The 254,763-nt window shown below is 43.1% G+C and overlaps 10 protein-coding genes across 23 annotated transcripts; 3 read left to right on the forward strand and 7 right to left on the reverse strand.

Moving 5' to 3' along the window:
* Positions 1-94,693: 94,693 nt before the first annotated feature.
* Positions 94,694-97,073, reverse strand: cdkn1cb (cyclin dependent kinase inhibitor 1Cb). Its single transcript, XM_056416369.1, has 3 exons — positions 96,312-97,073; positions 96,023-96,140; positions 94,694-95,490 (listed from the first exon to the last, which is right to left on the reverse strand). Exons 1-2 carry the CDS (start codon positions 96,853-96,855, stop codon positions 96,025-96,027), a joined length of 660 nt encoding a protein of 219 aa, XP_056272344.1. The 5' UTR covers positions 96,856-97,073; the 3' UTR covers positions 94,694-95,490; positions 96,023-96,024.
* Positions 97,074-105,905: 8,832 nt separating this feature from the next.
* ptdss2 (phosphatidylserine synthase 2) lies at positions 105,906-127,865 on the forward strand. The gene is made up of 13 exons (XM_056416356.1): positions 105,906-106,106; positions 106,537-106,915; positions 111,842-111,943; positions 116,081-116,163; positions 118,202-118,269; positions 119,172-119,303; positions 120,161-120,211; positions 120,825-120,938; positions 121,884-122,002; positions 122,255-122,369; positions 122,613-122,758; positions 124,156-124,341; positions 125,782-127,865. The coding sequence occupies exons 2-13, from the start codon at positions 106,695-106,697 to the stop codon at positions 125,933-125,935; spliced, it is 1,491 nt and encodes a 496-aa protein (XP_056272331.1). The 5' UTR covers positions 105,906-106,106; positions 106,537-106,694; the 3' UTR covers positions 125,936-127,865.
* Positions 127,866-128,211: 346 nt separating this feature from the next.
* Positions 128,212-134,904, reverse strand: LOC130195067 (transmembrane protein 168-like). The gene is made up of 4 exons (XM_056416349.1): positions 132,895-134,904; positions 132,092-132,234; positions 130,594-130,868; positions 128,212-130,008 (listed from the first exon to the last, which is right to left on the reverse strand). The coding sequence occupies exons 1-4, from the start codon at positions 134,020-134,022 to the stop codon at positions 129,443-129,445; spliced, it is 2,112 nt and encodes a 703-aa protein (XP_056272324.1). The 5' UTR covers positions 134,023-134,904; the 3' UTR covers positions 128,212-129,442.
* Positions 134,905-134,996: 92 nt separating this feature from the next.
* On the reverse strand, positions 134,997-144,581 carry bmt2 (base methyltransferase of 25S rRNA 2 homolog). 3 transcript variants are annotated; one of them, XM_056416362.1, is made up of 6 exons: positions 144,342-144,581; positions 139,255-139,396; positions 139,024-139,152; positions 138,589-138,703; positions 137,021-137,349; positions 134,997-136,911 (listed from the first exon to the last, which is right to left on the reverse strand). In XM_056416362.1, exons 1-6 carry the CDS (start codon positions 144,499-144,501, stop codon positions 136,740-136,742), a joined length of 1,047 nt encoding a protein of 348 aa, XP_056272337.1. In that variant the 5' UTR covers positions 144,502-144,581; the 3' UTR covers positions 134,997-136,739. The 3 variants fall into 3 exon arrangements, with proteins under 3 accessions (XP_056272337.1, XP_056272338.1, XP_056272336.1); XM_056416363.1 differs by having other exon boundaries at positions 134,997-137,349; positions 138,589-138,757; XM_056416361.1 differs by having other exon boundaries at positions 134,997-137,349; positions 144,342-144,579.
* A 4,063-nt stretch (positions 144,582-148,644) lies between these two features.
* Positions 148,645-149,734, reverse strand: LOC130195083 (hemoglobin embryonic subunit alpha-like). Its single transcript, XM_056416372.1, has 3 exons — positions 149,600-149,734; positions 149,299-149,506; positions 148,645-148,851 (listed from the first exon to the last, which is right to left on the reverse strand). The coding sequence occupies exons 1-3, from the start codon at positions 149,695-149,697 to the stop codon at positions 148,723-148,725; spliced, it is 435 nt and encodes a 144-aa protein (XP_056272347.1). The 5' UTR covers positions 149,698-149,734; the 3' UTR covers positions 148,645-148,722.
* A 1,759-nt stretch (positions 149,735-151,493) lies between these two features.
* LOC130195082 (hemoglobin subunit beta-2-like) lies at positions 151,494-152,723 on the forward strand. The gene is made up of 3 exons (XM_056416370.1): positions 151,494-151,807; positions 151,921-152,143; positions 152,269-152,723. Exons 1-3 carry the CDS (start codon positions 151,716-151,718, stop codon positions 152,395-152,397), a joined length of 444 nt encoding a protein of 147 aa, XP_056272345.1. The 5' UTR covers positions 151,494-151,715; the 3' UTR covers positions 152,398-152,723.
* A 1,525-nt stretch (positions 152,724-154,248) lies between these two features.
* On the reverse strand, positions 154,249-159,765 carry ppp1r3ab (protein phosphatase 1, regulatory subunit 3Ab). The gene is given in 5 exon segments (XM_056416347.1): positions 154,249-157,764; positions 158,322-158,419; positions 158,534-158,601; positions 158,866-159,729; positions 159,731-159,765. Coding segments are annotated over 5 exon segments (3,837 nt in total). The 3' UTR covers positions 154,249-154,992.
* An 8,213-nt stretch (positions 159,766-167,978) lies between these two features.
* Positions 167,979-178,073, forward strand: LOC130195089 (forkhead box protein P2-like). The gene is made up of 14 exons (XM_056416378.1): positions 167,979-168,071; positions 168,911-168,997; positions 170,299-170,401; positions 170,973-171,138; positions 171,749-171,853; positions 172,490-172,577; positions 172,887-173,024; positions 173,725-173,851; positions 173,939-174,009; positions 174,835-174,936; positions 175,047-175,168; positions 176,080-176,149; positions 176,716-176,804; positions 176,912-178,073. The coding sequence occupies exons 1-14, from the start codon at positions 167,979-167,981 to the stop codon at positions 177,018-177,020; spliced, it is 1,470 nt and encodes a 489-aa protein (XP_056272353.1). The 3' UTR covers positions 177,021-178,073.
* Positions 178,074-206,974: 28,901 nt separating this feature from the next.
* Positions 206,975-207,638, reverse strand: LOC130194949 (hemoglobin subunit beta-2-like). Its single transcript, XM_056416177.1, has 3 exons — positions 207,630-207,638; positions 207,293-207,487; positions 206,975-207,188 (listed from the first exon to the last, which is right to left on the reverse strand). Exons 1-3 carry the CDS (start codon positions 207,636-207,638, stop codon positions 207,060-207,062), a joined length of 333 nt encoding a protein of 110 aa, XP_056272152.1. The 3' UTR covers positions 206,975-207,059.
* On the reverse strand, positions 207,432-241,105 carry si:ch211-272n13.3 (ankyrin repeat domain-containing protein 26). Of its 12 annotated transcripts, none has more exons than XR_008832002.1 (46): positions 241,044-241,105; positions 239,768-240,056; positions 239,281-239,395; positions 238,958-239,131; positions 238,156-238,262; positions 237,937-238,074; positions 237,630-237,787; positions 237,489-237,515; positions 237,161-237,197; positions 236,989-237,058; positions 236,859-236,910; positions 234,577-236,477; positions 234,212-234,371; positions 233,206-233,267; positions 233,034-233,133; positions 232,642-232,746; positions 232,120-232,184; positions 231,960-232,029; positions 231,804-231,848; positions 230,837-231,103; positions 230,600-230,701; positions 230,449-230,522; positions 228,649-229,371; positions 227,550-227,704; positions 227,061-227,216; positions 226,532-226,550; positions 226,293-226,434; positions 225,899-226,112; positions 225,264-225,447; positions 224,301-224,447; positions 223,742-224,204; positions 222,507-223,012; positions 222,219-222,371; positions 221,665-221,840; positions 221,368-221,461; positions 221,158-221,184; positions 220,678-220,755; positions 219,687-219,821; positions 219,447-219,559; positions 218,313-218,460; positions 217,141-217,431; positions 215,786-216,021; positions 215,454-215,697; positions 211,439-211,484; positions 211,065-211,304; positions 207,432-207,487 (listed from the first exon to the last, which is right to left on the reverse strand). XR_008832002.1 is itself a non-coding variant. In XM_056416334.1 (45 exons), exons 2-45 carry the CDS (start codon positions 239,965-239,967, stop codon positions 211,174-211,176), a joined length of 8,547 nt encoding a protein of 2,848 aa, XP_056272309.1. In that variant the 5' UTR covers positions 239,968-240,056; positions 241,044-241,105; the 3' UTR covers positions 210,967-211,173. The 12 variants fall into 12 exon arrangements, 10 of the variants coding, with proteins under 10 accessions (XP_056272309.1, XP_056272306.1, XP_056272315.1 ...); XR_008832003.1 differs by lacking the exon at positions 207,432-207,487 and adding an exon at positions 214,310-214,367 and having other exon boundaries at positions 211,264-211,304; positions 215,419-215,697; XM_056416334.1 differs by lacking the exon at positions 207,432-207,487 and having other exon boundaries at positions 210,967-211,304; positions 228,712-229,371.
* Positions 241,106-254,763: the final 13,658 nt, after the last annotated feature.

Below are 254,763 nucleotides of genomic sequence, written 5' to 3' on the forward strand. Positions count from 1 at the left end.
CTCTTTTTTCCGCAGCCTCAGCTCTTCAACCCTCACGAATGCTACAAAAACGGACTATTTTGTGTAGACGCGCGACACGACAGGCGCGATCCGCTCCGCCGCCACGAGGGCCACATCCGCACGGGGCCCCGCTGCCACTCCGCCGGGGCCCACCTTTTCTTTTTCCCTTTTTTCCCGCTGAATGGCCCGCTCTGTGAGGGCTTTTCGTGTCTAGCGGGCCGTGTCATGGGTTTAGCTATGAGTTCATTTCCCTCCGCCGGGGTCCAGGGGATGTTTAATTTGGCCCCGGGTCCTAATCATTTCACTGAAGTGGAGGTGATGGCGATGTGTTTATACACTGGTCATTTAGAGGAAGTGTGCGTAGGACTATTAATTCGCATGTGTTTTCCCAGGGAGCTAATGCGCATGTGATTCGGGAACTTTGCACACTTGTGTGTGTGTGTGTGTGTGTGTACCTGTGGTGGAAGCTGTTACTAGTTGTGTGCTTTATTTGTGTGTGAAAGAGACGCACTTATGTTTCATTCAGTTGGCGCTCTAAGTGCCAGGTGTGTGTCTAATTAAAGGCTTAAACTGTCCATGTATGACAAATGTGTGAAGGACAGGGGACAATGGTTGTGTTTTGTGCATTGCAAACACACACACAAACACACACAAACACACACGTACACAAAACAAAGTGACACTTACAATTTCCCTCCACTTTCCCCCTCCTTCCCGCTCTGTGTCCTATTTTCTTCAAATTGTTCAGAGAGGATTAGTCAGTGATAAGTGACATCATGGCTCAGAATGTGGACCTTGACCTCATGAGTCAACTTAACACACACACGCGCACGCACACACACACGCACACAGACAACAACAATGTTGAGTAATGCTTGTGTAGCAATGCCACAGAGGCAAAGAACGATGACATCATCTCAAAGTGTGTGTGAAGGAGGGGGGCAACGACAAAGGGCGCGGCCATTGTTTGAGTGTGTACGTGTGTGTGTGTGTGTGTGTGTGTGCATGCCTTCATAGCTGAGTTTTGGGCTTGTGCATGAGTATGTGTGTGTGTGTGTGTGTGTGTGTGTGTGATTCAGAGGCTGCAGGCCGGTGGGCTGCGGCAGGCAGACACTGACTCATCGTCTGCAAGAGGTGACTTTCCAGGTCCGTCTACGTTTTCCCGCCAAAATCTCCCCCCCCCCTCCTCTTGTTTGTTCCTCCTCCTGCACTCCTCCTTCCCTTCCCCCTCCCATCCTCCTCTTCTCTCCTTGGGCCTCATTCAAGCAGTTTTGACCTTTGACATCCTGTCCCTGTTGACTCAAGAGGCCAAGAGAAGCAACCGAGAGCTCCTCGTGCCTCTGGCAAGAGATAGAGCTTCTAGAAACTCTCTGTGTTTGTGTGTGTGTGTGTGTGTGTGCGTGTGTGTGTGTGTAGAAATGATGCAAACAATCTAGATACGGCTGCGGTTTGCTGGTCATGTTCAGGAAGTGCCTAAAGGGAGAAACATATCAAAACCAAGTCAAAGTTGCACAAAAAAAGGTGACATTTTATTATCAAAAGCGACAGATGTAAATTCTGAATGTAGTTTAACATTTAATTTTTATTTTGTGGGACTCAATCAGCAGCTCTTTGGCATTTTCTCTTAGTTTCCCTTTGCTACAATGGCAGCTTGATTACTGTGAACTCTTGTGTACTTTTTGATGACAATCTATTAAAAATATATCCGCACTGCTGACATTTGTGGTTCAACTTTTGGTAATTACCTAAATCAATGAGCGTCGAGAGTAGATTCCATGCAAAGTCAATGCACAGCATTAGCTTAGCTCTTGAACTAGAATAACACCTCTTGTAATAGTAGTAGTAGTAGTAATGGAGACTTGTAGGGGGGATCTGACGTGGAGTGAAGATAAGATAAGATGATGGAGGTGAAATCACAAAAGAAGGCGTGGTACATTCTGATTGGTCCAAAATGACACACTGCTCCTTTAAAATCGATATTTAGTCCAGGATATGTAGACTTCTCTCAAATACACGTGATTTCCAGGTGTGGTAAGACTTCTCAGAAAACCTCCTGAGCAATGACGAGGAAGTAAAGACGAGGAAATGACAAGGAAGGGAAACTCCGATATTGCATCGCTGACTCGCCGTCACTGTTGTTTTTCTTTGCTCATTGACTTCATAGAGTCTGGTGTTTAAACAACAGCAGTTACGTCAGGACTCATATCTCCAACACACACGCCTCATTGACTCATAAACACGTGTCAAGGAAGGAAAGCGGAAATTTGGTTGTAGCAGAAGCAAAAAAGGTTACAGAGTAAATATAAAATATTAATATCGTACATGACAAAAATGCTCAATATATACTATACAATTAATTTATGAAAATGTATTAAGAAAATATATATTTTTTAAAGTGTATACAATGTATTTAAGGTATGTAAAGTGAAAGCGGTGCACGGTTTATTGATGTTAATTATGTTGAACTGATATATAATAACAGTAAACCACCATATTAATTTACAGTGTGTAGGGAAAGTATTCAGACCCCTTTAAAGTGTTCACTAATTTTATTTCTCATTAATGTTCACTCAGCACTTCATCTGGACAGAAAAAAACTGAAATGTAGACATTTTTGCAAATGTATTAAAAAAGAAAAACTGGAATATCACTTAATAATACTTATGACCATGTGATATTTCAGTTTTTCTTTTTTAATAAATTTGTTAAAAAAATTAAATTTCAGTTTTTTTCTGTCAAGATGGGGTGCTAAGTGTACATAGATGAGAGATAAAATTAACTCTTTGGATTTGAGCAAATGGCTGCAATAAAACATAGAGTGACAAATGTAAAGGCATGTGAATACTTTCCGTACCCACTGTATATCATTTCCGGTGTCTCAACTAGTTCTTGTAATAAGTTGCGAGTTAACTAGAGCCATCAACACCGTTATGTAAATCCACACAGTAGCGAACCAAATGACGAAAGATTTGACAATTAGCTCTGTTAGGGTGTTTTAAAAATGCATATTAGATGCAAGCATTACATTACAAAGTGGAACAAGATGGATTAAACCACGACATCCACACATACTGCAACATGCATGTGTGTCCTTCACCCACACACACACTCATACGATGTCAATGGCTTTGCCTTTCAGAGCAAACACACATAATTGTCCAGAGCCCCTCACTGCGAGACACTTATTCTTTGCTTGTGTGAAAGTCCACTGAATAATCTTGACCTCCGCGGTTCACGAAAGACGCACGAGAGCCGGTCGTATGATGTCATCGGGGTCAGAGGGCAGAATTGTGATGCCTGCACCAGCCAGACTGCCCGAGGTCTTCGAACAATCCCAAACTTGATTCGTCTTGACCTACTGGTCCACTTACAGGACTGTAGAGAAACAAAGAAGCCGAGGCCAGAAACGCTGAAACTGTCAAGAAAAGTTGTGTCACCCAGTTTAATAAAGACATTTTTCATCTGCAACAAAAGCAGAATTATTTTTGCAATTTTTCCGTCCCCATTGAAAGTAAAAGTGATTTTATTTTGAAAAGTAAGGAAGGTTTTTTTTCTTCCATGTCATGCACTTTATTGTTGCGGTAAAAACATTTTGTTGGAAGCCTCACTGTGCAGACGGGTGAGAGAGTAAGAGACAGCAAACCAAACACACTTAGGCAATAAAGAACCAGAAAGGAGCAAAGAACAAGAGAGAGAAAGACAAAAGAAAGACTGGAGCAAAGACTTGTTCTCATCATATTTAAAGCAGAGAAATCTTAAAGTAAATACATCAATTCTAACGATGTTGCCGTGATCAGTGGGTTCGCTCGTAAGTTGTGTCAAATTCAACTTTGGTGAACTTTGACATGCAACATTTTACCGTTGACTTTCAGCAGTACGGCACTTTTTGGGGCCTGAAGCGGAAGTCGAATCGACTTTTTTGCCGACTAATGTTCCTAACTAAGTGAAATGACCCTCTAGTATTACGTGGCAGCCCCGGTAAGAGCTGTTTGAGTTCTCTAAAATGCTACGGAAGGGTCCTTCAACACCTCCTTTCCTTTGTTCTTTAGCGTCGAGAACACTGGAGCATCCTTAAATGACAGAAGATGATGCTGTCCCAGAATTCCTTGCAGCAGCAACATTTAAAGCGGCGCACCATTTGGCAATAAACACAAGCATCCTTCTTATAAAAGGTGTGCTCGATGTTGGAAAGGGTTCTACAGTTTAATGGTACATCATTGAGCGTCTCCATGTTATATTCTCATTTTCTTTAGAAACAAAGTTTAAAAAACTTAGCTAAACACCCGCCCGCTGTTGTGCGAGTGCAATCGGGTTGGCTTTGCACCGCAGTTTTCTTTTAAGTTCTTGTGAAATTGGCTTCACAGCTTTTATTGACATCATGACGTTTTCAGAGACGTACGAAAAAGAGGAGTGGTTCGGAAAAGACGTGAAGACGTACAGTTTTTACTCTTCGACTTGTAAAGTCCAAAAAGCAGGAAGCTGTTAGCCGTCAGCTGTTTTGTACCAGGCGGTTTTAATTAGGTCTCCTCCGTTGGATTTCTAAAATGCTCGCAGATCAGATCATTGCAACAAACACTCACCTGCTTATTATTGTCCCGTTAGCATTAGCATGCTATATGGAAAGAAACCTTGCAATTACAGTCTATAGAATGAAAATAGAACAATGTTTAAATAACCTTGATGACTGGTTAGTGCTAGCATATTCCTGACACGTTAGCCGTTAGATCACCAGGCAATCTGTTTCGGTAAATCTAAATCTAGAAAATAAAAATAAAAAAACTTTCAAATGCCAGAATAAGAATAGATTTAATTTATAAATCTAACGAAGAAAAATAAAAGAGAGAAATGTGGCAGTGGGACAGAGGGCCAGATAAGAGGTAGAGATATCGGAGAAGGAGGGTGTGTCCCGGCCCTCTCCTCGCACAAAGTGCCATTGTCCTCTGAGCCCTGCACATGTCAACAATGGGTTTGAGTGACAGACGGCTCCCAAAAAACCTCAGGGTTCGCAATAGCGCTTTTGTTTCCGCGGCTCACATTGTGGTGGACAAAGAGTGCGCTGCAACTGGCCGTGTGGGGGGAGGCGACTCTGAGAGTGTGGTTTTACAAGCAGCCACTTCACATTGGGTAAAAAAGGGACAACAAGGGGGGGAAACAGCCAAAAGTTACATTAGATTACACGCTGAGATGTGGGGAAGATGACTGAGATGTTAGACGCCTGTGGTGGCTTAGACTAGGACTTCATACGACATGTAATACAAAAGAAGAATGACATATTTTAAATTTGGACATGCTACTTTTCACGACCCTTTGGCGTGTTATTGGTCTGTTTGCTTTCCCTCAAATGTTACAAATAGCACTGCAATATAAATATCTCTCTATATATATATATCTATCTATATATTTTGTTGAACAATCTATATATTTTGGATGATGTTAGTGAGACATCCCTCTACATTACGTAAAGTATAGCACTTGTGTAAATCACCTGTGACACATCTACTAGTTGATTTTATTTGTTATTATGTTATGGCTTTATTGACCTATGTTAATACATCAAATGATGACAATTTTTCCAGCAAAAATATACCACATATGTGATTAAAAGCAACTTTAGCTTTCACTCTGTGACAGAAACAAAAAGTTTAAAGAAAGAACCGCTGTCTGCATGACTTGTCCATGAAGACAATGGCCCAGCCCCAGTGCCCCCCCCCCAGGCCCTAAACCCTGAACCCTCGGGGACCTCCAGGCGTCACCTGGTAAGTGGTTGAGCGTGAAACAAGAATGGGACAGCACTTTACTGCAACATATCACGTAACCATAACAACGTCAACATATATGTGTATATAGGTGGGTATTTATGATATATATATATATATATATATATATTTCTATCATATATATATATATATTTCTATTATATATATATTTATTTCAATTATATATATATATATAATATATTATATTATATATATTTTTTACTCCCTCATTAGAACTTCTTTGAGGCTCTTTTCTCACAGGATGAGAGGACATTTATTTAAAATAATGTATTTAATGAATACATCTGTGTAATATGCTTTTATTCCTCTGATTTCATGTGTTTTTATGCTCCATCTTTAATCCTGAATGTGTCTGCGTAAAAGTGTCTCTCAAAGAAGAGCTTCACACAGCCTCTGCTGCTCACCTGATTAACCCACACAGGTGTTTTCACTTGTCAGACTGATTAGCTCCCCTCTCAGGACTGAGTGGGCGTGCACTGATTTGATTGCTACCGCTGACTGTCCAATTAGATCTGTCGCACACGTCGGGGAAAATCTACACCTTTTGGTTTGAAAGAAGAGGGAAAGTAATCAATGTCGTCGACTTCATCGACTTCCGAGACGCGTGGAGAGGAGAAGGAAGTCTGACGAGGGCAAAACTCAAGCAACTTCTGTCGTGTTCAGGTCGAGTAGCTCAAGTCTAGAGTTGTCGAGGTTGGAAAAATAAATGGAAATGTGTTTAAGTTTTGTTACAAGAACATTCTAACATGGTTTTTTTTTTAAAGTCGCAATCTAAAAATTATAACTCTCAATATGTTCAAAGCAGAGTCTTGTGTCATTGTATTTCCATGTGTGCAGCTGCTGTATATAAATAGGCCTATGGGCTAATAAAAATATGATAATTATTGTTTAAATTATAGAAATAGAATAGGAGTAGAACGGGCATGTTATTTTAAATCGAGATCATAGGAGAATGATCAGAGCGGCGGCCATTTGTATGTCTACCGTTGCCGGCTAACGACGGTACAATCCAACTTGTCGTGAATCCCCTGACACATGTAACACCGCAGTGTGTCTGTTACACACACACACACACACACACGCACACACACACACAAAGAAAGTAAGAATCGGCCTTAACAGACGTCAGGTCGGCTCCTTGTCTGTCTCCGCTGATGGCTAACGGCGGAGCAACGTTGTGCGTGTGACACCCTGACGTGTGTCATCGCCATAGCAACGACAACAATCGCCATTTTCCTATGTCAAATGAATCGACTCCCATTCTATTTCCATGGTTTTAATCCTCTGATTGCTTTGTTGTTTTAGCTCTGGAATATCGACGCTGGCTCAAGCAGGTGCGTTACTCACAGGCAACTATCGAGATGTGCTGCTCAATATGAGGAGAATGAGCAAGGAAATATACATTTTTAAATATATCGCGGGGAAAAAACACATTTTGCCGAAACGATTAAGTTAAAAGCCGCGGACGTTATCCATCAGACGGGTGCAACTTGACAAAGTAAGGGCGGCAAATCCAACCACGGGTTATGCGTTTTATTTATATATTCAATTTAATTATTTGTCACACCACAATTCAGACGGAATGTAATCACAAATACAATCTCGTTTCATAAATGTGTTGACGTCTAGCCGCTTTTCATGAATCGCCGTCGCCACATTCCAGCGCTCCGCGCTCCGCGATTGTGATATTTCGTCGCAGCTAACCGTTTGATTTCCTGTGATGTCACGGCGGTGACAGATGACCTGCTCACCGTCACAGATTAAAGATTTAACATAATGCGAGTCAGGAGCGCCCCGCGGTGCAGAGAGAGAGAGAGAGAGGGTGTGTCAGGCCTGTGAGGGTACAAATTTGTCGCAACCATCTGTTAGAGGGGTGTGAATTTTTTTTTGTTCGGACATCGGAGGAGCGAATCACGTCCCCGACGCCGCCCCACTGTCACGCGGTGACGCTGCACGCAAAGAAAAGGCCTTTTTTGTGTGTGTGTGTGCGCTACAATTTGGTAAGTCAAAAGTTCGTCTTTTGATCACAGTCACTTAACCCTTGTGTCGCCTTCCGGTCAATTTGACCCGATTCAATGTTTAATGTCGGTGTTCTTTCGGGAGTCAACAAAAACACATAAAACCTCACATACTTTTTGAAAAAAATATTAATATTCTAATAATCTTCTGATTTTTTTTAAGCTGGGTCATATTGACCTCAAGGGTAAAATATAGTAAATATAAAGGTAACAGGAGGGTGAAACATTGAATCGGGTCAAATTGACCCGAAGTCAACACAAGGGTTAACCATGACACAGCTGGCCTACGAAACCCACCATCCTCACTCTACTCCCCCCCCCCCCCTCTCCTCCTGCTCCGTCTCACTCAATTCCCTGATCCGGTGGACTCAAAGCCCCCCCCCCCCCCGTCAGATGTGGCCCAGCCGAGTGCGGTGGAGCTTGCCTGGTTTTAACGCAGCGGGCACCGACGTCGGCCATTGTGCCCGATCTCGCGGCGCAGCAGGTAGCCAGCAGAAGCCGCATGGCTGGTTCCCTTTGAAGAGGAGGCGACTGGGGGCCAAGTTTGTGGGGATAGTCGAGGTGTACAGAGGAGAAAAAGGAGGAGGTGGGGGGCGAGGGTTGGGGGCCCCCCCAAAGCAGCAGTTTAATAAAGATATTTAATAACTCACAGAGGCCTCCGCTTTGACTCTTTGAAAGAACATGGGGATAAATAAAAAAAAAGGGCTAGGCAGCTGATTGTACCCCCTGAACCAAGAGCCGAGGGGAGGAGGGAGAGGGGGGGGGGGGACTAAAGGGGAGAGGAGACAAATGAGCCTGTATTGTACAGAGTGGAGGACAGTGGAGTTCAAACAAGCGGTGCATTTAAAGGGAAACCAGTTGAGCCATAAAGGAGTTAGACGCCGGATGTGATTATTATGAATACAAAAGGTGCGCGTCATGGTTTTTTCCCTGCAGCCCCGCCGTCTCAGCAGCGCTGTCGGAAAACGTACGCGAAGAGCCGATTGGCGTGACGTAGAGCGTAACGTGAGGAAGCGAGAGGAGAGATGCAGCCGTGGGAAGCCGATTGTGGACACCAGGTGACTCATTTAAATACCGACATCCATATCGTGCTCCTCGGAGAAGGCCCCGCTGTCCCTAAACGCACCGGCGGCAGCTTCACTGCAGATACATCAACACAAATTGGGTTTGCGTGAAAAGACATTGCGTGTGATAAGCACAGCTGAGTTTTAAAAGGGTAAATAAAGAGGCGGGGAAAAAAACAAACGGCAACACGGCCTCCTCTCGGTCCGAGGAACGCTCTTCCTGAATTTCCAAACCTGTCACATTTGACAGATTCAGTTCATTTATTACCTTCGCATTGAAAATGCGGAAGGTTATGTTTTGATCGCCGTGTATTTATTTATTTGTATGTGTGTTTGCGTGTTATTCCCATTAGTCAAAAAGTATGACAGCGAATCACATGCAATTTGGTGGGATGATTGGTTATTATCCGGGGACCATTTGATAAAATTTTGGGATCGATCGGGTCAACGGTCAAGGTCATGAAAAGGTCAAAATCGTATTTTTACCTAGCGCAGTCAATTTGTATCCAATTGGCATGCAACTAATGCCAAAATGTTCATAATTCAATGCACAATCTTGTGATATTCGAAGGTATGCGCTCTACCGAGTGCCCGTTCTAGTTGAGAAATTGTAATCACGATGATGTGACTATAACCCACAGGGGAGCATTCCCAGGAGAGGTGTACACACACACACACACACACACACACACACATACACAACAACAACGCTGCCAAGGCGGCGTCTGGGCTGCCCGGCCGGCAGAAAGGGCCCCGTTGTCCGCCGTGGTCGTCCGTGGGTAGAAGTTTGCAACCTATGACCGAGCGTGATGCGCGGACTCGGGACAGGAGCGGGGCATTGTGCCCCCCCCCACGCCCTCCCCGAGCGCCCCGGCCCTCCTCCATATTCATACAACCAGGGCGGAATCTAATAAACGTGGGCTCAGGGGAATCAATTGTCCGGCGTCGCACGGGCACACAAAGTCTCAGCTATGAGGGCCGTGGAAACGTCAGGACGTTTTTTTGTTTGTTGTCGCTGCATGTGATGCGTTCACTGTCGGGAGCGTAGAGAACGCGGATGAGGGTGGATGTAACCGTGTGAACATGCGTGTAGGCTGAGCGCTGCATCCAGGCGCACATTTCTACATCTTCAGATATTCTCGTTCTCACGGTTCACGCAATTTTTTTCTTGCTCGGAATATGATAATCTTCTTATGGGTGCCCATTTCCACCACTGTGAGAGAAAAAAATCCTAATTTCTTTTCTCACAGTTTCAGAAATGGGCTTCCATATATTCTGGTGGACAAAATAAATAATTTGGCTCTTATTCATTTAATTAAACCATGTTCACTGCTATAAGTAACAATTGAGGTGCAATAAAAGATATGCTGCCGACATTTCATCAGCTGTAATCCTGAGGATAAGTTTATATTCCAACAGGATGTCCTGTGAGTAAAAATTACTAGAATTTTAATCATTTTTGGAATATTTTGTGTGTGCAAATGTACATTTTGATTTCCTTTTAACTTGGAATGAAATGTGATGCGGTTAAAAAGAAAATAACTCAAAGGTGAAATGTAAGAAAAAAAGGTGATGGATCACAATGTTGAGGGAGTTTCTACCTTAAGTGGGAAATATTGTCGGAAACTTTGTGAAACCCTAGTCACATGTTAACACATACACCATTTACAACTCTGAAAGAGACCCTTATGCACGATGAGTAACTTTAGTGAAGGAATCCCCCAGATCTTCCACAGATCTTCCCATCCATGGGCGCATAGAGCAAGCAAACTTCTCCATCTATCACATGAATGAAGGATGGAAAATAACGAGTGCACGTCACAACTTTTTGGAGCAAATCATTTAAATGTGTGCTATTCAAATGTTCATTCAGGGAAGTTGATCTGGAAAAATGATCTTCCAATTTACAGACGTCTCTTTTCCAATGTAAGTCTATAGGGAAAAGGTCTTGTTGGGGCCCCACGGCATCACGTGACAGAATTTAAGCTTATTATTGAATATGTATTTGAACATTCGTGGTCCAGGAACAGAAAGAAAAGTACAAAAATTGTTTTTCATAGATTTTTAAAAAATTTGGAATGTGCAGAGGCCTCGACGTCATGTCATCTTATACAAATAACCCCCGGTGCAACCCGTGAACACAATACAGTCACACAGACGGAAAGCTGATGCAAAGTGACATAAAACATGTTATTCAGCTTCTTCCTTACACGTCGCAGCGCCCTAAACTCAGCCCCTCGAGCTATGTATCACCGTGAGGATCTAAATGGCCTAGTTAACTGGGGATCCCATTACTGGCGGAGCTGCGACTCTCACTTTCCTCCCGTCGAGCCGTGATTTGTTACCTGGTAATCTGTCTTCTGAACCCCCCCCTCCCCCCCACACACCCACCCCCCAAGTATCATTTCTCCTGTGGTGACAATATGTGCTATGTTTTTTATAAGTCTGCCAAGGGGGAGGGTTGGAAATCACATGGAAGGGTTTCTCTATCTTCCTTTTTTCTTTTTTTTACTCCACTGCAAATGAGACTTTCTGAAAGTTAAATATGCATTTGTGATTCTCTAAAAAGTAAAACATTTTTTTTTTTATTACATTAGATTATTTTATAAGCATCCACGAAGGAAAAAAAAATGAATTAAGGAATATTTGACTGACTAGTGTCCTGATACAGAATGACTCAAGTCATTTGCTGTTTGTTTTAAGTCTGTTATGTATATGTAATTGTCTCAGTGGCTCTTAAAAAGCACTTACTTATGGTACTTTAGTAGTTCGACTATGTTGAGGAAATGTTACTTCCTGTATTCTTGTTGTTCTTAGTTTGTACTCTAGGTTGAAATGCACTTATTGTAAGTCGCTTTGGATAAAAGCGTCTGCTAAATGACATGTAATGTAATGTAATGTCTCTTTTATGTGAAAGTCTGTTATTTGTCTTTTGGCCAGGAACCCCTGAGGAAAAAGAGATTTTAAATCTCAGTGATTTTCCTGAACAAATAAAGGTTTGTTCCATTTTTTAAGTTAGCGAAGCAGAATATTTGTTTTCTCTTCTGTATCTACACAACATAATATGTGTTCGTGTTTGCCTTTTTCTTGTGAATCCCTGGGTATTTTCAGCTTTTTTTCAGACTCAAAACAAACAAAAAATCACTCTTTGGTTAAACCGGTTAGTAGCCTGCGCGTAGAACTGGTCATAAGGGATCACATATAGACATTGATATGCGTTTAGGGTTCACGCGTCTGAACTACGAACCCTCCTTGTCAAGGCCTCACACAGCCAACCGACATCCTGACTGACACATCTACAGCCCAAGAAATCCCCTGGTTACAAAAAAAAGAAGCTGTTTAGCAGCACAACAAACAGGTAGCCCCCCCCCCCCCCCCGGACATAAAATGGCCCGATTATCACCAAAATGTCTCTCTGACTCGTCAGGATGCAGCAACAGATACCGCGACCTGAATGGCCCTGTGTCTATTGTGATGGTGGCTGCTGAATTCTCTCATTGTGGCGTCTAATGGAGGTAGAGATAAGACTTCTTCTTTCTTTTTTTTGTGGTGCTGTTTAACACCGCAGTCCCACTGGCTCCAGCACTTGCGGCCGGCCAATGGGGCTGTCTGGCTGGAAGCACGGGGAGGTGTAGGGTTACCGAGACCACGAGAACAATGGGCCGAGTGCTGAGTCAGCACTAACTCCCCGCTTCACGCTCCCCGCTACTCGCCGCTTTTTTTTCCCCTCCAACAAATCTGGCCAACCAATGGCAGCGTTGTGCTGGAGGGGGAGAATGCACACACTTATTGACACACGCTCACGCACACACACACACACACACACACACACACACACACATGAAGAAAGAGGGAAGTCAGTGGGGGTTGGGAGGACTGGAAGGCAGAAACAAAAAAGCAGTGCAGGCACTATTGTCTGTGCAGATGTGAAATGGTTAAATGCTTCATTGTACGCTTAAACGGACGTAAATCAGGTTTGCTCTTCATTTCTCTGCCATCTGAAACTCATAAGAAGGACTTTCTATTGTAATATGTTGGAGAAAGGCTTTTTACTATTCAATTCAGAAAGGCCCGCAGAGAAAGTAAAGGTTGCTATAACCAATGACTTGATGTATTTACTAAAAAAATATTATATCTGGTCCCCACCCTGTATGAAGGCCAGGAGTCAACCTCCGAGTGAAGCCAATGCATTCATACCTTAAACTTGCATTCTTCCTAATGGCCATTAGGGGGCGACTCCTGCACAAATGAAGTCAGATTGTATAGACGTCTATGAGAAAGAGACCCTGCCTCTCACTTGGTTTATTACCTCATTGTGAACATGAGTTGATGGTTTAATGTGCTACTTTCAAGTCTTCTGCCATACAGCAGTTGGTTTTAATAAATGATGGTGACATTTTGGAGCGACATAAATTATATGGCAGAGTATGCTTTGGGGCGTGGCTACCTCTCAATGGACAGGTGGCTACCACGGCGTTGTCCAGTGTGGGCGTGTTTTCATCTTACAAATTTAAACTTTTTAATGGTGTTCAGATAAATGTGGGTCGGTTGCTTCCCACTCGTGTCACTTCTGGTTCCAAAAAACAAATAAGAATGGGACGGCAAAAAAACAAGATGGTGGCAGCCAAAATGCCGATATCGAGGCTTCACACCGGCAATCCACCAACCAATGGGTGACGGGGACGATGTCCACTTCTTACATCCACTTCCTATGTCCACTCCCTATGCCCACTCCCTATGTCCACTTCTTACATCCAGTCCCTATGTCCACTCCCTATGTCCACTCCCTATGTCCACTTCCTATGTCCAGTCCCTATGTCCACTTCCTATGTCCACTCCCTATGTCCACTTCCTATGTCCACTCCCTATGTCCACTTCCTATATTCACTCTATGTCCACTTCCTATGTCCACTCTCTATGTCCACTTCCTATGTCCACTCCCTATGTCCAGTCCCTATGTCCAATCCCTATGTCTACTTCCTATGTCCACTCCATATGTCCACTTCCTATATCCAGTCCATATGTCCACTTCCTATATTCACTCCCTATGTCCACTTCCTATGTCCACTCCCTATGTCCACTCCCTATATCCAGTCCCTATGCCCACCCTCTATGTCCACCCCCTATGTCCACTTCCTATATTCACTCTCTATGTCCACTTCCTATGTCCACCCCCTATGTCCACTTCCTATATTCACTCTCTATGTCCACTTCCAATGTCCACCCCCTATGTCCACTTCCTATATTCACTCTCTATGTCCACTTCCTATGTCCACTTCCTATATCCAGTCCCTATGTCCACCCCCTATGCCCACCCCCTATGTCCACTTCCTATGTCCACTCCCTATATCCAGTCCCTATGTCCACCCCCTATGCCCACCCCCTATGTCCACTTCCTATGTCCACCCCCTATGTCCACCCCCTATGTCCACTTCCTATATTCACTCCCTATGTCCACTTCCTATGTCCACTCCCTATGTCCACCCCCTATGTCCACTTCCTATATTCACTCTCTATGTCCACTTCCTATGTCCACTCCCTATGTCCACCCCCTATGTCCACTTCCTATATTCACTCTCTATGTCCACTTCCTATGTCCACTCCCTATGTCCACCCCCTATACCCACCCTCTATGCCCACCCCCTATGTCCAGTCCCTATGTCCACTCCCTATGTCCACTCCCTATATCCAGTCCCTATGTCCAGTCCCTATATCCAGTCCCTATGTCCAGTCCCTATGTCCAGTCCCTATATCCAGTCCCTATGTCCACTCCCTATATCCAGTCCCTATGTCCACTCCCTATGTCCAGTCCCTATATCCAGTCCCTATGTCCAGTCCCTATATCCAGTCCATATGTCCAGTCCCTATATCCAGTCCCTATATCCACTCCCTATGCCCACTCCCTATGCCCACTCCCTATGTCCAGTCCCTATGTCCACCCCCTATGCCCACTCCCTATGTGCAGACTAAGATCTGGAGTCTCTCTGACCTCAGTCCCTCTGCAGGTGCACCAGTGATCTCCTCCACCGTGAATCACTTCTCGTCACTCTCCAGAAGAACAGCATTACGGTCAAGAGACATTTGAGGACATAAGTGGTGTTCTAGGATTTCGCAGACGCAATAAACTATGAGGGTGAACATGAGATCATTTGGGTTCCATACAATACGTTCTCACTTTCCTCCCTCGGTCTCAAACCCCAACACACCTGGCAGGAGTCAGTTTCAGTCCAGAAATCCACTGTAGAAATGACAATGACCTTGCCAGCCCTTAATAAACAGATAAGTGGTGATATTTCAAGGTTCAACAGATTCTCCTGATATTTCGAAACAGTATCCATGTCTTTATACGGAGTGTCTGTATTTGGTTACCTGTTTAAAGTAATCCTCTTAACTGTATACCATCTGCTATACCTGGAAACCAAACCCGGATGCTCATTGAATGATTCCTACGGGAAAGACGAGCCAACAAAGGTCAACAAAACAAGTGTGAACTGTCTCTCAACAAAAGACATAACGTTGCACTGAGTATTAATATATTCTATATCTTCTCACGTCTCATGGCAGCTTCTGATTTATTCTCTCCAAAGACCCAAAATGAGTTAAAAGTATCAGAGACTATTTTAAGCGAGAAAAAAGAAGGAAAAAAAAACGTGATATTAATACGCACATAATAATATAATGTGAAAAATAACAATGCTCACTGTTTTGCTCGTGAGGGACTGAGGTACAATACAAATGGTCTTGTGACTTGATCACATAATGATGTTGTGACTTGAAAAGGAACTTTTTCTTCTCTCTCACTCACTCACTCACTCACTCCCACATACACACACACACACACACACACAAACAAACCTTTCCTCTGACACCAAAATCAGGGCGTCCTCTTTCTTGCACTGGAGCTCTGGCTGGTTTCCTGTAGTAGGACCCTCCACAACCCCGCCCCCCCCCCCACTCTCTCCCCCTTCCACACACACACACACACACACACACACACACACACACACACACACACACACACACACACACACAGAGAGAGACCTCCCTACCCCAACAGATGTCCCCTGCTGAGAGTGTGTGACAAATGTACAGCAACTTTTCCTTCCTAAGAGGGAGCGACGGCTGTGTTGTGTGTGTGTGTGTGTGTGTGTGTGTGTGTGTGTGTGTGTGAGCGTCTGACCTTTCAGCACTAATGATCAGACCCCTCCCCTTTGTTTAACGATAATAGTGGTGTTATTGACCGTTTCAGTGGCCTCCTCTACCGAAACTCTCAATGGAAAAAAGCCCCGTAAATAATAAATAGAAAGTTTCTCAGAAGTCAAAACATTACGGTGGAAATAAAATATTTCTAGAAGATATGTAAACTGAAATAAGGGAAGAGGAGATCTCACCGATTATACATCTTTGGGACTTCTCCTCCACAATTTCCATCGCGTCCTTCAAACCGAGTTACTCTTAAAAAAATGACTGAAGATGACAAATACTAAGTATTTTTTGCTTGATACTAAATGTGTACATTTTAATTTGTTCTCAAATTTCAAGATTTAATGTTTTATTTTCATTTGTGCCGAGAACAACAGACAAGACCCATTGGATAGTGCAGGATTTAGAAATAACACTAGAATAAGAAAGAAGAAATACAAAATATAAAAGAATACACCATACAGAAGGTGGTTATATGTACATGAACAAGGAAGGTGCTAATATGAACAGTTTTGGATACAGTTTTAAATTACTGATAGTAATAATATGTCACATATTGCACATAAGTGTAGTGAGGTGTTGTTGGGTTATTACACGTATTTCATAGTTTGTTTTGTAAATCTATAAGTCAACTGGATGTGTCAATAGTCACGTGTTTGCTTTGTCATCTAAAAACTTTTAATCTTATGTTTATGTGACACGTCTTTGCATCCAGGAGCTTCACATGTACCAGCTTCTGTTTCAAGTCGTCTGTGTTTAGCTTTTTCTCACTTTCAGAGGACAGAGGAGTTCAAACCCGGCAGCAGCAGTCACGCTGAATCCTCAGGGTCAGTGTCATCGTGCTTATGACACTGACTGTCTGTCTGCCTGTCTGTCTGTCTGTTATCTGTCTGCCTGTCTGTTTTTCTGTCTATCTGCCTGTCTGTCTGTCTGTTATCTGTCTGTCGGTCTGTTTTTCTGTCTGTCTATCTATCCGTTGGTCTGTCTGTGTGCCTGTCTGTCTTATTACTGACTTATTACTAGTTGATGGTTAGCTCGCTGTGGAGCAGCTGGATTCCGGCACTGCTCTACGCTCATTGCCTCCAGCCCTAAATCAGGTCTTACACAAACACACACACAATCATCACACACACACAAACACACACACTTACACACACACACACCATCCTCACACACATCACGCTGGTTGCCTGCGGCCTTCAATGAGCCCCATAAAGCCGGAGAGGGGGTCGGCTCCTCTCCCTGAGGGCCGCTGTTGCCTCCTGATACAGATTGTTGCTTCACTCCGACTAAGAATGCCTTGTTCAAACGCGGGGCGTTTATGGCAGGTGATACGGAGGGGAAATGTCAGAGGTCAGGTCAAAGGGAGATATTGTCCTGGTGGGTAGGAAGTTAAAGGCCGGCGGGCGGGCAAATATTGTGAGATGGATGTGGAGGCTTGTGTGCACTCGAAAAAGAGCTCCTCCTATCTGCAGTAGAGTTCAGGTTAAATAATAATTTGACAAAGACAAGGTCTTTTTACATATTTTAGCCTCATCTTATATTCTGTGTGTGTGTGTGTGAATGTGTTTGTGTGTAAGTGTAGTTTATATCTGTATTCTTTTTTTTTCTTTTCATTTTTAAATTAATTATATTATAATTCTATTTCTATGCTGTCTGTAGTGAGTTTCCTTCAGGGCCAAAGGTATACATAAAAGAATAAAGCATCATTAGAAACAAAAGGACAAATAAATTATATTACATGGATTAATTATTATGTCGATTATTATTAAGTCTAAAAGAATTAGGTGCAAAAACGTACAAAATTAATGACTTTTGAACTTTCGCATTATACGTCAATAAATAAAAATTGTTGCATTTTTAAATTAATTATATTATAATTCTATTTCTATGCTGTCTGTGGTGAGTTTTCTTCAGGGCCAAAAGGTATACATACAATAATAAAGCATCATTAAAAACAAAAAGACGAATAAATTATATTAAATGGATTCATTATTAAGTCGATTAATAAGTCTAAAAAAAAATTAGCGACAGAAACTGACAGAAATAATAACTTTTGGACTTAATAAATGAAAGAGCATTTTTCCAGACAAATGCTCTCTGTCCTCGTGTGCCTTCAACTTTGGGTTATTGATGTTATTTATGTGCTTTGAAAAAAATCACCACAATCTATTAATGTATCATGAAACACGCTGTACATTGGTGGGCTGATGAAGTGCCTCCTCTGGGGTGCACGTCCAGGGGGGAAAACATGACGATGCACACTCTCAGCAAAAGGACCAGTCATCCATTTATTACGGCTCAGTGAGTTATTTACGTCGGTGGTCGTGTAAATCACCGACACATTTATTGGCAAAGTAAGTTTGCACAGAAATGAAACCCTGCAGCGGCCTTTATTTCATATTTGACACGTGAGTTTCGCCGACTTTTCCACCATAAGTCATACAAAGTATACTTATTAGATCCTAGTGCAATAACTGCAATAATAACTCCATATACACTATGTTGATCTGCACTTCACACATTTCATTTATTTATTTACACTACACACATACACACACATTTAATTTTGATTTACACTACACACATACACATACTTTGCATTTTGCACACTGTCTATATTTAATATTTTTATATTTAAGTTAATTTTAGTCATTAGTATTGTATTGTGTATGCATATATGTTGTATATATACATATATATTTTATTTTATATTTTACTTTGTATACTTCTTGTATACATCTATATCTTTCATCCCTGTTTTTTATATTTTATATTTAATTTTTTATTCTCGTGTGTTTAGTTTATTGGTGCTGCTACTGCTTCGACAAATTTCCCCTTGGGGATTAATAAAGTATTTATCTATCTATCTATCTATCTATCTTATTTGTACCCTGAACATCAGATTCTCTCCAGAAATAAGCATCGAAGTGAAAGGTGAAAGTACACAAGTGAAGGTGAAGAAAAGTAAAATATGAGTGTAGAGCAACACAACTTATAATAAGCTATAGAATAAATGAAGAAAACTATATGCAGATACAATAAATACACATTAAGTTGATGTTGGAAAAGATAAGAAAACTATAAACCTACACCAATATTATAAGAACATGAACAAGTTCTCTTTGAGTCTACTGTGACGAGAGGCTGTGTGTGTGTGTGTGTGTGTGTTTTTGCGTGTGTGCGTTACTTGTGCGTCGTGTGCAGATGGTGTGTCGCGTCGCCTGTGCGGCGCGGACAGATGTTGGGTTGATGTTGAGTGAGACGTCGACCGCAACACAAAGTTTTTGTTTGGAGTTTCACGGCTGCGTCGTTCCTCAGACATTTGCTCAGGGGTGTGTAAACAGTGGAGGTGTGTGTGTGTGTGTGTGTGTGTGTGTGTGTGTGATCAAGTGTGTGTTAAAGATCACCCAGCTCTTTCCTCTCCTTACCAGCTGTGTGGATACAACACTGAATCCAACAGGACTTTGGTGTATAACTGTGTGTGTGTGTGTGTGTGTGTGTGTGTGTGTGTGTCATTGTTCACGGTAAAAAGTCAACTCCGTCTTCGTAGTGTTGACTTCACCCAAATATGTTTTAAAATCTGTTCAGCTCGATGGAACCACCTGTAATCGGTGTACTCCCATGTAATATCCATGTGTGTGTGTGTGTGTGTGTGTGTGTGTGTTGTCTGCATGCCAGTCTCAGAGTGCTGAGGCATTACACTTGGGTACACATTGACCAAGTGCCCAGCAGCCAACGCCCTGGAGAACAGACAGGTCAGTGTATGGGCCCACAGGAAGTGTGTGTACGTGTGTACGTGTGTGTGTGGGTGTGTGTGTGTGTGTGTGTGTTTGTGACTTGGAGAGAGGAAGTAGAGGGAGAGTTTGCACAGGTGTGTGTGTGTGTGTGTGTGTGTGTGTGTATTTGCCTTTGGAGCTCCCATGTAATGCTCTTTCTCCGTCCATCTTTGAACATAAGTCCCGTGTACCGGTGTGTTGAATGTAAAGTTACGGAGAAGGAACTCTTTGTACGTTTCCCCGGCTGCAGGAGACTCCCGGTGCTGCCGGACCGTCATGTCACAGGTCAACATCAAGGTGAGGGTCAGGGGCATGGACAGGAAGTAGTGTTCTTCTCCTAGCAGCACTTGAAATGTAAAAATGGGTTAAAATCAGCGGTGAATTACACTCTGAGGAGATATTTCCCCCTTATTATTCCACATATTCAAACTGTCCACGAGAATACAAACATACAAACCAGACAATGCACATGAGGAAATAAAGTGTGACATATGTCAGATGATTTATAGTGTGTATTGTGTCCCTATTAAACAAGATGTGAATATGGATTGGAATCTATTGTGTAAATTATTGTTTTTTGTAAATTAAAGTCAAATGTGAGAGCTTTTTCCCCTCAAAACAATCAAATAAAGTTCCTCCTCTGAGGCTTTGGTCCACATGTCTCCGCTCAGTGAATCGAGCAGATCATCTTTTATAAAGAGGACTTCAGGACTTCAGTCACACAGTTTTCAAGAGATTAAAAAAAACAAACATCTGAGGTCAGTTGCCCGATCCTATGAAAGAGAAAACAAATGTCTGTTCTCGCCTTTGAAAGAACACCGTGTGATTAATGACTACAGGTACTATGTGTTGCTTGTGTGTGTTTGTGTGTGTGTGTGTGTGTGTATAGAAATTGACCATTAGTACATGCATACGCTCATACATATACATCTGCCTTCATCTATGTATTTTGTTTCTTTAAATACATTTTAAAAAGCTCACACACATGCGCACACATGCACACGCACACACATTTTTATTTCTCAATACTCTGACTATATGATGTTTTGTCCACTATTTGGTCGTCCTCTAGGTGTTATGTCTATGTATTGTCTTTTGTCTTATAATTAAAATTTAAAAAATGTAAAAAAAGAAGTTTACCATGAGTAGAATGTGTTCATGCGCCATTTTATAATCCCATCATTGTTTGTTATTTCTACAATATCTATCCTTCAATTGTTTATTTTTTAACTTCTTCTCATAGTATTTATATATATATATTTATATATAAATATATATATACAGTATATTCATAGTATTTATTCATTTTCCCCCTTTTTCGGTGTCGCATCTTTCATGCCACAACGAGGGACACGTTTAAGAAAGGGTCCACGCACTATTATATAATCAGTTTGACCCCAAGCAGAGGAACATGGGGATGACCAGGAAGGCGTCTGGGTTAACCAGATGGGTTCTTTAGCCAATCGGAGGACACATCGGCCAATTGAGCCGACCAAAGGGGTCCTCGGGACCGACCAGAGGGCGTGTGGGCCCCTCAAAGTGTCCCGCTGGTGGGTCATTAGGGGGGAACATGAAGCAAGGAAGTGTCAAATTAGGGCCGAGACGTGAAGTCAAACAATGGGGACGGGGTATCGTTGCCACGGCAGCTTGTACATTTCTGTTGTAGCCCCGATATCATTTTCCCTCCATTTATTTTGGAGAGCTGTGCGTTACCACGGTGATATAATACAGTCCTCTCTCTCTCTCTCTCTCTCTCTCTCTCTCTCTCCTCACTCCTAAAAAAGGGGGATTGTTGTCTCAGCGGCACAAATGGACAGGCTGGAGTGGAGAGATAACACTCGACACACAATGCCAGTCTGCAGGCCACACACACTCACACACACACACACATGCAACATCTGGGTGGTCTCTCAAGAGCTACAAGGGTTAATGACGGTCCTGTTTGGAGGGATTGACTCCTAAACCACACACACACACACACACACACACACACACCGTGACCCGCAACAACAGGGACGTGTCGTCATTGTGGTTTGTCAGTCAGCGTCTGTAGACGGCTGTGATCAGACTTGTTGTTGTTGTTGTTTGTTTGTTTGTCTCGGGTGTGTGTGATTGGTTCCCTGCAGTCAGCTGATCCTTCCACACACACTTTTTTAAGACAGGAATCTGATTTGCGAGTATTTTTTAAAGTTTTTGTTTGTCAGTTATCAGTCACGAAGCGTACCCCTGGATCAAATAGATCAGACTTTAAAGTGAGTTTTGCTTTTATTTTTAATAAGCACGTGAAAAAGGATGAAGGGAAAGAAAATTTAAGTAACAATAGAGTGTAATCCACTGTAAATAACGACCGTGTGCTCGATAGTCTCTGCGTGGAGTCGGTCACACGGGACAATGAAACCGCTAATGACGTCAAACATGTGGAGTGTGTAAACAAGAGGGTGGGGGGGAATCTGATTACATGTAAACTGGGAGTTAGGGGCTTTAACACTTTAACCACATTATGAGATTATCTCCCAGATTACTCCCAGTGATCACAGCTGAGTGATGCTTTCATTTTTTTTAAACAAGCAGCTTGTTGTCTATGTTCCACTAAGCCAGCGTTCTCCTCCGCCAGTGGAGGAGTCTTACGTTGATGATGACATCACACCCGATCCCGTTCGGCTGGAGAGGAGTCGGTCTTTTATTGTTTCTACCTCGATGGAGATGATTGGACGCACAGCTTCTTCTTTTTTCTCTGCTCCGTCACGTCAGACAGAGAAAAATATGTAAATAACAACAACTAAATAGTGAGTTCCTGGATGTTGGCGATGATGCCGAGGGGGGAGGGGGGAATTCATCGTATCTTTTTCATTCACAAGCCATCTTGTCTTCAGAAATGTAGTTTAAAAATAATCTTCATTTGCTGAAGTTAAAGTCCAAAACTCCCACGCCTTCACATGCTTGTTTCTGCTGATTGTAAAACCCTCTGAGGAGAATTTGAAATGTGTGATATCGGGCTCTATAAATTAAACATAATTAAATTGAATTGTTTCTGATGAGGGATGTTTTCAAAACGCGGCGGCGCCAGCTGTAATCCTCAGCAGGCGGCGCCTCCTTGGTTGCGAATGCCAACTCTGCCCGTCGCCATGGAGATGGCGAGAGGCCGTTGTTTTATCTGTCTGTGAACGGTAAACATTAATTGGAGAGGACTTTGAAGCCACGACATTCGGGTCCAAAAGTACACTTTACCAGGTGTCATTGCTGTGTTATTTTTAGAAAAAAATATCTTCATGTTTTTGATTGTTTTATGCATTAAATAAAAACAAAATCATCTATATTTTTGTTTATGGGAAAGTGTAAAGAAATGGCTACAGAAGGGTGACGGGGTGATGCAGGACAACAGACGAATGGGTTCTGTGTATGTGAGCCTGTAAAAACAGCTGCTGGTTTTGTTTTGGGAACCAACATAATCACACACACAGACTCCCCCCACCCCCACACACACACACACACACACACACAATCACTAACGCTCTGACTGAGCCAAGTCACCCAAAAGGGAAGAAACACGCTTGTCAGGCACCTTCCCCACCCACTCCTTCGAAAAACAAAAGCCAATCACTTTGGGTTTGCACACACACACACACACACACACACACATGCCCCCCCCCACTCACACACACACACAAAATACGTATGGCCCTCTTGTCTTGCCACTCAAACACTAAGACATGCTCTTTGTTTTGCACACAAATACACACTCACACACACATACAAACTCAAGCCACCGTCCCCCAACCCCCTTTCCACAAACACACACACACAAGAACATCCACCAAATAACACTTACTTTTGTTCTTCTATTCAATGACTGATTACGAATAAAAAGCGAGAGACGTTGTAGGAAACTCCTAAATATGCAAACCCACTCATTTGAATCTATTTGTACACGTTTTAATAAGAGCAAAATCACATTTTAACCCTTAATGTGTTTGTCTGCAGCGCAGCGCACATCTGCTTTGCTTAGCGAAATAACAAGTATACTATACATGCATCGTGTGTGTGTGTGTGTGTGTGTGAGGGTATAGGTGCCAAGGGTTGGACCAGGGCTCGGTGCCAGCGTGGATAAAGAGCAGATGGCGACCCTGACAGGACAGAAAACCTCCCGTTCCCACATTCTCTTGTTCCATTCAGGTGGCGCGGCATGTGTGTCGGGGAGAGCTCGGATTTATACTTGAATGCGCCGGCGTTTACGAGAAAGAAAGAAAAAAGGGAACACAGACGTCCGCTCCCTCGTACATGCTACTTCTTTTCACGGGCTAATCACGCAAGTTATGGGAACGAGGCGGTCGTGCCCCCGTCTAATTACTGGAAAACATGGACTGGGATGACCCCCTCGCCCTGCGCACGGTCGCACGGCATGTCGATTTGAATGGAAGTTAAATGGCTGATGAGCGCGACCAGCAGCCACCATCTAGAGACATCAACTCGTGCTCTCAAAAGCGAAAGATTCAGGGTGCAATAACGCCATATTACATATTGTGGAGTTTTGAATTCATTTTCCTGAGAACCGGAACAAGGTGGAGAAATATACAGGCGGCAATTTCCCCCCGAATATGCATCCGCGGCTTCTATCGCCGTAAGGGACGGCGCGTTTCATATCTAACAGTAAGGGGATGGTTCGTCCTGCTGATCCACGAGCATTTCTTTACATCCTGTTTCTTGAGAGAAAGAGAGAGAGAGAGATAGAGAGAGGGGGTGAGGGGGGGGGGGGTCGCCGAAACAGACGGAGAGAGATCCAAGAGAGGAAATGAGGGACGTGACCGAAGGAACGAGGACAAAGACTCGTACGGCTGAAGAAGTGAATCGTGACCGGAAAAAAATCCTTCTGTTTCTTTGCTCCGGTGGATTCTCCGGGGTCAAAGGTCAACTGCCGCGTACACACACACACACACAGACTTTTCTTGTCTTTCTTCTTTTTTTGTTGTTGCTGATTTCCTGAAAGTGATTCTGTATGATTCAGTGGTTCAGCACTAATGTGTGTGTGTGCGCGTATGTGTGTGTAGGTGTGTGTGTGTGTGTTTGTGTGTGTAGATGCAGACTTGAGTGATGAAGACACCTGTCTCAACACTGAGGTTGAGAAGTTACCATTGAAAAGTCAGAGGATGCTGAGATCTATTCTTGACTCATTTATAATGGGCTGAGTCTCTCCCCCCCCCCGTCAAAACTCTCCTACATCCTCCCAACGTGACTTCGGCAATCGGCTACCACAACACAGCTGGTGTTGATATTCTGGTGGCATTAAACCAACGTTAAGTCACATTAGTTATGGCTACTTTTCCCCCCTCAAGTTAAATAACACAAACACGGCGGTTTAAAAAAATAAAATAAAAACACTTCTCCTTCCACCAACTCGATTTCCTCGTACATCTGTAAATAAAAGTTATAAAAGTATAGCCGCGAATAAACGTCCATTGTTTGATGTGGGATGGGGGGGGGGGGCATGAATCTCTTCCATGTGCACATCTTAACGCTCGTGCTCCAGCTGTTTCCACTACACTTACTCTCACAGTTTTCCAAGTGTGTTCACAATGATGCAATGACAAAGTGTACAATATATATATATACAAAAAAAGAAGAGATTATTTAATAAAATCACTTGATCTTCCATGAACACCATTGGTGCGTGCAACCGGCCCCACATAGGCAGCAGAAAATGGACGAATAGATGGATGCTATTAACTTAACCCTTGTGTTGCCTTTGGGTCATTATGTATGCCTGTGGGTGTTGGCTAACAGACCCGATCTCTACCTCCCTTTGTTAGACCTTAGTGCTGCATTCACACCATGACCAGGACTGCATTCTTCATCTACGTAATATTTCAAAATCAAAAGATGCAGAAAATTGGTTCACGCGTTCGTTACTGAGACTCTCCTGCACTAGCTGCTCTGCACTGGCTCCCAAAATCTCCTTTTGACTTTACCTCATGGGGTCATCGGACCCCTGATGACGGCATAGATCCTATCTGCCTGATGGATATGGGCTGGTGAATTCCTTCCTGCTCATCCACTGTTGAGGTTTTGGGCAGGGGATGTTCATGTGTGATTGTAAGCACTCTCTCCAAATTGTTAATTTTGTGATTTTGGCTATATAAAATGAATTGGATTGAAATTGAATTTTGACGTCCCTGTTACCTTTATATTTACTAACATATTTTACTCTTTGGGTTCAATTGAGCGCCAAGCAATTAAAACCAGAAAAGACTACCGAAGAACACCGACATTAAACATTGAATGGGGTCAAATTAATCCTAAAGCGGGGGGTGGTATACGGTCAAAATGACCCTAAGGCAACACAAGGGTTAAGAGTGACTCAAAAAGTTGTTTTAACTGCCATAAATATTATTTATGTCATTTATAATAAGTTTGGTTGCATATTATTATTTGTGCAACTCGTTTCGTTGAATATCGTTTTTTTTTTTTTGCATTTGATGGGAACTATTTTTGCGTCCAATGTTGCGCTGGGACGCATTTGGTTGCGACCATCTCAAAAAGACACATGCAATAGTAGTTTCTAAGAAGTGTAAGTGAGTGAAAGATAAGTATTTATATATACACTACCGTTCAAAAGTTTGGGATCGCCCAGACAATTTCGTGTCTTCCATGAAAAATCACACTTTTATTTATCAAATGAATATAAAATATAGTCAAGACATTGACAAGGTTAGAAACAATGATTAATATTTGAAATATTAATTTAGTTCTACAAACTTCAAGCTCAAAGGAAGGCCAGTTGTATAGCTTATATTTTTATTCTTGTGTGTTGCTGCTACTGTCACGACAAATTTCCCCTTGGGGATTAATAAAGTATATATCTATCTATCTATCTATCTATCTATCTATCACCAGCATAACTGTTTTCAGCTGTGCTAGCATAATTGCACAAGGGTTTTCTCATCAGACATTAGTCTTCTAAGGCGATTAGCAAACACAATGTACCATTAGAACACTGGAGTGATAGTTGATGGAAATGGGCCTCTATACACCTATGGAGATATTTCATTAGAAACCAGACACTTCCACCTAGAATAGTCATTTACCACATTAACAATGTAGAGAGTGTATTTCTGATTAATTTAATGTTATCTTTATTGAAAAAACAGTGCTTTTCTTTGAAGAATAAAGTCATTTCTAAGTGATCCCAAACTTTTGAACGGTAGTGTATGTAACGAACGCCAACCGTTGTGAAATGTATTTGTGCAGGTCGACGGTGGATTGAGACGCAGGGCGACTGAATCTTTCCGTAACCCAAGAGAGACGGTGTCGTGTATTTCCTGTCGGGAGTGGTAGTTGGTCACTTAGCTCAAGTACACACACAAAAAATCACTATCTCTCGCTCACGAGTGTGTGAAAGAGCGAGTGAGACAAAGAAACAAAGACCCCGGGACAAAGAGAGATTAAAAGAAGAGGAAGACAGATGGCCGTTTACTGTATTACCCGAACACACACCGTAAAACAATAAAACCGTCGGCCTCTCGGCGTCGAGGAATACCGAAGGAGTTTTGATTTGATTCCCCCGCGTGGGTCAGCGTTTGGTTGCGTGCTCCGCCCTTTGCTTCCCATCTGGCCTCCATTGTCCGGTCGCCCTGAGCGACAGGTGGTATTGTTCCCACAAAGAGAGTTTCCGTGGTGGCACACTCCTTAGGGTGTAGCCTGTCCACACACACACACACACACACACACCAGTCACTCTCCTAACCTGTCTCCTGCCAGACGGGCGGTGTCGCGCCAGGAAGTGCTCCGTCTCACCGGGTCGTGTTGCTCCTCCTCGGGCGGGCAGGTGTCTCATCGTGACATTTCCTGGATGTGAGTTTTGGCGTCACCGTTTTTTTCCTCCGATTTATCCTGCAACTTTTAAAACGTGTTTGCTAAAAAAATTTAAAAAAATGTTGTCTTCTAAGAGCACATGAAAGAAGTGCATGATTCCTCAAAGTCATTTCCAGAGGGAGGAGACGCGTCCTCAGGGTGATGTTGCGGTTACGAGAGGGTGGGACAAATCCCCCAAAAAACTGCAAGCAAAGGAAGAATTTGCCTAAAAATTACAATAAAAATAGACTTTAGACATTAAATCTGTCTATTTTAGATTTTAGTTCGCTGGAATACCAACGAATCAGAATCATTTACTATTTACTATATTATTTATACCATCTCGCCTTATCGACAAACTAGAGGATGCCAGTCATCCTCTTTGGTGAGTTCCACGACAAATAATAATAAAATATCCATAGAAATGTTAAAAGAGAATTTTGTAGCTCTGTCACTCTTAAAAATATCTCAAAACCTATTTCTCTCTTCTCACGAGTCCCCCAACATTTATTACCTTCGCATTGAAAATGCGGACGGTTATGTTTTGATCGCCGTGTATTTGTATGAGTGTGTGCGTGTTATTCGCATAAGTCAAAAAGTATTAAACCGAATCGCATGACATTTTGTGGAATGATTGGTTATTATCCGGGGACCATTTGATTCGATTTTGGAATCGATCGGGTCAAAGGTGAAGGTCATGAAAAGGTCAAAATCTTCTTTTTACCAAAGCACGGTCAATTTTTATCCAATTGGCATGCAACTAATGCCAACATGTTCATAATGCAATGCCCAATCTTGTGATATGCGAAGGTATGTGCTCTACCGAGTGCCCGTTCTAGTTTGTGTGTGTTTTTATTTCATTTATTTATGTATTCGCCCTCATGGGATGATGATCTGTTGAGAGGGGCTCTACCTTGGTGGTGTTGTTTTGTTGTTGTTGTTCAGGGATAGTGAAAACAGGTTTGCACCATGATGAGCAATGAGGGGTCTGTAAAGAAGTAGAAACACAGTCAAACACATTATACTACACCTGCTGCGCCCCTTTTATTTGTGTGGGTGCCCAAATTTGATGTCAGCGGTGACTCGGAAATCCTTCATTACCTTCGCATAAAAAATGCGGAAGGTTATGTTTTGATCGCTGTGTATTTATTTATTTATTTGTATGCGTGTTACTCACATAACTCATAAAATATGAATCCGAATCGCATGAAATTTGGTGGGTTGATTGGTTATTATCCGGGGACCATTTGATTAGATTTTGGGATCGATCGGGTGAAAGGTCAAGGTCATGAAAAGGTCAAAATCTTCTTTTTACCATAGCAATTTGTATCCAATTGGCATGCAACTAATGCCAAAATGTTCATAATTCAATGCCCAATCTTGTGATATGCGAAGGTATGCGCTCTACTGAGTGCCCATTCTAGTTCACAATGTGTTAAGTTTGAAGTGGATGCCTGCTCTCTGATTGGCTCCCCTGTACCTGTGCAGGTGGTAGGTTCCAGTCAGGTGAGGCTGGTCCTGTATAAAAACCATTCCCTGGAGCGCCGTGGGGAAGGAGTCGGCAGCTCGCTGTGAGGCTGCAGCTTGCATTCTTGTCTTGTTCTTTTTGCTTCAGAATGTTTTGTCGAATTTTAAGTATTTTTTCCAACTAATTTCCCTTTTTTTTGCCCTTCAACATCGTCTTCCCTGGGTATGTGTTGCTGCTGCTGCTGATACTTTATCCTCAGCTGTAGACACACAGCGTGTGGTTATAAAGCGACAGCATCACATCACACCTGCTGAACATCCGTGTGCAGTGTTTTTTGGCGTCTGATTCGCCGTTACCGATATTTTCCTGGTACCTGAAGGTACACGCCCCCACCGGTGCTGCCCCATTGGTTGGGGTTGTTTCCTGCTCGGATGCTGTTTGAGATTTCCGACTGAAGTGATGACCTCATTGTGGTTATGAGCTTCTCCCCCCCCCCCCCCCCAAAAAGTGTCAGCTTAGTCCACAGACTTGCAAGGAAACCCAACATCAATCTACACACGGTGGTTTCTAAATGTCCCTGCTTTAAATCTCATGATGCCGTACTTTGAAACTTCAAAAATAAGGGGAACAAATTTGAGTTGGTGAAAATGACACATGAATAAGTACACTGACGTGGTTCCCTTTAAAACCGTCTGAAAGAAATGTGAATTCTTCTCTCCGCGACGCCATATCTGCTGCTTAGTACTCTCCATTTCAAGTGGGTTTCAAGAAATATGGGAGAATTCGGACCCCGTTCGGAAAGTGGGAGAGCAATGAAAAACGAGAGTGCTGCACGTATGTAAACAATGGACAGAAAACTCTCCTCCATGTGGTGTGCAGGACCAGTTAAAAGACAACAACGTCATCAAGGGAGTGAAACACCGACGTAGAATGGACTTGATTCTATTGACGGGCATCTCCAGAAGTCAGTTAATAGGATCCACTCAATAACATACTCAATATCCAAGGTATGTGTGTGTGTCTGAGTACCAGAGTTAAAGTTATTGTGTGTGTGGTTATATATGTGTGTGTGTGGGTGTGTGTGCCAGACTGACTTTAGGTTGTCAGTGCTCATTAGTATAATGACTGTGGGACCTGGCAGGTGTCCAAACTTTGAGGGAGAGAGAGAGAGAGAGATGGTTAGAGTGGGGGGGTGGGGGGTGCTATCTAAGAGACGTCTAATGGCCTTTGGGGGTTAGGGAGGGAGAGGGGGGGGGGGGTGCTGCTTAATGGGATCATATTTCATCTACTCACACCCACCCACCCCCATCCCACACAAACACACACACACACACACACACACACACATCCCTCTCCTGCGTATCGTCTGTAATAAGCAGACAAAGACGGCGACAAACAGTAACGCAGATCAGCACAAGTTGTCAAACACATCGGGAGGAGAGCGTCATGGTTTACGTTACGCTACAAGGCAACGTACACGTGTTCAGTATCTACAGTCGCGTGTACGTAGGACTGACGCTGGTCCTTCAGAAGGTTCACACCGCAGCCGACTGATTCCTGAATCCCAGAGTGCACTCTGGGGCGTATGGAGCCGTAAAGGAGCCGACCGGCAGTTTGGAAGCGGAACAATACGAGTGAGCTCCTTTGACTGGAACCGAATCCCTCGTCGTTCAGACGGCAGCTTTGCATGCGGCCGTTTGGCTGAGCTGGAGTTTGCATTGAGGAGAGAAAGTTAGAGCAACAATGAATACACCTCTGTGAAGTGAAGGGTTAATATCCTTAAAAACACACGACGGCTTAAAGCCGACGACGTGGACGCCGTCCGTGAGGACCGCGGGGCGTAGAACCAGGAGGCGACGAAGGTGAAATTAAATACACGACTGTAGTCGTTGATTTCTTTACATGTTTACTCGCTTGTATTTCGCTTTTGAAAGGTCGTGAAACAAGTTTTGCCCGAGGTACCAGAACGTGCTAACCCCCCCCCCCATTATCTCAACATTAGTTTATTTGAAATTATAATCAAAAGATCAAACGGGTTTGAATTCTATATTTTTTTCTCCCCAGGCTATTTATCTACTGTAGGCTACATCGGTTTCTCACAAACGACACTAACGCTTCCCTCCGCCGCCGCCGCCACTCCTCCCCCGCCGCCACACACACACACACACAAACCGCCTTTTTCCATCGTTAAGGCCGCAGGTGTGCTTAAAGATGATTAAGCTGTATTAAAGTATCGTCCAGCCACGTCGGAAAGACACGGTTGTTCTAAAAAGCCGCACTTTGAATGCGGGCCTGCCTTCATCATCATCATCATCATCATGTGTACAATGTGTTTAGTCAAACCTCAAAGACATTGCTGGTGTTGCAATAGTTTATGCGTAGAAAATAATAACAATAATAATACATTTTAATAATAATAATATAATATTATTAATAATAATAATAATAATACATTTAATTTATAAAGCGCTTTTCAAGGTACTTAAAACACTTTATATAACACAATTACAACATCCTAAAGATAATAATAATAATAATAATCATAATAATAATGCATTTAATTTATATAGCTACTCAATATTGAGCAAAGGGTCTGAATATATGACCATGTGATATTTCAGTTTTTCTTTTTTAATAAATTTACAAACATTTCTACATGTCTGTTTTTTTCTGTCAAGATGAAGTGCTGAGTGAACATTAATGAGAAATAAAATGAACTTTTTAGATTTTAGAAAATGGCTGCAATGAAACAAAGAGTGAACATTTTAAAGGCGTCTGAATGCTCTCCGTACTCTCACACCCGGCCAACGGCTGTGCTCGGCTTATTCTGATTTCTTTGGAACGTTACATACATTGTGGGATGCAGACTCCCGAATCCAGATGTGTCGGAAATGTCGCGGGTGGAATTTCTAGCCGCTTGTCTGACCATCAAACGAGCACTTTTAAAACACACCGACCCCGTTGCACTTTACAAAGAAAGCGGCGGTTTTGACTCATCGTGACACCGGCGTTCTGACAACACGTTGCTTCGCGCATTTACACGCCATCTTGAGTATTCAGCAAACGTAAAGAGAACAAGCGGCTGAGTGTTCTCCGCCTCGTTCAAGAGCATCGCGGCAGAAAGGTCGGAGATGTACTCATTCGGCCACTTTAGGGGTGAAACTTGTGACCGCGCGCTCTGTTTTGAATGACCTTATCATTGGCATTCATTCAACACACAGACTGGTATACCAGTCATGTGTTGGGACACACACACATACACACACACACAGTCCTGCTCAAATACATTTAAACACGACACACAACGCCCGAGCTGAAGTCCAAACAAGATGGATATATGTGAAACTCCATAGTGGTCTCTCTCTCTCCCTCTCTCTCTTTGAAGCGGCGTTGTGGAGTCGGACGCCGGCGTGAGGTAGCATGTTTGTCACCGAATCCCTCGGCAGGGCGGATCAAGGGCATTCGTCACGCACTCAAACATCACACATGTCTGTGGACAGAGAAATTATCTGTCTCTAAATGAAAGGTCAGAGCGAGGGAGCAGCTCAGATCAATGGGGAGACGGCACGGACCCTTGAATGGAGAGATCCACAAAGAGTTTCCAGAGCAACAGATTCCCTTTGAGAGGCTTAGAGAGCGGCATCTGGAACACTGTTTCTTCTTCTTTTCTTTCTTCTCTTTTTCTTATTGAGCCGGAAAAAATCATTTGAGCCATCCAAGAACTATGTGACATTTAATAAAAGCCGTTTGAATGCGGTTCGATGAGCACACACTCATCAACTGCATCATTTTCAGAATCGTATTATCGTATTGTCGCCTTTACATTTCAGACCTGAGCCAACACGAGTTGCGGTTTGATTTAACCCGACTCGATCCCCAAAAAAACACTTCAGCATTTAATTAGCCCAAAGCGTGAAATTACCTAAATAACCGTCACACTGTTTAAAGCCCAAGGGAACGGTAAAACAAATTCCACCCGTTCGCTCCCAACCCGTCAAATACCGACGTGGCCGCTGCCCGTTTGGCCTTGTGTCGCCGACGCCGACGCATCGAGGCGCCGTTTCGCCGGTGTGACGGCAAATTTCATCCCCACCCAATGTCGAGCCTTTATGAACTGAAATGACGAATATCGAAGAACCAGAACTTGTCTATGGAATCTTTTATTCTTGCGAGAAGAGTCACCGTTACACGGAGTCCCTCGGGAATCTGCCAAGGGTAAACTTAAGAGTCAACTAGAACGGGCACTCGGTAGAGCGCATACCTTCGCATATCACAAGATTGGGCATTGAATTATGAACATTTTGGCATTAGTTGCATGCCAATTGGATAGAAATTGACCGCGCTATGGTAAAAAGAAGATTTTGACCTTTTCATGACCCTAACCTTGACCTTTGACCCGATCGCTCCCAAAATCTAATCAAATGGTCCCCGGATAATAACCAATCATCCCACAAAATTTCATGCGATTCGGTTTAATACTTTTTGACTTATGCGAATAACACGCACGCACGCACAAATACAAATTCACAGCAATCAAAACATTACCTTCCGCATTTTCAATGCGAAGTTAATAAACATTTATTTAAGGGAAACAAGAAGAAGGTTCCAGAAGGAGACTTTCGTTTTCAGGTCCTTTGAGTCCGATGAGAAATCCAGTGATCAGATCCCTTGATGAGGACACTCAAAGGAAAGATCCTGGGAATTATAACACCCATCAATCACTCTTCATCCTGTCTTCTCTTATAATTTGTCTCCACGAGTGATTATTTCTTTCACATAGCTTCAAAGAGGATACAATGAAGAATATATAACATTCCCATCACACCAGGCTTCCAATCACCTTCGATGTAAAGCCGTCCACATCGTTAAGAAACGGGCAGAGCAGCTGACCTCGAATGAAGAGCGAGAGAATCCACATTCTTAAGGTGGAACGGGTGAAACAAACACAGGACTTTCACCCAGGAGACCACTCTCCGTGTCACGCGTTGACTTGTTTTATTCCAGTTATCACTCCCTCCAGGAAATACACGACACCTATAGTTCTTCGGTCAACACCGTCGTCATCCATCCACCGTCCAACTGCGTAAATACATTTCAACACACGTTGGCGTTCTCGTTACACAAAAAAAGTTGGCAATGAAAAATATGAGACGAAACATGAAGATAAAGAACATTAAGCCTGTTGACGGCTCTCTCCAGGATGGCGAGGGTCGTCGCTGGGGAGGTGGAGGGTGCTACAGAGGTGTGAGCCCCTGATGGGCTGGGGGAGGGTGGGCTGATGGTCTGTGGCTTGTTGATGGAGCTGATGGAGCTGTGGGGGATGGCCTCAGGACTGCTACGTTGTCTTTCAAAGCGGCAGTAGAACTCATTGAGGTCGTCTGCCAGAAGCACGTTGTTCAATGGAGTGGGGTGATTTGGGCCTGGAGTTGGTGATCTGCTTGAGCCCTCTCCAGACAGAAGCAGAGTCGTTTGTGAGTGTCTATGTGTTTCTGTCAGTGTGTGTGTGTGTGTGTGTGTGTGTGTGTGTGTGTGTGTGTGTGTGTGTGTGTGTGTGTGTGTGTGAAACGATGTATTACTTTGCATGCATATCAGTGGAAGTTGAAGGGTAAATCATGTTTTATTAACAATTCCCAAATTATTTCCCAGATTTTTCCGGGTACCTGCTCTTTTTGTTTGATGAGAAGTAAACACGCCTGTAAATAACGCCATGAAGGGTTTATTGTTTTGAATTGTTTGACTGTTTAGCATTTTCCTTATTGATTTTGATGTATGCCTTTTATATTGTCGTGTTTGAATAAATATAGACGTTTTATACTACTTCCGCTTAACAGACAAATCAGACTTTTATTTTGAAAGGTTAAAAGGAAGCACACTTTTTTTAGGTTAAAATGCGAGCTTTATGGTATAGATTACGGACAGATGCGCATTTTATAACAAGTTTAATAGTTGACCCGTATGGGACTAACTCTGTTAAGGTGGTGATAGTTTACGAGTTTTAATTAATGTATTGTCACCTAAAGAAAGAAAATAAAGGAGTCACCAGCAGTAGCCTAAGTCTTCACGCCAATTCATATGATCTGTTACAACGCTATTGCTGTCATAATACGCAGGCGAAACAACATATAACATAATAATAAATAAGACTAGAGGACGCTTTTTACAATTCATAACAGCATTGTAGAAAAGAGAGACAACAAACGGCAAAGATACGTTGATCAGAGACGTATTTGTAATTATAATACGTCAAATACAAACGTAATCTGGAGAGAAATACGTTTCAGTCAAACGTAACTGCAAATTGTATTTTAGGTCTGGGGGAACGTAATTTTTGTGATACAGGGTTGCTCTACTTTAGTTGCCTAAACCTTAAAAAGTAGTTTTTTGTTGCGTAAGTAATGAAAAATAATAACATGTAAACAAGCCTATTAAATAATGACACAAATAATATTTTGTTAGAGTTATAAACATACTTATTTGAACTCAAACTACAATATTTTCCTTTCCTTTAGTCGCCTGAACCTTGAAAAGGTTTTTTTTGTTGCAGTAAACCTAAAAAAAAATTACAAAAATGTAAAACTTGACCGTGCATGCAGAAATAATAAATGTCACGACATTATCATAACATATATTTTTTTAGAAAACACTGTCTGCTTTCGCTTTCAGCTCCAGAGGACACATTATTATATAATCAGGCATGAAAATAATCCCGTTGATGCATTTTGTCGCTGGCACGGAGAGTTACATTTTTTTAAACGCGCCATGTGCGAAATATGGAACCGTGTCAAGTGAAACCATGCAGACCACAGCTGCTGCGCCTGGGAAGAGACAACGACGACCCCCCCCCCCCCCCCATACAGCACAATGCACATGAAGCGCTTGTTCACCTATTCTTGAACATTTTGATGGGTGTGTGAGGGAACGCGGCTCGTCTGCTGTTCTCCAATCGAGCCGGAGGAAAGTGATCTGTGCCCCGAAACAAAGGGGACATGGGGGGGGGAGGGGTCGATCCATTAGCAGGTTAATGCAGTGTGTGTGTGTGTGTGTGTGTGAGCGTGAGGGATGGTGCCTGTTGTTGTGTGCATGTCGGAGGCAGATTGTGAGGTTATGGGTGGGGGCCTTCTCTTCACTCCGGACCCAAGTACAAACTCTTTTCTAGCACACCTCTCTCTCTCTCTCTCTCTCTTTCTCTCTCTCTCAGAACAGTGGAGTCCCGAGGGAGCTGACCTTCCTCTGCCGGTGGGAACCTATTTGTCCCCCCCCCCCCCCCCCCCCGGCTGTGAAAGGAGGATGCTTTAACCTACGCTACACTAACTAGGGATCGTCTTGAGTTTCACCTTTTTGCCAGAGTCCCATGCGGACGCTCTCAGCTTTCTCGGCTTGAGGAAAACATGACAACCTTTTTTCTTCTTCTTCTCTACACGGGCGGGACAGAAAGGGACTTGTATTTGAAAGAACGTATTCATCTACGGATGATGGGTTGAAATTAAACACACGTGCATTCGAATGAGGTATTACCTAATACAAGCAAAGTAACAGCGATAAATGAGATTAATTGCAAAGATAGAGTCCATTAGACTCCGAGAGTGCCCCCTTACGTCGAGCCCCCATTCATGACATCCACACTGAGTGTGTTACTCGCCCGTACTCTTAGTAGGCCTACCTGTTATCCAGCAGCGAGATAAACGTTATAATCACAATCCCACAGTCCTTTTCCATTTGCCCCCGGGCAAAACCGCCTTTAATCCAACATTTCCACAGAGTGCCAGTCAACCTGCCGCAGCTTGCGAAGCCGACAGAGACTCTGGATGTAAAAGAGGGATGAAGTGCGATCACAAAATGACATTTTATTTAAGATTCAACCTGCTGGCATTGATTAGATTTTAGCCAAGAAAATCTTTGTTGAGAGCTATCGTCTATATCCCAAAGTGGATTAATGCCTCCGCAGCACTTCTGATTTATAGCTCCGTGTTGACGCCGCAGCACTCGCTGAATGTGTTGTTCATTACTCGGCTGTATTGTGGTTTGGGTTGAAAGCGCTCTGCGTGTCGTACAAAGTTACATTATTTTTAGTGGAAAAATCCCCTCCTTGTGTTTTCCATAGGCGGCCTTTTCTTCGCCGGGTGGAAATCTGCACTGAAAAGACTTTATATGACGTGTGTTTGATGTTGATGGACCTCACGTCATGCATTGGATCACTTTACGCCAAGTGGAGACAGGCGGGATGAGCGTCATTCATTTCCATTGTGGTGGTGTTGCGCAATGGTTGCATTGAGCACTGAAAAGTACAAGATAAACCAATCAATCATATATCATTTTATATCTAAAATGGAACAAGTGTTTGTATGTTTATTAATCACGAGTGACTTTTTCGCTGCAATGGTTGGACCCGTGTCCTCGTATTGTATTGTGTTTTATATATTGTTGTTGTATTTGTTGTTTTATGGACCCATGAGTCCGGAATAAAGAAGTTAAATATATATAATCATCTGTTAGTGTATTCGTGGCACCTGTCTGTCACACCATCGACGTGGAAGTTACAATTTTTTAGGGGTACGACATCAGCTCCAGTGTTTCACGCTGCAGATGCTAACAAATAATCGCGTGTGTTTTTATGATGTTGTAAACCAGGCTGCCAAAGGATTCTCTCGCTGTTGTGTAGTTCCTCTATGGAGTGATGTATCACATACTGGGGAGGTTTCTTCCCTTTTTTTCCTTCGTGAAAGTGTTTTTTCTATTTTTTGGGGAGTTTTTCCTGATCCGATGTGAGGTCAAAGGTCAGGGATGTCGTATACGTGTACATGTTGTAAAGCCCTCTGAGGCAAATTTGTAATTTGTGATGTTATAAAATGAACCTAATTGAATTGAAATTGAATACCGGCTTCACTAAAATACAGAAAAATCACGAGTTATAACAAAGTGCTACAATATTCAACACTGAGCCTTATTATTTTCACACACACACACACACACACACACATGCACCTGCACACCGCCTTGTTCAAAAACAACAACAACGGCGACGACGGCGACAGCCGAACGAGAAGAAAAGAACGGAAACCAAAGAGGAGGACAATTGCCGCCGTGTCCCCGGAGAGGTCCTGCAGTCGTATCCCCGCCGCAGACAGGAAGTCACACATAATGCCGGCCAAACCGAGAGATACCAGGGTTTCCCTGAAGGAAACACGAGACGCGCAGGACACCCGATCACCGACGTGGGGGGGGGGGGGGGGGGGGTCCTCGCTCTCTCTATATCTGCAGGTACAATAGAGCCTGAGCACTTTTCACCACAGGTAAGGGATATAGGGCCACCGTGTATGGCCAATAAAGTCGGTATAAGTCTCTATTCAGACGGTTGTTATTATGTAATGGTGACACAGGGCAATAAAGGAGGAGATCCCGAAAAGAAAAACGACAGTGCAACTTTCACCTGCAGGTGACATCATTGGACCGCGGGTGCTCCTCACCATGTTGAGGTTTAATACAAAATCCCATCTGCTAGAGGTCACATGGTGACAGATCTGTTTGATTACATTACTTATATCCAGAGCAACTTACAATCATGTTACATTCATTCCTCAGAGACGCAGCTACAGGGAGCAACTTAAGGGTCTTGCTGAAGGGCACATCGACTCGGACGGGGATTGAACCGCCAACCTCCTGATTGAAAGACGGGCCTGCCACGACACCAACGCGCCGCCGCTCCGCTTCAACGGCCTCGTACGTCAGCTGCCCTCGACGCGTCGCCAGCGGTTACCGATCAGACTTTGCCGTCTCCATCGTCGGCGTCGATCGGCGCGTGAAAGTTGTCACGCGGATGACGCCGGAGACTCTTTTTTTTTCAACAGCTGGCCTCGGAAAAAAAAGCGTGTAAAAACAAACGAGTCAATCAACTCCATCTTTTGTCTCGGCGGCGGAACGTAACGCGTGATGACGTCTGCGGGCATTCCTGCATAGACACACACATCAGAGATCAGAGGGGCTTCTAATGAGGCTCCATTCAGCCCAGATAAGAGCCGCATTGTCGTGGAGTGAGAGGCGTTAGGCGCCGCCATTGTCAGGGAGCGTGACTAAGAACACAAGACAGTCAAATGGCCCCTGACCACGACAGTGAGTCACCACAACTAAGTGTGTGAAATGGATAAGCGCCCTAAGTTCATTTAAAATGATATCGTCAACATGAAAACATTATTGTTTAACCCTCCTGTTACCTTTAGGGTCAATTTGATCCCATTCAATGTTTAATGTCGGTGTTCTTTGGGGTCAATTTGACCCCAGGCTGTTTTTCACTGCGTCAAACATATAAGAAATATCAACTTTTTTATATATTTAAAGGGCTATTTAGGTAGTCAACAAACAAACATAAAGTACCTCACACTTAAACTTGGGAAACAATATTAATTCTAATAATTTTCTGGAGGTTTTAATTGCTGGGGTCAAATTGACCCCGAGGGTAAAATATGTCAGTAAATGTGAAGGTAACAGGAGGGTTAAAGAGTTGAAACGCAACAACTTGCACTTCGAGCTTCAAACAGACATTCAGTTCAAACCTAATTCATCCCGTTTCTTCTGTAATTTCACGTCTTTTAAAAAAAAATTAGCAGCCGTTCTGAACGATAAGTTTTAAGTTAGAATATTTTGTATTGCATTTGGTGATACAATATGGCTTTGTTTTGTCTGTTTTTGGCTGTTATTCATTTTTTATTTTTATTTAGTCTGTTAACAAAAATAAATATATAAGCTTAAAATACCCTGCTGTGTTGTTTATTTATTATTATTTGGAATTTCATAAATCATTTTGCCGATGGGTGCCCTTTTTTTGGGGTTTGAGACCTGGCCCCCAAAATGCTTGTACACGTGCCTGGTCGTTCACAATAGAAACCAAATCAAACTCTATACGCCATTAAGCGTCTTCAGACATGTCATCACATGAAGCTGCCTCATTGATGGAGAACCCTGACAGCTGTCAAAAAGCTCTATGAATTGATACATTGATCAGGTTATGCCTTCATAACATTCTCTCTAAACTCATTCATCACAATGGGGGACGCCCATCGTTAAGGAGGAAGGATACACCGAAGGGTATCACCACTGAAAGTAGCCTCAACACATCAGTATGTGTATTACATTTATACCAGTGTGTGAAAAAGTTCAAAGTTCAAAGTTATCTTTGTCAATTTTCTAATGTTGAACATACAGAAAATCGAAAATAAGTGTGTCTCTTTTGTCCGACAGTAATAGTGATGAATGAATACATACATTTCAAACAGTCAACAGTTAACAACAACAAAACATCTGTTTCAGAGTTACTTTGGTTTTACAGAAGTTAAAATTAGATAAAGATAAGATGTGACTTCATCCATCCCCAGGGGGACATTTCTTGACGCAGCAGCAGACAGGTTGACATATATACAATACAATAACATAGCAGGACATTATTACGTTTAAGAATTTAAATAATAAAGGAAATCAAAATGTAAAAATTCAAATGAAAGCGTAATTAGTTACTAGTATTTCCCTGGTTGTCCACACTGACTGCAGGCGAGTTCTCCATGGTTCAAATGCTTTCCTTCTAAATGACCAAATGAGTCATTTGTGCATATCTTGCATGTGTTAAATTAATAACACAGTAAAAGTGACCCTGTTTAATTCATGCATTGCTCCGTCAGACAGTTTATACTTGATACCCGATGAACAACCAGAGCTGAGGCAAATCAATGGATTTATAAATGTGTGCATACTTCCCTTTAACTCTGATATTTGTGTCCATGTTTAGAAGAAGTTCTCAGGGAGGATTTCAAGGTAATAATTTTTTTTTTATCCTGGAATGCACCAGACAACATGCATTGATGATCTGATGATGGGCGTAGTATGAGACAATGGGCCCCTGGGTACAGACGAGAAAAATACCTCTATAATTGATTTGTAAGTCTCTTTGTAGTCGTTATGTGTAGTGTTAATGAGGGTCTCAGTCCTTGTTCAGCAGCCTGATGCTGACTGAAAGAAGCTGTCCTCAGTCTGTTTGTGTGCGGCCAGATACTATGCGCCCGCCTGCCTGCTGTGGAAGGGGGGTGAACAGTTTGTGGCCGGTGTTCATCTTCATCATCTCTTTGGCCTGGCCACACGGCGTTACTGTATGTATATGTCGGATGGATGGAGGAGCCAACGATGTACTGTGCATGCACCTGCACCACCCTCTCGTGTGCCCTTACGGCTGCAGCGCGTGCAGTTCAGGTGATGCAACCTGTCGCACCTGTGTGAGGGGTTGTGTCTCTTTTTTAGTTCGTCTATTTCTATTAATTTGTGTCTTTTTGTCGTATTTCTTTCTCTGTGGTTGTTTTGCCTGCTTCTTGCATTTGTGTCTTTAAAAAAAAAAGACTTTTATTGTAGGTTATAGTATGTTCAATATGGAGGATGATGTTTGATTCATATATGAGGTTTTTATTTCTTTTATTCTTTATACATTTTTTGGTCCTTGTCTGATTGTTCGTGTAGTTGGTTGTCATTATGGTGTGATGTCATTTTTATTTATTCGTTGTTTTTTGTTGTTGTCTGGTGTAACTTGTAAAAAACTTAAAAGAAAATGATTTAAAGAAAAAAATTAAAAGAATTTACCCATTTCAGTCAGTACGAGGTTTTTTTTGAGTCTCCTTGCAGTTATTTTTATTTTTCTTTGTCGTCATTTTGGGTCTTCCACTGATTATAATGCGTCTTTTTGGTGATATGATCTGTTCAGTGATACATCCATGTATATCAGTGCCTTTTTTGTGTAATACACCTTTAAATCATACAGATTATGTACTTATTATGTCAGTGTAAACTGATCTGGATTGCATCATGTGTCAGTGAGATATTGTAAGGTCAGTGACCTTTGACCTCCATGACCTGTTGTTTCATAATAACCCCAGATTCCTGTTTTCTGACTGAATACCCATCACATAAATACAAGGATATTATAGAAAGTCAAATGTATAGATTTCTTCGTGCAAATGGTTCCTTAATTACTCAGATTCCTGGAAAAGACACTGATGCGACTCATCGCCATGGTTGCAGTTGTTCTCAGGGGAACAAACGTCTTCAACTGTTGCTGGAGAGCGACTCAGTAACTGGTACTGCCGAGAATTAATTTATTTAGAGGGAATCATCTAAAAGTCCCGCCACAAAACCGGTTATCAAACACCTCGAGGTATCTCTCTTCTTGTGTTGGAACTATTCTGCTGTCAATATTTATTTAATTTATTTATCTCATTGACCAGATCTCGTTCAACCTTCTTGTCCTGTATATATATATATATATATATATATACAGGACAAGCAGTCCAGTCATATTTATATATAAATATGTATATATACATATATATATACATATATATATATATATATATATATATTATACACGTGTGTATAATTATACATACATATATATATGTATATATATATATTTATACACACGCAGTCCAGTCATATTTATATATAAATATGTATATATACATATATATATATAAATATATATATACATATAAATATGTATATATACATATATATATTATACACGTGTGTATAATTATACATACATATATATATGTATATATATATATTTATACACATGCAGTCCAGTCATATTTATATATAAATATGTATATACAGGACTGTCTCAGAAAATTAGAATATTGTGATGAAGTTCTTTATTTTCTGTAATGCAATTAAAAAAACAAAAATGTCATGCATTCTGGATTCATTACAAATCAACTGAAATATTGCAAGCCTTTTATTCTGATTTATTGCTGATTATGGCTTACAGCTTAAGAAAACTCAAATATCCTATCTCTAAATATTAGAATATCATGAAAAAGTATACTAGTAGGGTATTAAACAAATCACTTGACTTGTCTAATTAACTCGAAACACCTGCAAGGGTTTCCTGAGCCTTGACAAACACTCAGCTGTTATACATCTTTTTTACTTGGTCTGAGGAAATATTAACATTTTATGAGATAGGATTTTAGAGTTTTCTTAAGCTGTAAGCCATAATCAGCAATATTAAAAGAATAAAAGGCTTGCAATATTTCAGTTGATTTGTAATTAATCCAGAATGCATGACATTTTGGTTTTTTAAATTGCATTACAGAAAATAAAGAACTTTATCACAATATTCTAATTTTCTGAGACAGTCCAGTATACATATATATATAAATATATATATATATATATATACATATATATATAAACATATATAAATATATATATATACATATATATATATATATATGTATATATACATATATATATATATATATATTATACACGTGTGTATAATTATACATATATATATATATATATATATATATATTTATACACACGCACAACAATTTGTATCTCTCAATCTCTATTTCTGTATCGCAAAAAAAAAAAAAAATGTAATCCCTGACTCACATCAGACTATATAGACAGCGGTGTTCCCCCAGGGTGAACGTATCATCAAAGAACTGTCATCACACCGCCGTTGAGTGAATTATTGGCCAGCCTGTCAACCGATGTGTCTTCCTTTCATTCAAATCCTGGGCAACAAAACTAATCGGTTAGGTTGAGGAAAAGATGGTGAACATACTAAGTTAGGTTGAGAAAACAAACCTACTTAGTTCAGGAAAAAATCATGATTTGGGATTAAAAAAACTACATAAGTGGCGTACTAAATGTGATATTCAGAGCATTAAAATAGCATAAAACAAACATGTAGTGAAACTGGAGTAATGAGCACGAGAATAAAGTCACACGGTGTCATAAACCTCATGTGGGATCGGACTATTCGTATCTAGATGTCTTTCTCCACTCAAATAGCATAACATAAACATTCGTATCTTGATCTGTCTTTTCTCACTCCTCACTTATTTTCCTCACTTATCTTTCAACTTTTACCCCCCTCCCCTTCGTCTTCTTCAGTCGCTCTTCGGCATCCCGTGTGCATGCTGGATGGGATTCAAGCGTCAACAGGAGTCCCGCGCCGTGTTTATTCTTGTCGGGCTCCAGGTGATGCAGCTGCTCTGAATATTAACTGAGAAGCATTGATAAAATGTACATTGCGTCACATCACACACTGATGGATTACTCAGGTGGGATTCCTCGGCCTCGAGGCTTTGAACATAAGTAATACTCCCTCTCCACTTTGCATGACTATGTTTGTTTTTTAATCCCACGGGTACTTTGGGATATCTCATTTCCAATGACATCAACATTCAGAATTGTTGTTGACAGGCACATGATTTCTTAAATGCTAAAATGCCAAAGGCTGACTGTGCTAATGCAAAGGCCAGAACCTGATCATGAAATCAAGAAACCGCAAGCATGGATCATCCGAGATCTGCAGTACATGTTGCCCTTTTCATTACTGTCACCGTAACCATGTATGTTCCTGATTTCAACCAGTGATACATCAATAAGACGGTTTCTGCACCATCTTCCTGAGGAGAAACGAGCCAGATTAGTATCTTTAACCTCAACGAAGGCATTTTTATCTGAAATTACACCAAAAATCAACAGAATTCAGATGATGCACCTGAGTGGAAACTCATTACCGTCGCATTGAAAATGCGGAAGGTTATGTTTTGATCGCTGTGTATTTATTTATTTGTATGCGTGTTCCTCGCATAACACAAAAAGTTTTAAACCGAATCGCATGAAATTTGGTGGGATGATTGGTTATTATCCGGGGACCATTTGATTAGATTTTGGGATCGATCGGGTCAAAGGTCAAGGTCATGGTCATGGAAAGGTCAAATTCTTCTTTTTACCTTAGCACGGTCTATTTTTATCCAATTGGCATGCAACTAATGCCAACATGTTCATAATTCAATGCCCAATCTTGTGATATGCGAATGTATGCACTCTACCGAGTGCCCATTCTAGTTTTTGTTGTTTTATTAATGCAAATTCACGTGGATGAGCATTGTGCAACCATCCAGCGCTTCTTTTGCAGAGAAAATGAATGAAAGCTTCTTGTTTTTCAGGTTTTTTTCAGTGTAATATTTAAATCCAGAGGCTGAACGCTCATCACGGTATTTACCAAAGGCACATTTAATCGCACATTCGGATTACTTGCCATATAAAAACCGAGTTGCTTATGAAAGAGCAAGCCGCCCGAGGCGTCCACTCACACATGCAGATGAAAATAACAGACGATCAAGCTGCTACACGAACATTCGTCCTCATCAGAAGAGATTCATCGCATTTCTCCAACTGTCTGTCACAGGTGTTTTGAGGACATGTCAAATCATGGGAAACATATTGCCACACATCCGCTTGGAGTGTATGCCCGAACACACACACACACACAGATCCCCCGCGTGGCCCCCACCGCTCGTCGTAACTCTAATTGAAGCCTCATGCCAGCAATCGCTGCATTTGCTTTTACAGCCTAAATTCGGCAAATGATTTTAATGAAAGGGGCACAAAGGTTGAGTGATGCTAGCCGTTTACAACTACCGTTTTTAGTGGCCCCTTGATTCAAAACAAATGTGTCAGCATCCAGCGTATCACCGAGCAGACAGTAATCCAAGTGTAACATGGAAACCTTATACACCTTTTCATTTGAACAAATAAGCATGCACACAAAAAAAGAAGATGTTTGCGCTAAACCCTTTCAAGCCTCTCGAATGGAGCACTTGTATATTCATATTTCTGCATAATGACGCATACAAAATAAAAAAAAGATCTTCCCTGTCGTCATGTCACAGAAAGAAGAAAAAAAAACTGCAGATGCTCTTTGATACTTCGCCCGTCTTTTATGTTAGTCTGTCGAAGCGACCTCAAAGGAACTAAATTACTGTTTGGTGGAGCGCTGGTGGAACATGAAGCACGCTTGCCCCCCCCGGGGGCAGCTGTCTAGGGAGGGCTCCACTCCGGCTCCAGCGGTCTACCGTTAGTCGGGGAGTCTTCAGACAGATGTGGCGAGCTTGCATGTGATCACTGGCACTTTAATTTGAGCTTAGTCATCGTGTGGTGCCGAAACCCGGCTGACTGATGCCAGTCTGGCGTGGAGTAACATAAAGACGGAGGAGCCCCGCTTGGTCGCTGCCCTCCCCTCCTTTCCTTTCTCATTTAAAAATATTAATTTGATGCTTGTTTTCTGACAGTTAATTAGATTAGAAACCTGTATTTATCCCCAGTTTGAAGCTCTCCGAGCTGCTTCTTTTCAGAAGTGAGCAAATGGCACATGTCTGTGTGACACGGGCTTTATTTCAAATTCAAGGAATATCCCTTAATTTGACCCTTTGGTGTGGTGGATGTGACTTTGAACCTCGGTGCAAATCTGTGCATCTGGAAGCATCTCTTTCATGACGGCTCTTTTGACTCCGAGGTCAGATAACTAGCTCAGCTTTCGTGCCAGACAACGACTAAACCGAAGCCCTGCAATGTAAACACGACGTGGAGCGGCTCCGTTCACTCCCGACTTACAACTGCGCGACCGTGAAGAATGAAAGCAGGTGGAGGCAGGTAGCCCGGCTGTCTGCAGACACACACAAGCGTCTACCAACACCTCTAATTAAGTCATTAACACGCTCTAAATGGTTTGTTTCAACAGAAAAAAAAGACATTACGAGACTCCGGGACGTCACACCGTCTGTCGTTCGCCAATAACTTGTTCCAAGTAAGAAAATCAGTGTGTTTCTAAAGGTTTCATTTTTTAAAATTTTTATTTAAAAAGGCCCCTCACCCACTCTCTTTCCGCTCTCGGGAGTCTACCGGTGTGAGAATGTCAGAGACAGAAGAGGGTGCTTTTGACCCAGAGTGATAGTTATTATATAATGACTGGGTCCTCGCGCAGTGAGTGGGAGGGGCTGCAGCTCTGTCACGGTCGGCCTATAATTAGCACCTTTGGGCAGGTCAGAGTGGACGAGGACGGAAGTGTGGCTGCAGTGTAATCGGCTATACATCAGAGAGGAGGTGGTGGAAGGAGGCGCGCTGAATATATATATATATATATATATACACTACCGTTCAAAAGTTTGGGGTCATCCAGACAATTTCGTGTCTTCCATGAAAACTCACTTTTATTTATCAAATGAATTGAAAATTGAATAGAAAATATAGTCAAGACATTGACAAGGTTAGAAATAATGATTAATATTTGAAGTATTAATTTTGTTCTTCAAACTTCAAGCTCAAAGGAAGGCCAGTTGTATAGCTTATATCACCAGCATAACTGTTTTCAGCTGTGCTAACATAATTGCACAAGGGTTTTCTAATCAGACATTAGTCTTCTAAGGCGATTAGCAAACACAATGTACCATTAGAACACTGGAGTGATCGTTGATGGAAATGGGCCTCTATACACCTATGGAGATATTTCATTAGAAACCAGACGTTTCCACCTAGAATAGTCATTTACCACATTAACAATGTATAGTGTGTATTTTTGATTAATGTTATCTTTATTGAAAAAACAGTGATTTTCTTTGAAAAATAAAGACATTTCTAAGTGACCCCAAACTTTTGAACGGTAGTGTATATATATACATATATATATATATATACACGAGAGACTGTGGTTTACGTGCATCTACACACACACACACACAGATACACACACACCTGCGGATGTTCGGCCTGATCTTTGAGCTCGTGGGTGGTGCCACCCGAAATGACTTTGTTTAAAAAGGCAGTGAGGATAACGAACTTGTGTCTTTCTCTCTGCCGCGCTTCATATGGAGCGAACCGTCCCGCTCTCCTCTCGGGCAGGGCTGGAGTGGGGCCACTTTTCAGCCCGGGAATTTCAGGCTCAAGACCAGCCCACTTTTTTTATGGTAGTGAAAAAACAAATAAAATTCTCGACCGGCCCAGAAGTGAAGCGGCCCACCGGGAACTCTCCCGATTCTCCCGATTACCCACCCCGGGCCTGCTCTCGGGTGACAGTGGATGACCTTGGTCCTCGGTCAAGGCTGCAATGTCCTCGTCCTCAACGAGGTGACACAAAACGGACTGAATGTCCCTAGTGGCCATTGAATATGGATACAGTATCATAAAAGTGTCTCTTCTCTCGCCGAAGGGGTGGATAAAACAAAATATGTCATCTTGAAATTTCAATTCAGGCGATGTTATTACATATAACTTTCACAGACTGGATTAAAAGGTCAAGTTCAGCTCTGACAGAAGTGGATCACACGAACACCGGATCTCAACAGCCACACACGTAGACGGGAAACAAGGCCGCCACCGTGAGAATCTCTCCTGGAAGACATTCGTCGTGGGATAGTCGGTGGTTAGAGACGATAGCTGAAATAGTTGTGTAAGGAATGTAAACAGAGGGCTTAAGAAAAAGGTTGAAGTCCTATGTCCTCACATCGCATAGCTGGCCAACTGGTAATAAAACGCCAAACGCAGCTTCTGATGTTGGATGTGTGTGTGTGTGGGGGGGGGGGGATGTGACTCCGACAAGCACTTCTGATTGGCTAGAAGTGTCTGGAGGTAGGTGGGAAAAAAAATCTTCCTATTAAGTCAAAGTTTCCCCCTCGTGTCGGTACATGGGTGGAATTTAAGCTTCTCTTTTATAACCGGAACATTTATCCTTAATCAAAGTTGTTTTTCCTTCAGCAAGCGAACACCAACGCGGCGTATCTAATGTGCGTCGCATAGTTTGCGGTCGACAAGTGATGCGATGATTACGATCCCAGAGGATCGTAATCATCGCATCATTTGAGTTGACATCATGTAATCTGCGAGCTAATCACGCGACAACATCCAGACTGTTAGGTGTTCTGGCTCCTTGGGGGGGGGGGGGGGGGTATTACTCTAAAATCTTTAAACTAAAAACACACATTTTCCGACTGTTTTAGCTATTTGTAATCATGGTTTTTTCAAACATAAAGTTGAGTTCTACGCACTACCGGTCCCATCTGTGGAGACATTGGTACATCTGTCTATTTGAAAAGCATTTGTAATTCTACGTATTTTACTTGTGATTTTGTTTGTATTTTATTCTATTTAATGTTTTGTACTATCTGGACCTTGAGTCTGAAACAAAAATTTCTCATGGTATTTATCATAGTATTACTTATGCTGTTACTTATTGTATTACTTATAGTATTACTTATGGTATTACTTCTGATATTACTTATGGTATTACTTATGCTGTTACTTATTGTATTACTTATAGTATTACCTATGTTATTACTCATGGTATTACTTCTGATATTACTTATAGTATTACTTATGGTATTACTCATGGTATTACTCATGGTATTACTTCTGATATTACTTATGGTATTACTTATGGTATTACTCGTGGTATTACTTGTGGTATTACTTGTGGTATTACTTGTGGTATTACTCATGGTATTATTCATGGTATTACTCAAGGTATTAGTCATATTACTTATGGTATTTTTGTAGTTTATCTTTCTTGAACAAATGTTACTTTCTTGATTCTTGTTGTTCCGAGTTTGTACTCGTGGTTGAGTGAACTTACTGTAAGTCTCTTTAGATAAAAGCGTCTGGTAAACGACACGCCATGTGATGTCATGCATCACGCCATGCTCATTCATCCACTTTAACGAGACAGCTTTTTGGAGCCGTACAGATGCATCTTCCCTCTCCCACCATGTCTGTCCTTGACTCTCCCTCTCTCGGTGTCTGTTACAAATGATCCTCTCTTACACTCGCTCTGCCCCCGCACTCACCCCGCGCCCTGTTCAGGGCGCTGATCGATGGTATCTGGAATTTTGCAGCAGAAATGGTGCAGAACTAGGCAGAAGGTTTCGTTGGCTCGATGCCCGAAAGCCAGAGCGGAGCTTTCAAGGCGATTGCAACACTCCAGCTTTGTGTGTGTGTGTGTGTGTGTGTGTGTAAGGGGGGCTGATTGGAGGAATTGTTCTTGGAGTGATTGGATGTCAGCCAGGTGTCCAGACTGGAGAGCACCCTGACACTTAGAGGGAGGATGTGTGGGCGTGTTTTATCGGTCTTATGGGGACATACATCTGTTTACACAGTCGCATTGTGCGGACTCGCCTCCCTTTTGGGGACAGGGGTAGTCCGGTTTGTCCAGAGGACAAACACGCGGACCAAACAGTCGAAGCCACACTGGGGGAATGGAACGAACAGGGTTTACATACAGGCAAGGGTGGGAGAGATTGGAACAACGGAAACAGACACAGGTGGTGACAACAATGAGACCAGACACAAGGAAACAACGAACATCGTGGACTGGAACCGTGGACGGACTCCGAGGGACTGGAACCGAACATCGTGACTGGAACCCGGTGGCGGAACACGTGGACAGGAACATGAATCGGGTGGACTGGAACGGCGATGCGGACGGACAGGACTGGAGGATATCGGGGATGAGGTAGCGCCGGGAACACCGGGATGACTACAACCATCGGGACTGTGGGGGAGACCCGGGACACGTGGACGGAAAGGAACACATCATGGGTGGATGACGGGGGCGTGGGAACCGGCCTGGGGGGGACTGGCGGAGGGCCGTGGACTAGAACCTGCGACAAGGGAACAATCTCCTTGGTGGCTTCGTTCTGTCAGGGGTAGTCCGGTTTGTGTGCAGAGAGAGAGGAAATGAAATGCCGACATTAAACTATATTTATTTAAATGTATGTCCCCATAATGTAAATCATTACATTTTAGGTCGGAGTCTCGGTTTAAAGTTCGGGTAAGGTTAAGTTTAAGCTGGGTAACCGTTATGATTAAGCTATTTTTTAATTCTCCAGGAAATGTAATGTCATTAAAAGTAATAAAAACTCGATTGTGTTTATTTTGGGTGCATTATATTTACATGCATTCACAATGGACTCTGCTGAGTCCACTGTTTTCTCCACCAGGACATCTCAGAGTGCATACGGCACTAACAAAAGAAACAAATAAGTCTTTTTAAGGTGTGTGTTTGTGTTTGTGTGTGTGTGTGTGTGTGTGTGGTAGCTTGAACTTCAGGCACATTTGACCAGCTGTAGTTCGTGACATCATCGTGGTGTCACCTCCAGTTAGAAAGAGACATTTTAGGTCTCTTCCTCTCCATAGTGAATGTTGGATGACTAAACATTCTTACATGCACTGCAACCCTCAACTTTATCTAGACATTATCCAAAGGAGCTGTAGGCTTTGGACAAATGTCCCAAATATTCCGACGGCCATTAAAGCAACTCCACCCTGCCAGCCCCGGAGTACAAAGTCTGTGTGGAGCCTGAATGGGCCCCTGTGTGAATAGAGCCGCTCATTGTCAGGAGAATTAACGTCAAGTGAGTGGGCGTGTTGATGACGTTTTTATCATTCGGCTGGTGCAAAGGCGGAATAAAACAAACATCACGGGGTGAAGAGGAAGGGTCATTTAGGCCGCACAAAGAAGAAAGAAGGAAAGAAAAAAATGAGATTTGGGAACTTATGTCGGAAAGGACCGACGCGTAACTCTTCGGGTAAATTCCAGGAATGGCAAAAAAAAGACTATAATTTGTTTACGATCAAATAACGAACCGGCTTCCAGAACGTGGTTTAATCCGCTTGTAGTTAAAGCACCTACGCGGTTTTAATGGTCCTAGATGCTACCTTCCAATTTGAATCATCATTAGAAAATGTATTTCGTTTACTCTGAGAATTTTTTTAAATAATTTTGTGCGAATTATGGAATCATCATCTTAAAATCTCAGATATCTGTTTAAATGTGTCCTTAAAAAAATCTAATCACTTCCTGGATATTAACTTCATCTACTCCAAAAAATATATATATTTAAAATATACTACTTACAGTATGAAAGTAACTTTAATGTAAAAACGGAGATCCAAGAAGCTGACAGTTTCTCACACCGTACCAGCTACTGACTGACACAGAAGCCAGACCCTAAATCCTCTTACACACACACACACACACACCTGGTCTCCGACAGATATACACACACACCCATGTCCCATCCTCAAACCCAGCCTACCCCACCCTTTCATCAGCAGGCTGACCTTTACCCTGGGGGCCTGTGGGGAGGCATGTCTGGACGTCTGGATGCTGCATGATTCACTCAAAAAGCTCCAGCAGGGAAAACAGTGAGCTGATTGTCCTCCGACTTCACCCTCAGATCACTTGTGGAGGCTTTGTCTGGGCTGAGATGCGTTACGCAGTTGCAGATGAACAAATGAAAGCTTGACAGCGCTCGAGTCACAATTTTCAGTGTGAACTAATTATTGTCATCGTATTCATCTCGCGGCAGAGTGTTTTAGATTTTCTGCGCGCAAAAATATTTAATCAAGTTCATAAATGAAACAAAGTCAACTTGTGACTCCTCATCAAAGGTTGTGGCTTTAGCGTGAGCTGTGGTTTTTTCAGATCTGTGTTGTTAGAAGGAGGTATGAGGCCTAGACCTAACCCTTCATATATTCTAAGTTTAGAGGTCAGAAGATATGAATGTATTCAATATTTCTCAAGAAGAATAAAAAGATTATTTGGAAAAAGTAATGTAACCGTTTTCTGCACCATATATTTTTCTTTATCCCGTTAACCATCTGGTGACTCGGGGGACCCGACCTTCAGGCTGAAGGCCTTAGGTTAATCATGCATATTACATTTTACATTGTACGTTTTTGCAAACTACTGCATACCTGAAATGAAGACGTTTCTGAAGCAAAGTATACCTGTATTAGCCTGCAGAAACTTTCCGTGCCAATGTGGTTTACAGCGTGAAACAATTAGTTAGATTTAGGCAACAAAACTATTTGGTTAAGGTTAGAAAAGAGATTAAAGTTGTGTTCAAATAATAATGAAACAGAAAGTGGCAACCGTAACAATGTAATAAGCAGAAATAAACAAGAACCACGTAACAAATGTAAACTCAAGACTACTGGGATTGACCTTGTTTTTATTCCACATGACCTTCGATGATGCTAGCACCATGTAGCCTACTATGAAACTTGTTCTGTATGTTGATCGTTGTTAAATGTTAAAAAAAGAAATTTCCCATTCAGAATATCGGTTGTTTGCAGAAATGTACAATGTCCTCTTGTATATACTTTAAGTCACTTTCTAAAACTTCTTAGACCGTTGCACTGTTTTGCACTGTTTGTTCTGTACTGCACTGTTTGTTTTGTTTGTTCTGTATTGTATTGTGTTGTAATGTATATTTTGTGTAAGCACTGAGAGACACTTTACCTAGTCAAATTCCTTGTTTGTGCAAACTTACTTGGCCAATAAAACTGATTCTGATTCTGATGTCAAAATGTGTTCCTGCTAACTGGGCTGACGTTTGTAATTTGTTATATTGGACAACTATATAAAACATGAATACAATAGAAATGTACTATGTGGGTTCAAAGGATTGATGTAGAGTGACATTCATGCAGTACTGCATATTAACTCTTAAACACATGTAAAAATGAGCTGCCTAGCCATCCACTTGTTTAATATTTAGGTTTTGACGTAGGTTTTTATACAATGGAAAACAGTGGGGCATGTTTTTTGTTAAATGGTGTGCGATGAAATTTTTTATTCCGACCTGGACAACACAAAGTTACCATTAAAAAAGGGGAAGGAATAGAATCCAAGAAAAAAATATCCTGGCATTTATCTTTAAATATATATATATGAAGACAAAAAAGATTGTCCCAACAGGTGAAAACACCGTGTGTTGGTAAGATGCCGTTTGTCTCTCTACCGTTAGCTAGACACTCCACGCGACTCAAACACGGATGCGGTCATCCCAACATCAAAGTGACAGAAGTTACGGCGTCACGAGTTTCCTCCGGTCAGGATGGGAGGCTCGGCCAAATACTGCAGATAAAAATATTACAAAATGTAACCGATGAGACTAACAAGTGTGCTTTTCCTTCTGCATATCTAAACATGTATTGTGTCAAAGGCAGCCGCTCACTCCCCCGTGCAACGTGTTGTGACAGGCGAATTTGTGGCGCTGAAATGAGATCGCAACTGTTCGGGAGGTTCCCACACAATCGGATTCCAAGTACGACAAACACCAAGTGGCTCCTGGTAATAGAAATTACCTGCCTGAGCTCATATAGGATGGATTACATTTTTAAAAATCCACAGAAACATGTTGTAATTCACATTAGTTCATCAAAGTTGCATCTTTTACATCTATTACTTTTAATGAAAGGGACCTGAAATGAGTTGCAATACAAAGTCTGAGCTGTAGTGCATTGGAAACAAAATAGCATTGTTCATATTGTATATTGTTCATATACTGTAAGCCTAAATGAGTATATTTATTATTTTCTGTAGTCTACAGATTCAAAGTGTTTTCTTAAATTTTTGAACAAAAAACAAACAGAAAACAAATCAGACCTCATATTACATTTTATTCTTTTTTCTTTCTAATTTTTTCAATAACTATCAACAATTATAACTTATTTCTTCTTTTTTATAATTACCTTCGCATTGAAAATGCGGAAGGTTATGTTTTGATCGCCGTGTATTTATTTATTTATTTATTTGTATGCGTGTTACTCGCATAACTAAAAATTTGATCTAGAAATTCAAAAATGCTTTGCTATGTGTGTAATCAAACTCTGTTGCACTTAAGGAAAATGCTAAACGCAATGTACTTTTTCTATTTTTTACGAGTTCACACTTCTCAAGTACAAACCAGAGATATATATATATATATATATAATGTCGCGGATTAGTGACAGGGTGAGGCTCAGGTGCAGAGAGACAGGCTGGACTCCAGGTTGAGTGAAACAAAAAAACACTTTACTTCGGAAAAAGGTCAAACATAAAAGCTCCGGCTTGAAAGCAACTACAAAAATATTAGGAATCACCATGTGAACATAGACTGAGAGTGAGACATCGAAACAGAGACACTACAAGACCGAGATAAAGACAACAAACCGACAAGGGAAAGACTGGCACAATCTATAGGGGGTAAACACAGGTGTACGACATGATGCAATCAGGGAGACAGGAGTGGCTGAGGGCAGGTGAAGGGAATTAACCAATCAAGGAGACAGAGGAGTGGCTGAGGGCAGGTGAAGGGAATGAACCAATCAAGGAGACAGAGGAGTGGCTGAGGGCAGGTGAAGGGAATTAACCAATCAAGGAGACAGAGAAGTCAATCAATCGATGGGCTGTTTGAATGTTCATGTCAATGGGTAATGAAGGGGAAAGTGATAAGAACTTAGTCCGGTACGGTAAGAAATGCGCTATATAAATGCGGTCTATATACAATATAAGTATTTATACAGATAGTACTTGGCTTTTGGTGGATGTATCTTCAGTGTTTTGATGAAATTACCTTTTTCACAAAACTACTACTACTCAGAAGTATTGCAGTAGTAGTAGTGTGATGATTTTGTTTATAATAAAATCAAATGTTTTAAATTAGTGAATAACTAAGATTCCACATTATCATTGGGATGCTTAGTGTAACACCGCCAGTGAAACATGTTTGGGTATCGTAAATGGGAATTTAAGGCATTAACTGGATCAACAAACTCCATCAATGTTGATGTTTTGGAACATAATAACACAAAACTGGTCACGGGTCACCGCAGTTATTCCAGCTACTCGATTATTCTCAAAAATACCGATTGGTCATCCATTAATTCTTGTTCCCATCTGGCTCAGTCACAAAATGCCATTCTTTTGACCCCTTGAACATTTCTAATTGCAATTCTGGTCATGTATGGCTCTCCTCCCCTTGTGTTGAGAACAAGCAGCTATTATTTTAAGGGTGTTTGAGTGTTTATTTTGGGACCTCTGACCTTTTCCCGAGAGGAGTACGTCCAGGTTGCCTTAGTGATGGGTAGAGTCAACAAGATCGGAGAGGTCCAACTTCATAGATGTTTACAAAGAGGTTAAACATTTACTTCAACCTCGATTTTCTTTGAGTTGTAATATCTTTCGATTGGCGGGAGATGATCCCAGAAGACGGAAAGTAGTGGTTTGGTTTAACAAGGAGCCTACAGGAGCCACTGGTTTACTGAAGGCTACTCATTAGCCCAAACCTAATCACTTGTCTGGGTATGCACTCGGCTGGGGGGCTATATGTGTGCATATATGAATCTGCAGACTACGGAACAGTGGCTGCGCCGTGGGTAGATGTCTGCCCACCCGTGGTCGTCTGAGTGCTGCTATTTAGGGGTCCCCTGTCTACTTCTTGGAAATTATTACCATGGCAGTGGGGTCGGGCCTGGGTCGGGGGCGCGTTGCCAGATAATTGAGGTCCTTGTTGGGGCCGGTCACGTTTTACGGAGTAGGTTTAAAATTGCAGACGCTGTTTAATTCGATAGAAAGGGCAACTGTGATTGTAATTATTTGATTGTCCACTGATTTCGCTGAGTTACAGTCCTCAGTGGAGTTGTGTACCTCCGATCCACAGCTGCACAGGAGCACAGTGTCTCATTTGTTTTCACTGTTGTCTGGGGTCATGACATTATTAATGGTGCTTCGCAGGCCTTTAAGTGACACGGATTTGCCGTGTTGAAAAGTAAAAGGTTCCTCTGTGTAAAGAACCAGCACTAATGGGGGGAAAAAAACAACACTCACTGCTTAATCGGGCATTTTCAGTTAAGAGTGTGGCCAGTTAGCCAAACAAGGAACAGCCATTTTTGGCGCCACCGAAAAAAGCTACGTTCTTCTTTTAAAAGCTGGTTTTCTACTTGGGCTTTTTAAAGGAACATGGATATATTTTTTAATCAAGATATTACAGGTACTAAAACCCACGACACGGTTACCTAAACAAGTGATTCGGTTACCCTGCTGTCTTACCGGGAGTAAGATGGTTGATAGCAGTTTGGCGTCTCTGTGTTTAGTTGATTTTATTTGTTAGCCATAAAGTATATCTAAGAAGTGAATGTTGTCGCTGTGACGTCACCCCTTGCCATTTTGAAAAGCCTTTAGTCCGTAATTTTGCCCGTCGCCATCTTGCCTTTTAACAACCAGAAGTGAAGAGGGCGGAGCTAAGTAAAACTAAAAAAGGTTATAATTAACTCATTGTGAAAGGAAGATGGAAACACACACAACTCCCAGACAACGCTGGGACAGTGACCTGTCAATCACAAGGTAGCCATGCCTTAAAGCATGCCTTGCATTATGGTCTAGTCTATTACTATCTACTCTAAATACTATGATAGGGTTACATTCAAGAATCACCTGGTTTCTTCCACTGTTGGAGGCTGTGTGAATCCTGCAGCTTTACATGAGGACGGGACCTCTGCAGGCCTGTGAGCATTCATCAGGGCAAATGCTACTTGTTTTTTTATTCCCGTGCAAATAAAAATCAGAATATGTGACAAGTGGGTTTGGAGTTGTGTTTGAAGCCAACACCCACAGGGCTGTGCCAACTAAGACTATTTATGTAATGTTTTATTTTTTGTTTTGTAACTTTCTCAACACTGGTTGTCTCATTGGCTCTTTTTCTCACACCAGGTTGCTCAGCCTATCAAAATAAAGTACCGACGCTCTGAGGAGACATGGGGGAGTCTCTTGCGGCTACCACTCGAGTATTTTAAGGTCCTGCTATAAAAGCACTGTTGAGCTCAGGTAAAAAAAAAAAGAGCTGTAAAGATGGTCGATCTCAGCTACCTGGTGTTTATCAAGCGTAAATATGCGCCTGTGTGTGCCGTGTGAGTCTGTGTCTGCCCGATGTCTGCTTTTTGGGTTTGTGTATTTACTCTGTGTGTGTGTGCGTGGGCTGCATACTTGCCCGTGCAAATTCAGGCAAGCATTCGTGGGCAGCTTGTGCACTTATGTTCCTGTGCTTCTCAAAATAGCTCAAGCCCCAGTGTGATTGTGTGTTTGTGTGTGACGGACACTTCTAAAAGCGGGGGCAAAGCTCGCCTGGCAGCTCGAACTGTCTCGGAGCCAAACCTCCATCTCGATGTGTGGTTAGCCTGCACGCCTATACTTAGCGTAGCGTACCCTGTGTGCAGCTCTGTGTGTGTGTGTGTGTGTGTGGGGGGTCTGCCAGATAGAGACAAGGGGATGTCTGTGTCCAGCCCTGCCTATTCATTCTCGCGGGGGGCTGCGGCTAACGGTTAAAGCTAACCACAGATAAATTGAGCTGTTTGTAAATCAAGGCCGAGAACATATTAGTGGAAGATATGTGTGTAAAACTGTCAGCTTAGTTCATAACTATGTTGCAGTTGTCTTGTTTATGTGTGTGTGTGTGCGTGCGTGTGTGTGTGTGTGTGTGTGTGTGTGTGAGAGAGAAAGGGAGATTGGAATGTACTGTGTGTTAGCATTTTGGTCCATATTTATAATCTACTGGGGGAAAGCAGAGTGAATATGTTATGAAGTGACAGTGACAGACATTTTGAAGGAAGCAAATGGAAGTTGTGCTCCAACATTACACATATTCACTTACCTTTCACACTGAAATCTGTAATGCATCACTCACACATACGGGGGACAAAATGGGATGAAAATGTTAAAAAAAGAAACTTGTGATAGGATGTGCCCTGAGCAGTAGCGAGCAGACGGTGGTGTTTGTCTTCAGCCCGTGAAGCGTCTGTATAAACATCTGTGTGTGTTGTCTGGTGAGACCTCCTGTTGTGCTTGGCGAGTTATTTTGGTTTGTTTGATATCTTTTTCACACGACTTTGACTTATTGCAATCAGTTACGGGTCCCAAAAAGCTGACGTTTAAAGTGGACGGAGTTCTGTAAAAACACAGTAAAGGATCACAAATTGGTTTAAAAATGAGGTTCATCTAAATGTAGATGAAACGGGAGCTTATGAGACGTGATGGACTCTCAGCTGAGAGGTCAAAGGTCAGCGGGACAATAACTTGTTGGAACCACCTTCCAGAGCTTAGTGGCTCCAAAGGAAGCCACGGGCCGTGAAGAAGGTTTATATTTCAGCAAATATCCTCTTGCAGCGCTTCGTCTCGAAGGGTTTACTGAGAGTAACTAGGTTACGTGTGTAATTGACTGTTAGCTAAGCCCCTCCCCACTTTTTATCTGCACCCGCCGTTTTTAACAAAATCACGGAAAGATTTCCCAAAGGAGATAATTCCTAGTTAAAGTCGCTAATGTAGAATTTAACGGTGGTTGTTGAGGGGAGGGGCTTAGTGAACAGGTTTACATGCACTGTGGTAAACTGGTGACTGTAAACCATATGCAGAAGGTTAGGGATCTTATTATTATTGTGAAAGCATTGAAAACAGAAGACACTGCTTCCTGATTCATTTAAATTAGTTTATCCTTGGTGGGAAAATCTAATCACTGCAGTCAATACCAATTTCTCGCCTCACAGGTTCCCATCGATCGTGGTTATATCTCCACCGTTACTGCTCACATCTTCATTTTAATTCTACTCCATCCACTGCTGCTGTTTATTTCATCATGACTACCCTCATATGAATCATCTGTCATATGCATTTTAAAGCATTCTGAACTCATAACGTCTACTTCTGTCCATCCTGATAGAGGAATCCTCCTACGTTGCTCTCCCTGAGGTTTCTCCCTTTTTTTCTCACTGGTAAATGTTTTTTTCAGGGGGAGTTTTTCCTGTTTCGATGTGACAGAGGATGTCGGATGTGTACCGATTGTAAAGCCCCATCAATTTGTTGTTATTAATAAATGTATTACACGCCTAAAATATAGTTTCAACAACTTATATGGTTTTAATAATAATAAATACATGAGTGCCTTTTGCTCGGCAGCGCCACGCTTGTGGAACGGTCTCCCTGACCACCTGAGGGCAACTCAGACACTGAACTGGTAGTGACTTTGCTTTAGCTCTGTGCAGACAATGTACAGAGCTAAAGCAAAGTCACTGCCAGACTGTGTACAAAGTTTATTTTCAATACATGAGTGTAAATATGATTTGAGAGATGTTTGCAAGTTCACGGTACAAAAGGCTAAAAAAGGGATTAAAAGAAGATGTATTTATGTTGTAGGAGTCAAATTATGGAATAATGTTGAAATAGAAGTAAGAATGGTGAACTCCTTTTTGTTTTTTAAGGGAATTATTTATTTAAAAATCCTTGAGAGTTATCAATGTAATTAAAAACGGATTAATATGGAAGATGTATGTGGTAGTATATATATATATTTTTTATCTTTATTGTATTTTTTTTTTTCTTCTTTATTTTGTATTAATTTTCTGATTTATTTTGATTTCTATTTAGGATAGGAATTTATAAGCATTTTTTGCTTCTACCTATACCTTTTCAGTCTCTCTCTTTTGTATTTTTTATGGGATAATATTGGATTTGATTTGATTTGATTGACTGAATTTAAAAAATTAAAAATACAAACAAACTCTTTAAGACTGGCCTAAAAACCTTTTTATTCAGGAAGGCATTTTTTACCTTGAGTTAATTTATTGTCAGCTATTACATTCTTATTTTTTTATTTTCATGGGTTGCTTTAGAGATTCTTTGAAGGAAGAGTGCGATAAAAATGAAATGCATTATTATTATTATTATGAAAACACGTCACGACCTCATGTGTGAGTGACCTTTTGATGATTTTGCTGTGAGATTAACCTCCATCAGCAGATAAGATCATTCAAACACAGCATATGCATGTAGATCGAGTGAGTTTAATGCAAATTATATTACGTGCATTCAGTCACTTTAAATATGAATAGTATTTGTGTGAAGAAAAGAGAATTTAAGTCATGTCCAGGTCATTTCTTGGAGGTGTTTTCTTTGGGGGTTTTGTTCAGTTCTTGTTTGACGTTGGATTATAGGATCGTGTTTGAGACTGGACCGGAGTTCATCTCAGTGTTTAGGGTTAAGGAAACAGGATTCGACTCCAAAATAAATCGTTGGTTGTCACAAAGAGGAACAAGTACGTGAGTGTGTGTGTGTGAGTTTGTGTGTGTGTGTGAAGACAATGGCTGTTGCCTGCATGCCTTCACTACGGTACACAATGTTCTGGGTCAGGAGAGCTGGCACCAGACCAAGTCTCCAGACTGGAGTAACTTCACTCTCACTGCTCCGAAACTCCCTCATCCTGGCTTGCATTAACTCACACAGCCCGAGCTTAACCCCCCCAGAGTTACACAAACGTGCACTTTAACGTGTAACCTTGCCATGTTCTGGCTGATGACACACGTCCACAAAGTGTTCCCCAGTTTAGTAACCGATTAAAATGTCCACTTATAGAAACTGGGAACCGACAGATAAGCCGTGTGCTCAGGCTGGAAGGAAAAATGTGTTCTCGTTTTTTTATTTGTGTAATTTTACAACATCTGGATCTCAACACCTTTTTTCTTGGCTGTTATCGTTTCATTCGTGTATATTTTCTCTTTTAATGCTCTTTTGTTTGGTCTCTCTTTGCCAGGAATAAACTTTGGACATTACAGCTCTGACCTTTGACCGCTTTATTATTGGTGCCCTGTCATTCTGCTGATGGAGGAAGTGAAGCTTATTGTCCTCTATTTTTTCAACCCTCACAATGGAGTCAAGATCCTTTCCCTTTCCAGTAAAACATGAAAAATGAGCAGGGCGGTTAAGCCTTTGACTTTAGCCAGTAATAATATTAGTCTTGCTTTATGGAGAACCTTTTTTTCCTTTTGCCTTCTTACAATATCGGGACGACTCTGTGGGTTTTGAACCCGTAATAATGAAAGCAGGCATACATCAACGTGGGTATTTCACATTGTAAAAGCAAAAAACAGTGGAGCATTTAAAGAACACTTTATTCTAAGTTTTTTTTTTAATCATGTTTTGGCTGACATATTTGACCTCAACTCAAATATAAAGTGAGCGACGAGGAAAAAACACCCCAAAAAATACACTCGTTAGGTTAGGGTGACCAGATTTGAGTTTGTGAAAAGAGTACACTTCGTCTCGGGGGGGTAGTAGTCACAGAGCTGCCGCTAGCCATGTTGGGGGGGGGGGGGGGGGGTGCTGAGCGATTAAACATCTCTCTTGTTCTGCCTGTTTTGTTATATATATATACATTGTCGTATTTGGAGGATGATTTTCGTGTATCTGGCAACCCTGAGATCGGTCGACCAATGACTGTTCTCTATACCGTCAGAGCTCGCGCAAGAAGGTGGAACGTAAGGGAGATACCATTTCCAAAACTTGTAAGGGGTAATAACTAGTTTGTGAAAGACCCAGAGAAACACAAATATCCGACGACGCAAAATCCCGGACGTTTGTGGAATCCCTGCGGAACGCATTTTTTAGGTCTCCAAAAAGAGGACATGTCCGGGGAAAAGAGGACGTCTGGTCACCCTAGTTAGGTGCTCAGGTGTTATTTGTGAACTAATTAACACAATTCTAGCGGCGCCGCTTCAGGCCCGGCACCAGGAGTAGACGATGTCCAGTGAAAAGAGTCTGAATGAAGACTTGTTTTCTCTAATGGAAAAGAGAGGGTCAAACTCAAACATGTAAATTGACTGTTGTCTCTTCAATATGCTCGACGTGCCAATGTCTGTCCTCTTAAAACATCACTTTTTTGAGGATGTGGCGTAAAAAGATTTTAGGATACACTGAGCACCGATCTCCTCTTCTCTCTCTCTCCTTATGGATGAATTCACGTCTCTCCATCATTACTAACTCTGCTTCCTCCCCGGAGTCTTTGTGACTCCACGTCTCATCGGGTCCATTGGACCTGGCTGGGTCTGAGGCCTCCTGCCATGTTAAAAAAAAAAAAAGATATGACACAAACAATCCAGCTCACATTATTTTTTAGAAAGGTACCAGTAGCTATATTATTGAAGATTACTAACAGCTGGCAGGTTGTACATTTAAGCACATTATACACTTCTTATCACGTTTAAAGCTCTAATAGTAGTCGTAGTAACGCTGGCTGAAGCAGTTAAAGCGTGAAATGGTATCATTAGGGTTCAGTCAGCTGTTATTAGACGGGTCGTTCTCGCTCTCCTGACAAGCCAATCAGCACCCTCCCTGAGTTCTGGGACCTCCTGCTTTACAAACTACCCTTTGGTTGTTTCACAATACTTGGGTGTGCTGCAAAATTATATATTTTTAGGACTCGTTTTGGCCTCTCAGGAAGATTTGTGACCCGCCCCACAAGTTACACTGCCGGGGTTTTCGGGTGATCGTTCTCTAACTTTATGATTGGTGGCCTGAGTTGAGGAATTTGTGACTGTTGCTCTTGTTTCAGATGGAAGAGAGAGAGAGAGAGGGGTTTGGTGCATTCTTTGGTCACGAGGAGCCAGAGAACCTCCGGACTCTATGTGGTTCCGTCTTATTGTTTCAAGCACTGGTGTTCACCACCGCCAAGCTTTCACTTCATCTTTAAGAAATAGATCGGCCCATGACAATATCGACGTACGAAGGTCATACGACCAAAACATCAACATTGACTTGTTCTCACACATAAAAAGATCATTTAAATTTAAATTGAAAAAGCACAAAGGAATCCAAAGCTACCAAATGGTTATCAATCATGTACTGTGTGCTTTCATGAATGTAATAGAACAGCTGTTTTGTGTTTTACATACTTTTTAAATTGTAGTTTTGATATAAAAGTGGTAACCAGCCAGTTTAATTTGATTTCTGGGCACGTTTTATTCTATTTTATCGCATATATGCATTACATATAAGTGGAGGAGGTTGGTTTTTCTTCTATTTATTCTGCCGGGGACATTAATACTATCTTATTTCTGGGAATTGTTTATACCAAGCATAAAAAATGCCCTCCTCTTTGAGAGAGCTCTCCCAGAACCGAAGCAGCCACGGCCTCTGTTTGGGAGAGCGTACCCGTTCAGATAGAAGCGGGTCAGGCGGCGCCGGTGTTATCAACACAGCGGTTGTTAGAAGTGTCTCCTCGGCCGGATGACGCATCAGTAAACCGATTATACTGAGCATGAATGTAACAGATGATGCAATACTCCAAGTCGGCCTTCATCGTGCTTAAGTGTGTCTGAAATTTTAGTTTAACAGATATTAATAGGATAAAACGGGCCTGAATGTACTAACCTGGTACGATGGGTGTTTGAACAAGAAATACTATTTTTTTTCCCCCCGATTTAAATTCATATGCAATTTAGCTAAAGATGTTTATTTAAATGAAATGATACGTTTTTAATTCGGGGATCACACATTACCAAGACAGACTTAGACGAACTGAAGCAAACTGAAAATCCATCCACACGTGCTCTTTCCGGTTTTGGGTATTCATTTAAATTATTGCAACTCAAGTTAGGATAAACACGATTGTTTTTGTCCATTTTTACTTCGCGTTTACTGTAACGATGGAAACCATGGACATTTTACTGAAATTGCAATGTTTTGATAAAAAAAAATTCACATTTAGAGTCACTGATAAAGCCATATATATATAAAGAGAGAGAGAGCAATGATCCGGACCCATCGCACATTAATTGAGCCTGGAATCTGCCCAGTTTACAGCACTGATGTCTGTCGCCCCTCCTTTCTGACAGCATCCTTACCCAGGACTCCCCCTGAGGTTGTTTTTTTGTTCATCATGGTGGCTCTCTGCCTGCACTTGGCGACCGCTGCAGCCAGGTGGGACGCGGGCCTCCACGAGGCTCCACTGGGCCTCCACGAGGCTCCACTGGGCCTCCACGAGGCTCCACTGGGCCTCCACGAGGCTCCACTGGGCCGCCTCGAGGCTCCACTGGGCCGCCTCGGCCCGCTGTGCGGCGCCCGGCTGCAGCGGAATTTTCATTATTTTTCAAAGAGGCTGCTCCTTCTTGTGTGGTCCTCGCCATGTGTCGGCCCCTGAAATGTATGTAAATAAGTGTGTGTGAGAGTGTGTGTGTGTGAGAGTGTGTGTGCATTAGGGAGTTTGCGTCTTGTTGCTTGCACGTTTTACGAATAAATTTAGCCCGTGCGGCTTTTTGCAAGTGTGCATTTCTTTTGCCCAAAGCTGCACAAGTCACGGATTCCCTTTCCGCGTAATTAACCATGGCTGCGCTTTACGAGGGTGATAATCTAAACTAGGCAGGAGCCAAGTGGCTGCAGGACACGGCTAAATACAGCTGTTGTGCTCAGCTGTTTTCTTTTAAGTCAATTTAGACTGAGATCTGATAACCATTTAATCACAAATATATAGAACAAGTGTTTAACAAAGTGGAAGGGGGGGGGACCCTTGACTTGACTCTTGGGTGCTGAACATTCAGTGCGTTTACATGATGGTATAATTCGAATCTTGCTTTAGTCTGACTATGCTATCTTTTGGGGGATCTGCTGTTATCCCAATATACATGGCAGTGAGTAATTTGAATCATTGGCCTTTGAAAGCATGTCATATCCGACACGATAGGTGGCGCTGTTTTCATTACAACTCGTGGTGATACAGCCATTTCCGCTTGACCTCTTCACCACCACCAACATCAACCAACAACAACAACATCAACATTTCGAGAAAGATGGCGAACAGAGAGCGAGGCGAAGCTACATCCCTCTACTGTTCTTGCATGATGTTAATAGTGACATTATCGTCTCTTTCGACTCTTTCGACTTCCGGGTCACGACATGGGAGGGAGGGGGGAGGAGGGCGGCGGGATCTCAAGCATGCGCAAAGACGCAAAGTCCAGTTCCTAATCCAATTCACCGTTACATGCCGCGATAGTCGAATTATCAACCGGATCGGATCGAGTTATCCAGGGGTGTTAATCGGATCGTAGTCGGACCGCACATAGTCGAACAAAGGTGTTTACGTGAAACGGATAATTCGATTTCAGTCCGACAAAGCCAGTTATTCGAATGCATGTAAACACGGTCACTGTATTGACGTTGTCTCCAGAAGACAAATACGCCTTTCTACAAGAGGGGGACATTTTCAGGGTGTTGGGTGATTGTGATTTAAGGAAAACAGGTTTGGTCGCAATATACATGCATCAATACGTGAAGGCCCGCACAGCTACCACATAGTTTGTTAGGTTGAAGTAGTTTATTTTGATTCTGCACATGTACATAGAGGAAGTCGGATGCTTTAAATTTTAATATTTTCATAAATTTAGTAATTTAGTTTTTTTCAATCAATCTAATTAACTATTTCTTGCTATATCTTTTCATTGTTGGTTATCAACTCTCACACTACAGTTGCAGGTGTGTGCGGTACTCTTCACCCTATATATGCTGTACAATGAGGTATTCACAGCTCCCCTTGGTTTTAAGAATTCATGTCCGAGCACAGAGCGCCGTTAAATCCTTAAATATTTGTGGTTCGGAGAGAGAAATTTGACTCTTTTTCCTCCAAAAGGATTTTTCCATTGTTTTGGCCAATTCCACACAAAAGGGAAACTGAGCCAAAAAGAGCCAACCGTGAGTCTCAGTCAGAGTTTACACCAGCTGCATGAACCCTCGTACCAGTATCCTCATGCCAACGTAGCTCACTGGTCACACTGACATTGTTAGTGTCTTGACGCACTGCCAATTTACCCCAAAATTACAATATATTTAAGCTTTGGGATCTTTATTTAATAGCAACGTGTTAAAGAAAGAGGCAAACAGAAAGTGGACTGTGGCCAGAATGAGTAGGAGAGGCAAGAGTACACAAAGTATTATTAAAGCCTGCTTGAACAGTGAGTGAAGGTGTTGATTTACTGTACTTTACTAGAATAATGAAACCTGCTCTTTGCGTTGGCCCCTTATTGAAAGAAGTGCCTGAGGTGTCCCGAGGAGCCGCCCATGCCAGGAACAATGCGAGGGGCGTCGCGTGCCTCAGCGGGAGGTGGTTCATGGCGGGGCGCCTCGCTGGGAGAGGACGCCAAGAGCCCAGGACTGGAACCAGGTGAAATGCCTGGCATGCCACAGTCCCATCTGGCTTCCTGTAACGGAAAACCGTGGAGGAGAAAAACCCAGAAAGGGAGAAAGTGAAAAAGGATTATGTTCACCCTCCAGTGGGGATGAATGGCGTGCCGGGAAAGGACGGAGGCGAGCCGGCGGTTTGTGATTGGACCCAAAAATCGCAGGCGTTGAGTGACCAAAGAATCTGGCTTTCACTTTTCCATGGAGGGCGGGGCCGAAAATAAATATAGTCTTTCAGAACACTGAGAAATGTTGCAGCCAACAACCAACAAATATGTTGTAAACAAATATATATATATTTAATATATATGTGTATATATATAATATATATATTTAATATATACAGTATATAGAAAATATATATATATACATATTACAACAAATAGGTTGTAAAAATATATATATTTTTTAATATATGTATATATATATGTGTATATACAGTAAATATATATATTTTTAATGCACTTTTTTAGCTGGAATTCTATGTAATCAACAACTCCGCCACGCGTTGTTTGTCCACGGCCCGGTGGAGGAAGACGAGTGTTTGTGTGGCGCTGTAATTTGGCCCCCGCCTCGGCTCAAGGGCTTTGTAGCTCCGACGGCTTTGTAGGCCCTTGTTGTAACAACGGATGCTCCGTCTCATCGGGAGGATACTTTCCCTTTCTGACACCGACCGTTCTTTTTTTTCTCAATTATTTGATTTTCACTTTTACCGGGGAAAAAATGCCAGATAATTTACCACGAAATGACGTCATCGCACAATTGCGAAAAAGAAAGACAGAGCTTCCTTCAGGTGGTTTTGGCCTTTCGGACGTAGCGAATATTTAACTTCTGGCCAAATTAATCTTGAGCTGAGTTCATTCCATTCAAACAAGTTGATAGCGACGCACATTCTTCTTTTTTTTTTTACGACATTTCAAAAAGTTCCCTGAAGATTCGCTTGAAAAATGATTGTATGCTTCATCATCAAAAAGGGTCGGGGGAGGGGTGACACCACTTTTTCACTGCTCACTTTCCCTGTTTCCATTAGTTTGTTGTTCACACACACACATACGCACACACACACACACTCAACATAAAGCCTCGCCCAGCCCCCGACCACCACTTTGCTGACTTGACATAAACAACTCAGAGAGGCTGAATATAAAACACGCCTGGACACATCGCTGTGCTCACTCTTACTTTGTTGGCTCCGCTTCATCTCCTAGATCTCTCAATCATCCACTCTGAGTTTTATTGTGCAGACATTGAGGAAAAACAAAGGCCAAAACCAGTCGTTTTTTTTTTTTTTTTACGTACATCCATTTTGCCGTTTTTCTCATCCTCACTTTTTCTCTCTTGTTCTCTACCTCTCTATTAGTTTTTTTATCCTTTTATCCTGCATCTCCCTCCACGTCGTTAGGTCTAATTGTGATTGTGTAAACCCACATGCACTGCATAGTCCTTGAGACATAGCCAGCATTTTATTTTATAGGATTTTTTAATTCACAGTCCCTGCAGAGAGGGAAAGAACGGGATGCCAAAAACACCTGGAATCGCTCACAGGGTTTTAGGATAGACAGGTTGTGTGTGTGCGTGTGTGTGTGTGTGTGTGTGTGTGTGTGTGTGTGTGTGTGTGTGCACTCTTTTCAACAGCTCCCCGGTGTCTTCTGGATGCTGCTCGTAAAAAAAAACCCAATCCCAACCCAACAGACACATGAAGACATAATCATGACGTGTCATCAACAGTGGCAGAAGTGCACAGTTTTTTTTTTCTCCAGGGTCCTCTGAAGCAATCGGTGTCATATTTACATTTCAAAAGGAAGACGCCGCAGCTCATTATCCAGAGAACCAAATCAATGTTTTAATTTGCATCCCCAATGTGTGTGTCACATAAATCAGCATTTCATTAGCATTCTCCCTTTGAGGCCCACGTCGTCTCACCGGTGCTCTGGGACGTGTTCGGCCTTTCTCTCTCGGCCTCCTGGCATCCTGTCCTTTTGTGTCGAACCTCATTTAATCAGCGTTATTGATCGTTCTTAATCACCGCTCTTGCTTTCATGTCATTTGGGGGACCACTTTCTGCAGCATGAGCCCAGCGCCATCTGTCCAGAGCCTGAGGCCGGGCCGGTCATCAGTCATGAGGCTGGAGATGCTTCCTCCCCCCAGCTCATTAATGTGTGTATGACACGGTACTCGGTAGTGTGTGTGTGTGTGTGTGTGTCAGTGTGTGTGTGTGTATGTGATTCTGTGTGTGTTTGTTTATGTGTCTGTGTGTCTGCGTGTAGGTGTGTGTGTGCGTGTCTGTGTGTGTGAGTGTCTGCATCCGTGTGTGTGTCTGCCTGCATGCACGTGTGTGTCTGTGTGTGTCTGTTTATGTGTGTGTGACTGTGTGTGTCTGTTTATGTGTGTGTGTCTGTGTGTGTCTGTTTATGTGTGTGTGTGTGTCTGTTTATGTGTGTGTGTCTGTTTATATGTGTGTGCGTCTGGTTGTCTGTGTGTGTCTGTGTGTCCGCTTCTGTTTATGTCTGCGTGTGTGTGTGTGTGTGTGTGTCCGTACGTGTGTCCGTGTGTGTGTGTCCGTACGTGTGTGTGTGTGAGTGTGTGTGTGTGTGTCTGTATGTCTGCGTGTAGGTGTGTGCGTGTCTTTATGTGTGAGTGTCTGTGTGTGTGTGTGTGTGTGTGTGCGTCTGGTTGTCTGTGTGTGTCTGTGTGTCCGTTTCTGTGTGTGTCTGCGTGTGTGTGTGTGTGTGAGTCTGTGTGTGTGTCTGCGTGTGTGTGTGTGTGTGTAGCTGCATAGGGGATGGGAAGGCAGGTGCTAAACTCTTGATTGTACCTTTAAAAACATTATTTCTACATTGGCTTTGTTCTTAATTTACGAGGATAAAAAGTCTGTTTTAAGTTTACAATCATACAATATTTTACAATGTATGAAACTAAACTGTTCAGCAGCTCTCTGGTCTCACCGCCTTCTGCAGATGTTTTCATGATGGATTCTGATCTCTCCAAATCAAGTCATTGGATTTTTATTTAATTTTTTACCGCAACCCTTCGGTGCGAGGTGATAAAACACATCGACGGAACACAAAAGGAGCGTTTTCCTTCTAAACTCAAGGGTATATTATACATCCCTCAAAAAGAGTTGAACAAAAGGGACAAATGAAACTGTAGCGACGAGCCGGTGCATTGTGGGTCGACGCTCCGTAGCGAGGACACCGGACTGATAATAGAAGGTCTGTGCCGGGCCTGATGGCCTGCCGTTTTACAGCCTTTTACTGTCTGGTAACTCAGCGCCAACAGATGTGTTTACGCAACCTTTATTACCTGTCATTAACGAGCTGTCAGCGTGTGTGTGTGGAAACAATTGAAGGTTTACCTCTGAGACACATGTGCAGCGGCTGGGACTGGAAGGTGGTGTGATTGATCTGAGAAGAGGACTTTTCTCAAATTGGTTTCAAGCCCATACAACAATTATAATAGGGAGATAATCACATCCACTCTCTCACCTCGTGTTAAAGTAGCTATATAAAGAAATATCTAGCTTTAAAAAGATTGAGGAGTAAGAAATGCAGTTATCTGTTGGGAAATGATTAAGTAATGTGATTACTTTCTTCAAACATTGGTGGTTTGGGGGATATTTAGCATCGTTTGACTAAGACAGAAGATTTTGTGAAATGTGATAAAGATGGAAGATAAACAAACAATATGTGCTTTTCAAAACATCTTCACATTATGTGTGTGTGTGTGTGTGTGTGTTTTGTGCAACATAAATGTAGACGTGCATTGGATTGTAGTCAATAAACAATAATTGCAAAAAACACAGTTGTTCATTTTTCTACAAATTCATATTATTGCAACACACTTTGTCGACGACAAAACATTTTATGGGGACGTCTGCATCATAAAAAAATGTGTTGCAACCACAAGATTGTGGATATATATTGGGTGTAGGTGTAGAAAAACAAGTGTAAGACATTGAATGATATAAGCGAATATGAATATGTCAGTTGTTAAAGAAGGAACATAATGCCTCTGCAGTACTAACTGTCTGCTATACACCATTACAGTTTTTCTCTGCATATGGTTTGAAAAGAAAACTCAAATCATCCTCTATAAAAACGTCAGGGGAGAAAAACTGGAGAGGACACGTAAAAAAGACTAAACGTGTGTTGTTTATGTTCTGCCAGTGCCGAGTTGGTTGCTGTTCCTGCTCGGCTGCAGCCTCAGAGTTCTGGAACGCTCCGCAGCTGCAGGCCGCAGTGCAGCCGGCAGACCACCGCAGTCACAGGCGGCCAGGTCGGCCAACCAAACACCTACAGTGGACACTCCTGTGTGTGTGTGTGTGTGTGTTCTGTTCTGTTACATTGTGTGTTTAGTTATGGACAGCTGCCAGTGGAAAGAGAGAGAGGGGGTGGGGGGGCTTGTTGGATATCAGTGTTTGCTCTGGCTCGGACCCAAAAGACTCCTCAGTTTTTCTCAGATGGCGATAATAAATGAAAAAGGAGAGAGTGAGAGAGAAACAATGATAGAGAATGATGGATGAGGAAGAAGAAGAAGAAGACACGTGAAGAAGAAAAAGAAGAAAAAGAATATACGTAAAGAAGAACGAGAAGGAGAAGAACAAGAAAAAAGAAGAAGAGGAAGAGACAGGCAGGAAACAAAAAGAGATCAAAATGTAGGAAGAGCGAAACAAGGGGGAAGTGAAGAAAAGAAAAGCAGAGAAAAGAAGAGCGAGAAAATAAAGACGAGAAAGAACGCTGAAATAGAAATGGGTTGACGTGCGTGAGTACATGCAGAGGGAGGAGGAGGATGAGGAGGGAGTGGAAGGAGTGAGGAGAAGTGGAAGCAGAGGAGATATGGAGGAGGAACGGACACTCAAATGAAGAATGAGAAAGGCAACAATACGGGGAAGGAACCGGAAAACAGAAGAAAAGAGGGAGGAATATGGACTCCGTGTCCTGATGTTGAAGTGACACTGTGAGCGATGTCACTGTGAAGGCACGACTCGCGTTTCCTGAACAAGGACAGGTTGTGCTCTGAGTGTGTGTGTGTGTGTGTGTGTGTGTGTTTGTGTGTACTCTCTCAGCGTCCTGGCATCCCGTCCTTTGTGACACAAATAATGTAATCGTCCATGATTGTTACTAATGCTTGCTTTTGTTGGTGTTGTGTCATTTAGACTTGTAATTTCCTTAAAAATAAACACTGGAACTGGTTTAAGATAATGTAAAAAGTCGACTCCAATCAAATCCACCTGTCTTCTTTTTCCTGTTTTGATAATAAAGTCAGTTCATGCTATTTTTGTATACAGCTTTCATTTAAAAGACCACTCAGACTGCTCCAGTGCAGCTGTGCTGATCCTTCTTCCAAATAGACACAGTGACATGGAAATGACGATACTCATAACTCATTTTGCTGATTCATGTAATTTTGTTCATCCCTAACAAAGATGTATTATGCCTTTATTATGTTCATTCTTTTCACTGCTCAAACTATACATCAGTAAGCAGTCGCATACTCGCCAGACCTATCCACACGGCACTGTGTCGTTTCAAAAAAGTTATGTTTTTCCAGTAGCAGTGCACATTAATACAAATTATTTATTTATTTATTCGCACAATAAAAGAAAAACAGTACAAATGTAACATTATTAAAAGAGACAGAAATGAGTGCAGGTGAGAAAAGAAACCCAAAGGGCTTATACAAGGTTCCCAAATAAAGTAATAAACAAGAATAAAGTTAAACGGGGTAAATTACACATAAGACACGATAAACGGGTACATTGTGTTACGATCCTCTGGGTTCAAACATCAACATATATATCGATAACAATACATGTCATCAACAAATACAAAACACTATGTACATGATGGCTCTTTATTCACCAGGCTGGCCCTTGATCTATCGAAGTTACTGAGTGAGGAAGAGGAGTTAGAAATAAGAGCGTCTAATTGGCCTCAGCTGGTGGCTGATTGGTAATCAGCCACCAGCTGAGGCCAATCTCTGTGTGTGTGTGTGTACAATCTGCTGGAATAAAGAATCTTACCAAATACATCCTCTGTGAATGCTCATCCTTTAGTGCTTGGGGGGGGAGATACCTACCTGTGACAGCCACACACCTGTTACAAGCTGTCTCTTTAGTTTTTCTTTAAAGCTTGGGTAACTTTCATAACTCAATAGGAAGACTTTTAGGCTCTGACTAGCCAAATGTGCTACGTCTGTATCGTACATCCCAGTCCCTTCTGGGATGTGCCCTTGATGACCTGCTGCTATACTAGCCTTCCGCATTATGAGCCGATTGAGTGTGGGAGGCCCATGTAGACCCTTAACGATGACGCAAGCGTCTGCAAAATGTTTAAAACTATCAACATTCATTAAATAGATGGTACTTTTAAACCACATCGCAATGGTGATAGCTATTGGCCAAGTGTCAAGTGTTTTTAGTGTCTGTTTGTAGAGGGACTCAATCGGTTTCAGAGTTGTCGTGCTTGCTTGCGACCAGCTTGTAAAACAGTGAGTCAGGTGGGAAAAGATCAGAGCACGCATAACGAGTTGGGCTGCACTTGGCACACTTTGATTTAAATCTCGGAATATTTCAAGATATTTTAAATTGTAAAACCCCCTTGAGCTTCTCTGCTTCAACAAAAACATCAGGTCGGTGAGTCTCTGTGGGTTTTCTTGTGAAGAACACACACACTGTGCAGGTGTCAACACGAGTTGCTTTACTAATCATGGGGCACGGCTGCGGTTAGTTTGTTTTCATCTTATTGTTTGTTTTTAGTGTGCACATAAAGAATTGTCGTGAGCATACATTTGGATTTTTACATATTTTTCATGTACAAGCTTTAAAAAATCGGGCCCAGTATTGATCCCTGAGGAACACCAAGGTTGCCGTTAAAAGGTCTGTTGTTGTACTCGTTGCTTCCTGTTTGTTCTAAATGATTTAATCTCTTTATAGGATCGGAGGAGAAGTTAAAACATGTTAGTTTTTATGCTTGTTACCTCATGGTAAACTTTTATAGGGATGGTATTGATGTTTTCTACCAGGAGTGCATCGCTTTAAACAAGATATTACTGAAACATACACGACTGGCAACTGTTGCACATGCACTGTTGGTAAGAAATACACACACACACACACACACACACACACACAGTGTGTCAGAGGCTTGCACATTATCGTCATGTTCAAGCTGTACAGCGGTTACAATCATAAAGAATTACGACGACAGAACATGACCTCCTCTCTTTCTTTTTTTACACACACACACACACACACACACATCATGCAGCACCAGACCTGTCATCCCCATTTGTGACTTTGATCGCAGGGACCACAAATCCAGCCGGGGCGGTGTTTATGGTGTGCGGTTGACGCCTCAGAGCAACTTTGGAGTGAAGGAGGTGGGCGTGACGGCGAGCGACACGACTTCCAACTTCATAAAGAGCAGCCGAGCGCAATTAGTACAGTTTTTTTTTCTTCTCCTCTCCTGTGTGTCTCTGCTCAGAGTGGGGGAGGGGTGGGAGGCGGGGCAACCAGCCCCCGCTAGCTAATTGGGGCCCACATCTGACACAGGCCTCTGCGCTGATGTCAGATCACAGCCCAGATGTGACGTTGTGGGCGGATGAAAGAGTTTAATAAACATGAAGTGAGGAGCGACCGGACGTTGGGTTTTTTTTTCACCACGGAGGTTTTTTTTGGTGGAAGAGATAAAAGGATCCGTGAGAATTTAAAGACTAATGTCTTGATAACCGTCTGGGAACTGAATCGCTATCCCAAAAAATAGGCTCCTGGGGCGTGTTTGTCATTGTTGTTAGTTTTGATGTTTTCTGCTGAAGATAAGAGCGCCCTCTGAGCGCAAAGCCTCGTTTTGACCTCCTCAGAAGGCAGCTCATTACAGCCATCTGATAAATGCTGATTTTTGTCTTCACAACACCAGATAAACCCACCGTATCTCAGTCCCAGTGGCTTTGTTTGCTTACTCTGATCGCATCCCCTCCTCTCTGTGTCGCGAGAGTCTCTTAAGGGCTCGCTGACTCTTTCACATTTGGGGGGCTTTAAAAAAAAAAAACGCTCTCCTTTTTCGTTGGGGTAACTTTCCTCAAAGGGGTGAAAATCCTCTCGGATGCAGCTCCGAAGCGAGGATTGGACGGTGTTGCCGAGACGGTCAACAAGCCACTACTAAACAGTCAAAGCGTCTGATCCACCGTGAAGACACGTCCCACTCCGAGGGGAACAAACAGGGAAACGTTTGTACCCTTGTGTAGAGCTGAAGTGCGTCTTCAATCCTTAATGTTCAGAGTCGGTTTGTTTGCCGAGTGTCTCGACAACTTGCAGTCACTTCACCCAAAGGAAAGCTCCTTTTGTTCTTGCCTTTGACTTCAGCCATGTCGTGCAAGTTCCACTCCATTATTCTCCTTATCCTTTTTAGGGTCACGGGTTTCTGGAGCCGATCCCAGCTGACATTGGGCAAAGGACAGGTCCGCCAGGACATCTCAGGGCTCATATGGAGACAGACAACCAATCACACCTACGGGGAATTTAGAGTCCAACTAAGGAAGCCGGAGAACCCGGAGAGAACTCACGCTGCCACGGGGGGAGAGAGAACATGCAAACTCCACACAGAAGGAACGCCCAGACCGGGATCCCCACCTGGTCCTCTCGGCTCTCGAGCCACGACACCAGCGTGCAGCCCCCTTGAACTGGAAGTTAATAACCTCATTTCCAAATCCTACGCTGGCCTTTACCTCGACATCATCTTCAACCAAGCCCTGAAATGTACTGATTTACATGATGGGGGGGGGGCGGCGTGAGTTTTATTTTCGATAAGAAAGGCGAGTCCCAAAAGACGTACGTCCCCACGAGAGGGGTAAAACGAGCTCACACACACGGTCTGCGAAGAAATGGAGAGGACAATAAAAATGGATTCTGAACTTGGACTTCTGCCTCGTCCAGCGGGTCACTGAGCAACTCCAGGTTCAGAATGAAGCAGCTTGAACTTATCCAGGTAATGTCTGTGGCTAAACCAATCGACAAGTAACTTTTGATTTGCAACGGTCTTGAAAATGATGCGTGAGATCGGAAAAATAACGAGTCAAACGACTCGATTTTCCTGAAACATTGAAGCTAAAACCTGAATTAGTACGTCGGGAGATGTTTCCATATCTTACTGGATAGTCTGATTATCATCCTGTGACCTTCACAGCCTCCAGATCTCAACCTGGTTGAACATCTGAGATTTAGCGTCAGACAGCGCTCTCTGACACCATCGTCGAAAGATGAAATGAGGAAATATTCAATCGGAAATAATAATAGTTGAAATACCGCTGATCGCTTCCGCAGCAAAGACTTGCCAACGAGCTCGTGGCCCCGACACTTTACCGGAACACTTTGTTGGTGTTTTTTTATTTCATTTGTCCCCCATCTGTACTCGCATCAGACTAAGATGGCGTCAGCAGAAGCTGAACATTATCAAACGTAACACGCGGGTGTTAAAAAAAGAAGAAATTGCGGTGAACTTGACGGTGGAAGAAACCAGAAGTCTGCCATCCCTCCGTCTCGGCCTTCTAATTCTCACATCGGTCACATGGGGGCATACTTGAACCGACAGACTGCTCTTTCTCAACCACTTTGGCCTGTTGTGACACACTCACACACACACACACACACACACACACACACGCCCTCACTCACAGAGGGCTCCGACATTCACTCTCACACAGGGAGACACCCCCTCTCTTTTGAAAATGCACAATCGCCATTCACTCTGCAAAATCCACACACACCACGTCCTGTCTGCTTGGGTTCACTTTATCAACACGCGCACGCTCAGACACACGCACACACTCACACACACTCACACACACACTTCACAGAGGGCCCCTCGCCTTATTGCCTCTCCATTTGGCTGGTGCCATTTGTTCCACGCGTTTTGTCCGAGGCTGACGGAAAGTCGCTCTGAGCTGGTGGTGCTGGGAGGCCACACGATGGAAGTGCTTGTCTAGACTTGTGGAAGACTTATGCCGTGACCCGAGACTTTACTCAGCCGTTAACTGTCGCACACGCGGTGCTTTTCACTCACGGGATACGTTATTGAATCTGCTCGCCGTTGGATCATTCAGCTTGCTTAAAATGTGATAACATGGGATTTTTTTTTGTTGCACTGATCCTGTTGCGGAGACGAAGCAATTTAATGTGGGCAATATTTTTACAACACTTTTCAAGTGCAAATTTGTTATTTTGGTCACTTTTTTACTCCCAGACATGTTTGGTGATGAAGATGAAACGTTTGACATGTTGTCCCCTCATATCAAACCTGATTTTAAAAGTATAAAGAAGTGTAAAGCCTTTAACTGTCGTGCTCCTGCCAGCTGTCTGGGATTGTTGACGACCAATTTTTTAAGAAAATGTAGGAATCGCTCCTGGAAATGAAACCCGACGATGACTTTCTGAAACTGACAGTCCAACTGTCACACCCAGTTCCATCGTGTTTGCCACCCACTGTCCGTCCGCCAGCACACATCACATGGCACATGCTCATTTCTTGTCCCCATGGCAACTAAAACCATTTTAATAACTCAAAATATTTGTTTTTTTATACTTAGTATTTTTATTTACGGATTTTTTACAGTTTGACAAGAAATAAAGGAAGGATAAAAGAAATAAAGCATGCACCTGGCCGAGTCTGGCCACAAGGAAAACATTAATATCAAGTAAATAAGTACAAATAATCATAAATACTGATAAGACAACAAAAATAACAACAATCCAATCAACAATGCAACACTTCAACACTGTCAATCAATTGTGTCGACCAGAAATTCAGTCCAACCCGAATATGAAAAATATATTCAAAGAGTTCTAGCCACAGGGTTATTTTATATTTTGGATCATAAGCCCAAATGTTTACGTACATCTCATTTAACCCTTGTGTTGCCTTCGGGTCAATTTGACCCGATTCAATGTTTAACCCTCCTGTTACCTTTATATTTACTAACATATTTTACCCTTGAGGTCAATATGACCCCAGCTATTAAAATCTCCAGAAAATTATTAGAATTAATATTGTTTTCCAAGTTTAAGTGTGAGGTACTTTATGTTTGTTTGCTGACTCCCGAAAGAACACCGACATTAAACATTGAATCGGGTCAAATTGACCCGAAGGCGACAGGAGGGTTAAATATTGAATCGGGTCAAAATGACCCGAAGGCAACACAAGGGTTAAAAAAAAAAAAAGTTATGGAGTGGAAATTGCATCGTACAAATGTAAGATCATTGTGCAGCTTTTACAAACACGCCGCAGGTCATCACTTCTATTCTTACTTCTGGCCCTCCTATCAGTGACCCACTTACTTGTAGTTTCCAGTACTACTCCAGTAACTCTGCTGCTATATCTCCTCTCTTATCCTTCCTCATTTCTCTCCCTCTCTCTCACACACACACACACACACACACACACTTTTTTTTGTCTCCCTCTCTTTCGATGTCGTTCCTTCTCACCGCTTGTGAAAAACCACATGCATTGTCTTCTATGTGTGTGTGTGTGTGTGTGTGTGTGCACACGCAGACGCGTACACAAGACCCAGAAAGCCATCTGATTGTGCTTACACCAACTGGACGGACCACACACACCGGCATGCACGCCAGGCGCACATGTGGCGCGCACACGCACACCTGAGCCCCACCTGACTCAGTGGGTGGTGGGGGGGGACTCGCCAGATTGCGCCTCTTTAAACATCTCAGCAAGGTGGAGAACGGTGTGCTGCTTAATTAGGGGATTAAAGAGTGAAAGTGAGGAGTTGGCACGGCGATGAAGGCAACACATGCTGGTCGCCTTTCCACAACCCTCTTTTCTTTATTTTAAGTACTTACATCTTTTTCTTTCCAGTTGAAAAAACTTTACACTTGAAGCAACTGACAACATCTTGTCAAAGTTAAGATGCATTCATTGCATTACATTGCATTTGTGTATGCAACTAAGTGGGAAATTACACAGTCACTTAAAACATGTATTTCCAGTTTGTTTAAATGGAGCAAATTGAAAGCACCCGGAGCGATGAGAAGCTGCACAGACGGCTGTATAGACTGATTCCAGTGACCCTCGGTTTGCACCGTCACAGGCAGTCTGTCTTTCGTGTTGGAGCACTGTCTCGTGAGCAGAAGAAACGGGGAAGCTTGTTTTTACGTGTACGACAAGCATCTGTTCGTCAGATGTTTTTTTTCTCCATACAAGACATGAAGTGAACGATGACGACATAAAACAAGCCGAGTTTTTAGAATGAAATCGTGAAAAAAAAGCTTCACCGAGGCAATTCCACAAATTTAGTGCCACACATTTTTAGTTTTTTGTCTTTTTTTTGCAATACTGAGAATCGTTTTCTCTGTCTCTCCAGAAATGTCACGAAGATAGTGTCCGAGAAATATGCCGAGAATGGCATGATTCCACTAAAATTACATCTAAAAAGGTTCCTGGTGAGATATATGGGAATTTAAATCATCCATAACTTGGTTTAGGAGTCCCAGCATATCTTACTGATGTCACCTTTTTTCTTAGATGAGCAAAAGCTGGTAGACAGAGTGTGTGTGAAACAGTGATTACGCAATATCTTCATCAGTGCTTCCAAATGTAGGGGGTCTCGAGAATGAAATGCATCATAAAAAAGAATATGTTACCCAAAAAAACGTTTTTTTCCGAAAGTTTGACTTCTCTTCTCTGAAATACAGGATACGCTCACCAATCCAACCTCCTTAAATCGAAGCAAGCATTGATAATCTCTCTTGACAAGGGGTGTGTGTGAGGAGGGGGGGGGGGGGGTCACAAACACAAAGCATCATTCTGGTAGATATATTGCACTTAACAAATCAATTGATGGCCTTTCCCATCCTCTCTGGGAATGGCTCCGGGATCACATGGAGGGTTGGAGGTGAGGAAAAAGGGGGATGAAATTTGGGGACGGACAGGAAAAGGGGCCTGCCCACGGTGTCTGGGAGCAGATGGCGCACCTCTCCCTCTCTCTCGCTCTCTCTCTTCTTTTTTTTCCGGTGACGTCCGCTGGGAATTGGAGAGGTCTTTAAGCATTCCTTTAGAGGCCAGAGACAGATAAGTGAGTTATGCAGTTCACCACCATCTGGGCTCAGACAGCGCCTGGCCTGCAGCTGACAAGAGCGTGCGTGCCCGTGTGTATACTATAGTAATAGTGATGGGGAGGGGTGGTGCTGCGTTTCCATAGCGACAGGTCATATTCCTCGAGAGGCCTCGCACGCCGCCCTCCTCCCGAGGCGCTTGTGTCGTCATTGTGTCGCCTCAAGCACCGCTGACTTTGACTATACGGGGGGGTTTTTTCTTCTTCTTTTTTTCTTTTTGTGTGTCCTCCCCCCCGTCATTGTCAACAAATGTGGTGTCCCATTCTTGTGCAGCTGAAAGTGTCTTCACGGAACACAGCATCTGTTGTGAGGGAGCGATGGGATGATGGCAGGGGACCATGTTTAGGTTTGCCAATTCCCCTTCTTCCCATCGTCGGAGGCTTTGTGTTGCATTGTGGGACGCCGAGCCGCGCTGCCAATTCTGATCCGCGCTTGACCCGCTGCCTATCTGCCCGTTGTTGTTTTCTGTGTCGGGCTCTTTTGTTTTACTCGGAGGTGACATTGTGCTAATTCATCTGCGCGCGCACGGTTCTGGAGAATGTTCTGACACTGGTCCCGTCTCGTAACTTAAAAGCTTTTCTTCTTTTCAATGAATGATATTGTTTCACTGGAAATGACAACACTGATGCATCTGGTACCACAACTGATGCTGCAACTTCCAGTTCCACTGCAGTCTGCCGTGCAGTATTATAGATGAAACAGAGACAATGGGACATGAATGTGATGACTTGATGAATAGGAAAAAATTGCAGGCGTATAAAGCAAACAATCCATGTATGAAACTTTTATGAATAAACATTTTTCACTTAACAATACGCAATGTAGTCAAGAGGACAAGGGTGGAAAAACTGTCCATGGGAGTTGTCCATCCTAATAAATAATAACACATAATACAATACTGGCAGAAGATATAATAAATATATATATAATAACACATAATTGGATTGGATTGGATTCAATTTATTGTCATTGCACAGAGTACAGGTACAGAGGCAACGAAATGTAATACAATACTGGCAGAAGATATAATAAATATAAAGAATAAATAATAACACATAATACAATACTGGAAGAAGATATAATCAATATAAATAATACATAATAACACATAATACAATACTGGCAGAATATATAATAAATATAAATAATACATATTAACACATAATACAATACTGGAAGAATATATAATCAATATAAAGAATAAATAATAACACATAATACAATACTGGCAGAAGGTATAATAAATATAAATAATAAATAATAACATATAATACAATACTGGTAGAAGACATCATAAATATAAATAATAAATAATAACACATAATACAATACTAGCAGAAGATATAAATATAAACAAAAGGAATAATTTACTGCAACCTGAGCCTTCTGCCTGGACAGTCAAATTCTTCAATATTTATTTTTTTCAAAGCAATCTAAATTGATTTCTTGCAAGAAACAGATTTAAAAAAGGCTATTTAATGTAGTCACTTAATCAAATTAAACCCCCCAAAAACGCTGGATTCTAGAATTTCTCAAATTAACTCTTTGGGCCGTTCTCAATTCAGTCGCCATTGCATATTTCTGCAAACAAAGTTGTTTTTGTACCCACAAAAAAATATATATATGTAATAAAATATGTCTTATATCAGCCGAGTTGTTGGTTAGTCTTAGGCAACAAAACTACTTGGTTAAGGATAGAAAGAAATATAATTTGTGTTTGAGGAATAACGAGTAGTAATTTAGGCTTAACACCCTAAATAATGTAACTAAGTTAAATAAAATACCTTAGTGGACTCTCTTGCTTAACATTTTGAATTAAACAATGTTCACGCAGGACACAAACAGCGTCTCTTGAGTGAAAGTTATTTGTTCTTATTCAAACTAACTTTCCCCTACATTTTAATTTGTCATTGATATTGCTTTGTTTTGCTTTCATATATATTATTACACTGTTACGACCATATTGTCTTTATTTTGTCCCCTTCATTTTTGTCTGGCCTCATTGTAGAGAGGAATTGTAAAAAACTAAATTCAAACCTGGTTGTCACCACATACGAAACATGTTCAACGTATCCACGGTAATTAACTCATTTTATTGTATTTTAATTTACAAAAAAGCGTTACGCAGACGATCAATTGCGGTCCAAAACACGCTGAATCGTCGCTTTCTTTGCATTTCTACAGTATCGCACACTTGCCAACAGCGCTGTATATCTTCTTTTCAAAAGACAACTGCACGTTCACACCCTCTGAATAACGCGTCGGGTTTGAATTGAAAAGATTTGGCCATTTCCATCTTTTTTTTGGTTTTTAGGCATCTGTTGGCATTCTGATGCTTTGACGGCGTACAGTGCCAGCTCGATGACGGTAAGCTGCTGCTTAGCCCCTCGATACATTGATTTCCATGTACACAATGTAGGCTGAATACCCACTGTGTAAGTACAAAACCCCAAAACACACAGTGAGACAGTTTCCCTTATCCCTTCAGTCTGCGTCTCTTAAGTCTTCTTCAAAGCGGCCTACCGCCACTTCAACTGCTTCTCTTACCATCCAACCATCCATTAACATGAGTGTGTGTGTGTGTGTGTGTTGCATGTGTGTGTCTAAGCGGGCCTTTCCTGCTGTGTAATTGCAGGCTGTGTGTGTATCGGCTCATTGGCGTTGCCCTGCGCGGAGACTCAAAAGATGTTGCTAATCCGCCAACAGAATACAGCGGGTCAAGCAGCCAGCGGCGGCTGAATTCAACCCCCAGAACCGGCAGCACACAAATTAGGAAAGCCCTGACAAGGCCCTGCGGCATTCTTGGTATTGTTGAGAAGCTGCCAACAGGCCTTTTTTGAGAAAGAAAAAAAAAAGCCTTCGGGGCCCTAATGTGAAGGAACAGCCGAGGGACGGTGACGATTAATCGTGGCTCGCCAGACGCGGACGCGTGATGCGATGTGAAAAAAATTCAAAAACGTAAAAGAGCTAATTGAACTTTTCCATCGACAAAGCGACGGGAAATCTTTTTTTTTTAGCTTTGCGTCGTCCAAACTTCTCGAATCGTGCAAGTTTCCGCTATATATATATATATATATATATATATATTTACATATATCAGACTCACGCAGCTGAGGGCTGGCCGTATGAACACCGAACGCCGCTCCTCCGGTGCGATGCAGCCTGATGAATGATGGCCCTTTGTTGCCTCGGCCCATAAAGGCACGCCGTGGCCCTCCCCCTTTTCATGGGACCTGGCGAGCAAATGTGAGGCGTGAATGGCATTAGTGCGAGTCAGCGCACCCATAGCGGTGAAGCCAGCCCTGAAAACACCGCCTGCTAGCCCTCCTCCCCGAGTTTTATGAGCCAAGATGATTGAAGGAGAAGAAAACGTCTCTCCGGCCGTGGGAGGAGGAGCGGAGAGGAGGAGGAGGAGGAGGAGGAGATGGATGGATGGACGGACAGATAGAACAGAGACAGCAGCCGCTCGACAGAGGACCCGCATCCCATTGCGAGGAGCGATGTGAAGGGGAACAGGTTTGGATCGGAGGCGGCTGAAAGCAATCGGGACAAAGGGAGAGCGGATAAGAATGGAGGTGGAGGACTCTGGCTGTCAGGACTGGCGCTGGGATGGAGTTAGATCTCATTTCTCAAGTGTCATCGCAAAAGAAGAAAAAACTATCTGTGTCTCCTCCTCCTCCTCCTCTCCTCTCCGTCCAATTACCGCCACAGTGAGGCGTCCACGCACCCCGCGGAGTCGGCGTATGGCTCTCCGGTTGTAAAGCCATCGCTCGCCGAGTGAAGCGATGCACTTTTTGATATGTACAGTATGTGTGGAACTCGAATGGGGGGGGGGGGGGGGTCACGGTGGGGTCGCCGCTCGGACAGCTCGTCTCAACACGACCACCGGCCCGTCACGGACGACGGGATTAAGTCCTTCGACGTCGGCTTCACGAAGTGTCGGAATTCGGGGTTTTCCTCCCAGCCGACTGTCCTGGAAAGAGTAGACCGAGTCAAAATGTTGAACACTTTGATTTGATGGTATCGTTTAGTTCTGATGCCAGAATGTTTTCGATGTTTGAAATGTTATAAATGCTGCTATCTAATATCGAAGTGGAGATATAGCAAAAATGAATCAGATTTAGGTGGCATTTATTGATGCTTTCAGAATCTTGCTCAAACTTCCCATATGGACAAGTGCAAGTATGTGACTCGTATTGTGCAATGAGGAATTATATCTAGAAATTTAAATCTCAATTAAATTACTCTATGTCATTATAAAGGCCTGAACTGTTGCGTATTGTTGCGTATTTTATTCAGTCAATAATTGTAATACAATACAATATTATTCTATATAATATACAAAACAGAAAGACTAAGAAGGTAGAATCAGAATCTCGTATCGTATTGTATTTTATATATTGATGTATTTGTATTTGTTGCTTTATGGACTCAGAAGTCTGGAGTAAAATAAATAAATAAATATATATATAAATTTATATATATAATATATATGTATATAAAAAAAATATATATATATATATATATATAAATATATAAACATATATATATATATATATATCAAGACATAACATGAGACACCAAAGTTGCCTATAGACTTTCTGTTGGGTTGAAAATTCCCCTGACATAAATGTTGTTATAGGCATTCAATAATCCCATAGCACCACTGTGTGTGTCCTCTGTGGGAATGCAGAGTAAAGACACACACACACACACACACACACACCATATGTTGATGGCAATCTATTGCTGGTGCGCGTGTGTGTGTGTGTTTGTGTGTGTCTGCAGCTCAGGGTCGGCTCAGGATCAATCAAACAGGAATCAGTGTCTTTCTCAAGGATGCTCTGCCAGCTCAGACACTTGCCACATAGCGAGCCGCTCCTCCAGCCGATGTTGTTTGTTTAGTGTTGACGGAGTGAGGTGGAGAAGCAACACGTGTTGACTTCCGCAGTACGTTTTGCTGCTTGACGTATTGATGTGTCACTTCTTTAACTAACGATGAGCCGTTGCTGTAATAAAAGGACTGGATTTACTTTTTGTGAATAACTTTTAACCGGCTGTGAATATATTGCAGTTTCAAGTTATTAGACACGTACAGTGTGATAGAGTTTAGATTCAAATCCTGATTCTATATAGACCTTATTATACTATAAATACCTTATTATACTATATAGACCTTATTATACTATATATATCTTATTATACTATATAGACCTTATTATACTATATAGACCTTATTAAACTATATAGACCTTATTATACTATATAGACCTTATTAAACTATATAGACCTTATTATACTATATAGACCTTATTGTACTATATAGACCTTATTATACTATATAGACCTTATTATACTATATAGACCTTATTAAACTATATAGACCTTATTATACTATAAAGACCTTATTATACTATAGAGACCTTATTAAACCATATAGACCTTATTGAACTATATAGACCTTATTGTACTATATAGACCTTATTAAACTATATAGACCTTATTATACAATAAAGACCTTATTATACTATATAGACCTTATTATACTATATAGACCTTATTAAACTATATAGACCTTATTAAACTATATATATAGAGACCTGATTAAACTATATAGACCTTATTAAACTATATATACCTTATTATACTATATAGACGTTATGAACAGAACACAGTTTGACCTATAATGAGATTAAAAGAACCATATGCAGCCATTTCATTCATCAGTGTGTGTGTGCGTGTGTGTGTGTTTGTGTGTGGGGGTGTGTGGGGGTCTACGTGTGTGCTTGTGTGTGTGTCTGTGTGGGGGTGGGGGTGCTTATGTGTGGGGGGGTGTATGTGCGTGTTTGTTTGTGAGTGTGTGTGTGTGTGTGCTTGTGCTTGTGTGTGTGTGGATGTGCGTACTTGAGTGTGTTTGTGTGTGTGTGTATACGTGTATGTATACGTGTGTGTGCATGCTCTTGGGTGTGTGTGCGTGCGTGTACGTGTATGTGTGTGTGCGCGTGTGTGTGTGCGCGTGCTTGAGTGTGTGTTTGCGTGAACGTGTATGTATGCATTTGTGTGTGTGTGCGCTCGTGTGTGTACATGTGTGTGTGTGTGAACGTGTATGTATGCGTTTGTGTGTGTATGTGTGTGTGCGCGCGTGTGTGTGCGTCCTCGTGTGTGTGTGTGTGTGTGTGCCTGTGTGTGTGCATTCAGAGCACACTGCAATACTCTGTGTCGTCTCTGACTCTAACTTGAAGTCATATTTTTGTCCGTGTGAATCTTCATAAACGGGTTTGAACCCTTTGACGTTTGGGTTATTTTTTTGTGCTGGAATGAGGACGAAGGAATCCGAAGCTGCTCTGAACCTCGTGACCTCTTCACCTTCTGAGGCGGGAAAAAGCTGCCTGTCCGACAGAATAGAAGAACCTTTAATTGATGGTCTCTCCACTGGAAGAAATGTCGATCCTTTAAGTCAGTGAGTCAAGTGTTGAATCTTATTTGTATTTCATTTTAAGAATGACCTCTATTGTTTATGATGTAATGAATGTCTTTGAGGCCGAGATGTTCACATCAATATGCCTACTATGCAAAATACACCTGTTTTAACACAACACTAGTGATCATGGGACCACATATTAAAACCTAAATTTTTTGCAGTGTGCGCGCATCGATCTCTCCAAATATGCAGGTCAATAATACTCCCAAAATGCAAAACCCACATAATCCTCAATCTATATACTGCTGCTGAAACGAAAAGAGCAGCTGGGTCAAAAGATTATAAAGGCGTTATAACTATATAATAACATGCGCAAATTGCGAGGAACAAATTTGCAAATGATTTTTTATTAAAATGTCCTGCATTTATAAAAACAGAACAGCAAAGGTTTTTTTAAAAACGCATTTAAAATGAATATCCTGACAGAAGCCGGATGTCTGCTCTCTACCGTATTGAGACGTTAAGCTGCTGGTTGCGTCACGTTGTGAAACACTGTAAAGGATCTGCTGCTGCTCTTCTGGCCAGTTGTTAAACCCGATCCCCTTGATGCGTGCGGAGAGCAAAGTGAATTAGAGATTGAGCCCCCCCCCCCCAACCGAGACCAAAGTCGATGCAAAGAAGAATAAGAAAAAAGGAGGAGACAGAAAGAAGATATTTGAAAAGCTGCCACGAGTTCCCTGTCACAGCGCCTCCTGCGTGGATTGAGCCGTGCTCTTTGTTAACCACAGGCATGAATACTGAGTGGATGTCAAGAGAAAAGGGCTCCGGGAGGAGGGAGGAGGAGGGAGGAGGAGGAGGGGGGGGAGGAGGGAGGGGAGGAGAAAAAAGAAATACATTGGGGCACGTCTGCTTCTATAGAAGAGGCCAAAACAAAAAAATAAGGTGAGCTACTATGTCTATAACCCCCCCCCCCCCCCCCCCCCCCCCCCCCCCCCCCCCCCCCCCCCCCCCCCCCCCCCCCCCCCCCCCCCCCCCCCCCCCCCCCCCCCCCCCCCCCCCCCCCCCCCCCCCCCCGCCCCCCCCCCCCCCCCCCCCCCCCCCCCCCCCCCCCCCCCCCCCCCCCCCCCCCCCCCCCCCCCCCCCCCCCCCCCCCCCCCCCCCCCCCTCCCCCCCCCCCCCCCCCCCCCCCCCCCCCCCCCCCCCCCCCCCCCCCCCCCCCCCCCCCCCCCCCCAGTTTCAGAGTAGATGATAGAATATAAAACGGAATACAGCATAACTTGTAGTGTATATTTAAATTGGATTTAATTGAAATAAACGATGTCCGGATATAAAGGAGTGTTCTTTAACGAAATAAATGGTTATTAATATTCACTATCATCTGTTATTTCTTTTCAGGATGATCAGATTAAAAGGTCTACTCAATGAAGAAATCATATTTTATACTATACATTTCACAGCCTATATAGATACATATATTCTTCTTTTCTATATATATTTATAATACTGATCAAAGTAAATTACATTTTAAATGGTTTTAATGATGACTGAGACACATGAAACTGAGTTAGAGGTCAGATGGGTTCACGAGGCTGATTCTCATCAGCAGCTGGTTGTTTAATTATATTCTATTGCAGTGGGCTTGTTAATGAGGTCTATATGTTAGCTGTCATCTCTTTCCTTTATGCCCATCATACATACAGCAAGCACGGCTGAATTGAGTTATAATTGTCATGCAACATATTCCATCCATCAGGGTATACAATAATAACAGCCTCGGCGTATAGAAGCTCATATTCAAATAGACAAATAACCTTTATTATGCATGACAGTCAGATTATTACACAAAATGATGTGCTGAACACACAATATGTATAATTGTTCTCCTTCTGTTTAAAGAAGCTTAGCTGAGTTGAATTCAGGAACCTGTGAAACATCTCGGTTGCTCCCATCAATATCTCTCTTTCCAAGACGGTTATCGATCCGGATGGCTACAGCATGAGGATCCAGATCCCGGGTGTTCTAGTGGAGCCAGCTGGATCCTTATCGGTTCAAAGTCCCGTCATGAAGGCGCTATCGGGCGAGCTGGAACATCTCATCCGCTGTCCGCTGCTGCTGTACGAAACTCGATGGCATAATCAATCAATTGACGTTGAGCTGACGTGATGGAACAGTCTTCTGCTGGCCCGTAGCAGGTTAAGGGAGGTCAGTGCGCCTCATAGTCTCTATGAAATCGCCAATGAGTAAATATAGTTCAAAAGTTCCCCAGACTATTCTGTGCAGCCCAGCCAGTTCCTCCTGAACTGAGACACAATAAACGCCTACTTTACCATGCTCAGATAAAAGCCAAGGTTGTGTTGAAAATGCAGATCACACTGTACCAGAAAGGCTCTGCACCAAGAGTCTCCGAAAATCTCTCCGGAAGAGCCAGTCAGAATGGGAGGAAACAGCTCTGACCTGGGTCGTCATTGAGTATTGACAGGCAACTCAGTTGTGGATGATGTCACCGAGGAGCAGTCTGGTTATGCCGAGTGAAAATTATTCATTTGGGCAACCAGTTGTTGCACCTGTAGATAATTTTTCCTGAACCTCAGCCTGGTGTCCTCTCAGCTCTTGTATACCTGGCTGACTTTTGTCCAGTTTTTCCTGTGATGGTAAAAATCGTTGTCGCCTGCAAATCGGTGAGCGGCGTGAAGCGTTTTGGCCCATGCTGGGTCCATAATGTACGTCTGTCGTTACGATCTAGACACTTAGGAAGTAGGACCCAATCGTACCAATTCGGGAGACAGAGAGATAAAGAATAGTACTTTATTTTTCGGGTTCCAGTGAATAAATGAAAGCTACCACGAGAGGGATCAAAAAGCCAAGAGCACAACATAACCCCACCTGATCATGGCAAAAGACCAGATTTAACTGACAAGGAACATCAGAAGACAGGGGAATTTAAGCACATAAACAAGTACAGGTGGGACCATCAGCGGGGCTGGACACTGATGAGCATAGAGACAGGTGTGATGACAGGAAACAATCAGGAAGCCTGAAATGATAAAGAAATATAAATGACCGAACCTCTAGCATATCTGTCGGTGCACAACAGTGTCTGTGTGGGTGGGGTGTCATGGGGGTGTGTTTGTGAGTGTGTGTGTGTGTGTGCTTAGCGCTTGTGTGTGTACAAAGTGTACTTGAGTGTGTTTAGTGGCATACGTGTGCATAGGTGTGTGCGCGCTTGAGGCAGGTTATGAATGACATACCTGGTGCGTTCGTGTGTGGAACGGGTATGAAGTGCTTGTGTGTGTATGTGTGTGCGCGTGTGTGTGCGTCCTCGTGTGTGTGTAAAATTAGTAGTATCTGAGCACACTGCAATACTCTGTGTCGTTCTGACCTCAACCCAGTTATATTTCGTCCGCGGTGAATCTTCACAAACCGGTTTGAACCCTTTGACGCTGGGGTTGGTTTTTTTAAAGGATGAGACTATGGAACTGAAGCTGCTCTGAACCTCGTGGACTTTCACCTTCTGAGGCGGGAAAAAGCTGCCTGTCCGACAGAATAGAAGAACCTTTAATTGATGGTCTCTCCACTGGAAGAAATGTCGATCCTTTAAGTCAGTGAGTCAAGTGTTGAATCTTATTAGTATTTCATTTTAAGAATGACCTCTATTGTTTATGATGTAATGAATGTCTTTGAGGCCGAGATGTTCACATCAATATGCCTACTATGCAAAATACACCTGTTTTAACACAACACTAGTGATCATGGGACCACATATTAAAACCTAAATTTTTTGCAGTGTGCGCGCATCGATCTCTCCAAATATGCAGGTCAATAATACTCCCAAAATGCAAAACCCACATAATCCTCAATCTATATACTGCTGCTGAAACGAAAAGAGCAGCTGGGTCAAAAGATTATAAAGGCGTTATAACTATATAATAACATGCGCAAATTGCGAGGAACAAATTTGCAAATGATTTTTTATTAAAATGTCCTGCATTTATAAAAACAGAACAGCAAAGGTTTTTTTTAAAACGCATTTAAAATGAATATCCTGACAGAAGCCGGATGTCTGCTCTCTACCGTATTGAGACGTTAAGCTGCTGGTTGCGTCACGTTGTGAAACACTGTAAAGGATCTGCTGCTGCTCTTCTGGCCAGTTGTTAAACCCGATCCCCTTGATGCGTGCGGAGAGCAAAGTGAATTAGAGATTGAGCCCCCCCCCCCCAACCGAGACCAAAGTCGATGCAAAGAAGAATAAGAAAAAAGGAGGAGACAGAAAGAAGATATTTGAAAAGCTGCCACGAGTTCCCTGTCACAGCGCCTCCTGCGTGGATTGAGCCGTGCTCTTTGTTAACCACAGGCATGAATACTGAGTGGATGTCAAGAGAAAAGGGCTCCGGGAGGAGGGAGGAGGAGGGAGGAGGAGGAGGAGAAAAAAGAAATACATTGGGGCACGTCTGCTTCTATAGAAGAGGCCAAAACAAAAAAATAAGGTGAGCTACTATGTCTATAACATGGGGCTCTTCTCGTGCTTCGTTGTATACGGATTGCTCCTCGTGCACGATATTACGAATATTTGACATATTCATAGAGAGGGAGCGAGAGAGGGAGAGAGAGAGAGAGAGAGAAGAGAGAGAGAGATACACAACAAAGAGAGAGAGAGAGGTCGAGAGAGAGAGAGTGAAAGAGATAGCAGATCCCTCCTCCGGATACAATCACCTTTATGCAAACACTTGGGCCTCCTGCCCATTTCAGTGTAGAGGAGGGGGATAAGGGGGGGGGGGGTCCCAGGTGTTCACCAATCCAACAAACAACCCCCAACCCTCCTACAAAAACACCCTCTGCACACACACACTCACACACTTTCAAGTCACTGCCCTGGAGATCCCTGAAGGGCGCGAGCATCAAGGCCAACCGAGGGGGAGACGCACGTGACGGTTCCTCCGTGATGTTCATGAACAGTGACGTTAAATCGAAAGCTACGGGCGGGTGCGAGGAAAGCCTCAAAGAAAAGCCCAAAAGAGGCCTTTTGATGCGTAAAGTAGAGAGGTCAAAGGCCAGCGACTTGAGATACCCGCAATCCCTTTGACTTTCAGTCATTTGCGTTATGTTATTCCTCAAAACAATTAAAGATCATATAGAGCGATGAGAAATAATCAGCTTCAGCCGTGGTTTTGATTAAATAACCTTTTATTTGAGAAAATCTCTGGAATGTAAATCGGAAACAGGTTTGATGTGAACCAAGACAATGCAGGACGATCTTGTTTGCTCTTTTTCAATAATTGTTTTGATCCGCAGCTCCTAAACACACTCAGACCTGAATCGAGGCCCCAGGTTTGTTACGCTATAGGTTACAAAAAAAAGAAGACTTTTGGGGGGGGGGGGGTTGTTGGCGAGGGGGGGAAAGGGGGTCAGGGAGCTTTAACTCGGTGACAAAGCCTCATTTGCAGGTCAATGCGATGGCACACTCGCCTCTCCTCTCCATCCAGCTCGCCTTTGTTCCCCGTCGCCTGCGCCGATGCCAGATGGTCATGGAAAATGCTAATTCCCTCTTGGCTGATTTTCCTCCTTTCTATATTTAATTGCAGACTCTGCACACTGTCCCTTTAATTGTTGGTTTTGAGAGGAAAAAAGCGGGTTTTTTTCTCTCTCTCTGCAATCTCCGAAATTACATAGTCGTTACATCTGCAGCACCGAAAGCCGGTGTGTGTGTGTGTGTGTGTGTGTGTGTGTGTGTGTGTGTGTGTGTGTGTGTGTGTGTGTGTGTGTGTGTGTGTGTGTGTGTGTGTGTGTGTGTGTGTGTGTGTGTGTGTGTGTGTGTGTGTGTGTCAAAGCAATGCGCCACTTTCCATAAAGGAGCAATGCATATTTTTGAGGAAGCAGTGACTGCGTGCGAGGCTTAACGTGATTCAGAAATATAAAAAATAAAAAGCTCCGCAAAGCCAAGTATAGGCTACACTGTGACTTCATTTGATTCATTTTTAAGATCCATTTTATTTATTTAACTTAACTCATCACCTCTTTTATTCCTGTGATGAAAACAGATCGAATTTATTCATATTTATGATATTTATTCATTCCCATATGGACGTTTCTATCCCTCAGTTTCAGAGTAGATGATAGAATATAAAAACGGAATACAGCATAACTTGTAGTGTATATTTAAATTGGATTTAATTGAAATAAAACGATGTCCGGATATAAAGGAGTGTTCTTTTAACGAAATAAATGGTTATTAATATTCACTATCATCTGTTATTTCTTTTTCAGGATGATCAGATTAAAAGGTCTACTCAATGAAGAAATCATATTTTATACTATACATTTCACAGCCTATATAGATACATATATTCTTCTTTTCTATATATATTTATAATACTGATCAAAGTAAATTACATTTTAAATGGTTTTAATGATGACTGAGACACATGAAACTGAGTTAGAGGTCAGATGGGTTCACGAGGCTGATTCTCATCAGCAGCTGGTTGTTTAATTATATTCTATTGCAGTGGGCTTGTTAATGAGGTCTATATGTTAGCTGTCATCTCTTTCCTTTATGCCCATCATACATACAGCAAGCACGGCTGAATTGAGTTATAATTGTCATGCAACATATTCCATCCATCAGGGTATACAATAATAACAGCCTCGGCGTATAGAAGCTCATATTCAAATAGACAAATAACCTTTATTATGCATGACAGTCAGATTATTACACAAAATGATGTGCTGAACACACAATATGTATAATTGTTCTCCTTCTGTTTAAAGAAGCTTAGCTGAGTTGAATGTCAGGCCTCAACCTGTGACCTCTGCTGCAATGCCTCCAATTCAATATACCTTCTTTTTTTTTGAGAGCCCGAATGCAAATTTAAAGTTCTATTTATTGGGGCAAATTGTATATAGTTGCACAGCTGTAGAGACAAATAAAGCCAGATGACCCCTTTAACTCTGAGGGGGTGGGGTGTGTGTGTGTGTGGGGGGGGGGGGGGGACTTGAGCCCTCGAATGTGTCCAGTATCCAACATAGCGGGGACTTCATTAAAGTAACACACGAACAGCTGTTGTCTTTAACATGTAAACTATTGAGAATTTAAAACTACACTCAATGGCCTCTCCGCTCCCTCCGTGGGCATATGGGCGTTAATTAGCTGGATATAGCCATAGATTAATTATAATATTTTTTTATTTTTTTTGCCCCATTCGTATCAATAGAGCGGCCAGACAAAGTGTCCTTTGTTCTCTGATGCAGGACATTCTGAGGCTGACTGAATAGGTCTTGGCTATGTCTACATGGATTTGCCATATGGCAACAAAAAGGAAAGAATGGAGCCGCAAAGCGCTTTGTGTTGGGAATCAGAACAAGCCCGTCAGAGCTTATGGCTGCATGGAGACGACAAAGTCACCCCATTGCCATCAAAAGTCTCCATTTTCATCACAACATTAATGTCACATAGTCAAAGCGAGTCAAACATGTGTAGAAAGCGTATAGGAATAAGACAGAATTATGAAATATGCCTTTTTGTTGTTGTTGTTGTTGTTGTTGCGCATGCGGATGCTGCACGGTCCACTGTCAGGAGGGGCGCGCGCATTCAGACGCGCTGCTCCGTTTGGCTTCTTCTTTCAATTAAGGGCAAACTTGCAAATATATGACCTGTTAAATGGTTTGTTTCAATAGAAGAGGACAATTACAAAGACTAGTAGTTTCTCCTTTTTCCAGCTCTGGCAGGTGGCCTCCACGCCCGGTGTATCCACGGCGGGGTAAACAGTGTGTGTGAGAGTGTGTGTGTGCGTGTGTCTGTCTGTGTGTGTGAGTGGGTCTTTAGAGGGCTTGTTGAGTGCGGGTGGATGTGGGGGTGTCTTCGTGGCGGACAAAGCGGGGATCCAAAGGCAGCTGCTGCTTCTTTAGAGGGGCGAAAGGGCCTTTAAATCCCAGCCTATATCCCGCAGCTGCCGTGCGGCCCCGAGGCTGCACGTCTGAATGCGTTTTGCCCCCGCAAGGTATACGAGCCCACAGAGGCAGACAGATACAAGGGCAGCTCAATGAAAAGTAATGTACCTGTGCAACCCCCCCTCCTCCTCCTCCTCCCATCCCCCCCTCGGAGACGCGTGGATTCTCTGGTGGTGTTTATTGTGCAATATGATATATCATATTTAGGAGTGTTAAGATGCAGCCTATGAGGAGGGGTATTTAAATGACAGCTGATGCCCTTTCTCTTGACTGACAACAAAAAGCACTTGACACACACACACAGATATACACACACCCTCACACACAAGTCAGATGTCCCTTTACTCACATCCAGTGTCACAACACCCGGAGGGCGGAGGATAAAGTTAACCAGACAAAACACACCAACAAATTCGGCTTAAAGTTGAAGTGAAAAATATTTTATTCTCATCTTTTACAAGACATAATTATGGGGCACTTGTATGCACACAAAAAAGAAAGAATAACGGCTCAGAAACACAAAGAAACCTATGTTTTTTTTTTCAAGTGTCAACTACTAAGCTATATGATTGCAAAAAAACATCACAACACAAAATGGGAAATAATAATAATAATAATAATAATAAAATAATAATAATAATAAAAAGCGTGCCCTCTGGCTAAACCAACAAGGCATTTAACAAATATAAAAGAAACATAAATAAATTATAAGTTAGAATAGACTTAAAAATATACATATACAGAAGAAAATAATCATAACGGAACAGAAATAAACAATTATAGGCTATTGTCTCTATAAAGCTGTACACTTTTGGCCAGTGTAGACAATTCTTTTTTTTTAAAGTAATTTAGGATTGCACAGATGTTAAAACATTTAACACTGTCGAGTGGCTGTATGCAAAAGCAACAATGGATGCTACATTTGTACTGGATAGAAGTCATTCGGTCGAAATGTCCTCTCTCTCTCTCTCCTCTCCTCCTCCTCCCTCCTTCCTCCTCCAAACCGTTCAGTCCTGAGAGTCTGCTCCGGTAGTTCGGGCTGCGCGTCGAGCCGAAACAAACCGGTGCCGGTCGGGCTTCTTTACCTCCCGCAAACCGACCCCCGTGTTCTCCTCCAAGAAGAAGCAGGAAGAAAACATCCTCGTCTTGATGCTCCAAAAAAAACAAAAAATGCGCAGGCGAATAGTGCAAAAGAAAACCACCAAAAAGAAACACCTGAAGGAGAAACAAACAAAAAGTGAAGCACGGTTAGTTTGTTGTCTTTTTTTCTTGATGAAAAACCAGTCGTTCCGGAGAAAAACGCGAGTCAGCTCTCCGAGGAAACCGGAGATGTAACCCCGGCGGAGGGCGTCACCCTTTTTACCAGAGCCCTTTTTTTCCCGCCACTTCGTGACGCACGTCCCCCCTCCCCCACCCACGGGGTGTTACTACAGCTACTACTATCACTACTACTGCGATTTCGCCACCGCACCCCCCCCCCCTCCTCACCCCACCCCCTCTCTGATAAGACTGCCTGCGTTTTTATTTTTTTACATTTTTGTCATTATTTCTGGGCTCACGAAATCATTTTAACGCAGGGGGGGAAGAAACACTTAAATAACGGATTATAATCAGTGACCTTATACGCACCTCTTAGTAATAACAGTTTGATCCGTTTTGAAGTGTCATATTTTAGACACGATTTTTAACGATGATAAACCCGATTTTTTTTTTTACAGTTAATAACAAATAAAAATACGACACATACCTTCAACGAATCCTCTTTCGCGGAGTTTGTTCCAGCGGGATCGGAGACTTGGAGTGGTGGCACGCGCTCATATCATTAGATTTTTTATCAGCGGCCCTCTTTCGTTTCACGAAGAAGTCTGTGAGAAAGAAGAAGAAAAATTAGTACACATACCCACACAAAAAAAAACCAAAAATCCACATGAGGAGGAGAAGAGCCCATGATGTGGTTACACGAGCGCAGAAGCCAAGAGCGCACACATCCAAAGGGCGGTGCGCTTTTTCCTCTTAAAGGGTCGCATGCCATTTACCTGTGATGTGCGTGTTGTTGTTGTCTGTCGCGGCCGTCCTCTTGCGTCTCACACACGGAGTCTGTCTGTGAGCCGGCCTCCCTGAGTTGAGCTCCTCCGCGCGGTTCTCCTGGTTCACCTCCGCCGGGCACGGAGCGCTGCTGCTGCTGCTCTCGGGCACGGCCAGCCGCTCCAGTACATCCATATCGGGGCTCTCGGAGGACACCGAGTCCGAGAGGGGCCTCTGCTTTCCGGGCGCCTCCTCGGCCGCCCTGCTCCTGCCGTTCTGTACAGAGTCCTTATAAAAACCCGGGGTCGTATCCACGGGCACCTCTTCCCACTCATAATCCCCAACCAGCGGGGTGTTGGCCTCGAAATTAAAGTTCCATCTCTGCTGGTCCCGTTCGGAAATCTCACTCAGCTTGTCTTTCATCTCCCGGCTCAGGTCGTCGTGATCCACCGGTCCGAAGAGGTTGCGGCAGACGCTGGTGCGTTTGTGGAGAGGGAAGGTCCTCCTGGCCACCAGCCTCTCCAGCGCGCTGCACGATAACTGGACGTTGGACATCTCCAGAAAAAAATAATCTTGCCAACAAAAACGCCACAAATCACCGAATAAAGGACGCCCTATTTGGCCGATCGATCCCCGATGAGAGAGTATCGGCTGCTGCTGCTGCTGTTGTTGTTGTTGTGCATTTAAGTGCGCGTCTCTTTCTCCACTCTCGTCTCCGCCACAGATTTGGGTTTAAATGTACCTTCTCGGTGAGACGTGGAGTATATAACCGACGGACAACTCCTCTGTCAGCGTAGCCACCTCAGGAGACCTCCTGATTGGCTGCCGTAAGTCCGACCCTGTTCCAGAGCGCACCCGCCAACCCCCCCCCCCCCCCCCCCCCCGATTTCCCGTCGGCCCCTGGTGCCCACTTGGCTGTGCGCCGAGCGGAGCGCAGCGATTTGGTTTGTTCCTCCCGGAGAGTCAACCCTCTTGACAACGCTGAAGCGGACTCGATGTCAGCGTCAAACTGATGGAGCACATTTTTTTGTGGGGTGGAGGAGGGAAGGGGAATCACCTTCTTTTGGGGGGGGGGGGGAGTATTTACTTAAGCAGCTGCTGGTTGTGCATCGATTATCGGATTTTATTCTTCCTCCTTCTCCTTCCGCGCTGCGGTGTTGCGCGTTCGATAAATGGACCAACAGGAGATCAATGGTCATCTCACGTTACATGAAAACACTCAGCAGTTGTTTAACCACTTTGAAAAATCACAACCATTTTTTCTTTTTCATATTTTTGATATGCCAAAATAATATAAACAACTGAAAGGAAAAAGTTCGCTGTCCGGGATTCACCTCTTCACGTCGCCGACAAGTCCCAACACACAACCCCCTCTTCTCTCCCTCTCTCTCTCGCTCTCTCTCTCTCTCATCACAACATGAGCTTCTTCTTCTTCTGCAAATTCAGAAGAAAATTACTTGTTTTCCTTACTGATCGCACCACTTTATATATTTGTTCGTCAAATGGGGAATTATAATTTTAAAAGTGAAGGTTTTCTTGCCCAAAAATCTGCAGGCAATCCGCCTGTCACCGCTGATGTGTACGTGCGTGTTTTTGTTGTCGCGTAAATCGGATAAATAAACATCGATTGGTGGCAATCGATCATTCAGTATTGATCATGCACAATATATATATAGTTATTGGTGATGTGTAATACGCCTCCCATACATTTCCCTTAAAATAAGAACAATGCGACGTATAATGGTCTGCATGGTCTCCAGTGTGTAGATCCAGTCAGCCAGACACGCCTCATCAGAGGACAATAGGTGCACAGCGACCCGCAGTGGCGTAAACGCGGTACTGCACCATGAACTTTTTCACACGTGCAAAAACGCAGCCCGAGAACGAGTGAGCTCAACAGCTCAACAACTCAACGACACGCCGTTCACAGGCAACTATCTCGTGACACTTGAGATGTCACATTTTGACACGCGAGAGCGGTCACGTGCTTTTTAAAGCGCCAAAGGTGTCACTGTCCGCGGCAACAATGATTCACTTGTTCCTGTGAAGGTCAGGTGCTCTTCAAGTGATGTCCCCTCTAGCACCACGTGATGCTCGGTCCCGCGGGCTGGACATGTGACATGCAGCTATTGCGACATTGCAGATGACTCCACCATTAACTTGTGAGCAGCACCTGAGCAAAACAATAGATACAAAATTAGTGCTTTTTTTGATTGAATTGGAAAAAACGATGTGTGAGATCGGACAATAATGTGGAGGCTATTTGGTTATCGTGGAAGATCACGATAAAGACATAATTATTGAAACATTCCCTCTGTGATCAAAGCAGGCAGGAATCTCTATGTCTTGTTGGTTGGCTCCCTCTAGCGGCGAAAAAAGGTACGCACCCATGTTGGATTAGATTAGATTAGATTCAACTTTATTGTCATTACACAGAGTACAAATACTGGGGCAACGAAGTACAGTTAGCATCTAACCAGAAGTGCAAAGCAGAAGAGTGCAGAGTATGTGCAAAAATGGTAATATAAATAAATAGGATATATACAGTATGAAGAGTAACATGAGCAGCAATAATGGTGGTTCGTGCAGATGTGATATAGATATATGTAAAGTGCAGGTGAAGTACAGGTGAAGGTGGCAGTAGAAGTTATACAGTTATAAATGAGGTAGGAGGCATGATAAGATATACGGTTGCCTATTATTATTTTTTTTACAGTATATGTATGCAGAGAGAGAAAATTGTATCTCACACATTATTAATTAAAGTTGCCCACTATGATCTCATTCATATTCCTTTTAATCAAAACGGTGTATTGCGAGGATATCATGAGGATTTACAGAACCTCAAGTTCATCGTGTCGGATCACAAGAGTGCTTTTGTTCTGACATGAAACCCTGTGAAGATCTCATTAACTCAGTTTAAAACCGGTCCCAGATTTACTTTGACAGGTTGGAGAAGTCCTCCTGTTCCTCGGGGCGCACGCCCTCCTCAAACAGATATGATCACGTCGTGTTTTAAAAAGGCCGTTATAATGCAGAGAGAACTTCTGTAGGCTGGTGCTCTTTCAAAGGGAGGTTAATCTCTCAGCTTTTCATCAGACAACTAGTGGGATTCTCTCCGAAAAATGCAGCAGTATGATTCTTTTATCTCTAAACACACACACACACACACACACACACACACAGACACAGACACACACACATACCTCAACTGCAAACTTGCTCTTTGACACACCCGGAGGGCTAAATGCAAAGTTAAAAAAAAAAAGATCCAGGCTCTCCAGACTCTAATAACGACAGCAGACGGAGACCAAAAAACAAGTTTGGACAGAATTTATTTGAAGGTGATGTTCGAGACGTCCGAATGTGCTGCGGCAAGGCGTTCTGTTGAAGCTCTCAACTGGAGTTATCATTGAACCGTGCTTCTTCCAATTCAATTTGATGTTTTGTTCCCGCAAAAATGAAGACATTTCTTCTGAAATTGAAGTCTTAATATTCTAATCTAGGCCTGACGTCAAAACACACACAGATAACTTTAGGGCAAGTAGTGCTGCCGTGGTTGAATGTGCGCGCGTGTGTGTGTGTGTGTGTGTGTGTGTGTGTGTGTGTGTGTGTGTGTGTGTGTGTGTGTGTGTGTGTGTGTGTGTGTGTGTGTGTGTGTGTGTGTGTGTGTTTGTGAAAGCCATTTCCAGTGCTATACCCCCCCCCCCCCCCCCCCACCTGAAGAAACTCATCCCTTTGATGTTAAAGAGGGGCTGCAGGCCTCACCACAGGCCGCCTGCAGAAGGAGGATGAAATGTAATCTGACCCCGTCGACCACATGCTACCCCCACACAGCAGCCGTCCCCGCGTGCTGCCCTTAAGCTTGAAGTTGCCCGTCGTTGGACACGCCCAGTCGGAGTGATTTGCTGCGTGAGTTAGCCGCTAATTATCCACTCCACGCCAAATTATGCACGTGTCTTTTTTTCTGCTGCAAAGAGCTGTAAACAAATGTGTGATTGTTTCGTTTTGTCTTCCGGTTTGATGAAACTTCAGTTGAGCTGAAAGAAAAAACAGATATTATTTACAGAATACACACACACACACACACACACACACACACACATACATACACAATGTAGGTGGTGACATTTCTAATGTCTTATAATAACCCACACACACGTGTGTGGATTATAAAGCGATAAAAACAGTGGATTCAATGCACGTGTAATTTAATAACGTGTGCAGTACCAGCAGCAAGTCATTTTATTGAGCTTTGTGGATTTTAATGGTTTAAAAATGTGTTTACTGTAGGAGTATAGTATAAAAGTAGAACAGAAAAAGCCTCTTTTAATTGTTACTTTGCTAAGAAATATGAATTAACCAAGAGTTATGCATTTTTTTGGAGGAAATATAATGTTATGAAGTCAAACCTTCTTTCTAACTAACATTTTTAAACACCTTTATACAGGCACGTGCACAGATAGAGCCCTAGTGGTGCTCAAGCACCAGCCCTTTTGCCCTGGATGAGTAAAGTGCCCTTTTTGCTGGAGCCACTTTTTTTTAATTCATCCGTATTTAAGAATAAAAGTTACTCTTTCTGTCAAGTCCCACCAAATGTGTTTTGATATCCGACGGGGCATTTATTTGAGTTCTTGTGAGAATTTCACCCAAACATGCTCCGTGCCACTCACGAGCCCCCCCTCCACTTGGTGCTCTGCTAGCGCAGTGTTCCTCGCGCCACACCAAACGCAGTGGCGGGCCGTCAGGGCCAGCAAGGCCTTCTCTGCTGGCCTAAACATCATCAGAATATATATTTTTTTCTAAATATATTTTCCCACAAATATGTATTCAATTATTCCCCAGAGTAAGAGTTATTCTCTTAATTTCATAGCGTTCCTCTTGGTTGCGCTGCTGCCAGCGCCAGGTTGAGATTTGGAGGGCTGGTCTTTATGTTAGATCTTTTATCCAATCATATTCAGCCATCGTGTGTTGCCAGGGGCTAAAATCTGCCCGTAGGCCTTCAGAATCAACATTGCGGGCGCTGGTAGCTTCAAGTGAATGGGAATGACAATGTTGTGTCAACCAATCAGCTTTAGAGTTGGCTCCTCTAGGCCTTGAGAAGGCCCCGGAACCGCACAGGAGCCAGCTAGCAGGCGGAGTGCTGCACGTCTTTTGATTGGATTACCAATATTGAGAGGCGGGTCCTATGGGCAGGTAGATGCAAAACCTCAGAACTAGGAAACTGAATTTGATAAAGGAATTAATTCGCGGACTACAAAGCTGTTTTTTCAACCCACAATGGCGGAAGGAGGAGAAGATGTCGATTTGGTCGAGCATATACTTGAAATCTGCTTTGGGTGCGACAATGCCCTGTTTAGTGAAAAAATGAGTGCAAGTGACTTTTTTCTTCTTCTTTTTCTCCGTCATGATGCACGCATTCTGCAGCGCGCGAGACGGAGAGCCGAGAGAAATGACATGCTGTTGTGTAGATACGATCAACATCAGACGGCTGTTTAGTTTAATAAATAAACAAAGACGTGCTATAGAGAAAAAATTTTAAAATGTCATGCGATCTACCAATACTACGCCGCGATCGAGGTATTGAGCAGCCCTGGTCAAGAGCCATGGCATCATAATGATAGTAATAAGAGGTGGATTAATTCGGGTGGGACTGTGTAGGACCTCACTGAAGGCCCAGGCCCCAGGCCCACGGCCCGCCACTGACCAAACGGCTGCACCTCCTTCTCCTCTGACCAGCAGCATCAGACACACAGGTAATGACTGTTTGTCCCCTGACGTTGTTTGGTGATAAATTAACCACGCCAACATTAGCGCTGCTGAAAACGTGACGTCACAACTGGTCCGACGTTTCCTAAGACAATACACATCAAACTCACGAAATCCGTGGTTTCACAGCCTTGTCCAACTGTTTATTGACGTCACGTTTAATGAACAGATAGAGGGAGAGATATACAGGCAGGCATCTTCCTTGTGTTGTATAAATGCTATTGAGACCATTTCGAAAGTATGTTGAAATTATTAATTAATTTTATGATAAATGTCACAAGAATTCACAGCTATAAAATTGCAGCTAAACTATGAATGCAATTCTTGTACCATATTGTTTTATGTGGTATGTTTCTCTTTGTTTTGTCTGTTCCAGTTTTACAAAGATCAATCTTGTATGAGCATTGCAGAGGGTGAAAAGAGTAAACGCAAGAAAAAACACTTGTAATAACTACTTACTAACCCAGAGTGAGGTCATGCCGGGAAATATCAGACTGAGGCTTTATAACTTTTTTACAGAGGTTTGATATTTCCCGGCATGACCGAGCGGTCGAGGTTAGTAAGTTGTTTATTATATGGCATTTTTGGCTCCTATTATTTTGTAAATAAAAACTAATTGTTAAAAGAAAAGAATTTCATTTTGTTTAGCTCTCATGTCCTCTCACGACACAATGTGTTTCAATTACTTGCTAACTTCAAGTTACAGCGATCAATATAAAAATAATTTTGCCGATGGGTGCCCTTTTTTGTGGTTTGAGCACCTGCCCCCCAAAATGTCTGTGCACGTGCCTGCCTTTATACACTGGCTGTCGCATTTTCCTAAATCAATCTCCAAGTGAGGTGAAGTTTCAGCCCAAACATGCTCTGACAAGTAACCTGTGACCAGTTCTGAAGATTTATATAGTTGCTCGGTTAAAAATAGCTCTCATAATGTTTTCGTTGAGCTGAAACAAACGGCGCTTCTCAATATGCGTACTTGTGCGTACTTTCCTCTACTTGTGTCCTCGTGACTCGTGAAACGTCATCAGTCTCAGCCCGAGTACATGTTCACATTCAAAGTTCGCTTCTCGCAAAGCACGGTCAAAATGCCCGGATGTGACTTGATCCTCCCACTTTCCGGAGGATGCATCAGAGGAGACTTGTGCGTACTCTGGCCAGCAGATATCCCAGAATGCATTTCACCAGCAACCGGAAACAGGAGCGGAGGAGAAAATAAACTACTGAGAGTTGATTTTTTATAAATACTACTGTTGTTGAGTCACGGAATGTCATTTTAGGATGTTTTGTTTATTTGACTGTAATTTTTTTTTTACAGTGAATAATTAGAGTAAACTCAGGAACAAGAACAGCTGATGTGGTGACGTCATCAAGTCAGCTGCTGTTCCAATCGCAGAAAGACCGTCCTCCCGTTCTCCCGTCCTCCGGAGTCTGGACTCCCAAGACCAGACTCCCAAGTCCAGACTCCAAGAGAACACAAGTCTGTACTCGTGTACTTTGAATTGAGAAACGCCGAAAATACCCAAATTGAAATAAATGACGGGAAGGTAGCTCTGCACTGTTTGCACATGCTGTTCCTTTCAAAATAAGACTGTATGCCGTGTACTTTATTGTCTCGCTCGCTCTTGAATTTGAGCGGTGCCTCGCCATTACTGTTAGCTCCATTTTATGGTGTGTAAAAAGGGCAGATGTGTATGGTTTAAAGCTTTTATATTTCTTTGTAATCAAAGAGCAATACTGTTCTTTGTTTAGGAATAATAAATGTATACGAAGGTTTTTTCTTGTTTTTGAACGCTAAGTGTTTTAAATGCCATAAGGTCAAACATTATAAACATAATACTTAAAGCCTTGGGCTTCTCCGACCTTTGGAACAACCAATCCTCTCTCCTCGCAGTTTATGACCTTCAGTGTGTGTGTGTGTGTGTGTGTGTGTGTGTGTGTGTGTGTGTGTGTGTGTGTGTGTGTGTGTGTGTGTGTGTGTGTGTGTGTGTGTGTGTGTGTGTGTGTGTGTGTGTGTGTGTGTGTGTGTGTGTGTGTGTGTGTGTCTAATGCACTGGATACATTGCCAGTGGAAGAGACACCATGGGTGGTTTCTCCACTAAAATGAATGCACAGAGAGAGAATATAACTTCTATTTCTGCAATTCTGGCGAGTAAAGTAGACGAGATAGAAGTGGAAACCACACACACACACGTTTCTTTCCATTATCTTACTTTTTCACAAAAGGACCTCAAAGGGTCAACAAATTGCAACAAAGCAATGTGTAAAAACGAACCCAAATATAAAAATATGAAAAAAAGTAACTTGATTGAAGTGCAAAAGCACTTCAATCCTATTATAGCGATAATAATAATTACGAACATTATTTAAAATGGAAGCAGGTTCCCCAAAATGTCGATGTTTCTTAAATTAACTTTGTTATGTCACTGTGTCTTAACTTTTCGTTTCTTTTAACTTGTCTTGTTCTGTATTTTTTTGTTTGTGTTTCTGTCTTGACCTGGTAACCCTCGAAAAAGAGATTTTTAATCTCAATGGGATTCACTTGGTTAAATGAAGGTTTAAATATAAATAAATAACGATTCATCATAGGCCATGATGATCGAATGTAAGACGTAATATAAAACAGGCCAAGTTAAGTTAAGTAAAAGGTGCAACCATTTAAATCGAGATGCAGTAAAAGTATTAAGTCTTCCAAAAGGAAAATGCTTCAATGCAGAAGATCTTTTTTTCTTTTGACCTCGGGCCTCTCTGGTTACAGAGCGAGATAAAGGTGGTTTTGCCATGTGCTGTCAGCTGAGGGATTTTCTTCTTTCTTTGACAAACTTAATTTGGTGGTGGTTTAAGAGGCTATACCCACGGCAGTCGTTTTTAAAACACACAAGGAAAAGTTATGAATGGAAAGCTTCTCTCACAATAGTTGAAGAACAGAAAGTAGGCAAATCAAGCTGTTGATGACCGTTGGGTGAGTTTATACCACACTGGCTGAATGAGATTAGATATTGAGCTTCTTACAGGACAGTAAGTCTTTGAATCTCTATATTTCTCAAGTATAAATGTTGTGATCACTGTGATATGGTGCTAGAATCATGTTTCTGGAAAGAAAGACAAAACTTATTAAGAACAATAGTTGGGTTGCCAAGTTGTAAATAAACAGACTATAAGCACATGATGTGCTTATAGCTCTTTAATCAATCCTAGAGAAAACTGAAATGTCAAACTTGACCATGACTTGACTACCCTGTAATTACAATTACAAAATCACAAATAAAAAAGAAAATAATAATAATAAACTACTTTTTGTTTTGTTTGCCCTGACGTAATTACTTTGTTCCCCTTCTGTTTGCACATTTCCTTGTTTATCATGTCTAAAGAGCTTTCAGTTAATTACGATTGATGAGGCGTACCCCGAACGGAAGTGACGACATAGAAATTATACAAAACATGTTGAGACGGATTTTTGCTGTTTAACCCATTAAACGGCGACATGTTGACGATGACACTTGCATGTCGACGTTACCTATTGTTACTGTGAGATTACAAAACTGCAATATTAACTCACCAACTGTTACAAAGAAATATAGTAAATCCTCAACTAAACCAGCCAGATAGGTCAGGCTGTCACGACAATAGAGTTGCGTAACGTATCAGACGCTACACTTCCGTGTTGAATATTGTGATTTCAAAATAATGCGCTTTACACGTCAAGACTAGGGGAGTGTGTTGTATTGTGAAAAACTAAACCGGATATGGCGTTATTGCTGCCGTTAACTTGACTTTAAATACACTCCGTGCCCACGTGACGTGTGTCTGAAGTGTAACCCGAGTGTCAACGCTCTGGAGCGGTTAGTCTTTTTAGTTGCAACAGTGTCAGGAAGTCACAAGGCAAAGTATGATGGTGTTAACTTCTGAATTGTTGTTCTTTCTCCTGGCAAAACGGATTTCAAGCGTTTTGCACCATTTGGGGTTTCGCTGATGTAACGTTAGAGTCAGTAGCTCCTGAGATCATCTGGACTCCAGTCATAATCCCATGAATTCAACTGGTACGTAATGCTAGTTTATGGCGGGGACACAAAAACCTCCCGCTTAGCTAACGTAGAGACACATTTCACACCGGTGAATTGTTAACACGGCGTCTTGAGCGATGGCGGTTTTACAAGCCTGTCTGTTAATTTAGCTTCGCTAGCTCACAACACGTATAACGGTCGCTCACGCGGGCTAGCACCTCGCGCTGGTCGCGCGTGCAGCTGTTCTAATTAGTGTCGCCGTCAATTAAACGACATTTAAATCGCGGTGCTTTTCTTGTTTTGCGGGGAAACGGAGATATTTATAAATCGGTGGCGTCAGAGAAGAGTTATTGGCTAACTACGCGCCTCACGCTGGTCTGCAGGAACCGCATATTCCAGGTTTATTCTCTCTTTTATTTACCTTTTTTAATTATTATTTTTTAAATGTCCCTTCTGATTACCGCAGGATGCTGATATAGTGACTTGGGGCGGGGGCTGACACGCGGATGAGTTGACACGGGAGCCAGGCCAAGTGATACACCCAACCAAAACAAACGGCGCACGGTATCCGTTTAAAGCGCCGAGGAGGAGGCGGAGGAGGAGGAGTGCTGGTGGGTCAAGCCAATGACGACGCCGGAGCCGAAGAGAAGCGGCTTGTCCGCGGTCAACGCCGCCGGCAAGTGCGCCACATCCGGGTCCGCCGCCGAGCCGGTCGACCACGTCTCGGCCGAGCCGGGCTGTCCGAGCGCCAGACCTACCGTGATGAAGCAGCCGTCCAGGGAGAGCATCCACCGGAGGAACACCGAGTGCGAAGTCTACGACGACGGGACCAACACCTTTTTCTGGTGAGTGTTTATCTGACAATGTCACCCGGTGCAAACGTTCAATAATGAAACGCAGGCGGCATCGTAAGGTCATTGTTTTGTTGTCGAGAAGAAGAAAAAATACTCACAGAATCCCAGTTCCTGCAGGAATGTGAATGACAACACTGTTCGTTTAGCTTTTCAAGGTGAACTGAAAGACAGGGGGGGCAGGTGACCTCCGTTAATCACAGCAAAATACTGTGACCTTGTTTCCAATCTTCAAATGGTAAACCCACTGTCGAGCTGTCTGGGTGAAAACATTCACATGTAAAACGATAGGAAGGAGTCACCGAGGTCTTGAGGGCTGCCAGTCATCGAGGGAGTTTGTGCTAAATGTTTGCCCGGGCTGTTCAAGATTCAAGATTCAAGATGTTTTATTTGTCACATACACACACAGGGTGTGCAGTGAAATGAAAGTGGCAATGCTCAGCAGGAATGTGCAAGGGCAACAAGTACACACTATTTACAATAAAAAACAACACAATATTTACAGTAAGTGTGTGTGTGTGTGTGTGTGTGTGTGTGTGCCTAAGAGGGGCAGTTGTGTGGGTCTATGTGGGGGTCCTGGTGAGGTCGGAGTTCACAGTCCTGATGGCCTGAGGAAAGAAACTCCGTCTCAGTCTCTCTGTTCTTGCAGCGTGACTACGGAGGCGCCTGCCTGACCGCAGCAGCTGAAACAGTCTGTTGTTGGGGTGGTGAGGATCCTTCATGATCCTGCCGGCTCTGGTTCTGCACCTCCTGGTGTACAAGTCCTGCAGGGTGCCGAGTGTAGTTCCAATAGTGCGTTCAGCCGAACGCACTACTCTCTGCAGAGCCTTCCTGTCCTGAGCGGAGCAGTTGCCAAACCAGGCTGTGATGCTTCCTGTCAGGACGCTCTCTACAGCTCCAGAGTAGAAGGACTGAAGGATCCTCTGGGAAACTTTAAATTTCCTCAGCTGCCTGAGGTGGTAGAGGCGCTGCCTTGCCTTTCTCACCAGAGTGTCTGTGTTTGTTGACCATGTCAGATCCTCGGTGATGTGGACTCCCAGGTATTTATACCCGCTCACCCTCTCCACAGTAGTCCCGTTAATCCCCAGTGGTGAGTACGTCCTCTGTTGTTGTACCCTCCTAAAGTCCACAATCAGCTCCTTAGTTTTGGTGACATTCATGATGAGGCTGTTGTCCTGGCACCAGAGTGACAGATCAGCAACTTCCTCCAGGTAGGCCTTCTCGTCGTTGTCGGAGATCAGGCCCACCACCACTGTGTCATCCGCAAACTTGATGATGGTGTTGAGCTGAACCTGGCCACACAGTCATGTGTGTACAGGAGTACAGTAGGGGCTGAGGACGCAACCCTGGGGGATCCTGTGTTCAGGGTGAGGGATTTGGAGGTGTGTCTGCCCACCCTGACCACCTGTGGCCTGGCGGTCAGGAAGTCCAGGATCCAAGCACACAGGGGTGTTCAGTCCCAGCTCAATCAGCTTGCCGGCCAGTCTGGAGGGACTATGGTGTTGAAAGCTGAACTATAATCAATGAACAGCAGTGTCCCATAGACCACCTCTGGCTGTCCAGATGAGAGAGTGTGGTGTGCAGTACCTGGGAGACAGCATCATCTGTGGATCTGTTTGGGCGATAAGCAAACTGCAGCGGGTCCATGGAGGAAGGGAGGAAGGCGCAGATGTAGTCCTTTATCAGCCTCTCAAAGCATTTCATGACCACCGAGGTGAGGGCCACCGGTCGGTAGTCATTCATACATGCTGGAGAAGCATTCTTGGGCACAGGGACAATAGTGGATCTCTTGAAGCAGGCGGGGACCACGGACTCAGCCAGGGAGAGGTTGAATATTGTGGTGAACACTGGAGCTAGCTGGTTAGCACAGGTCTTCAGTACTCGCCCAGATATGCCATCTGGACCTGCAGCTTTCCTGGTGTTCACCCTCAACAGAGCCCTCCTCACACTGTGCTATTTCACAGAGAGTGTGTGTTCATCCCCAGCGGTAGAACTCACCGTGTGCGTCGGTTACTGATGCTTACATTGCACATCCAGCCGCAGAGCTTAGCTGTTGACAAGCCAATAACCGACCTGCACCTTCAGCAGAAAGAGATCCACGCCGGCTTTCGAAGTCGAGACGGATATCCTGGCCATGCGGTAAACCGGAGGAGCGAGTGTCACCGACGCACACGGTCGAGACGGAGTGCGTTCGGCGTGTGCGGGATGCAGGTGTTGCGATGACGGACGTCATGCAGCCTTTTTAACGTTGAGCCGTCATGGCCCTTCAACTTGTCGCTCCGGGGATATTTACGCCGGAGTAAGTGTATGCACGTCTCATCTCTGCTGTGTGTGTAAAGCGAGGGGCACTAGGAATCTGCAAAGATATCTAGTGTCTTTGATGGCACCCGAGGCCGCTCCTCCCCAAGAGACACTTTAATGAGAATATCTCATTACTATGTTATAGCCTTAACGGGTTTCCCTGGGTGTTGCAACTTTATAATGATCTCGACCGACGCCAGCTCGGCTTAGTCACAATTTGACCATCTCTGGTTAACGCTGCATGAGATTTGTTTGCGTTTGCCGGTCAGGTATTTGGCCTCTCGGTGGTCGGTCGGCACGCCCACTCTGTTGTAATCGAGAACTGATAATGGAGAATGTTTGCCTTAGAATCGAGCCGTCGGCGCCCTGGATAGATATGGGCTAATATTGCATGCATGTAAAAAGGGGTACTTCTTATTTAACATGTGTCGCATCTTAGAGCTTCCTCTTTATGCACCACAAGTCGTGAGAAATGTACATTCAGGAGTTTTATATGTTGTCAAAAAGAGACTAAGGCCAACCACTACCCTCTTAATTAAACCATAATGTGCATTTTTTGTCTTCCCAGAGCTGAACATGGTTAACTCGACTGAATAGAGTGGTGCGTGTTAGTCAAACACGCATCAGCATTTATACGGAGGAAGTCGGTGTGGAAAAGGTGGCATGTTGGGGTGGGTTTCTGATCGTGGAGAAGCTCATTATGAGCCTCACAAGTGTTTGAGATATTACATTACATTACATGTCATTTAGCAGACGCTTTTATCCAAAGCGACTTACAATAAGTTATGCCGACATGCTGTTTGTTGGGAAGGTAACAATGTGGCATGCAATCTGCCTTATTAGCACATACTGGAGTTGAGGGAAGTGTTGTTGTTTTTTTATTGATAAAAAGAGGAATAGCTTGGAGAGACCCGTAAATAGAAGTCCGCCTGATGACGCCAAATGTTGTGCTGGCACACCACTTTGGATTTTTCCCTAAATAGCATCGCTGCCCAGACGTTTCCGTTCCAAGAGTCTTCTGAGAAATGCTTTGTGCACAGTGACTACTTTCTTGAAAACGTTTTGTCAAAGCAGAAGAATTCATAAGTCGGAGTAGTAAAAGAAAATTGAGGCTTGTAACTGTTTAATGTTGTGAGTCAGTCCAGTGAAACTGATTTATTACAAATAGAGATCATGGAAACCAGAAGCTGCCGTGGTAAAAATATATGAAACTGATAATCGAGGATACTGGGTCATGTAAAAGTCCTGATTTCTTTAGCTCGGTATCGTCTGCCGAGTGTATCTCAGCACTGCGGGCCAACGTGAGACCATATGATTGGTGACTGGACCGTATATTTACCTGTTGCCTGTTTTATCTGCACGTTCATCCTCAACCTCCGTGGTGCAGTGAAGCTTAGCCTGCAGCGCAGTTCTGCCAGGCTGGTATTTCCAATGTGGCCGTTTCCTCCCGGTGGTGTTGTGCGGTTGTCAGGCAGGAGAGGAGCCGGGCCTCCTCCCGGGACTCCTCCCCAACAGGTTGGGCACGGAGGTGGAACAGGGAGACGACGCTCATGACACCGGGCGCCGCTGCCCTGACTCAGACTCTCGAGTTCATGTATGACGGCAGTGAGGTCAAACTAAATACCGGTTGTTGTTTTTTTCCACTGCTGCTTTATTGCTGTATTAAGTAAACTCAAATAATGATCCTGTATGTGTTCTGAAACAACTTTTTGTCAATCTCCAGAGGGTAGCTGTGCCAATCAAATGTCACGGAGCATGCTGGGGGATATGGTTTCATGTTTATTCATTGCTTTGCTAGCCTGATGAAAGATATATAAACTACGTCTGCTGTGTTCTCTGCAAAAAGCTGTACAAAAACAACAAATTGGCTGCGAAACATAAAGCAACCAATTCTGTTGCTTTTGTATCGCCCAAAATTACAATTTACAAATTTGCCTCAGAGGGCTCGACAATCTGAACACATACGACATCCCTGTCCCAGGACTTCACATCTTTTCCCCTCGAGTTGAGGTAAACCACAGATTGCGTGGCTGTAACCGTGAACCACGGCAGCGTGTACGCGTCGTACGACAAAGGCCTCGGTTACAGGGTTCGTACGGTCATGGAAAACCTGGAAGTCATGGAATTTTAAAATGGTCATTTCCAGGCCTGGAGATGTCATGGAAAAAACTTAAATCATAAAAGTTTTGGAAAAGTCATGGAAATGTTGTTATATTCAGATGTTCATTTACGCCGAGTTTAAAGTAATTAATATGTTTTTTTTTAAAGAAAGACGCTCAAAAACGCACAACATTTTCTAAATTGTTCTTGTTCATACCGAGATTTCAGTTTGGTCGTGGAAATTTGGTTTAAAGTCCTGGAAATCCATTGGTCCAAATGTGTAAGAACCGTGGGTCTGCTTTGTTTCGCAATGACTAAAGTGATGACTCTGCACTAATTACAGTGAATTTACATTGCTAACATTTGCCTTTGGTAACCTCAGACATTCATCAGCTGATTCTGTTGTTGTTGTTCATTCTCCATTGGCTTTTATCAAATTCTCCTCTTTTTTTAAAATAAATGTTATTAATATCCCTCTCTCTGTTCCTTCTCTCCCTCTTATTATTTTATTTTCTGCAGGCGCGCCCATACTGTGACAGTGCTGTTCATATTGACGTGTGTTCTGGTCTACGTCACTCTGTTGGAAGAAACCCCCCAGGACACGACCTACAACACCAAGAGGTCAGTTGGCTGCGCCCGTCACTTCCTGTGTCGCCGAAGCCAACAACCCTGCAGGGACCAGTAGGCGGCCCAAAGAAAGTCCATTTAATCCACTGAGGCGTTTTGATTTGACTGAATAATCTGGCTTCTGTTTATCTTCAGAGACAACTTGTTTATACTAGCAGGGTTTTTCCTGGGTCAAAATGGGTCTTCGGTGCTTCCCCAATTTTTTTTTGGGGAGCACGGTCTGTATTGCCATGTCACCGTAATTAGCAGACATCTATGGTTTTTTTTTTTTTTTCATAAATAATGGAGGCAATGCTTGAGGAAATCATTTTGCTAAAATAGATAGGCTAATAGATTGACAATTAGAGATGCACCGATCAGGTTTTTTGGTGCCGATCACCGATCACTGAAATCAGTATCTGCCGATCCGATAAAACCGATCACGGTGTTGATTGAAGCATTCTATTTATTGTGTAGCATTATTGCCTCGGAATATGAGGAAATACATATATAAAGCACCTCAAACATTAAAGAAATTACCGATTTCTTTAAACATTTAGGACTTTTACTTTGAAAAATGTCCTAATTGATACATTAAAATTATTTGATTGCTATTGTAGGGGATTTCAGATATGTATGGAACACATCTGCATTATTCATTTCCTGGAACTCTTGGCGAAATCTATATAAAGGACTTTTTTTAACATACAAAAGTCAGACTTATTTTTATAAACTCTTCCTTGGTACAGTAAAAATGTTTTAATGTTAGCATTTTAAGCTAAATCTCAGAAACGATCTCTAAAGATACAAAATCAGTTCATTGTTTACTTGTATATGTTCGTGTATGATTTGTCGACATCTTATTTTGATAAACGGATGTTGTTTCACGTGGTTCTTTCCGCTAACTTTGCAAAACCGGATGTTGTCACGTAAATCCTTCCGCTATCTTTATCAAAACCCTGTTCTCTATGCAGGAAAAACCCTGACTAGCAATCAACATCAATGTTTATTCTTAATTCTGAGTCGTGCTAGGTTTAGATTTAGATTTGTCTTCCAGCCTTTTTATAACTAGAAATGTACCACATTTCAAATATTGTGCATGTCTGTGTGATGAAAACTCCTCTGTGGCTCATGTCAGACTGACATTCAAAGCCAGATAAATAGGTCGCATGACAAAACCAGCTAATAAGCGCCGCAGTTTAAGAGTTCCCCTGGAAAAGCATTTGGCATGAAGCCATGCGGCAACAAGGACGAGGCGCTGAACTCATCGACTCGAATGGAAGCGCTCGCCTCTTCGGCAGCGTTCACCTTGCACCAAGCTGGCCCTGTTCCAAGACCACGCGGAGCTTTTCACAGAAAAAGTTAACGCCGATGACCATGAGGCAGAGGCGCGTGATTACCTTCGCATTTAAAATGCGGAAGGTTATGTTTTGATCGCCATTTATTTATTTTTAATTTATTTATTTGTATGCGTGTTATTCGCAGAACTCAAAAAGTATTGAACCGAATCGCATGGAATTTGGTGGGATAATTGGTTATTATCCGGGGACCAGTTGATTAGATTTTGGGATCAATCGGGTCAAAGGTCAAGGCCAAAGGTCATGAACAGGTCAAATCTTCTTGAATGGCATGAAATTTGGTGGGATGATTGGTTATCATCCGAGGACCATTTGATTAGATTTTGGGATCAATCGGGTCCAAGGTCAAGGTCATGGAAAGGTCAAAATCTTTTTTTACCATAGCACGATACATTTGTGTCCAATTGGCATGCAACTAATGCCAAAATGTTCATAATTCAATGCCCAATCTTGTGATATGCGAAGGTATGCGCTCTACCGAGTGCCCATTCTAGTTTTGATGTTTGGAGAGAAGGTTTCATGCCTTTAATCTTTCAACACAGAGGACCAAATGCAACACAGAACATTACACGTACGGAGCAGAGAGACTTGAGGTGAATGCAGAATGGCTGAGGTGGGATCCAGGTTCCCTGGTTGGGAGCCCCGTGTCCTGGAATGTGGCCCTTTTGAAGTTGGTGGTACTTGAAGCTCGTTCGGGACAGTTCCCATATTTAAAAATAAATAAATAAAACTGCATACAAGATGTAAAAAACTTTAAAAGAGTTATTGTATGAATTTATCCTTTTGGGTGGATTCTATGTTAATAGGCTTGACAAATATCCCCACATGTGGGTCATGCAAAGGCTAATTTTGGTTCTGGCTGGTTATAGTTGTGGATACATTTGATACGAAGAACAAGAACGCTCTGCTGATGTTTCTCCAGAGCGGGGTTTTAGGACATTTCCATGGTTCTTTTATGATGTACTTACTGGTCCTCTCTATTCCCTAAACCCCCATGTTGGTCAGCAATTACTTCAAGACTCATTGTGGAAATTTAAAAGCTTGATTAAATCCACTGATTTAATGCATTATATTGGATTTAATTGACTTTGGTCAGAAATTTGTTTTGCGGATGTGGCCTGATATCACTCCATGAAACACCATAAAACACACAAACATCTCATTGAATTTAGAGCTGGCCTAGTTCTTCTTCTTCCTCCTCACTGGCTCACGTGAACTGGTCGTTTAATAATCTGTCCCTTTCACGAGTCGACACACCGTTACCCTCATTTTTACACACTATTTTTGTCACGTGAACTCACTTTCCCGCCTACACACGATCATTGAATCACACACACTTATGTTCCCACCCATTGTTGGCAACGCACGAGCTGGAATCGCATTGTGCGTCCGGTTGCTAAACCTCCGCTGTTCATTTCTAGGTTCAGGGCAGCGTCCTTGGCTTGTGTCCTGGTTTTCAGAAGCGGCGATTAAAGGGAACTCGACCCGACAGCAGAAGGTTCAGATTGGTCTAATCTCTAAGAGGGAATTGTAATAGGTAGTAATTATCCATGGTCAGCAGCTGGGACGGGGTCGCCAAATCAAATGGTGTCCCAATACCTCCCCCTTCCTGCTTTGTATCTACGTTTAGACACTGTCTGCTTATTGTTTGTGTAAATATGAACACATCGAGGTTGTAGGAGGAAGCAGACAAGCCACCATTGGCACCTTTCTTGTAATCCTGATGACTCTGTATTTCCCTTTTTGCCAAGACAAAAAAAGCATGTTGAATATATCTATATCTCTAATCATCAACTTATTTTAAAAAATTCTTTTAAAAAGACAGCTGGCCATTTTTTTCTGGGCTGTAACGTTTACCAGCAGCTTCAACATCCAACGGACGCTTCCGAAAAGTAAAAGCCACAATTTATTTTATTCTGCTAGAGCTCCGTTATTATTAAATCCTCATGTTTTGACCACATTCTGAGCGTTTTGCCAATAAAGGGCCAATCAGCGAGGGCGGTCCGCCTGCCAGGACCTATGATGAGATGCTTGCCCGCATAGCTCTGTTTTCTTACATACTATTTTCCTCCCAAATTCAGTGTCATAAACAATTTCCAGCTGGTGTTTTTTTTTTTTTTTTTAAAGAATCTCCCCATTCACACAGAATGATTAATTCAGGTTATTTTGTAGAGCCCAATATCACAAATTACAAATTTGCCTCAGAGGGTTTAACCATCCGTACACATACGACATCCCTTATCCAGGACCTCACAAAAAATGAAGAACCCTTCAGGAGAGCATCAGAGGAGGATCCCTCTCCAGGATGGACAGATGAATATGAACTCTGTCACATTCATTGAATGTATTTTAACTCTAAATCTGTCCTTCTGGTCACATGACATCTATTGTTCTGTCCATCCTGGAGAGGGATCCTCCTCTGTTGCTCTCCTGAAGGTTTCTTCCCTTTTTTCCCCCTGAAGGGTTATTTGGGAGTTTCTCCTGGTCCGATGTGAGGTTTTGGGGCAGGGATGTCTATGTGTACAGATTGTAAAGCACTCCGAGACAAATTTGTAATTTGTGAAATTAGGCTATACAAATAAACTGAATTGAATTGAATGAATAGACGTCATGTGTTAAATCAAACGGCTCTGCTTTCCCTTTCTGCATAAGTTCAGTTCTCTGCCACTGCAGTAATGGCGGCTGCTCTTGAGAGCGCAACACAAACTTGTAGGATTTGCCTTACAGTACCATTCGTATCGTATAACGCCGCCTTAAATGTAATCTTCCTGTGATTCTACCTGTGGTCCCGTAGGGGGATTGTGGCGAGCATCCTGGTGTTTCTCTGTTTTGGAGTGACACAAGCCAAAGATGGACCCTTCACCAGACCACACCCGGGTAAGAATGCTTCTTTTCCCAGTTGTATGGCAACATTTCATCTTCCTCCTCCCATGCGCAGTATCTCAATCAAAGCAATGCCGGGTTTATTTTCTTTCTCAGCTTTTAAAACCTACAGAACATGAGCACACATCTTGTGCAAAGCAGGATCAATTTAAAAGAATTTGAGTCAGTCAAGCTTGTGTTATTCCATTCCTTAAAAAAAAAAAAAAAAACCTTGTTTACAAACTAAGAAATTGATTTTTTAAAAATTGTATTCCAGTAATTGACGGGAACGTTACACTGTTGTAAAGCCCGATGATGGTGTTGACTCAGACTTTTTAATGGTGCATTATTTTTCTCCTGCCTATCCTGTCGAGAGGGGTAAGAGTACCCGAGCGCCTGTTTACACGGTCTCGATCAATAGCAACATTTTAGGATCTCCTGATGGCTTCTACTATAACATGAAGATCCTCTGAGTGCACAGAATCAATACAGACAATGGCTCACTCGATGGAATCGTCAACATGAAGGGAGACATCTGGATAAATGAAAGGAGGTGGAGTGTTTTCATAGCAGGGGCTGGTTCCAAGCAGAGAATAAAATAAACACATGGTTGTTGACGACTCCACTGGCCTTTAACTGCAATATAAAGGACTGTAGTGCTGTTCATAGTTTCAACATGAAAACGATGCCCTTAAGCAGGGCATTCTGAGCCCAGCTTAACACATAAACCTCTCCCACACATCAGAGAGCTGCTGTTCAAATGCAGAAAAAGGGCCATCCAACAACGAGCGTGGAACCATTCTGGTCCCATTTCTGCCTCCACTGCCACTCAAAACACGATACGATTGTATTCCGTATCTTTCAAATGGATCCCCCGAAATGTCACGCACTGTTCCTTTAATTTGCTGCATTCTTTAAAGGGACGGATGCTTCTATTCATAGACGTGCAGTTCGTGAAAGTAGTTTGCTATTTAGGTTTTTAACCAGGTCAGTTATGCAAAAGAGGCATCTCCTCTATCGCACAACATGTTCCCACTGACTTCAGATGGGGAGGAAGGAAGGGAGGACGGAAGGAAGAGAGGGAGGGAGGAAGACGACATGGTGTGGAGGTCAAATGGAGACTCACACTCTGAATGTTGTTGGTTATTGGAGGCGTGGAACGGCCAGACAATAATTTAGGTTACTGCTGCTGTCATTACTGCCTTCTTGCCCTCTCCCTTTGTGGACTTAAACACAAGTTTTGTGTGTGTGTGTGTGAACTGATTGCATCGCACTCCTTGGCCCGTTGAGCAAGCCAAATAGGTCCAGTTGTTGTTCACCTTGTTGCATTTGTGTTGAAACTCCACTGATCTGTTTAATGGGAAAAGAGCCAGACGGACTTTAGGATTTACAACTCTCATCTCCTCAGGGAAACCCCCCCCGGGGAGATTAGACACTAAAATCCACGAGAAATTACTATGGCAGCGTCCGTTTAATTCAAACTACTTTTGTGGGTCATTAATAACACGGTAATGCTACGATAGATTCAGGCTTTTACCACATCCAGTAATAGTCCTCTCACATCGCTATATTCGGAAAAAGTACAGATGAAGCTTTAATAGAAGCCAGATTATCCCGATGCCTCTGACTGGAGGACTCAATTGCTGAAATTTGCTGTATTCCTAATGAAAAAAAAACCAAGTTATGTGTTGTGAAATCCTTCAGTATTGCATCACCTTCATGGCAACAGAGTCTGTGTCGATGAAGAATCACTCGCACTCTATCTGGACTGTTAATAATCTTCAAATGCAGCCTTTTACACAGAAACACACTGAGGTCATATTCATTCCCAGATGGTCTCCCTCTCTGTATGAGGGTCCAAGTCCTGCCATTGGCTGCATATCTCACTCGCTATTGCCCTCCCCTTTCGCTATCTTTGTTATCTATTTGGCGAGGCCACAGTCCCGATATCCTGGGTTTATCTGAGATTATTGTGATTAGTTTGATGACATATTAACCAGCCGGAGTTTGATTTTTGTCCTGTTTGTTTTTCTTTCCCTCTTTTCTCTTCTAGCTTACTGGAGGTTCTGGCTTTGTGTCGCCGTCGTCTACGAGCTGTTCCTCATCTTCATCCTCTTCCAGGTTGGTGTGTTGATGGCATTAATACGCTGACGGGCTGAAACGCTCAACCGTCAACATTCATCGATGGAGAAGGGAAACATACAGCAATCGCATGCTCACGTAAAATTTCAAAAAAGGTCTGATTACAGCACATGCCCGTCTTTCTCGGGTGTTGGAACCTTTAGTGACGCAATCTAAACTCCCAGAACAAGGCAGCAGATTAATTTTCCTTTTCCCAAAAACGTCTTGGTTTAAATCAAGAAGTTGCTAGAGCCTGAGACACAAGTACCTACAGACATCTTAAAAGTAGGATTACACTGGATTATATTCAGAGTTCTGCACCAATCTCTGTGATCCTCACATCTGCACCCCTGGACGCCTCTTTTCTCTTCCAGTTGTATTAAAACGTCCCTGAGCCAGACTGACCCTGTAAAATAACAAAACAGTTGGCAAACTGTGTCTTAATCGGGTTTAAACATTGATAAAAAAGTTTTAAATGCTTAAGTCATCTTTCTTTACTCAAGCAAGCAACATGAAAAAGTGAAATGCTCCATTTAAAAACTTTAAAATGTCTTTAAATTTGTGTCATTAAGCAAAAAAAAGAACCTTTTTTTAAAGTAAATGCTGAGGTGAAGAGTGAATGTACATTAAAGCTGATAATAGATTTTATATATATTTATCTTTTTTGTTTACATTGTTTTACAACCATTTTAAATGTGATATACAGTGAATAATGTTTGTTGTGCTACACGGGTACAGCTAAAATAATTTTAGATTTGATAGAAATTGTTGTTTCTAACTATACTGGCTTTCCTTATTTATATTTCCGTATTCAGAATATGCTAATCTGGAAAGTTAGTATGGCTCTATGTCTCCATAAAAGCGCTCATGGTTTCTCTGCTCCTCCTCGCCCCGTTATCCAGACGGTGCACGATGGACGAGACGTCTTGAAGTACATCGACCCCAAACTTGGGGTTCCCCTCCCGGAGCGCGACTATGGAGGAAACTGCCTCATGTACGACCCGGGCAACATCGACCCTTTCCACAACGTCTGGGTAAGACGTTTCATTAAATTTGATGTCACAGATTTCCGACTCTGTCCTGTTTTTTTTATATTGTGGTAAACTTTGCCCTCAATTATGACTAAAAACCGAAAAAGACCCACATCTCTCATAGCATGGCAGCCTTAATGAGTCTGTTTCTCTCCCTCATCCATTCACACAATCACTCTCCTTTTGACTCTAGCTCTCCCTCCCCGTCTCCTCCCCTCTCACTCTCTTTCTCTCTCTCTCCCCCTCATACACACACGCACAAACTCATAGTTAGTGTGGCTGTGTGCTGACCGGCTCCAGAAGCTTGTGTCTGGTGCAGGTTTTAGCCCGTCAGTAGAACCGGGCCTTCTCTCCCAGACCACACCTCTACTGTTGGCCTGATTTCAGTCAGAGTGGGTCAAGCTCTCCACTACATGCTAGCCAACGTATGTGAATAACCTTTTAGAAATGTCAAATTCTACCCACATATTTTGTTGGAGAAAAAGCTTATTTGGAGTTTTAGGGGAAAGGAAATGTATATAAATGTAATGTGGCTGAACTATAATGTTTAAAAGAAGAACGGAGTGGAGAAGTGGGTTTGGATGCTTTATGATGCCCAGCCAAGCCGTGCTGTGTTCAGGGACCGCGTACTCGCTGTGCTCGTTTCTGGTTCCAATGTGAACTAGATGAACTTAATGAGAACATAAACACATCTAGTAAACAGCCGCAACTGATGATTATTTCCATTAATGAATCAGCTGTTGATTATTTTTACAGATTTGTTGTTTGGTCTGTAAAACACTTTAAAAAAGTGAAAATGTAGTGTGAACGTGCAGACTTTGTCAACAACGTGTTAAATGACCTTGTTGGTGTCTCTACAGGACAAGATCGACGGCTTTGTTCCCGCTCACTTCCTGGGGTGGTATATTAAGGTATGTATGAAGAATTTACATCGACGACACGGTTATTGTCCAATAATTTATTAAAGAATGGCCTCTCTGATTTTTCACCTGCTTCACTTAATAAAATGTATCACGAAGGCAGTTGAGCATGGGACATAAAAACAATGACCCTCCTTAATGTATATATATATTTATTTATATATATTTATTTATATTTAATTTATTTTTATATATATTTATATTTATTTATAAATATATATATATTTATAAAATAAATATATATATATTTGTAAATAAATATATATTATAAACGACACATATTTATATATATATTTATATATTTATTTATTAAGAGGGTCATTGTTTTTATGTCCCATGCTCAACTGCTTTCGTGATATCTATGAGCCAATGATTACACACTTTTCATTATAATGAAGAGCAAGGTATTTTTATCAACTCATGTGTTATTAATGTATTGGCTGATTCCCATTTTTAAAATGTTCTGTGTTTCTGCTGGTGTATGAAACGGATCGACAGCGCCGCTCCGCTCTTTGCATTTGCCGCAATGACCTCCTCTTGTTGACCTATTCCCACTCCGTGAAGCAAGTCGCTCACCCCTCCCCGCTCTGTTTTCCTGCCTCAGACTCTGATGATCCGCGATTGGTGGATGTGCATGATAATCAGTGTCATGTTCGAGTTCCTGGAATACAGCCTGGAGCACCAGTTGCCTAACTTCTCGGAGTGCTGGTGGGACCACGTACGTACGCATGTCACCGCTTCTCTGCTTACTGAAGAATCAGTCGGTGGGGTGAACAAACCCCAGCATAGTCAACAAAAAACACGGTTGCATTTTGACCAGTTGCAGACATCAGCAGCACCGATTGGTCCACGTCTCACCGCGTACCGGCGACGCTCACGCCTGCAAAGGTCACTGTGCTTCTGAGCTGATGCGTACTTTTTAATACCCTGATGCCTTCTGGGGCAGTATTCTCCACATGCTGCGATTGAGATTTAAGGGAGCAATTAAAGTGGTCGTTTGTTTGAATGATAAGGACCTTTTTTTATTGTGCCAGCGGGAAACTAATGCGGTCGCAGCCAAACGAGTGGTGGCAAGGGAAATCTTATCGACACTATCGTAAAGCAATAGAGCGAAACAGTAGAATGTAAACAGACAAATAAAAGGTCCATAGGTATTAAAGCAGGACAGGCTGCGGACGGTAGACTGCGTCAATAGAAAGTCGAGGCAATGACTTAAGTTGTGATTCATAACTGCTTATTACCAGTAAGTATGGACTATAGTACAAGTGTATGCTTAATGGTTCTCTACAGTATATTGTATGCATTTCTTAAGAGAAGGAAACGATTCTGTACAACGTTCGGGGGCCTCAGAGGATGTACATTAAGTAATGAGGCCTGGCACACACACACACATATATACACACACACACGCATATATACACACACACTGTCTGACATGTTTGGTCAGCTTTAAGGTGTGAGGGGCCGGGCTTTTCTTCCACTGTCACTAAACATCAAGTTGTGAGAAGAATGTTTTCCCTCCCGGGGATTTATTCCTGTTGTCAAACCTACGCAGTCCTAAGAAAAGGTTTAATCTCTTAAATTTGTGCAGGTGGATCACGGTTGACGTGTGTGTGTGTGTGTGTGTGTGTGTGTGTGTGTGTGTGTGTGTCTTTCTCTCCAGTGGATCATGGATGTGTTTGTGTGTAACGGTCTGGGGATCTACTGCGGCATGAAGACCTTGGCCTGGCTGTCGATGAAGCCGTACCAGTGGCAGGGCCTGTGGAACATCCTCTCATACAAGTACGACTGGTTTCATCCATGTGTTACTGGGATCAACCCACTGTCTGCTGTCAACACTCTACTCCTAAAGGAGCGAAAACACAACCTTTTTAAAAAATGTATTCAAAGCATGTTTCTTGGACTTAACTCCACACTTATTGTGCGACCGATATGATGTTCACGTTTAAAGATGTTGACTATTTTTGTTGAAAATTTGACATATCGGTGTTATTTCTAACCGCCCCCCCCTCCCCCTCTGCTCTCCTCTCCCAGGGGGAAGATAAAGCGTATTGCATTCCAGTTCACTCCGTACAGTTGGGTGAAGTTTGAGTGGAAGCCTGCTTCAAATCTTCGACGCTGGCTTGCTGTGTTAGGCATCATCTTTATGGTAAAAAATATCCTGTTTTTATTTATTTTTTATTTGTACCGACACGATAAGAGGGGACAATTTGTCATGATGACAATTACAGTGAAACTTTAGGAAGTACTCCTATGCGCTCTGAGCTTACATAAGACATCCCGTTGTTCTCAGCTACACGGATTCTGCATTTGTCATTTTGGATTGATTTTTAAAAACTTGAGTATTCATTGATATACTTATTTTGTTGTTGTTGATCTCCTCCTTTCCCAGTTCCTGCTGGCGGAGCTGAACACCTTCTACCTGAAGTTCGTGCTGTGGATGCCCCCCGAACACTACCTGGTGCTGCTGCGCCTCGTCTTTTTTGTCAACGTGGGCGGCGTCGCCATGAGGGAGATCTACGACTTCATGGACGACCCGTGAGTAGCGGCGAGATGCAAGTTATAAATGTTATTCACGTCGTATTTAGTCGCAGACACTATCAAGTATAATGGGAGCAATGGTGAGCAAGAGCCTTAAGATTAGTTCTGAACCTCAATGCTCCAGAGACGGTATCTAACTCCAAGGAGTGGAAACATTGAGAAGATGCATGCATCTATAAGACATCGCCATCATCAATCACAGGCATGAAATAGCAGCAACAAATCTCTCTCTAGCATTAAAAAGACCGATCTGGGTCCACGGGAGCCGGTTCTCTCTCGGTGTTTTTAAAAATAGATTGAAAGAGTTGGAGGAAGGTTCATCTGGTTGTGGATGTTTTCCTTGACTGAGGTGTGAGCGCCTGTGTGAACTGGGTTACGATGACTTGAGGCTTAGTTTTGGTTTTATTTATGCCGTGTTACATTTTTTTAAATCTTTCTTTTTTTATATTGTCTGTCACTGGTTTAAGTTGTATGTTTGAAGCTTTGTGTAATGAGCTGCTGCTGCTGTCTGGGTCAGGACACTCTTTTAAAGGAGATTTTTAATCTCAATGAGGCATTTACTGGTTAAAGAAATTTAAATTAAATTGTCAGGTTATCGGTGACTCTGAGTCAGGTGCTCGCTGCCTACTTTACTAAATTTCCAAAACGGCGCCACATTCCTAAGCAAGAAGAACAATAAGCATCCGCTGCGAGGGGACGAACGGTTAGAAGTACGTCCTATGACGGGGTTCGTACGGTCGTGGAAAACCTGGACAAGTCATGGAATTTTAAAATGGTCATTTCCAAGCCTGGAATAGTCATGGAAAAAAACGTAAATCATAAAAGTTTTGGAAAAGTCACGGAAATGTGCTATAATCACATGTTCATTTACGCGGAGTTTAAAATAATTAATGTTTTTTTTTCAAGAAAGACGCTCAAAATATAAGCCGGCGTCCGCTCTCAATACGCAACATGTTCCAAATTGTTCATGTTTATACCGAGATTTCAGTTTGGTCGTGGACATTTGGTTTAAAGTCCTGGAAACCCACTGGTCAGAATGTGTAAGAACCGTGCTACGAGCGCGGATAACTTCCAGTCGACGTTCCACAGAGGGACTCTTTGCTTCTGCTTCCTGGATGAGGACGTTCAGCCTGTGCTGGTTCTCTCTGGAGGCCATTAACCCTCGTACGTCTCGTTCAGGGCCGTGTTTTGTATCGTATGCGTGATGCGAGCGTGTTGTCTGGGAAGCCTTCCCTGGAGCCGAGTGACTCCTCGCTTATCACATCCGCCTTCAGGAAGCATTTCTGCACGCCGGGCAAATATGGAAACACTAATGCACTCCCTTTTAACAAGTCAACAACAATGTCGGGAATTCCTTTTTCCAAAACGACTCTCTCTCGTCGTCCTCCGTGCAGGAAGTTCCACAAGAAGCTCGGCCAGCAGGCGTGGCTGGTGGCCGCCATCACCGTGACGGAGTTCCTCATCGTGGTGAAGTACGATCCCAACACCATCATGCTGCCCATCCCCTTCTTCATCACGCAGTGTTGGTTCCTGGGCATCGTCCTCATCTTCGTCTGGACCCTGTGGCGGTTCTTCTTCCGGTAAGAAGTGGGCTGGAGGAGGAGGAGGAGGAGGAGGAGGAGGAGGAGGAGGAGGAGGAGGAGGAGGAGGAGGAGGAGGAGGAGGAGGAGGAGGAGGAGTTCTCTTTTTTTTTTCCACACGTAACACTGGCTTCAATAAATAATTTCATAAACATGGTTTCATGAGCTTTTGATCCCATCCAATGGGATTTATTAAATATGTTTTTCCCCTCATGACCTCATGCAGCAATATATCTCGGGTATCTTTTGGTGGTTTTATTCCCCCCTTATGTTGAGTCGTGTCCCCCCCCCCCCCCCCCCAGCATGTTAAGCTTCTGGTCTATTTCCTCCCAGCATGTTAAGCTTCTGGTATCCTCCCCTTCCTGCTCATGCTCAGCAGTAATGTCCTCTGAGGTCGGTATAGGAGAGCAGTGTTGTATTCGGTTTTATTTCCCCCTCAACCGTCACTGTTTTGGATCCATAGCTATATTTGCAAGACCTCTGGGATCCTCTCGACGACACCGACATCAGTCCACACGCTTTTCTTTTCTTCTTTTTTTGCTGTGGTGAATTTTGTCATCTTTTTTTTATTTCTAGCATTTCCCTTCACATCATTTTGATTCTCAGTTGCAGGAGTCAGTTATGTAATGCAGAAAACAGTCGGCTCGTGCAGTCGGTAGGAGCGCATTGAAAGAAAGCCAGAGGAAATGTTTACACACGCACACACACACACACACACCAGTCAGAATGAAAACCAGTGCAGGGCGTCGGCACTAGAGCATGCCGGGCCGTAGTTACCTGGGTGAAATCTTATTTTCCAAGAGTCTAAATGTCTTTTATTGTAGCTTTCTCTGGTTACATAAAGGCTGTCTTCAGCCCCTATGAAGATTAAGGTTTGTTTTGTTTTTTAAAGGTAAATATTCATTCTGTCTGATTGCTGCAAACGGTCTGACAATTCAAAACACACACACACAAGTTATCTGCAAGTTCTATTTGACCCAGTTGTTCGGCGTTGGCAGCAGCCGACCACGGGGAGTATTGTGGGATGTTTCACTTCAGGAGCGTCAATGAGGTCAAACTGACCCTCGTCTTCATCAGGGATACAGAAGAGACATAAACGGGACCGCCACGTTCAAAATCTGACCTTTTCATTGGTTCGTCACAACCTATAGAATATTATTGTCGTGCATGATCCCTCAAAGACATGGACACGTTTTTGATGCTTGCAATTTAAAGAAGACGTCCGGCTTTTCTCCACGATGATGCATTTCATGGTGGAAAGAGAAAGTTGTGTAAAAGAGGTATAATGACTTGTTCAGAGCGAAGGTGAGGGAGCTCATCTTTATCTGTAGAGGAAGTAAATGTGTCGCCATGGCACCGCTTGAACACGTTAAATAGTTCTCATGAATAGTTCCCAAAGTAGTTTTTCTGTTGACGGCGTGTCCTCTCGTCTTCCCACAGGGACATCACGCTGCGCTACAAAGAGACCCGTCAACGCAAACAGGAAGTCCCCGAGGACAGGGACCGCCCCCTGGGCAACGGCAGTGCGGCCGCCCCGTCTGGGCGGAGCAAACTGAACGGCAGCTCGGAGACGGTGCGGCAGAGGAAGTCCTGAGGACCGGGGGGGGGGGGTGCACTTTTTTTTCTTTCTGAGAATTGGCCAGTTATTGTCTTACTACAGGGATTTACCTCATTCTGCTTCTGGTGAAAATTACACACGGACACATTTTTGGGTTTATTAAAACATTATTTTGGGACGTCGGGGTCATGAGGGAAAGAAGAAGAAAAGAAGCGTTGAATCAAAGATGGAGGAGGAGGGCTATAGGTGACCAGGGAAGTAGAAGTCGACTTGTGACCAACAATAGACGGCAGTTTTTTTTCCTCCATTATCTGAGTCGCACACGTTAAAAGAGACGAGTGTCTTGCAGAAACATGGCCGCCACTGTAAATACGCTTCGCTCTGTCGCCGTCGGTCACTGATGTTCAGTGACGGGACGTTGGCGACAGGAGAGCCAATCGGCAGTTAGACTGGACCCTGCTTCATGACGGTTGTTGTTGTTGTTTTTCCTGGGTCTAGTTTATAGTTCAGGTTCCGGCCGACGCCTCGACCCTCAAACCAACATGCACCGTATTCTGGTTCTTTACCTGCTGTTTATACTCTGGATACGGGCTGCAGTTTGGCTGCTATTTGTCCATGTTTCCTCGTGTTATTTTCTTCGTGATGAATCGATTATGAACACTAGATTGTACTCTATTTCCTTTTTGTGAAACGAGGGACTGACTCTAACGAACACATCCAGGACAATCACACCTCTAGAAAGACGAGCCGCCGCGGCTCAGGATGCAGCAAAGTAACGGAGGGCGGAGATCTGGCCGTTCCTCCGCCGGTTAAGTCACTACAGGCCGTGAAGGTAATATCTTTAATGCCAAATGCTTCTTTTATTATTTTAATTTAACACGAATTAAAGATCTGTCATTCATCTGAATCAGCTGGAAACTACTGGAAACCAGCCTTATCATCCGAGTAGGGTTAGGTTAAGGTTTATGTGATCCATCCTCTTCCCGCTCTGTGGAGTTTAGATCCCTTTCTGGCTGAAGCCATAAAAGCCACTCAGACGGCTGTGAAACCGTTTATATTCCTTCTCATTCCAACTCGAGCAGAGTCCCCAAAGCCGTCAGGATCATGTCGGCGTCCAGTTTTATTCTCCAAAAAATCTCAGCGGTCATTTGGCCCATCGAAGCCAAACGTCCTGGTGTCCAACATGCGGCGCCTCCACGTCTCAGTCAGTTCCACTTACATACTTGTTAAATGTATCAATTGACTGAGAATCAAACGGGATATTTGAGGACTATAGATCATGAAATGGAAATTGTCCTTTTTAAATTTATATACAAACAAAATTAGTTTAGAAAATAATCTATAGATTAAACGAGGATTAGCTAGTTGCAGCCTAAAATGTTACAAATGCTCCCCAAAAAAAAAAGGAACGCCGAAGTCCAACTGAAGATATAAATGTGTTTTAGCCCGGTTGGATATTCCGGCCCCAGAAAGCTTTAGTCTCCGTCCTGTCGGGGCCTCGTGGCAGTTAGTCGGCTGTCGGCTTCTGGGCGTCACTTGTCGTCCCAGACGGCGTCTGAACCGCTCCATCGTCGTCCTGTCGTAAACTATGATGATATAGTAATGTTCTCGTGAATGTCAAACGAGAGCGCCTGTTTATTACGGATCCGTTCATTTTACTTTGTGTCCATGCTTGAACCAACCCGAGTCATGAATTTGCACATCAGGTCTGAAATGACAGAATATGGAACTCAGAAGCTGAATTCTTAATGAGCGGTGGAAGAGAAATGGGACGTCTCCTGTTTGTCAGTGTAGTTCCGCCTGCGGCCACACGGGGGCGACGTCTCCTCGACATCATTCAAGCAGCTTGCTGTAAAAGCCATTTTCAACTTGCGTAAATGTGAACATCATAAAGATCTTAAAACTGAAAAATGCTGCTGCAACACATCATTTTATAATGTTTTCAATAAAATAAACTGAAATCTGAGTTTAGTCTGCTGAGTGTTATGTTTACAGCAGCCAGTGTGTTGTACAAGTGATCCCTGGAAAGGTTGTACTTGACTTTTAAAGATTTTTTAAAAAAATGTAATACAAAGTCTACTTTAAATGGCATTCTGAGTTAATTGGGACTTTTGGAAAGGCTGTACTTTAACTCTTTTTCAACATGCACAATTGGGCTTTTTCCAACATGACGAATTAATGTTTTTCTTTCCAACAGGAATGTTTTTAGGACATTTAACAACATGCTATACAATTTATTTTTTTAATAGTTCATATAAACATTTACTATAGTTTGGCAATGGCAAAAGAACACACATACACACACAAGCCAATTACCTCTTTGTTTTGTTTATTTTAAGAATAGTAAAACTAAACTAACAGTGAGGTGCACGAGATAAAGTGTATAAGTGCAAAGAAGCCAAAAACAAAACAAATCTGGGAGCAGAGAGCCAGTAACTGATGATCCACACACAAATCTATTTTAGTTAAGAGAGAATTATATAATTTGGCTGAAATTGGTCTCCAGGCAAGTATAAAAGTCGACATGATGAATAAATACTAATTTGTGTTTAAAGGGAGCTGTTATTTAAAGTAAAACTCTTAAGTATACTTCCTATAATTAATGCTAAATTAAAAAGTTATTTCCAAGAAAATGTAAGGAAATAATGACCCCAGTGTTCCTCAAATGCAGAGTATTGATTTTTTTATGTATATTAGATTTCTTTGTGTTCCCAAAACCTGTAATAACCTGTTTTGAGTTAATTGGAGGATGCATCCAACGAGGAGCCCAATCCTGATTTGAGCAGCGAGGTCCCACTCCTCCTTTTATTGCATAGTTTATCTTTCACCTGAATCATCTTGCATAACATAATACACTTTGATCAACCTCCAGGAAGAAAATGGATCTCATCATGTGACTCATTTAATGCCTGGGGTTTATTCTGACATAAATACTGACGTGTGTAGTGCCATCGTTGGCACACTTTAAACTGAAGCAGCTGGAGAGCGTTTGAAAAGAACAACAACGACGACCCCTGAAAGCATCACAACATAACAACAAAGCGGGGCATCCAAGATAATAAAATGCATAGTGTGGAGCAGCCGAGTGCAACGGGAATCATTTCAGTCGAAACACAAGAGCTGCGACATCTTGCCCTCTAGAAACGTCTCTGGAGCGTTGTCATGGCGCTGATGATTCATGCCGAGGTCGTCCTCTGACAATGTACCACTTTGGTTAAAAGGCCAAACGCGTCGCCATCTGATTATTCTTTGGTGATTTTACAGGAAAAGGCACGAATGTTCCTAAAAATGAAGTTGGAATCATATATGATGCAGAAATGTGCAAAATTTAGCCACGTAGGGATATTAACATCTTTAGACCGCACCTAAAAAACACGTTAATAGAAACATTTGCAAAAGAATATAAAAACTGGTAGTAAAATAGACTAACTCCGGACCGACCAATCGGAAACTAAGTGACGCTGGCGTGCGTAAACGATCCGATAGCCGCCGATTCTCAAGGTCCAAAAAAACTCAACTTTAAAAAAAATATATTCACTATATTCAGATTTTGTATGAGCGCACCAGTTTGAAGCCTTGGCCGGTGTCCAGCGTCGCCGGGGGATACCAGTTTAGTTTGAGCCTCTTCAGATATCGCAGGACTCGACCGCAGGGCTCCAGCCCGCTCAGGCTGTCGGACATCCACCCGCCGGCCACCAGCCGCACCACCGGGTAGGTCATCCGAGGGAAGAACGCGCCCCAGTAGTCGGTGACGTCGCTTCCTGTCGGCAGGTGCAGCGTGTAGTCGCTCCAGTATTTGGAGATGCCGTAGGCGGCCGACACGGCCCCGCCCCTCTCCGACCACCGGATGCTGCTGTTTGAGTTGCAGTTGTACTCCACCCACTGAGCGGTGAAGTCCCCGAGCTGCGGGGGCTCCTGCTGCTCCACGTCCGTCACCTGCGTGAGCGTCGCGCCCTGCACGGCGACGTACAGGCCCTCCACCTGCTTCACCTCGTTCACCCACGGCAACGAGTGGTCGCAGTCGAGCACGAAGATGAGGCGCGAGCAGAAGCTGCCGTTCCTCTCCCGCCACCACTCCAGGATCTGGTCCAGGCGGAGACTGTCTCCACCTGACGAGCACAGAAACCAGCCCAGTTAAAATCACAATGATCCAAACTGTTATATATATATATTTATTTTATTTATTATATATATATAAAAATATATATATATTTTTTAAAATATATATATACAAAGATATATATATAAATATCAACTACATATAAAATATATAGAAATATAAACTATATATATATATATATAAAATATATACAATATTTAAAAATCATTCAAATTAGGAAAAATGGAAAAGCAGCACATCTTCAAATTTAAGAAGCTGCAACCATAAAATGTTTTAATTATTTAAAGTGAATTTATTCTCAAAATAAAGCAACTAATTGATTAATCTAATATGTTTAGCTGAACTTTGGTAGTTTTACAACAAATTGTTTAAAGTAGAAATATTATTTATCAGTTATATATATATATATATATTAAAATGGCAGAGACCAACAAGACATTGTGAACAATTATATTTTGCAATGAGATACAAGAAGAAGAAATGTTGCACCTAATCCAGTTTCTCCAACTTTGAAATCCCAAATGTTAACAACCTCACTTGATTGACATAAATGAGCCTTGGAGTTCCCTCTCACCTGCCAGCGCCCACTCTCCGGAGCGGTGACTGTGGCCGCTGTAGAAGACCACGTAGGTGTCGTGGCGAGGTCCGTCTGCCGTTTGGAGCTCAAAGAAAGCCGTGATCTTGGCCTGCAGCGCCTCCTTGGTCACGCCGCTGCTGGAGTAGTCGCAGCCGAAGGTCTCGATGAAGTGGTGGGCGAAGAAGCGCTGGATTTGGTTCAACATGCCCGTGGAGCGCTCGTTCAGCTCCTGGACCTGGCTCGGCGGCAGCAGCACGGGCTGACCGTCCAGACTACGGGGCAGACGGGAGGAAAACAGACGGGATTCAGCACAGGTGACGAGGCAAAGACGACTCCACGGGAACACGAGTGGGCCGCTTTCGCCAATACGTGCGCACGAATGTTCTCGCTTTGAGCCTCAATTTGGTTCTCACCACCGTGAGAATCATTCTACAAGTTGACAGGCCACACCCCCATTTATCTGTATAGAGGAAATACGCTCGCCTTGAGGAGCTACTATCAGAGAGAAGCAAGAAAGCAAAAGAATATCACGAAGAGTTCATGGCTCTAGATCAGGGGTCAGAAACCTTTTTGACTGGGGGAGTTATAAAAGCTAAATATATTTAATTGAGAGCCATATAGTATTTTTAACGTATACAAAATTGAATATGTCTTGCTTTTAATGCGACTTCTGGTGTTGCATGATGCTACGGGGGCCGAGGCAATAAAAACGATTTAAAATAAAACGGTTACATTTCAATACGGACATCTTCATATGCAAGCTGAATATTTTAATGACAATAACTGACGAGTATGAAGGGCGCCATGTTCATAGTTATGGAATACATTTCTCCAAACAAACTGTAAATGAACAGTTTAAATGTTGTCTATTAAAACCAGTTTTTATGAGAGAAAAAAACATTTTTTAATGGTTTCCAACACTTTTCTTTCTTTAAATATTCAGCCAACATATGTTGCAGGAATATGGTATTTGCCCGCAAACATAAACGTAGCTACAGGGCATGTTTTTAACCTCGGATCAGTCTTTAGGAAACGTCCACGAATACTTAGTGCGCTCGACACGCCAAATATCAGGAGCAATACGACGGATGATTTAACGCCGGGGGGTCATTTTGATTCGCCTCGTACAACCATCAGATCCTGAAGACATGGGGTGCTCACACTTGACCAAATGACCAAGTCGAAATGAGACAGAATGACACGCTGCTGTGTAGACACGATCAATAACAGACGGCTGTTTAGTTAAATAAAACAAAGACGTGCTCTTTAAGAAAAGGGACTGTAAATTACGTCTACTGTAATCTGGCGCTATAGAGAAAATTACAGGGGGGCGGGCCAATTTTTTTTTAATGTCATGCGATCTACCAATACTCCCTTTGCGATCGACTGGTAGATCGCGATCGACGTATTGAGCACCCCTGCTGTAGACGTTGTGTATTCACGAATACCCTGGTAGTGCCAATCAGCATGCTCCACACACACACACACACACTACCTGCAGAAGTTGGTGGGGATGACCACGGCGTAGCCCACGCAGGTTCCTCCGAGGCTGCTGCCGAGCTCGTGGAAGAGGCCGTGAAACAGAGACTCCAGAGGCAGGACGAGCAGGAAGACGCTCACGAAGACGCTGCTGGAGGCCTGCGGAGGACAGACGGATCACACAGCCGGCGGGACACGAGGACGATTCAAGAGACAAAAAACACTGCGGAAGAAACTGCGACGCGGATCTGCATTTACACGAAAATAAATAGCTAATTTGAGAAGATTGTGATTCGCGAATTTGGCTGAGGACAGGAATGTTCTCCTAAAACACACACACATGTTCTAACTTCTTACTGTAAAAACGGGAGCGTGATAAATAAGTAAAAAGAAGAGATTTTGTTGTATTGGTCGGATAAATGGACTCAGAACGACACATTCAGCGCGTCTTTGACACACGATGAAAAGCAAGAAACATCTTTTTTTTAAACCCGTTTTGTAAAATTACATTTGCTTTTTGGATTTTTATAAAAATAAAAAAAGCTCCCTCACTGCGAGTTTGTTCTCTTATTCTAGATGGAAATTTGAACCACAAAAGTTGTTTTCTCTCCACATATTGTCACGTTCATTTAGGAAAAAAATAGAACAAACGGCAGTGTACAGGTATTTCTTTCATCGTTTTGTTAACTCTGCTCTCAATAGGGTAATTCTGTTTTTGTGCTCACAGAATTTCAAAATTGGCCGCAGACTGTATTTATTGAGTTAGAGATATTAGGTTGATCTGTATGAAATATGTTTGGCGTCCGTCTTTCCCCCTACCTGCCAACAAAGTGCAGCCACGGCGGCGGTCGACAGCAGCGAGAACATCACCAGGCGCTCCGAGATGAGGCAGAAGTGTCTCATGCCCTTCGAGGCCATGATCTTGTTCAGGCCGCTGACCCCTGACCCCTGGGACGAGCACAGCCTCCTGCATTCACTGAGCTTGGTGTGAAAGCCCCACAGCGTGATGACGAACACCATGTGGCTGGCGGCCCAGAAGAACGCACAGCCCACAAAGCCCGGGATCGTCAGGTACCACCGGTCCAGGTCTCGCAGCTTCTGGGCAGCCAGACCGATGAAGGTCACCTCCACGGCGGCCAGAGGGAGGAGGGACAGCCGGCGCCACGGGGCCGGCCACGCCAGGAACGGCTGCCAGCGCTCGGTCACAGAGAGCCCGCTGAAGCCGACGTCCAGCAGAGGGTCGCAGACGAGCCGGCCGAAGAAGCAGGCGAGGGCGAAGGGGTTAACGGAGGCGTTCAGGGACTCGAAGAACAGCGCGCCGGCGACGACGCCGAAGCAGAGCAAGTTGGGGAGCGCCAGGCACGCCTTCACCCGGAGGGCCACCATGACCGCGGCCAGCGCCGCCAGCAGCACCGTCACGCTCACGGAGTCCCGGGCGGGCAGCGCCGTGCTGGCGGCGGCGAAGCCCACCAGCTCGAGCCGCTCCGCCGCGGTGAGGAAGGCGGGTCGGCACCTGGCGCGTCCGCGCAGCCGCTCCAGCAGCGCCCACAGCGAGCGCGAGCCCGCGCTGGCCAGCAGCAGGTAGTTGGCGGCGCGCGCCTTCGCGTCGTCGCCGCGGTGGAGGAAACCCTGCAGCCCGAGCAGGAAGCCGAACCACAGGTGGAGGAGACCGAGGCCGACCCTCTCCGTGCCGGGGAAGCAGTGCGACGCGGTCGCGACCGCGGGGACGATGAGAGCCAGGACGAACACCACCAGCAGGGCGGCGTCCGCGGTCGTCTCCCACCGGGCGTAGAGCCCCAAGCACAGGGCGACCAGGAGGTTGAGCCGGGACAGGTAGCCGAGCCACCGGACGGACGAGCCCACGCTCACCTCTCCGTTCACGTCCTCGAGTCGGGTCATCGCCGCTCGGAGGCAGTGGCTGACACAGTAGCGGAGAAAGCGCCACATCTCGACGAGAAAGACGGACGAGGCAAAGCTACGACCGAAAAAACAGGGTTTTTTTTCTGAGTTATAGTCCGGTTTATTATCAGTTACGACATTTTTAATCCGTTGACGACTCGCTAGCGTTAGCTAATGTGTTGAAAGTGGGGCTAGCTTAACTACTTCTGCAAAGTTAGCACGCCGACATATTTACATGTTGATGGTTTACGTTGTTTATGTTCTTGTCATCTGATGTCCGGGGCTGGTTTTGTTTTAATGGCGCTAAGACGAAGCGCCCTGAAGCCAGGAGAGGAAACTACTTCGCCAGCTCAAAAAGTTTGTTGCGTCTAAAGTTTCGAGTTGACAGGCTTCGAGTGGCTGCGCCGACTACGGCAAGCCTCGAGGGTCAAAACAGTTCGACCAACGCTAAAAACGTAGTTTGTGGATCTTAATGATAAGAATGCGCGGAGAAGAGTAAACTCAAGATTTACTCATGGAAACTGTAAAAAGTAAAACCTCTGTGCTCATAATCTAAGCAAAAGGGAAAACAATGCACTAGTCTGGATTTTAACAAATTAAGCCAATCCTACCTTCATAAGGAAATAAGAAAATCTGTAAAAATGCCTTTAAACATCTGTATTTTTGGGATTTGAGCGATAGTAATTTGCTGTTACACCCACATAAAATACTAGTGTAAGTTTCAAGTGTTAACTTTTAACCCCTGACAAAAGGACAACATTGCCCCATTGTCAAAATGGCCTTAACGTCAAGGTATACAACGCAGTGTTCAGCATAACCCTGGCTCCAAATACATAGGACCCTACATTATTTATGTTTTCAACTGCTACCGATGTTGACATATTTTGCCAATTAAAATACGCATCAATAAATGTCCCTCTCAATCTCCTAAAGCACAACTGCTTCTTCACAACTCCATAAGCAGTGCACAGAGCAGTATTTAAAAAGAATAACAGTATAATACACAAAAAACACAGGCGCGATACATTTACATTCATTTATAAAAGAGAAATACAACCATACTATAAGCACACATTGTTCTGCATTGTTGAAAATGAAACGACTCAAATGCACCTAAAGAAACATTGGAAGACAAAAAGCGCCGATTCATCACAAAAATTAAAATTCGGAATTTGTGTGGTACCGTGAAAGTTTTTTTTTGAGAGTGTGTGTGTTATTTTCTGTTAACGCAGAGAAGATATAAGCAGAGAGAGATGTGTGTTACCTGGAAAACGAGATGGGAACACACTGCATTACATCAACACTGGAATTGTTTCTCGGCCATTAATATGATAAGAGAACTGGACCTGTAGAGACTTGATATCTTTCAGTTAAAAAAAAGGGTTCGAGTCCCACTTTCTCCAGGTGCATGGAAATCCACTTGCGCAACACACACACTTTTGCTATTGCTAAAAATCGACTGTTTCTCACCCGTCTGAGCTTTCGGTTTGACAACAAACAAAAAAACTGTAAATTAGTGCAAATCTCTTCCGTGACGAGCTTCAGATCTGGATTTTCTTTTTTTTTTGAGGCAGAGTACTTACTGTAATTTCACATTAAAGTTACAAAAACTGTGTCAACGGATACTGGTGCTTTAAAGTCCATTTTGAGATGGGCCACTGGCTTACAGTGTTGTACTACGTCTCTGCTAGAGAACAAGAAATGTATTGGAAAGCCAACAGGAGATAATTAAGTCGTAATATTGTGTGAGGACGACATGGAGGCGAAAAAACAAACAACTAACACCTACTTAGAAACACTTGTACCGTGTTACACAATGAGTAAACACAAGTTAGTTTCACATTAGTAAACCTAGTAATACTCCTACCTTATGGTTCAGAAAATGTTTAAAATGCTACAAATACCACTTTCTTGTAAAAGATACACAAATTATACAGAGAATGGCGAGTTAAAATGGCATTGCCACACTTTACACTGGACAACACTAACGTTTTGACTGTTGAGAATATATATATATATATTATATATATAAAGACATATTTATATATATATAAAATATATATATAAAGACATATTTATACATACAATATTTATACATATAATATATTTATACATATAATATATATATATATTTCAAAACAAGGAACTTATTTTTTTTGTCTTGGAAAACTAAACGCACATCAATATTCTTCAGAGAGTCGAGCTGCATGACCGACAGAAGCAAGCGTACCAGTCCAGTCGTTCCATCTCAGTCTTTCCAGTGCAATCAAACTCCCGTCAAGACTGCTGGCGGTGCTGCATTTGTCTTTTGTACCAAGCAGCCTGCGACACTAGCTTATTAAAATAGAGGCCGAGTACAGAAAGCAGACAAGCCGACTTTTGTTATTGAAAGCTGATTGGAAGATTGCGTGGAAATCAAGGAGCGGGGAGTTTAGATATATTATGGGTGTTCACTTTCCAACTCTTTAAAAAAAAAAATCTAGATTTATCAAAATATATCCATCTGTGTGCGTGTGTGTGTTTTTGTATATGTGTACGTGTGTGTACTCTCAGAGGAGGGTGGATATGAGAAAATAATCTGTAAACTTTCGCACTGTGCAAACTGCATTTGTTTTGAGGAAAGGGAGGACAAGTGGGAGAAGAATGCAGCAGGTTTGAACTTGGCAGCGCAGCAGTTGAAGGGGAGGCGACAAGTTACGCAGAGGAAAGGAGAGGGGGGGGGGTGTAGCTGGTTAAAGCCTAGCTCTGAAGCAGGATGGGGTCTTCTAGCTCGTGGAAGCCGGGCACCGAGCTGCTCTGGCTCTCCCCGGAGTCGGAGTCGTAGGGCGCGTCGGGCAGCTCGGTGAAGCCGCAGGCCATCTGGTCGTCCTCGAACTCGGAGCGCGCCTGCACGGGCACGTCGCCGCACTCCTCCTCCTCCTCGTTGGAGTGGAAGTCCTGAGGGATGTAGAGCATCTCCGGGTAGTTGCGGGACACCAGGTCGCTGGTGGTGGCCAGGGACGCCTTGCGGAAGGCGATGAGATGCATGTGGGAGTACTTGACGTACTTGTACCGCTTGAAGCCCAGGGACTCCACCGCCACGCGCCAACTGCGCATCATGAGCGCGTGGCGGTTCTGGTGGGAGGAGTCGGGCGTGATGATGAGCAGCAGGCCGTGCAGCGCCAGCAGCTCGTGGGCCTTCTTGCAGCAGATCCAGCGCTGGTACGGCGAGGGGAAGTAGGACAGGAGCAGGGAGAAGACGGCCACGTGGAAGAGCTGGGCGGGCAGCGCGTCGATGGGGTCGCGGAGCTGGCGGAGGAAGGCCTCGACCGCGTCGCTCGCCAGCTGGAGAGGCTGCTGGAGCTGGAGGTTGAGGAAGTCACACTTGTACACGCTCTGAAAAGGTAGGAGGGAGGAAAAAAAACAGGCAGTGTCAGCACTTTCAGGGTTCTTACACATTTGGACCAGTGGATTTCCAGGACTTTAAACCAAATTTCCACGACCAAACTGAAATCTCGGTATAAACATGAACAATTTAGAACATTGTGCGTATTGAGAGCGTACCCCGGCTTATATTTTGAGCGTCGGAATCTTCTTACCAGACAGGGGCCATTATATCAACACATCTGTCCTCTTCTTCACCTCTTCTATTTTACATATATTCATGAGCTGGACACAACATCCAATGAAGGAGAACCAATGAGAAGACACCGCCCCTATGCTCCTGTCCAATCAGAACTGTCCTTATCATTCTATTTAAGATGGCCCATTGGTGTCAGGTTTGGATTTGGGTCCATTGTCTATTTTGTATCTTGATTTTGAATTCTTCCAGTGAGTCCTGTCCAGGTGGTGTGATGTTGTCCAACTCCAACAAATGGTAGCAAGAGAATGGTTGTGAAATCGTCCAGAAGACCTGAGAAGAACCCTGATCAAAACAGACTGAACCTATTCATTTAAATCAGTCAGATTGAATACTCTAAATTTGATCAGGAGTATTGGAAATTGTTTGACTTGATTTTAATAGGGAAATCACGATACAGTTTGACACTAAAGTCCTCTAATAGAAGAGGCCGGCGGGTAACGTTAGGAACCGGGGTCGCGTAGGAATTAAACACATGTGTATGCATAAACTGTGAATGAATGTTGAATACCGGTGGTGAATACATGTTGTCAAAGTGGGATCAACAGCAGAACCACAGATGACAATCATGACCCTGGCGCTCTTGATCTTTCTTTAAAAAAAACATATACATTATTTCAAACTCGCCGTAAATGAACACGTGATTATAGCACATTTCCATGACTTTTCCAAAACTTTTATAATTTACGTTTTTTCCAGGACTTTTCCAGGCCTGGAAATGACCATTTAAAAATTCCATGACTTTTCCAGGTTTTCCACGACCGTACGGACCCTGACTTTTAAGTGGATCCATTTACGAGAAAGCGAGGTGCTTTCTGTTCCGCTTTCTGTTCCGCTTTCTGTTCCCACGTACTGTCGAACCACAACAGCGATACCCCCGCGTGAGTCACGGCCGCTCTCGTTATCGCCAGCACTGAATCACCAGACGGGAACCGTGTGCATTTTATTTTTCAAGGATTTATAACAACAGAAAAGCTAAAAATGAGAGCTCGTACCTCAACTGCGGGCACTATGTCGATACCAACTGTCAGGAACTCGTCGAACTTTAAGAAAGGGTTGAAGCAGCTTCCCACGTCGAGAAGGCGCATTTTCCCCAGCTGAGAGATGGAACTACAACAAAAGAGTGAAACGGAAAAAGAAAAAAAAAGTAGAAACACAACGTGACTGGTGCATCTGATCGTGTCTCTTTGTCCTGTAACAACCACATCGTTAAAAACATCATCTCCTCTGTTCCTTCACAACAAACAAATAGAGAATTGATTTAGAGCAAGGTCCACGCATGCTTTGCTAGTATTACTGAAAATGCTTTTTTTTTTAATAAGAAATGAGAAAAACAAAACACATATTTTATAAAAATCTGAAAAGAAACATTCAGGCCAGTCACTGTCGCTCTAGGCGATGGAAGAGGGTGGCGTTGCTCTCGTGTTTACCTGGGGATGGTGCTGTACGGTTGGGCACATACAGACTCCGTCGTAAGACTCATGGTCAGCATGGCACTTTTCGCATCCTTTTCTATCATTCTTCTCATCCCGCCATCCAAGAAATATTCTTGACAGACGCTGTGAAACAATAAAAAAAAAAAAACACGACTCAAACTCTACCGCCAAAGCGACGAGAGACTTCATCGTCACGAGATCCAAAAACACTGCAGCGGCTCGTACCTGCGGCACCACTCGATGCGTCCCTCTCCCTCGTAGTTTCTGGTCCAGTGGTTGTCGGCGAGATTCTTCATGGCGAGGGCGTACTCGCTCAGCGTCTGCTCATCTTTGCAGTGCTCGCGCCAGATCTTGTCAAAGTCGCCCACTGAGGAGAAAAAACAAAAAGTCAGGTCAGAGCGGACGAATAAAAAGACAGAAAAGGCAAAACTCAGAACTCACAACCTGGCGAGACGCAACAAAGTTATCTGAAGCGACTGATGTCATCACGCTGCAGCTCTGTTCTTATCTGGTCGTCCACAGCAAGTCACCACACACATTCACAACCTACTCGGCAACTCTCGCCCTCCCCTTGAGCCCCAGAGCGTGGCGGTGCTCCTCTGGAGGAAAGCTGAAGCCACGTTAACCGCCGACGCAGCGTCTGATAAACCCGCTCCTCTCCGCCAGTTAGAATAAAGTCAGAGCGAAATCCCGTCGGCCTATCACCGCAGCGTACACCCTGGAACGTAGGCAAACGCGCTAATCAGGGGGAAAAAAAACTACCTCTTGATAGAGATTTTAAAGAAATGAAGGGACCGCGAGAGTCGGTGGCGAACGGCAGCGCTCGAGAAGCGACCGCTGGGATTCTATGCCGAGCCGGCCGGATCACGCTTTACTTATTAACAGGGTTCTTACACATTTTGACCAGTGGATTTCCAGGACTTTAAAACAAATTTCCATGACCAAACTGAAATCTTGGTATAAACATAAAAAATGTAGAACATTTTGCGTATTGAGAGCGTACGGCGGCTTATATTTTCAGCGTCTTTCTTTAAAAAACATTATTATTTCAAACTCGGCGTAAATGAACACGTGATAACACATTTCCATGACTTTTCCAAAACTTTTACGATTTAATTTTTTTCCAGGACTTTTCCAGGCCTGGAAATGACCATTTTAAAATTCCATGACTTTTCCAGGTTTTCCACGACCGTACGAGCCCTGCGTTAACCTCTCGTGAGGTCGGCTCGCAGCACGACTCCTGTGGGCAGCTCCGGTCTCCAAAACAAAAAAATGACTCGTCTCATTTGCGCATTATTCTTTGGCTTAGTTTCGAATGGAACTTGATGGAACGTCACTTGGGAACATTTCGCGGCATTTCCGAGTGCAAAAGTAGGATTAGAGGTAAAACGAATAACAGAAACACGCTGACCCCTCTACGCGTCGCTTTATCTAACCGATAGGAGAGAATGTGGCAACGTTTGTTCCAGGACAACACCGATAAAATAAATATCGCTCAAACACGATGAATCGTTTTCAAACTAGTAAAAGTTGTTGATTTGAGGACAGCGATATAAATCCAGTGCATATTTTTGATTCAGGAGCAGTCAAATAACATAAAACAGGCATTCAAGTTACAGAGACTGGAGCAGTCGATTGGCATTTCAGGCACGGCACTAATTTGGTTTAAATCCTATTTATCAGATCGAGATCGATCTTGTAGTTTATATGTCTGAAAATCTAACCACCAACGTTAATCCGGAGTTCCACAGGTTCTGTGCTTGGACCAATTTTATTTACCTTATACATGCTTCCTTTGGGCAGTACACATTGCCATAAACTTTCATTGTTATGCACATGAGGCACCAACTATATTGCAGTGCAGACACTAAACTACTACTTTATCGATAAAATTCAAACGAAGAAGACACATGGATGACCTGCAACTTTTGACATCTTGTGATTTATCTGGTGATGTGGATTCTGTAAGCCGCCCTGGCATAAACCACTGTAAAGAATCGTTATCTTTGATGTCGGACATCCTTTAACTCCCGTAAAGCAAATGTAGGACTGCATTCTTTCATCTTTGAATGGCATCTTGTCTCAAAAACTTAAAAATCTTCTCAACGGTGGTTTATTTGAGACTGAACTGATTACTGCAACTCCTTATTGTGAGCTGCTCTAATAAATCTCTTAGGTCCTCTCAGTTGATCCAGAATGCTGCAGCTCGTGTTCTCACTAAAACTAAGAAAGAATCCATCACTCCTGCACTAGCTGCTCTGCACTGGCTCACAAAAGTAAAAAGAATCACTTTTAAATTCTTCTCTTAACCTACAAAGCCTTGATGAGTGATGTGCCTTGCATGAGCTTGCCAACCATATTGTTTGCCCCCTAGCTCACGCTCACTAAATGCGGGACTACTTGTAGTTCCTAGAGTCTTAAAAAGTAGAATGGGAGCCAGAGCCTTTGGTTATCAAGCTCCTCTTTTATGGAACCAGCTTCCAATTTCAGTCCGGGAGGCAGACACAGTCACCTCGTTAGAGTAGACTTAAGACCTTCCTCTTTGACAGAGCTTATAGTTAGGGCTGAATCAGGTTCACCTGGTCCAGCCCCTTGATATGCTGCTATAGGCTTATAGCTGCCGGGGACGTTTAGGATGCACTGAGTACCTATCTCCTCTTTTTCTCTCCTTAAGGATGAATTTTCATCTCTCAATCACACGTTACTAACTCTGCTTTCTCCCGGAAGTCCTTTTGACTTTCGTCTCATGGGGTCACCGGACCCTATGAGTCAGCATAGATCCTATCTGCCTGATGGATCGTCTGGGTCGTGGAATTCCTGCTCATGACTACGCCACTGTCCTGTTGAGACTCCGGCCACTCCTCCTCCCCACCGCCATCTGCCTGATGGATCGTGGAGGTCTCCATCGTGGAATATGCCTACTATGAACTATTCATACACTCTGTCATATTCATTGAATGTATTTTAACTCTAAATCTGTCCTTCTGTACACATTACATCTATTGCATCTGTCCATCCTAGGAGAGGGATCCTCCTCTGTTGCTCTCCTCCAGGTTTCTTCCCTTTTTTTCCCCCTGAAGGGTTATTTGGGAGTTTTTCCTGGTCCGATGTGAGGTTTTGGGGCAGGGATGTCTATGTGTACAGATTGTAAAGCACTCCGAGACAAATTTGTAATTTGTGAAATTGGGCTATACAAATAAACTGAATTGAATTGAATTGAATTGAGACAATTAATTCATAACACATGTGCCTTCCAACGTGGCAAAATAAAATAAATCGCAGGTGTCAAACACAAGGCCCGCGGGCCAAATCCGGCCCGCCACATCATTCCATGTGGCCCCTGACAACTAGAAAGTCATGTGATCACCTTTTCTTAAAGAAATGCAAGAAAAATATCCTGTGCTTTTATTTTGAAGGTTTCAAATTAAATGGATTCATGTTACAAATATTAGAGAAAATGTCTTATGAACAATATTTCTACACTCAAATAAACAATAATCAAATGCAAAGATTGATATTTAACACCATGTTGGGGAGTATTTTATACATTTATATGTCTGTTACAGCCCGATGAGGGTAGCCGTGATGCTGACGTGGCCCACGGTGAAAATGAGTTTGACACCGCTATAGAGTTTAAACTGTCGGACGTTGTTCTGCTGCAATTACGCAACAATTTTAAGCTAATGCTTTTCTCAAGTTAACACTTTTGCACACGCCGCTTGGAACTTGTTTTTTCGTGTTGCCCTCCCACACGGTCTCCAGTAGGTCTATGCATTTCCTCAGAGGGAGAACATGAGTCAACAGCACAACTCCTCAGTGTGGTTTGGCTTTGTAGGAAGTTTATTTTTTTCTTCCTTCTTTTAAATAAAAGGGCACTTCAGCATTGCTGTAAGGCACCCTAAACTACTAAGTCTTCAAGCTCGTAGCTGGAATAAATCCCTCCGTCGGGGCAGTAAAGTCAAACGTCAGTTTGTTTACTTACCCAGCGGTCTGGCTACATGTCATACATCTGTGGTGATTATTTTTTAAATGGGTTTTCCCAAACTTCCCATTTGACATCTTGTCCAGATTGACTCATAATAAGAGACAGAAAGCCGCAAACGTGATACAATCTTTACAGCTTTAAAAATGGATCCGTACATTACTTTAAAATGTCGGTCACTGGAACACAAGCACGAGGGAATTATTGAATGAAGCGGCATTTTGGTTTTCATCTTGTATCCGGATGGTTCGATTACAGACTTGCTCATTTTATTTGCAAATAGTTGAGGGCTCGCTGAGTGAAGACAGATGAGGGGACCGGGAGCTTCGTCATTCTGCCTGAGAAATCAGTTTTAACGAAACTGTATCATCTTCCCCCACGGAGACAGATTCTGATTTTGTACTTCCCCTTAATTGCAAAAGCAGAAGTAAATATATCCTGGAGGTGGTATCCTCTCAGTTTGGATCTTTACTTTAATTATAAGAAATAACTGGGTAATGTGTCTCTAATAGAATAGAATAGAATCAGCTTTAATGGCCATGTAGGTTTGCACATACATGGAATTTGACTCCGGTTTCACTTTGCTCTTCCGTACTTATACACACACACAATATACAATAAGCGGGATAAATATAAAAAAGACATTAAAGACAGTAGACAAAAAGTGCAGATAGTGCAGATGGGAGAGTCTGATTAATTGTTCATCATGGTGACGGCCAGTGGAAAGAAGCTATTTCTGTGTCAAAAAGTTTAACTAAAGAGTAAAAAGATCCATCCATGATGTACACAGGGGACACTTTGATTTCCCAAGCAATGAGGGATTGATTTACCTTCAACCTGAATGTGTTCTACTTCAGAATAACCCCAATATCCAGAAATAAAGATAATATGGAAGTAAAAATTGCAAAAATATTTGTTTAGGCGATAGAGTTAGCATTTATTGCCAATAAAGAGGCACTAATAAGTCATGTATTGCCAGCAGATAGTATCTCTAACTGGTAACCCATTAAACCAAATAGAAAAGCTTTTAAATAGAGAGATACATACACGTTTACACTGGTTACTTTCGTGAATAAACGTCTGTGGTATCTCCAGTGTAAGTAGCCCAAATGTTATTAAGTAGCTTTAAAAAGGCCTCGCGGAGTGAATGCAACCTGCGGAACAAAACGAGGCCGTTTAGCTCGGAGCAGGACCGACACAAGTTGTCTTTAAGTTAATTACTATCAACAAAAAAGGGTTTAGTTTAGTAACCAGGCGCTAATGTGGAGTGTTAGCCACTCGGCTGCCGGGCCGAGAGAGAGAGACGGAGGGGCCCACGGAGGCGGCTTACCCTCTCGGTATTTCCTGCGCAGTTTTCGGTGGACGTTTTTGACGACCCCCGACAGCTTCTCCTGCTCCCTCTTGTGCGGCACTTCGTCGGGAATCGGCACGTAGGAGGACTCCGTGTGGTTTTCCGTCTCCCCTGTCTCGACATTGTCCCTGAGGTCCATAGCACCGCGCCGCCGATGTTGCCCCTTCGGCCAGTTTGCTTCCCCCTTTCTTTCTTTTTTTACCCAGCTGCAAAAAAAAAAACCTGCGAAAAAGCCGACCGGCGAACCGGCGCACGAGCCAACAAAACGCAAGCTGATTGGTTGAGTTTGACACACGTGCTTCGGAACTGACAGTCCGTCGTCCAATCGCAAGCCTGGAAGCGCAGCTGTGACTGCGTGCGTCCCGTGGAGCGTTTAAGTGCAGCTTGTAAAATTCTGCAACCAATGAAGTAATCCCGGCATCTCATGACGTAACATTAAACAAATATTGTTTCTGTTCAATATGACATTATAACAAATAAACAACTTATCTGTGTGAATGTTTTGCTCGTATATTGTATCTAACAGCTGAATACATATACAGGGCTCTCAAGTGTCACGCATTGAGCGTGAGACTCACGCATTTCGGTCTTAAGTCACGCACTCCCGCCACACATCGTATTTCTCGCGCTGAAAAAAACTCTCGGCTATTTAATGTTTTAATTTGCCGCAGCGCGCAAACATGAGCTGGCCGCGCTGCCCTCACCGTGGAGGAATCAAGCGCTCCCCTGGAGTTCTGCTGTGAGGAGCCACTTATCAGCCAATCAAAAAAAAGAAATGGGCTGCTACACAATAGCCAATCAGAAAAAAAACCGTATCTGTTGTACCTGGGTAAGATTTAATCCAGCAACCAATGAAAATAAAGCATCCTGGAATTGCGCGCGACTGACTGATATCCGAAAATTTCGTTCTGCGGGGGGGGGCATGTGCACAGGTAGAGCCCTAGTGGTGCTCAAGCTAGTGGTGCCCTGGATGAGAAAAGTGCCCTTTTTGTTGGAGCCCACTTTTTTCATTCATCAGTATTGAAGAATAAAAGTTACTCTCTCTGTCATCAAGTCCCCCCAAATGTGTTTTAATATCCGACGGAGCATTTATTTGAGAATTTCGCCCCGACATGCGGCGCTCACGAGCCCCCCCCCCCTCCCCCCGCCGCGCCCCTCCCTCCTCTACTTCCTCCTCTGCGCAGTGCTCCTCGCGCCACCAAACGGCTGCACCTCCTTCTCCTCTGACCCGCAGCATCAGACACACAGGTCATGACGGTGTTTGTCCCCTGACGTTGTTTTGTGATCAACCACAACATTAGCGCTGCTGAAAACATGACGTCACAACTGGTCCGACGTTTCCTAAAAAAATAAACAAACAAAAACTCACGAAATCCGTGATTTCAAAGCCTTGTCCAGCTGTTTACTGACGTTAGTTTTGTTTAGAGAATAGAGAGAGAGAGAAGAGAGGAGAGAGAAAAGAGAGAAAAGAAAGAAAAGAGAGAGAGAAGAGAAAAGAGAGAGAGAAGAGAGAAAAGAGAGAAGAGAGAGAGAGGAGAGAGAAAAGAGAGAAAAGAAAGAAAAGAGAGAGAAAAGAGAGAGAGAAGAGAAAAGAGAGAGAAAAGAGAGAAGAGAGAGAGAGAAAAGAGAGAGAGAAGAGAGAGGAGAGCGAGAAAAGAGGCCCGCGGGCCTTAGTTTGAGGACCACTGCTCTTGGCTGTTGATGTCTATCAATATCGCTCATTTTGAAAATGACGTAAGAGGGCAATACAGATCCGTATCAGACCAGCGAGGAGGGCAATACGTGGCATGACGCCCATTAGCCAATCAGAATGCTTGTACTGTTGTTGCTATCTAATAATTCATCTTTATTCATAAAGAAAATGTAAGCTAGTGGTCTGATGCTGCCCAGAGGAAACGCAGGTTGAGGACAGCATCATCAGTGCTGCTGACGCTTCAACTCGGTCACTATTGTTTTTTGGCATTGGGTGCCCTTTTTTTTGGATTGAGCACCTGCCCCCCAGAATGTCTGTGCACGTGCCTGCCACACGCATATATCATTTGAATGCGTATGCGATATATTCCTCTATTGTTTATAATTTTTACTCGGATTCTACATATTATTCATCATTACACACTGGTCTTTTAGCACAGCCTTAAGCATATGTAACCCTGCTTATCAATACATATATTGTTTGTGTAAAATCTTTGAAAGTGTTGTTTGTCCTGTGCACTTGAATGCTACTTACGTCTCCCCCATTATGCTCTACTGTTGTAACTTGTGAATGTAAATACAGTTTATTTATCTTATCCTGTACTGTATTTAACTGTGTTTAAAGGCCTTGTTATTAAAAATATCAGCACAACTACACTATAAACTACATACGTTATCAGTTAGGTTGTTTACTTTAAAATAGATTCGTCAGAGAATATGCTCATGTCCAGTACAACCTACAATAATTTGGCACAGACACAGCTACACAAAAGGCCCCAAGTGAGCTAATCGGATTTAACCCAGAAATAGGACAAAGCATGCAGAATAGATTTGGACTGGACATCACTGCGTGAGGAGAGGTACTTGGAAAGCCTACATACATAATGTTGCATTGAGGGTTATGGTAGTGTACATTATTCAAAAGCACTGTCGATGAAAGTGTTATACATCTTAAAATTAGTCGTTAGTCTCACTTCAGTCTCACATGTTTTGGAAAGGAGAATGCAACCTTTAAAAAATAGGCGAAGAAAAGAAATGCATGAACGAAGAACGCGAGTAGTTAGATAGTGTTTCTTGTTAGGAAACTAAACACTTCACAAGTTTTTCCTGTTTTATTGTATTCTATTCAACAGATGATCAGTGGAATCAATAAAAAAAGGTAAATGTCCATGAACACAAATATATATACAAGTTAACCCACCTACATGTTGCTCAAGTACTCTTCGGGTACGGCTTCTGAGATAAAAGTGTCAGTCCATTTTCTTGAAATAAAAAAAATATTAAAAAGACATTTTACAACTCACAAAGGGTAATTTAGATTTCTATGTGGTTGAAATATTTTTTATTTCATTGCTAAATTTGATTTGTACATGTGTAAATAGTGCCACCCACTGGTGTCACTGATATGTGGTCCCTTCTTCTTCTTCTTCTTCTTCTACAGGACTGTCTCAGAAAATTAGAATATTGTGATGAAGTTCTTTATTTTCTGTAATGCAATTCAAAAAACAAAAATGTCATGCATTCTGGATTCATTACAAATCAACTGAAATATTGCAAGCCTTTTATTCTTTTAATATTGCTGATTATGGCTTACAGCTTAAGAAAACTCAAATATCCCATCTCTAAATATTAGAATATCATGAAAAAGTATACTAGTAGGGTATTAAACAAATCACTTGAATTGTCTAATTAACTCGAAACACCTGCAAGGGTTTCCTGAGCCTTGACAAACACTCAGCTGTTATAAATCTTTTTTTTAACTTGGTCTGAGGAAATATTAAAATTTTATGAGATAGGATTTTAGAGTTTTCTTAAGCTGTAAGCCATAATCAGCAATATTAAAAGAATAAAAGGCTTGCAATATTTCAGTTGATTTGTAATGAATCCAGAATGCATGACATTTTTGTTTTTTTAATTGCATTACAGAAAATAAAGAACTTTATCACAATATTCTAATTTTCTGAGACAGTCCTGTATAGACCACCGCAATCTTTAAAAGAGGACTTTTATCTTTAATAGACCACGTTTTCTTCAAGTGACACACACATCTTAAAAGACACCGTAATGTCTTCAAGGGAACGTGTCAAACTTCCCCAGACTGCTCCAGACCTGGACAGCGCTGATGCTCGGAAATTCCAGCATCTGATGACACAGCTCGAGCAGAGCAGCAAACAACACGCTAATTTGCTGAGAAAGAATATCAAACTCTCTGAGGAATTGAAGTCCCAGAAGGAGCCGATCAAGGACTTGCAGAACAAGAACGACACTTTTGAGAATACTTTCATCGACCAGGGCATTGGAAAAGAAGATTCAGAGAGACTGAAGGTGAACTCAAGCCAATTGGAGGAGACGATAGGTTCAATATAATAAATATATGGCTGCAACTAACGATTTTTTTCATTAATTAATCTGACGACGGCTTTCTAAATTAATCAAATAATCGCTTTGTCTATGACATGTCAGGACTAAAAGACTCTGAGTATGACATGTGACTTGCTCGATGTTTTAACTCTGCTTTGTGCTGTAGATGTGACTTTTGATCTCCATGACACAAACCATCACAAATATAAATAAAGAAGAAAACAACTGCTTTGCTTTTGGCTTGAATGCATTTATTGATCATGATGCACTGTAAGCTCACGCTGCAGTCGGCGTCATCTCCTGCTGTTTATCGGTACTTCTCAGCCAGGGCCAGAGACACAGCAGCCAGGAACTTATCCATGGCCACGTGGACCTCAGGGGTGAATTCATTGGGGAACATGCTGGCCATGACCACGAGGAGGCAGTGAGAGAGAATCTGTGAAAAGAAAGCAATCACACAGATGTTACATATATGGAGCTTGAGGTGCATGGAAACAGCAGATGGACCTGTTGCAGGTCTGGAACCCCGTCGACGAGTTTAACCCTCCTGTTACCTTTAGGGTCAATTTGACCCCATTCAATGTTTAATGTCGGTGTTCTTTGGAGTCAATTTGACCCCAGGCTGTTTTTCACTGTGTCAAACATATAAGAAATATCAACTTTTTATTTTATTTAAAGGGCTATTTAGGTAGTCAACAAACAAACATAAAGTACCTCACACTTAAACTTGGGAAATTCTAATTCTAATAATTTTCTGGAGGTTTTAATTGCTGGGGTCAAATTGACCCCGAGGGTAAAATATGTTAGTAAATGTGAAGGTAACAGGAGGGTTAAGGAACTTCACATCACAGACTATTATCCTGTAATGACTTTGTCTCTGCACCTTGAAGTTGGCAGGGTCCACACGCAGAGTGAAGGCATGCAGCTCACTGAGGCCAGAAAGACCTCCTTTCAGGTCGTCGATTTTGCTCACAGCTTCTTCAATTCCAGCCATCACTTTGACTCCGTGCGTCCTCACAGCGGGAGAGGTGGGGCTCTGGTCCTTCCAGTGGGAGAAGTAAGTCTTGGTCTGCGGGTACACCGTCAGCATCCTGGGTCACAAACAAATACAAACGTGATGCGTTTAGAAACGAATCATTAGATGATGGAGCAGGTTAGATCACTCAGTTTGTCGTCATAGTTACCTGGCCACAGCATCGGTGCCGATGTCGTCTTTCCGTCCAGACACTATAGCCCAGATGGCTTTGACTGCCGCCTTGTCCTTTGCATTGAGACTGGTCATCTTGGCGGTTGAATGAGTGCTGAATGCTGTGATGAGCCCAAAAACAGAGGGTTTTTATGCTCGTAACTGAGCATGGACACACCCGGAACCTCCTCTAAGATAGCTGCACAAGGCGTTTTTACGTGACGCTGCAGTCCCCACGAGATAAACAACAACGGTCATTGTGGCTCCCCAGCTTCTTTGACTCTGATACGATCTTGTCAAGTCATCAGAATTCAAGTGAAACAGTTGTGAAAGAAGTGTTCAGATATTTTATTTCAATTAAAGTACTTAAGTACCATTGAAATTACAAAAATTAAAAACAGCAGGAAAAATGCCCATTTCAGATTCATGATTATTATATCACCGTGTTGTAATCATTGATGTGATAAAGTGTTTGTCATTGGTAAACGTTGGCTGATTTTAAATACTTTATAATTTTGTGTAGCGTGATGTGTTTTATTATATTTAATAAATCTGGGTTTTTTTGTTCATTCATAAGCTACACCTGTCGAGTAACTAACCGTGTCAAATTAATGTTGTGGAGTAAAAATAGGCCAACAGCACTCAGCATTGTCGGACAATTATATATTATATTGTGTTGTTTGCATTAATATAGAAGAGGCGCTAATCATATTCTTCCATATCTAACTTATTGTGTGGAAGTGTGGGGTTCGACCTATAAAACCTTTTAAAATTCAACAGTTGTTACAAAAACGTGCGATACGCATCATGAATAATGTCGGCTACTATGAGCACACAAACCCTTTATTTTACAGATCCCGTGTTATAAAATTTAATGATTTGGTTTATTATAAAATAATGCAGACAATGTACAGAGCTAAAGCAAAGTCACTGCCAGACTGTGTACAAAGTTTATTTTCAATACATGAGTGTAGATATGATTTGAGAGAAGTTTGTAAATTCACGGTACAAAAGGCTAAAAAAGAAGATGTATTTCTGTTGTAGGAGTCAAATTATGGAATAATGTTGAAATGGATGTAAGAATGGTGAACTCCTTTTTGGTTTTCAAGGGAATTATTTATAAAACAATTCTTGAGTTATAAATGTAATTAAAACGTATTAATATGGAAGATATGTGGTAGTATATATAAATATATTTTGTTTATTGTTGTTTTTTTGTAGTTTTATTTTCTTCTTTATTTTATATTAATTTTCTGATTTATTTTGATTTCAATTTAGGATAGGAATTTATAAGCATTTTTTTGCTTCTACCTATAACTTTTCAGTCTTTCTCTTTTGTATATTATATAGGATAATATTGTATTGCATTTGATTTGATTGACTGAATAAAAAATACAAACAAACAAACAATATGGGGCATATTGCTAATATTACTTTGTATGTATGTATGTATTTATGTAAGTGTGTGTGTGTGTGTGTGTGTGCATTAGAGAGAGAGAGAGTGTGTTTTCAACTTTAACAGCTTCAGTTTGTGATTAGTTCTCCTTTATCATTTAATGTTTTTTTTATTTGGTCATTTACTATAAATAATACAACTGAATAAAGACAATCAGGTGGAAAACTTTGACAATATATATCCCTCTTGATGTGCTGCCTGATGTTGATGGCCGATTAATAAATAAAAACAAACATATACTAATGTTTGACGCGATCGATCAACATTGTGCAGTTAACTTTAAAGATCGCTGTCCAAAGTGATGATGCGAAGACCTCCAAGGAGGTCGTCCGTGTGGTCAAAAGATATAAGAATCATCGTGGGTCTGAGGCTCTTTGCATATCTTTTATTGGTAATGGGTCTTTGTACAGCTGCAGAGAGGTAAATATACTTTCAGCCAAACTATTTCTAGAACTTGTGTCTCAGAGATATCAAATCTAGGCTGACCCGAAACGCCCTTCTTTTATCGTTGCAAATCTATAACGAAGATCTTGGTCGGCCCACCGCCCATCCGATCACATGCTTTTGGGAGGGGCGCTGGGGGGTCTTTAAAAGATGCTTCAGTTGTCTGAAAGAGCAAGATCTACTGAGCAGCACAGGACAATCTAGAGTCGGCACAATGGTTCAATGGACAGACTTCGAGCGCGCCGCCATCCAGGACGTCTTCTCCAAGATGGACTACGAGACAGTGGGCCCTGAGACTCTTTCCAGGTGAGTCTTAACTCGGTCTGCTTGAGAGGAAACATTTGTGAAATTCAGATAATCACACATGTTCATTTCCTCCCCATCTAACCCTGTAACATGATTGCTTTGTTCTCTCTCAGGTGTCTGATCGTCTACCCCTGGACTCAGAGGTATTTCGGTAACTTCGGAAACCTCTACAACGCCGATGCGATCATGGGAAATCCACTTGTTGCAAAACACGGAATGACTATCATGCACGGTCTGGAGCGAGGTGTGAAGAACATGGACAACCTGAAGCAAACCTACGCCGAGCTGAGCGTGCTGCACTCTGAGAAACTGCACGTAGACCCCGACAATTTCAAGGTAAAGTTGTATAACTATAATGATAATGAAAGCTACTCACCCTATTTAATGATAAGCATGTTCAACAATGAAGCAAAAGAGGACCGGACGTTCACGTTGCTGACGCTCATGATGTTGTGTTGCAGCTCATCTCCGACTGCCTGACCATCGTGGTCGCTTCTCGGATGGGCAAAGCCTTCACTTGTGAAGTCCAGGCGGCTCTCCAGAAGTTCATGGCCGTGGTGGTGTCCTCCCTGAGAAGACAGTACCACTAGAGAGCTGCAACAGAAGACCCTCACAAGCGCATCATGAAAAGATCTGTGTTTTTGTTTCAAAGCAAATAAAAATAATAAGCAAATCCAAGTTGTTTCCCTTTGAGTCCTGTGTCCCCCAATTTGGGGTCAATTTTGACATTGTGGTTAAACTGTGTAAAACATTATAATAAACATGAGCAAATATAATGACGTTGTACATCAAATTAAAGAACACAACATCTTCTGTAAGAATCAGTAAGCCACTAAAGCACAACTCAAACACCAACTAAAATAATCCTTAAATGATCAGAATCAGAATTGTGTCAGGAGTCGCCACACTGAGCATGTTTCCGGAACAAGCGACGCGTAGCTTGGTGCTAGTTTCGGAAAAAAGTGAGATTGCAGAAAGCAATAAGACTCCCCCCCCCCCCCCAAAAAAAATAAAAACGATCTTGCACGAAAACGGAATTGCAACCTTCAAACGCTATTTTGCCCTGCAAGACTGAATTTCTTTCAAATAAACAGAACAACGATCGCAACAATGAACAAACATTAAATAAAGAACAAAATCCCTGAGGAAATGTCACGTCTGTGCTGATCTACGCTCCGGCCACGCCCCCCTGAGCTCCGGCCACGCCCCCCTGATCAACGGTGCACATTCACTCCCTCGTCGCCTGCAAATAATGTTTTTTTTGTTTTCTGTTCTGTTGATGGCTGGCAAACAACAATCTTAGAAGGTCCGCCTCTGTACAATCCTTAAAGAACTATGTGACAGGGGGTAGGAAAACTTTCAATGATAAGGTACATCTTTCTTCTTAATTCCATTAAAGTGCCCGGGGCAATTCACGCATTCATGAACGTTTTCTTATCTGGAATTCATTCTAGGCTAAGAACAGAATTTAAGGATTTACCTTTCGCCTTTGCACGTTTCTCTTCGTCTTCCTTTTTTCTTCTTCATAAATTCCGCCCCGGATGGCTTTTGCCTCTTCATTATTTCGTTCTTCAAAGTTCTTGAACACACACACTCTAACCAAACGCCTCACTGTGCTAGCATGTTCTGATAACACCAAGGAGGTACGTACCCCTTCCGTTTTCGATTTTTGGCTCATTTTACCCTAATGTTAGATTTATTTTTTACATGTCAAAATATTGGTTGGAGATATAGATGGGGGCGCAAAAAAAAAACTGCCCAGAGATTCATTGTCCCCTGAAGATGGACTCTACTTTTTGTCGAGAGCTCATGATAAGATGGTGTCATGCACTCAGTCCTTTGAACGCAAATAAAAAGCCATGGTGTAACAGTTCAGCTCCACACCTTCCTTTTTTTTACGAGTTGTTTTCATGTCTCACTAACAATCACGTCATTCCAGATCCTGCTTCCCATCTCGTCAGTCCAACTCCCTTCACCTGCCTCTGATCACTCCCTCGTTAGTCCCTCATTACCTTCACCTGGTCTTCATGCCCATCTCACCTGTTGCCCATTCCCTCATTAGTCCCTGTCTACTCAGGTTCCCTCACTTCCACTTGTCCTCTGCCAGATTGTCTTGTGTTTTCGTGCCAAGTTCTCCAGCGTTATTAGAGTATATTCCTGACCTGCCTGACCTGACCTCTGATTCTCTGCCCCGCCCCTTTTTGGACTTGTTTGCTTCTTGGACTGATCTCCCGGTTTTGACCCAGCCTGTTTTCAACTAAAGACCTTCATCTTTGTTACTCCTGTCTGAGTCGTGCTTTTGGGTCCACTCTAATAGCACCGTGACATTACAAAAGGAAGGTGTGGCGCTAAACTGTTACACATCGTCCGCGTTATAATTATTTGTCTCCGACAATTTTTTAATTACCTTATGTTAGAAAGATTCTACTCGACAACAAGTGTAAAATCATCATTCAGGCAATTTATTCTGGCAAGAAGGAGCAGAGTTGAAATCACGCACAAGTCATATTTCCAAGTTGCTGCTGATGGATGATTCTCTGAGCCTCTCGGACAGCAACAGGAAGGCATGAGGTCCGAACCGGCCCAAAGCAGTTTCTTATCCTCTCCATAAACAGGGCCTCCATTGTCTTTGTGAAAAGGCTCCAGATAAGCAGATGAGTTCTCCTCTCTTAGAAGGACCTGTGATCAACTTCTTATCAGTGAGTGAAGAAGAATACTGATCGGTATTTGGACTTCCTGGTGCCCCTCCTCTCCCTCCCAGCAAGACCTTCATACCATAAAAGTCCAACATCCTGTGATTTGTACGGTCACAGTCCTGTTGAAATAGTTATTTTTCCAACAACCCTACAAATACACATTGATCTACAAGTGGCATCCATACACACGACACACTGACTGGTGTGTTAACGTTCTGTAGAGCTGATCATTGTGAGAAATGGTCTGCAGCCTGTTGTCTGAGTCTTATGTACAGTAAAGAATAAAGAAAATGAAGAAAAAAATAAAGTTAGCATAAATACAGCATTTATTCTGATGTGTCATATTTATTTTAAATTAATGCCCATTGTCATTCACTTTTGTATGTTTTTTTTCCTTCTATTTAGACCATTACTAATAGATCTTGTTCAAATACCTTCAGATGAAGGGAACTGATCAACTGACGGGATGATAGCGTGACAGTTTACGGTTTAATTCAACCTCTCGTGTTGTTTTCTTGGTTGCTTCGGCTGCCTCTCTCCTTGACAGTAGAGGCAAACCACGGATATCAAGTAGAGCCCAAAACAGGCAAGAAAATCATAACGGTGGGCCACAACTAAAAATACCACTAACAAGATGGCGTATAACAATGTTTGTGAGATATTGCTGCAGGAAAAAGTCTCTTTCCACCATGAAACACCGCTCTCGGTGCTCTCCTGTCCATTTGACGCTGCAGCTGTGGGTTGGACGTCTGCCGTCTCCATGTCCTCAGGAGTGTCCAGAAGGTGCCCGGGGAAGTGTTCTTCATCCTGAGACTCGCTGATGGACGGCATGGGTGCGGTCAGCAGTTTGCCTCTGCCTCCGGAGGGCCTTGATTTTCCCTCGCCTGAAGCCGTGTCCTTGTTCCTGTCCCCCCCGAGGTGCACGGCCCTGAGGCAGTGCATGTACAGCTCCACCTCGTCGTCCGAGTCGGACTCCGCCGAAGCGCTGTCGTGGCTCGCCGGATCGTTTTCGGGTTCGTACGCAAAAACGAGCGAACCTCCGTCTCCCGGAACTTTCGGAAGCTCACGTGGAACAATCTCCTCGCTTTGGAAATCTTCCTCCTCATAAAGATGCATTTCATTTGGGATGTGTCCATTTTCTCTGTAAATTACTCTCTTGTCCAGAGCAGACAAAGCTTCCCCGACCTTGTTTTGGGTGATGTCGGACCTGACTTCAAAGCAGCCCGCTTCATTTCGCCCGTCCTCTACCGTCATGCTTTCAGACTCTGCATCTACGATCTCTGACTCTTCATCTTCGATCTCTGACTCTGCATCTACGATCTCTGACTCTTCATCTTCGATCTCTGACTCTGCATCTACGATCTCGGACTCTGCATCTACGATCTCCGACTCTTCATCTTCGATATCCGACTCTGCATCTCCGATCTCAGACTCTCCAAAACATTCCTCCTCCTCGTAATCCGGATTCTCCTCTTCTACATCTACCTGATCCTCCCACTCCACGCCTGCTTCATCGTCATCGCTCAGGTCTATTTCCGTGTCGTCTTCATTTTGGACATCTGTGTTTTCAATGTCCACCTCATGTATCTCTGCAGCGTGATTTTCTTCCTCCAGCTCAGACTCCTTTCGTTTCTCTCTCTCCTCTTCTTCGATGTCCTGAGCTAGATCTTCTTCTCCAGCTTCATTTGCAGCGTGAACATATTGTAATTCTTTCGCAACTTCCTCCCGTTCTTTTCCTGCCATAATCTCACCAATTTCCTCTCCAATCTTCAGCCTGCCCTCTGAAACATCTCCATCCTCTTCCTCGTTCTTTTCCCTCTCCCAAACAGTTTTGTCCTCTTTTCCCGCCTCTTTGCTTTCTAGTGCCTCTGCGTCCCCCAACCGTCCTTCGTCTCTTCCTACCGTTTGCGAACGTCTTGCCTCACTTTCCTCTTCATCGGTTGATGTACTTTTCTCCTCTTCTTCAACCATCATTTCCCAGTTTACCTCAGCAGTGTCTGCCAAACAGGAATCCCCCTGTTTCTCGACGGCCTCAATTTCACGACGCTCTACGTCCCCGAGCTCCACGAACATGTCACCGGCCTCCTCACCGATGATCTCTTCTTCAGCCACGTGTTTCGTTTCTTCTTCCGGCGAGTTGCTCGCCACTTTACTTCCTTCTTCCACGTTATTAGTTTCAAGAGGCGTTGCGACATCCTTCTCCTCCACGATGTCACAAGAAGAAACGCTGATCATCTCAGTTTCTTCCGTCGCTGAATTATCCCCGTGTTTCGGATTCAAATGGCGAAAAGCTTCGAATGCGTTACCCTCCTCTGAAACCGCGGCTTCAACGGTTGTTGATATAGTTGCTTTTTCGCAAACGCCATCCTCTTTCTTTGATTCGTGGACAAGCTCACAGTCGTCTGCGTCGCCGACGCGCTCCGATACGCTCCCGGGAGGTCGACTTAACGTAAATGAGGACGCAACTTTTCGTGTTTCACTGTCTGTAAGCGTTTCATCTCCATGAACTTCGGTTTGCGTGCATGTACGCTCGGGCAGTTTGGGGTCACGGGTCAGATTGTCTTCCTGTGCTTCTCCCTGGAGACGTACACTCGCAGCGGGTTTTTGTGGATTCAACAAATCTGTGTTTAAAACGCTTGCAGCATGTGGATGTGCGACTGCGTCTCCAAGAATAACTTTAGGAAACTCAGATGGATTTGTTTGTCTGTGGTCTGACTGTATAATCTCATCTGGATCTGGAGTTTCCGCATGGTCCGAGATGTCGTACACGCTCAACCCTGTTTCTTCTTTTTCCATGGGAAGACTATTTGAAAGTAAGTATTCATGGTTTGACTCCCGACTCTGAATCACACGTTCCTGAACCTCGCCATTGTTACTACCGCTTGCATCTGATGTGACAGAGCAGCGAGTGTGTCTTCTTTCCGTGTGACGGTAACTTAAGTCTCCAGCATGCAGCGTAGCCTGAACTGGATTCCTCCAATCACTTTCGTTTCCTACATCGAGAGGTTCGCCGCATGTTTCCAGAATTTCAGAAACAAAACGACAACTTTCTGATTTACTGCTCTCCTCAGGAGAGGATGGCACATCCGAGTGCTTCGGCTCCGCGGTTTCTTCTCGAGCTGCCTGGTTGGCCTCCGGAGGGGATTCATCTCTTTCGGTGTCATCCGGTCCTCCGTTTCTCTGAGAGAAGTAGTCCCTCAACCGAGCCATCCGCGCCGCCTTTCGGCCACTCCTTTGGCTGCAGTTCCTCCGGTTCTCATCCTGTCCATCAACAACAACAGGGATAGATTCATTTGAGTTTGCTCACACAACAGTTGCTGTTTCAAGAAAATGGAGTGGGGGTGACTCACACAGAAAGTCCAGAAAAATGCATTAAAAAAAAAAAAAACGGATAAACGATCAAGATATTAAAATAGCCTGCGTGATAAAATAAAAGACACTGCGGAAAGTGTCCTTTAGCTGCACAGTAAATTATGTCACTGGTCCTGGTCATGGGATATCCTCTCACAAAGAGCACCGGGGGTCATTTGAAGTTCAACATTACTCCCGTGTACCACTTAGACATATCGTGGTGTCTTTAAGCTCATTTTAATAGACGATTACACATCAAACCTGTCAAATCAAGTTAGAAAAAAGAACCTGTAGTGACTGATGAGAGCTATTTCAGAACAATTAACCTGCAAAGACACTTGCAAGCACACATTTACTGAACTGGATTTAAAAGCTATAGTAAGTTCAACACATGTATTAGTGAACTGGACTGTTGCCCGCAGAAAGAATCAGAAATGTGAAGTTTTTGTATTTTTCTTTTTACTCACCAGTAATTTCTGTCGATCCTCTTCTGAAGTTCCTGATTGGCCGTTAGAGATTTGCTCCGTTTTCACAGTGTCTGCTATCTCTCCGTGATCGGAAACATCTGGAGACAAAGAGACATTTAAATGTATATTAAAGCTGCTCTTTGACAGCCGTGTCTTTCTTCATTCCACAATCATTTTTACTTAATATCACAATCGGCAGAATAAACATTCACCTGTTGAGACGTTTTCCTGAGATGAAGCTTCCGGAGCAGAAATCTTTTCCGCAACGGAGAAGCTCCGACTGTGAATCAACGACATTGTGATCAGTCGGACTTTAATGTGAAATACTGTAATCAATCCTTTTGAAAAAGACCCATATTTGATTTTTAAAAAACAACTATTTATCTGTTACAAACAGCCTGGATTGGTTGCACATCCACTGCACCGCACCACATTTTAATCAATTTAGCAATAATAATAATAAAGATTCTATACACAAGTTCAAACTTAAAGACAATACAGACTTTATTGGCATTGAGCTTTTAGAAAAACTTCATATCCTCACCTGACGGTCCTAAGGCAGCTTTTTTTGTTGACTCTTTCCTTCTGGGACGTTCCTGTCCTCTCTTTCACTCTCCGGTGGCAGAACACCACGTAGTTCCTGTCGTTGTTGTTGGCCCAGAACGTTCCCACCGGAGTCTCGTATCGCAGGCAGAAGTCCACTCTGGCTCCCTGCTCCCCGAACGGCGGCACCAGGGTGAGCTTGAACGAGAAGCGGTCCGTCAGCCTGTCACTGGAACCGGGCACGTAGTCTGCCAGGAGGTCAAAGTGGCTCGACCAGGCGTCCAAAGAGGTCCGGACGTACACCGCTTTGTCGAAGGAGACGTTGAGGACGCGGATCACTCCTCTCAGCGTCGTGGTGCCCGGAAGCATCTCCACGGTCTCCAGTTCCATTCTCTGCTCTCGCACTCTGGCGAACAGCTCCTCGGTCGACAACGGAAGGGAGAAAGTGAGCGGCGATAGGAAGTAGGACTCCGCATCGACGCCGACGCCCTCGGGAGCGTCGTAATCTGGCAGCTGGGGTACATCCCAAGCGTCAAACTGCTTCACGCGCACCAAACTGAGGCCCTTGGCGTCCGCGAAGGACACCCTCCTGGAGCCGGACACGGGCGGCTCGGGGAACCAATCCTCGTCGCTGTCGTCGCTCCTTCTCCGAGGGCGAGGAGAAGATTTGGGCCGGATGCCGCCGGTCTCCACCTCGCACTCATTGTCGTCCGCCTCCAGGGGGTGGAGGCCCGGCACCCGTAAGAGGTTGCAGGCCCCGGAAGGTCCCGGTGGTTGTGCCACAGACTCCATTTGGACTCTCTGTGCAGGAGAGTCAGCTGGAAGTGAAGTGCACTGCGTCTGCTTCTGGCAACTGACATTCGACGTCACTTAACAGATGGCGTCGAGTTACAGATGACATTGCTGCAAGGGCCAACACTAAAAATAGGCCAGAGGGGACTTAAACTATTTAAAGTCGTCTAAACTCAGGAATAGAAAACACCGTCCCTCGTGCCTCTTTGAGGGAGAGAGTTTGTGTGATATGATCTCCAATATAGATTGATAACTGTCGTGTTGATAAACACGTTGTGGACATTGTTGCTATGTAACTGTTATGTCTCCCTGGAGAGCTGTAATCCCATTTGTATAAAAAGCATGACATTTACCACGGCAGCTATTTGTGTTTTGTTGCTTTTGGCGCACAATGGGTCACACGGAACAAAAAAAGCACGCGCAATATGGTTTAGGCCTCCTTAATAATTCCCCCTGACCAATCGCTGACTCTCTGATGGCGTAATAACCGTGAAAGCCTGATAGTATGAAGAGAAAACAACCATTCCACACGAGCTCATTCTTTTATCTGCTTATAACACATCAGTCCCGGGTCCGATGATGAGCCGACCACGTCGGAAAAAAAAAATTGGGTGGCGGATGATGGACCGCAGCCTCCCCCGAGGGAGACTCGACACAGGAGTGTCCAGGGGGGTGGGGGGGTCTTTCTCTTTCTGGCCCCCCTTCAGAGGCAGACTGCAGCCGATAACCCTCTCGCCGAGCGGATGGCCCAGGAAGCGGTACTCCACACAGTCGGCGAGAGTCACACACAGGATGAGAGGGGCGGGTGGGGGCTGCTCCCTCCTGATCACAACCACCACCTGTAAGCGGTCTCGTCCCGCAGAGGTGTCATCCGCGAACTTTAGGAGCGCAGAGGGAGAGAACACAGCTGGGGGGGGAGCTGCGGTGGTCCGGGAGCCTGAGACGTGTTTCCCAGCCTCACGGCTGCTTCCTGTCGGGTCAGAGAAGTGTGATCCACCAACAGGATCCTGGCGTGGGTTCCTCGAGTCCAGATGCTGGAGGATGTAGTGAAGGCTATGTTTTGCAGGGCCATGTTGACTCGTCGCCTGCAGACCGACCAAGCGTTCAAGGACTTCATGACCACAGAGGTCAGGGCGACGGGCCTGTAGTCGTGAGTCCTGTGATCTTGGGTTTTTGGGGGAGGGATACACCGAGACCAGCTGGGTCACAGTGCTTCAGGGTGGAGGGGAGACGGAGTCGGGCCCGCTGCTTGGGGTTCTGCCAGGATGACGAGGGGCTGAGTTGATGGAGGTGCTCCAGAGGTGTGAGCCCTTCAAAGCGGCAGTGAACCTTTTTTAGCTCGTCTGCCAGAAGCACATGTTGTTCATGGGGGGTGATTTGCTGGGTTGGTTGGTGGCCTGCTGCCTCTCCAGCAGTCAAAGCACGCCCGTGATCACTTCTTGAACTTCCTCACAGGTGGTTTGAGAGCTTTAGTCTCTGCCTGTATGGAACAGAATGCTCTTCTCTGGTGGGGCATAATTAACTGTGTATATTATATTGAGGGATTCGTGGCTCTTTGTTATGAAGCCGAACTCACGTGGGGAGAAAGGTTTGCAGTGAAATAAAGATAAAGCAGATTCCTCCACCCTTTTTTTACGAGCTCCGGTCTCTCGGTCCTCGCTCACAGCTGAGCGAGCGAGCTGGAGCGCTGAGTCAGTCGATCGAGCCACTAAGCCATGGAGCGGACGTTGAGAGAAATATGCCCGGCAGCGCTGTACGAGATCCCGTTCAGCAGCCGCATAGCCTCCTCGGCGTTTCTCTCTCCGGCGCGTTCACACAGTAGAGTAGTTTACACATTACAAAATGAACGTTGGAAGTAAATCGCTGGAGTTGTTCCTGATGTGTTCAATAGCTTCTCTGGTGTAAGAGGGAATGGGTGTGAAAAAAGTATTTAAAAAACGAAAAACAATAAACATCATCACAACAACACAGAAATACTGCCATATTGATCTGGTGTTTGTTTCCTGCGTTTATCTCACAGCTGTGACAAAGTGGCATGTCCAGCTCCAGCCATGACCAAAGCGGTTAGTCCTTAATCTTACCGAGAAAATAACGGACGTATTTCCGCGGTGGGCGAGAGCGTTGTGTCTCAAATGAAAGAGTGGAGAACCTCTCCTGAATTGGTTATGAACAGAATAGAAAGGGCATGTAAAGGTTGTCTGGGAGATAATGGGTGTGTCCAGCATTTTGTCCAAACAATATCAAGAAGATGTGGGATCTGATGCCTTCTTTGTGTACATGGATCGTGGTTATCTGGATCGTGGTCCATGCCTACTACTCATTATTCATAATTTGTCATATTCATTGAATGTGTGTATGTAACTCTGTAATGCTGTTCATTCTGTACACATGACATCTATTCTACTGTCCATCCTGGTGAGGGATCCTCCTGTTGCTCTCCTGAAGGTTTCTTCCCTTTTTTGCATGGCATTTATTCTTCTTCTGATTTCCGAGGGTGTTTTTCCTGATCCGATGTGAGGTCAAAGGTCAGGGAGGTGGTATGTGTACAGATGGTAAAGCCCTCTGAGGCAAATTTCTAAATGTGCGAGTCTGGAATAGACAAAATAAACTGAATTGAATTGAATACACAAAAAAAGGGGAGGGTATTCCCTCACCTCAGGAAGTCTGAGCTGGAGGCACAACGATTGCTTTGTGAAGGCGAGGACGGTCGAGGCCGTTATCGAGGGTGTCCACCAAGCTCAGGGGGGACTTCAGCCATTGCAAGGAGGAAGACGGAGAGGAAGAGAGGTGAACAAGACGAGGGGTGTCTTTTGGGTCGCGTGTGGAGGCCCTGTGCAGGAACAAAGGAGTCCAGGAGTCCAGTTCTCTGGACTGGACCCCACCGCGCTGTCGTCCTCGGATCAGCCCGGATGAGACGTTGCTATTTTCTACCCGACTCGTGCGAGGCAACAGCCGGGAGAGCTCCGGTCGGCTGCGCAGTCGGGAGGCTGAATGATGAATGTGGCGTGAGGAGAGTCGGACGACAGCAGGTTTCACGACGCCGCCGGGGTCAAGAGCTCCGGTTCCCTGGACGCTGGCGTTCGTCTCCGGCCTTTCAAAGAGTCGATAAGACTTCGAACTTTTTCATTCCATCCCTAAAGAAATGCATCGAAGCAGCGTAACAGCAGCATTCCTCCCGTTTTTGACGACACAGAAGAAATTGACATCGCTTTTGTCTTCCAATAAAAACAATGGAAGGCAAGGAAATACTAATCCAGTAGGTGGCAGAAAGTGACCTTGTTTACAATATCTACATTTCAATCATTCGCCGCTCTGTCATATCTGGAGTGCAGCACGAATCCACTTCTACAGCATGCAAATAGGGAACATGTTTTAAGTTATTGTTGTGTCAATACGCAGTGTTATTCCAAGACGAGCGCGTGTGCAATTACACCAAAGGGTGTATTCTCTGTTCTTTACCTTGATGTTCCTCTCGTCTCACCAGTTTATCCTGAAGCTTCGTGCAGCGCGGCCTCTTCTCGTCGTCTTCCTCCGTCGTGCACTCGCAATCTGTGAAAAGATATTTTCGAAATCACGGCTTGACGCTGCAGGAGTGTGAAAAAGATGTAATGCTTCGAAGAAGAAGGACATAATAAGAGATACAACGGTAAACAAATAGAAGAAGGAAAATAATGGTAAAAGATAATGAAAACGGAATAGAAATGATTAAAAACTTGAAGACATGAGTCGTCTCGGTTGTTTCTCAGTGCAGGCGTGTTGAAGTTTGACACAACAGGGTTTATTGCATTTATCAACAGCCAAAATTAAAAGACCTTATATATTTTTTGAACAGATGTCCCGACGTGCTATTCAAATAAAGTGCTGACACTACTGTAAATAGCTCTTTGATAACAGCTCGACAGTTGTGTGGCTGCGACTTCTTTTTTCGTTGTTGACGAATATCTAAAAAAAAAGTCAAAGACAACTATACTTATCTTTTCTCAAGAGGAGAACCCTTTGTTTAAATCATGAAAGACAATAAATGATGCTTAATTTTAAGGAATGTATTCTTTTTATGGCATTGTTTATGTCAACAAATAAAAGCAATGCACGCAAAACAGGCGACCGGAAAGCACAACGTCATATTTCCCCCTGCATGTAACACAAATATTGTATTATTTATTGATAGACGAGATATTTTAAGGACCTTTTTTGCAAAATGGTGAAAAACAAAATCACCACGACGAAGATGCAAATGAACACACAGCAGGTAAACATTGGAGCTCCTCTGTTGCTCTCCTGAAGGTTTCTTCCCTTTTTTTCCCCCTGAAGGGTTATTTGGGAGTTTTTCCTGGTCCGATGTGAGGTTCTGGGACAGGGATGTCTTTGTGTTCAGATTGTAAAGCACTCCGAGACAAATTTGTAATTTGTGAAATTGGGCTATACAAATAAACTGAATTGAATTGAATTGAATTAATTGATTAACAGCTCAGGCAGATATTCCTGTTTTGCACATCCTTGTCATCAACAGCTATTCTCACTGTCTAATTCACTGACACTGTGACTCCTCCCCCTTCAGGTAGACACGCAACTCCATCAGATCTCTCCCATCCGCACTTCAAACTGCATGACTTGGAGACATCGACTGTGCCTGCGGCTGCTCGAAAATTTCGACACAATTCACCTCCACGGTACGTAGCTTTAACACAATTCTGACAGAAGTAGAGGAGTCGGAGAGCTTTGAAGAGATTTTTTTTACTTCTCGTATGTTTTTATCAGAGGCGATACTTAAAGTTAAACTCTCATCTGTGCTCAGTCGCAGAGCAATAGGATGCTTTTTAAAGCTCTCTTGGGTACATATGTAGAATATCTTTTTTTTCTTCTTCTTCATGTGCTACCGAGATGAGTTAATACATGCAAAAAAGTTGGATTTCAAAAACTCAATGCTAGCTTTTCTCGATAATAAAGAGCCGCTTATACATTTACTGACTCCATTCTGCTTGAGGAAAGGGAGGATAACTGTCCTATTGCATGTGCAACATATCCACAAATATTCGTATGCATTTGTGCGTTCATTTAAGAACCCAGCGTAAACTCACACGATGTTATTTATGTAATTCGTGCATGAATTCTGGATGACTTAGATTTCCAGAAATGGGTATTTGTAAATGTAAATGACATATTGCTGATAGATATCGATGCTGCTTTGTCGTTTCCACTCACAAGCAACAAAAGTCCCACACGGAAATCAGATTTATCAATGTCCTCTCGTCTGTCGTTTTGCAAGTCGTCTTGTAATTGTGAAAAGAAAAGTTTTTCCTTTATTATTTATTTAGTTTTCTCTTTATACACTACCGTTCAAAAGTTTGGGATCACCCAGACAATTTCGTGTCTTCCATGAAAAATCACTTTTATTTATCAAATGAATATAAAATATAGTCAAGACATTGACAAGGTTAGAAATAATGATTAATATTTGAAATATTAATTTTGTTCTACAAACTTCAAGCTCAAAGGAAGGCCAGTTGTATAGTTTATATCACCAGCATAACTGTTTTCAGCTGTGCTAACATAATTGCACGGGTTTTCTAATCATCCATTAGTCTTCTAAGGCGATTAGCAAACACAATGTACCATTAGAACACTGGAGTGATAGTTGATGGAAATGGGCCTCTATACACCTGTGGAGATATTTCATTAGAAACCAGACACTTCCACCTAGAATAGTCATTTACCACATTAACAATGTAGAGAGTGTATTTCTGATTAATTTAATGTTATCTTTATTGAAAAAACTGTGCTTTTCTTTGAAAAATAAAGTCATTTCTAAGTGATGCCAAACTTTTGAACGGTAGTGTATGTCCTATTAGAATAGCCGGGCCCCTCGCTTGGTATTTTTGTTCCTGTGTCGTTACCTCCAAGCCACACACACACACACAGGTGTAATCCAGCAATGATGCTGAAGTGTATTTCCAGTGTTTTGAGTCCTACAGTTTTATTTAGGGTTGACTGTTTTTCTTTTAGGACCCCGAGCTGGAATGCCTGAGTCTCCTCTCAGTCCGCTGACAGCCCGTCAAACGCAAGCCAGCAGCCTCCTCAGTCACACCGACGCCGGGGCGGCAGAGAGAGTGGCTAATGGGGACTCCTGCAGCGGAGTGAGTGCGGAAAACTGGCAGAGCCTGCACCAGAAACAGGTATCTTCATCCACCTCTCCCTCGTCTCTTCGTCGTCCTCTTCACGAGTGAGAAATAGAACCGTCTTAGGCAAACAGATGTCAGGAGGAACCCGATTGGACGTCCTCCGACGGGACGCCGCGCTCGCAGCCTGCGGGCGGCTCTGTTGACAGTGGCAGGGATCGCACATGAGCTGTGATCCGGTTTGGGAGTTGACGCGCAGAACTCTGTTTGTCCTCGATTATTAGTTTGTGAGTCAGGAGTCGGGGAGGAATAATTGCCCACGGGCCTAGAGGCCAAACAGATGCGAGAAGTGAAAAGGCCAAATAAGCATGACCCCCCAACACACTGTTACGGTCGCATGTTGCGATGATTCTGACCCTGGGAATCTTAATCTAGGGGATCGGTGAGACGACAGGATAATGAACGCCATTTCCATCTCTTTTCTTCTGGAGTACAACGCACTCGACTCGTGACCCGCTGCGGAAAAAAAACGTTCGGCGCCGCAAAGGGGTTCTGCTGTTTAATTTTTAAACGTGCCATTTTTTCAGTCTAATAATGGCAGGTGGGAAATGTCACAACGCCACCGATGAAACGCAGCCCGTCTGCGAGAGAGTGTGATTTTTTAATGGCTTGTGATGTGAATGTTTTTTTTCTTCTGGAAAATGTTCGAAAGTGAGACGATTTACATTAGAGATGGTTTTCTCTTTTAATGAAAGAGAAGGACCTCCGTCTGTTGTGTGCTTCTTTCCTCTGACTGTGGCATCCAATCCACACGCAGCGAATGGTTTCTCAGGGATTTGTAAAGCATGATAATGAAGCCAGCTGTTTGTCAGCAGCTTCTTTAAAACTAGAAGACGATTCAGGAAAGACACCAAAAATAAATGGTAAAACTAGCTTTTGTTTTCATTTTTAAATGAATACATTGTCAGAAAATCCCAGTTTCTCAGATCCCAGAGTGAACTCTATAAAGTGCTCGTTATGTCTCACTAAATTGTGTGAGAATTAAATAGGTATGTGGTTGGGTTTAAGTCATTTTTAGAAAGAGAGGTGAGTTTTTCGGTTTATTGGCTGGTACATATTGTTAAGTTTAGTTTGATGAGTTGAATACGTTTGGTGTTGTCAATGTTGGCACTTTCTTTATGCACTGCACACGTTCTGCTTATTCCACCACCACTTTCTCTGTACTTTTCTTTTGAAGCGTTTTTCTGTCACGTCTCTAGTTCCTTCAGTCTAAAAATAACACATAGGACAGAAAAGCAGTAAATCCTCACATTTAGGAAGCTGTATGTAAATGCTGTAAATGTAAAGTCTTCCAAATTGTCAATTTTGAAAATCGACGACTGAATTAGTCGACTATAGGAACAATAAAACCAAATCATAGTAGCCTATGAAATGCACCTGCTGTGCCAACGAGTGAATCTGTGATCTCATTTTCACTCTTCTAGTTATTTTATCAGTCTGACACAAATAACAAACTCGAGGTCCCTGACGTGTTTCTCTTTCATTACATCCTGCATGGCTGCTAATAATTACTCCACTATACACATGAGGCTTCACAGGCGGTACAGCCTTTACACATATATCAAGCAAAGTGCTATTTTATATCTACAAAAAAAACGAAAAACATTATTCATATCATACATTTTATTTCCCCCCCCCCCAGCAATCAATTGGCAGCACTAGTATTGTCTTTGGCAGTGTTTGTAAAACAGCATGTTGAATTTGCATATTGCGTCTTAATGCACTCGTGGCAATTGCTGCGGCCTCGCTTTGAATACAAAGGGAGACCGCCGCTCTGTTATTGTCACTCAATCAGTCACAGTGCAGATCAGTTATTATTCTGCCGGTGTTTGCCTTCATTAATACCCGTACACTTCTATTATGAGTCACAACAAGCGTGTAATTGTGTTGCTAATTAACTGCTCGGCATATCTCCCCGTCCCATTTGCGGTCACAATCCGGCATGATGATGTTCACAGAAGGTTGACAGCACTGTTTTCTAATTGGATTGGAAAGAATCCCATTGGACGGTCATTACTGTTTAACACTTGACACTTGCCTCCTGCCTCGCTCACTCGTCCTCTTGCCTCCTTCCCTCTGTACACTGTGGTGCGTAATCATTTTTTTGTTATCCTCCTTCCTCTTCTGCTCAAAGCTTTTTTTGGCTATGATGGCTCCTCAGCAGATGCAGCAGCTGCTGTCCCCCAACCAGCTGCAGGCTCTGATCCACCAGAAGCAACAAGCCCTTCTGCTGCAGCAGGTATTTATGCTAAAATATATAGGAATAGTATTAATAATAACAAGACACTGCACTGTGGTTAAAAAACGTTTTTTCCTGTAACAAAATCTGTGGATGCAAAACATGTTTAACACAAAGTGTGTTGATTCTTGAGTTGATGTTGCAACACGAGGCGAGTTAAAGTTAAAAAAAGTAAACATTTTAATTTGAGTCTGCATGCTATGGTGTAAATTAGCAAGCTGGCAAAAACTAAACTCTTTTGAGAAAACGTTTTTTTGGCTTACAATATTGCACAAAATATTTTCTAACTCAAATCCGAGCAATTCATATTATGTCGGCCTATATATACGGTTTGGTATGTTTCGATATTCTGGTTCATGCCACTGTGACGTCAGTCAGTTAGCCTAGCATTAGCTGCTACTCTTCCAACGATAGCCGCTAGCTAGTTCACAAAGCTAAGCTATGTTAGCTTACTCAGGCAACTGCTCAGGCAAAATTAAATAATAACATAAAGCGACTTGTTATTTGTGTATGTGTTTTGGTTAAAATTAAATTAAACTATTCAGCCGACCCGACCAAGTTAAATGTATAGATACCGACCCTTTCAGTAGTGAACTACTGTTATGATATATTATAACATTGCACTTGATTTTAGCTTCGTAGTTTCACGTCACTGGCACTAAATGAAAAAAATCACAACACTTACATTTTTGCTTATATTCCTTTTGCCTTTTTACTATTAAACCCAATTTGTCTGAGATTCCTTGACTTCACCCACTGAAGTGTAATCTTTAAACAACAATACTCGTGGAACTGTAGCTGTACTCTTTTATATATTTCTCATCAACGTTTTTTTCCAGCAACATCTGAAAGAGTCTTACAAGAAACAACAACAACAGATTCATCTGCAGCTGCTTCAACAAAAGCCCGCCAAGAAAGTCAAAGAGGTGAGTTGTGACCTTACATTTTTTTACAATATTATTCGACTGATTTCTGCGTTAAGTTTCCATAGCCATGTTGCCGTAAATGCTCTTTTGAGTAAAAAATAAATAAATAAATGAATGAATAAATATATATAAATAAATGAATGAATAAATATATATTAATAAATAAATAAATTAAATTGAATAACAGTATCCTGGTGTAAAGTGTCCTGAAAGTGGCGTAGGTAATTTAAACATAGGAAGGTAGAGGATCCATCAGAAATTTCAAAATCAAGAGCGAACATGTTTACGTGCTTTGTCACTTGTTAACAACAATAATTTGTATTGTAATCTTAAATAATTGTAGAAGTGTGCATTACCAGATACAATATATATATATACATATATGTATATATACATATATATATATATACATATATATATATATACAGTATATATGCATATATATATACATATATTTGATCCTGGGCTAAGATCAGTGGCATATGTGTATATATATGTATATATACATATATACATATATACAGGACTGTCTCAGAAAATTAGAATATTGTGATGAAGTTCTTTATTTTCTGTAATGCAATTAAAAAAACAAAAATGTCATGCATTCTGGATTCATTACAAATCAACTGAAATATTGCAAGCCTTTTATTCTGATTTATTGCTGATTATGGCTTACAGCTTAAGAAAACTCAAATATCCTATCTCTAAATATTAGAATATCATGAAAAAGTATACTAGTAGGGTATTAAACAAATCACTTGAATTGTCTAATTAACTCGAAACACCTGCAAGGGTTTCCTGAGCCTTGACAAACACTCAGCTGTTATAAATCTTTTTTTTTACTTGGTCTGAGGAAATATTAAAATTTTATGAGATAGGATTTTAGAGTTTTCTTAAGCTGTAAGCCATAATCAGCAATATTAAAAGAATAAAAGGCTTGCAATATTTCAGTTGATTTCTAATGAATCCAGAATGCATGACATTTTTGTTTTTTTAATTGCATTACAGAAAATAAAGAACTTTATCACAATATTCTAATTTTCTGAGACAGTCCTGTATATATGTATATATACATATATATACTGTATGTATATATACATATATATACATATGTATATATATGCATATATGTATATATATATACATATATATATATATACATATATATATATATATACACAAATGCCACTGATCTTAGCCCAGGATCAAATCCCGGAAACAATCTGCGATCAGAGTTTTTCGATGAACGCTACCTCAACCCTGGTGAGAAGCTCTCTCCCTCCGTCCCTCCTTCCCTCCAGCTCCCTGCCCAGCAGCTGGTGTTCCAGAAGCTCCTCCAGCTGCAGCAGCAGCAGCTCCTCCGGTTGCAGAGGCCGGCCCCGTCCTCTCCTGCCCTCGGTCCAGGTCACTATGTTTCTTCTCCCTCGGGGGCAATGACTGAAAGCAACGGTGATGTCGGCCGCTTCATTTCTTAAATGTGTCGTGTGTTTCAATTTAACGGCCAGAGTCTGCATTTTTGTTTGTGTGCGTGTTGTAATTTGAGGTTAGTGTTGCATCATCGTCACGAGGACACAAAAATAGACAAACGTGGACATGGATTTTGGTCACAGAGACCTCCACGCGGAAAGATTGCTTTCTTGTTGATTTTGCGCGCTCTTACGTACCTGCACTCGACTCAAAAGAGACGACGGTGAAAGCGGAAAAACAAACCACTTAAAAAGTAGAAATTTGATCCTTGCTCATTTTGAAGCTGTGATAATTACGCCTGGGTTACAGCGAGGAGGTAACACGAGGTCATGAGCAAGAGTTGCTCTCCCAGAATGAGTAGCAAATATAATTCTGGATGCCATTAAGTTGCTTCTAATGGGGTTTGAATGGATAATTAATTTGGCGTTGTTGTCGCGGTTTCCTTAAGTCAACATGAACAACCCAACATTTACAACGTACCGTATGTGCTTTAAAAAAAATGGTTTAGCAGGTTTCAGCCCTGCAGAGATGCAGCAGATATGGAAAGAGCTCACAAATGGAATAATAACCGCCGATAAAACCACACCGAAGAGCAACCAGGACCAGGGGTCGACGAAGGTCACGGGGAGGCAGAGCAGCGACCGGTGGCTGTCCACCCCTCACAGTGCAGAATGGTATGATCCGTCTTGGAGCGTGAGAACTGAGACGACGCTTCTTCTTGTTCTTCATGTGTCTTTTTTCTTCTTCATGTGTCTTTCTCTTCTTCTTCTTCTTCTTCTTCATGTGTCTTCTTCTTCTTCTTCTTCTTCATGTGTCTTCTTCTTCTTCTTCATGCGTCTGCTTCTTCTTCTTGTTCTTTTTCTTCTTCATGTGATTTCTTCTTCTTCTTCTTCTTCACGTGTCTCTCTTTCTTCATGTGTCTTTCTTCTTCTTCACGTGTCTTCTTCTTCTTCTTCTTTTTCCAAACATCAAAGACAAGTCATTCCTTCTCTCAGGGAGATGTTTGCTTTTGCAACCAGACTAATTCCCCTCGGGACATGAGATTGTTCTCGTTTGTTTTCTTTGTGTTCCGCCACCTGAAGAAGAAAAAAGGAAAAAAAAGTTCACCTGAATGCTTGTCCCAAAATCAAAGTAAATAGTTCTCCATTTGTTTCACCACTTGCTCCCCTCTACCCCTCTCTGTCATTTTCATGCCACCTGAAAAAGAAAAAAAAAGATAAAGACTTTTATATCGGTTTTATTGAGGCTTTTGCTCCTTTTTTTATTTATTTTTAAATCATACAGTGCTGTGGAAGCTGATCGCACCGCCACACATTCCCTCTACGCCCACGGTGTGTGTCATTGGCCCAGCTGCGAGTCGGTGTGTGACAACTTGAGCCAGTTCATCAGGTATGTTTTAATTCATAATCCGAATGCTTTCTGACTCTTTGCAGCCTGTAGCCCCCCGACGTGGTTACCACGACGTTCAAGTCACCAGCTGTGCATCCATTCTTTTATAAAAAAAGATGCCAGGGCTCTCAAGTTTTGAAGACAGGGAAGAGTGACATTTCCATCAGCACCCCCCACCCAGAACGAAATTTTCGGATATCAGTCAGTCGCGCGCAATTCCAGGATGCTTTATTTTCATTGGTTGCTGGATTAAATCTTACCCAGATACAACAGATACGTTTTTTTTTCTGATTGGCTATTGTGTAGCAGCCCATTTCTTTTTTTGGATTGGCTGATAAGTGGCTCCTCACAGCAGAACTCCAGGGGAGCGCTTGATTCCTCCACGGTGAGGGCAGCGCGGCCAGCTCATGTTTGCGTGCTGCGGCACATTAAAACATTAAATAGCCGAGAGTTTTTTTCAGCGTGAGAAATACGATGTGTGGTGGGAGTGCGTGACTTAAGACCGAAATGCGTGAGTCTCACGCTCAATGCGTGACACTTGAGAGCCCTGTGATGCATCATAGTGATCTTTGAAAAAAGGCAGTAGGTCATGCCACAGTTACAAATCAGGTATCCATAACTCACTTACATCTGCAGGCACATCGGCAGCGAGCACGCTCTGGATGACAGAAGCACGGCGCAGTGCAGAGTCCAGATGCAGGTGGTGCAGCAGCTGGAGCTGCAGGTGAGTCCGGGAAAGACTAAGTGTTGAAAAAAAAAAAATACATTTGAGTCCACTTTAGACAGGTGATTAGGTTTAAATGGATAAAATTAAAATGTCACCTGTAATATTGAGAGTGGCAATATTAGTCTCCTCGCGATGAGTATATGTATGTTCTGCCATCCTCCTCCCTGGCCTTTGACCCTTAAAGAAAAGGCCTTTTGCTAAAATGCGTTTGGTTCACAACGTTCAACAATCTGTGTGATTTTTGAAGCGACACCTTCCTCTCTCCGACCCCCCCCCCCCCTCCTCTTCCTTCATCTCCTCTAACAGCTCGGCAAAGAACGGGAGCGTCTGCGAGCGATGATGGCTCACCTGCACCTGCCGTCCTCGGAGCCTCGGTCCATCTCGGCACCCGGCGGCCTCCAGCTGCCGCGATACAACCCGGCCGCCGGCCCGCGGGGCCTCCAGGTGAGACGGCGCGCAGCGACACACACACACACACACACACACACACACACACACACACATACACACGTGTGGCTGGAGAGCGAAAATAAAGCAAATGGAGCACAGATGTAAATATCACAAGCCTCGACACGTCCTCGTAAACTTTTACAGTTGGATGAGTCGCACAATTACTCTGGCATCTTCAGAGAACCGCGCCCCCGAAATATTTGAACCTGGTAATAAAAAAAAAAAGTAGGACAGATGGGATCACGAGTGCTTTTTTTCTTGAAAAAGTTGTCATCATTTTACAGCTTTAAAAAAAAAAACTATAAAAATGAACTCTCAAACTACTGGACCACTCTCTGCCTTTGTCGAGGTCTCCGTTCTCACGGAGTCCCGAGAGCTTCCTCTGGGCGCCCGGCTGTTGGCACCAGATGGCCGCCATTGTGTTCTTTCAGACAGCAGACGTGCTCCCGTAATGCGGAAGCTAATCAGATGTTAATCTCCCAAATATTGCACCATAATCAAAACACTCACCAAACAATTTCACCCTATAATTAGCAGTAATTGGCTTCCTTCCTCTCGCCATATTAGCGGAATCACCTCCGAGGAGGCGAATCGAATCGCATCGGTTACGCCCTCGTTGAAAATCTCCCGCTCTGTTCTCGTCTTTTCGTCCCTCTCGCTCTCTCCCCTTTGTTAACTCGCGTCGTCTCCCCAGCCGTCGTCGAGCCCGTCGGATTCGGTGACCCCGCGACCTCTGCTGGCGCCCCAGGCGTGCGAAGAAGAGTCGCGGGCCGGGACCGGAAGACGTCGCCATCGCCCTCTGGTCTCCTCGCTGTCTTCAGGTGAACCGAATACCGTCGTTCATTCACGCGTTCAACCGGAAGACGAAGACGCCGTCCTCAACTCGCTGCGTTTCATCTCATTTTCAGAAAATGAATACGAGCTTTACAAGAACGTGGATGTCAGGCCGCCTTTCACCTACGCAGCGCTGATCAGACAGGTACGGCCTGTGGACTGGAATAGATGAACTTTAAGCATATTATTTAGTCTCTTAAATATGATTATTTGCTGGTTTATGATAGAAAACTTTGATATCTTTGTGTTCATCAAAGCAAAACAATTTTAAAAATCTATTAGGTCAACTTAACTGACATTTCTAACATCAAATAATGGATTGGATGAAGGATTAGTCAAAGTTAGGCAGATTAATCGATGATGAAATAAACCTTTTCATCCTTTAAAAAGATAGTTTATTCGTAGAATAAGAAAATATGCATTTAAAAATTATTTTTAATAGATGAACTTTAAGCACCATGGCATTGGTGCTTAAAGTGTTTATATTATTTAGTCTCTTAAATATGATTATTTGCTGGTTTATGATAGAAAACTTTGATATCTTTGTGTTCATCAAAGCAAACTAATTATAATAATCAATTAGGTCAACTTTACTGACATTTCTAAGATGAAATAATGAATTGGATGAAGGATTAATCAAATTTAGGCAGATTGATCGATGATGGAAATATACTTTTTCATCCTTTAAAAAGATAGTTTATTCGTAGAATAATAAAATATGCTTTTTATTAAATTTTTTATATATTTTTTGATCCTTGTCTGATTGTTCGTATAGTTGGCCGTTACGCTGTTATATCATTTTTATTTATTCGTTGTTGTTTTTTGTTGTAAAACTTAAAATAAAATGATTGAAAGAGAGAAATAAAATATGCATGAGTGTTGAGTGTCCTCCGTCCTTGGATCACACACACCCCAAAAAAAAAATCAGGGCTTTAATTTGATTTTTTTTGCATTTCCTCTCCATCTTCAGGCGATTATGGAAACATCAGACATGCAACTAACACTCAACGAGATATACAACTGGTTCACACGGACGTTTGTCTATTTCAGGAGCAACGCCCCCACTTGGAAGGTACCACCCCCCACAAGATAATTAACTCTGTGATCCCGGTGTGCGTCATACCTGATTTAGGCTGCGTGTATTCAGTAATATCTCCCGCCCTCTGATTCTCTCTGGATCAGAACGCGGTGCGCCACAACCTGAGCCTGCACAAGTGTTTTGTGCGTGTGGAGAATGCGAGAGGTGCCGTGTGGATGGTGGACGAGGAGGAGTACCAGAGGAGGAAGTCCCAGAGGATCTCAGGGTACGGTGGACCACTTCCTGTTCATCACAGGTCTGGCATCAGGCACCCGAATGCGTTTCTATTAAAACAAAAATAAACAATATTTAAGACATTTCTTAGACAATATTTGGTCTCATTTTATTACTAAGATACTGAAAATGATAATTAAAATGAAAATTCTTGCAATTTCCACAGTCGTGAGACATAAAGCACAGCATGAAGATGAAAACTGGATATAAAAAATGTGCGTTTATATTTACCTTCGCATTGAAAATGCGGAAGGTTATGTTTTGATCGCCGTGTATTTATTTATTTATTTATTTGTATGCGTGTTATTCGCATCACAAAAAAAGTTTTAAACCGAATCGCATGAAATTTGGTGGGATGATTGGTTATTATCCGGGGACCATTTGATTAGATTTTGGGATCAATCGGGTCAAAGGTCAAGGTCATGGAAAGGTCAAAATCTTCTTTTTACCATAGCACGGTCAATTTCTATCCAATTGGCATGCAACTAATGCCAACATGTTCATAATTCAATGCCCAATCTTGTGATATGCGAAGGTATGCGCTCTTCCGAGTGCCCATTCTAGTTTATTATGTTTTTTTGTTGCCATCAAGTCAAAAATGTACACAATATTTCTAGACTTGTGTTCAGCGCGTTACTGGGTACTGTGTCATATTATTAGTATTGCACTCACAGTGGTGCCGATGGGTTTTCCTTAATAGGCCTCAGTCAATAAATGATAAATATGAGCTTCTTCCTCTCTGTTCATGCCACTGAATTATTTGTCATGTGACCTTGCCTCCAACTATTGTTGTTTACCATACGGTGGCTTGTTTAACACAAACAAGGTATTGATTTGCTTGCCATGAATCAGACGTGGATTATGTCCATTTCTAAATGATGTTTCCCTTCGTTTATGCCACAGGAGTCCGTTGCTGATGAAGAACGTGCCCTCCGCCCTGGACTTCCTCCCCGTTCTGAATGCCAACTTACAGGTGAGAGGACGAGCTGGACCGATGGTTCTCAACCCTTTTTTTCAGCCGAGTACCCCCCCCGGCAAAGCATTTTGGGTTGAAAAAAAAGTTGTAATACGCAGCATTTCGCATATAATATATAATATATACAATTCAGTTTACGAACTTACACTTAAAACAAATAATCGTCACATTTCAAATGAAACAATACTTCATCAAGATATCTAAAAGGCAATAATTAAAATGTAAGAACAAATAATTATGAAAATAATTACCTTGAAGAGAAGAAAAATGCAGAAAAGAAAATGCTCATGTTTAATCTAAAATGTAAATCCCTTCTGAAAAGAACTCTTGTGATTATAAAAATGTCAAATTGTTGTTTGTTCTAGGGTGAATTATTAGTTATTTAATAAATATTGAATATTTATTCAATAACTATTTTTAAAGGCTTTTAAAAATATATTTTAACCAAATCTCACGTACTCCCATTTGAGAACCGCTGTGCTAGAGCACAACCTTCCTGATGAGGAGGTTGAACTGGTTGAGTTTCGTTTCATTCTTCTTCTTCTTCTTCTTCTTCTTCTTAGAAGGTAGTGGCCGAGTGTGTTCGAAGGCACTCCCAGATTCAGATACAGGAGAGCAACGCAACAAACAGCCAACAGAACTTCTCTCCCGCGTAAGTCCAGCAGCGACTTTTACTTCACGTAAAAGCCCAAAAATAATAAATCGATGAAACCCCCGATGCGCTGCCGCGATGGATGGATATGTCTTCGTCGTTCGCAGGTCCCTCTTCCTCAAAGACGAAGCGCTGAATCAGAACGACCCAGGATCTCTGCTGCCAGCCGGCCGGCACCACGAATATGTCGAGGAGCATTTGTTTGACCTTGAATGACGAGAGAGAACTGAAGCCATCGGTTGCGGAGCAGGGGACTCATCCTCCACGGATCACATGCTGCACCGGCTTGACCTCACGGTCGTCCTCAGCGAGTCGGGTCAGGAGGCCTGGAATCCTCACAGAGACATCAAGATCTGATGGCATGGACATTTTCCCAAATTGTGGTTCATTATTATTTTTTACACATGAAAACTGATTGAATCGACACGCCTTTCAACATTTTTACTCGACAGAAAAGAAAGTTTGATATAGTGCCACGAGCTGTGTTGGCCTGTTATTTGATCCGTTTCTGCTTTTCTGATAAAGATAAAAAATGAATAATAAAAAAATCTTTAAATATATGTGATAAAACGACTAAAAGATATGGCAGTAAATATGTGATTTAATGTGTTTAAAATCTATCCATATAAGAAAATGATGCTTTTTTTTGTTTCAAAAAGTAAAAATGTCAGTAAAAATTAAAGGACAGTCACAAATATAGTTGGGATCTGATAGCTTGTGAGTTTTTCCACCATGAACAAATGTAAATGACATATTTGTTTTCATATGACGCGAAGAGAATGAATGTGTTGTCTGATTATTGCGTTAGCTCTAATAAATAGCACGGGGTGAATGTGAATGTGAGACATTACAGCGAAGAGAGAGAGAGATGTTTGTGGTGACGGTTTTCTGTGGATGAAATATTTGATAACGGGGAGTCTGTGCTGTGGCTTCTCTCCATCGTCTTTGTTCATGAGGCTGTTGAGATGTGATTTATCAATGTTAATTTCTTAAAATGTAAGTAAAGTCTGGTGTGTTTTCCCGTGTGAAACTTCAATGCAGCGTTGTTTCCATTCGGAGTCCATAGGTTCCACTTTTATAACATTTTGAGTATTTACAATAGATGCTGTGCACATACAACTATCTGTATTCATACGACGCGTCTGTAATTATGTGATCCAAAGTGTCGAATTGCAATGTAATACATTTATGTAAATGTTCTTTTGTTTTGTAAATTAATGCTGTTTATTTTTATTATTGGGATTAAATGGCGTTGGAAAAAACCCCTAATGTGTTCAGACCCAAATTAAATGTTATGTGCTGTCAGAATACTTCTATAACACACAACACCCGCTGCAGTGTACATACACTACCGTTCAAAAGTTTGGGGTCACTTAGAAATGTCTTTATTTTTCAAAGAAAAGCACAGTTTTTTCAATAAAGATAACATTAATCAAAAATACACACTATACATTGTTAATGTGGTAAATGACTATTCTCGGTGGAAGTGTCTGGTTTCTAATGAAATATCTCCAGAGGTGTATAGAGGCCCATTTCCATCAACTATCACTCCAGTGTTCTAATGGTACATTGTGTTTGCTAATCGCCTTAGAAGACTAATATCTGGCCTTCCTTTGAGCTTGAAGTTTGAAGAACAAAATTAATAATTCAAATATTAATCATTATTTCTAACCTTGTCAATGTCTTGACTACATATTATATTCATTTGATAAATAAAAGTGTGATTTTTCATGGAAGACACGAAATTGTCTGGGTGACCCCAAACTTTTGAACGGTAGTGTAGATATGATATATACAACATAAATATGATTTTAATGGTGGTCATGTTGCTCAGTTTGTGTAATTCTAATAGGGAATAAGATAATAGGATCATTTAAACTCTATGTACATACATTAGATATCCAGTGCAATCCACGTCCTCCACGATACGGCTACAACATGCACTTTTAAATATTTATTTAGTGATGTGTTTATGTAGTCGGTGTAAAAACAATGACAGTTGTGTGGTATGAGGACATAACCAATTAAGTGTACCGTGGCATACTTTAAAAGACCTAACACAAACAACGATTAACATTCTTATATAACAAGAGCAGATTGTTGTTTCAGAAACAACTCGTGTTCAAACACTCTTGGAAATATAACAATGGTTGTTTGTCTTTTGACGATCTACCTATGACTTTATTCTCCTTATGTAAAATGCTAAAATAAAAAAGGAATTGGATAACAATGGCATCACTCCGCCTCATTCACTGACGAGCGCCATGATGGGAAACCGGAGACTTCACTGCCAAGCGCAGAATAAACAAAAAGGCCTCCGACGTCTCGGCTAATCGTCTTTGCTGATAACGAATTAGCTCAGTTTCCTTTGATTCGCCGACAGCCCATTAGACGACACCTCCTCTCCCGCGACGCGTTCACTGACCGTGTTTACATGCATTCGAATAACTGGCTTAGTTGGACTGAAATCGAATGATCCGTTTCATGTAAACACCTTTGTTCGACTATGTGCGGTCCGACTACGATCCGATTAACACCCCTGGATAACTCGATCCGATCTGGTTGATAATTCGACTATCGCGGCATGTAACGGTGAATTGGATTAGGAACTGGACTTTGCGTCTTTGCGCATGCTTGAGATCCCGCCGCCCTCCTCCCTCCCTCCCATGTCGTGACCCGGAATTCGAAAGAGTCGAAAGAGACGATAATGTCACTATTAACATCGTGCAAGAACAGTAGAGGGATGTAGCTTCGCCTTGCTCTCTGTTCGCCATCTTTCTCGAAATGTTGATGTTGTTGTTGTTGGTTGTTGTTGGTAGTGGCGAAGAGGTCAAGCGGAAATGGCTGTATCACCACGAGTTGTAATGAAAACAGCGCCACCTATCGTATCGGATATGACATGCTTTCAAAGGCCAATGATTCGAATTACTCACTGCCATGTATATTGGGATAACAGCAGATCCCCCAAAAGATAGCAGAGTCCGACTAAAGCAAGATTCTAATTATACCATCATGTAAACGCACTGACTGACTGGAATTTAGACATCTTCCAACAGCTTCACTCGTGCGTTTTGCTTTGAAGTGCCAAAACCCTCGGTGTGGGGCGGGGCGAGTGACAAGCTCATAGTCAACAACACCTCCGAGAGGCCCGGCGCACACAAACACACACACACACACACACACACACACACACACAGACGTGCTGATTGATTGATTGCTTGCTCCGCTTTCAGAAATAACTTAAACAAACATCGGTGTTTTCATATCGGCGGGTAATCACAACACGGCTCATTTAGATGAGACGTGGCGTATGCAAACTCCACCCGCCAAGAGGGAGACCTGGTGCTGTAGCTAAAAGGTAAGCGAGTAGTTGGTGTAGTAAGTTTCATTGCCAAACAGTAATTAAAAAATTAAAAAATCATAAAACAATGATTTAATTAATTTGTGTGCATGAATGATCGCTTACGTGTTTTGCTCATTAATGTGTTCTTTTTTATTTTATTTATTTGTTATTTTCTTAAGTGTGAAGAACATTTGTATAACTTATGTTTTTGGTTGTTTTGTACAGTTTGTTTTAATGACATTTTTATATACATTGTGTTTTATTAAATTCTAATTTTGTTCTTTAAAAATAAATAAATGTAATCAGCATATTCTTATTTATAAGGCTATCCCATGTCTGCTTCCATCTCACCAATCCTTTAAAATCCATAAAAATCCCTAAAAGTATGGCAAGTTATTGCTTCCAGGATTAATAATAATTAAAACTTATATTGTGCTTTTCGAAATACACAAAGACGCTTCCATTTGCCCAAAAAACCAGCACCGGACTGGGAGAAGAAGTGTGTTTAGGTAATGGATCAGAGGTTCTCAACCTGATTGCATCAGTCGAATCCTTCATATTTTGAAAAAAATAAATAATAATTCTTCAAAACATAGGTATATATTATATACGTGCACAAAATGAACATGGATTTCACAAAAAAACATAACTTAATGAATATTTTGTGATGATTCAGTTTAGTTATGGTTTTGTTGTGTGCCTTTTTGTGTTTTTCTTCTGTCTCCTCCTCCCTTCTCTGTTTTCCTCTGCAGGCCTGGTGTGTGACAGGGAGTTGGCTGGCTCCTCCCAGCAGCAAGCGAGGCACACCTGTTTCCACTCACCTAATCACCTGTGTATAAAGGCCCAGTCCTCTTGCCACTTCCCTGCCAGATAATTCCTTGTGTTCGACCCTACGGTGTGTCTCGCTGCTATCCTGGATTTGTGCCTCCTGTCTCTGACGTCTCCATGCCAGCCAGCTTCCTGCCTCCACTGCCTTTTTTCTTTGCCTCTGCTTATCTAAGAATAAACTTTTTGCTTTTGATCATCTCTCTAAGTCTTTTGCTTTGGGGTCCAGTATCTCTAGGGCGTAACATATTTACTGCACATCAACGGGACTTTTGTTGTTGCCTTTCAGATACGAGTTCAGAAATGCTTCACCTCGGCAAGTGCCACTCTCATATAATGATAATAATAATAATAATACATAAAATTTCTTTAGCGCTTTTCATAATACTCAAAGAATAATAATATCATTTTTTTCAAAGAAAAGTCGTATTAAAACATATACGAACTAGAATGGGCACTCGGTAGAGCGCATACCTTCGCATTTCACAAGATTGGGCATTGAATTCTGAACATTTTGGCATTAGTTTCATGCCAATTGGATAAAAATTGACCGTGCTATCGTAAAAAGAAGATTTTGACCTTTTCATGACCTTGAACTTGACCTTTGACCCGATTGATCCCAAAATCTAATCAAATGGTCCCCGGATAATAACCAATCATCCCACCGAATTTCATGCGATTCGGTTTAATGCTTTTTGTGTTATGCGAGTAACACGCATAGAAATAAATAAATACACGGCGATCAAAACATAACCTTCCGCATTTTCAATGCGAAGGTAAATATACTTATTGAAAGACATCCGGCGAACGGCTACGTAGAACAGTGGATCTCAGTTAAATAATATCAAAGCGTCCATTGGGCGGATTAATATTGTACACATTTTACAAGTACATCCAGATGAAAGTAGATCTTATGTAACGATGTTTTATGACCGACAAATAGACCCGAGATTGCTCGTGTGAACCGGGCTACACTTTGTGTCTTGACCCCTGCCGACCCCCTGGCTGTTGATGCTTTGATTGATTGTTTTTGATATTTCATAATCCTGTAATTTGCTCTTTTTGCGGTACTTGGGTCTCGGCCAGGACACTCTTTAAAAATAAAAGACATCTTTAATCTCAATGAGACTCTCCCCTGGTTTGAAGAAAGGTCAACGACATGCATAAAGTTGCGTCTTCTTCTCGCACGGGGCGTGGACCAAATGTTTGGCATCAAATTGAGTTAAATACTGACAAATAAAAAAGCGATTATTGCATAATTACAGAGACAAAAAACATTATTCATGAGAGGGCGAGACAGCAAACGTAGAGGATTCAGCTGACACACTTGTGGGGCATGTGTCTCCGTTGTGTTAGGCGGCTAGAAGCAGAACAGAGGACACACACACACACACACACACACACACACACTCACACACACAGTGTCCTGAGAGCGGTGACTCAGGCCGGCATGTCGGGTGTTGCTGGAGGTTTCCTCTCAGAAGCACTACGATCCGACCTGTAATAAGATGATTTCTCTGAACACATGTGAACTGATGCTACAAGCTTCAGCTACAAGCTTCATTCCCAGCATTACTAAAAGTTTGGTAACACTTTATAGAAGTTGCAGGCTAGCTAGCATTAGTCAAGTATGAGTAACCACTTAATTCATCATTTATAAAGCATGGTTCCACACCCTAAATAGTAAATTAATTCGTATATAACGCTTCATAGCGTGCAGTTATTATAAAGAGTTGCCAATTTTTTTGAATTTTATAAACGACTACTGCCTTTATGTGAAACAATGCACGCAAATTGTTGAGATTTTGTAATTTTTTTATGTCGGTGTGGTCAGTGAGGAACGCGTCTTATCTTTTGATTGACGTTACTTTCTTTCTTTTGACGTGTCTCAAGTTAGCGAGCCTTTAAAACCGGCCCGGGAAATCCTTTGGTCATGTGACCCCGTTGGCGGAGGAGATGCCGCCGACCTCATCAGCAGTAAGTGGGAAGCCGGAGATCTGTGCAGCAAGCAATGCACTGAACGTGTTGCGACCTGTGTATGGATGTACTTTTGATTTGTGTGTGTGGGTGTGTGTGTGTGTGCGTGTGCGTGTGCATGTCTTTTGGCTCAGCTCAACCTCGGCCTGCAGCCGCCACACCGCGCCAGGCCTCACACCAACCTACTGCTACACCTGCTGGTATATAGGAATAATAACACATTCGTCTCCATGCATTAACTCCCGTATGACCTTATGACATTCATAAGATACATTTGGTTTTTCATTCAACCGGATCGGGAAATAAGTTTTTAAAAAACCACTGATGTGATGGAGTTAAAAGGGCGAGTAGTTAGAGTAGTACGTTTCTTTGTCTAACAGTAATTAAATAATTAAAATCATGAAACAACAAGCCTGTTAATTGGTGTGCATTATAGATTGCTTACTTGAAGCTTTGCTTATGAATGTGTTATTACAGTATGACCTCATGTCATTACCTTCGCATTGAAAATGCCGGAAGGTTATGTTTTGATCGCCGTGTATTTATTTATTTATTTATTTGTATGCGTGTTATTCGCAAAACTCAAAAAGGATTGAACCGAATTGCATGAAATTTGGTGGGATGATTGTTTATTATCCGGGGACCAGTTGATTAGATTTTGGGATCGATCGGGTCAAAGGTCAAGGTCATGAACAGGTCAAAATCTTTCGCAGAACTCAAAAAGTATTGAACCGAATCGCATGACATTTGGTGGGATGATTGTTTATTATCCGGGGACCAGTTGATTAGATTTTGGGATCGATCGGGTCAAAGGTCAAGGTCAAAGGTCATGAACAGGTCAAAATCTTTCGCAGAACTCAAAAAGTATTGAACCGAATCGCATGAAATTTGGTGGGATGATTGTTTATTATCCGGGGACCAGTTGATTAGATTTTGGGATCAATCGGGTCAAAGGTCAAAGGTCATGAACAGGTCAAATCTTTTTGAATCACATGGAATTTGGTGGGATGATTGGTTATTATCCGGGAACCATTTGATTAGATTTTGGGATCAATCGGGTCAAAGGTCAAGGTCAAGGTCATGGAAAGGTCAACATCTTTTTTTGACCATAGCACGATACATTTGTGTCCAATTGGCATGCAACTAATGCCAAAATGTTAATAATTCAATGCCCAATCTTGTGATATGCGAAGGTATGCGCTCTACCGAGTGCCCGTTCCAGTTTATCCTTGTGTTCATGTTGTTACGACCTCAGACACTTAGGAAGTAGGACCCAATTGCACGACCCGGGAGACAGAGATAAAGTATTTGTAAGTACTTTATTTTTCGGTTCGGCAGTGAACAAAATGAAAGCGCTCACGTAGTGAGGGATCAAAAACTTTTCAAGAGCATAACATAACCCGACCTGATCATGGCAAAAGACCAGACGAACTGACAAGGAACACTGGGAGACAGGGGAATTTAAGCACATGGTAACAAGACACAGGTGGGACCAATCAGGGGCGGGGCTGACACTGATGAGCATAGGAGACAGGTGTGATGACAGGTGAAAACAATCAGGAAGCCTGGAATGAGAGAAAGCGAACATAAATGACATGAACCTCTCTAGCATATCTGTCGGTGCACAACACATGTTATCTCTATGAAGTTATTGCATTAAATCAATACGGTAGCCACACACACACACACACACAATGCTCCCTTTTTCATCTGCACACATGTGTAGATATTACCATAAAGTTATGTGAGGGGGGGAGAGGGGGGGGGGACACTGAACCCCTCTCCCCGGGGAATGATGCCACCTGCTTTTCATTCACTTCCCTGAGTAAACAGGATAAAACAGCTCAATTTGCATGAGCTCGCTCGCACTTACCCGTGTCCTCGCGAGGACGCCGCCGGTAGCCGAGGAACAACACGGCAGGGTTTTTTTTACGACTGCGACGCGCCGGCGGGGTTAACTCGCGCAATTCCATCTGCACCTAATTTGGGGCGGGAGAGCAATTATCTCCCGACAGCCTCCTCCTCCTCCTCCTCCTCCTCCTCGTTGTTGTTGTTGGAAGCCCCGCTGGCCTATTTTTTTGTTTTCCCCTGAGGACTGAACGGCGCTCTGTGATTAAGTAAACACAATCACACTTGATCCCGCCGGCGGCGGCGGATCCTCTTTCAACTTCTAGTTGGCAGAACAAGTAGATTAATTTCAGGGTTAATGGGAATCATTATTACCCGTTTTCTTTTCACGACGCCGTCTGACAGGCTTTGAGAACGTACGACGGCGTCTCCGTGACCTCGGGTGTTTCCCGGTTTCTCCCTCACCCTGCAGACTCCTGCCCGCACCTGCTGCTGGCGTGCCTCTGGTGCCGGTGCTCCGAGCTGCTCCTGGCTCCGGCGGAGGGCTGCTCCTCCTGCCTCGACGCCTCCTGCTCCGGCTGCTGTGGCGCGTGCGCCCGCTGCTGCTCGGCCGTCCGGGAGGCGCCTGTGGAGGAGCTCGACTGCCACGCGGCGCTGTTCCGGTCTTGCTGCGAGCGGACCGAGTGTCTCGAGCTTTGTCTGGAGTGCTGCGACATCTGCCATCGCAGCTAGGACCCCGCCGGGCCCCCGAGGGCCGACCTACGTGACACCAGACTGAAACCAAAGACGTTAAAGCCAACGTGGACGTCGTCATCTTGTTCTCAAAGTTGTGTCGCACAACTCAACAATCCTTTGTGATCACATTCCCATATACCAACTAGAATGGGCACTCGGTAGAGCGCATACCTTCACATATCACAAGATTGGGCATTGAATTATGAACATTTTGGCATTAGTTGCATGCCAATTGGATAAAAATTGACCGTGCTATGGTAAAAAGAAGATTTTGACCTTTTCATGACCTTGACCTTTGACCCGATCGATCCCAAAATCTAATCAAATGGTCCCCGGATAATAACCAATCATCCTACCAAATTTCATGCGATTCGGTTTAATACTTTTTGAGTTATGCGAGTAACACGCATACAAATATATAAATAAATAATTCTGCATTTTCAATGCGAAGGTAATAACTCTTCCACCACGCGGGGCAACAACTTTTTGTTACTTTAATGCTTTCACACTCTTCATGGTGACCTAAAGCAATTAATGCTAATACAAATACTAAATTGTCACAATAAGTAGATAAGAAGATTGATACCACGCTCATGGTTGTGCGTCAAGTACTGAGCTGGAGCCAGGAGGAGATACGTTAAGATTGGTATCAAGCTCGGGAGGAAGGGGGACACAAGTCGACGAGCTCAATCCAAACTCCATGAAAAATAATATCTAAAACCTATCTAGAGTTCACAAAGAATATAGATACTGCAATAGCACGAGATGTATCTGAACTGATATTTAATAATTGAACGAAGAAGAATTTTTTTTCTCCCGACTGGTGTGACGACCTCTGCCTCACTGTCTCTGCTGGGGGTGTGTGGGTGCTTCTCTCTCCCTGATTGTCTCCAGGTGCAGCCTCTCCCCAGGTGCTCTCAATCCAATCAGGATCTCCATAAAGGACCTGAGGAGGGCTGCAGTCTTTCTCTCTCTGGCCGGAGGATGTAGGACGAGGAGCAGCCAGGAACCGTTGACCTCCGGGCTATGAATTGTGTTTCCGCCGGTGTTGTTATCCGGTAGCGGTGGAATAAAACTGCTCTCTTTTCTACTCGCGCCACCGTCTCCATCGTGCGTTTGTTGTGGCTAAGAGCCAAGCCATGACAGCTGGGGGCTCGTCCAAACTGGGAAAATAAGGTTGTGTGTTTGAGTTAGTTCGTTATTTTGTACGGAGTTTCTCCTGATAGGTGGTAGCGACGGTTCCCTTGGGATCGTTGTGCGGGGTGTAATGTTGTGGTAAAAGTGGCTGAAACTTCGGTTTGGGAGCATGGCCGTGGTCGCAGTATTTTTGCTAGCTTGCTAGTCGCTTTGCTCGGCCAGCGGTCTGTAGTGCATAAGTACCCGCCGCAAGTAACCACATGAAGACTAGGGAGGTGATTAGTTAGCGGGTGTCGTAGTGAGTGGGGAAACTCCAATCAGTTATTTTTTTTGTTGTCTCTGTGTAAGCTCCTGTGTTGCGTTGTAGTATGGCGGATATAGACGCGTTTATCAGGGCTCCGTCTCAGGAAGCCCTTGAAAATTTCTCAATGGAGCAGCTGCTCATTATTGCGGAACATTTCTCGGTGGAAGTCGTGGGCGATAAGAGGCTAAAAAGCACTATAAAAGCCTCTATTGTGTCGGCATTATGTGAAACGGGAGTGTTGCCGGCAGAGAAAGAGGGGGTGGTAAAACCTCTGTGGCAAGCTAGTTCACTGTCCTTTGAGCAGCAGAAGGAGATGTTATTGTTGCAGCTGAGTCATGACAAAAGGAGGTATGAGATGGAGTTTGAAAAGGAGATTGCAGTGGAGAGGATGCGGCAGGAGACTGAGAAAGCCAAAATTGATATGGACGGACAGCGTCTTTCCATGGGGGAGTGGCACAGTGTACAGGGGCCCAAGTCGCCTCCGCGGTTCGATGCTAACAACTTGCGCTTGTTACCGAAATTTAATGAAAGTGATCCTGACACTTTTTTTTTGCTTTTTGAACGGGTGGCTAAAGCTAGGGAATGGCCAGATGCAGACTGTGCCCTGATGCTTCAGTGTGTACTCACAGGAAAAGCACAGTCCGCATATTCTGCGCTATGTTCGGAGGATAGCTCTAGCTATGAAAAAATAAAGTTGGCGGTGCTTAGAGCATATGAACTTGTTCCTGAGGCTTATCGACAGCGGTTTAGGTCCTTGGAGAAAAAACAGGGGCAGACTTATGTGGAAATGGCAAGGGATTTGTCGATTCATTTTAAACGTTGGTTAGTTGCTCTGGACATCACTTCTTTTGACAAATTGGGTGAACTCATGATTTTGGAACAGTTCAAAAACATCCTTCCTGACAACATTGCAACCTATATAACAGAACACAGGGTAACTTCGGCATCCGAGGCAGCAGGAGCAGCGGATGAGTTTGTGTTACTGCATAAGGGCAAGTTCGGAGGGCGTGCTGGAGATCTGCCAGGGTTTGGGGGAAGTGGAAGGGCTGTTGATGTTGGGTCATTGGGGATGGATCCAAAGAAAGTGGCTTGGGAAAAATCGGAGGATACTTGTAACTATTGTCGTGAGAAAGGCCATTGGAAACCAGATTGTCCGGTACTTAGAGCAAAATCTAAGGGAGGAAGATTGGTGGGTAAACCAGTTGCGTTCGCTGCTCCTGTGAGTAGCGGCTGTGTTGACACGGCGTTTACGGACCACTTGTGTGGACCTGAGGTTCTGGCATCCTATGCTCCTTTTATAAGAGAGGGCTTGGTGTCATTGGTAGGTAGCCAGGTCAAAATTCCAATTAAAATTTTGAGGGATACAGGGGCGTTTGACTCCTTTATTATTGACTCTGTTCTGCCTTTGTCTGAGAAAAGTGACACTGGTGACACAGTTCGGACTCGGGGGATGGGATTAACGGTTTTTCCTGTTCCTGTTCATAGGATGTATCTTGACTGTGATCTTGTTAAAGGGGATGTGGCTATTGGGGTACGTCCGGCTTTTCCAATCGAGGGGATACAGTTCATTCTGGGAAACGATTTAGCAGGTGGTAGAGTCTGGGCTGATGGTTCTTCTGTGGTAGTCACTGGGGGTCTGATTAAGGCAGGAGCTGAGAGGCGCTCTACAGTGGTGCCAGACGTTACGGCCTCGTGTGTGATCACACGGGCTAGGGCCAAAAGGGATCATGACTTGCTATCAGATGGAAAGTCAACTGACACAGTGGAGGTTTCATCTTTGTCTGAGTTTTCGGGGTTACTTACACACCATGAGGTGGGAAAGGAGCAACGTCAGGACTCTTCATTGAAGGGTCTTTTTGACTGTGCTGCGCCAGTGGCAGAAAGGGTAAACGCGTCAAGTGAATACATGTTGCGTAATGATTTGTTGTTTAGAAGATGGATGGCTGTTGATGGTAGGGAAACTGAGGTTTTCCAGCTGGTGGTGCCAACTAAGCTTCGTCCTCTTGTCCTGAAAGTCGCACACGATGAGTGTGGACACTTTGGGGTTCGGAAAACATATTTGAACATCCTGAGGCACTACTTTTGGCCACGTCTAAAGACAGATGTGTCGCAGTATATCAGAACATGTCATGTGTGTCAGCTGACAGGGAAACCAAACCAGAAGGTCAAACCAGCACCACTACAGCCGATACAAGTGGTAAGTGAACCATTTACACATCTCATTGTGGATTGTGTGGGTCCTTTACCATGTTCAAAGTCTGGTTGCAAATATCTGCTGACTGTGATGTGTCAAACCACTAGGTATCCAGCGGCTTATCCTTTGAGGTCGATTACAACTAAGGCTGTGGTTAGGGCTTTGTCGCAGTTTATTTCAATATTTGGTATTCCTAAGGTCGTTCAGAGTGATCAAGGCTCCAATTTTTCATCTCACATGTTTGCTCAGGTGTTGAAACTTTTGAAGATTAAGAAGAACCAGTCAACAGCTTACCACGCCCAAAGTCAGGGTGCTTTGGAAAGGTTTCACCAGACATTGAAATCCTTGTTACGTGCTTACTGTACTGAGCTAGATGGAGACTGGGAGGAAGGTCTTCCTTGGTTGATGTTGGCTGCAAGGGAGGCAGTACATGAAGGTACGGGGTTTAGCCCTAATGAGTTAGTTTTCGGACATACGGTACGGGGTCCCTTAGCAGTGCTGAAAGAGGGTTGTGTGGACACTGAGCCACCACGAAGCTTGGTGGATTATGTGAATGGCTTCAGACGTCGGTTGGTTGTTGCTTTGAGTATGGCACAGGAAAAGCTGTCAGTATCTCAAAGGAAAATGAAAAAGTTGTATGACCGTCGTTCGGCACGACAGGAGTTTAATCCAGGTGACCAGGTCCTATTACTTATGCCTATTATTGGTTCCCCATTTCAGGCGAAGTATTCAGGTCCATACACTATCATTGAGAAAACTTCTGATTTAAATTATGTTGTGGCAACACCAGAACGAAGGAAGACTAAACGCCTCTGTCATATAAATCTTCTGAAACCCTACCACAAGCGGGAGGGTAACACAAACACAGGGGTGGAGAAGGAGGAAGGCCAGTCGGCTGTCGCGGTGACACATGGTTTGACGCATGAAGGGGATATAGTGCCTGAACCAGATGATAGTTTGCTCTGTGGTCGTTTGAGAAATTCGGAATCGCTAGATAATTTAGACAAGTTGTTGTCTCATTTGGCAGAATCAAGACGTGAGGAACTCTCAGCAGTGGTACACAAATATCTATGTCTGTTTGGAGACACTCCTTCACAAACTGACTGGGCTGAGCATGATATTGATGTTGGGGACGCTCAGCCGATTAAGCAACATTTTTATCGCATGCCACCAGTCAAGCGTAATCGGCTGGATGCAGAGATTAATTACATGTTGGAGAATAAAATTGCGGTCCCATCAGCATCTAGTTGGGCGTCTCCATGTATTTTGGTGCCGAAGCAGGATGGGACACCGAGATTCTGTACTGATCTAAGAAAAGTAAATGCGGTAACAAAATCTGACTCTTTTCCTTTGCCGCGGATGGATGACTGTATAGATCAGGTGGGGTCTGCAAAATATGTTAGCAAATTTGATTTGCTTAAAGGGTATTGGCAGGTCCCCTTGTCCAAGCGAGCACAGGAAATAGCGGCATTTATCACACCATCGGGACTTTATTCATATAAGGTAATGCCGTTTGGGTTAAAAAATGCCCCTGCTACATTCCAACGGTTGATGAATCGCGTGGTGTCGGGTTTAGAGGGCTGTACGGTGTATCTGGACGATTTGGTAATTTGCAGTGATACTTGGACAGCTCATGTTCAGCGCATCGAGAGGTTGTTTGAACGGTTGGCGGAGGCACATCTGACTATTAATTTGGCCAAATGTGTCTTTGCAGAGGCAACAGTGACATATCTAGGCCATGTGGTAGGTCAGGGTTATGTGGCTCCAGTTCTGGCCAAGGTCAGAGCAATATCTGAATACCCACAGCCCACAACCAAAAAGGAACTCCAGAGATTTTTGGGTATGGTGGGTTACTACAGGAGGTTCTGTGAACATTTTTCCAGTACAGTGTTTCCTTTGACTGAACTTCTTAGGGCTAAGGTAAAATATACTTGGTCAGTTGACTGTCAGAGAGCGTTTGAGAGGGTTAAGGCTCTGTTGTGCTCCTCTCAGGCGTTAGCGGCTCCATGTTTTGATCGTCCTTTTAGTCTCCAAGTAGATGCAAGCCAAGTGGGAATCGGTGCGGTTCTGCTCCAGCTTGACAAGGGGGGGGTAGAGAGACCCGTCAGTTTCTTTTCAAAGAAACTTAACAGCTACCAAAGGAATTATTCGGTTATTGAGAAGGAAGCGTTAGCACTCATTTGCGCGTTGCAGCATTTCACTGTATATGTGGGAGCAGGAGGACCAATTTTGATTTACACAGATCACAATCCCCTGACCTTTTTACATTCAATGAAGTGTCCCAACCAAAGACTGACGAGGTGGTCTTTGTTTCTTCAGGCTTACAACCTTGATATTAGGCACATTAGGGGGTCCGACAATGTTATTGCTGACGCGCTGTCACGGGCCCCATGGCACTAAGTATTACTTTGTGGTTTGGGATAGGGTTGGTTGCAGGAGCCGGTGATCCTGGGGACACCGACTTTAAGGGGGGGGGTGTGACGACCTCTGCCTCACTGTCTCTGCTGGGGGTGTGTGGGTGCTTCTCTCTCCCTGATTGTCTCCAGGTGCAGCCTCTCCCCAGGTGCTCTCAATCCAATCAGGATCTCCATAAAGGACCTGAGGAGGGCTGCAGTCTTTCTCTCTCTGGCCGGAGGATGTAGGACGAGGAGCAGCCAGGAACCGTTGACCTCCGGGCTATGAATTGTGTTTCCGCCGGTGTTGTTATCCGGTAGCGGTGGAATAAAACTGCTCTCTTTTCTACTCGCGCCACAGTCTCCATCGTGCGTTTGTTGTGGCTAAGAGCCAAGCCATGACACTGGCTTTACAAGAGTTTGATGGACAGCTGGTTCATCCAATCACCTGCCAGCATGGTGCCCGTCATCTACACCGAGAGTTACGCTTGTGTGGTGTTTATCCATGCAACAAACACGCCTTTTTACACTTAGGTCTCTGAACAGATTAAACAAACGAGATACAGTGTGCTAATTATTCAGGATTTAGAGGTGCTGGGCGGCTCAATTCTGAACTCGGGACAGTTTCCCGACTCTTCCAGTCTTTATGCTAAACTAAGCTAATCCCCTCCCGTATCCACACCAAGAGAAATAATTTGAAATTTGGGGAAGTATGTACGCATATTTGCTTTTTTAGTCGAGTTAGATACCGTTAGACTGTTTCTGGTAAGCTACAGTTTAGAGAAAATTAGCTTAGCTTAGCATAAAAACTGGAAACCAAATTAAAAATCGACCTTTCAGTGACTAAACAGCTCACTCATTGTTCGGTGTTTAATTTGTACACAGGGGTTATCTGATGGAGTACTTTTCACCTTGGGACATAGACTTCCTGGAGTCTCGTCATTTCTAGGCTAGCCGTTAACCCCATTCAGTCTTCATGCTAAACTAACTGGCTCATGAGAGTCATGTCAATCCTTTATCCGACTCGCAAGAAAGTAAACGTGCGTTTCCCGGTTCCTTTAACGTCTTTTGCATCCTCACACGACTGCAACAGAGAGCACGATGACGAGAGAGGGAATCGGATGCTTTATTTATCGCCTGGTTGATTTCGCCGAAATTAGATTCAAGAAACCTTTTGAAATATTAAGAGAAATATGTCACGGTCATTTGTTCCGCGTTGTTAAATCTAGATAGACAGACAGAAACAATCGAAGCCGGAGTGGGGTTCATGAAACGACAAACAAGCAGGGAAACTCGCTGCACAGTGCAACGTTGAACAAACTACAAAGCATTCAAAACTCAGGCTTTACTCTCCAGAAATACAGACTTCCGTTTGTACATCAAGTTGCATTTAACGACTTTGACCCGGCGGGGTTCTGCCTCTCTGCTCGGTTTTGCGCGATTTCTCATGTTATAAGATTGCAGGTTTGACTTCTTCCCCGCGTGGCTCTTTGCCGCTTGAGGAAGAGGGCCACGCAGAACTTGTCAGCTCTTTTTGCGAATCCCCCCCCCCCCCTCCCTATACACGGCATGAAAACACTCGGAACATAAAAGGATTGCTTATTCTCCTCCAGATGTTGTGAAGCTGCGGGTGACAGCAGACAGGCGAGAGTAAACAGCCACAAATAAAACAAAGCGGCGATAAAGACGCCGCTGTCAATCCGTCCGGTGGCGAGCCAAGAGGCTCGTTTTAAAATCATGTGAGAGCGAGTGGATCACATTTAAGAATCTCTCTCTTTTGCCCCGCAACACATTTTCGATTCCGCCGGTGACAAGAAACAGCAGCGACGTTCAATTTAGAGCGTGGCGAGGATACGGCGACAAATAAACACTCTGGTCTGTTCCACTTGTCCCCCTCGATTTGTTCCACCCGCTACACCCACAGCTGACGTCGACCTCCACACGTCACCAACAGCTGATGTTGGAGCGAATTGGGGAACGCGGCCTGTGTTGTTGAACGTGTTTGAAGATGGATGTATTGGTTTGGAAATAACCAATGACGTCATCAAATCAATTAAACGTTTAGTAAAATCGGATGCAGGAAATGGAGAAATTTCGTTTCTGTCATTTGGTCATCAATAGATTACTCTTTTTAAAAAAAAATTATATAAAAATTACAAATATGTTCCCGTTCTAGCTTCTCAACTGTTTAGATGGTCTCATGTAGATTAATACCCCTAAATTAGACCTTCATGCTGGGGAATAATTTTCACATCAAGTATAAATGAACATTGAACACTTTATTACAGTGGAGCTTTTGTGGTCCTTCACCAGGATCACTTTTTATTTCCGAAGCAATGATTCACTTATTTCACCTTTTTAAACACAATTTTTAAAAAAATTATTCGACGAATACATTTCCCCAAAGACATATCTCACCCATCAGCTGTGTTGATATTAACACCGGTCGGGCATCAGTGTGACGGAAGAAAGAGGGCAACACTATTCCCTGAAGGCTACGTGGCTGTGCTGTTGGTATTTTTATACGTGAAGGTATTCGGGGCGGTAGGAAGGAAAGATTAGAGCGTATCTGTGTTTGTAATATTCTGTGCGATTAAGATTTAACGAGACTTTGTCGAGAAAAGACTGAAAGCGCCGGTGCAGCCACCTCTGTGGTCATCTGGTGAGATGTCAGGGAACCAGAAAGTGTCTGATTTAGGGTCTTCAAAGGATGTGCCGTATAAGATGTGAATATCAAAAGAATATATGTCAATATAAACTGCTAGTTATTACGCCTACACTCTAATTCCTCGAAACAAAAGGGCAAAGGTTATTGATGTCAAAATTGATATTACTTTTTAAACACTTTTTTCACAATTTTCTTATTCACTTTTGAGCAGTTGAAATTTTTATAAACTTTAATTTTTTTAATTTAAGTACCTATCTTTTTATACATTTAGAATGTTTAAAGCTCACGCCTACTTTATGTAACCGCACAGCTCCTTAGTTGATCTTTTATGAAGGTTTATGTACAATTCTAGACTGTTTCTCCTCTTCTAGTTGTGCATTTTGGAAAAACAATAATAACTAGAACGGGCACTCGGTAGAGCGCATACCTTCGCATATCACAAGATTGGGCATTGAATTATGAACATTTTGGCATTAGTTGCATGCCAATTGGACAAAAATGTATCGTGCTATGGTAAAAAAAAAGATGTTGACCTTTCCATGACCTTGACCTTTGACCCGATTGATCCCAACATCGAATCAAATGGTCCCCGGATAATAACCAATCATCCCACCAAATTCCATGTGATTCAAGAAGATTTGACCTGTTCATGACCTTGACCTTTGACCCGATCAATCCCAAAATCTAATCAACTGGTCCCCGGATAATAAATAATCATCCCACCAAATTTCATGCGATTCGGTTCAATACAAATTGAGTTCTGCGAAAGATTTTGACCTGTTCATGACCTTAGACCTTGACCTTTGACCCGATCGATCCCAAAATCTAATCAACTGGTCCCCAGATAATAAACAATCATCGCACCAAATTGCATGCGATTCGGTTCAATACTTTTTGAGTTTTGCGAATAACACGCATACAAATAAATAAATAAATAAATACACTGCGATCAAAACATAACCTTCCGGCATTTTCAATGCGAAGGTAATAATAAATGTGGACCACACTGTTTCTATATGGTATTTTTTCAACAATAATATTGTTTGCATGTCAGTTGCCTTCAGTGCTTATTCCCGCACTAGCCAATGTGCTGCATCATAGTTAATTAGGGCCCGAGACGACGTACGTAGTATCCGTCGAGAGGAGGACCTATTGTTCATGTTATTATTATTATTATTACCGCCTTTAGCATGGAGAGGATAGATGACGGACTGACACGCGCAAAAATTCAAAAAATTTCCAATATCAGGAAAATTCGATAAAATTTTATTTTTGAGGTCGCGGGAAAAGTGACAAGAATTAGAAGCTAGCCCCCCGAGTGAGAAAGATTTTTTTTTTTTTTCAACAATGACCGATTGACTTGAAATTTTGAGCTAGAGGTTCACCTGACCTGCTCTACAAATAACTCAATGGTGCCCAATATAACTGCCTTTTTTCCCATTTTGATTTTTTAAAATTTTGTTTTTTTTATTATTTTCCTTTTTTTCCAAAAACGCTTTGTCCGATTCTGTGGAAAATTTTTGGGTCAATGTCATTGGTCAAAATCAATCATATGTTGATAATCTTTTGTTGATATCTTATTAATGATGATTTAAATGGTGTTAAATGATTTTAAAGTTATGTTGTAATATTTGAAGTTACATAACTTCCAAATCCTTCTTATGTCTCTCATATATCCATTATCATATGTCCATATTTTTTTAACCTTTTTTTGATTTTTAGAATATTTGACTTCATATCTGCATTTTGGGCATTTTTTTTTTATTTTTTGTTTTTTTTTTTTTTGTTTTTTTAATTTTTGATGTTTTTGAAAGTATTAAAAATTCATTCACTCCCCCTATATGATCGTGAGTCCCTTTTCTCTTAAGTCTTTTGAAGATTTAAAAATATTAAACTTTGAGAGAAAAATATTAAAAAAAAAAAAAAAACCAAACTTTAAAATAAAAAAAAAAAAAAATTGTAAACACACATACATGATTGATCTTATCCATTATGCTCCCTCACATATGATGTATCTATCCTGAAGATTAATATACAATAATTTTTCTTTTGGTCAGATTCTTATGGTCTTTTGGCAACCACGCGCCACCACGTGGCACCACCTAGTTACATGTTTACACATTAGATCCCATGCAGACACACATTTCCCAAGATAGACCCTAATACCCAATGAATTGCCCCACCTTGCCGATGCACGAAGCTCCGAGAAATGATACGCCGAATGGAACAGCATGGTGGTCCGCGTCAGCATGGTCCTAAACCAATGTCACCTCCACATCATCACTCCAATCCAAACTCCACTCCAATCTCCACTCCAGGCCTGAAGAACTCCAGGCTAATTTGTCATTTCCTGAAAATTTGTCATTTTAATTAAAGGAACACAACACAAACTTTTCTTTCTTTTCTTTCTTTTGGGCCACGGTATTTGCCCCCAATGACCGACATTACCCGCACCGTCATCACCTGCTAAGAGACTTTCTTCTCCACCGTTTTGACGCCACAACCATTTCACCCATTGTTTTTTTGAATTTTTTTTGATTTTTTTTAAAATTTTTTTGAATGCTTTCCGAAAAATTCTCCGAAAAATTTCTTTGATCCGTTATTGGTTCGTCCGTCCGTACTGATCGATGTGTCATTGAATTCGTCTTCGTCTCGCGGAGAAACTCTTGACGCCTGAAAATGTCTGAAGGTCGAGCGGCCGCGGGTCGAAGGTTCGAAGTAGTACGAAGTAGGCGAAACGTGATGCGCGAATAGGCGAGGCTTTAATTATTATTGTTATTCTTCTTGCCTATATATGCTTCATATTGGTTTAGTTTATTTTACAGACGATTACATTAATTACAAGTGCATGTGATTAAATGTCCACTAGACAATGATTCCACTAGACAATGATTCACTTATTTCACCTTTTTAAACACAATTGTAAAAAAAAATATTCGACGAATACATTTCCCCAAAGACATATCTCACTCATCGGCTGTGTGATATTGTGGTGTTGATATTAACAGCGGTCGGGCATCAGTGTGACGGAAGAAAGAGGGCAACACTATTCCCTGAAGGCTACCGTGGCTGTGCTGTTGGTATTTTTATACGTGAAGGTATTCGGGGCGGTAGGAAGGAAAGATTAGAGTGTATCTGTGTTTGTAATATTCTGTGCGATTAAGATTCAACGAGACTTTGTCGAGAAAAGACTGAAAGCGCCGGTGCAGCCACCTCTGTGGTCATCTGGTGAGATGTCAGGGAACCAGAAAGTGTCTGATTAGGGTCTTCAAAGGATGTGCCGTATAAGATGTGAATATCAAAATAATATATGTCAATATAAACTGCTAGTTATTACGCCTACACTCTAATTCCTCGAAACAAAAGGGCAAATGTTATTGATGTCAAAATTGATATTACTTTTTAAACACTTTTTTCACAATTTTCTTATTCACTTTTGAGCAGTTGAAATTTGTATAACCTTTAATTTTTTTAATTTAAGTACCTATCTTTTTATACATTTAGAATGTTTAAAGCTCACGCCTACTTTATGTAACCGCACAGCTCCTTAGTTGATCTTTTATGAAGGTTTATGTGCAATTCTAGACTGTTTCTCCTCTTCTATTTGTGCATTTTGGAAAAACAATAATAATAATAAATGTGGACCACACTGTTTCTATATGGTATTTTTTCAACAATAATATTGTTTGCATGTCAGTTGCCTTCAGTGCTTATTCCCGCACTAGCCAATGTGCTGCATCATAGTTAATTATTATTGTTATTCTTCTTGCCTATATATGCTTCATATTGGTTTAGTTTATTTTACAGACGATTAAATTAATTACAAATGCATGTGATTAAATGTCCACTAGAGGGCGCTCTAACACGGTTGAGTAAGTTCTCCCATCAGTCTCTACAGTCAGAGCTCCAGCCGGTTCAGGACACATTAGGAAGCTACACCTTTGATGTAGATGGAGCGCTCACACAATGTGGCCCGTTTCTTTACGTTAGTATTCATGTCCTGTGTACGGTGTTTTACACCAGCTCAACTCCTGTTGCTTCATGTCTAGAAAAAGGTTTCTGGGAGAAAGAGGGGTCTGATGAAACAAGTCCAGGACCAGGGATCTCCTGCTGTGGGCCCTTCAGATTGGTTTTCCCGTTTCTGTCCGTGTTCTACGATGCCTCCATGCTGATGTTCAGGCAATACCTCTGCACTGACGCCACATAGAAATCCCCTTTCTTGTTCAGTGGAAAAGTTTCCATCTCCAGAGACGTGACTTTCAGGCCCGTCTGCTTTAACATTTCTTTTATAGTCCCTCAAAAACAATGTTCGGGTCCAGTTGGACGAGTGCAGCAAGAGGCCTCGGACGTTCATCAAGAAGAGGGCAAACGTCAGTACTAGACGTACGCGGTTTGCCTTGTGACCTTCATCAAGGTCATCCGCCACAAGCAGAAACGAGTCAGTCGAGTAGTTCTGTACATGACAGATGTTTCCTCTTCTCCATCTACGTTTGAAGAAGGTCGAGTTGTGCCAGAGATCCTACTCTGCTTCTACAATCCTCACCGGTCGCCATCACAAGCCGACCTTGGATCCAGTTTGACCATTTGCTGGCGAGAGTAAGCTTCCTCCTCGGTACACACCTGATAAAACCTTTAGACATTCAACAGTTGTGCTACAAAAACGTGCAATACGCATCATGAATAATGTCGGCTACTATGAGCACACACATCCATTGTGTTACAGATCACATGTTATGAAATTGAATGAGTTGGTTTATTATAAAATAATGCAGACAATCTACAGAGTTAAAACAAAGTCACTGCCAGAATGTACAAAGTTTGTTTTCAATACATGAGTGTAAATATGACTTGAGAGATGTTTCTAAGTTTACTGTACAAAAGGCTAAAAAAGAGATTAAAAGAAGATGTATTTCTATTGTAGGAGTCCAATTATGGAACAATGTTAAAATGGATGTAAGAATGGTCAACTCATTTTCGGTTTTCAAGAGGATTATTTATAAAACAATTTTGTAGGGTTATAAGTGTGATTGAAACGTATGTATATGGAAGATATATATATATTTATATATAAATATATATAATTTTTTATATATATATTTATATGCATACATCATTTTTTATTTTCTTTATTATTTTTTCTTTATTCTATATTAATTTTCTGATTTATTTGATTATAATAATTTAGGATAGGAATATATATATACATGTTTGCATCTACCTATACCTTTTCAGTTTTTCTGTTTTGTAGATTACATAGAATAATATTGTATTGTATTTCAATGATTGACTGAATAAAATACACAACAATAAAATACACAACAACAACAACAACAACGTCCTGCCAGGTTTGAGGCTTGAGCACATGAAGGAGAACCTGAATCGAGGCTGTCGGTAGATCCAGAACCGACATGAAACCATCATATCAGTGTGTCTGCTGTAGAATGTGTGCAGACTCCACAGGCTGAACTGTGAGCTAACTACTTTGAGTGTGTGCTCTATTTCGGCCCTACAGTCGTTATCTTCTCATTTTATTTGTGCACATTTTACGTATTGATATTCGGCAATGGACCGCCGTTTACGTTCCTTTAAACGACGATGTGCATTGTGAAGGCCTGTGATCGACTCACAAGGAGAACACTTGTCACAGCACCAGCTGTTTTCCTCAGACAGCTGCTCGTGTTTGGGATGAGTCGCTAAGATAACAGAGCGATGTCAGGAATGACGACACGCTGCTGTCATGAACCAAATGCTCGAGACAACGGAGGATTTTAGAGGACACCTACCGGCGATTCAGAAATGAGACGGCTCTTTTTCCATGCACCTACGCAAAGAGGTCGACTTTCAAACAGCGTGTGTCCAAGAGTTAACCGAGGTCACTTCTCTTGCTTTCACTTTATTCTCTGCACAAGAGGGCAGGGGAACGCACCTGACGGCACTGACGGTGGTCATGACCACAATGAGCCGGAACAATTAGTTATTCATTGTGCATACATTTAGAGAAAATAAAATGGGACATATTTTCTTTTCTTGTTTTAATTAGATTTTGTAAAATGTTATTATAAGAAAAAAGACAATACATGGACATAACACCTAGAGGACGACAAAACAGTGGACAAAACATCATAAAGTCAGAGTATTGAAAAATGACGTGCGTGTGCATGTTTGTGTGTGTGTGTGTGTGTGTGTGTGTGTGTATGTGTGAGAATGGGACATATTTTCATCATCGATCAATATTGTTTCGACAAACAAACTCAAATTAATTGTTTCCAGGTTCTGACAAATTCCAGAATTTGTTTTTCTCAATTGTATATGTGAAATATCTGTCAGTGAGACGTCACCTCGGAGCATTTTAATCCTGACATTTCAGAGACGTCCAAAAGCATTCAGCCCTAAAACAATGAATCTCCTCATCTGGTCATAATTGACCGCACGTTTCCGGTTCTGTGAAGCAGCTGTGCGCTCGGCTATCAGCTGAACTACAGGCTGGACACGCAGCTTATCGGTTCGTCCTCTGGAGGGGATCCTCCCTGACAGCTGCAGCAGGGTGGAGATAATTAAGCATTAGAAACATACCATGTGTGTAGCAGGAAACAGAAAAGGACTAGTCATTGTTTTGGAATGTTTCCAACTGCTGAACAAATCTATTCATATCACTTGATTGCAGGGCCTGCATTTAAAATCAGTTTATTCTATGTATCCTGAACATTTTTAGGCAGACGCTATGAACCATTTTATTCTGGAGTTGTTGCTCAAATCTAGATCAAACTGTTTATATATTTTTTTTAGGGCCGTGAAACGATTAACATTTTTAATCAGGTTAATCACAGGTTTCTGTGGATTAATCATGATTAATCATATATTACCGATATTCTCGGTATATTTTGTGAGAACATAGAGATTTATGACAAAAGACGGATATATACATTTATACATTCTTCTATACAATGGTGCTGCAACTCAGCAGTTATTTAGCAGTTTTCTTCCATATGGAACATTAATACATCTTCATCCTAAACAGAATGTTTAACCCTCCTGTTACCTTTCGGGTCAATTTGACCCCATTCAATGTTTAATGTCGGTGTTCTTTGGGGTCAATTTGACCCCAGGCTGTTTTTCAATGTGTCAAACATATAAGAAATATCAACTTTTTTATTTATTTAAAGGGCTATTTAGGTAGTCAACAAACAAACATAAAGTACCTCACACTTAAACTTGGGAAGCAATATTAATTCTAATAATTTTCTGGAGGTTTTAATTGCTGGGGTCAAATTGACCCCGAGGGTAAAATATGTTAGTAAATGTAAAGGTAACAGGAGGGTTAAACAGAGCATTTTTCTCTTGTTTGTCAACCATTAACTCCACCATGATACCATCTAAAGGCCTCTAGTCTTCCTCTAGCAGCTGCTGAGGCAAACTGACTGTGTGGGTTTTCTTCATGAACTGGGTCGTGATGAAAGGGCCGGCGGGGACACCGCTGCAAAGCTGAAACCTCACCGGCCCGGACACGGGGACAGATTGACAAGTGACTTTTTTTTTGCTCGGTCCCGATGCGCGCACGGAGCTCTGTGGCGCGCGAGACGGAGATCGATAAGTGTTAACGCAACGCGAAGAGACAGAAATGACATGCTGCTGTGGAGATACGATCAACAACAGACGTTTAGTTTAATAAAAGAACAAAGACGTGCTATAGAGAACATGTCAGGGGGCGGGCCAATCTTTTTAATGTCATGCGATCTACCAACACTACGCCGCGATCGACTGGCAGGTCGCGATCGACGTGTTGAGACCCTGATCTACAGGAAGTAAAAGTCGTAACAAGGTTTCCGGAGGTGAACCTGCGGAAGGATCATTACCGATGAACAGACCGTCTGCATGAGAGCGGACAGAGTTCAGATTGAAGAGGTGTATTGGAAGCTCATTTTGCAAGTGACTTTCTTTCGTCCCAATGTGCGCACACGCCGGCATCCGAGCTCTGCGGCGCGCGAGACGGAGATCGGAGTCGTGTTAACGCGACACTAGAGACAGAATGACATGCTGCTGGAGAGACGACCAACAACAGACGGATTGGAAGCTCATTCTGCGCATGCGTTAAATGCGTTTAAAAAAACAACTAGTTAAACCTGTAATTTAATTAACTGAGTTAATGCGTTATTTTTCACAGCACGGGGAGTTGGGGGCGGCCGCCGGGGCGTTGACTGAACACGGGGAGTTGGGGTCGGCCGGCGACGGGACACGGGGAGCAGGAGTCGCCGCCCCGGCCGCGCCCAACTCCCCGCGTCCCGTCGCCACCCCGGCCGCCCCAGCCGCCCCCAACTCACTGGGGAGTCGTGGGGGCAACGGGACACGGGGAGTTGGGGGCGGCCGGGGCGGCGACAGGACACGGGGAGTTGGGATCGGCCGGCGACGGGACACGGGGAGTTGGGGGCGGCTGGGGCGGCAACGGGACACGGGGAGTTGGGATCGGCCGGCGACGGGACACGGGGAGTTGGGATCGGCCGGGGCGGCGACGGGACACGGGGAGTTGGGGGCGGCCGGGGCTGCAACGGGACACGGGGAGTTGGGATCGGCCGGGGTGGCCGCGGGACACGAAGAGTTGGGAGCGGCCGCCGGGGCGTTGACTGGACACGGGGAGTTGGGGTCGGCCGCGACGGGACACGGGAGTTGGGGCGGCCGCGAGGACACGGGAGTTGGGATCGGCCGCGACGGGACACGGGAGTTGGGATCGGCCGGGGCGGCGACGGGACACGGGGAGTTGGGATCGGCCGGCGACGGGACACGGGGAGTTGGGATCGGCCGGGGCGGCGACGGGACACGGGGAGTTGGGATCGGCCGGGGCGGCGACGGGACACGGGGAGTTGGGGGCGGCCGCCGGGGCATTGACTGAACACGGGGAGTTGGGGTCGGCCGGCGACGGGACACGGGGAGCAGGAGTCGCCGCCCCGGCCGTGCCAACTCAGCGTCCGCCACCCGCCGCCAGCCGGCCCCAACTCACTGGGGAGTCGTTGGGGCAACGGGACACGGGGAGTTGGGGGCGGCCGGGGCGGCGACAGGACACGGGGAGTTGGGATCGGCCGGCGACGGGACACGGGGAGTTGGGGGCGGCTGGGGCGGCAACGGGACACGGGGAGTTGGGATCGGCCGGCGACGGGACACGGGGAGTTGGGATCGGCCGGGGCGGCGACGGGACACGGGGAGTTGGGATCGGCCGGGGCTGCAACGGGACACGGGGAGTTGGGATCGGCCGGGGTGGCGACGGGACACGGGGAGTTGGGGGCGGCCGCCGGGGCGTTGACTGGACACGGGGAGTTGGGGTCGGCCGGCGACGGGACACGGGAGTTGGGGGCGGCGGGGGCTGCAACGGGACACGGGGAGTTGGGATCGGCCGGGGTGGCGACGGGACACGGGGAGTTGGGATCGGCCGGGGTGGCGACGGGACACGGGGAGTTGGGGTCGGCCGGCGACGGGACACGGGGAGTTGGGGGCGGCCGGGGCGGCGACGGGACACGGGGAGTTGGGGGCGGCCGCCGGGGCGTTGACTGGACACGGGGAGTTGGGGTCGGCCGGCGACGGGACACGGGGAGTTGGGGGCGGCCACCGGGGCGTTGACTGGACACGGGGAGTTGGGGGCGGCGACGGGGCACGGGGAGCAGGGATTGGCGTCGACTGTGGCTGGGAAAACATGTCTCACAGTCCATCAGCACTGGGAGTTACGCAAGTTGCCAGCATCTTTTGCTTCATCTTCTCCAACTCGGTTACTCTGTCCTGCATCCTTCTCCCGAAGAAACCTAGATTCTTCTTTTTTTGCAAAAGACAGACATCCTCCAGGATCACGTTTTGGTATCTAACCTGAATGATCTCATCATTGGAAGAAGCACATCTCTCAGTGAGACTCTGGATCTTCTCCTCCAGTTGGCATACGAGCACCTGATGCTTAACCTTCAGTCTCTCTGACTTTTCTTCTTCAATGGCCACGTTCTTGACACCCTTCTGCTCAAGAGAGTCACACATGTTCTGCCAGGCCTGGTTTCTTATGCTTATGAGCACCTGATGCTCAACATTCAGGGTCTCTAATTCTTTTTTCTGAATGTCCAGGTCTCTGACACTCTTCTCCTCAAGAGCGTTGCACTTGTTCTGCCAGGCCTGGTTGCTCTGTTTTAAGAGCCCCTCATGCTCAACATTCAGGGTCTCTAATTTTATTTTCTGAATGTCCAGGTCTCTGACACTCTTCTCCTCAAGAGCGTTGCACTTGTTCTGCCAGGCCTGGTTGCTCTGGTTTAAGAGCCCCTCATGCTCAACATTCAGGGTCTCTAATTTTATTTTCTGAATGTCCAGGTCTCTGACACTCTTCTCCTCAAGAGCGTTGCACTTGTTCTGCCAGACCTGGTTGCTCTGGTTTAAGAGCCCCTCATGCTCAACATTCAGGGTCTCTAATTTTATTTTCTGAATGTCCAGATCTCCGACACTCTTCTCCTCAAGAGCTTTGCACTTGTTCTGCCAGGCCTGGTTGCTCGGGCTTATCAACTCTGGCTTATCAGCTATTTTGGGGATTTTTTGAGTGAGACTTTGTATCTTGTCTTCCAGTTGGCTTACATTTACCTTATGCTGAACCTTCAGGTCTTTGATTGCTTTCTGAACGAAGTCGTACCTGTTCTGCCAGACATGGTTGTTCTGTTTTAACAGCTGGCTCTGGCACTTTAGTTGCTCAGAGAGATCGACGTTCTTTTTCACAAGATCAAGTTTTGTGCTTTCGCTCTGCTGGAGCTTCAATCTCAGATTGTTGATCTCACCAGTGGAAGAAGCAGATTTCTCAGCGACACTTTGGATTGTCTCCTGCATTTGGCTTGAATGCACCTTCAGTCCCTCTGAATCTTCTGTTCCAACGCCCTGGTCTCTGAAAGTCTTCTCAAAAGCTGTGTTCTTGTTCTGCAAGTCCTTGATCAGCTTCTTCTGGGACTTCAATTCCTCAGAGAATTTGATATTTTTTATCAGCAAATAAGAGTGGTGTTTGCTGCTCTGCTCGAGCTGTGTCGTCAGATCCTGGATTTTCCTAGCATCAGCGCTGTCCAGGTCTTGAGCTGGCTGGAGAAGTTCAACAATTTCCCTTGAAGACATTATGGTGTCTTTTAAGATGTGTGCGTCACTTGAAGAAAAAGTGGTCTTTTAAAGATTGCGGTGGTCTTTTAAAGATTGCGGTGGTCTGTAAAAGACTGTCTGTCAGTAATATCCTGGTTGTGTTGGTCTCTGTCGTGGATCCTACTCTTCTGCAAAAGAAGCGATGAGAAGGAAACTAATCTTTTGGTATTACATTCAAATTGGCCTTGATCTTTCTTTTAATGACGTCACACATGCGTCACTTGAAGCAAACAGCTAAGGGGCGGAGCATTCCATCCCCATGGAAACAACAATGACTACAAACCAAGAAGCACGTCCAAATGCCCGGATGTGATCCGTCCCTTTAACTATGGATGCGTCGAATGATCCCAGAATGCATTGCGCACCACCAACCCGGAACAATGGCGGAGGGGAAAACATGCAACGGTTTTCTAAATACCGCCGTTGTTGAGTCACGGAATGTAATTTCAGGATGTTTTCAGGCGAGAAGTTAGTCGTCTGAGCATCGATCCTGTGGTTGGCTTGTCGAGATTCAGCCGAATAAAAATAAGCTCCGACGATGTCGGCGGTTGGAGGTCCTGCTCGCGGGACCAGGGAGCCCCGCGGCGCCGGGCGCTCAGCGCTCTGGTGCCCGCCAGCAACAGCCTGATGTCGGCTGGACCATTTGAAATGACCCGGTGTCCCCGTCGCGGTTTGGAGGATGTAACGAGCTCTTTGCTCTCACTTTATTGTTTATTCACAAGTTAAATCACTTTGACCCAACTTCATATTTTAACTTAATATGAACTACAGTGTTTTACTTTTTACCAAATTGTTTTTAATTATGTCTATCAATATAAATATCTGCTGCCCATTCAATGCATCGTAAGTCAGTGGCTTACTTGGAAATATATCCATACACTTAACATTATTTTGGACGATGAGAAATCACATCATATTTGTTTGTTTTTTAATAACATTTTGCTCCACCAATTTGCCTGGATGGACACATGAAATAAAATGATACTGCTATTTTAACACCACACAATAAAGAAACTGGAATCAGAGGGCAGCATTAGTATGAACTATATTGTAGAACAGAACATATGATGGGGTGTGAACATCAGTGGTATCAGTTGTGTTGCTCTGTGGAAAGCAAGCTAACATTGGTCAACACCACAACTTACCATCATATCACTGTCACCAGTCGATGGTTTTCCAAATAAATCTAAAATATTAAATATGTTGATGTTCCAGACATCTCTTCTTTTTCTCCCTGAGCGTTTCAGCTCCACCTTTTGAAAGGATTTCTGTATTATTCGAGACGGTTTGTGTCATGAGGAGATCAAAAGTCACATCTACAGCACAGAGCAGAGTTAAAACATCAAGCAGGTCACATTTTACACTCAGCCAAACATTAGAGGCGAAACAATTAGTTATTCACTGTGCATCAATTTATGGAAAATTAAATGGGAGATATTATGATCATCGATCAATATTGTTTTTCGCCAAAACGCAAAAAAATGCCTAATTACATAATGTGTTATCTTTCTCAATTGTATATGTGAAATAAAGATGTCAATATTTTAAGTACAGTCGCCCTATTATTCATCATGACCTCTATTTGTGATGAAAATTATTGAGAAAGAACTTGGTGGATTTGCTTATTGTTTTATTTTCTTTGAAACAAAACAAACATCTTTTCACGATGAGCTTGTGAGGGTCTTCTGTTGCAGCTCTCTAGTGGTACTGTCTTCCCAGGGAGGACACCACCACGGCCAGGAACTTCTGGAGAGCCGCCTGGACTTCACCAGTGAAGGCTTTGCCCATCTGAGCAGCGACCACGATGGCCGGGCAGTCGGAAATGAGCTGCAACACAACAATAATTATCAACATCAGCAACATTAAAGTCTGGTCCTCTTTTGATTAATTGGTGAAGACGATTATCACTTTTATTAGTTCCACAACTTTACCTTGAAATTGTCGGGGTCCACGTGCAGTTTCTCAGAGTGCAGCACGCTCAGCTCGGCGTAGGTTTCCCTAATGTCGTCCAAGTTCTTCACACCTCGCTCCAGACCTTGGAGGATAGTTGTTCCGTGTTTTGCAACCATTGGATTTCCCATGATTGCAGCGGCGTTGTAGAGGTTTCCAAAGTTACTGAAATATCTCTGAGTCCAGTAGGTAAATTATGAAATATAAATTATATTTAATGACAAAGTAGAACTAGTCACACACTGAAGACATTTAAAGTTGAAAACACAAATAACACACACACTGATACTCACAAACTGATACACACACGCACATTACTGTACACATTACTATACAAAGAGAGCAATATTAGTAATATGCCCCATATGATTAGCTCCTCTATATTAGTGCAAACAACACAATATAATATATAATTGTCCTACAATGCTTGTGATTTTTCTGCTTTTTGTTATATTTAAATTTATCATCCAAACCACTATAGTTTACTAGAATTTTTTTTTCTTTCAATTACTGTATTTAATCACATTTTTGAGTGTAACTACTTTCATCCTACTTTCTACTTATACTCCATTACATTATAAAGGTGTGTTTTGTTCCATATTCTTACTCCACTACATTAATTTGACAAGCTTAGTTACTCTACAGGTGTAACTTTTGAATGAAAACGATTAAAACACTTATTAATTATGATAAAATAGATCAAGCTACACAGCAGTATAACGTATTTAAAATCAGCCCACCTTTACCAATGATGAACACTTCATCACATCAATGATTGTAACAGTGATATAACTAGAACGGGCACTCGGTAGAGCGCATACCTTCGCATATCACAAGATTGGGCTTTGAATTATGAACATGTTGGCATTAGTTGCATGCCAATTGGATAAAAATGACCGTGCTCTGGTAAAGAGAAGATGTTGACCTTTCCATGACCTTGACCTTTGACCCGATTGATCCCAAAATCTAATCAAATGGTCCCCGGATAATAACCAATCATCCCACCAAATGTCATGCGATTCAAGAAGATTTTGACCTTTTCATGACCTTGACCTTTGACCCGATCGATCCCAAAATCTAATCAAATGGTCCCCGGATAATAACCAACCATCCCACCAAATTTCATGCGATTCAAGAAGATTTTGACCTTTTCATGACCTTTACCTTGGCCTTTGACCCGATCGATCCCAAAATCTAATCAAATGGTCCCCGGATAATAACCAATCATCCCACCAAATCTCATGCGATTCGGTTTAAAACTTTTTTTGTTATGCGAATAACCCGCATACAAATAAATAAATAAATAAATACACGGCGATCAAAACATTACCTTCCGCATTTTCAATGCGAAGGTAATGAGGGGTGGGCTAAAAATGGCTGTGCATTATAAATATTGATGGCAAAAAGTGGCATATTACCTTGAATTTAAGATATATGGAATCTAAAGCGAGTTCTGCACACAAAACCAGTGCAGAATATGAAGTGATTCATGCACAAGAGTTCAATATTAAACATATAATCTTCTTATACGGCTCAACGGAATCTAATAAGGAAATATTGTTAATCACATTCGTTTCAGTTCATCTTTTCATAATTATTGAGTCAGATACTTGGAATCTATCAATTCAATTCAATTCAGTTTATTTGTATAGCCCAATTTCACAAATTACAAATTTGTCTCGGAGTGCTTTACAATCTGTACACATAGACATCCCTGCCCCAAAACCTCACATCGGACCAGGAAAAACTCCCAAATAACCCTTCAGGGGGAAAAAAAGGGAAGAAACCTGGAGGAGAGCAACAGAGGAGGATCCCTCTCCTAGGATGGACAGATGCAATAGATGTAATGTGTACAGAAGGACAGATTTAGAGTTAAAATACATTCAATGAATATGACAGAGTGTATGAATAGTTCATAGTAGGCATATTCCACGATGGAGACCTCCACGATCCATCAGGCAGATGGCGGTGGGGAGGAGGAGTGGGCGGAGTCTCAACAGGACAGTGGCGTAGTCATGAGCAGGAATTCCACGACCCAGACGATCCATCAGGCAGATAGGATCTATGCCGTCTCATAGGGTCCGATGACCCCATGAGACGTAAAGTCAAAAGGACTTCCGGGGAGAAAGCAGAGTTAGTAATGTGTGATTGAGAGATGAAAATTCATCCTTAAGGAGAGAAAAAAGAGGAGATAGGTACTCAGTGCATCCTAAAACGTCCCCCGGCAGCTATAAGCCTATAGCAGCATATCAAGGGGCTGGACCAGGGCAAACCTGATTCAGCCCTAACTATAAGCTCTGTCAAAGAGGAAGGTCTTAAGTCTACTCTTAAACGAGGTGACTGTGTCTGCCTCCCGGACTGAAATTGGAAGCTGGTTCCATAAAAGAGGAGCTTGATAACTAAAGGCTCTGGCTCCCATTCTACTTTTTAAGACTCTAGGAACTACAAGTAGTCCCGCAAGAGGTTTTATCAGGTGTAAAAAGTGCGGGTAAATGAATATTCATATAAAATTCATATTTAAGTTGATGTACCATTTGTTTAATTCGTAACATATGTAATATGCATGTCAGACATATATATAAATATACAATAATATTTTTTTGTCACCTACACATTCTCCCACGTTGGATTTATTCTGATGTTTTGGTTTACTTTATTTATTTTTTGGTTAATATTTGGACAATTATTTACAAATATTAAAACAGATCACACCGGTCAAATTTAACTTCAAGATAAGCGATGGATTTATGAAAAGCTGTGTCATATTTCTCATTAATTTCTCATGTCCACTCGCGACATCAATCGCTCACTCAAAACAGTTTTTTTTGTAACTTTCATTTTTTATTCACAACTTTAGAGTCTTCTGCAATGTACAGGCGTCATGAATGTTTTCCTCTATGTAATATCTCTGACAGTATTTATGAAATGAATGAACGAGAAACAAAACAAAAAAACTCGTGTTGCACTCTTGGTGGCTCTAAAAAGCAACGAACCAAAAGTTGAACTGACGGTTGTATAAATGTCGTCGCCCTGTTTCAATCGCCGGAGAGTCGTCCAGCTCGTCTTATTCAAGTATATCACGTTCATAAAACACTATAAACAACCAATAAATAAAATAAACATTAACACAATACTCCAATAAGTCTGAGTGAGACCAAGACAGATGTTGCACCATTTGATGGCACGTACCAAACGTAATATCTTGGCAAAATTATTAATGATGCATACAGCAAATACTTATAAAACACCAATAATCACAAATAAAAATCCAAACCATTATATTGTCCTCATAAAAAATAAAATTTACAGATTTTATGTAATTAGTCAGAACGGAACAAATACCTTTGAGGTTCTCGCTAATTGTCAATGACGCAAATATATTTCGATAAATAAATAAATATATATATACACACACACATACATATATACACATATATATATCCACATACATATATATCTATATATATATCTACATATATATATTTATATTTACATATATATATATATCTACATATATCGACATATATATATGTAGATATATATATATATATATCTACATATATATATATATCTACATATATATCTACATATATATATATCTACATATATATCTACATATATATATATATATAGATAAATATGTGAGTGAGTGTGTATATGGATATAGACTCATGCCCTTTGCTCCTGAGTGGTTAAGTGCGATGTGCATTATCTTTGCTTTCTTCCATAAAAGAATGGAGATTAAATACGTACGAAGTTGGTTCCTTGGAGTCGTGTGATTGGCCGCTGGCTTTGGCCTTATTCTTGGTGCAGACAGTTACTCATCAACGTCACGTTGACTCCCAGCAGCTGTGAATCGTGTTCAGATCATACTGTTCATCTTGAGTACCTCCAAGTACTGCTGCGTGGCCCTGCTGACGGGGTCCAGCTCCACCCTGGAGGCGGAGCCCACGGGGGACACGCGGGCCGAAGTCACGTCCAGCTCCGCCGTGGCTGGCGACCAGAGAGAGACCAAAGTTACGCTGGGTACACGTCACATGACACTAACATCCAAATCAGTGTGAAGACATCAAGCGTTCTCTAAGACAGCCGAGACGTGCGTGTGCCTCGAGCTTCAGGGCGCTCACCGCTGTTCAACTCCTTTGATATGTTTCTGTCCAGCTCACTCTGCATCTGGAAGAGAACGGAAGGCAAATATATCATCAGAGTTCAATTCAATTCAGTTTGTTTCATACAGCCCAATATCACACATTACAAATGTGCCTCAGAGGACTTCACTAGAGTTCAGATCTTATGTTTTGGTGGGAAAATATCAGGCGACATAAACTGAAAACATATAGCCGTAAAAAAAACTAAAAACAGATGAAAACAATGACATTTCACCACCAAACACAATAGAATGGTGAATGGATCGTGGGAAAAAAGACAAAACACTGCAAGGAAACCAGGAGGAAACCGGGAGGAAACCAGGAGGTAACCGGGAGGAAACCGGGAGGTAACCGGGAGGAAACCAGGAGGAAACCGGGAGGAAACCGGGAGGTAATCGGGAGGAAACCGGGAGGTAACCAGGAGGTAACCAGGAGGAAACCAGGAGGTAACCAGGAGGAAACCAGGAGGTAACCAGGAGGAAACCAGGAGGTAATCAGGAGGTAACCAGGAGGTAACCAAGAGGAAACCGGGAGGAAACCAGGAGGAAACCGGGAGGAAACCAGGAGGTAATCAGGAGGAAACCAGGAGGAAGTCAGGAGGAAACCAGGAGGTAGTCAGGAGGAAACCAGGAGGTAACCGGGAGGAAACCAGGAGGTAACCAGGAGGAAACCAGGAGGAAACCCGGAGGAAACCGGGAGGTAACCGGGAGGAAACCGGGAGGAAACCGGGAGGAAACCGGGAGGAAATCGGGAGGAAACCAGGAGGTAGTCAGGAGGAAACCGGGAGGAAACCGGGAGGAAACCAGGAGGTAATCAGGAGGAAACCAGGAGGTAGTCAGGAGGAAACCGGGAGGTAACCGGGAGGAAACCGGGAGGTAACCGGGAGGAAACCGGGAGGTAACCAGGAGGTAACCAGGAGGAAACCAGGAGGAAACCCGGAGGTAACCGGGAGGAAACCGGGAGGAAACCGGGAGGAAACCGGGAGGTAACCGGGAGGAAACCGGGAGGAAACCGGGAGGAAACCGGGAGGTAACCGGGAGGAAACCGGGAGGTAACCGGGAGGAAACCGGGAGGTAACCGGGAGGAAACCGGGAGGTAACCGGGAGGAAACCGGGAGGAAACCGGGAGGTAACCGGGAGGAAACCGGGAGGTAACCGGGAGGAAACCAGGAGGTAACCAGGAGGTAACCAGGAGGTAACCAGGAGGAAACCAGGAGGTAACCAGGAGGAAACCAGGAGGTAACCAGGAGGTAACCAGGAGGTAACCAGGAGGTAACCAGGAGGAAACCAGGAGGAAACCAGGAGGTAACCAGGAGGAAACCAGGAGGTAACCAGGAGAAGGAGGTAACCAGGAGGTAACCAGGAGGTAACCAGGAGGAAACCAGGAGGTAACCAGGAGGTAACCAGGAGGAAACCAGGAGGTAACCAGGAGGTAACCAGGAGGTAACCAGGAGGTAACCAGGAGGAAACCAGGAGGTAACCAGGAGGTAACCAGGAGGTAACCAGGAGGTAACCAGGAGGAAACCAGGAGGTAACCAGGAGGTAACCAGGAGGTAACCAGGAGGAAACCAGGAGGTAACCAGGAGGTAACCGGGAGGAAACCGGGAGGAAACCGGGAGGAAACCAGGAGGTAATCAGGAGGAAACCAGGAGGTAATCAGGAGGAAACCAGGAGGTAACCAGGAGGTAACCGGGAGGAAACCGGGAGGAAACCAGGAGGAAACCAGGAGGAAACCAGGAGGTAACCAGGAGGTAACCAGCACTATTTGGTGAAACACAGCAGGACGTGCCGAGCATGCAGCTCTGCTTGAGTGGAGAGTTTCTGCTGCTTTGATCGCACCGAAGACCCCAAACAATGAAAATAGTTGCATTTTAAGAAATAATAACATATTTTTTGTGACCATCTGAATGAATCTCACGTGAAATAAAAATATTATTGATAACCCTCATGTAAACCCATAAAAGGTCTGCATGCAACACAACAAGAATAACGGTATTATTCCTGAACTTTATTTCTCTATGAATTAAACTATAATTAAATGTGCCGGTGTGCATACAGACATTATATACACACAGTATCCACCTGAAACGTGTTTACTCCATTTCACTTCTGTAATATTTGAATTGCCTGATTTTATTTGCTTCAGTGCAGTCCTGAAATGTTGTAATCCTGATCAACTTTCTAACATTGTAGACATTAAGCTGTACTATTAATAATACAGCATATAAACAAATAGAGACATTCAATTTAACACATTGGAAAATCTTAATATATAAATTCCAAAAGGTCCTGATTAACTATTTACTTGAGCTTCAGTCATCCGTTTAAATCCAATTCTAAATATTATTGAATATGTCCATTGTGATCTTTCCTTCTGAACAAAATTTCTCTTCACATAAAATCCCCAAATCTGCTTTAGATTAGACAAATGATCAGAGGATGAATGATTCTTAGAAAAGGCCCACATGATCCCTCCTCTCCCCGTCATCTTCACAGCGTGGAGAAAGTCCAGTCAGAGCAGAGAAGGGCTGAGAGTCAAAAACCACACCAAACAATCTGGCACAATTCACACGTGAAATTCGATCTCATTCATTTGCCATTTAACCTTTAAGTTATGAAACATCTGTCATGTCACTTTTAAGCAATTCGTTATTTCAGTATCATTTATTGGGATCCTTTATTCCTGAAACAGGAAGCAGGGAAAAATGCTCTGCAATGATCAGAACCGGCGTAATTATTTCATTTTTTGACCACTCCATTTCCAACGTGCAAACCATGAACATCAGGGCCGGCGTGTGAACAGAGCGAGGGCGGCCAATCAGAAGACACGAAGCTGAACACGTCTACAAACCTGGTTATGGGTGTGGCTGAAGAGAGGAGAGATGAGAGACAGACTTTTGAGCTAGAAGCTAGAAGAGTGAGAAATAGAAGACGGGTTAGAAGTAAAGTCCCACTGCCGTGAAGGCCAGAGATAGAGTGAGGAAGGAACAATGTGCGGGGAGGAGGAAAGGAGAAGGGGGAAGAAATGACTTCCATCTGTGAAGGTGTGCTTGGGAGAGGGCGAACAGGTGTTAAGCGAATTTAGAGCGCCGTCAGAATCAAAATTCCTTCTCCACAATCGGATATATCTGACCGTGTAATGCCTTAAAACTGACAGAACTAGAACGGGCACTCGGTAGAGCGCATACCTTCGCATATTACAATATTGGGCATTGAATTATGAACATGTTGGCATTAGTTGCATGCCAATTGGATAAAAATTTACCGCGCTATGGTAAAAAGAAGATGTTGACCTTTTCATGACTTTGACCTTGACCTTTGACCCGATCGATCCCAAAATCTAATCAAATGGTCCCTGGATAATAACCAATCATCCCACCACATTTCATGCGATTCGGTTTAATACTTTTTGAGTTATGCGAGGAACACGCATACAAATAAATAAATAAATACACGGCGATCAAAACATTACTTTCCGCATTTTCAATACAAAGGTAACAAGACATCTCTGCAGTCATGACGATGCAATGAATAACAACGCTGACAACCAGGACGCCGTGGGAAAAGAAAACGGCCTCCTTCAGGGAATATTCCCCCCCCGACTACATCAATTAACTAGAACGGGCACTCGGTAGAGCGCATACCTTCGCATATCAAAAGATTGGGCATTGAATTATGAACATTTTGGCATTAGTTGCATGCCAATTGGATAAAAATTTATTGTGCTATGGTAAAAAAAAGATTTTGACCTTTCCATGACCTTGACCTTGACCTTTGACCCGATTGATCCCAAAATCTAATCAACTGGTCCCCGGATAATAACCAATCATCCCACCAAATTTCATGCGATTCGGTTCAATACTTTTTGAGTTCTGCGAATAACACGCATACAAATAAATAAAGAAAGAAATAAATAAATAAATAAATAAATAAATAAATACACGGCAATCAAAACATTACCTTCCGCATTTTCCGAAGGTAATGAGCGTACAGACCTTGGCGAGGTAGTCCTCCACCCTGCTGTTCTGCCCCTCGGTGACAGGGCTGAGGAGGGAGAGTCCCAGGCCGAGGCTCCGATTGAGGGGCCCCAGTGTGGCCCCGTAGTGCGCCGGTGAACCCAAAGAGCCCACGTCCAGCGAGGGCCCTCCGAGACTCCCGCTCGCGATGCCGCCGGCGATCAGGGACTTGCCGCGCTCGTTGAGCAGCTTGGAGTTGGCTTCTCCGAGCCGACCGTTGGCCCTGTGGGGGGGAAATCGTTCGTACGTTAGGAGGGACCGTCGCCGCGTACGGACCGATCACACCGCGAACGATCCACCCCCGGTCTCGCCTCTCGAGTTTGGCGGCCAGCGACTTGCGGTGGCGCAGCTCCTCCGTGTAGAGTTGGCGGTATCGCTCCATCTCCGTGCGGGTGGAGTCTCTCTGGTGGAGGCCGTCGTGGTGGGTGGTGCGGGCCCGGCACAGCTCCATCTCCAGCTCCCGGATCTTCTGCTCCAGCTGGGAGCGCAGGCTGCTCTCATTGGCCGCTTTGATCTGGTCCAGTGCTTCTTGGGATGCTGCCTGGGACTGAGAGGCAGACCGATGAGACTATATTTAATCAGACGTTGAGATGAACAGACTAGAGAGCTCCCCGAACAACTGACACTCATTTATTGACTCAATTGACTCCTCAGATTTTAGTCTGTTTTTTTAAATATTTCTTGAACTTTCTTTTGACATTTCTGCTGTGGACTCTGTAGGTTGCCCCAAAAACAGTGTCGTGGCCATTTGACCAATAAATCAAAAACAAACATAAATCAAATGGCCACTGACGCACCGTGTGGGCTTTGAGGCTTATGGTCCATTCAGGAATCAGTTTTTCTGATAATTTATTTAACTAACAAAACAAAGACACAAAAGAACAAAAGAACTCCTAACGCTGACTCTCCTGCGGTGGTAATAAACCACAGGCTTACCCAGGTGCATCCTGGTCCTGTACATATAACCACAGGTACATACAACCACAGGTACATAAATCCACAGGTACATATAACTACAGGTACATACAACCACAGGTGCTCACGGTGTTACCCAATTAGTGAACGAGCAAAAGACTAAATATATCTAATCAATGACAACAATGAAATAAACTAAACTAATACTATCATAAGAAAAGGCTATTCTAATATATCAAACTAGAACGGGCACTCGGTAGAGCGCATACCTTCGCATATCACAAGATTGGGCATTGAATTATGAACATTTTGGCATTAGTTGCATGCCAATTGGATAAAAATTGACCGCGCTATGGTAAAAAGAAGATTTTGACCTTTTCATGACCTTGACCTTTGACCCGATCAATCCCAAAATCTAATCAAATGGTCCCCGGATAATAACCAATCATCCCACCAAATTTCATGCGATTCGGTTAAATACTTTTTGAGTTATGCGAGTAACACGCATACAAATAAATAAATAAATACACGGCGATCAAAACATAACCTTCCGCATTTTCAATGCGAAGGTAAATATCTAAACCTTAATAAGCAAACAACCTGAATGATTAAACAATACTATTTGGCCCAAAAATAACTAAATACTAATATTAAATAAATAGCTCCATCAAACAGTTGGTGTAATAGTTGGTGGGGTCTGAACCTGGCTCACATTAACTCAACAGAATTCACCCGCCGGAGCGTTCTTCACCTGCAGGAAGACGTTGACCTGCTCCAGTTTCTGCTTGACCTCGTAGCGAGCGCGCTCCTCCGCGTCGCGCCGGTACTGCTCCGCGTGGCCCTGCTCCGTCTGAGACGCCTCCATCCGCCGCCTCAGGTCCAGCACCTCCTCCTCCAGCTGCCGCTTGCTCCTCTCCAGCTGGTCACTGCTGCAGCTGGAGCTCCTCATGGAGGCCAGCTGGTCCTTCAGGTCGCCGTTGGCCTTCTCCAGCTGGCTGCGGCGGGACCCCGCCTTCTCCAGCTCCACCTGCAGGTCGTCCACCTGGCGACACGAGGAGGATTACCGCGAGCGGCAGTGCATCTTTAGAGGAGGGGGGGATTTATACAGGGTTCGTACACATGTTGACCAATGGAATCCCAGGACTTTTCCATGACTCTTAACCAAATTTCCATGACCAAACTGAAATCTCGGTGTGTACGTGAAAACTTTTTGAAAATGTAGTATTCAAACAATGAGAATTACAAAGCATACAATATACCTTAACCCTCCTGTTGCCTTAGGGTCAATTTGACCCCATTCAATGTTTCACCCTCCTGTTACCTTTATATTTACTGACATATTTTACCCTCGGGGTCAATTTGACCCCAGCAATTAAAACCTCCAGAAAATTATTAGAATTAATATTGTTTCCCAAGTTTAAGTGTGAGGTACTTTATGTTTGTTTGTTGACTACCTAAATAGCCCTTTAAATATATACAAAAGATGATATTTCTTATATGTTTGACACAGTGAAAAACAGCCTGGGGTCAAATTGACCCGAAAGGTAACAGGAGGGTTAAATGAAACAAATGAATGAGAGACAATAGTTTGATGAAAAGAATAAACATTATTATACATGTTTATTCTTAGAAACACTTATATAAATGTTTATTCTTTTAATCAAACTATTATCCTTTATGTGCAAATCTGTTTGGACTTGGCCTATGCCAGTTTATAATTTGAGAGTCTTCCTTTCAAAAACATATGAATTATTTTAAACTCGACGTAAATGAACATGTGAATATAGCAAATTTCCATGACTTTTCCAAAACTTTTGTGATTTAAGTTTTTTCCAGGACTTTTCCAGGCCTGGAAAAGTCCATTTTAAAATTCCATGACTTTTCCAGGTTTTCCATGACCGTACGAACCCTGTTTATACAAACCTTTTCTTTCATTCGTCCGAAGGAGCCCTCGGCCTGGCCGTGTCTGCCCTGCTCCATCCGGAGACTACTCATCGGAGAGACAAATTCAGCTCCACCCACGTCCTGATCGCGCAACTTCTTCTTAGCGGTCTTCAATAAAGTACGCAACCTAAAACACAAACACCATATTATTTTATTTTCTTGGACACTGTAACCTGCTGGAAATTCACTTTGGTCACTGCCTTGTGTATATAGTGTGTTTCCTCTGTATATTTAGTATTTAGTTTAATTTTTATCTTTTATTTTTATTAATGCTCTAATGTGCACCCACTGCTGTGGTCCTGAACTTTCCCCACTGTGGGACTAATAAAGGAATATTTAATCTAATCTAATAAATACAAATAAATAAATAAATACAAAGTGAATCTTTTGCAACTGAGAGTTACTTCCAAAACTGTTTCATTATTCAGCGACTGAACAAAGTTGCAACCCGTTTTAAAGACATGCAACTCATTTATACCAACTGGGACAAAAACGATACAAGCGCAAAATATTCTCAGAATAAGGTACATCAAATAAACCAGACACAAAAACAGCCCTTAGAAATTCATCATCATCATGTTAGATTTGAAAGTGTATTTTGTAAGTTTTGTCTGTATGCGTGTGTTTGTCATCCTCTCACTTTTCCTCTGCCGGCCTTTTCAGTTGTGTACAGTTGGACCACAAAGTTGTAGCAAAGTTTTGGGACAAATGTATCTCCGTTCAGAAATGTTACAAGAAGAAAATTGCTTTATTTAATTATCATAAATCATTTTGTGAAGGAATGTGGAGTGAATTTCATTGGATTTGTCCCTGGCTCTGTTTAAGAACTCGCCTCTCAGGCTCACATGTAGGCTGTGTATGTTTGTGCTCCCTTTTGTAGAAGTTTTCAATGCAACGGAAAAAGCCCTTTTCGATAATAGATAATCGATTATAGATTCCAAAAACACCAGACGAACACAAACCTCAGGGACTTATTGTGCACTGACAGAACCCTGACACCAGACACACACATTGGTTCACGAGAGCCACATAAGCGGGAGAAGACTGGATCCTAGTTGAGTCTATATAGGAGGAGGGAGTGGTGAGGAGGAGGAGGAGGAGGCTAGGAGTCACCTGTACATTTCCTTTTGGAGCTCTGTGTTTCTATTCATCTCCTGATCCAGCCGGGTGTCGACAGCCTTCTTCTGCTCCGCTATTTTTTTGGCTTTCTTCTTTTCGATCACCATCTGCAACAGAGGCAACAGGCCAAGAACCCTTGAGACCCAAAGACCGGCACTGTGTGATCAGGAGGGACGCCCATCGTATCCATCCATCACAGCGTCAGCCTGTGTGTGAACGCCTCACGGTGGTCACCTGGGTGCTCAGGTCTTCCTTTTCCTTGTCGAGCTCCGCCAGGCGCAGCCCTAACTTGGAGCGGCTCTTCAGCTCCTCCTCCCACAGGGCCTGAGAGTCCTGGGCCGTGTGAGAGAGCATGCTTTGCTTCTGGACCTGAGATAGAGAAAAGACACAGGTGAGGAATGTAAGTGTGATGATCAAATATCTGGCAGCTGGTGAAACAGCAACCTGTTCAAATACGGCCTATTTCTCATTCGATTAACTTAAAGACTAAAAACCTCCACTTCTTATTGTTCTTATTGTCCAGAAAGGGTTTGGGTTGATGCAAAATCGTGTCGATTCTTTGGACAATCAATAAATGTTTTGCAATAATCGATGCAATTCTGATTCTATTCATTTTCAGGGGCCCTCGATCGTTGTGTCATAAGTCCATAAAACAACATTTGTTACTTGAATATCAGTGACTAAAATCAACTAAAATACAATTTGACAGTTTAATTTTTCGGCTCTTTAGGAAGGCGGTGACTTTCCAAAGGAATTTCAAAATAAAAGCACATCCTAAAGATGATATGTTGGAATTTTTAACTGTGCATCAACAATATTGAATAGTTGATTAATGAGTTATTTTATTAATCCAGATCGTAACAGAGTTTTAGCTTCATTAGTTATTTTTTAGTCAACTTATTGATTCTGTTTTCCAGTCACAATGCACATAGTGTGTCCACTGCTTGTATTTTCACCAATAGGGCTACCTTTCAGTTTTATGTGTAAACTTAAAATGGCGTGGAATTCTAATTATCTTGATGATCCTGTTGGTGATAATGAGAAGGGAATATCTGGCGCTGTCCCTTGGAGGACTGTCCAAACATTCCTCAGCTGGCTACTTTCCTCTTTTAGCTGGCTTCTCAAATATGTCTGGCCGCCCCGCTCCGACAGGTCAAAGGTGAATTACAGACCAGAAAGGCAGAAAAAAGTAAGACATGGAAGCTGAGCTGCGTATGCCACCGACCTCATGAGTGAGCTGGTCTTCCAAAGACATCTTACTGCTTTGGAGGTTTGTTACCAAGTTCTCCAAATGACCTCTGACCTACAGAAATAGGAACAGTATTTGAACAATAACTTAGAGAGGGTGTTTTTGTTTGTGTTTCGATTTTTTTTAGATCATTTTTGGAAAGTTTAGACTAAAAGAAGTAACATGCATCATGCAGCGTGAGAAGAAAAACCAGTGAAAGACCCCATAAACCACAACCAGGCTAAAAAGGGGGAACGCTTCTTTTTTTTTACATCACCAAGAAAAAAGAAAAAAATAACACAAAGCTTTTACTTCCTCCACATGTTGGATTTCTGATCCAGCAGCTTGTGCCAAAAGCCCCACAAAGCCCAAATGTATTTAAAAGTAGATTTCTGGCGATTTATATAGTGAAAGAAATCAACAGAGGTAAACCCACACAGAGAAACTACGCCTACATCCGACATCAACAATACCAACCCCTTCTCCAGCTGCACAGTCAGAGAGCTGGAAACAAATGTCATACCTTAAAATGACTTCACAACATGAAGTCAGCGATTTGATGTCACAAGATACTTCTCCAAGTATCACAATACTTAGATATTGCACTTTGCTGTAGAATATGTATGTAATAAGTAGATATGTTGCCACAAAACAAATGCTGTGTGTGTGTGTGTGTACAGCACTCACCATGGCAAATTCCTGAGCCCCTTTCTGAAGCGCTTCGATTTTGTTGGACTGTTGCTTTGCAGCAGCGTCCAGCCGGGCGTTCTCTATCTCCAGCCTGATGTGACATCACAAATACTCACACACGGTATACCGAAACATACCAACGAGACCCATTGCTGATAACACATTTAACATTAAGCCGTGTATACATAAATCATTCCCTGTGTTATGGAGTTTTCACGCAAAGTATCTCTACATGCGGGGGCTCGTAAAATAACGTGATCAAACTGTGTGTGTGCAGAGTGTGTTGCCGCATACTGTTGCACAGCTTCCTCCAGCTGTTTGACGACGGTCCCAGAAGCTGCCGAGGCGGACAGCGCCTCCTGGTGTTTCCGAGCAGCGGTGGCGAGTTCCTTCTCCTTGTCTTCCAGAACGCCCTTGAGACTGTGAAAACGTTTCTCGGCTTGCACATACTGGTCTTCGCTTTCCTCCAGCTGCACGATGAGAGAAGAAACATTCACCTCATCGGAATTTGCTTCAGATTGAGCCTTCTAATTTGAGTACAGCTAACATGGTTCGCTGCCCGCAAGGTGTATAGATAGATAGATAGATAGATAGATATATACTTTATTAATCCCCAAGGGGAAATTTGTCGTCACAGTAGCAGCACCAATAAACTAAACACACAAGAATAAAAAATAAAATATAACATAAAAAACAGGGATGAAAGATATAGAAGTACACAAAGTAAAATATAAAATAAAATATATATGTATGTATATATACAACATATATGCATACACAATACACAATACTAATGACAAATTAAATTAAATATAAAAATATTAAGTATCCCCGTTTCCTGCCGTTACCTTTCCTTTGATCCTGTCCAAGTCTTTAAAGAGGCGGGCCTTCTCATCCTCCAGGTCATTGCGATGGCGTGTGTTGACCTCCAGAGAAGCCTCGCTCATGGACAGCTTCTTGAGGGCGTCGGCGAGCTCCTGCTGCAGCTGCCGTAGACTCGTCTGCTCGGACACATTGCAAAGAAAGCATGCTTTGATTAGATAGGAAAGAAAGGGAGATTGAAAACTGGCGTGTGGAAGAAAAGCTAAAATTGAGTCTTTAGGTAATCCTCTAACGCTGCAGAGTCCTTATGTTACCTCTCTTTCGGCCTTCTCTTCCTCCAACTTGTAGATCTGATCTCGGAGATCGGCCGCTTTCGTGGCGATCTCCTTCGTCCTCTCCTCCACCAGCTGCACGCGCTCGTCGCTGTCGGAGCGCAGCTTGGACACGATGTCGCTGAAGCGCTCGTGGGCGTCGGTCACCGCGTGCTCTTTGGCCACGCCTTTGTTCTGGGCCTCCTCGAGCTGCTGCCGCAGCAGCATACCGTCGCTCTGGGTTTGGGCCAGCCGCTCCTGCGTGGCCTCCTGGCGCGCGCCGACGCGGCTGATCTGCTCCCTCTCGACCCGGAGGGCCGACTCCAGCTCCTTGGTGAGCGCGGCCGCCTGCTCCTTCTCCCGCTGCAGGACGTCCAGCAGGAGGCTTTTCTCGGTCAGCTGCAGCGTGGCCCGGTGGACTTCGTTCTCCATGCTGTTGGCGCGACTCTCAGCCTTGGCCAGCTTCTGGGACAGGCCGCTGACCGCCTCGCGTTGACTGGCTGCGTCGCCTGTCGAAATAGAAAAAAGACGGCTCCCAGTTCGGCAAAGAAGACAGCAGGACAAAAAGAGGCTTACACAATTTAATTAAAACCGAATTGATTAAAATATGCTCCAGTCAAGCCCTTTCCACTGCAGCTCCCCTAAAACAGAAATACATTAATGAACAAGAATGGGCACTCGGTAGAATGATATACCTTCGCATATCACAAGATTGGGCATTGAATTATGAACATTTTGGCATTAGTTGCATGCCAATTGGATAAAAATTGACCGTGCTATGGTAAAAAGAAGATTTTGACCTTTGACCCGATTGATTCCACAATCTAATCAAATGGTCCCCGGATAATAACCAATCATCCCACCAAATTTCATGCGAGTCAAGAAGATGTTGACCTTTTCATGACCTTGACCTTTGACCCGATCGATCCCAAAATCTAATCAAATGGTCCCCGGATAATAACCAATCATCCCACCAAATACCATGCGATTCGGTTTAAAACTTTGTTTGTTATGCGAGGAACACGCATACAAATAAATAAATAAATAAATACACGGCGATCAAAACATAACCTTCCACATTTTCAATGCGAAGGTAATGAGTGAATTCCACATACGGTGTACTTAAGATGACAAACAGCTCTTCCAAGCTGATGGGCCAGTTTTTCAAATAACCTTCACCTCTCCAAGCGTGGAGGGTTTCTAAAGCACTCGGCCTGGTTGGGTCTCCCACTACTGACCTGTGAGTTTGTCTTGAAGACGCCGGTGTTCCTCTTTCTCTCGGAGGAGAGCTTTCTCTGCGTCTGCGCGAGCTGCCATGCAGAGCTCCGCCTCCTTCACGGCTCCGGCCAGGCGGATGCGAGTGGACTCGACTTCCGCGTCCAGCGTTTCGCGGGCCTGCCGCTCATTTTCCAGACGCGACGTGGCCACGGTGGACTCCGACTTCAGCGCGGTCAGCTGGCCGTTGCAGTTGAAGACGGTCTGGGTCAGGGCTTCGCCGTTGAGTTTGAGATCTCGCCGGGCGTCTTCGAGCTGCTCCTTGAGCGCCTCGTTCTCGTCCAATAGGTGGCTCTCTTTCAGACTGCTGGTGGCGTGCGCTCGCTCCAGGTCCGTTCTCAGGATGGTCAGCTGATCCTGGAAGCTCGCACTCTGCTGCAGCAACTCCCGCTCCCTGTCGCTGGCTTCAGTGAGCTGAGACAAGGCCTGAGAACAGGAGAGAAAACACATTCAGAAAGGCTTTCATTTACAGCAACTTATATCCTCTGAACTAGAAACCAAAAGCCTCTCCGCGAGGATTACCTCGTTGCTTTTGCTGATGTTCCTCTTGTTGTCGGCCTCGATCTCCTGCTGCTTTCGAAGATGGCTGCTGAGCAGATTCTCCTGCAGCGTCCGAGCGCTGCGCTCCTGAGCCAGCAGCCTCTGGGTCTCGCTGTGGTCCTCTTCCAGCTGGGTGGTGTCCACATGACGGGGACATTAGTGCTTTAAATATCCACCAACAAGCAACTAGACGAGCTAGAGGCTCACCACATCGTCTACAACAGCATCTCGTCACATCGTCATGAATACAAAATACTAATGTCCAAAATATATGAAAACACATGGAACTAGAACGGGCACTCGGTAGAGCGCATACCTTCGCATATCACAAGATTGGGCATTGAATTATGAACATTTTGGCATTAGTTGCATGCCAATTGGACACAAATGTATCGTGCTATGGTAAAAAAAGAGTTTGACCTTTCCATGACCTTGACCTTTGACCCGATTGATCCCAAAATCTAATCAAATGGTCCCCGGATAATAACCAATCATCCCACCAAATTTCATGCGATTCAAGAACATTTTGACCTGTTCATGACCTTTGACCCGATCGATCCCAAAATCTAATCAACTGGTCCCCGGATAATAAACAATCATCCCACCAAATTTCATGCGATTCGGTTCAATACTTTTTGAGTTCTGCGAAAGATTTTGACCTGTTCATGACCTTTGACCTTTGACCCGATCGATCCCAAAATCTCATCAACTGGTCCCCGGATAATAAACAATCATCCCACCAAATTTCATGCGATTCGGTTCAATACTTTTTGAGTTTTGCGAATAACACGCATACAAATAAATAAATAAATAAATGGCGATCAAAACATAACCTTCCGGCATTTTCAATGCGAAGGTAATAAATAAATACACGGCGATCAAAACATAACCTTCCGCATTTTCAATGCGAAGGTAACAACACATGGCGTTTAAAAAGGGCTGTACCTGTTTCATGTTGTTGACCAGTGTTCTCATCTCCAGCTCCAGATTCCTGAGGGAGAGCTCCACCTTCTGTCTCTCCTGCACCTCCAACTGCTGCTGCTCCTCCATCCTCCTCAGCTTGTCTCTGGTGGTGTTGTACATCATGGTGGCGTTTCGGCGGTTCTCCTGCTCCTGTTTCAGCTGAAATCTATACAACGTTCCAGTACAGGGTTCTTACACATTTTGACCAATGGATTTTCATGACTTTTCCATGACTTTAAACCAAATTTCCATGACCAAACTAAAATCTCAGTATAAACACGAAAACTGTAGAAAATGTTGCGTATTGAGAGCCATCGCCGGCTTCTATTTTGAGCGTCTTTCTTTAAAAAAGATATTAATTATTTTTAACTCGGCGTAAATGAACATGCGATTTTAACACATTTTCATGACTTTTGCAAAACTTTTATGATTTAAGTTTTTCCCATGACTTCTCCAGGCCTGGAAATGACCATTTTAAAATTCCATGACTTTTCCAGGTTTTCCGCGACCGTACGAACCCTGCCAGTATGATGCACATGAACATGAGGAGAGAGAGAGAGAGAGAGAGCAAAACTATGGAAGAAATGGCCAGAGACTAAAAAGGAAGTCGTTCTCACTTGAGGTTTGTGACTTCCGTCTGCAGCTCCAGCTGGTTGCGCTCCAAGGCAGATTTCACTTCTTTAACTTCCTCCAGAGAGCTCTTCAACTCGGCCCTCTCCGTTTCCAGCTGCCTCACCTTGTCGGCCAGGTAGCCGTGGCGACTCCTCGCCTTCTGGATGCAGCGCTCGTATTCGTGGAAGATGTTCTGCAGCTTCACCATGCTTCTCGAGTCTGCGAAGTTGAGGAACATGTACCAAATCTTGCTTTAAAAAAAAAAGAAGGTGAATCATCTGCACGCATTTTTGAAAATAAGATGAACAAAACTGATTTGAAGTTAGAAAAGGCTTAAAAAAGGCAACAAATAATTACATATTATGTATGAATTAGCATTTGAATCGGTTCAATCGGTACCGAAAGTGACTGAGTCCAGCTTCTGGATGAGGAGGGATGCGTGGCGATAGCCTGAAGTGGGAGAGTCGATGTCGTCGGTGCCCGTGTCGGACGACTGACTGAGCTCGTCGAAGTCTCCAGGCATCCCGGCGTCACCGAGGTTCTGAATATGGAGCCAAACGGGGGCGTTTACATTATTCAGTTCCTCATCCTGTACTCATCCTGTTTCCATCCAGTTATAAACAGATTGTGTGTTTTACCTTGTTGTTATGTCTTTCACTGGTTGGAACAAATGCAGAGAAGAAGAAGAAGGGAAAAAGGGGGTTATTTGGATTATTATCCAGGTTAAAGAGCCGTATTGGAGAGTTGTTGGAAGTGTAACGGTATAATGCAGTATACTATTGATTTTTGGGGAAATTCAGCAGTTAGTCATGCAACTATGTATGTGGGTAGAAAATCATTACAATCAAGAAGATTTGCATCCTTCTGATCACCCACCGACAAAATTGTAACGGTTTGTTTAGACTGAAAGCAAAGTTCTACCTCAGATTATTCATTGGAAGTCTGTTTATTGTCACAAATATGATGTAAATTTACCAATAACTCCAGTAGTTTTCTTATGTTCCTCCTGTGAATTTTTTTGTGACCCATTTTTCTACTCACTTCTTTGCATTAGCTTTCGTCAAGTCGTGCTGCCTGTCTAATTAACTTTGCGTTCAGTCTGCACAAGTTAGTGACGGAGAGGTGAAATTAATAAATATTTTTTTTTAAAGCATACTGCATATATACCTTCCTTCATCGTCGGACAATTCACTTAAAGTGCTATCATCAAACACCGACAGAGGGTCTCCATTGACATGAGTGTTGGTCTGAGGGGCTCTGCTGCGCCGGGCCCCTCTGACCAGCTCCAGCTGTGAGGTCTCCTCTACCGCTGCCCCGTTGATGCTATGGAGAGCAATACAGCTGATGGTCAATACGTTGTGACATCTACACTTTGGGCCCTTTTGGTGGCTGAAGAAAATGCTTGTTGAATTGAATCAATAAAACAAAAAGTTGAGACTCAGTTCCTTTTGTTGAACAACTTTTGAGCAAAATAAATGGAGCAAAAGTGCATTTATCAAAAAAGAGCCTAAGAAAAAACCCAGACAGACAAACAGACGGACAATATCGGATGTCTACATTGTGGATGTGTTGTTCTCGTATTGTAAGAGCAACAGTTAACATCTGTAATGATAACCATCAGGACCTAGAAATGCACTAAAGAAAAACCCTGCGTACCTCTCGGTGGCCGCTGACGGCTGCTCCTGGTGCGTTGATCCGAATCTGGTCTCAGGTTTCTCAGTACCCGCTTTTTCCAGAGCCATTCCACCAGTATCACCGGAAGTTATGGATTTTTGAGCCTCCGACGCGATCTCTGTCGTCTCCTTGCCAACCTGAAAAGAAAAAAAGGGTAAAAAATGTATTAACTGGATTTGAGGAGATTATTTCTCAGTGACACAGTTTGGGGCCGGCCTTTTTAAGATGCATTTTGGAGCGGGGACTTGGACACTTTGTCGTGCATTATTTAGTGTCGCCCCTCCCTTCGGAGACCTAACACCTTATTGTGGTTCCTCTATTTTACATGAGAAAGTCAGTTAATTACAAGGATGCTGTTGCAAAAAAATCATCGGTTTTGGAAATTTGGATATTCAAGTACAAAATTCTCTTTCCACAAAAACAACAAAACAAAAGACCGGCTCCAAAAAAAAAGTAAATATATTCATCCTATTTGTGTAGAAAGACTAATCTAAGTAATACTTTACCCACACATAATTGGGATGTCAAATGCTGATAGCCATATTATTATAACAGCACTTCCTTTTAGGGAAAAGAAGGCTTTTATTTGTACAATATTCACACCACATAACCTAGAAAGAGAAAGTTCAGAACTTATTCGACACAAAGAGACATGCGAGCTCCATGCGCGATGAAGGGCAAGTCACAACTAAAGCACACATGAGAGTGAACGTTGCCAAGCAACCGATATTTTCATCACTGCAAATCAGAACCAAAAAGGTTACTCGAGTGCAGCGGAGATGACTTTCCACAAAACGGTACTTAAATGCGACATGTTAGTTAAAACAAAAAACCCCCACAAATGTAAGGAGAACATGCGAGATGAACTCTACTACTTGAAATCGAACCTAAAGAAAACACACAAAAGACATGGACGATGAACAACACCAACAGGAAGACATAAGATGAGGTTGTGATGCACGGCTCGTTGAAGCCCTTCACACAACCGATTAAAAAGGAAAAGAAATTAAAGTGCATGGAGGAAATGAAGAGAAAGTGAGGCGATGAAGAAGGGACTATCGGAGGTGCGGCCACCCTCTACCTCGTTCTGGAGCCGGGCCGTTTCCTTCTCCGAATCCAGGAAGACATGCTTCAGGACCCCTACCTCGAGTTTCAATCTGCCCGCGTCCTCTTCGTCAGAAACACACGGGACGGAGGCCGAGCGTCTGCCTCGTGAGGGGGGGCGGGACTTGGCGACTTCCTCGGGATCCTCTTCGGAACTGGCGCTGTTCCTCCGGATTGGGTCCAGGTGTGGGTCCCTAGCTGGGCGCTCGCGCGAGGAGTCGTCAGTCGACTCCGTCGCAGAGTCTTCCGGTCCGGACTCCTTCTGCTCGGGTATGGTGAGAAGGCCGGTGCTCCTCGCTCTGGCCATGGGGCGCACAATGACTTCCCCTTCGTCCTCATCGCTCGACTCCTCTTCCTCTTCTCCTTCTTCTTCTGCAGAAGTAGATTCGGCCGTGGCCCGCTCTTCCTCCTCCGCCACGTCTTCAGCAGAGTGTCTCGGTGCACGCAGTTCTCCGAACTTCTCTTTCAGTTCCCCGGCGACGCTCTTGAAGGTGGATTTGACGTCCCTTTTTTCCACCTCTACCCAGAGCTTCTCGTAGCGGTTCTCCCATGGAACGCCGTCGCCCGCTTCACTTCTTTCTCCGGGACGCCGTTGATCCCGGAAGTCGGCTTCTTTCTCTCTGCCGTCAGAGCTCACATGGCCAGATGGACATGGGTTATTCAGATCTAACGCACGTGGGTCTATTGCATCATCTACCTCCTTTGATGGCATGGGTGGGCAAGGAAAGGCACAACACAGAAGACAAATGCAAAAAAACAAGTTTGGACTTTATACTAACACACACACATACACCACATAACTAACTGACAGATTAAGTCACACAATATACAAATAAAAAAAGGAGGCATTTGAACATAACATTATCAGATGCTTCTTATAACGCTATCAAACTATATCCTAATTATAGAAAATACTATTTACCAGAATGTTATTTGGGATAAGTAACAACTTGTTTGGTACTTATTTATTACACTTTCAAACAGAACATTTGATTTCTGGCACAGTAAAGATTAGTTATATTTTCCCTCTCAACAAGTTGTCCAAGGCCGGAACAACATCAACTATACAGAGTTAAAGCCGTGTCCCACAAATGCATATTTCAATGTTTTACCGCCAATATTTCAGATGATCAACAAGTAGCCCAAACTACAAGAACTGTAAATCTTCCAAAATATTGCATTGTCATGTGTTTCACTTGGCATGGATCAAAAAGAGGAAACGCAGTCTTTGAGGATCCCTCAAGCCTTGACGAGCAATGTGACATGGTAGAAGGTTTGATTACATTTGGATAGGTTGTTTTTAATATCACCCTACTTTTAAATATGCACATATTTACCATTAGCTATGAATTCATGATGTGACTGGTAAAGCATGAATGGGTGATGTTGTCTAAAATAAGGACCGTGGTCGTCTTGGGGATGGTTCATTACCTTCACATTGAAAATGCGGAAGGTTATGTTTTGATCGCCGTGTATTTATTTATTTATTTGTATGCGTGTTACTCGCATAACTCAAAAAGTATTAAACCGAATTGCATGAAATTTGGTGGGATGATTGGTTATTATCCGGGGACCATTTGATTAGATTTTGGGATCGATCGGGTCAAAGGTCAAGGTCAAGAAAAGGTCAACATCATCTTTTTACCATAGCACGGTCAATTTTTATCCAATTGGCATGCAACTAATGCCAAAATGTTCATAATTCAATGCCCAATCTTGTGATATGCGAAGGTATGCGCTCTACCGAGTGCCCGTTCTAGTTCAGTGCATTTCTCACCTTTTGCTGCTGCTCTTCAGACTCCACTCTTCTACTCGTACCGTCTTTAGCCATCGGGGAGAGCTCCGTGGAACCTGAGGAGAAGGAGAGTCTTTACTCAGGAGCACATTGCGTATCTGTCGGCATACTTAACAACTCCATTGAGACTTGCCTGGTGTGACCGCTGTCTGGAGCGCAGCTATATTCTGCAACCGATTGTCAATTTTGGCTTTATTGTGAGAGGACACGACATTGTCTGGCTCCCAATCTGATTCTGAATGAGAGCAAGAATATAAAGAGAAAAACAGACAGGGACTTCATTATTTCCATATAAATGCTGTCAAATAATTATCGAGAAGAAGTTTGGAGACTTTTCTTTTATAATAATGATTGTCTGAGTGGACCGTACCTTCTTCACTCTCTGGTTTCTGGAGCGCCATCTTCCTGGTTCGAGGCTGGGGTTGCGGGACGGGCTGAAGGGGCGTGCTGGGCAGAGTCCCGTCAGAGTTGATGCTCATCGGAGGTGTCGGCGCGGCTGCTGGAGCGATGTCTTCATCCTGCTCTTCAACAGGTGGATTGGAGCATTCTGGGAATTCCTCAATTCCCGGGGAGGGCATTCTGCGGCCAGGCAGGGTTCTCCTACTGGCGGTGCTGGCCGAGTCCCAGTCGGATGGATCTGTGTCATCAACACGAGACGTTAGAGGCCAATGAACGAGGAACTACAGCTACCGGAATAAACAGTTCATCTGGTCTGATCCGCTAGTTCACGTTTACTGACCTCCTTTTTTAGCTTCAAAAAGTGTCAAGATAGAAAAACACAAAGAGTAACTAGAATGGGCACTCGGTAGAGCGCATACCTTCGCATATCACAAGATTGGGCATTGAATTATGAACATTTTGGCATTATTTGCATGCCAATTGGATATAAATTGACCGCACTATGGTAAAAAGAAGATGTTGACCTTTTCATGACCTTGACCATGACCTTTGACCCGATCGATCCCAAAATCTAATCAAATGTTCCCCGGATAATAACCAATCATCCCACCAAATTTCATGCGATTCGGTTTAATACTTTTTTACTTATGCGAATAACACGCATACAAATAAATAAATAAATGGCGATCAAAACATTACCTTCCGCATTTTCAGTGCGAAGGTAATTAAGCCAGTGTTGCATGAAGATAGACAATGTTATACAAAAGCTTAAGAAAAGAGTCGAACCGAATTATTTTTTAAATAAACCTTTCATAACCTTGACATTGGGTATCAGGCAACGTACCAGCAGGGACAGTGGTATTAGATGGCATAACTGCCGTGTCATGATAGAAACCACATGTCGTTATTTAAATAGAGAGATCATTACTTCATCTTACCTTCAAGATCATCAACGTCGCCGAGACCAAACTCTTCCATTAAGTCTGTCAAAGTGAAACAAAAAGCACCGTGTTCAATACAAACCGCTCCTCTTCAAATGCATTCTTACGTTTGAGATCAACAGGACCCACGATGCTCCAGGTGACGCCATTTACCCGTCTTTCGTTGGCCGTCTCCTTCAAGTTTGCTCACAACATGGAGGGGTTTCCATTTGGCCTTCTCCGTCTGGTAAAAGAGAAGAAAAAACTTTGCCGTTTGATTCAAACAGATCAGTTTCCTTTACCGTCTCCTACGGCTATGAGTTGCTGAACCTACCTCTTTCGGTAGAGAACCGCCTTTCTCCACTTGCGCAGCCCCATTGTCGTCATTATTGATCTCAACTGCGAGAGACGAGACATGTCTGTCATGTTAGACACGGGAGGAATTTCTTCTGTGAAAAACTACAAATATACACATTCGACTGAAGCTGGGCGGGTTCGCCAGAACATTGTGCAAAGCATTCCCATGCAAATGAGCCCATGGTTAATTAGCATGAAGATATTTGGGAAGGCATCAGACGAGCATTCAAATTCCTTCTTTTATTCAGACACAAATTCAGCGTCGGCCGATTATGCCGAATGCTGCTTTCATATCATTTGAGGCAAAAAAATCCGCTGAAACCAAGCAAGCTAAGAGGTTTTTAGTTTTTTAAGGAAACAAATGGGGGTCAAGCGGGGCAGCAAGCAGGGAGGAGTCGTGTGCTCTGCATGCATTGTCTGATGGTGATCATGAGGTGATGGTCAGGCCTCTGGTATGGTGAGCATGCTATTCCTCAGACCGGAGTCAAGACGTTCATACCCTCTCCCTGGCTGCCTCTTGGCCTCCCTACACTCCTCCGAGGCTCTAGAACGGCCATCCTATCGTCTCCTTCCCCTCTTAAAAAAGAGGGAACGTAAAAAACGTCTACAAGAGAAAATTAACATGTTGTTGGAATGGATTTTTTGTTGTTGTGTGTGTGGGATTGATGGAAATGATATTGCACATTCTTCACCGTATTAAGACTGGAAACAGAAAGCTCGAACCATTACTCGCAGACAAATAGAATTCATGCTCACAAAAGCAGTTTGTTTATGGTTAGGATTAAAAGAAGATCACAATACGTTTCTGCAGCATGAAATGTCGCCTGGAAATGGTTTGATTTCTTGGAAGAAAAAATACAAATAAAAAAGGAGAAAATGAAATAGACCTACTTTCTTTAATCTGCTGCTCGGCAGAGTTCCTCTGTTCTTGATCCCGAGTGTGCAGGCTTTGTTTCTCTGCACGAGGCATGTCGGGGTTTTCGGAATGGGACTGAAAGAGAAAAATCTCCCTGTGAGAAAGTGTGTGGCGAATATCGGATCCCAAAATGGGTCTTTACCGTACCTCAGAGTCCCAGGAATCCTGCTCCTCGTCTCCCTTCTCTAGACCGAGCTCGGACAGGAAATCTGTTTCAACAGATAAAGATTCATTACGATCACACCAGGTGGTATTTGCAGAGCAATGCAGGATGTGTTGTTTCCCACAAGTTTATTTTATTTCATAGTGCTACAATTCAAATAATGTTTGTATGTATTTTCACTGTATGACCATGTTTACAATAACATAGTTATTCAAATTAATAGTCCTGATATCGTATAATTGATATAATATATAATTTTCTCCATTGAGCTCAAATGTCATCATTCAGAGGTAAAAATACCAATTTGTGTTGCTGTTGTTCGATCAAACAAAATCAAGGACCAGTTGTCAGTCGGGCTGAAATAATAAACTGAAACACTAAAAATCATTTTGATTTCAAACACATGGTCACAGTTCAATCATTAAAAAGTATAGTACCTATATAGAGTTTCAGAAAATTGTTTTCTTTAAAAGACCAGAGTGTAATATTGCATTTAAATACACTAAATGGGTTTAGTGTTGACATAATCATATTGTATGCAATTGAAGCAATACAAATATTGTTTTTTTACGATAAAAAGGAAACAAATTAATTGCTCATTTTATATCACCTGTACCATTTTTTCTTTTGTATAATCAATATTGCTCTTTAATAAGGAAACATATGTATTTTTTTTATTCATTTCAGACACCAAGTTCCATATAAAAATAACAGACATACAACTATAAAAAAGAGAGAAAACAAGAAGATACAACATACATATGTGCATTGTATGTTGCATCTATTATGTATTTCTCAATCAATAACACAATCAGTGGACTACTCTCTGAGTAATAGCTGCAGCCCTTGTTGTCTGTAAGATGTTCACGGTTGCCACAGCAACGAAGGGGGCGAGCGGGATTGTGCCGTTGTTGACCTCAAGGGAAAGACACCTCGAGGTCATACTAATGTAAACTCAGTTGCAGCTGTTCTAAAGGAGTCGCTCCGTACCTCTTTTCTTATCTTTAGAGACTTCTGTTTCAGGAACAGGTGGAGTGGCGTCAAGGGACTCTCCGCTCTCTTCAGGTTCATCGTTTTCATCAGAGACGTCTTCATCATCTTCCTCCTCCTCTTGGTCATTAACATCCTCATCCCCAGTGGAATCTTCTTTCTGTGTAAACATTGTAAAAAAGCATTGTACTCATAACCTGTCTCCGTCCATAAGAGGCATCTCTAATGAAAGGAGAGGAAAACTGGGAACAAGCGAATGAAATCAAAAGCGCGTGAGGTGTCGACGGAGCGCTTGAAGAGGCCGGACTACATTTCACAGACTGCTGCGCGACACCTAACGACCACCTGCTGCGTTCCCGCTTTACCTGAACGACGGGCTCGTCAACGTTTACGAGCTCCCGACTCTTCACGCCTACGCTCTCCGCCTCATCGGGCGAGTCCAGATCGACGTCGTCAATGTCGGTCTGAGGTAGCGCTTCGCGTGAGGACGTCGCAGCGGCGAGACCGTCTTTGGGGGCGGGGCTTGATGGAATCGCTTCCCTTATTGGTTGTTCGTCGAGGTCCTGTGATGACGCTCTTGGCCGGGGAGCGTCTCTCTGATCCCCCGCCGGCATTTCCTCCTCCAGCACGTTAACCTCTCCATCAATTATAGATTGAGGAGCCTTTTCGTCGTCTTCATCTCCCTCCGACTTCCTGTCTATTGCTATCGTGGGCTTCCACTTCGTTGAGGTCGAGAGAGATGCTTTCAAGACTGCAACTTCATCTCCTTTTCCCTCCATGACCTTCTGCTTCTCCGACTCATCGCTTTCATCGTCGTCACCCCAACGACTGTCATCGCCTTCCTCGTTCTCACATTTTACATCCATTTGTGGTGACCGTCCAACGGATTCAACGTCATCGTTATCTCGTGTTTGGCCAATGGTTGTTTTTTTATCCCCAGCTACTAGTGACGCAGCAGGGAAGGGGTTATTCGACTCTTTCGCAACACTTTCCTTATCTTCTTCCTCCCCGGAGCCATCGGAACGCTGCCGCTCCCCGGTCTGGTTTGGGGTAACGATATTGGTTTTGGAAACTGGTGACTGCACATCCCCTTTAGTGAAGGAGCCATTATCGTTTTCAGAAGAATCCCACCCGGATTCATCCACTGTTGCTTTGGCTGGCCTGTTTTCGGACTGAGGAGTGCTGGTCGAACATAATCCCAAAGAGGGCAACGGTTCATCTCTGGCTGGCCGAGGTGGGGATGGAGAATCCCAGGAGGTATCCAGGTGGTCTTTGTTCGGTTGAGGTAATGAGCATTTTGAATGCAGTGCTGCTTCTGGTTTTAAAGGTGATGATGGAACATCACTTTTCGGATCGAGCGTCTCCCCGCTTCCCTCTTCTTCTTTGGGCAGCTCATCGTCGCCGCCCTCTAAGGAGGAGCCCCATGAGGATCTGCGGTGGTCCCCTTTAAACGCTTCTTTGTTTGATCCAGCATCAGAGGAGCCGTCTGTATCGTCAACATTCCTCTGATTAGCTGGTAGTGCCCTGCGACCAAGTCCCCCTGTCGGACGCTCCTCTTCATCGGCACCGTCCTCGCACCCTGCACCGCCGCCGTTTGCTTCGTCGCTCCAGGAGCCGTCGGCATCGTTTCCCACCTGCGTGCCGTGTTTGGATGTTCTGGGGCCTCCTGCTGAACGCGGGTCCGCTGACCGTGCGCATTCCTTCCCATGGCTGTCATCTTCATCAGAAAATGTCGATTCGACCCGAATAGCCGACACGACGCAATCCCCCTCGACATCTAATGTTGCTGGCATTGCGTAACTTGCTGTTCCAGCTGGGCAGACAGCGTCCTTCTGTTTAGTCTCCGCTTTGGCATCCAGACTCTGCCCTACGGCACCAGGACTAGTTTCACTGCCGGGAGCGATGTCAGCCCCGGGTGAGTTTTGAGCATCATCATCATCGTCGATAACCGTAAGGGTGCCGGTAATAGAAGGATTTTCTCGGTCTTTAAATTCATTCGGGTTGGCCTCGACAGATGCAACACATTCCTCATCGTCTTCCTCATCACATTCATTTTCTTCTTTATCCTCATCCTCCTCTTCACTTTCATCATCGTCATCATCCTCCTCCTCCTCGTCCTCATCATCTTCTTCCTCTTCATCCTCCTCCTCGTCCTCATCATCTTCTTCCTCCTCAGAGTCCTCTGCTTCTGGGCTTCCCTCTTGAGAGTCTGACCCCGCTTTACTACTTGAAGGCTGCTCTAGGTCTGGGCCTTCCTCCTGCTCGTCTGCTCGTTAAAAGGCGTTTGGGAGAAAAATAGGAGGAGAGAAAGGCGTCATAGAAATGAAAGCGGCAGAACTTCAACACAAGTATGTTACCTTTCTGTAGCTTGGAAGAGGGGTAGAGGTCGTCTGGGGTGCTTTGGAAAGGAAGGGCATGGGAGAGGGGTCTACTGGGTGCTGCAGAGCTTTGCTGGGTGGCAAAGCCTTCAGGAGGGATGGAATTCTCTGGACTCTATTCTCACTCTCAGATTCTGTCCCGCTCAAGGATCTGTCGGGCAGCGCGGAAGCTACAGGGGCAGGCAGGGGTAAAAGATCACTTCTAGAAACCACAAACTGTGGAGGGGCAACAGCAGATGGATAATGTACAACAAAAATTGGCTCGGTACCTTCTCCTCTTTTGGATGCAATCATTTGCCGTAGGTTCACCTTCTGTGGTTTCTGAAAGACAAGCGTGTGAGATGAAGGCCGGAGCAGAATTGGGGAAAAACTCAAGTTGCAAAAAAAAGTAGCACCAACCTTTTCGATTAAAATCGATTCATCGTCATCTTCTGATGAAACCCATTCATCTGCAGCACTTTTTGAAACCCTGGAGGAGGAGGAAGAGGAGGAGGAGGAGGAGGGAGGGACGGTTTGAGCCAGCTAGCCAATCGTAATTGTGAGTTCCACATTACAGGAAAATGATGCTTACCGACTTAGTGACTCCGACTGAGAGTTGTCTTCAAAATCTGCAACAAAACTTATTTTCAGCCTCACTTGAATATAGTTTACAAAAAGGTACATGTCCTATTTCAATATTAATCCTTTCAAATGCGAGTTCTTGAGAGAATCTAAATCTTAAGAAGCAGAAAAAGTACAATGCACAAAGCGCTACAATCTAAGCAGCTTAAAGAAGTGTATTTCCTGAAGAGGAGTTGGTTAATTATCAATTCTTAGAAAATATTAATGATCTTTACTGGCACAAAACTGACAGCTTTTTACTCATTTTGCTCTCAGAGCGCATCTAAGCAAAGTAATACCTCCCCCTGCTTCATTTGTTCCATGCTCTAGATCCAGTCAAGAGGTAATGCATGAGGAATAAATAAAATAATCACAGTCAATAACGAACAGACAATAGATAATAATATCCTGCCACCACTTGGCTCCACTGTTCTCCCTACCATCTTTGTCAGTGGCTGGTCCTCCCAAAGAGAAGCCTGCTTCTACGTCTTGGGAAGGACTGCCTAACAGTGACTTTTTCTTCTTTTTGCCCGGATCTTGATTGGAGAGGGAAGGCCCATCATTCCGAGTGCTGTGCTCAATGATCAGCAGGGAACAACTACAAGAGAGTCAAGACAGTGACAATGCCATGAGCTTTTAACAAGAAAAAGACGAAGAATTACAGCGTAAAAAACACCATAAATGAATAAATTACCGAAGAAATACGACTAAAGGAACATATGTGCAAGGAAAGGAAACACAGCTTACGGATGATGCCCATTCATCACTGCGTAGTCATCAGCCGACCACCCTTTGGTATCCTTTAGTGTGATATCTGCATCAAACCGAAGGAGTAGTCGCAACATACTAATTTGTCCATTACCAGCAGCAATCATTAACGGGGACCTGCAGGTAAAGGACAATTAATTCAGCAACATTCAAATTATTGGACATGTATTGCAAAAGTGTCCCTTGTTTAGTGCGGACCTTTGGGTTTGGTCCATAAGATTTAGACCAGCACTCTCCTTGAGGAGAAACTCAGCCATCTCGATATGGTCCTCCCGCACCGACACAATCAAGGGTGTGAATCCATCCTGAAAATGAGATCAGTCAACGACCTCATTCATCGGACAGGCGTCATCAGAAATCATAGGTGGCCGAATCATTTTTGGATTTAATATCCGCCTGCATTTCCAAGATTTGGACTGAAGCCCACAGACACGCGTCACTCGATGCATAAGATGCATCGAGATAACTCTCAAGCATAATACATCTTTCTCACAGGAAACATTCTGACGAGAAAGCCATCACACACTAAGAGGTCCTCCCCCTACTGGCCACATTTGGTTATTGCAATAAATACTGTTATTACCTTCGCATTGAAAATGCGGAAGGTTATGTTTTGATCGCCGTGTATTTATTTATTTGTATGCGTGTTACTCACATAACTCAAAAAGTATTAAACCGAATCACATGAAATTTGGTGGGATGATTGGTTATTATCCGGGGGCCATTTGATTAGATTTTGGGATCGATCAGATCAAAGGTCAAGGTCATGAAAAGGTCAATATCTTCTTTTTACCATAGCGCGGTCAATTTTTATTGAATTGGCATGCAACTAATGCCAAAATGTCCATAATTCAATGCCCAATCTTGTGGTATGCGAAGGTATGCGCTCTACCGAGTGCCCGTTCTAGTTAGGAGCTGTGATGGTGTTTTTTTTTTTTTTTTAACAAGATACAGGTTATAGCAAAAGGCTAAGAAATGTTTCTGTGGTGAACAGAATCACCTTGTTTTGTGCATTGATGTCCGCCTCGTGCTCCAGAAGCAGGACAGTCGTGAAAATGGACGGGATGTTCACCGCCAAATGCAGGGCTGTATTGCCGTTGACGTCCACGAGGTTAGGCTCGGCATGATTCTCCAGCAGTATGCTCACGCAGCGCTCATGTTGGCCCTGCACTGCCTGATAAAAGAGGAGAATGATGTCATTGCAGAGGACTGAGTGAGGCTTGAAATAATATGTGAAGAAAGTAGTCAACTATGATCATCACAATTATATTTGAACTGAAATGAGGAATCGCTCTGTGGTGGAGTCACATCATCCAGGATTACCTTCATTAAGGAAGATCTATTTTGATTGTCGCATAGGTTAAGCTTAGCTTTGCTCTCAACGAGGAATTGCACCACCTCAACATGTCCACTGGCGCAGGCAATATGAAGTGCAGTTCTGTAACAGGAGAGGAGAGTTTTTCATATGAAAGCATTCTTAGAGATAATAAAAACACCACCTATATGCTATACTATACTGAACAATATACCCTAAAGTTGCTACATTCTCATTAGTGCTTCATTTCAAAAGCACAAGATATAGGTCCACCTGCATGGCTGCAGTCACGAGTGAGCCTCTTTTTGAGGGAAACAATACAATGTTGTAACTATATCCTACAACTAATATTCAAGGGGTTACTTGTGGAAAGAGAAGATATACAGTGATGAAACAGTGTGGGGGGGGATCCAAAATAATGTGTTACGGGAGATATAGGCAGATCAGGTCAGACGCTGTCAAGGATGAGAGAACAAGTGGTTAAATCTCACTTACCTGTTCTCCTTGTCAAGTTGATTGATATCATTCTTTTTGACAAGCTGCTTGAGCTTTGCCAAATCACCCACGGAGGCAGCTTTGTGAACCTTCCCGAGGTCCTTTTCTTTAAGTTCATAGCCAACAGAAAGCACACTCCCATTGTCGGGAGTACCAGATGGGTGTTTCTTCCTCTTGGTGAAGCTGAATATCTTCTTCATTGTGTCAGACAGAGCACCATAGCTTTTGCACCGTCACCACCTGACACTCACCAGGTGCTGGAAGATCACCACAGGCGCCTCTCCCATCCCTGGAATTAAGACGTGCAAAGCGGATTAGAAGCCTTTAAAACTGAGTTGAGAACACTGCGGTGTTTCTTCATACGAGTGAGATAACCTGGGTTAAACGCACATATATCTACTGCTTATGGAGATGAGATAATATACATAACCCTTAGTATTAATTACTTCAACGGGACGGCGACAAACACAGCTGTCATGCTAACGTTAGCGATCCAGCTTAATATGGCAAATGTTAATTTAGCTAACGTGCGCCATCATATTCGTGGCCATTACCTTACGCCAGGACGCCGTCTGCGTTGTTGAGCACCAAAGCATTTTAGCGGTTCGTAACGTTAATTGTGACGCACCAAGCCGAACATACAACAGTAAAGCTAACGTTGTTTACATGGGCGCAGTGAGCGTTATATCTTGTGGCTTGTTACCATGGTGACTGACCGTACGGGTTATCCAATCCCGTTGACTTTATATTTCTGTAAGTGCAGTTTTTATATATTGTTTATTAACGTATGCAATACACCCCGCCTCGTTTTTTCTTTTATAATATAACATAAAAAAAGCTTAAATTGTAAAATAATTAAACCTGATATATAGATTACGTGTTGCCAAGCAACCTAGCCTCAGTTGGCTCCGAGCTGCGCCTCCCACGTCGTCACTTTACAATCGACGCCAACCGCCACATTTAAACGGGATTTGGAGCAGAGGCGAACTCAGCGGGGTCCCGTCGCTACTTGCTACGGCTGACTTTCACGACTCGGTGCCGCGAGACACTTCGTACAGGACACAGGAGTCGTTGGCTAATGCTAACCCTGGGGAAACAAACGTAACCCTGCTAACTCAATGCTAATTAGCAAACTTTATGAATCAGAATTGGTCACTGAGAACGATAACTTTGAGAGAAATACAAAGGAGGCACGCGAGGCTTTAATAATCTACGCAAGCATGTGCTTAATTAATCAATGCAAGTGACCGTACAGTATATTAACTTAAACACCAACCTGTTGATTGTCGGAGTCAGACTTTTATGAGAGAGCTAAAGCTAGAGATGGCTACAACTAACGAAAGGCGTGCTGGCTGCTCGGTTTCAAGGAGCCAATCAGAAATGAGCTTGAGGTTTTTCTGACCAATAGGCATCTTCTGTGCACGAAGAAGGTTGGTTTACAAATCACAGCGGGTGAACCGAAGAAGGCCTGTGATGTAATGGCAGCAGTTGACCACTTGATGGTGACATTTGTGTGAAATGATTGTGCACCCTGCAGTTTAAAAGAATCATAGTTGTAGTCCCGTACATTTATCTTGGTCAACCCAATAAGTAATTTAGAATATGAATAAATCTGAGATTTAGTAGAAAAACAAGTTATGTTAAAAATAGGATCCAACATTTAGTGTTCATCATCAATATATACACTACCGTTCAAAAGTTTGGGGTCATCCAGACAATTTTGTGTCTTCCATGAAAACTCACACTTTTATTTTTCAAATGAATTGAACATTTCATAGAACATATTGTCAAGACATTGACAAGGTTAGAAATAATGATTCATATTTGAAGTATTAATTTTGTTCTACAAACTTCAAGCTCAAAGGAAGGCCAGTTGTATAGTTTATATCACCAGCATAACTGTTTTCAGCTGTGCTAGCATAATTGCACAAGGGTTTTCTAATCAGATATTAGTCTTCTAAGGCGATTAGCAAACACAATGTACCATTAGAACACTGGAGTGATAGTTGATGGAAATGGGCCTCTATACACCTCTGGAGATATTTCATTAGAAACCAGACACTTCCACCTAGAATAGTCATTTACCACATTAACAATGTATAGAGTGTATTTTTGATTTAATTGAATGTTATCTTTATTGTAAAAACAGTGCTTTTCTTTGAAAAATAAAGACATTTCTATGTGACCCCAAACTTTTGAACGGTAGTGTATATATATACATATATTTCCAAGGCTGAGAATGTTCTGTCGTGCTATCATCAGGTCTTTCTGATGACCGATGAACAGAAATACCTTATGTAATGCAATCCAACACAACAATCAGTCTATGTCCTAAAAATGTGTTATTACTAAAGGAATACCTCTGACACAGAAGGTGTGTATTATTGCTCACAAATGTGGCTTATTCTTAATATCTGCTTCTGTTTTAACCACCATGGGGAAAATGAGTTAAATTCTTACAGTTGGAAGCACTGAGGCATCTAAAAAAATATGTATTTCCAAGAAATGTAGGATTTACCATAAATAACACATGTTGCATCTCTCCCCAAAAGCCCCTTGGATTTGATAAATCAAAAACAGTCCTCTCTGGAGCTGTTTTTATTAGAAAAATATTGTTACATCTTCTTTCCATATTTGCAATTATATATATATATATATATATATATGATAAGATAATTATGATAAGAGTACGCAAGCACTTTGAATACTAAATTATGCAAGAATTATGCCAGTGTACATAGTAAGTGAGATATTCAAAAGTCTGAGTGTTGCATTGAACACAATTACGGCCCCGACAGGATGAATACAGCAATGTGACGTCTGCACATGTTCAGGTTGATGCTTGCATCCAAGGGTCTAACTATAGCAGAATGGAAAATAAAACCATTAGAATTCATTCCAATAGAACTAATTAAAAACAGAATAACAGAATAACTCATTATAATTGCAACGTGATACAGATAATTGAATTGGCACATAGTTATTTTACTTCCACGGAGCTCAGCTGTTCAATACAGCTCTGTGCAGCATTGTTGGAAATTAAATGTTTTTATTGGTGTTGTAAATCAATATGATATCGTCTCAAGGGGGAAAATTGATATCGTGGATCACAAGAGATTTAGAGAGTTTTAAATTCTTTAAATTTACCACCCACAGTTGGAGACGGTAAGCCGTTGATCATTTCATCTATTTGTCACTTTCAGATAAATATCGTACAAATTAAATGAATACTTTTGACCAGGTAAACTCATAGCATTTCACTTTCAATTTGTGTGATTTTTTTTCTCGCAAATTCTAGAAAAAAGCTCCCATGTGGACCTTGATTTAAGATGTTATTGTTTACAAACTACGAAATTAACGTTCACGTTGAAATACTATAGTAAAGTGTAATAAAGATATTTTGTAATAAATAGAACAATAATAAAAAGTACAAATAATAATACAAGTAATACAATCTATTTATTTTTCTTTTAACATATCACCTAACAACTTGAATACAGGAAGAAAACAAGTCTGAAATGATCCAAATAGATTTGCTGCACATGTTTCTGCTCCATACTTTTGAGGACACAGTTCTTTTGAACAGATGTTCTGGCTCCCACTGTCATTATCCTCCAATCTGTGCAACCTGCTGAGCGCCGGAATTCCCTGAGTTCTTTTCGGGTTTTGACATCAAATGTCATGATTAGATTAGATATGTACTTTATTCATCCCCAGGGGGAACTTTCTTTGAAGCAGCAGCAAACATGTCTACAAAATATTTACAATACAATAAAATAGAAGGGTAGGACATTACACATTTAAGAATTTAAATAATAAAGGAAATGAAAATGTAAAAGTACAAATGAAATGAAAGTGTATACAGTGTATATAAAAAAAATTAAAGTGTATACACTGTATGACAATATATTTGTGATGTTTAAGACATAGATGCCATCCTAAACCCCAAGAAATGCTATGCTCTAGTGCAGGGGTGGCCAACCCGTGGCTCGCGAGCAGCATGCGGCTCTTTGCCTGGTGTCATGCGGCTCTTACGTTCATATCTAAGTTTGTGTTTTTTTGTATGTGCGTGTTCGCTTCGCTTGAGTTCAATACGGTATTTTTCGTCAAACGCGCATGCGTGAGATGAAAAAAACGCAAAGTTTCCCAGTAGGGTACGGGTCTCAAACTCGTGGGCCAAACGCGGAAAGACCACATCCGAATGTCGAGCGGGCCGTTCTACGGTGGGTTACGCGAATGAAAGTGTCCGAAAATCAAACACTGCACTTACGCCATGAACGCCGCATTATGGGCAGCTGGATGTCCCGCACTATGGCTAAAGTAGTTTACGGTGACGCTTTCTCCAGCCGCCCTCAATTCAGCGGACACGGTGTAAGAGCAGCGTTGCGGAGAACCGCATCCGAATGTCGAACACTCTCTTCGGCTAAAGTGGTTTATTGGTGGGCGTTTGATTACTCCAGCCCCCCATAATGCGGCATTCATGGCGCAAGTGCACCGTTCGATTTTCGGACACCTGTTCTGATTGACACCATGTGAAGGAATTGCTTCGAGTGGCAACAACGGAATTAAGCCAGATTTGAAGAGGATTGTTCAAGGCAAGGAATCCCATAAGTCCCACTAAGCAACATGCATAGTAAAAGAAAAACGCTATTGTAAATTATTCTATTTTTGTTTGTGGACTTGGTTGAACTGAGATAATGTGTGTTTGTGTGTGTGTGTGTGAGACGGCCCTCTTACCCCACTGAGCTAAAGCCGCCCTCTGATGTGGCTCTTTGCGGTGACACAGTAAAAAATGTGGCTCTTAGTCTCTGACTGGTTGGCCACCCCTGCTCTAGTGGTTTTGTTGGAGCGTACAGAGTAAGTATTCAAATACTTTTTTATTAGTATATATTGTTAAAAGGATAATGTCGCAGGAGGTGCTGAAGGAAAGCAACAAAACAATAAGAGCTGAAATTCGTTAATGTGCTTGCAGGTCTTTCTCAGACCCCATGATATGTTGGCTTTGTTATCGTCACGCTCTTTCTCAGTTTGACACTCGCTCTGCTCGGACCAATTACATGCCCCGCATCATGGCAGGTGGATTTCTGATGAGTACGAAGAACCCTACTTATTCTTCTGTGCTGTTGTGCTCTGGGTCATCATTGTTGATGGGCTACACACTCACTCACACACACTCACGCTATATCATTGTCACATCTCTCCGGGTCAAACTGAATGATTCACTCCTGCAGCTCCTCCCGGGCCTCAATCACTCGCTGTGTTCCCGAATCAAAGAGGACTTGTTTCAAAGCCAAACCAGCCGGCCTTCTCCTTCAGAGTCCTTTTCTGTTTTAATAATAATAATAGTGTATCCTTAATTGATCCCTTTATTCCCTGCGTTTGACCCATCCTTGGTTATTAAGCAGCAGTGGGCTGCAGGGAGGCGCCTGGGGAGCAACTGGGGGTTCAGTGTCTTGCTCAAGGACACTTCTACATACAACTTTGGGCAGAGCGGGGATTGAAGCGGCTACCTTGTGGTTACGGGGTGCCTGCTCATCCCCATGAGTTACAGCTGCCCAAAGCTGTGATTGAGTCTACCTTCACTGAAGCTACAACAATTTGTTTGTGTTCAATATGTCTATACACAATATGAGTTTGCACAGAAGATGGTTCATAATTTGTGATAGGGTTTATTGGGCGATATAAAACTAGAATGGGCACTCGGTAGAGCGCATACCTTCGCATATCACAAGATTGGGTGTTGAATTATGAACATTTTGGCATTAGTTGCATGCCAATTGGATACAAATTGACCGCGCTATGGTAAAAATAAGATTTCGACCTTTTCATGACCTTGACCTTGACCTTTGACCCGATCGTACCTAAAATCTAATCAAATGGTCCCCGGATAATAACCAATCATCCCAACAAATTTCATGCGATTCGGTTTAATACTTTTTGACTTATGCGAATAGCATGCACGCATACAAATACACGGCGATCAAAACATAACCTTCCGCATTTTCAATGTGAAGGTAATAAACTGAATTGAATAATGTAACGTAATTGAACATGGCTCTCATCCTCCATAAGCCCGAGGAATATCTTGTGGACCTTCCTTGCCTTGTCTCTTGACTCTTCAGGATGCTTTAGCTTCATGAACATTCCCGTTCTGTACATAACAGACATAAAACATCTTAATCGGTGCAGTCATATTAGGCTGTCCAACGTTCTGTGTGCTGTAGCAAGTAGCATAGACACGGTTCCAGCTTATCTGTCATATGATTTATGTGGTCATCTTATCATTTTCATCGCATAACGGGATTTACCCAAACTAATAAACTCAACATGCTCATCTCCTCCATCATCCGAGGGCTGACTTTAAACATCATTGGCCGTACAAGGCTCTGTAATCTGCAGCATACGTAGGAACAAGAGTCTCCAACCATTCATGCTCCTCTGTGAGGCCACACGGCGGCCAAGTGGTGCTTTGAGACAAATCATAACTTCAGTATCCCAACACGCTCAAATCTATAATGGAACATGTTGCGTTTACCTTGTATACCACCATGCTCGTGAGCATGCTAACATTTGATAATTAGCATGGAATTAGCTAACGTTTGATGATTAGCATTTATATTACATTACATGTCATTTAGCAGACGCTTTTATCCAAAGCGACTTACAATAAGTGCATTTCAACCTAGAGTACAAACTAAGAACAAGAATACAGGAAGTAACATTTCCTCAACATAGTCGAACTACATGTTAACGTTTGATAATTAGCCCGAAATTAGCTAACGTTTGATGATTAGCATGTTAACGTTTGATAATTAGCCCGAAATTAGCACGCTAACGTTTGATAATTAGCACGCCAACATTTGATAATTTGCACGTTTACGTTTGATAATAAGCACGAAATTAGCATGCTAAGGATTGATAATTAGCATGCTAAGGATTGATAATTAGCATGCTAACGTTTGATAATTAGCACAACATCTAAAAAGCACAAATGAGAGATACATGGGAAAATGTACAGGTATTGTATACTAAACTAAAGTATTGATGATGGTGCTAGATGAAGAGTGAGGGGATCCCCAAAGTCATTGGTAGTCATCCTCTGAACCGTGAATGTGTGTGTCGGCCTACATTTGGCGAGATATCTCACTATAGATTAAAGGTAAAGGGGATCCTAATCACCTTGGTCAGAGGAATGTCTGCTTGTTGTTGAGACATTTCATAATCAAATACAACTGTGTGGTGGGGCTTGAGGACAGGGCTTCAACAAAGTCAGTATGGATTTTAACTCAATTATAGTTCTTAACATGCAAGTGGCCAAATAAAGATACCAAAAAATGTAAACAACTTAAGCGGTTTCATTCGATAGTGTTTATAGAGAAACAGGTTGAACGTTAACTCCATGTTCACCTCACGTGAACACGCACGTGTTTTCCTGCCAAAACACTTGCGCTGTCACGGAGCAATTACCAAGAACCCAAAGCACGACTCACAAGAGAAAGCTGCACATTATAATCTTTTACTGGAGTAACAGCAGGAACGAACTGGCAGAAATAGGGAAACAGAACTGAACGCTGGAGGGCTTTGTTGGAAAAACACGAGACAATCTGGCGGCGGACAAGAGAAAGTGAGGGGACATAAGTAGTGAGGGACTAATGAGGGAATGGGACCAGGTGAAGGGAATGAGGGACTAACGAGGGAATGGGCTGCAGGTGAGACGGGCATGAGGACCAGGTGAAGGGAATGAGGGATGATCAGGTGTAAATCAGGTTCTGGAACGACATGAGAGTTAGTAAAACAGGCAGTCAGGATCAAAACTACGAATAAGAGAAGGAAGGTGTGGAGCCGAACTGTCACAGGTGCACCGAAGGACTCGCAATCTCTCCCACACAGAGCTGATCGACGCCTCGACTGGCAGTCCTCGAGTGGTCCCGCTACGAGAGCCGTGAAAGGCGCCACATGGCGGACATGAAGCTCGGGGAGCAGAACGACAACATTCACACATGAATTCAGGATCGATAACCTTTTCAGAAGGATTTAGTGTTCAAAGTGAAGCAATGTTGGCCTGCCTGCCAGTGACTGTCAATTATCAATGAATGCATCTAAAAAATATATATATAACTTGGATTTAGTATGCACCAAAGCCCCCCAAAAAAGAAGAAGCCATCTTTCATCATCTTGCTTGAAAGGCAGTTTGATTTCTCTCCTTTGTAGAGACACAGATTCTCAAGTTTATCCTTTTATTTTCACGTGTCACATGATCGTTATGTGCAGCCAGCGACTACACGCTATACATGCCTCACATTGACGGTATATGACTGAGTGACGTGATGTTATTTGGATTCAAAGCAGGAAGTCCATGATGTCCATTGTGTGGATTATTTGCTGTTTTTCATCCGGAAGATGATGTCATTCATGTTAAACAAGCATTTTGCGGTTACTTTTAATTAAAACAACTCAAGTGGCGTTGGAGTGAAGGCCGCTACACTTTTAGCTCAGGGCGGGGCACGTTTTAAGGAAGTTCATCTCAAAATATCCTCTTCCACAAATTGTCTCTTATTGCTCTCCTCTGGTCCAAAGAATAGATCGAAGGCTGTATTATGAATACTCATACAGCATCTGATGAAATACAGAGATACATCTGCGAGCCACACTGTGTTTATGAAATTCGTGCAGGGCAGCTGCTGGAGAGAAAACAGCTTTATCAATACTTGTCAAAGAAAATTTGAAAACTTTTTTGGTTTGTCTTTGGAACCAGAAGAAGCTCGTTGGAGTCATGTGATCGGCTCCCAGCTGTGCAGCACAACACCGGAGTTATGCAAGCGGAGTAAAACAAGCTCTTATTTGATGATACCCCTCTTTGATAAAGATATATCTAACTAGAACGGGCACTCGGTAGAGCGCATACCTTCGCATATCACAAGATTGGGCATTGAATTATGAACATGTTGGCATTAGTTGCCAATTGGATAAAAATTGACCGCGCTATGGTAAAAAGAAGATTTTGACCTTTTCATGACCTTGACCTTTGACCCGATCGATCCCAAAATCTAATCAAATGGTCCCCGGATAATAACCAATCATCCCACCAAATTTCATGCGATTCGGTTTAATACTTTTTTAGTTATGCGAGTAACACGCATACAAATAAATAAATAAATGGCGATCAAAACATAACCTTCCACATTTTCAATGTGAAGGTAATCATGGCATAAACAAATGCCAAGACTTCATAAAAATATGCCACTTCAACAACTGTCTTGTTTCATCGGGTCACTTCAGAGACATTTGATATTCTACTAATGCTCTTATTATTCCTGATGCAAAACATATGCATATATCTGGCTATTTTTTTGACGAGCAACTCCAAAGTTCAGTCAGGATTTTAGGAAAAAAAGAGAACAAATCACACTGCTCGATACAATTAGGATCTGTAGGAATGGAGCAATGTAGCAGGGAGCAAAGGGAATTCATATTTGCTACATGACGAAAGCAAATATGTGATAAGAACAACACCGAAATGCTTGTACACTGGCCATGCTCCCCCATCGCAGTGTTTTCACTAATCTTTCCCCTCACGGTTGTTTCCCCTCCACAGTTGGTCATTTAAAAGAAGCTTTGATGTCATTCATGTCGACGTCCACACTTTGATCACCAAAGCGGTTGCCGGGCAGAGTTATCTCTTCATGCAAGGGTGTATTTCTGTCATTCAGAGTGTCACGTCACGGGTTGTCCCTAGTGCCGTCTAGGGTGGGGCAGTGCAAGGGAGAAATAAAAACTGGCAAAAGTGCAATGTTTAAAATGAACAGGAAGTTTTATTCATTCCAACAAAAACCATCCCGGGGGAGAAAAAGGTTCTTTAAACAAAAATCTATTTATCTTCAAACAAATTCCACTTAACAAAGTCCTCCTCTGGGTTGTTCTCGTGCGCTTGGGTTCGTTCTGGAGGCCCTTCCACTCCTGGCTTGTCCAGCTCCTTTCCCCCTTGTGCTCTGCCCTCTGTCTCCTCTTAAACTTCCCAGCCCTGCCTCAATTAGATGTCCTAAGCACCTGCAGCTGGGTGAGTGGTGAGGCAGTGTGGGAGCTGTAGTTTCCAACTGAGCGGCCATTTTGTCCGGTGGCCGCTGTAATCGAGTGGGAACATAGCGTCCCTCCAGTACCTGTCCCCTTGTGATGCCACAAGAGGTTAACTGCATTTCCGAGATGCGTCAACACCGCACGGTTCATTTCCTGAACAAATTAATGACCAATGCAACCATTTGTTATCAATGCAATAACAACATTTCTGAACCCCTGTGTATTCAAATGTCCACTAATGAATGTGAAATGTGGCCCGAGGTTTCTAGGATGTTATGTGCAACTGCGAGCGTGACATTACTGATGAATTTATGACTTTCAAGTTTCTTCATATTGTTTTGAAGACACAGAATTCAAGATTTGGAAAGCTATGTTCTGAACCTAAAAGCCCTAACTGGGATACGTGATGTTTGAGATGTCAAACCGCTAAATGGGTTCCAAGACCATCAGAGTCAAATTATATTTGAGCTTTAACAACCCACGGGAGCCTAAAGTTATCGCAGCAATAACCAGTAGAAATCTGGAAAAACCATCAGAATCACCAGGGAATCTTCCAAGACATTTATGGTGAAATATGTTATGTCACGGTGCTTAAACGTTCAGGAGAGTTAACTCGAGGTAAAAGCCAAGAGCACACGTGTCATTCTGTATTTAGTTTGGATGAATGTTCATTGCATGATATGGAATCATAAATACTCAATGTTAACATGATGAACATCATGTCTTTGGAAGACACACTTGCGCAAAGAACCAGTTGCGGTGTGACGGTCGGTGGTTAATCAAAGGTCAGAGGTGATTGATTGTGTTACAACATGTGTTGCTCACCGGGCTTCGGGGAAACTTTCCAAAGAGTGCTGGTGAGAACCAGTAACAGTGATGTCGGGTCCTGCCAGGTGTCACTTTAGATTCCTCTTCCACACAAGTTCTTTCTGGAACATCCTGATCCGAGCAGGAGTATGTTCTCCTGCACATGCAATTTCAGTTTGCTTTTGGGTTTCTAGTGGCTCTGCTCATGCAACCTCAACTTCAATTAGTTCTGCCCATAAGAATATAATTGGTTATTTTGGTCCATCGTGGTTTTCTTCCATGCTTGCCCGTTTTTTTCACGGGTCAAAGGTCTGAGAGACGTATGCTGTACGGATTGTAAAGCCTTTTAAAGCAACATTGTGATTAAAAAAAAATGTTGTGCTGAGGTTTATGAATAATATTGCCAAACTAGAACGGGCACTCGGTAGAGCGCATACCTTCGCATATCACAAGATTGGGCATTGAATTATGAACATGTTGGCATTAGTTGCATGCCAATTGGATAAAAAATTACCGTGCTATGGTAAAAAGAAGATGTTGACCTTTTCATGACCTTGACCTTTGACCCGATTTATCCCAAAATCAAATCAAATGCTCCCCGGATAATAACCAATCATCCCACCAAATTTCATGCGATTCGGTTTAATACTTTTTGTGTTATGCGAGTAACACGCATACAAATAAATAAATTTATTAATAAATAAATAAATACACACATAACCTTCCGCATTTTCAATGCAAAGGTAATTACAACCAGTACTGTGCTGGAATACTACTGTACCTGGTCAGAAGAGTTCTGTCTGTCTGATAGTCTGTCGTTAATTGAATTAACATCACTCTATTTTTAAATATGCACCAAGTGAGCACCATAACAAGAGATCTAAAGTTCAGTCTTTTTGAAAAGACAGTAACAGAATCTTGAATTGAAACAGCTGTTCTGGAGCTTTCTATTGTTTCACATCCTCTTCATCTCCAGATGAAGCCTTCCCAGCTTCAACATGGACAAGATCAATGTCTACAATTCCATGACTTAGCATGCTAGATCTGCATATGAAGAGGATGTGATGATAGAAAGCTACTAAATGGACCTGGTGGTGTGAAATATATGACTTTTAAAACTAGATATCGAAACAGAGACATTTTCACTGAGTCAAAGTGCGTTTGTAACTGATGGATTTAACAAAAAAACTATCCACCTTGCAGTGCAGACAATGTAATCACAATCAAGACAGACCAGCAACATCACTACCAAACACACTCAACTCAACTCACAAAAGCGAATAAAATCCAAGTCTGCACATATTCTGTCCAATAGAAGTGTACAAAGCCGCTTACAATTCACATTTCTGCTGAAGAAATGTGAATTGTAAGTGGACTGTTTATTTTGCACGGTGTAGCAGACCAATGTGGCTTGCGCTTTGCATTTCAGTTCACTTTCCAATCCTCCTTTAACAATAACATATTGTGTTTTGGAGGTACAAGTCATGTCTTCAATGGAAAACCTATTTTTGTTTCTCTGATCAACCGGATTCCTCTCCAGCGATTTGGGGTATAGAGTTATAATCACAATAAAAGCAGCAACGTGATCTTTTCCTTTTGAAGAAAACCGTCTGCACGCTTTCCCGACACAGGCACGGTGGCCAGCACGAGTGAGGTAGTGAAAGGCCGGAAAATTGATAGCAACACAAGCAAAGGCAGTTATATCATACACATGTCTGAAGCCTCATATTTCTACGGTTTGAATTATGAGTCGAAGACAATATTTCTTTCATGAAGTGGAAAGCTTCAGCTATATCGGATGGTCAGATGGGCTTTCTTCATCTTCTTTAACATAAAATATGTAAACATTGTCTGCTGCTGACATGCAATGTAAGCGCCTGCAATGAGCAATGGTAGCACTGTTTCAATTCACGAGAAGGGAGGAGGGCAGGGGGGGGGGAGTGAGTGAAGACACATGCTCATACATTTTTTATAGATATAGATACAGATATAGATGTGTTTTCACCCCTTATCGGGGACACCGGGGACCAGCGCTGCTGTCGGATGAAAGGAGATCAGCCTCGATGTTTTGAGACTCAGAGGACGATAAATGAGAGCCACCGGTCGGAAACATCTGGAAGGGATTTTGTTTCTCATCATCTGCTCGGCTGGGAACCGCGGCTCGCTGCCAGGGAAGCACAGCATTGGCCCGAGTCACATCAGCTGTGAAGTTGGCAGGGATTCGAACGCACGCAATTACTCAATGGCACCGTTAATGTCTAATGAGTCGACACCAACCATGAGAAACGCAGTAATATCACTGAGGAGAGCAGAGTGGCCGGGTCTCCCAGGAGTGAAGGTTGTTGAGATGTTGTCTCATGTATTGTGTGCTCAGTGGTCAGTTCATAAGGTACACTGCATGACTATGAATATCATCTATACAACAGCACTGCAGTAAAACCGCAATTAATGGAGGATGTAAAGGTCCGTTTTTGTTTAAATTGCTTTAAGGAAGTGTTGATTCCATTTTATTGGTATTTTGAAGGCTGCAATTATCAATGCTGTTTAATTATACAATAAGGTGTTGTTGTTGTTGTTGTTGTTTTTGTGATCCAAAATTAAAACCACACCATTTCCAAATGGACAAACACATGTAAAACTAGAACGGGCACTCGGTAGAGCGCATACCTTCGCATATCACAAGATTGGGCATTGAATTATGAACATGTTGGCATTAGTTGCATGCCAATTGGATACAAATTTGCCGTGCTATGGTAAAAAGAAGATTTTGACCTTTTCATGACCTTGACCTTTGACCCGATTGATCCCAAAATCTAATCAAATGGTCCCCGGATAATAACCAATCATCCCAGCGAATTTCATGCGATTCGGTTTAATATTTTTTGTGTTATGCGAATAACACGCATACAAATAAATAAATAAAGAAAGAAAGAAATACACGGCGATCAAAACATAACCTTCCACATTTTCAATGCGAAGGTAACAACCATTTAAAAAAAACAAACGTTACATAACTCGCTCATTGATTCATAGGAACACAGTAAATTCCCAGCATACCTAATCATACTTAGTATCCCCATTACATGAAGAGATTGTCTTTATGCTGAAGTCTTTATGTTCCCACCTGCCGTGCCGAGTGTTCGGGGAATCGCTCAGAGTGACAATCCCGGCACAGCGAAGGAGCTGTTCGTCCTCACATTTCTCTCTCTGGAGGAAAGTTGGGTTTTAAAATAAGAACATATGGAAGAAGACAACAACTCTGCTAAAACAAATGGGAACCAAATAAATTCCCATGGAATTTTATGATACACAGTGGGGAATGGAGAGAAGGGATAGAACACACTAGCACGCTCAGATGCAGAGTTCAAACAAGAAAAACACAAAATACCCTCATATAAAAAGAGCCTGTGGTGCTATCCCAATGGGGTTGAGTTATTCTACACATTTCCATTTGATCCCCTATAGGTACGTGATGCGGTACTTCAGAGATAAGGCCGTGTTGCGCAATGATTTTACACCTTTCAACTAATAAATTTAAACTGCTTATGACGTCAGCTGCTGATGAACACACTTCCCTTTCCCTTGTGCTGCTGTGTGAGAGCCATGTTGATTTCTGCTGTGGAATAAAATGTTTCCAATAAAAATACATGTGTATCTTCAAATTAACTTAAATGTGTGTAGGTCCTATATGAGATAGGCATAGTAAATGTTCCCCCAGCTATAATTCTTAAGAAATAGCAGCTATATTTCTGCATTTTTGTGTGTGTAATAGTAAATGAGACATTTTTCTAACGCATATTAAAGCAGTTTAAGTCTCATTTACCCTGTTTGAAAAATAAAATGATATTTTTTGAATGAGGTCACACACGAATAAATTGCTCCGCAATTAGGAAAGTCTGAGCCCCCGTGTATGATTGCATGTGGTCGACTTCACCTCCTATATCTCTGACCACTAATTTGATTTCACCATTTAAAATTACTTCGTGTACGGAGGGACGCTTTGTGCGGTTAGCACATGAGCCAGGAGTAAATCATCAGAATTTAATATCGGCTCCACAAACTTGGAAAATATAAACTTTTGCTTTTCTTCTTTTTCTTGAGGTGAGAATGTCACA

The sequence above is a fragment of the Pseudoliparis swirei genome, chromosome 6, assembly GCF_029220125.1.
Source record: "Pseudoliparis swirei isolate HS2019 ecotype Mariana Trench chromosome 6, NWPU_hadal_v1, whole genome shotgun sequence".
Taxonomy (NCBI): domain Eukaryota; kingdom Metazoa; phylum Chordata; class Actinopteri; order Perciformes; family Liparidae; genus Pseudoliparis; species Pseudoliparis swirei.

Coding starts and splice junctions, on each gene's coding strand:
- LOC130195083 (XM_056416372.1), bottom strand. CDS start 149,697: ATGACCAGTCTCAATGCAAAGGACAAGGCGGCAGTCAAAGCCATCTGG. Junction 149,507..149,599: donor GGCACCGATGCTGTGGCCAG/GTAACTATGACG, acceptor TTTGTGACCCAG/GATGCTGACGGTGTACCCGC. Junction 148,852..149,298: donor TGGACCCTGCCAACTTCAAG/GTGCAGAGACAA, acceptor TTCTTTTCACAG/ATTCTCTCTCACTGCCTCCT.
- bmt2 (XM_056416363.1), bottom strand. CDS start 144,501: ATGGACCTCAGGGACAATGTCGAGACAGGGGAGACGGAAAACCACACG. Junction 139,153..139,254: donor CGCATCGAGTGGTGCCGCAG/GTACGAGCCGCT, acceptor ATTGTTTCACAG/CGTCTGTCAAGAATATTTCT. Junction 137,350..138,588: donor ACATAGTGCCCGCAGTTGAG/GTACGAGCTCTC, acceptor CTACCTTTTCAG/AGCGTGTACAAGTGTGACTT.
- LOC130195089 (XM_056416378.1), top strand. CDS start 167,979: ATGATGGCTCCTCAGCAGATGCAGCAGCTGCTGTCCCCCAACCAGCTG. Junction 168,998..170,298: donor CCGCCAAGAAAGTCAAAGAG/GTGAGTTGTGAC, acceptor CCTTCCCTCCAG/CTCCCTGCCCAGCAGCTGGT. Junction 171,854..172,489: donor AACTTGAGCCAGTTCATCAG/GTATGTTTTAAT, acceptor TTACATCTGCAG/GCACATCGGCAGCGAGCACG.
- si:ch211-272n13.3 (XM_056416331.1), bottom strand. CDS start 239,967: ATGAAGAAGATATTCAGCTTCACCAAGAGGAAGAAACACCCATCTGGT. Junction 237,516..237,629: donor ACCAGCCACTGACAAAGATG/GTAGGGAGAACA, acceptor GACTGGATCTAG/AGCATGGAACAAATGAAGCA. Junction 221,185..221,367: donor GGGCTCAGGAATTTGCCATG/GTGAGTGCTGTA, acceptor ATTTGTTTCCAG/CTCTCTGACTGTGCAGCTGG.
- ptdss2 (XM_056416356.1), top strand. CDS start 106,695: ATGACGACGCCGGAGCCGAAGAGAAGCGGCTTGTCCGCGGTCAACGCC. Junction 118,270..119,171: donor TCATCTTCATCCTCTTCCAG/GTTGGTGTGTTG, acceptor CCCGTTATCCAG/ACGGTGCACGATGGACGAGA. Junction 124,342..125,781: donor CTGTGGCGGTTCTTCTTCCG/GTAAGAAGTGGG, acceptor GTCTTCCCACAG/GGACATCACGCTGCGCTACA.
- LOC130194949 (XM_056416177.1), bottom strand. Junction 207,189..207,292: donor TGGACCCCGACAATTTCAAG/GTAAAGTTGTGG, acceptor GTTGTGTTGCAG/CTCATTTCCGACTGCCCGGC.
- LOC130195082 (XM_056416370.1), top strand. CDS start 151,716: ATGGTTCAATGGACAGACTTCGAGCGCGCCGCCATCCAGGACGTCTTC. Junction 151,808..151,920: donor GGCCCTGAGACTCTTTCCAG/GTGAGTCTTAAC, acceptor GTTCTCTCTCAG/GTGTCTGATCGTCTACCCCT. Junction 152,144..152,268: donor TAGACCCCGACAATTTCAAG/GTAAAGTTGTAT, acceptor GTTGTGTTGCAG/CTCATCTCCGACTGCCTGAC.
- LOC130195067 (XM_056416349.1), bottom strand. CDS start 134,022: ATGTGGCGCTTTCTCCGCTACTGTGTCAGCCACTGCCTCCGAGCGGCG. Junction 132,235..132,894: donor TGGCTGCACTTTGTTGGCAG/GTAGGGGGAAAG, acceptor TGTCCTCCGCAG/GCCTCCAGCAGCGTCTTCGT. Junction 130,009..130,593: donor CGGAGAGTGGGCGCTGGCAG/GTGAGAGGGAAC, acceptor TGTGCTCGTCAG/GTGGAGACAGTCTCCGCCTG.
- cdkn1cb (XM_056416369.1), bottom strand. CDS start 96,855: ATGTCCAACGTCCAGTTATCGTGCAGCGCGCTGGAGAGGCTGGTGGCC. Junction 96,141..96,311: donor CAACAACACGCACATCACAG/GTAAATGGCATG, acceptor TCTTTCTCACAG/ACTTCTTCGTGAAACGAAAG.